At 40.8% G+C, this 288,358-nt stretch overlaps 3 protein-coding genes across 5 annotated transcripts; all 3 read left to right on the top strand.

The window, feature by feature from the left end:
* The first annotated feature begins 74,264 nt into the window (after nt 1-74,264).
* Nucleotides 74,265-113,089, top strand: LVRN (laeverin). The gene is given in 22 exon segments (XM_069880670.1): nt 74,265-74,614; nt 74,616-74,759; nt 81,459-81,601; nt 82,729-82,868; nt 86,223-86,349; nt 88,577-88,628; nt 89,031-89,133; nt 91,672-91,785; nt 93,017-93,160; nt 93,459-93,524; nt 93,660-93,725; nt 94,789-94,958; nt 96,663-96,739; nt 99,283-99,422; nt 100,904-100,959; nt 102,731-102,884; nt 103,694-103,788; nt 104,405-104,512; nt 107,078-107,248; nt 109,534-109,674; nt 110,869-110,944; nt 112,782-113,089. Coding segments are annotated over 22 exon segments (2,784 nt in total). The 3' UTR covers nt 112,929-113,089.
* Nucleotides 113,090-123,885: 10,796 nt separating this feature from the next.
* Nucleotides 123,886-126,803, top strand: ARL14EPL (ARF like GTPase 14 effector protein like). The gene is made up of 3 exons (XM_069880963.1): nt 123,886-124,161; nt 126,085-126,224; nt 126,581-126,803. The coding sequence occupies exons 1-3, from the start codon at nt 124,051-124,053 to the stop codon at nt 126,801-126,803; spliced, it is 474 nt and encodes a 157-aa protein (XP_069737064.1). The 5' UTR covers nt 123,886-124,050.
* A 10,471-nt stretch (nt 126,804-137,274) lies between these two features.
* Nucleotides 137,275-254,863, top strand: COMMD10 (COMM domain containing 10). Of its 3 annotated transcripts, XM_069880600.1 has the most exons (7): nt 137,275-137,376; nt 138,234-138,324; nt 141,054-141,164; nt 142,141-142,296; nt 163,629-163,739; nt 253,626-253,685; nt 254,326-254,863. In XM_069880600.1, exons 1-7 carry the CDS (start codon nt 137,345-137,347, stop codon nt 254,362-254,364), a joined length of 600 nt encoding a protein of 199 aa, XP_069736701.1. In that variant the 5' UTR covers nt 137,275-137,344; the 3' UTR covers nt 254,365-254,863. The 3 variants fall into 3 exon arrangements, with proteins under 3 accessions (XP_069736701.1, XP_069736700.1, XP_069736702.1); XM_069880599.1 differs by lacking the exons at nt 253,626-253,685; nt 254,326-254,863 and adding an exon at nt 252,409-252,591; XM_069880601.1 differs by lacking the exons at nt 253,626-253,685; nt 254,326-254,863 and adding an exon at nt 209,834-209,907.
* The last annotated feature ends 33,495 nt before the right edge of the window (nt 254,864-288,358 follow it).

Genomic DNA, 288,358 nt, shown 5'->3' with positions numbered 1-288,358 from the left:
GCACCTCATCCACCCGTGCCTTAAACACCTCCAGGGAAGGGGACTCAACCACCTCCCTGGGCAGCCTGTTCCAGTGCCCAATGACCCTTTCTGTAAAGAAAGGGTTAATAGCTACCACTACGGGCCCACAGACATCCAGTGTCTCTGGGGTCACAGTCCAGAAGGTTTTCTGCTGCCTCTGTCTCCAATCAAGGTGATCTCACAGTGGGGAAGATCTTCAAAATTCAGCTGCTCCAGAGCTGTCTTTTATGCTAGTCAATACACCTGTGACCCACCTTTGCCTGTGGAGATGCACCGATCTCCACCTAGCAGGCCACACATGCTAAGAGAGGGGTGTCTGCAGGTCTCCTCCCCTTGTGCATGTGCTCGTCCTGGTGGCGGTGGTCGACCTGGGGTCTCCTGATGAAGGCTAGTAGTCATCATCACTTTGCGTGTATGCTCTGTTGGCTATGGGTCTGTGGTAAGTCCCGTCATTAATTTTCCTGTCTTTTCCTCCTTGCTTCATGGATCTTTCACAATGGTAGGGAGCAAGGAGTCTTGGAGACAGGTACAAAACATTTTTGAGATAAGGAGGTAGGTATGGGTAGATAGGTACAAAGTATTCATTCCATACTAGCTTTGGCCGTTTTCATAAGGCCCGCATCTATGATTTATAGAGTCAAGTTCTGAGGCTTAGAATGAGAAAATTTCTGATGAGAAAATGTGAAGGCAGAAATTGATCCTTTGATCAACTCTCACAGATGGTGACTCTACTACACCCTGGTCACCCTGTGCCCGTGCTTGATAACCCTTTTGGTGAAGAAATTTTTTCCTAGCATCTAATCCAATCTTGCCCTGGTGCAACTTGAGGCCATTTCCTCACATCCTATCACTAGTTACTTGAGAGAAGAGACCAACAATCACCTCTCTGCAACCTCCTTGCAGGCAGCTGTAGATAGCGACAAGGTCTCCCCTCAGCCTCCTTTTCTTTAGGCTAAACAAGCCCAGTTGCCTCAGCCATTTCTCCTAAGACTTGTTCTTCAGCCCCTTCACCAGCTTCTTTACACTTCTCTGAACTCGCTCCAGGACCTCAATGTCCTTCTAGTAATTAGTGGCCCAAAACTGAACACAGTACTCAAGGTGTGGCCTCACCAATACTGAGTGCAGGGGCATAATCACTTCCCTGCTCTTACTGGTCCCACTGTTTCTGATACAAGCCAAGATGCCATTGGCCATCTTGGCCACCTCGGCACACTGCTGGCTCATGTTCAGTCACTGTCAACCAACATCTCCAGGTCTTTTTCTGCCAGACAGCTTTCTGGCCACTATTCCACAAGCCTGTAGCACTGCACAGGGTTGTTTTGTCCCAAGTGCAGGACTCAGCACTTGGATTTGTTGAACCTTATACTGTTGGCCTCAGCCTGTTCAAATCCCTCTTTAGAGCCCCCCTACCTCTGATGCTTAAGCCCAGCTTTGTGTCATTTGTGAACTTGCTAAGGGTGCATTCAATGCCTTCATTCAGAACACTGATAAAGATATCGAACGAAAAGGGACACAGGACTGAGCCCTGGGGTACCCCACTTATCACTGGACTCCAGCTGGATTTGACTCCATTCACCACCACTCTTTGGGTCTGGCCATCCAGCAAGATTTTTACCCAGCAGAGGGTGCTCCTGTCCAGGCCAGTGGCAGCCAGTTTCTCAAGTAGAATCTCGTCAAAGGCTTTACTAAAATCCACATACACTATACTCAGAGCCTTTCCATTGTCCATTAAGCAGCTAACCTTGTCATAGAAGGTGATGAGGCTAGTTTGGCAGGACCTGCTCTTCATAAACCCATGCTGACTGGGCCTGATCACTTGGTTGTCACATGTGTGCTGTATGACAGCACTCAAGATGACCTGCTTCATGACCTTACCTGGCACCGAGGTCAAACTTGGAAGGCCTGCAGTTCCCCAGATCTTCCCTCTGACCCTTCTTGTAAATGGGTATAACATCTGCCAACCTTCAGTCAAGTGGAACTTCTCCAGTCAGCAAGGACTGCTGGTAAATGATGGAAAGTGAGCACCTCTGCCAGATCCCTCAACACCCTTGTGTGGATCCCACTGAGCCCCATAGGCTTGGGATTGCCTAATTTGCTGAGAAAGCCTCTAACCATATTTCTCTTGGGTCATGTGAGCTTTATTCTGCTCCCCCTTCCTATCTTCTGGCTCATAAGGCTGAGCACTCAAAGAACATCTTACAGTACTATTAAAGACTGTGGGTTCAAAACGCACATTGTGTGTGTTTTAAAGAATAAATAAATAGAATGATGCTTATCTTGCCTTATTTCAATGAATAGTCAACAGCACTAATTTGAAATTACAACTGGAATTATGGCTGAATAATACTTAAGTCTGTTAGTGGAATTATTACTCAATATACAGCTATAACAAATCAAGTTTTTATAGTGTGTAGTGAAGCAGCAATAACCCAATGGAAGTTTGTATAACTTAGATTGATTGTGTGTCTAACTACTTCATATTAAGGTTTCTGAAGACCATTTTGTTTCCAGAGAATTTTGGCTATTATTGACATCAGAAATTATCAATTGATTTCAATTTGTATTGGAGATAACACTAACGTCTTCATTAATGACATAGATTGTGTGTAAGGGCACCCTCAGGAAGTTTGCAGATGATATCAAACTGAGTGGTGCAGTACTAGAATAGTACTAGTACTGGTGGGAAGTGTTGCTATCCAGAAGGACCTTGACATGCTTGAGAAGTGGCCCTATGCTGGGCAGTGAGTCCAAGTGCAAGTTTCTGCACTGGGATCAGAGCAATCTTTAACATCAGTACAGACTGGGATATAAATAGATGGTGATGCTTGTAGACATGCAATTGAATATGAGCCAATAATATGCACTTAAAGCCTAGAAACCCAGTCATACCCTGGTCTACATAAAAAGAATGGTGGCCGGCAGGTCAAGGGAGGTCATACTCCCCCTCTACTTTGCTCTCAGACGACTCCATCTGAAATACCACATCAAGCTCCAGGTCTTCAGCACAAGAAAGACATAAACCTGCTAAAGCATGTCCAGAAAAGGGACAGGAAAATCATCAGAGGGCTGGAAGATGTCTTCCACGAAGAAAATCCAAGAGAGTTTGGATTGTTCAGCCTGGAGAAGGGATAGGTCTAGGGAGACCGTATTGTGACCTTTCAATATTTAATAGGGGTTTCTGAAACATAGGGAGAGACTTTTTACCAGGTCAGGTCATGGTAGGAGAAGGGACAATGATTTTAAACTGAAAAAGGATAGATTGAGATCAGACATAATGAAGAAATTCTTTATGATGAGAGTTGTGAGACTCTGCAGCGGGTTATCCAGAGAAGTAGTAGATGCCCTATCATTAGAAGTATTTAAAGTCTGGTTGGTCAGGACTTTGAGCAACCTGATGTAGAGGAAGATGTCTTGCCCATGGAAGATGGGTTGGACTAGATAATATTTAAAGTTCCCTTCCAGGTCTTTTCTTTTTTTTTTTTTTTGATTCAGTGATTCTATGAACTAGAAATGTGCACAGAAACTGGAAAGAATGAGTCCTAACTCAGCAAGACACAAGTCTCTCTTCTCACTCCTAGTCTTCCCATCTTTTCATCCCTTATTTTTTTTTCATCTCTTCTGCATCTTCTCCACATTAAAAAAAAAAAAAAAAGAAGATTTCAAGCCTACACGTTATGGACAATGTTTTTCAGCTTAACTAGGAAACCAGATATGTACAGTAATATAGAAATATGTATTTTAAGATTCTACAGGACATATACTATCCTGTACTAAGATATAGATTTCGTGTGTTAAGTGTATACCAGTATATGGAAAGACAAGAACCTTGTATGGTTTTTGTCCTGGAGATTATTAAGGTCACAAGGATTCTTATACAAGGCATACTTAAATAGTGTCATCAGCACTACTGTGCTCATCTTCCAGTGCTACAGATTTTGAAATTTTTTCACTCTATTAAAGCATTCCTCTTCATAGGACTTAATGGATATAAACCCACCAAGTAAATATGCAGGACAGAATAAAGCGGAAACAAAATTGAAAAATGCAGTTCAGAAAAACTATCTCAGTGAAAATTATAGAAGACAATCTGCTTAGCAGACCTGGGCCTTGCCTTATCATGTATCATTTTCATGTACATATATCATTGACAACCTACCATAGGCCCCCTAATGTATCTGAAACAAATCACTTAATCTTTATTCGCTCCTTATTTCCCTGCCATAACATGGACAGCAAAGATTAAGCAAGGGCATTGAGCTAAGCTATTGTTTGTCTCAACAATCTTCTGTTTGTTTCCCTTATCCTTGCAGAAAATGTTGTTACTCCAGAAAAAAAAAAATATTGGATCCCTGAAGCAATGGTTTACTTATTTCCATTTTCCCTATGTCTTTTCAGTTTTATTGTGCTGAGGCTGAAAGAAAAGCAGGTTTTCATGTAGGATGTTATTACAAATATTTACTAAAATTCTTTTTAATCATACTACTTGAAATAAATGAAAATTTGCCTATTAAAAAAGTATCTTTTTTTTTTCCATTCCCTCCTGCTCATTTGACATTTCATAAAAATGTTTTTGCAGTTACCCAGGATGGTAGATTTTATACAATACAGCTACTAAATACCAAGAGGCATATGAAGTCATGATGTTCCAGTGTGGATGGTGCTGCAAATGTTACAACAGAATAGCTTGTGAAGAGATAAAAGCTGTACTTATCAGTCCATCCCAAAATTAACTGTTAAAGTTCTGTTCCACTATTTTGTATTTGTATGAAATTCACCTCAAGGAAAATGCTTCTTCTCCTTATCCTTCCTACTAATTTTGAAATTCATAACTTAACAGATTCTGCCTGAAATTATACACTATATCAGGACACTGACTCAAGAAAACAAATATCCATATGTTTAATACAATGGAAAAGGGAAGCAGTTTGGTCTTGTGTGTCCAATTGAGGGGATGGAGTTGAGAGAAGAAATTACTTCTTAGCTGAAGTACTTTAATTTGCAATAGTTTAAACTTCTTGTTTAGAAGCTCCTGAGGATGAAAAAAGTTCAGGGCATTTTTTCTTGTTCAAACCAAAGCAGTGTGTTCAACTGCTAATAGAAAAGAAGTAAATTCAGTATGTTTTCCCTTGCCTATTATTTAGCAATTTTTAGACAATTTTCATTTACATTCCATTTTAATAGAGTCCTTTGAGTCCCTGTTATTAAAAGCCATGAATATCACATAACTGACTTTGATTCTACACTCCAAGCCATCAGGATAACAGATGTTGTAATTGCTTGCATGTGTTATAATAGGGGACTGAGGGAGAGAAGAAATTGAGATGATCTACTTACACTCTTTTTATATCATTCTTTTTTATTGAAATGCTGTAATTTTTCCTCCTATAATGATTTGGATCAGTTTTCTCTCCACTATCATAGGTCTCCTAGGCAATATAGCACTAAGCTGAAGTTTGATGGTGGCTGAACAGAGAAACTAAAGTGTCATTTTGGTATCAGTCATGAGAAAGAAAAGCAACTTCAAAAAAAATAATTGTATTTTCTTTGTCTAGGAGTGGAATTTATGCTAAAGGCTTTTTACAAAACTTCTGTTGAGGCAATGATGTAACCAAGTACTACTGGGAAAGCAAGTAAAAGAGAAAGCGAATGGCAGAAATGTGGGAGGAGTGAGAAAAGAATATGGTATTTAGAAATGAGGAAAACCAGTTCATCAGCAACTAAGGAAACTTATACTATTTAAAGGTTTAACATGAGTGAGAAAATGGGGAGAACAAATCAGTGAATTACAGCTAAACAACCAGATCTTTCATGGTGACATATGAGGTCTATTTGAGTTCCTCTGCATAAAAATGAAATTCAGTATAGCACACATTCTTCAAAATCTGATCTATAACAGTATCAGAAGCCTCCATTCTCAGGAAAGATCTTGGTTGCCAGTTTGTAATTTTGCCCTTCTATTATCTGATATAAATACCATTGCAGATTACATAGCTCTGAGTTCTGATATTGGATCCCTTTCATAACAACAGGTGGTAGGCAGATAATTGATGTAGAAATTGATTGTCCAAACAGATTGATTCATAAGTCAAGACATTTTAGCTTTCCTTTAATAGATGTGGTGATCCATTCCTACAGCCATGATGGGCTGACGTTTACTTATTGAAGTTTACGTTGGTGTTATGCTTGCACTGGAAGTGTGCTTCAAACAAGATTTAGTGTTGGTGGGGCAGCAGTTAGGACAAGAAAGTGGTATTTAAAACCCAACAGGGTAATCAGCAGGGGACAGAGAGTATTGCACTTCTCTGTGAGAGATAAAGATGAGGTATAGGGATACAGGAACTGGACAAAGAGGGTGGAGAAACCAAAGTGTGGACAGATGAGTATCTGGAAAATCTTGTCTTCAACTGCTGTTAAAAAAGCATCACTGTATTGTGAGTACAGTTTTGCTATCAATACTCAGTACTATTTTCCTCAAATTAATCCTACCATCTGTTGGACAAAATTGATAAAAGAGTGGAAAAGTTAGGTATGGCTTTCATTGGTTTTGGTTCTCACTAGTTTTAAACTTGACTTACTTTTCCACTACTTTCATTGCACACATGCCCTCTTCAATACAGAGGCAGTTAGTGTTAGACTTAGCCTGTTCCTTTAATATATTTTATTGCCCATTATGTCTCATTTCTAATCATTAAATCCTACTTTAAAAAAACTCACTACAAGTAATTACCTCAAACAACCTTTAATCTTTATTTTAAGGCTGTTATTTCAAAGTTCAGTTTGATCACCAGGGACTCATCCATTTCTTGCTGTTAACTTTAAGAGAGCCCTAGTAGTAATTTCATTAAAGCCCACAAGAAAAATTAATGCATTGTCCAGGCTGGCACACAGGATTTCCTCCAGAAATTACACGAATGGTACTATCCTGGAGTATTTTAAGGATTTTTTTCTGAGGTGTTGTTTTTGATACTTAAATCCTTCATATTCTGATTTTTAAAAATGTATTCTTTCCTGTCCCTCCACAAAGATAAAACTCTCTTAGGCTGCCTCTTAAGTACTCAGATTAATTGTTCTCATACATTCAATAGCCACAAGAAAAGCAGAACTGGACTATTCACATATAATGAGGCTATTATTGTGAAGGCGTTTTCCTTGCTTTGCCTGTTTTGTTCCTTTTCTCTTTCCACACCAATTCTATCATTATTATCTCATGAAAGATTTAACTGTTGGAGCTTTCAGAGACCTTGTGTGACGTGTCCCCACCTCGTTTATTGCTTGGTATTATGAGCCAAAGCTCAGCTATTGCTACTTTCTAAACCAGCTCAAGCATGTCCTTCCTGCTGGTGCCCTAGAAATAACAGGATTAATTGTGCTGTGAGTTGTCTGATACTGTCTTTGCCTTTTCATCCTTGGGATGACCCAATTCCTTTTATTTTAGATGAAATCCCACAGATATCAGGGGCTTCACCCTCAGAAGGAGAAAGTCTGAAGTCTCTTCTTGTTGCATTAGGTGGCTGGTATAATATGAATAAATCTAACTCTCCTGTAAGGATCTGCAAATATTCAGCTGGGAATATTCTGCTGGGACATTTGGAGAAAGCAGCATAAAAGGGGACAGTATTTTAAACACAAAATAAAATAACCCTAGAGAAAGAGATAAGAAAAATTATTAGGGTTTTCCCAGCGGCGCATAACCTTAACTTTATAAGTACATATTAAATTAAATACTATTAACACTATTTCTGGCTTCTAGAGAAAATTGGGTTCCACTGCTTTATAAAGAGGGATATTTTTTAGCTGTAGCTGAAAGTTAGATACACATTCTTAAATGTTCTAATAAATTGTCCCTCCAAATGGTGGTGAAAATATTATTAACATGGCACTGAATTGTGGCTAAGGTTGAAATTCAACTAAATGTTTCTTACTAAATGCTTCTGAAATCCTAGGACACCATGAATATAAAATAGGCATTGACATGCAGAAATGGCAGTCATTAATGAAAAAAGGAAAATATTGACAATATTGAAAGGAAAATATTGACAATATTGAAAGGAAAACACTCAAGAATAATGCTTCAGAAAATAAGTACCAGTCACAATAACTGAATAAAATAATTTATTTTGGTTTCAGAGCCCAGGTTAACATCCGCTTTTTTCTGTACAGTATTTTGAAAGCAGAATATTTTTGAAAATAAAATCTGTATTTAATATCTTGTTCAAGTTGCAAAAATTTTAGTGTGGAAACATAGGAAGTGGAAATAGTGCTATCTTCCCTACGTCTGTATTTAATACATTTAAATAAACATATTTTATACTCTATACATAGAGAAGTCAACAACAACTTGTTTAAAATTAATAAAATATAAGAAAATGCAATGAATGAGGACAGTATTTCTAATAGCATGTTTAGGAGTTATTTATCACAGTTGTATTCATCTGCATTCACTGAATAAATATACATCCTTCTAGAAACTGAATGTCTTTTAAAATGTACCTGCTGATGGAAGAGCTTTAGTGAAGCATGCGTGACTTTTCCTTATTCATTACTCTCCTGTTAACTCCACCTACTTTAACATCTTAAATTGTGAACTCTTCACAGCAAAAATAATTTTTTTCAAGGCCGCTCAAACATCTGCTCAGGAGTTGTTGCTGGCTGAAATAAGGAAAACCAGGCATGGCATTTCTCAGATTCAGAGTGAACATTTGGGTTCCCTGAAGAGTCTGTTGCCTCCCATCCTGGCAGAAAAAGTCCTGCCTCTTGTGAGACCAAGGACACAATACCCTCAAAGCCATCAGCTTTATTCACTGTCCTTCAAATCTGGGTAGCGGTGTCCTTATCTATATCCCTTTACACATCAGTCTGCTTCTTCTAGAGCTACATCGTATCCAGCAAATATAAAATTGTCCTGTTTCAGTGCTACATAACAGATTGTAAATCAGACTGCATAACAGATGTACCCACGTCAGACAGGGATTTTTCTTTCAAAGAAATGTGCTTTTTTCAGGAAAAGAATTGCTGGGCATACATCTGTCTTGCAGACCAGACTTGGCAAACAATGCAGCTAACTGGTGGGGAATGTGGGAAGCTCAACTACATAATTTCCTTCCCAACCCTCTTGTTGTGCTTTCTGCATACTGCGTTATCTTTTACAAATTATTTTAATGTTTGTCTCCTAATCTTCACAGTTAACTAAATTCACTTACATCACAGTAGCCAAGACCAACTTCCATTTACTTTTAAATAGTTAGTATTTTTTTAAGGATTGCCTTCAATAAAGCTACTTTAATAGAAGTAACTTCGGTCTTCCCTCCCCTCTGCCCCATCTCCCATGCCCCACCGCCCAAAAAAAAAAATAAAGGGAATGGCACATTTAGAAATACCTGGACTGATCACACGTCCAACAATGGGTAAGGTCACTCCTGGCTTTTGCTGAAAAACTTCCACTATGTCTCTAAGTGGTAGCCTCCCCAGCAGGCTGACTGCTGACTTGGGGGAGAGGGCAAGGTCAAGGACAAAGGAAAAGGCAAGAGTAAGAGAGAGGTCAAGGGAAAAGGAAAGGTAAGATCCTGAATTGAGAAAGACACTAAGGATCTCTCAGGTAAATGAAAACAATTTATATTGTCAGTCTGGGGGTTCATTTTGGTTTTTTTTCTGCAGGAAACTTAAAATCAAAGCAAGCAAGTAAGAAAAAGTTAAACCCCAAACCACAAGAGAGATCTTAAAATCTCTTACATGAGAAATATTCATAAACATTTTGAAAAGGGCGCTCTTCTTTTTTCAGTAAAAAAAACATTCCTAGTCAAAACACTTCTGCAGACACAAAACCACTGTATCTAGTTCAGATCATTAATTCCACTTTGTAGGTGAGGAAATGGTTGTGTGCAGATTCATTAACTTCTTCACCATCTCAGAAATGTTCCGTATAGAAATATAAAGCTGAATCTATATCCGATCTAATGATTACCACCTTCTCTAAGAGTTCTTCCTCTTTTCTGCAAGCGTTAAAAGGTTTGTTTCTCCAGAGTACTTTTGTGAGTGAGCATCCCTTAAGAATCAACAAAGCAGGTTACCAAGGTGATCTTGTGGAAAAGCAGGTGGCATTTAATCCATTTGATGTGTGTTACTGCTGTTTGCTGAGCAAGAAACCACTTCTAAAGTAGGAGTTTGGTTTCAGTATGATCTAGCGTAACTGGGAGGTACTTACTACTTGGCTGAAGAAGAAAATAAACAATCCTGTCAAGAATTCATTTAATCAGATGTTCTGTCATGGGCAGGAAATGTGGTTTCACCAGCTGCAAGGCTACTCCTGAGTAGGAAACTCCAGAAGAGGGGAAGGTTATGTTTATTCCCCCCTTCATTTGTTTAGTTATTCTGGCTCATAATGAGCAAGTCTCACATTTGCCATTCAAACAGCCATGGGAACTGAGATGATATCAAGATCACAGGAAAGACGGGTTGTCTCTTAGTTTTCATGGATTGTTGGCTAATTTTTGCATGTACAAGTGTTTAGGCTGAAACTACAATGTAAGAACTCAGTGAAAATTTACTAACACAGTAATATGTGTTCTGTAGACTGAAAACACATAGGAAATGAGGCAGATAAGTTTATTCCTTACTACTGATTATAGGTAAGGAAAAAAACTAGGTGTATCCAGATGGTGCTGGTTTCATTTGTGTCTCCAACCTGGTTATTCTATGCTTCTATGAAATGCTATATGAATTTTACACCAGAAAACTTTTTTCACAGGATTTTTAGCATAGAGAAATATCAAGACAAAAGGGGGTGAAGACAAGGGGTGGTGCTAAATCCCAGGCTCACAATACGAGTCTGCAGCAAAACAGGCTACAACTTTCACACATATTCTTCATTTTGTCATCCCTAAAGTAGATCCTTCACCATGAGCATTTGAAGAACTCTGCTACGTGGCACAAGCCGTATTTTCCTCTAGGAGGAAAAATCAACCTCACACGATACAAATGAGTTAAAATTTTTGATCTGCTGCTGCTGGAAAACATTTTGACAGTACAAGGCTCAATTTGTACAGCACAGATCAAATCTCTTACAGGCTGGCTATACACTAGCCAAAGCAGAAATAGAGCAGCACAGTGCTATCTACAGCTGTGTGCACATTTAAAAATACTCCCTTCTGAGCTGAATTGCTCCTTTCTTAAAGTCTCAATCCAATTATTCCAAACTGTCTTGAATAACATAGACAGATGAGCAGCCTAAAGCAGCTAAATTTTATTTCACTCCATTGATTGCCTCTTAGTTATTTACAGTTGATTTACATTCATTGTGATTTGTTGTGGCTGTCTTGTGATTGTTGTGGCTGAGATTTAAGCAGTCTCATTAAAGACAATGGAATAAATGTATTTGAAGAACCAGTTGTTTCAGGCAGCCATAGGAAACACCGAACATCTTCAGAAATAAGTCATTACATGTAGTCCTTATATTTTTTTTCAAATCATTGAGAAATGGTAGATATATCTTCAAAATATTTTCTTTCTGCTTCTGTTCAATGAAGCCCCAAAATAATTTTTATTTTTTTTTCTGGAACATGGCAATTTGTTGGCTGTCTTCACTCAACACACTGCAAGGGAAGTTTCCCTGACTTGCAAAATTATGCTGTTGTATTACTGCTAAAGACAATTCGTGTTCTTCGCAAAAGAAAATTTTGTATCTAGCTCTCACTTACCTTGCTTCAACCAGAAAAAATGTTTTCTATAACACCTCTGACTGTGCTTTCTGCATGAAGACTGAATTCCTTGAATTCCCACCTCTACCCAGGAAATTCAAAGGCAAACATATTGCTCTGCAGTTTTAATTCTGTATTTTTCTACATCAACTTAGTTCAAAGGTGAGAATTGTTTCCCTACTGTTTTGAGTAATATCACCAGGCAATTGAAACAATATTTCAACTGCTCCTATTCCAACAATCCATCAATCCATAAAACCACTAACAAAGATTGTGGGTTTTTTGTTGTTGTTGTTTTTTTTTTTCTGTCATTATATTCAGGTGCAAGGAGTAGATCCTTCCTTTCTTTAAGTCAGTGCAGGTCTTCACAGTCATGTGATATCTACCAAATAAAAACTACAGTTTGAAAAAGTGGGCATCATTTTTCTTTGATGTTATGTGATAATGGAATATTCTAAAATTTTCCTTTGACACTTAGAGTTCTGTTTCAGAACACTTCTGCTGTTAAAATTTGGTGATATAACCAGTGGTTTTATATGGAATTGCTGGTGAGTGTGTTTATACAAGCTTATCCATGTCTACATATGCCTCTTTGGTTAGGTGGTGTAGGAAGTGAAGAAACAACATCCTTACTATATAAGACAAACTTACATGGTTAGTAGAACTTGGGTCCATGCAATGAGTTTGTGAAATTCATAACAGAAATCTCAAGGGACTCGTATCTAACTTCCACAGGAAACAGAATACATTTCAAGATGGGACCAAAGGATTTCTTGCCTGGTACCGCTGAAAATGCTAATACATACTGGAGTTTATTATTTATTAAACACTTGGACCTGTAAGTCTGTGATAGATGTCGCGAAACAAAGTTTTCTTAAGTTATGTTTTCTTCCTTATAAGTTTTACCTAGCATATTTTGTCAGAGTGAACTCTCTGCTTACCATTTTACTTTAAATTATACATCATAAACTATTGTGTAAATCTAAAACTAGTTTCCGGATTGGAGAATGTTCCTACTAGGAAACCCTTATGAGGAGGAAACCTATGGGCTACCAGCTCTCACCCTGATCTCAGGCTATCTCTGTGGAGGAACCAGCCCAGGTGGCTGCAGGGAAAGTGGAGATGACAGGCAGACCTGAAAGGAATGCTCCCCTCCTACACCAGTGATGCTCTGACACGAGAACACCAAGTCCTCAGGATAGACTTTCAAAACCTGAAATATTGTCTTCTACACCATAACTGTCCCTTTTATCACATTTCTACTAGAATAATAGGACACTTTAATAGAAATAGCAAGCACATTGTTTGTTTAGTAATGATAACAGGAGTGAATTGTACAGCAAAATAGACCATAAATAACTCCATAATCACGTTCTAATATTTACAGCATTTACTGGTGCACTAAAGGAATCTCAAGGTATCTCTTCTCAGGCGCTAGAAAATCATTTTTATGAGCATAGAAGTTCTAAACCTCAGAATCACTCCATACAAGTGCAAATGAGATGTTATCATTTTCTGTTTCCTTATTCTGTTGAGAATTCAGTACATAAAATCAGTCAAAAGTTTTATGGTACGCTAGGACCAGTTTTAGTAAACAGCAAAAAAATGGTATGAAAGCAAGGTACACAGCAAAAAAACTAGGCCTTCTTTCAGGTTAGTGAGAAGAATTTATTTCAAGAAATAAAATGAAATGTGAATATATTGACTGTTGTCCATGTGATGTGCTTTTTTAAGAATGAAAAGAGAAAAGAGAAAATAGGAGCTAAAGAGAGACACTGAGTGACCTGAAGTTTTTATCTCTCTTAGAATTGTTAGCCTTGAGAAAAACTGGTCTGCAGACAAAAAAAAACCCAAAACATAAGATCATAAAATCATAAAGTAACAGGTTGGAAAGAACCTCGTGGATTGCCTGGTCTAGCCTTTCTTGGCAAAAGCACAGTATACACAATATGACCCAGCACACTGTCCAGCTGCATCTTAAAATTTCCACTGTTGAGGAATCCACCACTTCCCTAGGGAGATCATTTCAGAGGTTGATTGATCTCTTTGCAAATAACTTTCCTCCAGTGTCCAATTGGAATCTCCCCAGGACTAACCTGTACCCACAAAGACAAAAGACTTTATAACATGGTTTTAACTAGTGGCATTTAGTATGCCACAGGGAAGGCACAGAAAATTGTCTTTCAGTTATTTATATGGTTTTGCATTTATTTCCATTTTTATTACTGTAATATTTAGAGCTAGTAACTTCTCAGAATCACTTCATGCTGGGGCTGTACAGAGATTGTTATCTGTTGGTCTAGATGATGACAAGTGGTAAGAAATGCAAGGTTGTCTTAACCTTCAGGAAGAGAAACTTTATACTATTTCGGGTTCATGCCACTAAGAAGAAGTGATCTAAACATGTAATTGACATTATCTATTTTCTAGTTTGCAAATGGGGATCTAAGAGAGTTAATGACAGTAAGCAAGGCAAGTAGACTGGTAAAGGAATTAAAGTCCTTTCTCCTGAGTCCCACCTCAGTTTTACTCAGAGGAAGAAGTATATTCTGCCTGCCTTACATAAAGTTGTCTGTGAAGAGATGTAGTTACAAAACATGAATAATACTTCTTGACCTTATACATATGATGCAACCCCTCTTTGCATCTATTGCATGCATACACTGAAGAATTCAAGGCATTCAAATCCACATCACACCCACATCACACATGAAATCCAGCTCACTATCTGCACAAATGTTCACTTCTCCGGTGTTACTCACAACTCAGCTTCTCTTGCCGGAAAGTTAGAGAGTGATGTTTGCAAACAAAAAGTTCTAAAATGTGTAAGAAATTATGCACACAGTCATATAACAAAAATTAAAACCAATACAATTTAGGCTATTATCATCTGTTGTTTCTGAATTATCATTATGCTTTTCAATATATATTAACACAATTATGACTGGAATATGCAACCAGTTTCTTAAGCACCTCCTAATACTGTAGACAGATCAAGCATGCACTGCTTATAATACATGAAAGGCTTTTTATCTTTCTTACAGTTCAGGAACATTACACAAGAGAGACTTTCATGAGGACAAAGTAATTTCCACAAGTTATAAGAATATGACTTCAACAGTAAAAAGAGGTGTAAACAAGAATTCACTGAATGATTTTTGCATTCCCTTCTCTCAGACTGCTTAGGCTTATTTCTCAAGTTCTTCAATATGTATTTAAGGTTAATCAAAAGCCTAAAGATTTCACTGGATTACCTCACACAGCCAGCAGCCAGCTGGAGGCACATTTCCTTCCTTCATGCTGCATGGGCATGTCATTTTTTTTCGCAGTTTGCCAAAGGCAATTCAGCCCTTCCAGCTTTGTCATTTTACCCCTTCCAGAAGCTGTTCATCTTAGCAAAGGCAAAAATGCAGGAAAAGTCCCAAGAAAGTTTCTATTTGCCTTTTTTTGTGTTTTATGCTTATTAGAATAAAAATCACTTAAAAATTATGATACAACACCCAGGCTAACAATATGTAATTATGGGAGGTCTCCATGGGAAATATCTTTAAGAACTACAAAAGGATCAATGTGACATAAAGATTACATTGCAATTGCCACTGCTTATTTTAAGTGAGCCTGTATTTCACTCATACAGTATTTCTACTGAAAAATACAATAAGAAAGTAGCCTAGAGGAAAGATGTGAAAACAATGTAATAGGAAGACCATAGACAAAATGCTTTAAGCAGAAAATGCAAGAATCAAACTGGCAGTGGAATGCTGAGTGTAAAAAAAGTTAAAATGCTTTTATGCATTTTTGGAAATATAACAGCTTAATTGCATTTTTTGCTGTCCTATTTATTTATTGATGCTACAATAATATGTTCAAACCAGTAAGAGCTGAGGATGCTCATAACTGGCAAAAGACATTCATCAAGCGGTGAAGGAGTGCTGCCTGATAGCATCAAGAAGATGGTTTTCTCTGATTTGCCTTCTGTTTCCAGCTATAAATCTTCACTCTCGGGAAAGAAGCTGGATCATACTGAGCATGGTAAACTACTTAAAATTACTTTTTCAAAGCTGATCTGTTTTTCAGTTGTCTTGCCCCATACTGGAGCTTTTAAGGTCTCAGCACAGGGCTATATTTTGCTGCCATACCATACCAGATTAGTCCACCTCAGTTCTCCACCCAGTCAGAAGGGGATCAGTTAGCACACCAATCTCTCTGCCGTCTCCTCACTGTTCACTCCCTAACTGGTTTGCAGTGTCAGAGCTAGAGCCGCTGTCTGGCATACAGAATCCACTAAGACACAGATTGAATTGCATTTTAATCAAGAATTCTGTGCTGATCTTTCACAAATAACAGGAAGTAAAATGACAGTTAGACTATAGTAAAACTAGGGATAATATGGATCAGCCAGCTGTAAAGTTTTGCTGTTCTTCCCCTCTCCTTTAATCAGCTTCGAAGAAATATGTTGCAAATTGCTATTTAGCTTTCGAATAATATCTCCAATAAAAATGGAAGATTTTCAGACATGAGATGATCCCCCACAAATATACAGGTATTTGGTATAAGCTATATGTATTAATCATATCATAGTTCCTTACAGTAAGCCTGAAGAGGGGACGGGTTTTTTGTTTTCTCTTTTTGAAGATAAAGGGTTGGGTTTTTCTCCCTTATACATAAGTATATGAGATGAATTTTCAGTTCCCTATACTCCGAGTTTTTATCTTTCAATTTGGTAAAAAAAGGAAAGAAAATGTCTCCACTATTCTCCAAGAAAAAGCTGGCTGTTTATTTCACAGCGAAACATAAACTCCTTGTCTGTTTCAGTGACCTTATTCATGCTACATAAACCTCCATGAAAAAAATGAATAGAGCCACAGAGTGAAAAGTTTGTTTCAGGCTCACATGTTTGTGAACTGAGATATCTACAGTGGCACTTCAGTAATCCATTTTAGTTCAAATTAGTTTCTGTTGTACAGAGCAGACCTTGTTATTTTTAGTCATAATATTTCTTTTGTATTAGTAAATACATCCCCGATTTCCCACTGCAGTTTGCCGTACAGTCTCTCAAAAAACACTTCTTGAGCTAATACTAAGTGACTGCTTAGAAGTTTGTGCTGGCAAACTGCTGTCTTTTAACTCATCAACTTTCTATTCATTCAGTTTATGGTTTATTCCAGTCATTTATTAGCATTTGTAAATTCATATTCAGTGGCTGCACTAAAATAAAATGATGTTCTGACAATTCACATTGTGAACTATTACAGTCTTAATGATGAATAAATAATGTTATGACCTTACTTACTTAAATTCAGAGATGTGTCTCCAGGTGGTCTTTATTGCTGTTTTATGTAATTATACAATTAAAGGGGGCTGAGAACAATGGGAAATAGGTTGATGACTCATTTACAAGATTGAATATAAGGACTACAGCATGAAGAACAGAAGTAAGTAAGTGCTGAAGTGTGTCATAAGACAGATTTTACATTCTCTGACAGAATAAAACAGGCTCTAGCTATGTGACCTAGTGCAAGTCATTGTGGTCTTGCTGTAATAAATGGCAGCAAATGGAAACATATATCATTTAAGAGTCACAAATGAAACCTTTTTGGATAATTTCCATACTCACAAAACTTTTTGTACACTGATAAATACAGTCAGCTAACAGACACAAATTCTTCTTAACATTGTACCTTCGCAGTAATGAAAAACAGGAAATTAGCATAATCATCCTTGAAAGCTAAAGACTTAATTCAGCAACACTTCTAAGGCTGTCTTTAGGCTTAATAATAATCAAGCTCACTAAAACATTTACACTACTGTGTTCGATGCCTGGAAATTTCTTTTCCAAATACCCATTTAGTCCTTGTACAGAATTGCGTAGATTGTGTATCCCTCGAGTTCATCAGTCTTCAAAGGAACAGGAATTCTTAATGGAAGTAAAACAAACTTTCCTGGGTGTTAGTAAAACAAACTTTCCTGGGTGTTAGTAAAACCAGGAGTTTCTCTGGTGTGATGCTGGCACAATTCCATTGATTTCAAGGGTGCAAGCTGAAAATCTAGCCCCTATCCAAAAAAGCAGCTAGAAATCTGTATAGAGCTACCTGTCTGAGATAAAGGCAATCAGACTACAATACGCCAAATAATCAGATGTTTCATGTCATGTATTCTGTGTGCAACAGCATTGAAAATGTTATTTTTCTTTATGCTGTGCTAGTTCACATCACCCTTTATGCTCCTGATAGAGCCACCACAAGAGTGATGCTGGTAAAGATAATGACGAAGAAGGGTATCTCCTTAGCTGGGAATCCTGAGACTTCCCTGGCAGACTGAGTGTAAACCTCATCAATGGGGAGTGGTTAGCAGGGCAAAGAAACATGGACCATTGCAGAACAAAGTAACTGTGATAATGAAGTAGCCTTCTAGAAAATTAAGAGTCGGCAACAACTAGTTTGGGAACTGGTGTATCTACACCAGAAAAGTATAATGAGTAATTCACTAAGCAATTCACTGTCTACCCAAAGTGACCTTCCTAGTGGTAATATTGTGATGATTAGTAGTGTGTGCATGTTTATGAACACATATACTTAGTTTTACTAGTAGTAATTTTGTAAAAATTCTTAATAAAGCTATTCTCAAAACCCCAGACCTCCATATCCTCATATACTGCAGAATCCTAAGAACCTCAGAGGCAATGGTTTTTACATGCCTGCACTCCATATTCAAAGGATAAAATCATTTTATTTCTAAAGTTGTTCCTTGAACATCACATAAAACCTTTCTGCAATCTAAAACAAAAGTTGTGGGGTTGGAGAAACATCCCTCCACCTCTGTCAAGTGTTATTCTGCAGTCTTGTGCCCATGTTCATTTAAATAATGATGAAGTCAGCAGTCTGCAAAGCTGAAGAATTATAAAAATTCAGAGATGAAAATCATACATTATCAGGTCTCAGAGCTATCAGTTGACTGCAGCCAAGTTTTTGGGTCTTTTTGTTTGGTTGTTTGGGTTTTTTTAACTTATTCTTCTCCTGAATCAGAATAAACTGACCAGACTTGTTGTACTCCCCAGAGTAATACAAGGAATGGAAAAATGTGTGGGTTTTCTTCACTTATTTTTCTTTTTTCTTTTCCTTCGTTCTGAAGAGGAAGGATAGGTAGTTATCAACTGGAGATCTCATGGCATAAGTTCTTCATGTAACTCTTAGTTAATTTTATGTGAGAGATCTCTCAGTAAATGTTTTCTTATCTGCATCGCGAAAAGTAATGGTATACTCTTTATCCTCACATGCTACACTTTCTACTCTCCCTTTTCTCTTCTCTATTTCTTACCATAGCTTTCATCTTTACATACTTGTTAGAGGAACATTTTGGATGAATTGTCATTTCATTCCAGTGTTTCAATGGTTTTCCCCAAGTTAAAATAAAACCATATATAATACATGTATATTCACATTATGTGTGTGTGTTTATGCATAAAATATATATTCATATTAAGACAATAAGAAAGAATATAAAGTTCTTTGCCTATTTCTTATAGTAGTACAGAAGTTTTAGCATGACAATTTGAATGAAAAAAAAAAACAACACACATTTTAAAAGTGTACCAAATATGAGCATCCAAAGTCAATCCAGAAATACTCATGAAGCTGGAAATGGGTCTTAACCGGAAATTCGCAGCTTTTGTACTAGAAGAGTGCTCCCTGTTGTGGAATATCAGTATTGCAATACTCCTGGATCAAGACTGCTCAGAAATAGGGGGAAAAAAACCAAAACACTTTTTTATTTCTTTCTATGTAAGCATCTGACAGCCTTCAAGACTTTTCTACATATTTATCCCTTATAAGATATATCCCAGCTTTTCCAGCTTGTTAAGTGATGTCACTCGATAATAAAGGTGGCAAGTAATTTCTTTTTCCCTTCTTTTCAAGCGTTCTCAGTGAACTGTTCCTTCTTTTTTGATGCTGAATATATTTTCCTGTATTCTGCTTGTTTTAAGTTCTTAAAAATTCACTGGTAGCTATTCATACATCATATTATTTGTCAAAACATTATTGTCTAAGTACTTTTCAGACACCTGTAAACTTTCAGCTGCTCCTAGGACTATTATATAATCACCTCTGAATTTGTAAATGGAAAATGATCTTGAAAAACACATCATATTTGTACTCTCCTTTGGATATAACGGCATTTTTCATCATATGGACTCTGTCTAAAATAAAGGAAGATCAAATCCAGAGCAAAAGACTGCTGAGGCTATAATTCAAAGTGTATGTTACTAAAAGCATTCTCATTTGTCTTTGTTCCAAATCTGTTTAGGTAAACAGGTGTCAGGAGGTAATACACTACCTTTCATTAACTTTTGAGGTTGATTTGTTGGACTATGGGGTAAAAAAGAAAAATAATTACTGCCAAGTAGGAGCAGAAAGAAGTTCCTGTCACAGTTTAGCCTCAGCCAGCAACTAAGTGCAATATTGCCCCTCACTCACTCCATCCCTTTTTGCAGGATGGTGAGACTTGGAAAGAAAATGTTAAAAATCGTGGGTTGAAATAAGGTTTTAATAAAACAGTAAAAGAAGAAAAAATTAATAACAACAGCAATAATAATCAAAATGTGTCTACAGAATGAGAAATGCACAGTGCAATTGCTCATCACCTGGAAACTGATGCCCAGCCCATTCTAGTGTAGCTGTTCCCCTCATCCCACAGCCCACTCATGCAGTTTATATACTGAGCTTGATGTCATATGATATCGAATAACCTTTTGGCCAGTTTGGGTCAGACATCTTTGCTGTGTCTCTGGGCTTCTTGTGCACTCCCTGTCTTCTCATTGGCAGGCCATTATGAGAAGGTGAAGGAAATGAACTCTATCGTAGCTGAACCCAGGACACATCCCTTGTCGAAATCCAGACCTTTAGTTCTGTACCAATCACACTTGTGGGTTCAAGTGAATGAACATGTGTTTTGACTCAATTCAGCTCTTCTTGAATCTACTGAAGAGATGCCACTGGGCTTCTACAATTCTTACTTAATGTTATCATTAACCCTTCCTTTTCTCTGAGCTAGTTTTACATCAAAAATATTTGGAAGATGTCCATGCACTCTCCAGAGGTACACTAATAACACAATCAATTATTAACAAGTAGAAGACATCAGAAAGAAGTAGTATAAAACATAATCTTTACATAGTGCATAACTTTGATTTGAAACTGGTTATTGAAGCTGGTAGCAGTGTTTTTTAATGTGACTTTCACAGATAAGCACAAAGAAAAGAACAGAATTGATTTATATTATTCACAGTACCAAAAAAAGATCTGTCAGCCAATAAGACCAAAATGTCTGTCACTACAAGCCTTGCAGAATTAAATATCCTTTTATGGTTACTAGTAATGTATGAGTCATGAAACAGATATCTCACAAAATACTATAAGTAATTCTGTAGATGTTCAAAGGAAGAATGGCTTGGCATGAGTGAGATGTAGATCTAGTTTGTAGTTTAGTTCCTCGCATTTGATCACCAAGAAATCAGCTTTATAAAAGTACCTAATAAACTAATAATTCATTATAGCTGACTACGCAACATCTGCTTTGCAACTGTCCTGCAAATGTTCCCCATCCTACACAGCTGCTGTGCAGTATTGCACATGCTCACATCTGGACAGAGTCTGAATACACCACATCCAATAGGACTGTTTATGTCATTGCCATAAATAATTACAATGCAAGTTATATTTGATAACCTACATATCATGACCAGATGTGAAAAGCACTGAAACTACTGGGGATGCCTAATTTTTCTCAGTAGTCTTTGGATGAGAGCAAATATCATTCATATTCATGCATTCACACCCTCCAGTAACTCTGTACACAAAGAGAAAGAAGCCAAAAAATTAACATGTCTCAATTTCTCGTAGTTTTGTTTAACTACCTCTTTCTAATTTACAGAACAAGATGTTGCTTTATATGCTTGTCAGTAGTACCTACTGAAGAATTAGGTGTTATTGCTATCCTTTAAATTAGGAAAATAGATGATGTTGCTTTCCTCAGTGCATTTAAACATCACAATTGGTTACATCAGAGCTCACAAAGTCATTGAAATTTATGTTCTAAGATATGGCCTTTCTAATAAACCTGTTCAAATGGATATAGAAAGGAAGAGTGGCATGTGTTTTTGTTCGACACAGAATTTTGTATTTGCCATAACCATTTGTAAAAATAAATCTTGTTTGTAAAAATAAATCTTGTTTATAAAAATCAATCCTGTGTTGATCATTACGTTTTTGATTATTGTAGTAGTGATTTAGTCACAAGATGTTACAATACAACACAAAACCTTTGACAGCTGTTTCTTATACTTGTTTAAATGGAAAAAAAGAAAAGAACTTGGGCTCAGTCCAAGGAACATACCCAAAGAAGGGAGACTCCATAGAACTGGGATGGGGAACTGCATGGACACTTCTGTTCAAGGGGAAATCAGTTGGACATGGTTTTCTCGGTGAATTCAATTGCTCATCTATGGCACAATATCTTTGGATCCTCAACAAGCCCAGTTCTTCAGACAAGTTCAGGCAGGCTGTTCTCATAGTTTTCATGACAGCCATGGTCTCTGTCTACCTGCCCTAGTAGACAGGCATGAAAAAACTTTCACTTGCATAAATGTCAGGCTAAGCTCCAAAATTACTCCAGTCTTCCTTGTGGCATTAAAAAACTAAATTTAATGTAGTTTCTGTCATTTCAGAATAAGAAATTCTAACAGTAATGCAAAGCTCATAACTGTCCTGTGTTGCAGAAAACTGCAAACAAAAAAGGCATTACTTCAAGGATCACTGAACAGTTCAAGTGACCTAGAGGTCTCTTTTCCTGGTGATACTCTGGGTGAAATTCAGGCATTGTGCAAAAAGACAGCATGCAAGTCTTCCCAAGACTTCTAGGCAATCATAACTCTGCATAACGGATCAATGATGTGAAAATCAAAGCCAGGTGTGCTCATGTCCTCTGGGACTCAGGAAGCCATCCAGCATGACCATGTCTAGAAAAAAGTCCCACGAGAGGCTGTCAGGACATTAAGTGGAAGGAGTCTGCAGGGTGTTTAAAATAACTGAACGGAGATTGTTTTTTCACATATTGTGTAGTAACACAGTAAAATGACTTGCTGCTGGTTTTTATGCAAGTTGGATGCTTTGTATGGATTGTGTGAGTTAAAAAAAAAACACCAGTAGGTTTATGGAAGAAAAATCCACTATGAGGCTGTGGAAGTACACAAACTATAATTCAAAGGAGGCTCCAGCCTTATACTGCACGATTACAATTACACTACTTCCCCCTCTTTCATGCTGTTCTTATGCTCTCAGTATGGGAAAAGCCAGAGAGAAGATAGCTAGCTAGCTAGTGCTTTGGTTGTGATATTTTTACGGCAGTGAATCAGCTCTAAAAATGTTCTTGCACTGGTACCGGTACAGATGTGTCTCACTGTCTCCCAATTTCTAATGTTCGTTTAGGACTTAGATGTCTGAATGTTGAGCTATTCTTGTTTGCTTGAGCCTCACTGATGAGTGTTAACAGCCCATCAAACAGCAGAGGTGCCATCAAAAAATATCTGTTTCAGAATGTTTATTTCTGATGTGTATAAACAGTTTCCAAACAAAAAGAATATTCATAAGAGAGATAGAAGTTTGTTATAAAGCAGAGGTTTTTACATCCACAATTTTGTCAAATGCTTTCTTGCAATATAGACTTCATTTGTTTTTTTTAGCCTGGGTATTTTTGAGGTCACACAAATTTCTGTAGCATGAGCCAGAAAACACATATTAAAATACTGTGATTAATACATACTTCTACACACCTCTCAGCACCATATGGTAGAGGAGAACCATCATGAAATAAAATTATAATAAATATTCATATGCTAAGGTGTCAACTGAAACTTTAGCTACTCTAAAACTCTAATAGAATAGGTTTGAGTTTTAGTTTGCAATGATGAAGAAACCTCTGAGCATATTCTGATGTTTTATCATTGCAAATAACTGAAAACGACATCCCAACATTTTGAAATGCTTTCTAATCTCAGTGGGGAATTCATGTATTTGCAGCAACTGCAACTAAGTTTCAAGCACAAAAGCTAAAATTTATTCAAAATAAATTCCCAAGTTACTGAATGGCAATTTTGTCAAGCTGGAAAATGCTGTTAAAGTACTGAATCTCGCAGAGGTGGGGTTAGTTTTCCTCATAGCAGTCCTCACAGTGCTGCTAGAGAGGTCTTTATCACACACCAGTGCTTCGGCCACTGCTGCGTATTGTTCACACAGCATCAAAGCTGTCTCTCCAGTATTCCCCAATCCTCCACATAGCTAGGACATCTGACCCAAACCGATCAAAGGGATGTTCTGTACCATATGACACCTGTTCAGCAAAAAAACCTAAGAGTGAGGGAAAGAGGGGAAGGGCATTCATTATTATGACATTTGTCTTCCAAAGGAATTGCTACACATACTGAAGCCCTTCTTCCTGGGAAGTGGCTTGACATCGCCTTCTGATGGGAAGTAGAGAATAATTCTTTTTTTTTCCCCTTTGTTTCTATGTGTAGCCTTTGCTTTCATTTTATTAAGTTGCATTTATTGTGACTCATACATTTTTTTCAATCTTATTTTTCTCCCCACACTGTCCTGCTGAGCAGGTGAGTGGTAGGAGCAGCTTAGTGGGCACCTGGCAGCTGGCTAAGGCCAACCCACCAAGTGACTGATTTTCAGTAACCTTAAAAATACTTGAATAAGAAAGCAAGTCTTCCACATTTTTAAAGGTAGAAGTGAAGTTTTTGCAATAAAATTGCAAATAAAATATTAACTTTATAATGTAGTTCCTTTAGGTTAAACTTCATTGCTGGAATACCACAGCAGTCTCATTAGAGGTAAGAAAGAACACATACATAAGAAATGAAAAGTCTGAGTCTGTTTGCAGTTTGTGTACTCTGATATAAATGCACTTGATCAATAGTGTTAATGCTATGTGGGCATATACAGATGAGAATTTTGCTCAGTGAAACTAAAGCTTTAAGGTAAAACAGGCTGCCCAGGGAGGTGGTTGAGTCACCTTCCCTGAAGGTGTTTAAGGCACGGGTGGACAAGGTGCTGAGGGGTATGGTTTAGAGTTTGATAGGAATGGTTGGACTTGATGACCCAATGGGTCTTTTCCAACCTGGTGATTCTATGATTCTATGAAAATGTCTTTCTTGACTATGTAATCATTTACTAAAAAGGTACAGGTACATAACTTTCCAAAATCTGGAGTAGAGTTTAGATAGAAAGCACATTTAACTTTCACAGAAATTCTTGAAACAAAAGCCTGCCAGAAACTGCTTAATAATAAATAATAATAAAAATAATTCCAGTCATGTCATGAGCCTTATAGGAATATTGAAGTGACTGTTACAGAATATAATCTGTGTAAATTCAGATGCACAACTGTGTATCTAAATATAAAATTTCATACTTTGAAATAAATCAGAGGAAGAATAAAGATGATTTTTTTTCAAAATAATGACAATTCTCTTTTAGAATTTTAGAAAAATCATATTTGGTCTATTCTCAGTCAGAATAATGTAGAATAGCTCAAAAAAAATCCTAACCAAACAGACTGTGTGGTTTAAAGTATATTTCACGCCTGACATGGCATTAAAGGACAAAAAACTCATAACAACATATTTCAAAATTCTACTATATTGTGCACTGTCTCTTACATCTTGTTGTTCATCCTTACTTCTTTTATTGTTTTTTCTCATTGGAGAAGAATCTTACTAGCTAAGCTGACAAAGGCCTTATGCAGAGGTAACTTGCATCCAAAAACTTTTCAGCCAGACTGAAGAGAACACAGAAGTGGACAGTTAAAAGGAATGTTTTTATGTGGCTGATTTTCTCATCTGTTACAAGAGCAACTTCAGAACTGTGGAAGGGACCAACCTCTCTCTAACAAAACCATACCCTCTACCACAATAGTGTTGGAACAAAATTAGCTATTTTACTGAGTAGAATTTCATAAAAGCTTCTGGCAACATGACTTTGATAATGGCTAACAAGCAGGTGCTGCCATTTCAGTGCTTAAACTCTGCTCCTTGCTTTACCGCGCTGCAGAGACAAGGTTCTTTTCCTTCCTACTTCCTTTTCCATAGTCTGGTTAAATGATGGGTGACTGGCATCAAAACCACTCATAAGTTTAGAAATTCTGGGTATAGGCATCCTAGAAATAGTCTGAAAGGCCTGAGGCAGCTTTTTCTCTGTGTTAATTTTCACTTCAAAGGCTTTAACAATAGCATCCATCACTTTCCTTCCATGTAATTCTCTTTAAAGATATCAAAGCACTTCCAAAAGGACTTAGTGTCACTTTTCCCACTTGACATATCTGAGGCATAATGTTATCAGACTTGAATGGGAAAAATGGTATGGATGATCTGTAACCACGTCTGCAATAGTTTGGTTTTTCCGTGGAGATCTTTCACCATACTGGCAATATCTCCTAATCATCAGTCAAAGCAAAACCAGGGAAGCTCACAGCTGATAGTTTCATTTTGGATCTGAGATTCCTAAGGCAGCTATCACTCCAATAATGAGTGCTTCAGGCTCCTACGGCCAAGGCCAGCATTACTGTGAACAGAGAAAGTGGAAGTCAACGGCCTCAGTGACTTCATTTCTAACAATTCATTCCTCAGCCACAGATAGACAGCCTATTGACTTTCAGGCCATCATGAAAGAAGAGAATAGTTTTCAGATTTAACTCAAGAGTACAGCTTGACCTATTTGGCTGACAGTGGAATCAAATTCATCAGTCCAGTAGTTAAAGTTACAGTGGAATAGTACTGCTACTTACATTTTTGTTAAATTTGCTTATCTGTGAATAGCATGTGACTGGTTCCGCGAGTAAGCCACAGCTATCTCTTAGACAGCACTTTGCCTGGGAGGAGAACACTTAGGGAAAGATGCATAATACAGTACTAAGCATAGCTACAGGAAAGATTCTCAGGGCTTTTCAGAAGGGTTGCTTTTTTGTTCTCGAAGTAGTTTTCCTTTTTCTCAGATTTGAAAGAAGGATAAGAAACTATAATCCTCTCCTGGAATTCACCATTTTGGTACACATTCTGCCACTCTTATGGGCTGTATCTGCTTGGATTTGCTCCAGGCCTTTCCTAACTTCCTGATGTCTAATCAAAAAATATCAGTAAATCATAGCTAAAAAAAAAAACTATAAAAAGAAAAAAGTAAAATGTGCAAAATGCACATTGTATTACTATTAAAGACCTGCCTCCTTCATAGCAGATGAGTGCTCACATCAGACTAAGAAGAATCAATGCACAGATATGATGTTGTGATAACAACTTTACAGATCTCATTAGCCTTAACTTTGCATGCAATATCCTTTATGTTCTGAAAGAGTAACTGAGGTAATCAACCCAAAGCTTATTTTACCAGTTGAATATCTGAACAAGTGTAAGAGCACAGGGAAGAGATCATGCCAATCATAAGACAGCAAACTCAGAGGGACCAATTAACTCCTAAAAGTTGTGTGGTACTTCTGGAGAGTATTCTTCAAACACTGTGGTTCAAAACACTTCTAATTTTAGAAATGCTATTTGAGAAAAGTTTGAAGAAGCCTGCAGGTGCTGAAAGACTGCTAAAAAAAAATAGAAGAGTGAGAGGGATAGTAACATCAAGACTAAAAGAGACTGAAAGATACTCAGTGAAGATGAAAATTCTCTTTCTGAAAGCATTTGAGTAGATACAATCAAGTATAGGGCCAACACAGACCCAACAAGGAAATAAACTGCAATGGCTATTAGACAGCATTCAGCTGAAATGTGAACTCCTGAGATGTTTCCAATGACAAAGATTCATCAAGTTTCATTCATGGCTGTAAGCTAGACTTGGGAATATTTACAATAGTAACCATTGTAAGTCCTTTAGAGGTTAACTGCAGAAAGGCCATGGAAGCCACCAGCTGCTTTGAAATTAGGGAGAGATTCCTAACTAGGGAAGTAAATTCTAGGCACCTCTTCTTTCCAAGTTGAAGTTCATACATAGACAATGATGTGTGGATTAGGAGAGTTTTGAAATCGGCATGCAGCTAAAAGAGCAGATACTGATTTATCAAGATATTCTGTATTACCCAGTGTTTTTCAAGCTCCATAGCAACCTTTTCTTTCCTTCAGATTTTAACTCCCTACCACATCCAGCCTTCCACAGTAAGGCTATAACAGAGTGGGGGGAGGGTGGAAATAGAGGAGCAGCAGCATTCAAAAGGAGGTACTGGGATGTCACTGTATTTGTGTAGGTTGTGTTCCAAGTAACAGTCAAGGTGTTTCTATAAGCCATTTTCTACTGAGTAATCAATTTAGACTGAAAAGCTCTGAAAATCAGGATGTGATAAACAAGAATCAGTTGGGGTATTTCTGCAAGGGCTTTCACAACTGTATATTTATTTCTTCATTTTAAGATTTGCATAATTTACTTGTCTGCTTTGAGTGAAGAAACTCCCTACAACAGCTTTCCAGTGTTCACTGGACCTGAACTGTGTTTGGCCCAGAAATGCTGGATTGATTCTGCTGTACCAGAGCATCTTATGACAGAGAATGAGGTAGTAATGTTAAAAATAGTGTTTGGCAAAAATTAAAATGAACAAATCAAAATTGCTTTATCTCCATAATATTCTGCTGCCAGAATCCCAGTTACTAAATGGGGCTATTTTTGGACTACTTTCCTAAGCATAGTTAACAGCATGAACAAATCTGTGCTATTTGTAATAACTTCTCATAATCCAACTTATGACTTATTTGGATGATATCAGCACAGTCCTGGTCTTCTGAATAATAATTACAAATCTTTGGAGTTAATTTTCATATTGCTTTTTTTTTTTTAACTGAAATAAGAAATGAGTCTAAGCAAATGATTTGTTTGTTTCAATGCATCTATCAGGGAGAATTTGTTGTAAGTTTTTATTGTAAGTTAACCAGGAGAAGACTGGTGAGATAAGCCTAGTTGTGATGATTAGGGTATTCAGCTGGAAAAAAGAACAACAAGGAAATTCTTTTAGAACAGTAACCTCAGTGTGATATCACTGTTCCGTGCATATAAAATTTATAGTGATAAGAGCAAAACAAAACAATGAAGAAACAGATGCCACCAGGACTTGGGAAACACCTGCTTGCACTCTTCCAAACTGCTTACACTTCCTTCTAAACATGAATGCACATTATGACCCTGAACAGTGAATCTTAGCACGGATATAAGTCTTGACATCTCTGGCTAGGGGATACGTTGCATCTACTAGACCTCTGAGATGTTCAGTCCTGCTCAAGAAGTAAGGAGCAATTATGGGACCTTTGTATGCAAATCCAGTGCTCTTTGGAAAAGTAGGACTAATTGTACTTACTGGGAAAATCTTCCAGAGGAATCTTCTGATGTTCCATCATCCACTACCTTGTCACAGCAGTGAGTTGTCAAGGATCACTTCAGTCATCATGGCTTCTCTATAAAAGGCAGGACAGGTGCTCAGTGTAGAATGAGGTATGTCTAAAACAGCATTTGTTGCTGCACTTCAAAGAATGACATAACAGTCTTACAAATGGTGCAGACCCCGAGCAGGCCATGAGCAGCCACATGGAGAAAATGAAGTAGTTACAGAGATAGTAAAGGTTAATGTCTTTAGGAAATAAATTCTCACTACTCTAGTCATATTGCCACAGAAGTCTGACTAATGTCTCTTTGAGAAATCACATGGAAGTAATATAGGAAAACAGATTCTGCCAAGATGCTCATGAGCAAATGTGCAGATGAGCAAATCACTAGTAATTTCAGAAACTGACAGTTGCAGGAGATTACATAGGCACATCTTGAACAATCATAATGCATAAACTGTCTAAATCCGGCAGGCTGGACAGCAAAGCCACATGAACTAGAGAAGACTTTGTAGCAAATGTGACATTCAAGTGTGGCTCAATAAAAATCATAGAATCATATCATCGAATCATAGAATAACCAGGTTGGAAGAGACCCACCAGATCATCAAGTCCAACCATTCCCATCAAACACTAAACCATTCCCCTTAGCACCTCGTCCACCCATGCCTTAAACACCTCCAGGGAAGGTGACTCAACCACCTCCCTGGGCAGCCTGTTCCAGTGCCCAATTACCCTTTCTGTGAAATATTTTTTCCTAATGTCCAGCCTAAACCTCCCCTGGTGGAGCTTGAGGCCATTCCCTCTTGTCCTGTCCCCTGTCACTTGGCAGAAGAGGCCAGCACCCTCCTCTCCACAACCTCCTTTCAGGTAGTTGTAGAGCGCAATGAGGTCTCGCCTCAGCCTCCTCTTCTCCAGGCTAAACAACCCCAGCTCTCTCAGACGCTCCTCATAAGGCCTGTTCTCCAGCCCCCTCACCAGCTTCGTTGCTCTTCTCTGGACTCTCTGCAGAGCCTCAACATCCTTCTTGTGGTGAGGGGCCCAGAACTGAACACAGGATTCAAGGAGCGGTCTCACCAGTGCCGAGTACAGAGGGAGGATAACCTCCCTGGACCTGCTGGTCACGCCGTTTCTGATCCAAGCCAAGATGCCATTGGCCTTCTTGGCCACCTGGGCACACTGCTGGCTCATGTTCAGTCATTGTCAACCAACACCCCCAGGTCCCTCTCCTCCAGGCAGCTTTCTAGACAGACTTCTCCTAGTCTGTAGCACTGCATAGGGTTGTTGTGCCCCAAGTGCAGGACCCGGCATTTGGCCTTGTTAAACCTCATGCCATTGGACTCTGCCCAGCGGTCCAGCCTGTTCAGATCCCTTTGCAGAGCCTCCCTACCCTCCAGCAGATCCACACTTCCACCCAGCTTAGTGTCGTCTGCAAACAAGAATGGGCCCAGCACTGAGCCCTGGGGAACCCCACTTGTCCCTGGCCTCCAGCTGGATTTAACACCATTTCTCACCACTCTCTGGGCCCGGCCATCCAACCAGTTTTCCACTCAGGAGAGTGTGTGCCTGTCCAGGCCAGAGGCTGACAGTTTCTCAAGCAGAATGCTGTGAGAAACTGTGTCAAAGGCTTTACTGAAGTCCTGGAAGATACATCCACAGCCTTTCCCTCATCCAGCAGCCGAGTCACTTTGTCATAGAAGGCCATCAGGTTAGTTTGGCAAGACCTGCCTTTTGTGAACCTATGTTGACTGGGCCTGATCACCCGCTTCTCTTGCATGTGCTTCATGATAGCACTCAAGATCACCTGCTCCATGACTTTCCCTGGCAGTGAGGTCAGACTGATAGGCCTGTAGTTTCCTGGGTCCTCCCTGCGACCCTTCTTGTAGGTGGGCACAATATCAGCCAGCCTCCAGTCCAGTGGGACTTCCCCAGTCTTCCAGGACTGATGGAAGATGATGGAAAGGGGTTTGGCCAGCACATCCACCAGCTCCTTCAATACCCTTGGATGAATCCCGTCTGGCCCCATAGACTTGTAGCTCTCCAGTCGGGCTAGCAAGGCTCTGACCACCTCCTCTTGGATCACGGGAGCCTCATTATGCTCCTCTAGCTCCTGGGTTTGTACACAGATGGAACAATTTTCTTTACAATTAAAGACTGAGGCAAAGAAGGCATGAAGTACCTCAGCCTTTTCCTCATCCCCTGTCACTGATGTTCCTTCTGCATCCAATAGGAACTGTATGGTCTCCCTAGTCCTCCTTTTATTATTCATATACTTATAGAAAGATTTTTTGTTATCTTTCACAGACTTTGCCAATCTGATTTCTAGCTGAGCCTTAGCCCTTTTGATTTTTTCTCTACACAGTCTCATTTCCCTCCTGTAGTCCACCCAAGAGGCCTGTCCCCTCTTCCAGAGCCCATAAACATTTCTCTTCTTCTTGATATCACTCAAGATCTCTCTGTTCAACCAAGCTGGCTTTCTCCCCTGCCGGCTTTTTTTCCAGAACATGGGGATGGCTTTCTCCTGAGCTGCTAGGATTTCCTTTTTGAAGAGCTCCCAGCACTCATGGGCTCCCTTGCCCTTAAGTACTGTCTCCCATGAGACTTTGCTAACCAGCCTTCTGAAGAGGTCAAAGCCTGCCCTTTGGAAATTTAATGCTACCGTCCTACTAACCACCCTCTTCACTTCACCTAGAACAGAAAACCCTATCATCTCATGATCACTTTGTCTGAGGTGTCCACCTACTGCCACATCCCCCACAAGGCCTTCTCTGTTCACAAACAGCAGGACCAGGAGGGCACCCTCCCTTGTTGGTTCATTCACCAGCTGTGCAAGGAAGTTGTCTTCCACGCACTCCAGGAACCTCCTAGACTGCTTCCTTTCTGCTCTATTGTACTCCCAGCAGATATCAGGAAGATTGAAGTCTCCCACCAGAACGAGAGGCATCGATCTAGAGATTAACCCCAGCTGTTTATAGATGAGCTCATCAGCTGCTTCTGCTTGGCTGGGTGGTCTGTAACAGACTCCCATCACAAAATCTACCTTCTGGTGGGCTCCTCTGATTTTAACCCACAGGCACTCAATCTCCTCATCACCACAATCCATCTCAACGGTGTCCAAGTCCTCCCTTACAAAGAGGGCTACCCTGCCTCCTCTCCTACCCTTCCTATCCCGCCTGAAGTGTTTGTACCCCATATCACCCCATAAAATATCACTTCACTGTTTCCCCATCAAAACTGAGAGTGATTGGATGGTGCATATGTAGATCCTTCTTTCTCTAGTGTTATAAAGAAGATGGCTTCATGGCTAAGCACCTCAGGTGGTCTTGTACCAGCAAGGTTTGTCTTGCACCAGAACTCTTCAGTTTCACTACTGCAGAAGTCAGTAATGCATAAACCATAGACATAAACTGAATAATGAAAACTAGGAATTCATCCATGAGGAGACCATGATACTATTAAAGCAGCCTGGGAAAAAAATGTTAGTTTACTGTGGTTTATTTAAAAAAAGAAAAAGAGTCTGAATGGGGCAGGAAAGGAGCTGGCCCACTCAGTGTGCTCACATTGCAAATAAAGTGTTCTCCATTGTGAATTCTGGTTTTCGTTTGAACTGTAAGGTAAGAAAATGTTGTTTTAGTACCAAGGAGTAATTTGTACAAACACTGAGGTTTCCTGAAAGAATTTGTTTGAAGAATTTAGAATACATTTTAATTTTTACTCTCAAATGGCAATAATATGTACTAAGGCCATGGAGGGTTGTGTCTTTATTTCTGCACTAACCACTCAGGGGGTGGTTTCTGGCCACGGACATTATTTGGCATTGAACAGATTATGTCTGCACTAGTAAACCTTCTTAACCTTTAGAAGAGGGTAGCCATATACAAACCACTTTGTGTGAATGGTCTCCTGAGATCATTCCTGATCAAACCATTCTGCTTCAGAAACTGTCAGCCTCTGGACCGGACAGGTGCACATTCTCCTGGGTGGAAAACTGGTTGGATGGCCAGGCCCAGAGACTGGTGGTAAACGGACTTAAATCCAGCTGGAGGCCAGGGACAAGTGGTGTCCCCAGGGCTCAGTGCTGGGTCCAGCCCTGTTCAATGTCTTTATCAATGATCTGGATGAAGGCATTGAGTGCACCCTTAGCAAGTTTGCAGATGACGCTAAGCTGGGTGGAAGTGTCAATCTGCTGGAGGGTATGGAGTCTCTGCAAAGGGATCTGAACAGGCTGGACCGCTGGGCTGAGTCCAATGGCATGAGTTTGAACAAGGCCAAGTGCCGGGTCCTGCACTTGGGGCACAACAACCCTGTGCAGTGCTACAGACTGGGAGAAGTCTGGCTGGAAAGCTGCCTGGAGGAGAGGGACCTGGGGGTGTTGGTTGACAACCGACTGAACATGAGCCAGCAGTGTGCCCAGGTGGCCAAGAAGGCCAATGGCATCTTGGCTTGTATCAGCAACGGTGTGACCAGCAGGTCCAGAGAGGTTATTCTCCCTCTGTACTCGGCACTGCACCTCGAATCCTGTGTTCAGTTCTGGGCCCCTCACCACAAGAAGGATTTTGAGGCTCTGGAGCAAGTCCAGAGAAGAGCAACGAAGCTGGTGAGGGGGCTGGAGAGCAGGTCTTATGAGGAGCGGCTGAGAGAGCTGAGGTTGGTTAGCCTGGAGAAGAGGAGGCTGAGCGGAGACCTCATTGCGCTCTACAACTACCTGAAAGGAGGTTGTGGAGAGGAGGGTGCTGGCCTCTTCTGCCAAGTGACAGGGGACAGGACAAGAGGGAATGGCCTCAAGCTCCACCAGGGGAGGTTTAGGCTGGACATTAGGAAAAAATATTTCACAGAAAGGGTAATTGGGCACTGGAACAGGCTGCCCAGGGAGGTGGTTGAGTCACCTTCCCTGGAGGTGTTTAAGGCACAGGTGGACGAGGTGCTGAGGGGCATGGTTTAGTGTTTGATGGGAATGGTTGGACTTGATGATCTGGTGGGTCTTTTCCAACCTGGTGATTCTATGATTCTATGATTTGCAGGAATTATTCAGAAACTTGTTAGTGGGTGGAGGACGAAATTATACCAGAGAAGACTTTGTAAATATACGCAGTTGTTTTTCAGCATTTTGGAAGCTTCTCTCAGTTCTTGTTGTACTGTAGAGTTAACTTTATCGCATATGGCAATCCTATCTGTTTTATGTTATGGTGGAAGAAATTAGGAGAGATTGAGGACAGGAAAGAAAAACAGACTGAAGGCTAAAGAAGACAATCAAAGTATGGAATTAATTTCATGTATGTTTTGAGGGAGGGTTGTGTTTTCTTTCTCCTGAATTCAGTTCTACTAGCCTGGGAAGAATCCTGAGATGTACACAAACATTTAACTTCCAGATGTCTGAAGACTCATGAATCGATATCCCATTTTCCAGAGTTACAGTAATACTGGATATCAAATTTAGTGACTTGTAGTTTGAGGTAAATTAGAGTCAGTTTTTTGACTAATTCAGCTGCTGTTAGTAATTTTGTTTTTTTGAAAGCTAATTGAATATTTTTGAGATAGTGTTCTTCTCTAAAGTGATAACACAATGCATTGGTGTTCAAAAAGGCCAATGCTTGTACTTAACAAAGGTCATCCTCAAGCTGGTGGAAAGGGGCTTCACCAGGAAGGAGGGGTGAATAGGGCAGGTGACCCTAAATTAACCAACAGAGTATTCCATCTCATATACATCAGATTTGGTAAAAAATTAAAGGAACACAAGGGTCGTGCTCTTTTCTGCAATGGCTGACATTGGGTGAGGATCTTATCTGTCTGATTGTTCCTGATCACAGATCTGTGCATTTCTGAATCCAGTTCCTGTGTCCAGCTCCCTCCTAGTTATAGACCCATTCCCTCATGTTTATTCTGCAGCATTTGTGATGACATATAGTCATTGAGGGGTGGAACAGGGGTGCAATCTCATATATTTGTGTATTTATATTTATATTTATATTTAAAATTATCATCATCATCATTTCATTAAAGCTGCAGTTTTAGTTTCCAACCCATAAGCCTTTTTCCTCTCATTTCCGTCTCCCCTTTCCCTTCAGAGTTTGTAACCCAAACCCTAGAACCTAAACCCTAAGCCTAAGCCTGACCTTAAGCCTAAAATCTTGCCCCAACCCTAAACATAAACTGTTAGTCTTTAGCATGAAAATTAATCCCTAATCTTAACCCTAACTTTAACTCATAACCCTAACCTTCATGTATGTCTATAAAACTTGTTTTGTTCACAAAAAAATATGGTAGATCCCTTTTTTTTTTTTCACCAGTTCAGTGACTGTAGCTCCTCCTGTTCAGTGGAAAAATATTATATCCTGAATATTGTAAACTATGGAGGATACTACAAGCTACTGATAATTATTATTGACTTCAAAGACCAGTTTTTCTAATATTTTAACTTCACGGCTTCCCACAAAGAATGTTGTAGGTACTGAACAATAAGCCAGAGCAGGTGAGCTCACACTGAATATCTTTTACCATAGTGTCAGCTACAATATTAGGGTACTAAGCACACTTCATCATTTTACAAGATCATGCAAGTAGTTTTACAACAGAGATAACATTGGATGATGCAATTTTATTTAAGGAGCTTAAAAATATATTCTTTAAATTGATGCATGCTTTCTGGGTTGTCTTTGAGTTTAACAGAGGTCTATGTTACCTAAACACAAGATGTTCTGACAGTTAGGGCACAAAAGACTAGGCAATAATTGGGATGGTTTATGTGTTTTCCTACATCCCAGCTGCAAGTTCAATTGAGCATGTTTTACAATGCTACCTTGCCAATCTTCTATCATATTCCCACTCCTACTGCACCAAAGTTTTGAAATCTACAGCTGACTAACAGGGCTAGCTTCCTTTAAGCCCTGAATACGTTACACACAATGTTTAGGACAATCTTGAATGAAACATTCAGTGCTGTCCTCACATGCTCCAGACCAAGCACAGTTTTGTTCAAATAAACAAAAATGTGATGTAGAGATTGGAGATTACTGAGTAGGTTCCTTGCTCATCAGCATACCCTAGCCTAGATGATCTCATTAGCAAATACTTCAGTATTATTATAGTGTTCAGCTTAAGTGATAAAACAGACTATAAGTAAAAAACAGCACTTATTATTTAGTATCTATCTGACAATCCATACCTATCGCAGAGAAGGAGATGCTCTTAGATGGGGTACTAGAATGCTGGGATGGCACTGCAGGTCTATCAGAAAAACTATCAGAAAAACAAGCAATTGCAGTGTATAAGTAAGACTTGCCAGCAGTTAGAGGAATTGAACTGTGGTGTCACAAAGGAGCCTTCAAATTAAAGAAATTGTCTACACTCTGGAAAATTGTAGAATATTAAAAGCCTCAGCAAATAGATTATTAGAATGTATGGGGTCACTAGGCACATCACCGTGATAAAGAAAATGGTTGAAAATGAGTACGAAACCTCAAGGAGAAACTTCACAGCATTTGTGAGTAATTTATCCAAGGTGTCGGCAGAGCCTGTCTTCTTTTTCACCTTATACTCCTCCCCTGGAATTGCTTGCTAATTCCTTCTCCCTCAGTTATCTCTGTGACAGGGTATGTATTTGTGTAATGTAAAATGTTCCTCCCCCACTTCCAGTTCTACGTGTATACATACACCTATCACCCCTGGAATGCTAGGGTTTCGGTTATGTGGGGAAACCAAAACCTAGGTTAAGGGAAGATGTAGGTCAATGTGTATCATTATATTCCAGTACTGGTACAAAATATAATCCATCCTGGGCCAATGTTAACCTGCTGTTGAGAGCTGTTTCATTCAGACAGATAGCATAATTTAAAAGAATGTGGAATTAACCCTACAGGCAGGGAGAAATCAGATTTCTTGGCCTCAGGTTGATCCTACTTAGGATTATAATAATGAAACAGATAAGAGATAATTGCCAAACAGTGCTTAGAAATCAGATGAATGTGATCAGAATTTGCAAGGACATAAGAATAAACAGAACTGAAGTACAGGAATGTAAGCAGAGGCCAGAAGAACGCTCCAGAGACTAGTGAGGAAAATTGGAGCAGACTTTGGTGACGTACAAGGGCATGACTCTACAGAATTTTAATAATTAATTGTCAGCAAGTGTGTTTGTGGACAAAGCTTCCTATGAAATCTGCAGCTATTTTAAGGATCACATGCTGTTGTGGCAAAGAGAAAATCTGTAAGGTTTCTTCTGCCCGGAGACTCCATACTTGTACTATACGTGAATGATCTGCTACTTGTGAACAACTTACAAATAATGCTTGAAAGATGCTATTTATCTACATATTGCTTTAGCAGGGAAAGGTATTGTGCATCTCTTTCTAAGATTCAGCCACAATAATAGTAAAATATTTAGGATTTATGTTAACAGAAGAAATAAGATTAATAAATCCAGAACCAGTTCATGCTATTGTAGAAATACCTCTACCAGTAACAAAGAAATAACTGAGGATTTTTAGGCACAGCAGGATACTGCAGACCTCAGATACCTGGGCTAGGGAAGGTGAGTGAGTCACTGACTAAAGCTACCAAGGCAAAGGAGAGGAGCTCATATGTTGAAGTCCAGAGAGAGAAAAGGCTTTCCAAGCTACTAAAAGGAGCTTTAACTTCTCCTCTGGCTCTGGGATAGCGAGATTACACCAAGTCCTTTGAAATATTTGTGCATGAGAACAAAGTAGCCCGCGGAGGCTTTACTCAAAAGCTAAGTCGACACTACCACCATGTGGCTCTTTACTCAACTGCGTCCTGTACCGACAGGGAACAATCCTTGTGTTATAAAGACAGCAGTAACAGTGACTACTAAAAAATAAGGAGCAAACCATTCCTTCTGGGTCGCCTACCAACCATGTATGTCCTGCACGAAGCAGAACCGATTTTTAAGCAACATCCTACACAAGCACAGTCCCCACAAAAGGACATTGCTAAGAATTAATGATATTGAACACAAATAATGTGCATATTAAAAGACACAATGTTTCAAATCAAGCACTGCTTCTGTCTGTTCCTCCCACTATCATGATTGTGAACCAGCTTGAGAGAATGTGGGCAGCTCCAGGAATACATACGGCAGTGAAAAGGGTTGTGAGTTCTTGTCCCACAAGCTGGAAGTTTTCTGATGCAACACGCAAACAGGAGGCTGAAAGACAACCATGTTATTTCCATTCCAACGACTGCAAACTGGTTATGCTGACATGCCTCCTGTAAGCAGACTAAAGCACCTACTGGTAATTGTGGACCAGCTCTCAGGATGGGTAGACTACTCTGGGCACTGAGAACACATGCATTTCCAAAGGATGAAGGAGTTATGATTTCATGTCATTTCTGTTTCCTTTCCAGATCTACTTGGACATGGGACTCCCCAGATGCCTAGTTAAGAAGACTGTCTGAGATTGTTAATAAATAAATATTTCTCTTCATTTTGAGACAGTATTGTCAGTTGGCAACTTACACTCCTTTGAAGAAGGAAGGAAAGATGTAGTATGAGTTAAAATCAAGACTATTAAAAGAGGTTTGTCTCACATTGAGTCAACCCAAAATTGTGTCTTTATATTATCTTTCTTTGCAATCAGGAGAAAAAAACTCTTTTTTTTTTCTTTTTCTTTTTTTTTCTGATCTTTTCTGGTTTAGGAAATATTTGTTACGCCCTTTTTTTTTAATCCTCCATTCATACATTTCATAACATAAGATCCTATGGCCCACCAGTTAAGTTGCAAAATGCAACCAGAGTGAGAAAAGAGAGTAGACTAATTTGTTTGATCCTTGTGCTCAGTTTTGTTCTTATAGTGGGGGGAAGGGGAATGGATAAGAGAGTAGGACAGTTAAGCACACATGACAGTAAGAGACCTGAAGCAAAGAGAATCACCCAAGATTTGCAAATCTAGGAACTGTGCCAAAAAAAAAAAAAAAAAAAAAAAAAATTGGTGTATTTTTTCCACAAAATACACAAAATACCATAAAGTGTTTATAAAACAACTAGAAACACATTTAAGTACTAATAAGGCTGAGTGTATTGTTGTATTGGTACAAGTGTTATTTTACAGGTGCACTGCCGTTTTTCCAGCAGCTTCTGGAATGCATCAGCTGTTTGAGAGTACACACACTGAGACAGGGCATAAAGAATAGCATACTGTGATGCTGAAAAGTTTCAAGCTGGGTTTTCTCCTATCTAGCAAAATTTCAGGTTTGTTTTTGCAGATAGGTGTTCGTAATATTTTGTTTATGTGACTTTCAAGTTGTGTACCATCTCTTCTTTTACTGCAGGGTTAGAGACCTTTCTTTCTTTTCTCCTAATTTTGTTATTTTAAGAGACTGTGTAGAACCTTTGTAGTCTTCCCACATGGCAAACATTGTTGAAAATTCAATCTATATGTTCAGCAATTGAGCCATTTTTAGCTGCAGAGTGTTGTCTGTTCTCATAACTGATCACAGACCAAAAACCTCACACAGAAAAATGTCCCAGCTTTGATTGAACTCACAGCTTTTCCTCTCTCTAATGCATAAGGATCCACATAGGCAGGAAAAAAAATAATTCTAACCTGACAAGAGGATTTTAGACCTTCCCAGAGTCACAATCCATAGGGTTCATCAATTCTAATAGGATTACAAGATAATTCAGGACCATTCCTGGTGAATGATGCAGGAAACTCATGCCATTTCTGATGACAGAAAGAACAAGAATTGCTATTAGGCCTTTTCACTTATCTCAAAGGCATTCCCTGGGATGAAATATCCTTTGAAGAACAGCTTATAATTAACAAAACAAAATTTAAAATAGAGAAAAAAGATCACAATTAGTTAAATGCTGCTGTTACAACCAATTATTTAACAAAGAAAAAAACCCTAATGAGCTAACTAAAACATCTCAGACTATTATTATCAAGCAGGATTGGTAGCAATTCTCATTTATAGCATTCAAATTATCACTTAGAAATGCTTTTGTTTCAAGGTCACTGTAGAGATGGTAAAGGTGAAGCACAGAAAGTGAATGTCAGATCTTTTCCCTATATAGGGGGCTGTGATATTCATTTTATTGGGTGGCCTCATTGACCTAAAGAAAGCACATTGGTCAAATCTGAATAGAAGCCTTGTGAAGGGAATGAATAAACCAATTACTTCTGGAAATACAAAGCAGAAATGGAAGGACAACAAGTATACTCTTCTGCTGTCACTTTCCTTCCCTATTCAGACTCTTGCTTTAGCCCAGGAATGACTTCCTTTTAGCAAAAAATCTACATGTCCATATATATTCCCTGGAACTCCACCCCAAATGGCTTTGTTTTGCCTTCATCCTACAACCTCTGTCTTACATCTTTTCTGTCCATCCCCATATCCAAGCTGTCAAAGCTCCCTCGAGAGGATGACCAACCCTGTGGCATGCAGACTGCTGCCTGTGGCTGGGAATTGCCTGGCTGCTGCCCAAGATTACCTCTCATCCCATTAGCACTTAAATTCAGCAATGTAGCTCCATGAAAGACCACCAAGAGCCTCCAAGAGGGCTTTCTGCTTGTATTGCATTTACAGCACCTACCTTGTATTGCACCTTACAGCACCAACGACTGTCACTCACGTGACTGCCGCTCATCTGTAAGATTTTCTAGCTCTAGAATGATCTGAATTCTCACTTTCTTATCTAGATTTTCTGGTAATGGAAATCCCTTTACAAAGCCTTTGACACTGAAAATAACACACCAGACATCAATTTTCCCTCTTACTGTTCATAGACATCCTTCCTGTCTCTCCACTTCCCAGATATCTCCAGAGAGGTCATCCCAAGCTTTTACATTGACCTGTACCATGAAGTTTCCACAAAGGAGAGAAAATCTCAACTAGCAGAAATGCATAAAAACAGAATCTATGGGTTATTTAGAGACTTTCACTAAGTGGAGAAAATCAGTTCAGCTTTCATTTAGCCCTTGATTTCTTCTGGTTTCAATATCCATCTATGTATATCACACAAGGAGAATTGCTGTTTATTCAAAAAAGGGATAATTTTTGTCCCCACAATGGGACTTGGGCTGATTTCTTCCAACTATTTCAACAGTACATATCACTGTCGATAGCAAATATTCTAAAGGAACGGGGTTGGCAATGTGACATCATCTCTTTTTGATCCAGTTGATAGGATAAAAATAATGGGGTTTATAATTGCTTTCAAAATGACATATTTTGTCACAAAAACAACATAAAGGAGAAGACCTATTTCTTGGTATTAACTTGACATCTGTATATGAATAAGTATATTCTTTCCCTGAGAAATTGTATAACCTGTTTTCATATCTAGTATAACTCAGGGAAAAAAACAAGCCAAACCAAATAGTTATTAATGTCTCATGAGAACATTCACTGAACTTTTGAGCTGATTAGAGGTCAGTTTGTCTGCACCCAGTCCTCAAAAAATGCAGAAATGCAAAAAATGTGTTTGTATCTGTAACAATAGTGACATTGCTCAGTTCTCAGCAGTTCTATAGAAAATCACATTTGTATTTTTCAAAAGAAATCCATATCTGATGGAAGTGCCTGGATGGTATTCATCAACTAAACCAAGAACATCAGTTGACTTGTTTTGGTTAGTGAATAATGAATTTTGATAAATACTGTTTAGTTATATCTGCGAGATTCACATATTTGCCAGGGGTCCAAACTGACCATTACAAGAAAAAAACATTTTGGTACTTTATAAGCCAAGCCTGTTCCCTTCAGAAGGAGCATAGGTGACCATCACATAGCTCAGCTCACCTTGATATGACTGTTCCTGGAACAACCTGACCTTCTGTCTTACATCCCTGCGCTTGACTACACTCCTGTTCCAGTCTGCTCCCATCTCGAGAGCAACTCACATCTGTTGCTAGGCTGTGTACAGACCTGACAAGATCCTGAGAGGTCCAGTGGGACAGGTGTTGTTGTTTGCATTATCACAGTCAATTGGATCCATATTCACTCATCAGATCTAGGTTTTAATATCTAGCTCTAGGCAGGTCATCCCATACTGGCCAGAACTTACATCTGTGGCCAGATAACATTTTAATCCAAAACCTTTTTAAGATCTCTGATTTTCCACAAAAGCATTTCTTTGAGAAACATTTGTCTCAACTGTTTTCAGAAAAGCAGCTGTCCAGTCAAATATTTTTTTTCTTGATCATTATTTGAGGAACTGAACTTTTGCACAGAATAATAGTGGGCAGAAAATAATGGAAAAAAAACCCAATGAATGTTAATTTTCCAGGATTAATTAATTAACCTTTATAATCCATACAAGATATATTTGGCCAAATACCATATTAGTGACCTGAGTAGCTTTTAATTCCTAACTGTGACAACTTTTCTTTTCAGGGATAGATGAAGCTGAGCAGATGAATTTTAAACTTGGCTGAGGACAGTGAGGTGTTTGGAATCAGGCATCTAAACAGGTGGCTCTATTTTGTCTCTGATTATTATTGAGAAACATTGGGTTTGCAGTACTTGGCAGTGCTTGCAATCAAATCCTTTATTTAGCTACCTAGAAGCAGACATATATGGTAATTTTCTCTGCACCTTCTTTTATTAATTTTTCCCATATGATGCTGCCTACTCAGAAAAAAAGTATAAGATTTTATAGGCTGCAGATGTGCAAGACTTCACTTAATCTGTAGTACATGATGGTAACTATCCACCAGCACTAAATTCAGCAAAGGATTTTAATTTAAGTATTTTAACTAAAATTCAATCTTACCAAACTTCGTAGAGATGATAACCTTGATGGGAAAGCTACTATCCTGGGAGCTGGTTTTGTGTTATTTAATCTTTTCTTTCAATTTTTAGTTAAAAGCATTATCTTATGATTTTCAACAAACTTGGTAGCCCAGTAAGGAACAACAATATAGAGAAAAAAAATAGATATGGTTTTGCTAAAGTATCTATCCCCTTTTTGACAAGGCTTTCCTAAATCATCTATCCTCTTTATTCCAACCTGTACTGCTGGTGTTGTCTAGTCATAATTCCATGTGTCTTGTCTGGAACAAAATTATACTTTGACTTTTAAAAGAATGATACATCACTAGTTGAAGACGATTGTCTATTACACCTTACCATGCTGACAGAATTAGAACTCTCTTAAAATTCTGGTTCAATTCAAATCAAATGCTGTGGGAATTGTTCCAGACATCAAAGTGTGATGGTTCTTGCATAGTGGAAGCAATATTTTCAGAGGGGAGCTTCTTATACTTGAAAGGGAGTGTTACTCTGGTTAATGTCACAGAATCACAGAATCACAGAATAACCAGGTTGGAAGAGACCCACCGGATCATCGAGTCCAACCGTTCCTATCAAAACACTAAACCATATCCCTCAGCACCTCGTCCACCCGTGCCTTAAACCCCTCCAGGGAAGGTGACTCAACCACCTCCCTGGGCAGCCTGTTCCAGTGCCCAATGACCCTTTCTGTAAAGAATTTTTTCCTAACGTCTAGCCTAAACCTTCCCTGGCGGAGCTTGAGGCCATTCCCTCTTGTCCTGTCCCCTGTCACTTGGGAGAAGAGGCCAGCACCCTCCTCTCTACAACCTCCTTTCAGGTAGTTGTAGAGAGCAATGAGGTCACCCCTCAGCCTCCTCTTCTCCAGGCTAAACAACCCCTCACCTTATGTTCTTGTCTTTGCAGAAGCTGTATCTCAGCAACATACAGAAGAAGTAAGACCAAAGCAGAAATGTTTGCAACATGAAGTAAAAACCTAAATTAGTAATTAACCTTACCTAAACTGATTGGATTGTAACATGGGTATTTGTTAGCACTCATAACTATTTTCTGAAGGATCCAAGGCCAGACAGCTGAACACTTACAGTAAAACTGGTTGCTTATAAACAGCGGGTTTCACTTCCATTCTGTCATTTCAATTTCTATCAGGTAAAATGCTTGCTTTCACATTTGTAGAAGTTATTCGCTACAGAATCATGAGAAATTGGGTAGTCAGGAGGACAGATATCTAAGGTTGTAGGGTAAATCTAAAGTAAATCAAAGATTGTTTTCTGTGATTATTCATGAACAATTAAATCCAGTGACTAGAGTTCTTGTTACAGCAAAAATAATGAAATTGGAATATACAACAATCAGTTCAAATCTAGAGCCAATGTTCATAAACGTGCCCAACACCATAAAATGAGCTAGGAACAAAATGCCTGGTAGGATGTGATCTGACTGTTCTTCTCCACTGTTTGCTGTGCCAGCCAAGTTAAACAATGCATACGATTGCCATTGAAGAGATGATTTCAGGATGCTGTAGTTTACAGTTCCACTTACACAATAGCTTGCCTCTGTACTTTCCAGGCCATGTTGAAGAACATCTTTCTGGTGCATTACTTCTGCATTGCAGCCAAAAAGGCACATTGTCTAGATGCTGCACAAAAATTTTCTTTTGGTTTCATCTTTTATACCATGAAAAGAAGATTAATTCTGAAAACATTGTCATATTGTTCTTATTCCACCAAAAGCAAACAAACTCCTTCCTCCTCTGTATTTAAAACATGAGGTAGGTGAGTCAGTTTCTCCACGGCTTTGTGCTCATGATACCACTTCACATTTCAAGTACTACATAAAATACAACCATATGCTACATAGAAAATAGCACCTTGCTTTTATCAAATAGTGTTACAGAAGAGACTAAAGGATGGTCATGGCAGCAGTTGAATAAAACTTGGCCCCACTGACAAAAACAGAAAAAACTTTCAATTGTATTCGACACAACTATTATTCTGTTCTGTATTTTTACCCAAACTTTTTTTCCAGTGGTTTGTTGTTTATTTATATTTATATTTTTTTTATTTTTATTTTTTGTTGTTGTTTTATCTTTAATTGTATTCTCTTTACAGTTCTGCCTAGGTCACATCATATCAATCATGTGAATGCAAATCAATGGTTTACTAATTCAAATGCATAGTTGTCTTATCGTAGATTGTCTTAGATCTCTTAAAAAATTACTTATCATGGCAAAACACAATTCTGAGGTAGGAGACAAGATACAAAAAAATTCTGAGGTTGGATCACTGTTATACTCCAAAAAATGTTGTCAACAAAAACTAAATGCCACAGTACATTTAAAAAGGCTATTGCAAAGACTGTCTAGGAGATCTGGGGTTTCTTTCCTAGCTAATCAGCCATTGTTCTCTCTGAAAGGATTTGTTTTTCCCACCTGTGGTATCTTTTAAACTTATTACTATTCTTCATTTTCATGTGTATCTAGAAGATTGAACAGAGATCATTATCTATAATAAGATCAAATTTCATAGAATCATAGAATGATTTGAGTTGGAAGGGACCTTAAAGATCATCTAGTTACAACCCTCCAGCAGGGGCGCCTCCCACTAGATGAGACAGCTCAAGGCCCCATTCCAACCTGGCCTTGAACATTTCCAGGGAGGGAGCATCCACAGCTTCCCTTCACAACCTAAGCCAGTGTCTCCCCACCTTCATCACAAAGAATTTCTTCCTAATATCTAATCTAAATCTTCTGCCTTCCAATTTAAAGCCATTTACCCTCAGCTATCATTACATGCTCCTGTAAAAAGTCCCTCCCCAGCTTTCTTGTAGAGCCCCTTCAGGTACTGGAAGGTCTCCACAAGGTCTCTTTGGAGCCTTCTCTTCTCCAGGCTGAACAACCCCAACTCTCTCAGCCTGTCTTCGTATGGGAGGTGCTCCATCCCTCTGATAAATTTTGTGGCCCTCCTCTGGACCCATTCCAACAATTCCACAACCTTCTTATGTTGGGGATTCCAGAAGTAGCCAGTGGATTTCAACATAGTAATTTATGTGTGTATGCAGATGGCAAGTAATCCAATGCACTCTCATTTAGTTTCCTCAACCACAAAACTGCAACAAAATACTACTGTTTGGTCAAGGGATTGAGGCCAGGTGAGGACCCTCCAGGTCTGATTTGTCTACAGTAGCAAAATGTTGAGAATGGAAAAAAATGTGTTCTGTTTACCTGCTTGTATCCTGAGTAATGATATGGCTGTAAGGAGTAAATTAATCTGGCAAAAAGTGGTTTTGACTAGATGTGAAAGTAAGCTTGCTGCTTATGCCTAAGCTAGATGAAGGGGTAGAACAACAAATTAGTAAAAAAAAAAAAAAAATGGAGAAATCTTGGATTGCCATCCAGTTTTGAACTACTCCAAGTTAAAAAACATGCAGAAAAAGTGAGCAACAAGATGTAGTCCTTTTTTCTTAGTAGAGAATACTAAGTAGATGGAAAAGTTCTACTCTATGGATTGCAAATGCAAGAGTGGCATTTTCTATTTAACCAGTAAAAAGTAGGAGCTGAGTATTAGAGGTCACTGACATTTGTTTTGATAATCTCTGAATACCAGCTCTTCTCATCCCTTTACAAAATAAAGGTGTGCGCTCTGCCTGATTACTTACTGGCCTAATAATGTGTAATTCTCTGTTTTATGTACTGTGATCAGACTTTTAGGGAAGGCAGATTAAATATTTTCTGTAATTGTGTGCAAATCATAAATATTCTCTCACCACTTTTATGACTGAATTTCAACACTCACCACCTTCTTTACTGATGCACATCTCTTGAACTTTACACCCTCCTGAATATAAATGGTTCAAAAAACTGTCTGGTTTAAAGGAAAAATATTTAACACTTCTTTACATAACACAAGTGCAAGAAAAAAGTGCCTGGAGGGCACCAACACGCCCCACAAAGAGGAGGTACCCAGCCCCAGGAACTCTCCCTATCCCTGCAAGAGGCTGCATCACCAGGAGGAAAAATCCAGCACAACAGAGGACACCATCCATAGGAGTCGTGTTCATCTACCATCTGCACCTCTCCCTGCACACAGAAGATACACAGGCCAATAGAAGGATCAGAGTGTTTTCTTATCCCACTGTGGCTGTGCTGCAAGTGACAGCCTTCTGTGTGGCACATAATGTGGCAAGGGCAGGAATTTGTTGTGAAAATATATCCCTAAATTGTGTCTTGGGAGCCAGGAAGTAACCTAGCCATCACCTCTTCCTTCTATGCCACGGTCACAAGTTTTTTTTAGGCAGCTTAAGCAACAACCAGTCCCAGAAGCAGGAGAGGTAGGAGAGGTTACCAGGGACACTTCACTCTAGGAAAGTTCCCCAAAACCCCCATTTGCATTTGGAACAGCATCTGAAGGTATTCCCAAAGTGACAGAGCTGGGTTTAAGTGCACACACACATCTTGTTCAACATTTCTCATCAGCACAATCGGCACGCTAAATGTGATAACTGTGACTAGGCACGTGCATTCATGTCAACTGCTGAAGCATTCCTTGGGACAGAGACGTTGAAGCCTCAGCATCCATTAGTTCCTCAGATGGCAAAGCAGAATCGAGGGAGCAAAGGAAGAAACTCTAGCCCACTAAGGTTTGCCCGTGCTTAAACCAACCATTCCCACATTCCTTTTATTGATCAACAATGGAGACCATGGCTGATCCCCAGCTGGGACCCTATTGGACATGTGGCAAAACCAGATTCCCCTCTGGCCCACTCTGCCTTTATCACCTGCTGCACAATCACAGTTACAGCAGGATTTTGGGTGGGAAGACCAACCACTCATATGGCCCTGGGATGCGGCAGTCCGTTGCTGTGCTCCCCAGTGGGCTGGTCACCATAGTAGCACACCCACAAGAAGGAGTGGAGTTCAGGGAAAGGCAGGAGGAAAAATGAGGAGAAAACAGCATGCATAGACTAAGTCAGGGAGATAGGAGTTTATTTCCTGTGTCCTGAATAAAGAGTTGAGGGATCCCTGCTACTAGAGCAGCGCAGCCACTTGAAGGGCTGGGGAGAGTCCTGGAGGCTGGGAACCCTCACCTCTCTGGGGTGCAGGGTTCTCCCAGCCAGGCATTCCCTGTTCCAGTCCAGAGCTGAGGGGCTGTAGCCCTGGGCAGAGGGACCTTCTGCCATCACATCTTCCAACTCATCCTGCAGCTGCTCTGCAGGGAGAGGCACAGATCTGGGGCAGCAGTGACTCCTATGGAGGGTGGCTTCTGACATGCTAGTGTCCTCTTCCTGGTGGTGCAGGAAGAGGTGGGGAGAGTTATGGGTGCTGGGGACCCTCTTCTTTAGGGGATGTTGGGCCCCTACAAGCATGTTGTCCTGACCACCTCCTCTGGTTCCTCCAGGTACTGCTCCTGCAGGGATAGGCACAGATAGGTGGCAGCTGTGACCCCCATGGAGGGTTTGATGTGCTGGCTTCCTCCTCCAAGAAATGTGGGCTGGGAGTCCTCCTCTTCAGGGGGGGATAGGGCTCCCCAGGCAAGTTCTCCAGATCAGGAGCAGAAGGGCCTGCTGCTATCAAATCCCCTGGCTCCTCCTGGCACTGATCCTGCTCTGCAGGGGCAGACGTAGATGAGTGGCAGATGTGACCTCCATGGAGGGCAGCCTCTGACATGTTGGCTTCCTCCTCTGGGCAATGTGGTCTCTTCCAGGGTGTGGGAAAGTCCTGGGGGCTGAATGCCTGCTTCTTCAGGGCAAGTTCTCCTGGCCAGGACTGGAGGGGGCTGTTGTTGCCACCTCTCCTCATTTTTCTTGGGCCTGATCTTGCTTTGCAGGGACAGGCACAGGTGGAAAATGGCCAGGACCCCCACGGATGGCAGACTCTGACACATCGAAGCCTTGAGAGCTAGAGGAGGCTAGTTGGGTGGTGGAAGTTCTGTCCTGGGAAGTGGTGTGGCTGGTGCTGGATGCAGGGCCATCATCCTCTCACCTTGCAGTGTGGGTCTCCAGCTGCCCCAAGTGCTGGCAGACCTCACTGCTACACAGGTGCATGGCAGCAGTGATGCGCCAGTTGATGAATGACTCTGTGTGATCTTCCAGGTAGGGTTGCAGCTCCTGCACCAAAATCTACCTGTCCAGCCTCTCAAGCACAGGCTACTTACAATATTGCCCTCTATCACATTCACTTCCCACCACTGGTTCTTGAAAAGCACCACGACCTCTTGTCGCAGCCAGGGGCCTGATGTGATTTGGGTGGCTGCTGAAAAAGCGTGCCCAGATCTCAGGAGGAAAGCTATCCACCTGAGCCCCAGGCACTGGCTCCACAGCCACCTGATCATTCTGGTCATCTTCAACCCATGGCTCTACAAGAGATTACTTTGAATACAAAATAATCTTCCATATTTTCCAGCTGCGGTATAACAAGACAGCCTTTGTGTCCATTCTACAGAGTGAGCAATTTGGCCTCTCCCATATCCAGCACATTGCACAGGGGAAGCAAAATCGAATGTGGCAGGGTAACACGTAGGCAATGTCCTCTTGATTATCACCACAGATGGGGCAGCACCATTCACTCTCAGCGTCTGTGTCCTCCACACACTCCAGTCTGGGGCATGCTGAGCATAAGAGATGTTCCCCATGGTTGGCCATGCTGCAGCAGATGTTTTGAACCGGGCAGCATTGTAAAAATACAGAGGATGGCTCTTGGATGGTCACTGAAAGCTGCCAACAACAGCCTCCAAAGCACAACCCAGCACCACTAGAAGTCTCTCTCAGCCCTCCAGACCTCACAGGAGTCCAGGCTCGAGCAGACTCAGGTGGTCTCTGCAGATAAGCAGAGAGGGCTGTAAGGTCACAATCCATCTCCAGTAGCGTTATCCTTCACGACTCAGTAATGCCACAGAGGGCCTTCTGCCCCAATCAGCACACAGCATCAGCTGAAACTTGGGAGTTGAAGATGTAGATCAGGAGCTACCTTTCCCATGTGATGACAGTCTGGACATGGGGCAGGATGCCCAGAGCAGTTGTGCCATTTCCATGCTTGGAGGGTTTCCAGCCCCAGATGAGAGAGCCTGGAGCACCCTGGTCCAACCCCAGGGCTGACCCTGCTTCAGGCAGCGTGTTGGAATGTAGATCGCCCAAGATCTCTGTCATCCTATAGGATGACTGTCACTTCTGTCAATCGTCTCAGTACATGTTCATAACTTGTTACATGAATGTGGGGCAAAGAATACAGAGCTGTTCAAAGAGAACCTGTGGCTAACATGATAGTTGTCTTGCAGGGGAGTTCCCTTACCATCCTGTGTTTTAGTCAGGGGGTGGATCCTAGTATTTCAAAGAAACACAACTCGGGAGCAGTTGTACAGGTGCTCCAGCTAAATTGTGTGCTGAGGAAAATATTTCTCCTCTGTTTGTAGATTTACACTCTTAATTCAAATCAAATGGCAGCATTTGAAAGTATGTCCTAATGTTGCCTCATAAAATACATTGATACTTGTTATCAGCAGTTAAATTTCGAGTTTTTGTTAGGAAGGCATACGCAACCTGTATGTGCACGGTCATGTCTGTTCAAGGGGCATACTTGCTTTTCCCCAGCTCAGCCCCTGGAGCCTCCTGCCCGCCGACCTCCGCCCGTAGCTCTGCCCGTGCCCCTGCTCCGCACGGTGTTACCTGGATCCACTGCAGCGATGTCACAAAGGGCAGGTGCCCACACGCCTTTGTTAGTTTTTAACCCCCACCTTGCCATTGTGGGTCCATGTACAAGCTCAGAAGAACGCTCCGCTGTGATACGTGCTTCGAGATTTCATGGTTTATTATGGGAACAATATGCATTTTCTTTGCTTGTCAAAGTCATCGCAAGGTTGATGCCTGACCCTCTTGATGAAGTTTAAGACGTTTTAAGGGATATTTTTTCACTTTCCATGTTTCTAGGGGCAACAGGTTGATAAACTTTTGGTGGCTTGTGTGTTGTACAGATGTTGTCTATTTTGAATTGATTATTTTTAAACTTAACGCACTCTTTCTTGTATGAAAATTCTCTCTCCTATGGTGAGAGCTTTGTTCTCAAAGCCTGAAAGAAAAACAAAATCCAATTTTTTGTCACCAGAAGATGGTGCTGTGCAGTGCAGTTTGAAAAACAGGTATCAGAACCACCAGGGACTGTAATTGTTTTCCTGTCCTGGGAGCCTGATATTAGAGGTGCATTTCAGCACGGCTTTATTTGGTTGAGAAGCTGATTAATCTAGGCAGGATTTCTAACCTTTACAGCAGAGCTAGTGGTCAGTTCCACAGTCTGTCTTTGGAACCAGAATTCCTCTGGAAATTCCTGCCAGAGCTCGTAGCAGTGTAAAAATCTGAGTGGTTTAGAACCATGGAGTGGCTGAGGCTGGAAGTTGTCTCTGGAGATGGTCTAGCCCAACCCACCGGCTCAGACCAGGATCAGCGAGGGCAGGTTGCTTAGGGCCGTGTCTACCCAGACTCTGGTCTACAGGTTTTTAGAATGACATGGCTGCTCTTCAGAGTGATGGAATCTTTTCCTGGCAGCTGTGAGCTCCATCTGAATCCATCCTGTGCAGCTGGGGGCTCTTGTTGGCTGGGATGAGTTGATTTTCCTAAATAAGGAATGTTTCAGATGAACTAAATGACTCCAGAGGCTGCAGGCTGGGAATTCCCAGTTAAAACCTTCCTGCTAAAGCCTTCCCCAGTGCACACAATTTGTCCATTCCAAGCATGATCTCCAGAGCCATCAAAAACCAAGAAACATGTAAGTGTGAAGGATAGAGATCATCAGGGAGCAAGGAGTTGGGAAGAGGTTTGGCCAGATGGGTACGGATATGTCAACACAGCGACTCCCTCAGCGAACACCACATTATCCAATTGTAGTTGGCTGCTTTCAGAGAGCAGAGGACATCTTCGCATCCAGAAGGTTTCCTTTTGGAAGTGTGAGGGCTAGATCATCAAAGCCCAGGCCTGACTTTGGTCCTTTAGAGAGGAAACAGAACCCAAATCTAGAGTTGTTTCTACAGGATGTGGACGTTCTGCCCCAGAAAAAAAGTGGAATTATGAAAATCATGTGGCCTGGAAACAACCAAACCCTTCTAACTCTTCTGAAGACGGTTTTTTCCCATTTCAATCAGTGGATACTCAAATCATCCCAATAAAACTCAACATCCCACTGGACACTAATTGTGGAAGGCCAACTCTGTCCCACTGGATAATGATGCTAACTCACAGTTCCAACATTTACAATAATCTCAGTCCAGCTGCCATGTCCAGTAATTATGGGTGGGAAAAAAACCAGAGGGAATGCTTTTGTGACATAAGGACAGGGAGTTGGCATCACCAACTAAGCCTAACAAAGGCGGTATTAATTGCACATAGAATCTACAGCAAGGACAGAAATGTCTACATGCACTATTCCAAAGCCAGATTTCATCAATGAAGTGGAAACAACCCTAGAAACCTGAATATTCAGGCTCTGTGTTCTGGACCCAGAATGCTCCCAAGGACTCTTAATCTACAGCAAACCGAGGTGTTAATAGTGATTTCCCAGCAGTTTTCACCACGCAAGATGATAAGGGTCTCCTGCACATTCAGAGGAGGGAAACAGTCCTGAGACGGGCTTGAAGCAGAAGAGAAAGGGCTAAGGTTGCTGGAGCGGTTGATCTGGACTGAAGGAAGCCAAGGGAAATCAGCCACACTGGGACAGAGCAGCTCCGTCTTGATTAGGTGGGAAAGCCAGTGCCAGGGCAAAACCCTGAAGGGGATCACAAGGGGAAATCACGCTCCGGGCTTGTAGATCCTTCTGAGGAAGGTGGGAGCCAGCTGAGGCGTGCGCGTATCTGTTGTTCCAAGGGCCTGGCGTGGTTGCAGTCTGGGAATATCCCCAGCAGGCAGAGCCTGGAGTGCAGGCCGCAGCCAGAGGAGAACAGCGTTCCCTGGGCTGCCGCCTCTGAAAGGCGACTGCCTGCTGCAGCACCTTGCGCTGGGTGGTTTTAGGGAGGCCCTGCCTGGGAAGTGAGGAAGGAGAAACCACCTGAAAACCCCCTTTTGCTGTGCGCTGCCTTCCAGGGCCGGGATGCTGCACATTGCTCTGGCTCCACAGCACTAAATGCGATGGCAGTCACATGCTAAAGGGCAAACGTCAGCCCGAGGTCTTTTGCTCTTCCAATGACAGTTAGATAAACCCTAATTAAATGAATACATTCTGGCTCTTGGGAGGCGTGTAGAGTAGAGGGTGCTCTCGTCCACACAAGAAAAGTGTCCTGAGATTTTGTTTTACTGGAGAAACACCATCAGGCTTATCAGTATCTTTCTCTCAAATAAATTTTATTCCAACAGACGAATTTGAATTCAGCATCAATAGGTAAATGTCTAGCATACACAAAGAAGAACACAGCACGTAACATAGCTTACGTTTCTTAACAGGCAGATGGAGAAGCTCGTCTGCCTCAGCTCTAGGAGTCTATGTCCTGTTTTTCCTCTTCCGCGGGAGGAAGAAAGGATGTTCCAGTGCTTCTTCCAGAGTAATGCGCTTGGCCGGGTCATACTGCAGCATCTTTTCGATCAGATCAAACAGCAGCTCATGGTCACCATCGGAGCATGTCATGTATGCCTTTGTGAAGAAAACAACAAAACACAGGCTTCCAATCTTAGAATTGCACTTGGAGCTCCTCTGCCCAGAAGAATCTTTCCCCTGTAATCTTACCTTCAGGGGTTTACAGCAGCTTGAGACGTGTTGCCCAGCAGCACTGTGTTCATCCCAGACCAGCCGGCCATTACAGAAATAATTCTTCTTCCATGGTGAAACCACTCTCTTTATCATGCGCCTCGGCAAAGGCCCCAGCAGTCGCTCCATCATCGCCAGGTGTTCTGTGTCATCATCGGTCTGGACAGAAGTCGAGAGAGACATTTTTTGTTCCTTGTTAAGAGGAAGTTATCAAGAAGCACACACCAGTCTGACTTTATTTGTGACTGTACTCTGCAACCAATATGCTGAACTTGGTCAAGGAAAAAGAGAGAGGCTCAATTTCTCTATTTCCTGAATGAAGTTACAAGCTACTGGAGCTATTCCCCTTGAGCTTTCCTTGGTGGGCTTTTTACTCTCTTTCTTTTTCAAGTTCAACTTCAGCAATATTGTTAAGAGGACAGGATTCAGGGCTTTGAGTAGTATTTGCTGATGGTGATAGATGAAGCCACATCTGGTATTAGGGTACCTTGTAAATTCCAAATGTTAACAGGGCGATCCTTCCTTTAAAGTGCTGCCAAAACATCTACCAGAAGCAACTCATCAAAATCTGCTCCTGAGATAGTTCCTTGGTGCCTACCTCTCCCGTTTTCTTCAACTCGTTGTGTTTGTGTTTGAAGATGGTGCGACCCTTTTACCCTGGGAATCATAGATCCTCCAAGCAGGTCCTTGCACATGACTCCAGCATTATTAATTACCAGTAAAATAAGTTCCTTTCCGGTGCAGCTGGAGCCCATGGCCCTGGCGGAGCCCACTGGCATACCTAAATGTAGGCTCTGTCTCCTGATTTCCATGAATGGCAAACTTTGGCAGTGGGTAACGGTAAAATATTTTTTAGCAGTCTGCAGAAAGTCCTTAAAAGTTTTATTAAGCATTATCTTTTAGTTTTACGCTTGACTGTAGGGAGTGCTGGGTGAGGTATTCACATGGCTTTTCCCATTAAAATCTCTTGAGGTGACATGTCACATTTTCTTTTCACCTTTTTCTTCCTATATATCTTATACATCAGTGGGACATGTAACACCTGCAGACATTTCAGGCTAGCCTCTGCACAACTTTTTTTGCAAACTGATGTTGTAAAATAGGAGGTTTTGATGGATGCAATTACATCTTGGTTCCTTTTGAAGGGCTGTCCAAATGTTTTGCATTACTCATCCAGCAAAATGTGCGCCCCTTATTACTCTCTAGCATTAGAGGAACAAAACAAGGAATTGGTTCTCTTGGCAATTTTTTTCTGAAAACTTATTTCATGTGCATGTTTACAAGGGCAGGTGTCCATCCTGAGAACATACTTTAAATGACAAAGATATTCTCAAAATTGCAACATTTAGGCATCAGAATAGAGTAAAACCGGAAATTTACAAATGATGTACAGCTATACGTGTCTTCTTCTTGCTTCTCTTATTTTGTTGAAATAGTGCCCAAACAACATGAAGATTCAATCATAGAATCATAGAATCACCAGGTTGGAAGAGACCCGCCAGATAATTGAGTCCAACCATTCCCATCAATCACTAAACCATGTCCCTCAGCGCCTCGTCCACTCGTCCCTTAAACCCCTCCAGGGAAGGTGACTCAACCACCTCCCTGGGCAGCCTCTGCCAGTGCCCAATGAACCGTTCTGTGAAAAATTTTTTCCTAATGTTCAGCCTAAACCTCCTTTGGCGGAGCTTGAGGCCATTCGCTCTCATCCTGTCCCTATTCAAGAATGTGAACAGTACATCACTGACAAGCCTCAATTGTTTGCACCTTAATTTCTGACAAAATGAAAAACTCTTCCCAACCATTCAAGCCATAGAACCATTTTATTTAACCTAGTCTCTTCAGAACCACTTTCCTTGAAATAAATAAGTATAAAAGACACTGCCAGAACCACCAAAGGCCACCACAGCAAACCTACATCTTCAAATCTCAGTGACAGGCTTTTCATTTCATCTTGAAATGAAAAAGAATAAGCAAATAGTTTTTACCTGATTCTTTGAGTCCTTAAATCTTCTCTTTGTTAAACTCTGCTAAAAAATTTCAAAAGCAACGTACGAACCGGAAAGAGAAGATTCCTTTGCTGGTATAGGGTATATACTGCTTTTATCAAGGGTTCTGTCGCCACTAGAAAGAAAACATATAAAAATCTGAAGTAGTGCTTCTTAATTTTCGGATTTTAAACACACACACACAGAAGACCTGCAATCTCTGTCTGCAACTACCTACATTTAACTCCATAGGGAAGTACCAAAAAGTTTTAAAACAACTGCTGGGTAGACTTCTAAACCACTGAAACAGCACCTTCTTGTGTAACTCGTGAAAGAGCCATACACAAAAGAGCCAGACAACACACAAGTGAAAACTTCAGAACTTCATAAAGACAAGGAAGTGCACAGGTTGTGAGGTAGCTGAGAATCAACAAGTTCCTGCCTTCCACAGCTACCTTCCACATCACAGAATCATACAACAGTTTGGGTTGGAAGGGACCTTAATGTCACCCAGTTCCAACACCTCTGCCACGGGCAGGGACACCTTCCACTACGTCAGCTTGCTCAAAGCCTCATTCAACCTGGCCTTGAGGCATCCAAGACTTCTCTGGGCAACCTGTTCCAGTGCCTCGCCGCCCTCACAGAAAAAAAATTCTTCCTAATATCTAATCTAAATCTCCGCTCTTTCAGCTTAAAACCGTTACCCATTGTCCTATCACTGCACTCCCTGATAAACGGCCCCCCACTCAGGTTTCCCCTGGGCTGATGGAAGATCTCACCAGAGACTTCTCTTCTCTAGGCTGTATAATCACAAACCTCTTAGCTTGCCCTCACAGGGGAGGCACTCCAGCCCTCTGATCATCTTTGTGGCCCTCCTCTGGACTCACTCTAAAAGATCCATGCCCTTTCTGTGCCCAGGACTCCAGAAGTGAACACAGCACTCCAGGTGAGGTCTCACAAGAGCAGAGTAGAGGAGCAGCATCACCTCCCTTGACCTGCTGGTTGTACTTATTTTGATGCAGCCCAGGATATGGTTGGCTTTCTGGGCTGCAAGTGCACATCGCAATGACGTTGAGCTGCCAATCCACCGACGGCCACAAGTCCTTCCCTTCAGGGCTACTCTCAATCCATTCTCTGCCCAGCCTCTATCTGTGATTGGGATTGCCCTGACCCCTGACCCGGGTACAGGACCTTATGTTTCCACTTTTCCAGTCAGTAGGAATCCTTTTACCCAAGTGCAGTAGCCTCGTTTACCTACGTTCCCCCAAACTTCACTATCACAGTACCTTCAATTCTTTTTCCCTGCCACACACACCAGCCTTACCAGCTCTCCATGTCTCGGAACCAGCTGACTCCAAAATCACATTTGCTAATTAACCAGAAAATACATACCTCAAGAAGACACTGGCATGCCAGTGCAAAGAGGACTGCTCAACTCCACTGCAACCTTTCCTCAGCTGAAGCTCTCAGCAGGTATAAAACAAGGTAGGAAAGTTCTGTCCTTTGACATAAAGTTGGCTAAAACCAGCCAGCAAGCGCAGAAGTTATTACAGTAGACTGAGAAGCAGACCAAACATTTTCTTGGAAACTAGATTTAACCACTGAATGTAAAAATCAACAGAGCATGGAAAAATACCTGCATTGAGGGAAGACAAGCCTGGAGAGAACGGGGAAGCAGAGGAGGGAACATATTTTTTGATGAGAATCTTTATAGCATAGATTGAATATGTTCCCTCCTCTGCATTTTACTAATTAAGACCAACTCCTGACTGGATCTGGAATAATAATAATCTGGAACAGATCCTGACTGGATCTGGAATAAAGATTCTCATCAAAAAACATGCTACAAAAAGGGCCTGAAATGGCATGAGCATACTCTAGAGTGGAGAGAACCATTTCCAAGTTGAAATCTAACATACTCATCAACGGAAAAATAAATCAAATATCAGAATATCACTGCATCAGGAGCATCAACCTATTCAATTCACATGCTTTTCATGTGAAAATTTCTCGTGGACAAAATTTCTTGTGGACAGTTGTTTAAGAAATACTGAAAATGAAAATTTCTCACGGGCTTATTCTTAACATTACATCTTTATGAACTCTTGCTAACTAAACTAATATAAGAAATAACTAAACTAATATAATAAGAAATCTTGCTAACAATTCCCATTGTTTGAATTCCTTCATATAAACAAGACAAGCTTAAAATCCGAAGCAATTCTAAAAGCTATTCCTAAAAAAGAGAGTCAACATTATAAAGACTTCCAAGCGTGCTCTCTTCATTACTGGAAGAAAAATGATCAAAAATTTAGTCACACTAAAGAGATGCAAGAAAGGAGCTAATTTTCTAGTTACAGAGAGAGCAGATCAAGAATTGAATCTTAAATAATGGAGAGAAAACTGGAGACATTACAGATCAGAGCTCTTCTAAACAGTCACAGAAAAAGGTGGAAATGGGCAATTCACCCATAAGTACCTACTTAAAACAAGCAACCCTGAAAAGCAGGACTGTACAAGTATCACAATGCTATTATGGCATAAGATACAAGAGGTAGACTATGGTTATATTTAATGTCTCATTTATTAGTTCTTTGGTTTTTCTGTCTAAATTTCCCCACTTTGAATGCCTATTGTGTTCTGAAAAATGTTGTTTGTAACAGTTCGGGGGATGGCTGGGGCAGTGGACCCACTGCTGTGGATGATTCTTATTGAGGTGGATCCACTTCCATAGGCTCCTCACTGTCGTCAGGTGGATCGTCAGGTGGATCCACCTCCATTGGCTCCTCAGTGTCCTCTGGTGCGTGGTCATGCCCGGGCTTCACACCACGCCTCAACAGAGAGGCACGAGCATGGAGAGCACGGAGAGCACGTCTTGCTTGTCTTCTCCGGAGTCTTCTCTTCCTTAGCCTGGAGACACGCTTGGACTCCACACCCTTCCCTCTCCGACCTAAAGCCAATGCTCTCCGCTTCCAGGAGAAGTGCAGGGAGTGGCTGCTCCCTGGCACGGACACAGCATTGGACTGCATGCTCTTCCCTTCCTGAGCTGAGCGGCCACTCTCCAACCAGCTCTGTTGGTTCCTTGGCAGGGAACTACGCTTGGCATCCATGTGGTTCCCTTCTGCACTTCTATCTAACGCTCTCCGTTTCAAAGGTGAGCAACCACTGGACTCCACGCTTTTCTTTTCGTGATCTAAAGCCAATGCTTTTTGCTTCAAAGGTGAGCAGCCACCCACCTGGCTGCTCTGGTTGTTCCCTGGTAGGGAACTACGCGTGGGATCCATGTTGTTCCCTTCTGCTTTCGTCCCTAATCTTGTCCACTTCAAAGATGAGCGGACACTTGCCTGGGTGCTCTAGCAGCTTTCAGACCTCTGAACATCAATCAGTTGTCTTCTGTTCCTTTAATCCCAGCTTCCAGTGGCACAGTTCACAAATACTAACATAGAATTTGACAAAGAATATGTATCATTAATTTGCAATCTGATAAATTTAAAGGGCAAAACAACACAAAGCTTGGGAGCAGAAGTCACTGAAAATCAGAAGATATATATATACATATAGATGTCTTGTATTTTGTATAGTATAAGACATCATCATCAGGGGAGAAAACCAGCTTGGTTGAACAGAGAGATCTTGAGTGATATCAAGAAGAGAAATGTTTATGGGCTCTGGAAGAGGGGACAGGCCTCTTGGGTGGACTACAGGAGGGAAGTGAGATTGTGTAGAGAAAAAGCCCTTCTGATTTTTTTCTCAGCTCAGCTGGTTGGCAAAGGCGGCTGGCAGCAAATCCTGCCACGATCCTTGGTCTTCTTTGCAGACCTTGGAAGCCCTGGATGAGATGATGGAGGAGTTGCTGCGCATCATTCCAGTCTCTCAAGTCGGTGACAATCTGCAGAGTATCTTCGAGGTCTGCATCTGTGAGGAGTTGAGTTTGGAGGGGCTGCTCCTCAGCCTGGGCGAGCCCAGCCCAGGAGCTGAGCAGCGGTGCTTCTGCTGGAGCAGGACTGTGCTCCCAGGGCTCACCAGGACCTTCTCTCTTCCCACGTCAGACGCTTGTGACCTTCACCAGCTCAGGAGTAGCAGCTGTGCGCCAGAGGGCCCTGGGCAGGATCGGGAAGCTCACTCGTCTGCTGGCCAACAAGCCCACCCTGAAGGTAAGGAGCCAGGCCCCTCCAGCCAGGCCGTGTCCCCTCGCTGGCCAGCAGAGCAGCCGCAGCTCCCCCTGCACGGGGCTGCTGCCCACTTGGCTGCTGTGCGAGCCGGAGCCGGCATCGCCCTGCAAAGCGCTGACTCACCAGGGATCCAGCCCTGGGCGCCCTCTCCCCGCCAGAGCTTTGGCACCAGCTGCCTCCCCTCAACCCTTCTGCTCTTCTGCCTCCCTCACCCAGCTCTGGCAGAAATGGTCAAGACACACGGAAGGCCCCATCTTCTTTGGAGACCTGCAGATCCCTAAACTGGGACAACTGCTCGGACATCTCATCCTTTTCCCGTATTCCGTGGAAGAGAACGGAACTCCGGATTTGGATGCACTGCGTTCTCTGCATGAGTTCATCCGCAAGCAAGAAAGTAAGAGAAGTCACGCTGGGCTTCATCTCTCCACACAGACATCTCCTGATAGCCCCGCTTCTCTTTAAGCACCATTAGATCTGAAGGATGGTGGTGATAGGGTTGGCCTTGCTGGCCAAGGAAGCTGCTTTGTCCTCTTGACCCTTCTGCCTTTTTCCTGCTCTTCAGGCAGGTCAATGCCGACAGATGAAGGTCTCCTCCAGAAAGACTCCGAGGACATCTCCCTGACCAATTTTCTCAGCACCAAGGACATTCTCATGGTAATGAGCTCCTCCCTTGCTGGGACTCCTGTTCCAGGCAGAGATGGGGAACTCGTAGGAGCAAGGGCATGGAGACTGAGTGGGGCTGGCGTGGCCTCACTGTCCCTGCTGGGAGGGTTCCTGCTGTCCCCGAGCAGGGACGACTGTGGGGCTGCACTCCAGGGTCCCAGCAGCACCTCCATACTCCCAGCCACCAGCGAACTCTGGCTGGCTTGGGGCCCCCCCACCGTGCCCATGAGCTCAACCTTCCTCTCTCCCCCTGGAGGCCCTCCCTCCTCATCCTCCCCCAGGCAGACACCACAGCCCCCGCCGCCAGCTTTCCTGCGGGTGCCGTCCACAGCGCTGACGTGCGTCTCTCGCCGGAGCTGCTCGCGCTGCCAGGCAAAGCAGCACAACCAGGGCTCTCACTCGGACATCTCCTCATTCCTTCCCTTCCTCCCACAGAGGCTGGCACGATACCTCCATCCCGAGGAGAAGACGGACATCGTCACCACGGCCATCGAGGCCATGACCTGGTTCAGCGTCTCCAACAAGGACACAGTGAGAGACGTGTTGGATATAGCCATGGGTGCCCCTGAGTGCTGGCTGGTGGATGTGAGTGGCGTGGGGCTGGAAGCCCCTGCCCTTGAGCCCTGCCCGCCCTTCTTCATCCCTTCCTCCCTCCCTCCCTCCCTCTCAAAGGCAGGGGTCTCGGGCACCTGAAGCCACCTGAAGGCAGCAGAGAGGGGTGGGAAGGGCAGCCGAGGAAATGGCTGCACTCCAGAGGCAGCTCCATCCTCACCTCTGTCCCCTCCAGGTGCCAGGCATCGTCAGGTCCATGCACGGAAACATTCCAGCCATCAAGACGGAGGCAGCGCTGCGCAGCTTGGAGTCACTGCTGCTCCTCGTCACCAGGCACCATTCCGCTGAAGTGCTCTCAGCACTAATGAAGATCGAGCCACCAAGAGACAGGTGCTGGCCCTGAGAGCCTGGAGGGTTGTTCCCTGTGGGAAGAGGGACACGGAGCCTCTCTGGCTGCCAGAGCCAAGGAAGGGGGCGGGACACCCCTGGGGAGCAGGGCCCGCCTCCCCACCATGCTTTCCAGCCCCAAGAAAGCCCTGCAGCTGCCACAGGTGGCCAAGCCAGCCCAGAGCCCCGCACCATCCCACTCCTTTCAGCCCCACAGCGATGCCCCCTCGCTCCTCTCCTGCTGCCCAGGTCCCCCAGCTGAGGGCCAAGGTCCCCGTCCTGCAGGGCTGCCCCAGGCCAGGCTGCGGTGGCCAAGGACACCCTGCTGACCGAGCGCTCTGCCTTGCAGCTCTGCCCCGCCTGTGTGGGAGATGCTGTTCTCCATGCCAGAAACCATGGAGAGCATCTTGATGGAGCTCTTCCAATGGCACCAGAGGAAACGTGCGCAGCTCCTCTGCACTATAGACGAGGACGTCAGCATCCTTCAGTTGCTCGTGAGTTCCCAGCAAAAGCCCCAAGTGCCCTTGGCCTCAGCTGGTGGTGGCACCCGGAGCTGCAGAGTTGAGGGAGCCCCACCTGCTCTGCCGCTCGCCCACTGCTGCCTTTCTTCCAGGTCCTGGCCTGCAAGGACTTTCAAAAGGAGCATTTTGAGGGGCTGTGTAAATTCTGGAGATCCCTGCGGGCTCCAAGCCCAGCCTTACGCCCACTGGTGCTCCAAGGCTACATGGTGCTGTCTCAGAGAGCCGAGACGGTGAGTGCGGTGTGGGCAAGGGGAGCCCCCTTGGCAGCTGGCACCTGGGGCCGTGGGGAAGGTGGTGGCTTGGCCGTGGCTGGAGTCAGGCGATGGGGTGATGGTTCCAAATGCTCTCCCTGCCAAGGCAGGTTCTGGTGGCTGCCTGGGGAGCTTTCCAGGCACGGAGCTTTTCCAACAAGGGAGTTATCTTCACGCAGGCAAGAAGAATGCTGGTCCTCCTGCCGGAAATAACAGAGGACGTGCAGGACAGAAGGGAAGATGTGTTGATGAAGGCGCTGTGCACCATCCAAAACATTCTGGGTCACCTGAAGAAGAAGGAGGCCAGCTCCATCACTGTGAAGCTTGTGGAGAAGCTGCTGCCCCTCTTTGATCACGTAAGGCTGATGGGGAACCTGAGCCCCGCAGACGGCTACGGGGCAAAGACATCTGCCCTGCGGCCCAACCCTGCCCACAGCACTCGGAGCAGGGGCTTCTCCTCCCAGTTCTCCCCCAGGTTTCTGGGTTCTGCAGCCCAACTTCCACCTTGCCCCAGCCCAGGACCATTCACCTGCACCTACAGAGCTGTGCAGCGCCTCCACTACCCCGATCCAGCCCTGGAGCACCTTCCCTCCCATCAGCCGTGGTGACGCTTCAGCTCACCATGGGCAGAGACACATCGGTTCTCAAGTCCTGCTCTGCTTCTTCCTGCCAGGAGCTCAGCAAGGTGAGAGAACAAGCCATGGCGTGCTTCAAAGAGCAGCTGAAGAGCGTGGTACTCAAGGACAAGAGCCTGAAGAAGAGCAAAGTGAGAATGGCTCTGGTCCCGCTCCTCCTGCACTTGAGCGACGAAACGCCGAGCGTGGCCAAGGTACGGATTTCAAGGCTGAGCCGCGATGCAGGCAAGAGGCTCCCAGACACTTGGGCCAGGGCACGTCCCAGCTTCCTAAGGCCACCGCCATCCCACAGTCAAAGGCACGGGAAGAGAGACGCCCAGTCTCCCCGCCCAGGCCCTCATGTCATCTCCCACCTTCTGCTGCTCCACAGGCATCCGAGGAAGCTCTCCTGGCTGCAGCAAAGTTCCTTGGCTGGACAAAGGTCAAAGAGTGCATCCGGGCTCAGCAGATGTGGAGAATTCCAGAGTGCTTGGCGAGAAGAACCCCCAAAGGCCAGGCTGGACGAGGGCTGCCCGAGATGTCTGGGATGTGGGTCTCACCTGCCCTGCTCCAGCCTTCAGCCCACAGCCTGCAGCTGCATCCTTGCTCCCTGTCCTCAAGAACAGAGCTCCCGAGGGCTCTTCTCCACGCTCTGCGCGAGGGAAGGGTCCTCGCAATGGGGCATCCTGGGAGGAGGGACCGTGACATGCCCATCCCCTTGTGCTCTCCAGCTGGCTCAGGACCAAAAGAGGGCTGAGGAATATTTGAACGAGAGCCTGCATTACCTGAATGATCCTCAGGACGCGGTGCAAGAGGCAGCCGTGAGGTTCATCGGTGAGCCACCACCCCCACGTCCCTCTTCCAGCACCCTGACCCCAGCTCCCACCCCAGCCCTGGGCAGCGAGAGGGAGATGTGACCCAGCTCTGTCCCCAGGGCATGCTGCACAAGCCTTGAAGCACCGAAAGCCACAGAAGGTATCGGAGATCTGCAGAGGTGAGGAGGGGTAGGGTTGGGTGGGCCGGGGCTGGTGGGACAGGGGCTGGGGACTGCTCCGGGTGCCGCTGGGCCTGGCCCTGCTCCAGGGACGCCTGTCTGGGCCACTCAGGGCATTCCTGCGCAGCAGCTCTCTTCTGGCCGCGCCTGCTGGGGTCTGGAGGGGACGCTTGGGGCTCTCTGCAGACACGGGGCTTCATCTCAGCTCTCTTTTCCTCCATCACAGCCCTCCAGGCCCTCACTGAAGACAGCGAAGAGGCAGTCGTCTCGTTGGCAGCCCAAACCATTCTCAACCTGTACCCTTCAAGTACGCCACCCAGGAGATTTAGCGCTCTGAGATGGCTGTTCCAGTGCTGGTGCTGAGCCGGGCAGAGGGGCAGCGCTCCGCGGGGGCTCGGCTCCGTTTCCAGAAAGCTGGAGGAAGAATCATCGACTCATGGAATGGCTGGGCTTGGAAGGGGCTTTAAAGCCTGTGCGGTTCCAATCCCACGCCACGGGCAGGGACGCCTCCCACTCGACCAGGTTGCTTCCAGCCCCGTGCTGGGCAGGACACCTGAAGTTATGGGGCAGCCGGGACTTCTCTGCAGAGCCTGGGCCAGGGCCTCACGCTGCTAGGTTTAGGGTGAGGATTAGCGTTCATTACGATTGGGCTTTGGGCTTAGCCCTAGTGTTACGGGTTAAGGTTAGGGTTATGCCTTATTTAGAAGGGCATCCAAGTCAGCACTGAATTGTAAAATAAAAATATTACCTTTGCTTCAAAGACTTCATCCTTTTTATTATTTTACCAGTGAATGAGTGTTTCCTGGCCTTGAACACCTCCAGGGATGGGGCAGGAACATCATCTCCAGGCAGCCTGGGACACGTCCTCAGCAACCTCACAGGAGAACATTTCTCCCCAAGACCTCATCTCAATCTGCCCTCTTTCAGCTCAAAACCCTTTTACCTTGTCCTGTCCCTGCACCCCCACATCAATAGCCCCTCACCGGCTTTCCGGGAGCCCCTTTCTAAATTCAAAGCTGCTCTAAGGTGTCCCCTTCTCTTCTCGGGGGTCTCTAGATGGGTCCTGGGGGTCCTACTGGTGTCTTAGAAGGTCTCTGAGGGGTCCCAGGGGGGCAAGAGGGACCCTGGGGGTCTCTAAATGGGTCCTGGGGGTACTAGAAGGGTCCTAGAAGGCCTTAAAGGGGTCCCAGGGAGCTCTAGAGGGTTCCTTGGGGTCCTAGAAAGGTCCAAGAGGGCCCTAAAGGGGACCCAGGGTGCTCTAGAGGGATCCTGGGTGTCTCCAGATTGGTCCTGGGGGACCAAGAAGGGTCCTGGGGTTTCTAAAAAGGTCCTAAAAGGCCCTTAAGGGGTCCCAGTGGGTTCAAGAGGCGCCCTGAGGCTATCTAGATGAGTCCTGCGGGTCCTGGAATCACAGAATCACCATGTTGGAAAAGACCCACTGGATCATCGAGTCCAACCATTCCCATCAATCACTAAACCATGCCCCTCAGCACCTCATCCACACGTCTTATAAACCCCTCCAGGGAAGGTGAATCAACCCCCTCCCTGGGCAGCCTCTGCCAGTGCCCAAGGGCCCTGCCTGTGAAAAATTTTTTTCTGATGTCCAGGCTAAATCTCCCCTGGCGGAGCTTGAGGCCATTCCCTCTCGTCCTGTCCCCTGTCCCTTGGGAGAAGAGCCCAGCTCCCTCCTCTCCACAACCTCCTTTCAGGGAGTTGTACAGAGCAATGAGGTCTCCCCTCAGCCTCCTCTTCTCCAGGCTAAACACCCCCAGCTCTCTCAGCCGTTCCTCATAAGGCCTGTTCTCCAGCCCCTTCACCAGCTTTGTTGCTCTTCTCTGGACTCGCTCCAGAGCCTCAACATCCTTCTTGTGGTGAGGGGCCCAGAACTGAACACAGTATTTGAGGAGTGGTCTCACCAGTGCCGAGTCCAGAGGGAGAAGAACCTCCCTGGACCTGCTGGTCACACCATTTCTTTATCTCAATACTATTAAAGACTGAGGCAAAGAAGGCATAAGGTACCTTCTTTGCCCCAGTCTTTAACAGTAAGGAAAGTTGTTCCCAACGTGTACATCCCCGGGGGCCAGAGGAGCAGAACACAGATGATCCATCAGCTCCCATGATCCAAGAGGAGGTGGTCAGAGCCTTGCTAGCCCAACTGGACACCCACAAGTCTATGGGGCTGGATGGATCCACCCAAGGGTATTGAAGGAGCTGGTGGATGTGCTGGCCAAACCCCTTTCCATCATCTTCCAACAGCCCTGGCTGACTGGGGAAGTTCCACTGGACTGGAGGCTGATGTTGTGCCCGTCTACAAGAAGGGTCGCAGGGAGGATCCAGGGAACTACAGGCCTGTCAGTCTGACCTCAGTGCCAGGGAAAGTCATGGAGCAGGTGATCTTGAGTGCTGTCATGAAGCACATGCAAGAGAACTGGGTGATCAGGCCCAGTCAACACGGGTTCACAAAAGGCAGGTCTTGCCAAACTAACCTGATGGCCTTCTATGACAAAGTGACTCGGCTGCTGGATGAGGGAAAGGCTGTGGATGGATCTTCCTGGACTTCAGCAAAGCCTTTTACACAGTTTCTCCCAGCATTCTGCTTGAGAAACTGTCACCTCTGGGCTGGACAGGCGCACACTCTCCTGGGTGGAAAACTGGTTGGATGGAGGGCCCAGAGAGTGGTGGGAAATGGAGTTAACTCCAGCTGGAGGCCAGTTCCAAGTGGTGTCCCCAGGGCTCAGTGCTGGGTCCAGCCCTGTTCAGTGTCTTTATCAATGACCTGGATGAAGGAATCGAGTGCACCCTTAGCAAGTTTGCGGATGACACTAAGCTGGGTGGAAGTGTCGATCTGCTGGAGGGTCGGGAGGCTCCAAAGGGATCTGAACAGGCTGGATCCATGGGCTGAGACCAACGGGATGAGGTTTAACAAGGCCAAATGCAGGGTCCTGCACTTGGGGCACAACAACCCTGAGCAGCTCCAGACTAGGAGAAGTCTGGCTGGAAACTGCCTGGAGGAGAGGGACCTGGGGGTGTTGGTTGACAGCGACTGAACATGAGCCAGCAGTGGCCCAGGTGGCCATGAAGGCCAATGGCATCTTGGCTTGGATCAGAAACAGCGTGACCAGCAGGTCCAGGGAGGTTATCCTCCCTCTGTACTCGGCACTGGTGACACCGCTCCTCGAATCCTGTGTTCAGTTCTGGGCCCCTCACCACAAGAAGGATGTTGAGGCTCTGGAGCGAGTCCAGAGAAGAGCAACGAAGCTGGGGAAGGGGCTGGAGAACAGGCCTTATGAGGAGCGGCTGAGAGAGCTGGGGTTGTTTAGCCTGGAGAAGAGGAGGCTGAGGGGTGACCTCATTGCTCTCTACAACTCCCTGAAAGGAGGTTGTGGAGAGGAGGGAGCTGGGCTCTTCTCCCAAGGGACAGGGGACAGGACGAGAGGGAATGGCCTCAAGCTCCACCAGGGGAGGTTCAGGCTGGTCATCAGGAAAAAATTTTTCACAGGAAGGGTCACTGGGCACTGTGGCAGAGGCTTCCCAGGGAGGGGGTTGAGTCACCTTCCCTGTAGGGGTTTAAAAGATGGGTAGACAAGGTGCTCAGGAGCCTGGTTTTGTGGTTGATAGGAATGGTTGGACTCAATGATCCAAGAGGTCTTTTCGAACTGGGTGATTCTATGATTTTATATATATATATGTATTTGATAATGACCATGAGCCCATGGTTCTTGCTGCAAATCATAGAATACTTCAGGTTGGAAAGGACCTTAAAGATCATCTAATCCTTACCCCCTGCCATGGGCAGGGACACCTCCCACTCGATCAGGCTGCCCAAGGCCCCATCCGATACAGCCTTGAACACCGCCAGGGATGGAGCAGCCACAACTTCCCTGGACAACCTGGGCCAGGGCCTCACCACTGTCATCACGTGCAATTATAATGCTCTGTTGCATAACTCTCAGCATAGAAAATCAGGCAGCCTCTTTGGACAGTGAAGCAAGAAAAGTTCAGTTGAGATATACAGATAGGGTGGCCCAGAAGGAGCGGATCTGTAGAGCAAAACATTTGGTACAGAGGATCCTGTCCTCAAGGTCTGTGCATCTGAAGGGAGTTAACTTCAGATTAGCTTCAGTGTCCCAAATCTCACTCTTCTGGTGCGCTGGACCAAATACTCCTCAGTAGCAGGAGCACATAACGTGCACCAGGAGACTCGTTTCAAACATCCTGACAAAGACTGAGCATTGCTCACTGTTCTTGACTGCAAGACTGGGTTGCCTACTTGCCTACTGTGGATAAAGAAGTTATTTCCAATAGTAACTACCATTGCTGCCCTTTTGCTTATTTCACTTTCAGCTCCCTGTGCAGCTCTACGGCTGAAGTAAGCTTTGTGAAGAATTTCCTGTGCTTAGCTGTTGCAATTCCAGGCTTGCATACCATCCCAGAGCTGTACTTGTAAAGAAAGCCGATGAAACGAGAGGAAACACATATGTTCTTGGTCTAAGTCTGTTGGTCCAACTCTATGGGTAAGAAATAGTTTACAGTATCTTGATACATCAGTTCTTTAAACTTCAACTTGCCATTCCTCCCAGAGAGCTGATAAATCGCAGTACGACTAGCACTCAGGGGACAAATATCACATTCCTCGTTCATTTCAGTGAAGCTGCCAGAAAAATATTGGGCATCTGAAAGCTTGTAGAACCCTTAATAAACAAGGCCAACAACTATGAAAATGCCGTCATTCGTGATATTAAGCAATATCAGTCTACTGTCTTTTAATGCCATTTTTAAAAAATCCACTTGCAAGTCATTTCTGGTCAAATATTTGTTTGCTCGCTTTGATAGAGTATCACCAGGCACAAGGCTAAAAATGTCAGTATATTTGGACAAAAGCGGATATCTATTGAAGTTGTTTTTGAGTGCAGTAACAATCAGAAAACATTAAACATCACGAAAGAAAAAGTTAAATGCCATCTGGAATGAAGTTTCATGTCCTGCAAATGATTCATGATTTTACTCATCCTTTTCTTGTTAAATCCTTAATTTTTTTCCTGAAACTTCATTCTAATTTAAAGTGCATTGTTACAAGTTCGGAGATTTTTTCCTTGCCAAGCAAAATCATGAAAAAGTGATACACTTCTTTCCCATGTATCTTCAGCTGCAAAACTTGGTTTATCAATTATATTGTCAGCTATCACAGCCCAGAAGCCAGCTGATAAGAGTTACCAGATAGACAAAGAAATTGCTGATATAACGGCAGCTTCCTTATGGAGTGATTTTCATCTCCTGCTTATATTCTAGATAGTGGTTTTCATGTCTGTTGTTGTTGTTTCTTGGTTACTTTCCATGCCGTTCTGTGGATCTCCTCCTGTTCCCCGGAGATGCTTTCCTTCCCCTGCGAGGAGGTGACTCTCCCAGGCATCAACTTTAAACAGGGCTGCAAGCTTCTCTTGCTCCTTTGAGCAGCATATGCTGTTTGGAAGGAGACTTCTCCAGCTCTGAGCGCAACTCTGCCCCCTGGACATGTTGATAGTTTTGTTAACAAGAAGTTTTATGGTTCATCATTACCTCAATTTACGTATAACATTTAGGGATTACTCTGTTCTCCACTACAAGCAGAAGAACCCAAAGAAATCTTTTGGTTTTGCCCTGGTTGCTATCTTTTCTCCGCTGGTGAGAACGGTTGGTTCTGCCCTCTGTAGATCCAGAGCATCGCATTGATACATAGCTCCAAAGAGGCAGTCAGTATTCACAACTGGTCCAATGAAAAAGAACAGAATTTACAAACAAATTTGTGCATGATTTGGTAATCTGAGAAAGAGAGGATTATGAGCGGCCTGTTGGTCTGAAACACCGATGATCATCTTTTAATTAAAGCAGGAGTGAAAAAATACTTCAATAACAGTATCGGATGTCATAACCAATAATGGCAACATTTCAAGCATGCTTCCCTACATACACTTTTTTTAACTAGGTTAATGACTTTCTATGGTGAAAGCCCTTTCCTTCCTCACATAGTGACCACCACATGATGACACCTCACTCTGAACTGCCAATCTGAGTTTTCAGTATGGTGGTTTTTGATAATACTATAAAGTTTGGTCAATTTTGACCCTTTTAAACTGGAAGACTTACCCACATTACCTTTCTGTACTGGCCTGCACTGACCAGTTAAGTCAATGTTGTCAATACAAATACAGATCCATGCTCAGTTACTACTCTGCCAGCTTGCAAAACCTATATCCACTGACAGATCTATACAGGGAGTTTACAAAATCTCTCTAGGACAGAAGCATTGAAACAGAGGTTTTGGTGGTGTTTTTTATTATTATTAGAGAAAGGAAACTTTGTTCTCTCCAGTCTAATTCCAGTTACTTGGTAACTAGTATCACCTGTGTTGATGTTGATATTGAAAATACATACTTTATGGAGGACAACATAAAGCATTAACCTTCTACCTGCAGGAAAACTGAGGACTTCTTTCACATGTCCAGTGAGAGGGGGTCCTCAGCTGCTCGTGCTTGGCTACGTGCATTGCACTTATTTGCAGCTATGCTAACTGTGTATGTCGACTTGTAGCTCAAAATTCTAGTTTCAGATACCTGGGAAGCTTGAAATATCCACTAAATCAGACCTTCAGAGCAACCGCAGAAGTCTGCAAATTCAGTATCTCCTATGGAATAACTCCTGCCAGATACCTACAGGTATTACATTTTCAGCTCTGATATGTTATTGATTCAGTGCATAAAATGAGCAGACCAAGTTAAAAAAATTATAGGGATTTCATGGGCATAGCTTGTGCACACGGATCTCTCATGCCTAGAAGGAACATTGTTCTGACTTCGTAAACACAGAAAAAATCATGTGCCTCCCCAAAACCTGAGGAGGAAACAAGACCTACAGTTCTGCTAAAAACAAAGTTTCAGGAGTGCTGATCACCCTTAGTTCTACTGCTGGAATTGCCATAAATGCCATCACTCAGAACCTCTCAAATTACATTGAACAAGTCACTAATAATGTGATTTAGGGAATCATCTTTCAGTCTAATTATTTCACATTGTTTAAATGTGTGATTATCCTTCTTCTTAGCATTCAGTATATATGGCTTATGATTATATCACAGTACTTTTTATGAAAGCAATACTATCAAACTGAAAATCTTAATGAACTTCAAGGAAGGGCCACTGTAATGTTTTACTATGAGAAATTTCATGGCATGTTTCCTGCCTGGCTTCCACGGGAAGTGTTGCTTACCTTATGGTACCTTAATGGATAGCAGAAACCATGAAGTTACAAATGAACATTTCCTGTTGTTTAAAATTCAGTAGGCACAGACAGGACTTTCAAAGGCTAGCGAGCATGGCACAGACCCCACTAGTGGGGAACCCACAGTTGTGAGTTGGTAAAAGCCACCAGTAAATTACACGTTATCTGTTATAAATGACTTGGGAGCAAAAGGTAGTTAAACTACACTTCTAAAAGTATTTATTGTAAGTCATAACCATTGTGCTATTATTACATGTTAACTGAGGAAAGGAGCAGTTTGAATTCTCTGCTGCAAACAACAGAAATTAAAGTACTTTTTATGGATATGGACCATAAACTTTAAAACACATTCTGCATTATCAACAAGTGCAAGCTTCCCAAGGGATTTGCACTACTTATAGGCTTATTACTGAGCAGTACTGCTTGTTTTCATAGACGTTGAATGAAATATCTTCACAGTTTTGATTTTGCCTGTGCCTGGTATTAAGGGGGTGAGTGGTTGAGCTTGATTTTAGTGAATAATGCCGAGGGTGTATAAGAAACATTTGAAAAGCAGGCATTGAAATCCTCCATAATTTTCTACAACGTCTGGCCTCTTGCCTTAGAATACTGGTGCTCTTGTGTCATTTCTGCTTCCCATCACCTCCTCCTTTGCAGCACTGTCTTTCCTTTCCTGATCTTTCTGGGAGCTCTTATCATTCATTTCATCCAGGGTCCACAGTGCACAGGCACTCCCATGGGATGGAGCAACTCCGCGGAATGGCACAACCAACTGCTTCCCAAACTTACAGCAACAAGAGAGAGGAGATACTTTACTAAACACGGAAAACACATTCTGCGAAGTCTCTTAAGTGACATGAGCTGGTCATACTTATTTGAGAGCAATAAGCCACGTTGCTGCAGGTCCAGCTACCTCTAAGATGTTTGTTGGAGATTGCTGTAAAGACTTAATACAAGAGCAATATAGTGGATGTTGTGAAACACACCAGGAGAAAAGGGAAAAGCTGCTGATGTGCAAGATGAAGAGTAAAGGCATGTGAGGCATGTGCAAGGACAGAAGGGCAAAAGGATGATGTGTTCAGTGGAAAGAGTTCAGGGGCCTGAACTGGAGAAACAAAAACAGGTCCCAGGGCATGGGTGGGGAAGACTGGAGTAAATGAGAACAACTGAGGAAAAAATGCACAGAAAAAGAAACATACGCAGTCAAATCGTGTGAAAGAAAACAGCAGAAGATGGGCCTGTGCCAGAAGACAGCCTGTTGGGAAGCTAATGGGTAACGGCAAAGGCAATGGGACAGGCAACAGGAGGCAAGAAAAGTAGGAGAACCTGCAAGTGGTGGGACAGCCAGACAGAGGAGATCCCCACTATCCCTCAAGTTAGAGGAAAGCAACAGATTATGTTTTTCTGCTGGAAACAGAAACTTTCTTTGTTCAGTGGCTCAATAGTCTTCCCTAGATCTGGAGCAGCCAGCACTATTCTTCCCAGCAGAAGGAAAGCAATCACTGTATTCTGTACAGGACCATATAAAAGGTATCTTTCTCAATTAACAAATAAATTAGAAGAAGGAATAACCTTTACCCTTAGGTCATTGAGGTGAATTTACTCTAGTTGGCTTAGCTTTAATTCTGGGAATAAAACAGACTGGAATACCTAATCCAACGGCTTGATTTTGCAAACAAAGCTATTTGATGTTGTGTGAACTTCAAGCCCAAGGGAGCTAACCTGGGTTCAAATGGTTGGAAGGTGGAGGGAAGTGAATTAAAAGAAAGAAAAAAAAAAAGAAAAGGAGGGGTAAAACCTTCTTGTAATTCAGACTAAAAATCCTTTGGAAGCAGTGACACATAGGGGCCACAGTTCTTATCACTCATCCCCAAGTTACCCCAGGCAGGGACCCCCCTCAGTGTTTTTGGAACCACTGCCCTCGCGTTACCCCAGGGGTTGATGCTGAAGGGAAGGCGCTGCCCACGCAGCACCCCTACCTAGGGCTGCTCCCCGCAGTGCCCACCCTGCCTGAGCAGCTTCTCTGGCAGGTGTTGATACCCAAAATGCCAGCAAATAAAATTCTCTAAGACTCATTTCAGAGTTCCAGAAAGCAAGCATCCTTTTTCCATCCTGGGCAACACGAGGGAGTGATCTGAATCAGTCGTGTGCAGCGAGTAAAGAGCTGGGGACAGAATATATTTCCTACTTGCAGGCATCTGTACTCATTTTCACAGACAATTTATGCATATTCTATTCTTTGGCAATGACTAATTTTCATGTTATTATTAACAAATTAACGACTAACTTGTTATTTTAACTTGTTATTTATTAACTCGTTGTGAACTTGTTATTGTTAAAAACAGGCAGATCTCTTGCCAGTTTGGAGCTGGCTCCACCTCATCCTGACCTTGCACTTGAGACAGGGACAGGCTGCACACAGAAGAGGCATCTATTTAATATCTTCATCAATGATATTGACAGCAAGATCAAGGGCAGCCTCAGCAAGTTTTCAGATGACACCAAGCTGAGTAGTGCGGTTCCCACAGCAGAAGGACGGGATGTCATCCAGGGGGACCTGGACAGGCTGGAGCAGTGGGGCTGGGAGAACCTCATGAGGTTCAACAAGGCCAAGCGCAAGGTCCTACAGCTGTGTCGGGGCAATCCCCGCTTTCAGTACAGGATGGGGGATGATGTGATCGAGAGCTGCCCTGCAGAGAAGGACTTGGGGTGCTGCTTGATGAGAAGCTCGACGTGAGCCAGCAACGTGTGCTCACAGCCCAGAAACCAACCGTGTCCTGGGCTGCATCCAAAGCAGCGTGGCCAGCAGGGAGGGAGGGGATTCTACTCCTTTATTCCTCTCTTGTGAGAACTCATCTGGAGGGTTGTGTCCAGTTCTGGAATCCTCAATACAAGAAGGAGATGGAGCTGTTGGAACGGGTCCAGAGGAGGCTACAAATGTGATTTGAGGGCTGGAGCCCCTTCCCTTTGAGGACAGGCTGAGAGAGTTGGGGTTGCTCAGTCTGGAGAAGAGAAGTCTCCGAGGAGACTATATATTGACCTTGACCTTCCAGCACCTGAAAGGGGCTACAAGAAAGCTGGAGAGGGACTATTCATAAAAACCTGTGGTGACAGGACGAGGGGAACGGGTATCAGCTGGAGAGGGGCAGATTTAGACTAGATATTAGGGAAGAATTTTTTCACCATGAGGGTGGGGAGGCCCTGGCCCAGGCTGCCCAGAGCAGGGGTGGCTGCCCCATCCCTGGAGGGGTTCAAGGCCAGGCTGGATGGGGCTTGGAGTCCCTGATCCAGTGGGAGGTGTCCCTGCCCGTGGAAGAGGGTTGGAACCAATTGGTTGGACCAATCCCAGTGTTTTGGTTTTTTCTCCGGGAGCGGCCCCGGTCCCGGTGGCAGCGCGGGGCGGGGCGGCTCGGGGATGGGCGCCCGCGGTCTCTCCGCGTGGCGCGGAGCCGCGCCACGCGGAGAGACCGCGGGCGCCCATCCCCGAGCTGCTGCACCACGAGCTGGAGCTGTGGCCGCGGGTGCGGCGGGGGCAGCGCGGCGGCCCCGCGCCCTTCGAGGGCCGCGTGGAGGTGACGCTGCGGTGCCGGCTGTGGCTGCGCAGGCCCGGCCCGGCCGGCGGAGCGCCTGGTGCTGGAGCTGGGCGAGAGGCTGCGGCCGGGGCGCCGATACCTGCTGCGGCTCCGCTTCCAGGGCTGGCTGCGGCAGGACGACTTCCACGGGCTCTTCCTCACGCGCTACTCGCACCAGGGGCGGAGCAGGTAGGTGTGCGAGGCAGCGCCGGCACCCCCGCGGCCCCCCGACCGCGGCATCGGGAGCATTGGGAATGAGGGACCTGTTGGATGCCACTCCCAGAGTCCCGCATCCCCTGCACCCACGGCATCGGGGTGTTTTGAAATGTGGGAGCAGTTGGATGCAGCCCCGGGAGCCCCACATCGCTCTACCCACGGCATTGGGGTCATTGGGAATGAGGGACCTGCTGGATATCACCCCTGGGACCCCACATCCACAGCAGCCACAGCACTGGGGTCATTGGGAATGTGGGACCCTTTGGATAGCACCCCTGGGACCCTGCATCCCCACCACCCACAGCATCGGGGTCATTGGGAATGAGGGACCTGTTGGATAGCATCCCTGGGACCCCACATCCACAGCACCCACAGCATCGGGGTCATTGGGAATGTGGGACCCTTTGGATAGCACCCCTGGGACCCCGCATCCCCACTACCCGCAGCATGGGGGTCATTGGGAATGTGGGACCCTTTGGATAGCACCCCTGGGACCCCGCATCCCCACCACCCACAGCATCGGGGTCATTGGGAATGTGGGACCCTTTGGATAGCACCCCTGGGACCCCGCATCCCCACCACCCGCAGCATGGGGGTCATTGGGAATGTGGGACCCTTTGGATAGCACCCCTGGGACCCCGCATCCCCACCACCCGCAGCATCGGGGTCATTGGGAATGTGAGACCCTTTGGATAGCACCCCTGGGACCCCGCATCCCCACCACCCACAGCATCGGGGTCATTGGGAGTGTGGGACCCTTTGGATAGCACCCCTGGGACCCTGCATCCCCACCACCTGCAGCATCGGGGTCATTGGGAATGTGGAACCCTTTGGATAGCACCCCTGGGACCCTGCATCCCCACCACCCGCAGCATCGGGGTCATTGGGAATGTGGGACCCTTTGGATAGCACCCCTGGGACCCCGCATCCCCACCACCCGCAGCATGGGGGTCATTGGGAATGTGGGACCCTTTGGATAGCAACCCTGGGACCCCGCATCCCCACCACCCACAGCACCGGGGTCATTGGGAATGAGGGACCTGTTGGATATCATCCCTGGGACCCCACAGCCCCACCACCCGCACCATTGGGGTCTTTTAAGATGTAGGAGCAGTTGGATGCAGCCCCAGGAGCCCTGCATCCCTCTACCCCGGCATTGGGGTCATTGGGAACATGAGAGCAGTTGGATGCTGCTCTGGGAGCCTGACATACCCCTGCCCACGGCATCAGGGTCATTGGGAATGTGGGAGCTGTTGGATATCGCCCCTGGAAGTGCGCATCCCCTCCGCCCACAGCATTGGGGTCATTGGGAATGTGGGAGCAGTGGGACACCACCTGTGGCATGGGAGACATCAGACACAGCCTTGGGAATGTGACATCTCCTCCAGTCATGGCACTGGGGTTGTCTGTGGCTTGGGAGGCATCACGTGCAGTCCCAGGAATCCCATATCCCCTCTGCCAACAGCACCAGAGCAGTCATCAATGGTGTGGGAGGCATCAGATGCAGCTCCAGGAGATGCTGCATCTCTGCATCTCTCCACAGACAGCATTTTATGTGGTACCATGGTCAGACAACACTTGCCTGAGCACCTCGTTGCTTTGTGTGGCGAGAGGCATTGCTGCTGTGTGCTCTGCACAGTTTGCACCCTTTCCCCATGTGTACATCATGGACTGCAAAGATAACATCTCAGGAACTTGGGTTTCTGCTCCATAAGAGTAACTGTCCTCTTCAGAGAGCAGGACATACGTTGCCCTTGCTTTCCTTCAGCCGTTGATTTGATCCACAGTGCTTGGTCTTCATCCTAGCCTCACACATTTCTGTGTAGGACTGAGCTCCTCACCTGCTCTGCCTGTGTCTGTAGGGAGCATATATTTATCTAGGACCCAGGATTTCAGATGAGCGTTTGGTCTTGAGTTTAGAGACACTGACCCCTTGCAGTTTCATCGTGGAGTAGGATGGTGGCTGCTTTAGGCAGCTGGACTTTGTAGGTACTATTATTGTATGTGAAGTTGTTTGGCTCTCACCAAACAGTGATTTCTTGAGTGAGTGCTATTAGGATGCTTTCCTTTTTTTTCCCCCGTTTGAAATGTGGAGTCAGTACTGGGACAGTGTGAGCTTATCGAGCAGCTGACCATCTGAAACACATTTTCATCCTCAAAATAATGCTTTATTTATTCATTTTTTTATTGAGAATCCTCTCAAGGTGAATTGCATTGTAAACTTCCGCATGTGGAACTTTCTGAATAAAAGTAAAGCTTAAGATTGTGATTCAAATAGTTCCAGTGAGAGACTAGTTTCTCAAAATAGATATTTAAAGGAGAGGCAGAAGAATCGCTTCAAGTTATTTCACTTTTAATAAAAGATGAATTGCTGAGTATCAGCAATCAGTGAGTCACAATGAAAACTAGAGTTGAAATTCACATGTTCTTGGCTCCCAGCTTATCAATGAGTCCACCAAACTGTATTGCAGCAGTTCATAGGCTTCTTGTTCAAGCAGGTAGTATTCAGTTACCCATGAGATTCATACATGCAAGTAAGTCCCTGTATGAGCAGCAATAATAAGAAACCGTGAAATAAAATTAATAGTGCTTGTTGAAATGGAGGTCTCTGTGCCTTTTCCACAACGAGTTGACTTTTCAGCTGCCCCCTCGTGTAAATCCTTAGTGATGCCTTGTCTGCTGCATCTGGAAAATTTAATTTATACAGACTAGGTTTTTTAAGAGAAAGGAGATAAGTTGGTTAGCCTTAGAGAAAAATGCAGTATGGTGGTAAATGCATTTAGCAAATATATTCTGTTTTTCTTCAGTTGCTATTTCTTCCCTCACTGATTGCAATTCACAGGATTATTTGTGCAACACTTGAGTTAAGGAAAACATCAGACACTTTGCTTAGCTTACATAATTTTTAAAAAATCCAAATAAGTAGGAAAGCAACAAGCATTTAATTGCTAAATATTGTATCAGTGTGCTTTCTGATGCAGTATTAATCAAGTCCTATATAAGAAACACTGAATTAGACTATGATATTTTTTGATTCAAGTTGTGTAAAATTAAAAAAAAATCTATTGTCAGCTGTGCTCCCACAGTTTAAATAAGAAAAAAGGTTTTAAATCATTAATGTGTTTAGTTCAATTTCCAATTGTTTGAAAGATTTATAACAATTGTTCCAATTAATTCTTAGCATATCATGAAGCACTAATGAAATATGAGGCTACAGTCTAGTTAAAGAGATACCAGTGGGTTCAGACACTGAAATAAATCAGAGGAAATCCACTGATTGCAAATATAGCGTATTGTTTTAGTTACTTGATCCTGCCCACATTCCTATTATTCTTGAATGGATTTTGCATATTTTTTCGGTTCTAAAAAGGCTTTCTCTGAGTCAAGAATATCATAGAATCATAGTATAACCAGGTTGGAAGAGACCCACCGGATCATCGAGTCCAACCATAATATGCAACTGTATCTTGTTGCTTTTTCCTGCACTAAGAATTAAGTCATCACTTTACCATCCGTTTCCTAATGTGATGGGGTCCAGTTACACTGGAGGAGTTTTGAGGAATGTTTTGAGGGATATAGTCTGTAAGCTCTGTCAAGCTGTTAATGATGGGAAAAGATGGATTCTAATGGATTATACAGATAGGGAGCTATGTAAAAACATTCAGTGCCCTTCAGCTGTCAGTACAAAACCCATTACTGTTTTGTAAGGAAATAACTATGTCCAGCAGATTGTCTTGTAGCTCTTCTAAGGTGACTTATACCTGGACTGAGCAGACCTTCAGGGTCTGATTCTGCGTAGGCGTCTGACTTTAGCAAGTAACTTAAACCACTACCTCTAACAGATGATGTGCCATTTATCTATGGACATGCAGACTCCTGTTTATCTTGCATGCGCTATAAATCTTACTGAGTTTTGTAATTTGTGACTCATGGAACCACTAGAGACCTCTCATTCCAGAAGAGTTTAAGCACAGAAGGGCAAATTTTCAGTACACAACTAGATCCTAAAATGAGAAACAAAGTCCATGAAAGCTTGTTCTGTCTGGGCTTTGGTGATGACTTTTTTCTTGGTCTGGTATTCACATTGCAAACCTGCAGAACTAGTTAGATCACACACTGAACTGTTCTCTGTTCTCTCTCTAAGCTGAAGCTGGAGCACATTGGCAAGGTGATTTGGGAAAGCTGTTTGGAGAGACATGTGTTTTCAGAAATGCTAACCTCACCTCTGTGAAAAGCAGAATAATAAAGGCCAAACTTCACTTTTTAACACAGAAATAGTTTGCCAGCAGCTTGATGACCACCCATGTTTTTACTGTTGTTGATAATATGTACTGCCCACCTCATCCTGTCTTACCTACAAAAGAAAACTATGAAAAATCACAGAATCATAGAATCACCAGGTTGGAAAAAACTTCTGACATCATCGAGTCCAACCATACCTATCTGCCACTAAGTACCTCATCTACCCGTCTTTTAAACCCCTCCAGGGAAGGTGACTCAACCCCCTGGGCAGCCTGTTCCAGTGCCCAATGACCCTGCCTGTGAAATATTTCTTTCTGATATACACTCTGAACCTCCCCTGGCGGAGCTTGAGGCCATTCCCTCTTGTCCTGTCCCCTGTCCCTTGGGAGAAGAGGCCAGCTCCCTCCTCTCCACAACCTCCTTTCAGGGAGTTGTAGAGAGCAATGAGGTCTCCGCTCAGCCTCCTCTTCTCTAGGCTAAACAACCCCCTTTTCCTCAGCTGCTCGTAAGTTGCATTATGGGCATCAGATATGCACCATGTTTTGAGATTACAGTGCTTTTACAGAGTCTGTTAATATTAGCTCAGTTTTATCAATGGAAGCAGGAATCTAATGACTCTGTTCCTTGGGCCGAGTTGCACACAGCGCAGTATGTGTTCTGGGAAGTAATGTAAATATCAATAGAAAGCTAATCCATTCACTTCAAGTACCAAGAAAAAGGAATAATAAAACATGATCCTTAGGTTTTGGACACGGTTCTGTGCTACAGATCACCATCAGGTGCAGTCATACTGTGCCTGTACAGCAGATCTGACTTGTTACTCCACTGTGTGGTGCAAATCTGACTCATTACACCCTGTTACTTTATGTATTGATGCTGTCCTGATGGCTTCTGACTCATTTGGGGTGTCCCTGAGCTAAGTGGAAGACTTTGTGCACCTAGTGTGAATATATTGTTATGGAACACCTCAACTACAGCTGAAAAATATTAGCCCTGTGATAACACTGAGGTCCCTGAAACAAGAATTTATGCCATTCTTTTATGGCCAGCTGCTGGCTACTACTTGCCTGCCAGGTGGGGAGCTTTGAGAACCATTGCATGCATATTTTTTTTAATTCCTGGTAAAGATGCCCTAACGTGAACAGCCTAGATCTAAAAGAATTCTTTGAAATCGCGGGTTATGGTGGTTTGTCTTCTCTTTCTGACCAGCATGTGCTGCAGAAGAGTCAGAGATCACTCGGACAGATCTGATCTAATCATTGGTTTATTGAGTCTAGTCACTATGTTTAGGTACGTGAAGTACTTAGTAACTACAGATGGATTGGCGGTCCGTACTCTACTATTGACTGCTCTTAAAGTTAGCATTGGAGACAGAGATTACTGCATAAGCTTACTATACATATCTTAAGTGTTATAGGCATGCAAAAAATGTCTCTTACCAATCCATCAATATCTGGTGTCAGGTAAGGGATCTCTGAGCCTTGAGGGGTGACATTCAGAGGCATCCCTACTCAAGGAGAGATCATCATCATGCAGCCAGCAGCCATAGGGGGAGACCTCAACACACCCTGATGGATGTAGATACTTACAGCGTAAAGAGGTTGATTTGTAGTCAGATTTTCTGCTGTTAATGCGGTTTCGGTTCAGCCTTCAGCCAGACCTGGTTTTTGGGTTTGGTGCTGACGTGTTGCGGATTGTCTCACACAAGAGGATTAACTCTGGTTAAGTCTGTTTGCTGAGCATCTGCTTGGACCAAAGTTCAGTTAGTTCAAACAGGAGGAGTGCATCTTTCACAGCGTGTCACAGAGCTCTCCTCCAGGTGAGGTAAGGCTCCATAGCATGAAGCAGAAAAGGATCCTCCTGAATATTTCCCTGGGCTTGCCAGTGCACCGGGACAGCACTGGTTTCCGGGATTTCTCTTCCATGTGATGTAGCAGATGTATGCAAGTGCATGCATACACAGTTACCTACCAGTAATTACAATTTTTTATCAAGATGTACCGTTAAGAACACATGCATTAAAGAGAGGAGCAACTGTAAAGAGTGATTCTAATTTTGAAGTTAAAGTTGGGAATTGTATCACTTTGGAGCATTGGCCTGCTGCATGCAAACCTTTAATCAACTCTGTCTTAATATACAAAGTAGAAAGGCTCAAATATTTAAAATATGATATGTGGAAAAGATGTGTGAGGAAAAAAAAGAAGAAACCTAATTAAAAAATACTGCTTTTCTCTAGGAGCATCCAAGCTCAACTGTCTGTTGGGTGCAGCGATTTGATCATGGCTTTAAATAATAACCAAACCTTTTCTATATCTGCAAATCTATGTGATTCACTTCTTGCTTTTTCTGATCTTGTGTTTTTATGCACTGTCTGTTTAGTTTCGTCAGCTGTAGCCTGCTGGATTAATCTTACTTTTATTTTCAATACAGTATGCTGATTGCCTCCCAGCTGGAACCAACATATGCCAGGAGAGTTTACCCATGTTTTGATGAACCTGCCATGAAGGCCACATTTAATATCAGAATCGTCCATGACCCAAGCTATGTGGCTCTTTCCAACATGCCTGCTATTGGTAGGTAAACAGCAAGTAGACTTAGGGATTTTTTTTTCCCCTAAATTATATTTTTATAAGGTATAATTTATCTAAACAGGCTCCAATACAACAGTGTTCTGTTGTCCATATGCTGATGTCTTGAAAATGCACAGAAAAGCTGTGCTCATGGACTTAAATATTTGGAGACCGTTATTTGTAATTAATATCCCCGACGACAATAATTCCATAGTTTTGTCAGTGGCAATGTGCTCTCCTCTGGTTGTTGGAGGCAGCATAGGGTTCAATTGCTGACATTTAGTGCTTAGTGGTGTTAAAGGATTCCTTTCATTCTAAGACAATTTTAAGACATATTTACAACATAGAAAAAATTGTTTTACTAGGCAGAGACACTATAGCCACCTGTGTATGTGCAGAATAAGAATTAGAGGACTATAAAGCTCTGTACGTCTTCCTTCAGTCCCTTGCTGGGATCTTATGTGGGATGCACGTAGAGTATAAGATTCCAAACAAATTCCTTAAATTAGTATTCCTGCAGAAATGTACTGGATCTTTTGCCTCCTTATAATTTTTTTTTTCTGCAGATCAGTGCCATGAATTGTTATTTTTCACCTAAATAATTTTCAGCCATTAAAAAAAAGAAGTTTGATGACATTTGCATGGAAGCTAAGTGACTTAGCAATTAAAACAGACAATACCTCTGTGAGAACCACTAGAAATATTTTCTTCCCCTGACAGTCATGTCCATGTCTCTCTTATTAGAAGGAAGGTATCTGATTAAGTAACCTTTAATTCTCGGGCACACGTGAATTATATTTGACTCACAATAGATCGTACATTTTAGAGATACACAACCTGGGATAAATCATCCACAGTTTGCCCACATCCTCAAATGGATGTAATTTGAAATCCTCCCAAGACCTCAATGAAGAAGCTCCGATGAGGATTTTTGGTATTTACATGGAAGGTCACGACACTGATACGTGGCAGTAGCAACGAGCCTGGCTGCTTGCCTTCTACCAGAAAAATATGCAGTTAGTGCAGAAATACAGCGTATTGAAGAGAGGTGTAAAAAAACATGCAGAAACCACAACCTTGTGTGTTACGTACGAGTGATGGTTTGAATATTTCTTTGATATTTTTTCTAGATGTATCTGAAAAGAAGGATGAAAATGGAAGTCTATGGGCTGTTACCACATTTAACACTTCACTGAAAATGTCAACTTACTTGACTGCTTTTGTGATTTGTGATTTTGATTATGTCACCAGAACTGAGCGGGGAAATGAGGTAAATATGAGGCTGCATAACACATTATAGCAGCTTACAACAGGAGCTGGCGCTGTGGTGCATCATGTGCTTTAGAAGGTATCACAGACATTAACTGTGCTTTCCATTCTAAAACTATTTGCTTACATGGCAAAACTGCTAACATTTATCCTGCAGATATTTTTGCAGAAAGCTTTCCTGTAGGACAATTAGTTTATGTCCCGTCCCAATCATTTCATGCAATCCACAGTCAGGTATGGACTCTGTATGTCAAAACTTTAGAGGTAGCTACTCCACAGAAAGTACTGGTCATAATTCAGACTCATCTTAGTTGGGAAAAAAATAAACAAAACCAAACATTTCCACTGCTGTGACAAATAGCCTAGGGGAAGACAGATAATTCAGTGCCTTGTTCTTCAGGACTCTTTTAGGAGCAGCATCATGACATCAGCAGGAGCAATACTCTGATCCAACTAGTATTTTAACCTTTTATTCTGTAGTGTACACATCTTTTAACCTCAAAAAGTGACAGTTTTGTGTTTGAAGCTTCTTCAGCTTTGCTCTGATGGTACAATGGCCAAAGTTTCTTGAGGGAAACTTTAAAAAATACACCGTTGGCACCAGTTGTTTCACTTTCCTTCTTTTGCTGAAAGACAGCGGGGGAAAGATATATAAAGTTGTTCAAAATAAATAGTAAACTCAAGCATAAAGCTACTGAGGGTACTATATATTTGCTATCCTTAATAAATCATAGAATCATAGAGTAGTTTGGGTTGGAAGGGACCTTAAAGATCATCCAGTTCCAACCCCCCTGCTTTACGGTTAGTTCATTATCATTCTACTGGGGAAAGGTGGGACAAGTTGAGAGCCAAGTTCAATTATGGTCTTGAAAGCATAGTATTGGCTCATTTTTAATGTTAAAATTGGACTTGGTATTTCTGTATTGGCTTTGTGTGATAAGGTTTTGGTAGCAGGGGGTACCGGGATGACTTCTGTAAGAAGCCACTAGAAGCTTCCTCTGTTCCCAAAAGAGCTGTTGCCAGTTGGCTCCAAGGTGAACCCACCGCTGGCCAAGGCAGAACCTGTCAGTGGCAGTTGGTAGCACCTCTGAAATAGCATATCAAAGAAAGCAGGGGGGAAACATGCAAAAGCAGCAGCAGTCAGGAGAAAGAAGCGGTAATGTAAAGGAAACAACTCTGCAGACACCAAGGTCACTGAGGAAGGAGGAGGAGGGGGTACTCCGCGCACCAGAGCAGAGATTCCCCTACACCCCATGGTGAAGACCATGGTGAGGCAGACTATGTCCCTACAGCCCGTGGATGTCCATGGAGGAGCAGATATCTGTCTGCAGCCCATGGAGGACCTCACACCAAGACCAGGTCAATGTCTGAAGGAGGCTGTGACCCTGGGAAGCCCAAGCTGGAGCAGGCTTCTGGCAGGACCTTTGGCCCCATGAAATGAGGAGTCTGCACTGGAGCAGGTTTGCTGGCAGGACTTGTGACCCTGTGGGAGTCCCACACTGGAGCAATCTGTTCCTGAAGGGCTGCACCCCTTGGAACGCATCCATGCTGGGCAGCTTGTGAAAAACAACCCCCATGGGAAGGACTTGTGTTAGAGAAGTTCATGAAGGACTGCTTCCCCTGCGAGGGACTCCACACTGAAGCACAGAAAGAGTGTGAGGATTTGTCCTCCTGAGGAGGAAGGAGTGCCAGAGACAACACATGCTGAACTGATCTTAAGTTCCATTCCCTGTCCCCTGTGCCACTTGGGTGGAAGGAGGTAGAGAAATTGGGAGTGAAGCTGAGCCTAGGAAGAAGAGAGGCATGGGAGGAAGGTGTTCTAAGATTCAGTTTTGTTTCTCATTATCCTTCCCTGATTTGATTCATAATAAATTAAATTCATTTTCCACAAGGCAAGTCTATTTTGCCCATGATGGTAATTTGTGGGTGATCTCTCACTGTCCTTAACCCGACCCATGAGCATTTAGTTATATTTTTCTCTCCTCTGTCCAGGTGATGAGGGTGAGCGATAGAATGGGCATCTGGCCGCTCTCCAGGGTCAGCCCACCACAGTTTTGATAGGAATGGTTGGACTCGATGACTGGGTGGGTCTCTTCCAACCTGGTTATTCTATGATTCTATGATTCTATGTCACACCTGCTGTCCCCTCTACAGAACATGCTTATGTTTCTGACAGTGCTGCCTTTTTCTTGGGCTGATGTGTACTGAAATGAGTCTGCAAAGTAAAGTGTTCAAATGAGCATTTTTTCAGAGGGAAGAGGCACAGCCCATGTTCTGAGAGATAAGAGGGGAAAGGCTTTCAGACAGAGATGCTCCATTTATGTCTCCACAGTGTTTGTGTAAGATGTTTGTTGTGTCTTTTTTGTTATTTCTTGTAAGTAGTTGACAAAACGAAACATGAGATTTTATAACTCAAAGCTCATACTAGGATTAGGATTTTAAATCTGCCCATTGTGTTTATGTTTTGCAAAATGAAGCAGTCTGTTCTTTGAATCTCCTCCAAAGCCTTAGCTGAAAAGAGGACCTCAGAGGCTGAGGATACTCTGTTGATTGAATATGCCTTATTTTTTTCTCTGGTAAAGTAATTCCTGATGCTTCCTAACTCTGCAGCTCTTTGTGAGACCATGTATTGCATTTATACACAAGCAGGGTGGAGGTTTTAAGGTGTGGGGGCATCTAGGGGCACTTGCACCCAGAGATACATGATGGAGACATAAACCTTTTCTCAGTCCACTCCATCGCCTTGGGCAGGCAGCTGCCCTTTTCAGTTATGTGACAAAGCAAATGAGCATGGGAGGGGAAAGCTTTGCCTGCTGCTGCTGTATCCATTACTTGTAGGCATAGTCAGAAGTATTGTTACTCTCTCCAGCAGCAATGGGAGGCCAGTGGTATGTTTCAGGCTGTCAGAAAATTCGAGAGGAGAGATTTGTATTTTTGGACAGCAAATGCTTTCTCAACATCCATGCCTCTCCCTTTAGGGAAAAAGTAGTAAACTGAAGGGAAGTCTCCCACCCAGGCTCACTGGCTGGAACATGTTGGCTTAAGATGTGTCATTCTACTTTTACAGAATGTCCCATATAATAAAAGAAAAAACAGGAGTCTGTTTGTTCCAGCAATGTATAAAAGGATTTAAGTCTTGGGCTTTGGAAGTGCTGGGACTGTCCTAGATTTTAGGAGGATTAGGCTCTGTGCCAGATTCTATTAAGTCCAGAAAACTTGAGTTGGGATTTTTTTTATTAAAAGGTTCATTGCATGGTCTGATTTGGATAGACAGCATTTTCAAACAATAATTCAGCAGCACAGAAAATTAAAACGTGAGGGTTATCTAAAATAACCTTTCCTTCTTTTATTGCAGATACGTATTTGGGCTCGGAAAGAGGCAGTTGAAAATGGGTATCTTGACTATGCTTTAAATATCACTGGCCCAATATTTTCATTTCTGGAAGACTTACTTAATGTCAGCTACCCTTTGCCAAAGACAGGTGAGATTGCTTATTTTCTTAAACAGATCAGAAGTGGCTGCTGATGGTGTGATATTCACAGAAACAACGGTTTCTTCTACAATATTAACTTTTTGCAACTTATCGTATTCATGAAATAAAATCCCTAAGCTTTAACTCACTGCGTTCTCCTTTCTGTATCTTGGCTCTTATTAACCCATCACTTAGCACTCCTACCTTCACATCTCACTCATTCTTTTTAAACATAATTTCCTAAGAAAGGGGCTGATGGGCCTGCAAAGGGGATAGAAGGGAGTTGTTCACTCATCGCTTTTTCTGGGATGCAGAGACCATACCAGGCAAGGATGTTGTAGTCCCCATGTCCTCCTAGTAGATCCCTGCTTGCTATAATCCACGTCTTCCCAAAACACTCCTCACTTTCTTCAATATGTCCCTGTCCTACCTGTGAGTTGGCTATACGTTCCTGTACATTCCTCCCTAGAAAAAATTTTCCCACAGGAAAACATCGTTTCTACTTAAAATGGACATCAGTTAAGTCAGTTAAGTCAAGCTTCAGTCAAGAAGAAAGGGTGCCGTCATGTAATTCCACTGTACAGTTTGTCTGTTACTTGTACTTGGATTCCCAAGGATGTCAAAATTAATATTATGGGGAAATGTGCTGCTTGATACAAATTCATAGAATATTGAGAGTACAGAAGGCAGTTCTTATTTACAATGGGTTTTGGACCTTGCTGTGATCTTAGTAGACTGCAGGCCTATGGGGAAGAATTTTCCTCCTTTCTTGACTAGATAATCCTTGGATGTGTTAAATCTGTATTTGGGCACTTGAAATAAATAAATTTCATTTGTGTAAATGTATTATCTCCCACTGTATTTGGTATAACTCACAGAATCATTCACTATACTTCTCATGGAAAATGTAACATATTCAATCTTCACTCACTTAATTTTGTTGTCTTAGTAATCATACAAGCTGCTCAAGGGCTGTAGACCATTCTGTTTCACACTTGTGTTCTTGTGTTTAGCAGCAGTGTCAATGCATTAATTCATTAATATAAAAATACTACAACACTGAAGTAGAAGAACAGTATTGTAGGCTTCCTACTAGGTAAGATTCCAGTTTCACAGGATGTTGTAACGCCACTACAATCCCCACTGTAATGCCATGCAATACCAACTGCATTTCCCACTGACTCCTTTGAAGTTTTGCTTAAAAATCAATAGAATTAGATAAACTAAGAACATCTCCTTGTAAATGCTAGAAATTTCTGTTGCAAAATGTGAAATTAAGAATAAATAGATTTAAAATCAGGGATATTTAAGGGTTTGTCTTCACCTGATTTTAATGGAGTTATAATTAAGCTCTCTTGCTCCAGGCTGGGTAGATGAGGACTGTATCAAAAAAGCGAGATACTTTTGCTGTGAGCCTGTGGCATAAGCCCTGCTAAGGTGCAGTCTAGCTTTGCTTGGGTTCAGCACCTCATTTCCACTAACCACTTAGCTTGTGGACCAGAACTGACTCGTGGTCATCTGGTTTGGAGTACAAGCTTCTGTCTTCTTCCAAAATGCTTTGTATCTCTTTCCAAAATTTTGCTTTTCGCTGCTGAGTTTAAACAGCACATCTTTCTTTGAGATCCTTGATGTTTCATCCAGCTCTTGCATTTGAACTGGAAAAAATACTCCCTGTGCATAAGGCAGAAGAGTAGTACAGAGGTAACAGCCCTGCTGTGGAAACAAAGACATGACGTTTCTAAGGCACCTTTCCAATAAGAGCGGAAGGGATTCTATGATTCTATGATCCTTCTACTCACATAGCTGTAAGAGCAAGGTTTTTTTATCAGTTGCTGGCCCGAAGAAAGAGGTAAGTATGATCTTTCCTAAACACATGAGAAACTCATACAGAGAAAGATTTCTCAGATCCAGAAGTGAATATATTCTCTCCTAGCAGTAGTAGACTGCAGTCATTTTTGTGCAAAAGCTTTATGTACAAGATACAGTACAGATCGGGGCTTCATGATAATGTATGATGTGGCTTCCTGAAAGGCTGGCAGTCCTAGATGGAGAGTAAGATGAGAAGAAATTTCATCAACCATTTGCAAGCTCATTGTCATAATACTGTAAAGATCCACTAAGCTGTAGTAGCTAACTGCACAGTGAACCAGGAGCATTAAAATCATGTGAGCGTTTTTGCTTCTGAAAATTTTAAAGATACCTTTTTTTTTTTTTCCCCCTCTTTGAATCAATTTAGATCTGGTTGCACTGCCTGATTTTGGAGCAGGTGCTATGGAAAACTGGGGGCTAGTAACTGTGGGAGTGGGAGTCGGACCCCGAGTAACGATTAAATCTCAATGTGAGTATAGTCGTTCTCCTTTATTCATAAACACAACACTCCTTATATACTTATTCTAGCAGAGCACAAGCTAATAAAACAACTTACAATTGGTCATACTGTACTGTCCATGCACCTTAAGTAGTTACAAGATTGGTTAAAAGATGTTAAGCACTCAAAGGGGGCTGGTACAATGGTCTTGATGTTTTAGGGACTTCCCAGCGCTGAGTTCTGTGCTTTTGTTATGCACTTTCTTCTATCAACATACCAAGGTCAGTTTTAAGGAGGAACGCCAGGTCTAGTCACAAGTGTTAACCCTGGATTGTTCATTGCTATCAAATCATGTCCTTGGTTGTCGAGCCATCCTTCCACAAATAACGTTCCGAGAATCATCACTGATGTACCTCCCAAGTCATAAATTCACATGCAGAAAGGCAATGATTGCCATAATTGTGTCGCATGAGCTAGGACACCAGGCACGTGGTAAAAAATTCGGTACATTTATTTGTCTATGAGGTTGTTTCCTTCTGGTTGCTGGTGATGCAGTTTCACTCAATAGAAGAAAAAAATAATTTGACCTCGGGGGTGGGGTGGTGAGCACTAGGGTCCTGAAAGACTACTTGATTATGTGTTCCACAGATAAATTAATATTAAAGGCAGATTCTGTCATATTACAGACTGCATACTGACTGCCCAGGACTCATTGATTCAAAACTGTTAATGGGCTACTTATTTTTTTCTTACACAGTACTTGAATACCATACTACAAAATACTATAGGGATGACAAAGTGCAATGTATATACAGTATACTTAGCAATTTGTGGTAGAATTAATGGACTTCATAAATATGATCTAGTGGGTCCTTTCCAACGTAGTGATTCTATGATTCTATGATTCTATGATTCTGTTCTTTTGTAGCGGCAGTGCATGTACATATTGCAATAGATACTGTTTTTCTGTAAGAAACAGTCTATGGTGTGATTGAACAAAATTAATGTGAACACATTTTGCAGTGTAGCTGGACCCTTGTCCAGTTTTTATAGAGATTTTAAAAAATTTTCATATTTGTTTTGGAATGATAATGCAGTTTCACTTTTTTATGGACTATAATTTACTGTTGTTTGCCAGAGCAATAGCTGTTTGCACTTAGTCAATAAAGTTAGCGAATCAGTTTAACTTGGCTAGTGCATTTGTATGACTTTCTGGCAAGGTCTGTAACTTTTCAGACCTTCAGATGAGCAGAGTGTTTTTATTGCAGCCCAATGTCAGTAATGTCATTAAACAAATGTCAGTACTTAATTGAGCTATTTCAAAACACAGTCATCATTCCAATGTTTAAGAATTAACAAATGAAATATGAATCCGCAAGTGATCAACTTTTTGTCCAATGTGAACTGCCAAATATGAGTACGTAGAGCTGTTGTGGAAGTTTTATTGCTTGCCGGGATAAAGATTTGCTGAATTTGGAAATGGTTATTTCCCCAGTTCTCTTTCTTATACCCCTGGTAATTTCCCTTTATTAAGAACACAGAAAAAATGTTTTTATAATTTCTTGATAAACCACAGAATCACAGAATGGTTTGGGTTGGAAGGGACCTTAAAGCCCATCCAGTCCCACCCGTGCCACGGGCAGGGACACCTCCCACTGGATCAGGAGCTCCAAGCCCCATCCAACCTGGCCCTGAACCCCTCCAGGGATGGGGCAGCCACCCCTGCTCTGGGCAGCCTGGGCCAGGGCCTCCCCACCCTCATCGTGAAGAACTTCTTCCTAATGTCTAATCTAACTCCTCTCCTCTCCAATTTCAAGCCATTCCCTCTTGTCCTGTCACTCCAGGCCCTTGTAAAAAGTCCCTCACCAGTTTTCCTGTAGCCCTTTCAATACTGGAAGCTGCTCTGAGGTCTCCCCGGAGCCTGCTCTCCCGGGCTGAACAAGCCCAACTCTCTCAGCCTGTCCTCATACGGAAGGTGCTCCAGCTCTCTGATCATCTTTGTAGCCTCCTCTGGACCCGTTCCAACAGCTCCATCTCTTTCTTATGTTGAGGATTCCAGAACTGGACACAACACTCCAGATGAGGTCTCCCAAGAGAGGAACAGAGGGTCAGAATCCCCTCCCTCCCTGCTGGCCACGCTGCTTTGGATGCAGCCCAGGACACGGTTGGTTTCTGGGCTGTGAGCACACGTTGCCGGCTCATGTCGAGTTTCTCATCGAGCAGCACCCCAAGTCCTTCTCTGCAGGGCAGCTCTCAGTCACATCATCCCCCATCCTGTACTGAAATCAGAGATTGCCCCGACCCAGGTGCAGGACCTTGCACTTGGCCTTGTTGAACCTCATGAGGTTCTCCCAGCCCCACTGCTCCAGCCTGTCCAGGTCCCTCTGGATGACATCCCGTCCTTCTGCTGTGGGAACCGCACCACTCAGCTTAGTGTCATCTGAAAACTTGCTGAGGGTGCGCTCGATCTCACTGTCAATATCATTGATGAAAGTATTAAACCGCACTGGTCCCAGTACAAACCCCTGAGGGGCACCCCTTGTCATGGATCTCCAGCTGGACTTTGAGCCTTTGACCCCTACTCCCTGAATGCAGCCATCCAACCAATTCCTTATCCACCAAGAAGTCCACCCATCAAATCCATAGGTCTTCCATTTAGAGAGAAGGATGTGTGCCCTAATTTTAATTATAGCCTGCTATGAACTTTGGGATATTTAAATATAAATATTTAGATTTTTATTGGGAAATGTTTAAAATTGAATAGAGTGAAAGAATGGTGTAAAGCATGGAGTATGGAATTGTAGATTAAACAACTAAAAAATAATTCCCTTGAACCTCTGCCTTCTTCAAAGATGCATCTTTTCCTACTGAATTCTCATTATCTGAAGGAATATCCAGCATTTTATTCAATTGATGTGTACACATTAAATAAAGTTGCTTCAGTGTAGGTGTATGTGCTTAACCTGCAAAACTGAAAACAGCAGTCCAAGGAGATTTTGAGACATCTTTTCTTTCTATCTAAGTGGTTTGGAAATCTGGTTACGATGAACTGGTGGAATGATCTATGGCTTAATGAGGGTCTGGCGTCTTACTTTGAGTACCTGGGAGCTACCTTTGTTGAACCCAAGCTTTCACTGGTATGTACTAATGTTTTTTGAGGTTAGCTAAAGTAGCGAAGTTACAGCATGTATGAAGAAAAGGAAGGTGCGGAAGGATTTTTAGGTCATGAGAGATGCCTATCTTCTGCTTTGAACTTCAAAACCAGCTCACTTTATTCTCTGTGATGCAGTAATTTAATATGATCGAAAAGTGTAAACGCCATTAAATTTTAAATGGGAATAGATCCTTACCTGCTTTTTAATTTTAATCTTTTGTTTTAGAAGTTTGCCTTTCTAAAACTCAGCAACTGCCATTTTAATTATGTCCATGGTGTAAATTTTAATAGTGAGCAGTAATTCCATCTGATAAATTACAGTTATGTGATGTGCCTTGGAAACCTGCAGTATATTACTGTAGAGATGTGAGAGCACAGGGTTGGCTTGGACACAATATTTGCCCTGGGGTACACTGCTAGTTACTGGCCTCCAACTAGACTTTGTGCCACTGATCACCACCTAACTGCAAGTTGAACTCTGGCAATTAAATTTACTGGCTGTTTGCAGGAAGAAAAATTGGTCAACAGATTTGACCCCATTAATTGGAAGCTTATGTTTTTCTCCTTGAGATGCAGAAGTGATCAAAATGTCTTGCGGTGGTTTAAGAATTTAGGTGGGTTTTTCTTAACTTTGTAATTAAATCGTTTTCAATCCCATCTTTGCACAGATACTCATCTGAGGGAAATGAAATCATCATTTGACAAAAAGCAAACTTCACTGATTTACACCAAAGAGCCAGATTCACTCTTTATTTCTCACCAAGTGGCAGCAAAAATGCTGCATAGTTAAGGCTTGCTACCCTCAGTAGCCTAGTTTTAGGTTATTTCTCTGGGTTGCAGCAGGGAAAACAAGGAATTTGGGAAGAAAATGACATACAGATGTAAATGAGATACAGATTTTCAATATTTGTTCATTTGTTATTTAATATAGTTGACTTATTTTTCACAGAGGATTATGCTCTAATTATCTTTGTCAGGCCCAAGACCACAGTCTTCTCAGATAGTAAAATTTTCGCTGATTACTAATGTTGCATGCGGAAAATGTTAGGATTGGGTACACAGTCCATTTTACTTCATGGGAGAGTTAGTGAAGGAAGAAAGATCTTTTCTTGTTTATTGACAGACTATTTCTACTAGTGCTAATCCTACAGTCTATTCTCCTGAGAATACATATTTTCTGTTCAGATCGCTTAGATTTGTCATTTTTCTTGCAGGATAAAATTTTTTATGATCATGTTGTAAAGCCAGTGTTAAGGGATGACAATGAAATAGGATTTCGATCACTGTCAGAGAGGGAAGACAAGATCAACAGATCGTTTTCTTTAATGTCTCTGTTTGACAGCATCACATACAACAAGGTTAAAAAATAAAATTCTTACTGTTTCTATGTTCTAAACTAATGGTGCAAAGTAAGTTTGAGAGAAAGTGTTGAATTACGATGCTTTTTGACCGTTGTTTTGTTATTCAAAGTTTGTTTCTGCTGCGCACTCTAGTGGATGTTGCAAATCTATTTGACTATGAAAGAACTGGTGAAAACATTTTTAACCTACATGAAATATGAAGCATAGGAATAGCCTGACTAATTTCTCTGGATTATAGTTTGAGAAAATATTGCAATAGTAATTCATGTTTTCTCATAGATTTTTTGTACTTTAGGGGGCTTCGATTACCTGGATGCTTTCTGGTTTCCTGACTGAGAAGTTGTTTATTAGAGCACTTACTGTAAGTCTGAAAAACCAAGACCTTCGTTTTGGTTTATAAGCTTTAAAATGACAATTGTACAAAATTGCTGTTTGCCTTGCGGATGTTTTTTGTTGAATCCTCATGATTTGTCATGCTTCTGTTTATTCCACACAGTCGTATCTGAAAGAATTTTCCTTCTCAAACGCCAACCAAGATGACCTCTGGACCCACATACAGATGGTACTAATTTTATCTCTTGTATTGTTGCTCTGGTGTTTGGCAGAGTCCCAGTTTAGGATATATAGTATTTGTAGAAGACTGCTGTTGAATTTGGCAATCACTGATGCAGTCATTCTCTTGAATAAAATTTACTTTGCTGGCTTTTTTGGATAATGTCTTCGCAAGTCTTTGGCTACTTAAGTGTACCTGAGATCAGTGGAGCTAAGTGAAATGAGTAGAGAAATGACATGGGAAATCAGGGCCAGATGGAGTTTTGGGATTCATGGAGATTGCCTAAGCCTACATGAAATTTCATAGCCTATTCTTCTGGAGCTTACGTTTTGTGAGATCAGAGTGTGTGATGCTCTGGGCTTGATGATCAAAGATGCTGATATGTCATACACTCAGAAAACTCAATACCAAGGGTGGTATAGCTCAGCCTTTGACTCTGCTGGTTTTGGCAGAAATCTGGATAAGAAATCAGGTGCTAGTAATAGGTTTATTTTTTAAAATTCCACTTTCCTCATCCTCCAAATAAGGCTTCCATTGCGTTCCAGACTTGGTCTTCGGTTTAGAATGACAGTGCCACAATTTCAGAGGCAAGGCTGTCACATTTTTTAAGCCAACAGACTGTACCAATTCACACCAGTTAGGGCTCTAGCCTGGTATCTTTTTTCAGTTTGTCTTTACTGTTCAGATTGTTCACTGGGTAGTCACTTAAAAATATTTGTGTTCTGTTAGCTTTATTTGTGTAAAATTAACAAATTAAGTCTGTCATAGCCGTAAAGGGATGTAAGTATATTAACACTAAAAAGAGAAAGGTTAGTGGTTGTATTATAGGAGTCAGAAATGTCATCTCAGTATTTCTTAATTCCTAAAAAAAGGCTTGTGGTTTCTTTATAATAATGTCAGTAATGTCCTTCAGACTTTGTTTACATTGATTTTTTGGATTTATCGAAGACAGCAAACTGCCAAGCAGTCAATTTTTCTCTAATATGTTAGAAGGACCCCTAGAGTGTTGCTGAAGAAATATCAGTAGGTACTTGTTTATCATAAATATTTCTAACTCCTGTTTCTTTTGCAGGTCGTAGATGCACAGGATGAAGTCCAGTTGCCAGCATCTGTGAAACAAATAATGGATTCCTGGACGTGCCAAAATGGGTTTCCAGTTTTAACATTAAATATAACCACTGGCACAATCAGTCAGGAACAGTTTCTTAATAAAAAGAACGAAATTAATACTGATTCTTACAAGTATGTTTAATTTGTATTTTTGTAATATGTTTATACCCTATTTTTGAAACTCTTCAGTTAGAACCACCCGATTTTTTAATTTTTTGTTTTTTCTTGTCATGAGCTGTCAAGTAAAATCCTTTTGGGATCGGTGTTTGCAATAGTCCTGCAAGCCAGTTGCTTTGCTAAAAGTTTGCTTTCCTCTGGAGTAGTGACTTTTCCATCCAAATAGCAGCTTTTTTTTAGGGCAGACATGAGCCATGGCTAGGTGGCAGCTCAGGAGTTTTGCCTGACATCTTCTTCCTTCCTCTTCCTTGTATGGACCAACAATCTTGATGAACCATGCTGTAGCTTGTTTTCCAGTGCCACATACTCCCAGTCTCTCCTGGGACAGAGTTTGCACTTAAGTATTTTTATAAATGACGCCTTTCTCAGGAAGTGCTAAGCACCTGATGTGTAGCTCTTAACTTTTCTGTCAATGAGCATTGCCAATTGCCTGGTGCTTTTGAAAGCTGTGTTGCTTACTTAGATACTAAAAGCAGTGACAGGAGGACCTGCCTTTGGTCACCCACTTTGAAAACTCGTGGCTAAGGTTTGAACTTTTTTGACATTTGCCAGTTATCAAAAGTGCTTAGATGTATGGATGCGGCTTATGTGATGAGTTCTCACATGGTTAGAAAGTACAAAAGAGAGAAAAACCCGAAGTATTTTTCCTCTGGCTGCTGTTGCTGGTCATGTGAACAGCCTGGAGAAATTTTGATGGACCACAGAGTGTTTACAGAGTTTCTTGTGCTCCCAGGCTCCAGGAATTGCATAGCATTAGTCCATTTAGCTTCTTTGGGTAGCTCACATAAGGGGTTCCAAGTTACAAATGCTAATCCTTTGCTGTAGTTTCAGGAAGAGACAATACCATGTGAATGTAAGCAAATCCAGGACATGTATTATGTGATTTTTCATTTCTGTGGGCAACTTCAGTTTTTTTAATCTTTCAACTGTTTTCGCTGGGAGTTTTGCAGTCCTCCAGAAAGGAAGTTACAGTCATCTGAGCTACAGTTGTATTGCTTGCCTTTTTAACTAGATACCCTCCTGAAAAGGAGTTTTACATTCTCCAGAAACAAAGTGGATTGTACTAAGTCTTCTCCCAGCTAACAAGTGATAGGATGAGAGGAAATGGCCTCAAGTTATGCCAGGGGAGGTTTCGATTGGATATTAGGAAAAATTTCTTTACCAAAGAGTAGTGAAGCCCTGGCAGAGGCTGCCCAGGGAAGTGGTAGAGTGCCCATCCCAGGAGGGGTTCAAAAAGTGTGTAGACGTGGAAACTTGGGAGTTTAGTAGGCACAGTGGTGGTGAGCTGGCAGTTGGACTGCATGAGCTTAGAGGTCTTTTCCAACCTTAATGATTCTATGATTCTGAATGAGGAGAATAAAATTATTGCCTGAAGAAGGTGACCCAGGGCACAGATATATTGTTATTAAAATACCTAGCATTCTAAATATGAGTGTTTTTTTGAAGCCATGCTTAAATTCTCTTATCTTTGGTGAGTCTAAGTGCTGATCCAGCATAACCACACTTATCTGGTATGTTTTTGTGCATTAGAGAGGGGAGAAAGTAGATGGAGATTCTTGTAAGAAAGAACTCATCTAAAACAGAGTTTAGCATCAGCTCAGAGGGGTTTTTAAGTGTAAGAATTGATTACATTATTTCTTTTTTTTTTTTTTTGTTAAGTAACACATGGATTATTCCTATTTCTTGGATGAGAAATGGATCATCACAACTCTTAATGTGGCTAGATAAAAGCAGCAGTAAGTAACGTGTTGTTCAGACATGCTAAAACCAAGCTGGTAAAAACCACACCTAACTCCTCTATAAACAGAAGAAATATTTGACTTGAACAGGGGGATAGAAACTTTATTACAGAATTGTCTGTGTTTATCTGATATGTTAATGTTATGTTACAATAGCAATAAATTTTCAAATAGGTTAATTTCTTGGGGTTTTTCTGTGTTGCATTAATCTTCAGGATGTGTTTTTAATAATAAGGTCAAATGCAGATTGTGGACAGAGATTTCCACAGCAGTTTTGATTTTTTCATTTTGTACACAAAACCAAACTCGAGTCCCTCATGCTTCTGTTTTATTCTTACCCTAGCAGGTCCCATTGATTTTAATTACAGCTTTTTAGTACAGGAAGGATCTCTGCCGAGATGTATCAAAAAATGATCAGCTTACGTAGTAGCTGCAAGACTGAAAATATTAAAAACAGCTGTGAAGGGACCCGATATTGTCATTCATGGATATCTGTAAAAAACATCTAGTGAATATTTTGAACACTGTGTAATATAATTTGTTTATGCAAAATAGATGCAAAATACACATAAAAAGAGTAGGAATTTAAAAAGTTTTCAAGGCTATCATAAATTCTAAATTTATATTATAAACAGAAATTTGAGTTTATGGCCACCTCCAGTCACATAAAAAGTTCATTTCTTTCTCATCTCAGTGCTTTCCAATAAAGAACTATATATTCTGAAAAAGAAAAGTATCATCAGTATAATGGGGTAATTATTTCTCTTTGGCAAGTCAGTCCTGAACTCTGTCAGGTTTTGAACCAGTTAAAAGAAAATGCAGAGACTGATGTGTTTGTAGAATGCTTAAGAAAGAAACTAAAATGCGATCTATGCATATTACAGCTCTCCACTCTCTGTTTGCAGTGGTTAAGAGCTACTTTCCCTTTTTTTCAGGCAATAAGATATCTTGAGTGATCATTTCACAGTACGTGAGCAAGTAAATAAGCTAAGTGTGGATGTTTATTCCTCTGAATGCTTTAAAGTTAAATAAACCAATGACTGATAAGATGAAAAGTCAGAAAATTTGCCTAAAAGAATTTTTTGGCAATTCTTGCTTAGAGGAGTTACTGTCATGTGCGAAGCTTGTCTTATTGAAGTGATTAACAATTCCATTTCCTTTTAAAAGATGCAGAAGTTATGAAAAAAAAACCCTATCATGCTGCATCTGCCTGAAGGTACCACGATCAAGTAGAAATTCAGTCTTTAGAACACATTCCACTTGCATGTGAAAGCCATGTCTCAAACTTACCAGACTCTATTCAGTCAAAGAACTTGCATTCAGGTTTTAGGATTAAAAAAAGAATATTTTTTTTCTGACTTTTTGATGCATAATTAAACAAAAACTTTGTAAGTTTCTTACAAAGATAGAATAGTTGAGGGGACATCTAAATTCAGTTACCATTTTGTCCCTGTGAGATTGGAATGGCTTCTGGTGGAGAAACTTTATGGTGTCATGCAGACAGGAGGGACAGGAAGAACTGCTAGTGCCATATTCTAGACACCTACACTGTTTTTAAATAGTTAAGCCAGTATCTATCATGTGCCGTTTCTCCCTCTCATTTAATTCGTGGGGATGACTGAAGGTGAACCCTGTAGTCCTTGCTCTGCCAGAACATGTTGAAGTCTCAGTTCTTCTGTTCAGAGGGCAGCAGTGCTGCATCTAGACTACTCACCAATATTGATTTATAGTCTTCTTAAATCAGGATGGTCATAACCACTTAACGCAGCATTTGGATCCTCTTATGTGGAGGCAGCTTAGAGCCTCCAAGCTCCTTCAGGTGCACCGTAAGCGATCAGGAGCAAGTAAACAGACATGCACATATGAAGTAGGTAGTAGAGAGATGAAATAAGACTGCAGAAGGAGGGCTTTAGTGAGTGATATAGCTCAAAAGGACTGCGGGACATTTATTTAAAATACAAATTTTGATTACTTGGGGTGTTTTTTACATAAATTTAGCTGTTTTGCTTTCCTTAATCTCCATTCGTGTAGATACTGGTAGATGGGACATGGTTTAGTGTTTGATAGGAATGGTTGGACTCGATGATCCGGTGGGTCTCTTCCAACCTGGTGATTCTATGATTCTATGGTCAGTCCCTTTGCAAGGTACTGAATGTTGTGTTTTGAAGCAGCTCCAGGAGCAGCAGGTGGGCTGGGAGTTCATGCTCTGCAGCAAGTGTGTGGGGGTTTTGCGCCTCATCCAGACTGATTTGTCTTGAGTGACCATTCTGAACTCTCCTAGCAGCCTACAAGCTAAAAGGCAGGAGTAGAGTGCGTATTCAGCCTACCCTCTGCCCCCTCAAGGTGCTCAGCACCTGAGGGGTCAGTTGCTTGAAGTTCTGCTGTGCAGAGCAGAGATCAAAACTGCACTGAATTTTTTTGAGTGCAACTTCAAACTCGGGTCCCAGATCTCAGAGGAGGACCTAGTGCAGTGTTTAAAAATGCAAAAGAATTTAGCGATGCACAGAAATAAAATCATACATTTCAATATCACTTTACAGAAGCGTTTCCTGAAATGCAAGTATCGGAGTCGGAATATGACTGGATCCTACTAAATGTAAATTTAAATGGATACTACAGAGTGAACTATGATCAATTAAACTTAAAAAGATTAGCACGCTTGCTTGAAAATGATCCAAAGGTAAGATCACACTTGTTTTCTGAAGCTTATAAACAGACTCTTTCCATGTATTTCTTCATGCAGTTCTGGCCAGTAATCATTTTGATGAAAATCTAGAATAATGAGAAACTCATGTATCACATAAGAAAAAATGATGCACTGTTGCTCCACTGAAGCCCCTGGCAGCCTTCCATAGCAGAAGAGGAACAGGCCCAAATAGTTAACACAAGCATGAAAAAGACCTTTATATGAGATGGCATTCTGTCTTCAAACTTGTCTTAACAGCTTGTGATTCTTCCGTTCTCTTAAATTCCTCTCAAAGGGTTTATTGGTACAGATGTGTGACTGAGATTAAACTTCTATCGGATATCCATGAAGAAGGAAAGCTGGGAGAAAGCTTTTTATTGCCTCAAAGCACCATAATTCTGACAATGAGATTTAAAAAATAAATAAATAAAATTGGTTTAGCTAACAACGATGAGAAAATTTAAGCTTTCAGCATAACAGTAGTTGGTGCAGTCAGGTGAATTCTCCAGAAGGTCTGGACAAGAGGCTAATCAGACCTCGCAGTGTGGTTAAACTTTTCTACAGCACAGTGGCTTCCTTTCTTCTAGGCTTTTTTTCATTCACAGCAAATCTAAGTCATCAGGAAACAAGGTGTTTGCTGGCTTGGGGTTGGTTTTGGGCACTGGCAGAGGCTGCCCAGGGAGGGGGTTGAGTCACCTTCCCTGGAGAGGTTTAAGGCACGGGTGGACGAGGTGCTAAGGGACATGGGTTAGTGATAGATAGGGATGGTTAGACTCGATGATCTGGTGGGTCTCTTCCAACCTGGGGATTCTATGATTCTAAGGTTCGCTTGAGCACTGGCTGAGCTGAAGGAGGATAGAAGCAGGGAGGAGATGTGGAGCAGTACTCATAAGAGCATGAGCTGTAAGCTCTGCTAAGGTCATTTAATTAATTATAGTGCCAGGCACTGTGCTCTGGACTCATCTGAGTGTGTATTCTGAACTGAAGCCTCAAAAGGAAAGTTGTAGCAAAGTGATATAAGTAGGATATTTTTAGGAAATGTAGCTTTTCTACATTTTAAGTAAGAGGGATCTTGAAATACTATGCTTAACTTACTGTAGCTATATGTTTATATCTAAAAATACATCACGCAGCTATGTCTTTATATCTTTATATCTTTATATCTTTATATCTTTATATCTTTATATCTTTATATCTTTATATCTTTATATCTATATATCTTTATATCTTTATATCTTTATATCTTTATATCTTTATATCTTTATATCTATCTTTAGATCTTTAGATCTAATCATCCCCATAGGCACACAAATAACTTCAGCTTAAAACGCAAGATCCATTTTATGATGTTTTGGAGAAGATTTAGTCTTAGAAAAAGTGCTAATGACTTGTCCTATCCTTCTGAAACATAAAAAGCTTTTTTTAAACTCTTAATGACGTTTAATCAATTAACGCCACATGAATGCCTTCTACAGGCTATTCCCGCGGTCAGCAGGGTCCGGCTGATAGATGATGTCTTTGCATTGACACAGTAAGTATGTGTTGAATATGTCATAGGAAGTTATTAAACTACATGTGTCCAGCCTTGCTTTGTTCATTCCTATCCACACATGTCTCATAACAGCTGTTTAACAATATGGGGACAGAAGTATTTTGTGCATTCTTGTGTCACTGCTGAGTGATTTCTTTCAGAATTTCTTTTATCTTTTGTTCTGACACTTAGAAAGTATTTTAAATAGTTGCACTGTCATGAGTTTTTTAGAGACTAATCTATATTTGTTGTAACAGAAAAGAGATTCTGGATGAAAATTCTGAATTCTCCTGGGCTACCTCAGCTGTGCTGTCCTGATATCTCTTTCAATTCCCTTTCTGATGGATGACTTGGTTGTTCAAGTCTGTGGTGCTAGAGAGGTCAGCAATACTGTAGAAACCTGGGTCGGGACAATCCACGGTTTCAGTACTGGATGGGGGATGATGTGATTGAGAGTAGCCCTAAAGGACTGGGGATTCTGATTGATGAGAAGCTCAATATGAGCTGGCAATGCATGCTCACAGCCCAGGAGGCTAAATATATCCTGGGCTGCATCCAAAGCAGCGTGGCCAGCAGGGTGAGGAAGGTGATTCTGCCCCTCTGTTCCTCTCTTGAGAGACCTCATCTGGAGTGTTGTGTCCAGTTATGGAATCCTCAACATAAGAAGGGAATGGAGCTGTTGAACCAAGTCCACAGGAAGGTTACAAAGATGATCCGAGCCCTGGAGCACCTCCCGTACGAGGACAGGCTGAGAGAGTTTGGGTTGCTCAGCCTGGAGAAGAGAAGGCTTCAAGGAGACCATATAATGACTTTCCAGTACCTGAAGGGGCTACAAGAGAGCTGAGGACAGACTTTTTACCAAGGCCTGTAGTGATACGACTAGGGGCAATAGCTATAAACTGCAGGGGTCCAGATTTAGACTAGACATAAGGAAGAATTTCTTCACAATGAGGATGATGAGGCCCTGGCAGAGGCTGCCAAGGGAAGTTGTGGATGCTCCATCCCTAGAGGGGTTCAAGGCCAGACTGGATGGGCCTCGGGCAGCCTGATCCGGTGGGACGTGTTGAAACTGGATGATCTTTAAGGTCCCTTCCAACCCAAACCATTCCATGATTCTGTGATTCGCAAACCTAGTGCCTAATAAGGAATGTAGCTGCAAACAGAACTGTGCTTCTATGTAAGCACATTAGTATTTCTCTTCTGAGAGTGACTTGATTTGGAATTCTATTGGGGAAGAATGAAATTCCTGCTAACTGCACACTGAGGCACAGAAGCGTCATGCTGAACTGTTTAATTCCAACAACAGCCTGCATGTCCATCAAATTGTCTGATTTTTACAATAATATGTATTCCATAAAATAACTCATAATGATAATATGCTTTTAAGCAATAAAAATACAAATGTATTATAACTCAAGTCAGTACCCTTCCTTCATTTTGTTCTAGTGAGACTGACACGTGTTCTAACTGCCTATATTGTATCCTGCGAACACAAGCAGAATACAGTGTGCTTACTGCCATGCTTACTGCTACGATTCTCCTTTTACTTTGATAGTATTGGCTCTGTGCTCTGTAATAAATGTTTGGAGAGCTCAGCTCATAAAGGCATCATTGTTTTATATTTATTTTATCTTTCCAACATATTTTCTAGGCCACTCTCCAGGCAGAATTCTGATGTTTTATTGTTGCTGTCATAAACAAACAGAAATTCACGCTAGGTTATTAATGTGAGTAGGCAAGCCTAAGTATGAGGGGTTTTATCCTCAAATAGGTTTGGATACATTCAGATTGAAACAGCACTTGAACTGACCAAGTATCTTGCCAGAGAAGATGAACTCTTCATATGGAATGTGGTATTGTTACACTTATTACCGGAGGATTTGGAAAGTACTCTGAAGAACTATGAAGTATATCCCCTTTTAAAGGTATCACCTTTTTTCTAAGCTAGCAGAGGCACTAGAACATTTAAATAAATCAGACTAAAATGAAGGCAATGGTAACTATTACAGGTCATAGTCCTTGTCATTCTCTTTGCAGGATTTTGTAAATTTTTTTTTAAAATAGGGGAAAATACTTTTTTGTACACACTAATCAATCACCAAATCATAAGCAATTCTTATTGGAAAGCAGAAATCTATTTACATTCTTTATGTTAGGCCTGATCCTAGTTTTTTTTAAAATTGGGGATCTGGAAAATGCATTCACTAATTAGTGAGTAAGTAGTAAGTAATGAGAGTAACACTGCAATGTATAAAGGGAATACAGAATGCATGTGTTCTGCGGTTTGTACTACCTTCCATTTCATATTCATGGAGAGAAGGAATGAATTGGGTTTGCATAGTAAATAAGATGATTCTCTCCCATATTTCAGCTATTTGAGATAATATTAGCTTATTTACGTCCTTGACATCTGATTGAAGATTTCACTTTTGTTTAAAGTAGAGATATGTTTAAATAATACAAGAAGAACCTATTTTTCTGTCCTTTTTTCTCAGAGAATGAGCATTTACGTTGTTTCATAATAAGTTCAAAGGCCCTGGTGATGTGAAATGGTAGCTTCTCAGTTTGAATGGATGTGTAGGTGTATTGAATTTTAGACCCACTTTATATGCTTTAATATTCTGTGTCCTCAAGAAATTGCTATTGCTCGACTTTTAGGATAAATCTGAGTAAGTAAAGAAAAAACAAACTTATGTCTTAATGAAAGTAATTTTTCTTTCTCTTCTTTTAAAAGAAATACCTTTTAAAGCGAACATCGCCAATATACAATTACTATGCAGATTTTATTCGTCAAAATGTTGATGCTTTGGAAGATGACTGTTTTGCTCAGTAAGTGTTCTGCTTTAATCTGAATGCAATTGAATTGTTATTTTTGCTGTCCTATGTGTTATTTATGGTATCACCTCCAATGAAACTGCAGTATCAGGATAGTTTGGGATATTTTCAGTCTGCTTAGTGAGCATAAAAGATGACAGTTTAATGATCTCAGTGGTAGTTTTTGTTTATAGTAGAACAGGTTCAACAGGCTACTGGTAGTTGAGGGAAAATGGGTAGCAATGAACTTCAGATGTGATGTATGGACCAATCTCTAGAACTTTAAAATACTTCATTTGGCAAGGCTGTTGAAGGCACAGTCTTGAATGTTAGAATTATTTGGTCTATATGCAACTAGTTTCTTAAAACCACCAAGAACAACATAAAAAATAAACACACAGACAAAAAAAAAAACCAAACAAAGAAAATTTAGTACACTGGTAGCCTCACTAATGTCCATGAATATTACCCATTACTGGTAACTTAATTTTTAATTTTTATTAAACCTCTAGTAGAGGTTTTCCTGGGTTAACAGTGTCATGTGCTGACACTGTGCTGGTCAAACATAGTTAAAGTGCTCCAAATGTGGAATATAAATCTTCTATTCTTGCTATTTTGTCTTCCATTCAAGGGTGTATTTGGAAAAACTTTTTGCAACAGCCTGCTGGCTAGGCCTCCACGACTGTTTGAACCTGTCGTCTGAACTCTATGCTAGATGGATGGAAAACCCTGAGTACAAGTAAGGATGATAATGTGCTCTTAAAGGTCTGCATGCGTGAGCGAGGTGGAATGTTAATAGGCTCCTGCGTGGGGGAGGCAGAATGAGAAACACTCCTGTTCACTGCTGATCCTTCTCAGCCAAATGACAAAATTTAAGCTTAGCTGAGCTCCCCCCATCCCCTTCCTCTTCCCCAAATCCCCACTTCTTATTTATTTCGTAATTATTGATTTTACATAGACTTTACAGGCTGGAGGATGCAGATTTTTCCATAAAGACCGAAAGAGTAGGGCTAATATCTCACATTGCCCGGTCACTTTCCTGCAGTACAGCCTTAGAGTTATCATGTATACCAGCTTAGTTTCTAAGCTGCTCTTAACAATGCTGATTAAAATGATGTTTGTGTGATACAGGTTGCCTGTAATAAGCCAATGAAATTGTCTTGCATGTTCTATATTCACATAAAGAGGTGCTGGGGAACAGCTGTCAGTCCTTGTGTGGCTGTTGGAACCTAACGGTCAGGTTTCTGGTCTGTGAGCATGGAGCCTGGACCCTACCAGGATCAGACTTTCTGTATTTGAGTATTGCATTGTTCAAGAAACTTTATGATGCACTGAAATTCATATTCTCTTTTCCTCCTTCTTTCTTTCAATTTTTTTCCATGCAATACTCAAATAGTATTGGCACTGGTGAGTGAATATTAAAGTTTATTACTATTTTTATTTGTTGTAGTTGTAATAAGTACTTTGTTGTTACTGGTATCTCTACTGATATATGGAGTTGGCCGAGTAAAATGCACTTCTGTTTCTATGTTTGTGTTTTTTTAAAATAGCTTCATAGTAATTGTTCTCATAAAAAAAACAAATCGTGCTTTGCAGTTAAACTGAAAAGTTGAAATAGCCTAAATAGCCCAAGTACATTCTGTTATATTCCAGAGAGAGTATTCTTATTATCCCACAGTGAAAGCAACACTATTTTCAAAATAGCCCTCTGTCTTCCCCATGTATCTGAAATATTTGTTTATTTGTTTTTCCTGGTGGAATACTACACACCTTATTTGAGTTGAAGAGCTGGAAAGTCTGTGAAATATGTCAGCTGATCTGGTTTTGAATTAGACAGAGAACATTTATTTCACTGCCCTTCCTGGCACTGACATAAGTTCAAAGGATCTCTACAGCCTCTCACTTCACATGGCTATAAATGTGGATAAAACACAAGTATGAATTTTACTAAGTAAAAAAATGATTGTGTTTTAAGGAAATAAAAACTCTCATAGAAGATAGGACACTTCTTAGATTTCAAATGAGAGATCAGATGTTCATTTAAATGTTCACCTAAAAAGGAGGCTTTTCAAATGCCGGATAGAAAAAAGGACAATAAACTTTTGACTCATATTTCACAGACAGGTCCCTTTAAATGCTCTTACGTTCTTAATTCTGAGAGTGATGTTTGTAGCAGTGCACGGTAGCTGTTCTGCCACAGGTAGAACCCAGTAGGATTTTGATTTCTGTGGAAGGGAGTAACGCTTTTCTTCTTCAGATACGGTGATAAATTTTCAGCTGAACATTTCCAAACAGTTCCTGGCAGACCATAATGGAACTTTATGCAGTGGACTATTATCTGTTCTCTGGAAATAACAATCCAAGAGCCCTGGTTACCAGCGAGTTTCTCAGTTCTTTTTTTTTTTGCTTATACAAGTGGTGTTTTTACTGGCTTGTCTTCTTTTGAAAGAAGGATATGAGCCTAGATGGCCTTTTTCCACAACATTATGAAATAATTATTAATTTACTAGACCCTGTAACTGAAATAAGATCTGTCATAAAAGAATCCCTTCCAACACTATTCTTTAGCTTGACATAACTACTCAATCCCAGTAAACATCATTCTCAGTGGAAAATCCCTTACATTCCATCACATCTCCAAGTAAATTAATCCAAAATATTTTTTGCAGTAAACAGAAAATATGCTGACCCTTCCTGTTATTATGCCAGTGAAATTCCCTGCCCACAACAGGACTATCAAAATCCCTACATCTTGCATTTTCACTTCTTAATAAGCGATGTCTGTCATGCCAAACACTGACTCTCTCCCTCATTCTCACGAGTCTTTTCTAGTTTCCAGAGTTCTGTAACTTACTTGTCTCTGCCTTTTGCTTTGAAGATTGCTGTCACATAGCCCTCCGTATGAGTAATATTGTCTCTCTCTTTCTGCTAGTATCTTCCCCACTTTCTCTAGGATGGTCTACTAAAACTCAGAGGACTTTTCCTCAAATGATATTTAGATTTTAATTTGCTGCTTCTTATTTGGGGCTTGAAGAATGACTTCTGTGGCCAGAAACCTGTTTCTCCAGTCTATCTCCTGATTTAATGGCAAATAGTTTTTACACCTCTACATTCAATCTTGGTCTCATGTAACACTAAGCATATGCCACTGGGAAGTTACCTACCTTTATTTAGATAGCTGTTTTGTATTTCCTTTCTTGTTTAACTTTTACCTATAAATAAATATCTAGGTTTTGTTATGCATTAACTGCTGGTTTTGGCATTACAACAATACAGTACCTTTTAATCATATTTTGCTTTGCAGAATTCCCTTTTTAATTAGAAGAACGGTCTGCTGCTACGGTGTTGCGGTGGGAAGTGATAAAGAATGGAACTTTGCATGGCAAATGTATAACCATAACGAGTCCACAAAGGAAGATAAAGACATGCTGCTTTTTGCCATGAGCTGTGCCAAAGAGTCATGGTTAATTTACAGGTGACTTTGACTAAAGTATATTTTTGTGTATACAGAAGTAAATCATAAGAAAACAAATGCTGTACTGGGCAGACCTGAGGGAGATTTGCCTACTCTAGAAGCATGTGTCTTGCAGACAACTAGAATAATCTGAAGAGTTTCTTAGTAAGAAAGTATAATAAACAGGGCAAGCAAAAATTGTCCTTCTGCTGGTATAACATCCCAGATGCTGGTAATTCCTGAGAAAGCGATTCCCAACTGAGTAACTAGTGTGTCATGTCTAACACTGGACCTGTCTTCTGTTAATGTGTCTAGTGACCTTTTTGAACTAAAATTATACCTTTAGGCTTTACAGCAGACTGTGGCAACACCTTCTACGTGTTGTGTGAAAACATGCTTCCTTTTGGTTTGTTTTAAATTTATTTTGTATTGTTTTAACAACTTGGAACACATTGGCTGCCCTTATTTTCCGCCCTGTAAGAAACAGTAGTTACTTATTCACTTCGACATTTTTCCGTATCATGGGTTTTTCCCATACTCTTTCTCCCTGGCTTATTTTGTTTCCAAACTAATGCATCATAGTATAATGTATCATAATGTACCATATTTAGCCAAATCACCCATGTTAAAGGGAAAAATGAAAATCATAGTGTCAGGGAATAGAATCATAGAATGGTTTGGGTTGGAAGGGACCTTAAAGACCATCCAATTCCAACCCCTCTGGCCACTTGACCAGGCTGCTCAAAGCCCCATCCAACCTGGCCTTGAACATATCCAGGGATGGGGCAGCCACAGCTTCCCTGGGCAAACTGTTCCAGTGCCTCATCACTCTCACATTAAAAATGTCTTCCTCCTATCTAACTTGAATGTCCCCTCTTTTCAGCATAAAACTCTTCTCTCTTGTCCTATCCCTGCACTGCCGGATAAAGAGCCGCTCTCCATCTTGCCTGTAGGCAAAATAGCCTTACTAGCAAGCTGTTAACCATTTGAAGTAAAGAATCACACTGAAAAGTAAACTTTTTAAAATTTCCGGCTTCATATAATCATAAAATACCCTCAGTTGGAACATCATCAGGTCTTAACGCCTGAGTCCATGTGGGGCAACCTAAAGTTAAACCATATATCTAAGACTGTTGTCCAAACACTTCCTGAACACAGTTTGGAGTACTGTATTTATCATCTTTTTGCTGTCATCCATTTAAAATTCTTTCACTTCATCACTAAAACGACGTTGAAGCTGGATTCTCTGATTCAGAATTCATCAAAAGACAAATTTTTAAAAGAAATGTTTCTTCTGCCAGCCACCTGCTCTTTTGGTGGCAGTCGTCTGAGAAGACAGAACAAATATGCCTGATGAGAAGGCAAGATGGGTTGCTAAGAGATATCCAATCAGCTACGTAGATTTGCCATCTAACCTTTGGTGCTTTATTGAGTTTGTCAGCTGCACAGGCTCGCACTGATCCCTGACGAGGTCAAGGAGTTGCAATGACCTCATTCTTCCCCATTCCTTAGTAGTCCATTGACCAGTATAATTTTCTAAATGCCACTCTGAACGTCTCTTGGAATGAGGAATTTAAAGCTTGGCTTTTCCTGTCCCACAGTACATTTTGTCTGTTCTGTTAAGCGTGGTGGTGCATGGCATGCACGTGGGGGAAACCAAGCTCATTTAGTCCAGCCATAATGCAGCTACCTGCCGGACCCTATGAGACGATCACTCTTTAACAGAGCTCCCTGAGAGCAGGAGCTTGCAAGCTGATACACTGAGACAACAAAAAGAATAGTTATTTACTTCTTCAAGATGTTCAGGCAATCGCTGCCACTTGCATCATTGCTAGGTAGTTCCTTAAATACTTCTGAAATCATGCCTTAGCCTGCAAGACCCCTTCTTATTGGGTCTTGCTATAGGGGACTCAGTTTACAGGTCCTGTTTGCATAACAGAATGTCTCACTGCTGGCTTACTCTGTAGGCTCAATCTGTGTCATGGCAAAGGGAATCTCCAGAAACTGAGCAGCAGTTTGCTCTTCCACAGCGGTGTCTGGTAGGAGTGGTTGTCTTTCTGTAACACAGGTAAGGAAAGCACCTGATGTGTTACACACTCATTTTACTAAGAAGTGGAGAGTCAGTGTGCAGGAACAACGAATTTCACCAGCATAACGACAAAACCCAACCTCAATAAACCAACTTTGGTCTAACATACCACATTCTGGTATTTGTTGAGACAGATTTTTTCCCAAACTGAATGATATTTCCAGGTCATCACTATTAAACAAGTACTAGGTGGAATTATTACCTTCTTTTCTAACAGATACCTGCAATATGGACTCAGCCATACATTATTTTCCGCCAATTGTACTTCAGTCATCATCCACTATGTGGTAACTAAGGATACTGGGCACCATATAGCCTGGGAATTTGTTACAGAAAATTGGCCACTTTTAAGCGAAAGGTATGGTAAACAATGAGCTTTGCATTCACTTTGTTTCTGCTGCTCTTTGGCTTCTTCATCTTTATGTTTGAACTGCAAAATCCAGGTGCAGATTTTCCTTCCAAAGATGGCTTTTCTGTAATGATTGATGCAATTCCTTAAGTATGCAGAGCAGAGTTTTCAGAGGATTCAACTCTGGCCAGGGCTTAATATCAAAAAACAGTGCACGTCAAACACAGAATGCTTTAAATATTAGTCTGTTCATGACAGTTTTAGTGCTCAAAATTGAACTCTAGAAATGGGTTTAGACTCCAGTATTTCAGAGACGCGGGTGTAAAATGCTTGAGTAAGGTTGTAACCTATTTTCCAATGAGAGTTTGTAGAGATGGGCAGTTGGAGCACACACATTTATAAATGTGGCAAGACCAACTACAGTGTTATTCCCTGGATTAGGACCTAAGCCATCTCCAGCTTAACTGTGCTGATGCAGCTAAACTGCAGGTGAGCTTGGGCAACCCATCGCAAGCAAAACAAGTATTTTGATGTCTGTTCAAAGGCTCCCTCTCTCCTTGTTAACTGTGAGAAGCAGTAGGGCTGTGACAGAGTACATTTTCTGCTGCCTTCGGTGGCAGAGGAGTCCATTGGGAGCCATTAGTGGCAGCATAACCAAGACTAAACATCTGAGACCACGTCTATCTGTCTGTATTTGTAACACTAGAAAAGGCAAGTTCTAACTGGTTTGTGTCACACCAACCTACTCCCTCACAGCGCTTTTGTGTGTTCCATACTGATGAGAAATTTGATCCGAAACTGACCCATTATTTTCAGACTAAAAGAATAGTGTGAGTGTTAATTTATACACCGCCAAGTTGTCAGAATCATTACTGCTTAGCTTTTCTATCTTAAGTTTGGCTGTATGGGTTCATGAAGATTACATGTTTCAAGCATTCACATTAAACAAGTAGAAATACCGGATCTTACTAGGAAATTAAAATGAAGAGTAGTTAGTGTGCTTCATGCTGCTTGAATGTTTAAATTGAATGGTATTAATATATCTTTAAAAGTGCAAAAAGAGTACACAATTGCTAACTTCAGCTTAGCTGCTATTTCTAGTGTGATAAATAATAACTAAATACTGGGAATATTTTCAAATCAGATTAAATTTAGTGTATTTGCTAACATGTTATTTAAAGGACATTTATCTCAATTTTACAGGTACGGGAAGGAATTATTACATGATGTATTAAGAGTCATGGAAAGGTTTGTCAATACAGATGTACAGATCCAAGAGGTAAGTCGGAGAAGCTTTTAGCTTCAACTTTATTGCAAATTTGTAAATACGTGTTTTTAAGTCCCTTGGTTTTTGAAGAAATCATAGGATGTATTGCATAATTGCTGTGTTGAGACATTGAGAAAAATGATATTTTCTCATCTGAGAAATAAACCTGTGAACATGCCCCCACCCACAGCCCTAGTCTGTGTGCAGCCGGTTGTTCAGCATGGCATGAAAATGAGCTTTTGTTCAGGGAAGGATGTTATCCTGCTCTCTGTTGTTGCATTTTAAGAGGTTGCCTGCCTTGCGTGGAACAAATGGCATGCAGGTGTATACAGGTCTTTCCTTTTGTCTGTTTGGCAGCTCAGATGAGCCCAGGAACAACACTTTCTAGTTGTGGTGTTGTATATCTGTGTGGGAATGGACGATGAGACAGATTCCAGATACATGTAAAAATGGAGACCTTTATTAGCTCCAAAGAGCGTCTTTTATAATTTACAGAAGCTGGTTCACGCACACCTATTCATTGTGCTATTGGTTAGTTATAACTGTCCACGCGTCTAGTTCACTGTTATGATCGGTTAAGTCAGTTGCTGCCTTGATTCAAGCCTTGATTGTGTATGTGACCATCCAGATACTGCTTCCTTTGTTTGGTTTCTGTATTCATGTCTGGCCGTTGTTCAAGGTTGACATGGCACGCTGTAAGTTTCTCTTCTCAGGCCTGCATGGGGTATGCCAAGGACGAGCTCCCTTTTATTCTATTGACGTATCCCACAGTCTATCTCCACTACCAAACCCCACATATCTGGAAAAAAGAGATGGGTTTGGGTCAAAGTCTGTGGGAGGTAGCTGTAGACTGGCTTATTTAATTACTTACAATAATCAATGTTAATGCCTGTGACAAATTAATAAATATCACTGCTTGTGACAGACTCTTTTCTTGTTCTTTTGCCTCCAATCTTAATCTCCCCAGATTCTTTCCCAAAATATTATTTTCTCTGCTCAACAGCACGGCTCTTGTGCTTTTTGCATGTGATCCACATCCCTGTGCCAGCCTCAAGCTGCTAGCATCTGTCAGTACAACAAAAAATTTTGCTTCTCTTCTTTTGCTGTTGACTGATGCATGCGTACAGCAAGTAACTCAGAAGGGATGCTTAATGAAAAGAGAAATTCAGACAGCTCCAAAAATCAAAGAAATCTCTATTGATCCTTCATGAACTATAAGTTTTTCACCTTCCATTCTTTAGGGACAAATGAACTCCCTGGGATGGCCAAAGCAATAGCCCAGTGAGAGCCTTTAAATCAACCTTCGAGTTTGGAACTGACTCCGAATGAATACTATCAAAGCTGTCTCATTTTCCTCTTTAAAATCTGTTAAGATCACCTTTACTGGGATGTCTACAGAAAACATATCAAAAGCTGGGCTGCTGGCATGTCAGGGTGCTGGTTGCTGTGCTGACGTCTATCTTGTTTACTTCCTGCTCCTCCCATGTATTTCTTTGCTGTCCTTCAGTCCTCTCTTGGCTTCTGACTGACAGCAAAGTCTTCTTATTCTGTGACTGTAGAATAGGCAGCACAAGAGGATTCTGCTATCCAACTAGTCCTGGGAACTGTGTGGTGCCACCAGTTCTAGTGAAGTTGGCTGCATTTGAAAGGATTTTCAGAGGTGTGGCAAAAGGATGTATTCCTCATGTACAAGAAGCTTCTTACCTTCGTGTTGATCAGTAAACTTAACCCACCCTTCTGCTTAGTCCCTGTCATCTCTCTCTTTTCTATGCACTTCTGTCAGGTACACAGCTGCTCGCTCCAAGGAAAGTTATGTCAGTGAACTAAGCTCATGTGTTTATTCCTTCAGCTGCAGGTTTTTTATAACACTACACTGGAAGAGGATGAGAGAGTGGCTGCAACTCAGTTGCTGGAGTCTGCAAAGTCTGAAAATATGGAAAGGAGAGAACTACTAAGCAAACTTGCCAACTGGTTACAGAAGAATGTAGATGATTGACTTGGAAAACAATTTCAAGTGTATTTTAGAGTGTGATTCACTATCATTTTGGTATTCATTTTAATATACAATTAAAGATAAAGCACAATTTTAAGAGTCTCATGGTTGTCTTCCCAACTGCAAAGTCAGGCTAATATAATCCGCAGAGAAAAGAAAGATTCAGTGAGAGAAATAAGGGATGAATTCCATGCTAGCTTGAAATTAATTTCCTACAGGATCAGTTGTTAGTAGGGATGTGTTGCTAATAAAAATCCAACATATAAATATTCAGTCCTAGATCCATTTTTTTCCTATATATCAGAATGAAAGCTGTGGTACAAGGTAGTTGCAATAACATATGAGGAAGCCAGAAAAGTTTTATATTCTGTTTTGCTTATGATTTTTACTGTGACATTTGACAAGTCATTTAATCTTTCTCTCTCCACCTCTATGTTTGTAAATTGAAAAAAGGATAATAATTTAGAACAGTGTCACGAAACATAAATTTGAGAATGGCTTCAAAGCTTTATGGAGGAAAGGACTAAAAAACCCTCAAATTTTAATTGCAATAAATTAATGCCTTGTAATTGAGACTTTATTTCTCCTTAGTGGAATTGTACTTAATGTGTCTACATTCACATAACTATTGGATTAGGAACATGCTTTTGAATAGACCTTTCCTGTTGCCTCTTTTTAGCATGTGTCAGCCCCCAGGACAGTTTTTTAGGAGGTGATAAGCTGCTGGTGTGCAAAGGGTAGCCACCACCATCTGATGGTCATTTTGTCCATGGCGCTAGAGTGTAAGTAGGCAGGTTAGTTCAGACTTCACCAGGTGTTGTCGTTCTTACTGCACTGAGCTACTTGGTAATGTGGACAGAGGGCTAATCATCTTGCTTACACAGCATTTTGGAGGCAACAGGCAGACTTCACTTCCTTAGTAAACCATATTAGCTTGTGGGATCCTCAGTCCATGCAATTTATTTATTCGTGGGATAACCGTATTATTACAAAATTCCTGTACTGTGCTCAGCAGATAGAAAACAATGTTATGTGGGAAAGCAGAAAACACTGGAACTTAGAATACTGCACTATGAGGAAAAAAGAAATAAAACCCAGACTGGTTAACACAAAAGATTTTTCGCTGGCACTCTCCAAACACATTTGATGAAAACATTGCCATGCTGGCTGCAATGAATCTCCTCTGCTCCCCTTTGCTGAACAGAAAAATTCTAACTATTTTGAGACTACCTGAGGGTCGCTTTAGTATATGGGAATTAGCAGCTAGTGCAACCAGGTTTGTGCTGGAATCATTCGCCCTCTTTAGCATTTGTACTTGGCACTGGTGAGACCGCTCCTTGAATCCTGTGTTCAGTTCTGGGCCCCTCACCACAAGGAGGATGTTGAGGCTCTGGAGAGAGTCCAGAGAAGAGCAACAAAGCTGGGGAAGGGGCTGGAGAACAGGCCTTATGAGGAGCAGCTGAGAGAGCTGGGGGTGTTCAGCCTGGAGAAGAGGAGGCTGAGGGGAGACCTCATTGCTCTCTACAACTACCTGAAAGGAGGTTGTGGAGAGGAGTGAGCTGGGCTCTTCTCCCAAGTGACAGGGGACAGGACAAGAGGGAATGGCCTCAAGCTCCGCCATGGTAGGTTTAGGCTGGACATTAGGAAAAAATTCTTCACAGAAAGGGTCATTGGGCACTGGCAGAGGCTGCCCAGGGAGGTGGTTGATTCACCTTCCCTGGAGGGGTTTAAGGCACGGGTGGACGAGGTGCTGAGGGACAGGGTTTAGTGTTTGGTAGGAACGGTTGGACTCGATGATCTGGTGGGTCTCTTCCAACCTGGTTATTCTATGATTCTATGATCCTGCTCAGGGTAGTGCCAAAGAAATCTGTGTGCAGTCTTGACAGTTTTCTTCAAGCCACTTCAGAGAGCAGAGGAAGCCATCGAGGCCGGGATGAGCTAGAGGAGCTCCTGACCCACCAGCAGCCCCCGCTGCCTCTACCCAGTCCCACAGTCTCCGCTGCAGCTGCCCCAAAGCACACAACTCCCACCTTTCCTCCGGAGGCCAGGCCTGGCACTAAGAAACCCTGTGTTGCTGCTTTTCTGCCTGCTGCCGTTCACCCTCCCTGCCAGTTTCCCCATAACCACGAGCCGAGCTGTTTGGAGTAGGAACAAAGACTTCAGAGCTGTTTAAGTCACAGCCCAACCTCCTGGCACAGCTACCCGGCCCCTCCTCTTTCCGTCTTGACATTCTGAGGAGCCTCCCAGGCAGATGAGGAGAAAGTAGCCCCTCGTGGGGCCTGAGCGGTCACGCTGTGAGCCCTGTACTGCTTGGCACACACGCAGGTGAGGCAGGTGGTGCAGCCTGTTCCTTTCAGGGTTGTTGCAAGTCCCAGAATACTGAGTGTGGGCTTGGGAGAAGGGAACAAAGGCCAAAGTGCCATAAATGGACATTGATGAGCTCTCGCCACATTCCTGTGGTGCAGAGACTCACAGAGCACAAGAAGCAGAGAATCATAGAACTGTAGGGTAGTTTGGGTTGGTAGGGACCTTAAAGACCATCTAGTTTCAACCCCCTGGGATGGGCAGGGACACCTCCCACTGGATCAGGGGCTCCAAGTCCCATCCAGCCTGGCCCTGAACCCCTCCAGGGATGGGGCAGCCACAGCTTCCCTGGGAAACCTGGGCCAGGGCCTCACACCCTCATGGTGAAGAAACTCGTCCTAACGTCTAGTCTAAACCTGCCCCTCTCCAGCTGATACCCGTTCCCCTCGTCCTGTCACCACAGGTTTTTATGAATAGTCCCTCTCCAGCTTTCTTGTACGCTCCTTTCAGGTACTGGAAGGTCACTATAAGATCTCCTCAGAGCCTTCTTTTTTCCAGGATGAACAACCCCAACTCTCTCAGCCTGTCCTCATACAGGAGGTGCTCCAGCCCTCTGATCATCCTTGTAGCCTCCTCTGGACTCGGTTCCACAGCTCCATCTCCTTCTTGCATTGAGGATTCCAGAACTGGACACAACACTCCAGATGAGGTCTCCCAAGAGAGGAACAGAGGGTCAGAATCCCCTCCCTCCCTGCTGGCCACGCTGCTTTGGATGCAGCCCAGGACACGGTTGGTTTCTGGGCTGTGAGTGCACATTGTCAGCTCATGTCGAGCTTCTCATCGACCAGCACCCCAAGTCCTTCTCTGTAGGGCAGCTCTCAATCACATCTTCCCCGACTGTGTACTGAAATCGGGGATTGCCCCGACCCAGGTGTAGAACCTTGTGCTTGGCCTCATTGAACCCCATGAGGGTCTCCCAGCCCCACTGCTCCAGCCTGTCCAGGTCCCTCTGTAAGAGCTGTTGTCTCTGCATCCCTTGGCCCAGAGGTGCAGCGGCTCCTCCAGAGTGGGATCATGGACCTGACCCCTTGACCAGACAAGTGACAGGTTAGTTCAGGGTCCAAGGGCACTAAAAACCTCGGTCATAACGAGGCCAAGAACTTCTCTCTATCCAGCCTGCTCTCTGAAAGCCCATACAGGCACAGGGTGACATAGTGAGCATTGATGCATGTAAGCTCAGAAACTGGAATACTGAGCATGCGATTAACAACGTAATAGCAGGTGGCTCTTCCAAGACTCATTTGTCAAGGATCAAAGGAAACTGTGAGTACAAGGAGTCTGGTGCTCACATCGTCCATCGCATGAAACTTGACTGCATGCCAACCACTTTATCACATAAGTGTGACAGCCTGAGTGAGCCCTCTTGGAGCTCTCACTGCTAAGCAGCTGGCTGCATAGCAATGATCTCCCCTTGCGCTGGGACGCTTCTCAGGGTCACTCCTTGAGGCTGAGACCTTTTTACCAACACCAGATCTTTGGTAAGGAATTGGCATCATGAATAACCTTGTATGCCCTAAGTGCACTGAGAGTTTGTATCAGTAACTTCGAATCATTATTATATCCTCTGTGACATCCATTAAGTTTCACGTCTACGGTATTGCACTTCAATAAAACCACTGTTGCTGCTACCTCTGGTAGTGGTTATTTGAGTGGTTAAAATCTCCCTTGTGACAGAGGGACAATGGGTTCTGGTGTTTAGGGGGCCCTCCTCTGTCATTCTTTGAGGTGAGGTGTTCTCTGAACGTGAACAGGGATGGTGGACTGACCTTGGCTGGCTGTAGGATGCCCATCCTTATGCTCTCCTGCTCCTCAACAGGATGCCGGAAAAAAATTAGATGAAAAGGTTTGTGGGTTGAGATAAGGACAGGGAAATCACCAGTTACAGTAATGGGCAAACTGGACTTAACTTGGGGAAAGTAATTTGATTTACTGCCAACTAAAACTCACTTGGACAGTGAGAAACAAAATCAAAAATTAGAACACCACCTTCCTTACACCCACTCTCTCTTTCCCAGGCTTCTCTCCACTCCCAGTTCTTCCACCTCCTTTCCTAAAGCAGCTCAGTGGGAAGGAGGGATGTGGGCTCAGGTCAGACTATAACCACTCCTCTCTGCTGCTTCTCACACTCTTTCCCTGTCCCAGAGGTAGAAACACCTGACAAACCTGGCAGTTTAGACAAAAGGAGGAGGAGAGTAGAAATGAATGAATTATAAAATGGGAGGAATAAAACTAAGACCTCATTCTATGTTAACATTTTACACTGAAATGATTATTTCCCAATAGGATAAGAACATTACAGATTCATTTCTAACACTGAAAAATACATTTTTTTTTTATCTTCAGCTGCCCTGTTTGTACTGGCTGCAGGAATGCTACTGAGCACACTGCACTAAGGTGCATGAGGAGCCATCAGCTTAACATTGGATAATGGCCAGGAATTGTAAAATAAATTTAACAAAACTGTAACCATTTAACCACGTTTCTTTCCTTCTCTCCTCACTCCCAACAGTAGGGACATTTGTGTTGCATCTTCCACAGCATATTTGCAATCACCTGCTCATGGTGGAGAAGGCTTGCCCCTGTAGGAACCATTGGAATTTCACCACCATTATCCACCTCCCTGAATCTCACCTAAGATTTTAATCTCCATGTACACCCTCATTTACTCCTAGCCTAATGCCCACTCAGTAAAAACTGTTCTACTTCTCTCTGCCACCCCTTCCTCCTCATGCTGTTTCCCTGGCCCAGCAGAGGCTCCCTTCACCAGGCTGGTGTTTCTTCAGGGAACATCCACCTTCTCCACTGTGGGCTGCCATGGAGTCAACAGCAGAGAGAGAGGGGAAAACAGCAAGGAGGGTGAGTGTGGGGGTGGTGGGGCAAGCAGCCACCCATGACTGGAAGAGGAGGAGGGGGGAGACGGGGACCTGGGTTACAGGATGTTCAGCTTCCAGGAGGAGCACTGAGAGTGTGAGGCAGTGGGATTAAACCCCAGTGCCCAGGCATCCCTCCTGAAGTCAGCCAAGAAATCATAGAATCACAGAATCACCAGGTTGGAAGAGACCCACCAGATCATCGAGTCCAACCATTCCCATCAACCAGAAAACCATGTCCCTCAGCACCTCGTCCACCCATCTTTTAAACCCCTCCAGGGAAGGTGAATCAACCCCCTCCCTGGGCAGCCTCTGCCAGGGACCAATGACGCTTTCTGTGAAGAAATTTTTCTGTGAAAAATTTTTTCCTAATGTCCAGCCTGACCCTCCCCTAGTGGAGCTTGAGGCCATTCCCTCTCGTCCTGTCCCCTGTCACTTGGGAGAAGAGCCCAGCTCCCTCCTCTCCACAACCTCCTTTCAGGGAGTTGTAGAGAGCAATGAGGTCTCCCCTCAGCCTCCTCTTCTCCAGGCTAAACACCCCCAGCTCTCTCAGCCGCTCCTCATAAGGCCTGTTCTCCAGCCCCTTCCCCAGCTTCGTTGCTCTTCTGTGGACTCTCTCCAGAGCCGCAACATCCTTCTTGTGGTGAGGGGCCTTTCATGTGCTTTCTCCCTACCAGCTCCCCAGCCCCTCACCCTCCCCACCCCCTCACCCTCCCCACCCCTCATTGCTGCTGGCTTGAAAATCCCCAAAGGAGAAAAAAAAGGTAGAAACATGTGACAAACCTGGCAGTTTAGACAAAAGGAGGGGGAGAGTAGGAATGAACGAATTATAAAATGGGAAGAATAACACTAAGACCTCGTTCTATGTTAACATTTAACAGTGAAATCCAAGAATCCCAAGGGACTGCTTCCCAATGGGATAAGAACATCATGGATCCATTTTTAACACCGAAAGCCATGGTTTTTTTCTCTTCAGCTGCCCTGTTTACACTGGCTGCAGGGATGCTACTGAGCACACTGCATGGCTGAGTGCACTAAGATGTACAAGGAGCAATCAGCTTAACATTGGATAATGGCCAGGAAGCGAAAAAGATATTAACAAAAGTGTAGCCATTTATCTGCTTTTCTCCCCATCTCCTCCCACCCCCAACAGTAGGAACATTTGTGTGATATCACCCACAGCATATTTACAATCACCTGTTCCTGGTGGGGAAGACTTCACTGTAGGAACCGTTAGGAATTTCACTGCCATAATCAATCTAATATTTTAATCTATGCATACATCCTCGCTTATTGCAGACTAAGACCCAATCAGTAAAAACTATTCTGAGTAGATTGCAGGCTGCACATATTCACGTTTGCCGTGATGAACAAATATCGAAACTCAGGCACAAAAAATTAAAATGAAGTTCAGATACATATGTATTAGTATAAGCAAAATGGAAGAAAAGGAGATACTAAGTATAAGGTAGTTTAATTGTATATTTTTTATTTATAGAGTTAATAATTCCTTTTTTTGTAGAATATGGAGAAATCAGAGGAGCGTTACAAAAAATAGAGGAGAATGAAGCAGGTTGTAGGTTTTTGTTTGTGTCTTGTAGGTTTTTGTTTGTGTCTTGCTGTTGTATGAGCACTCTGGAGAACATCAATTTCTTTTCCCTTGAGGGTTTTCTGGTTTATTTTTCACAACAAAGAAAGCAGTCTGTAGAACGGAATGAAAGCATGTGTAGCAGCATTTAAATCACCTAGCTATGCTTTTCTGCAAGAATTATATCTGCTTTTGGTTTTAAATGTGTTTGGAGGGAAAGAAAGTACTATGTTAAACAACAAATTTATTTGCCCTCAGACTGGATTGTGAAATACCTTAGAGAATGGGTGGATACAGATGATGAAGATAAAAGACTCGTTGGACTACTTGTCCAAGTGCAACAGGAGTATTTATAAGACTTGATAGTTTAGGATGTTCATTAGGATTTAGCTGTGTTCTAGAGAAGAGTAATGAAAGCCATAAGTGGTTGCAGCATGCTGGAGACAGGCACCTGGATGTACCAGGAGGAGACTGAGTTATCTCTACTGGTGCAACAAATAGAATGGAAAGAGAGCAAGCTGAACTGTAGGCTTGCATTATTACTTTAGCTATTGGGGAATGTATTGATTATGATTTTTGATCGTTGGAAATGGTGAACAGAAGTCAGAATGTTTTGTCTAGAGTGGTAAAACAGTCCTTTAGTATGCCCATGTGCTCAAAAAAAAATCTCCATTTTTTAAAATGCATTAATTATTACAGTTTGCTTTTTTGTTTGGTTGGGTTTTTTTGTTTACTTGCCTTTAAGGAAAAAAAAAAAGCCCTAAGAAATACATTTGTTCTGTGACCATCGCACAGATGAAAGTGATAAATGAGGACTCTCATCCCAGTTTATATAAGTTCTTTATTTCCAATTTCTGAGCTAAGAACTATTTAAAAGCCATAATTAATGAGACAGACAGTGTGAGGTCCTTTAAGACATTTACCTGGTCCTGTCTTCAGCCTACTTCTCTGGGGAGCACTAGTTTATTTGTCTTCTGTTTCAGTTGCTGCAGGGCTGATGTCATACCTCAACTATCAGAGGAATTGTGCAGCAGTCAACCTGCCTCAGCCCCTTCTTTTGGTGAGTAAAATTTAAAAATCTGGAGAACCTTCCTTCTCTCTTGTCTACTCTGAGCTGAACATACTCCATTCACAAATGCAGGTTTTCAGAAGGTAAGTCTGGTAGCTCTCTTCTGCATATTGTGTGACATCCAGAGGATGCACATGATTTTATACTTATCTCTTAGAGTTTAGCCAAAGGATCCCTCACTTCCAGTTACAGCAGAAAGGCTCTTGGCTTGGGAGGGAAAACTCATAAGGATTTGTTTTATTTTACTGGGAGAGGGAGGGATTTACTCTTCCAGACTCCTGTCACAGAATGGGCTGTTGCTCTGTCACCATATTTATCAGTTTTCTGGGAAACCAGATGAGACCTATTTCTTCATCTGGTCTGTTTCCCAGCTGACTTCAGGGCCATCTTCTGAACACATAGGCATGTTTGGGTCTATGAGAGAAGGCACAGGCTAGTTGGTAAGTGGCCTTTCCGTATCTCTAGAGCTCAGTCCACAGCTGATCCTGAGAAAGAATGTTTTATTCTCATTCTTAATTTGGCACCAAATATTCTATAGAGATTTCAAGGTGCATACATGAACGTGCCACAAACCTGACTACTGGTTTCTGAGCCCACAGACACCTCTACAGAACTAGGCTATGCGGAAGATTGGACTATTGCAGCAGGTCAGTCTAATCTGTGTGGACATAGGGGGATTAAAGCCATAGGGCTTTAATCTTGTTTTTCTGTAGTGAAGGTGATGAATGTGCTTACATATCTAAGCCAGAAAGTCTCCAATGGCTTGAACAAATACAACTTGAAAACAATGTGCATTCACTCTGGCAAGCCTTGCAAGACCTGCCAGCTTTAGGCTGCTGAGATCAAGCAGCTTGAAGTATCTGGATGCCACTCACCATCCTTGCAGTGCAGTCTGCAAGGATCGTAAATAGGAATATTAAATTCTTGAAAGAGTAGATATAGGAAAATATTTCTCTTACAAAATTCATAAACAAATGCAGTTCCTTCTAAATCCCAACATCTTCTGAAACTGTTCTCTGAGCAGAAACATCTGTCTCTTGGATAAGACCAAGTACCTTTTAATGCAACACAGCCTCTGGTTTTCTCCCTCCCTTAATCTGCTTTCAGCCTTGTCAGCTGTGCCTAGGATCTGTGATGGATTTCCCAGTTCCCAGCCATACAGTACAGACATAGTGAGATGTTGAATCACCCCCCAGGAGGGACTTGCTCTGTTCAGAAGGTGTAGGAGAAAATAGATTGGGTTTTTTTTTTGGAGGAAGAGTACAATTGATAGTTATCCTTAGAGTTGAAGTATTTGTGGAAGAGACTCGTATTCAGTTCATTGCCCCTAAGTTATCACTACAGCCAGATCAAAAAAAGGTAGATGAAAAAATTCTGCTTCAGGACCAAGAATACTTTGCTTTGAACAATTAGGTTCTGCAGACTTGAGAGTGGATGTCTGAGTCCTGAAGTCTCCCTCATTCCCCTACACCCCTTCAGAACATGATATGGAGGATGATCAGTCCTGTGACTCTCACCAGTTTCTGAATCTTGCACAGTCTCCTAGTCACATTCTGCATCATTTTTTATTATCTTTCTTGAGGACTAAGATCTAACACTTCATTTCCACAAAATATATGGAGACAGAAAAGTGCTACATTTACTGTGCAGGATATTTTCAGAGGTGCAAAGATATTAGGAACCAGATGCATGTTCATTTCATGACAGTATTTCAAAAGTGGCTCTTGATTTTGTGTGTTTGGCTCCAGATAACTGCTAGGACCTAGTTTCCAAAGGAGTCAAATATTTGCACCACCAGAGGACACATGGGAATTCTGCATACTTACACTGGTAGCTGCTGGTAGCTGTTCTGCTTCTGACCCCTGCACAATAATAAACCAGGCACAGATGATGGTCATGTACACTCATAACAATGCTGGGTGCATGGTTGGACACAACAGGGGATATAGGAAACAAATCATTACCAGGATACAAATTTAAGTGCAAATAAAGAGCAATGATTATTTTCCCTGGAGCAACGGCCTTCATTCTTGTTTTATTTGTAGGTGTCTAGAAAATTTCCCGTAGGAAAGCAGGCTGTGATACAGCAAACATTAATTGTCTGGTAATAGCCTTCCTTTTCTAATCCTAAAAAGATGGTCAAGTCCCACTGATGCTGCAGAGCATCCTGTTACAATCTTGTTCAATCTTCAGGTCACTGAATAGGAGAAAGGAAAACCGCCTCTGAAACAGGCTGAAGGCTGCTTTTTTCACCTCTCAAAAAAAGCATCCCCTTCTGTTACTAAAGGTCTCTTTCCAACCCAAACCGTTCTATAATTCTGTGATTCAATGAATAACGTTAGAGAACATGCCCAGGACTGTCCTGCCCACACACCCGTCCAGGGGCTCCTTTTTGAAACCTTGGGAAAGGACTCGCAGCTGGGACAACAGTGTCACCTGCTGGCAAGCGACATGGCTGCTCCTGCCTGCTGTTGCTTTCATTTGCACATTTCCAAATCGTTTTTATGTGTTAGAATCTTAGAATCATAGAACGCCCTGCGTTGGAAGGGACCCACAAGGATTATCCATTCCAGCTCCTGTCCTTGCGCAGGACAACCCCAACCTTCGCACCGTGGTTTGACAGGACACCGCTTCTCACCTGTACATTTTTTTTAGTTTCTGCATTATTTATATACCTGAAGTTTTCTGAGGGTGGCTTAGCAAATAATAAAGTGATACAGGTTTTGTTTATGTAAAGAGGTGGGTGTTGGTCTCTTCTCCCAAGTCACAGGTGGCAGGAAAAGAGGGAACGTCCTGAAACTATGAGGAAAATTTTAGATAGGACATTAGGAAAAATTTCTTCATAGAAACGTTTATCAAGCACTGGAACAGCTGCCCAGGGAGGTGGTTGAGTCACCATCCCCGGAGGTGTTTAAAAGGTGGGTAGATGAGGTGCTTGGGGACATGATTAGTAGCGGACAGGTACAGTTGGAGTTGATGATCTCAGGCGTATTTTCCAACCTAATGATTCTATTATTCAGTTATTCTATTCTTCTATGTCACTTATATTATTTTAGTACATTTTTTAAATCGAGACTGATGCTGTGCCACAGTTTGTTCTGCACTTGCTGTTGGCTGAGAACAAATAAAAGCTTAGTATGTATATTTGCTTACCTTAAAATTAACACTTAAAATTTGTGGCTCTTTTTACATGTCTAACATATATGTATATACATTTTTCACAAGGGTGATCAAATGAGTGATTTTGAAGAAGAAAACTGCAGGAAAAGCAATTCTGCCCTGGAAGTATCTGCAGAAGGAAATGTCTCTCCTCTTCAGGACTGTTCGATAAAACAAAAACAATTGGTAGGACTTCTCCAGTATCATTTTATTGTCGAGACACTTAAATTGCCTTCAATATTTTTTCCATAAAACCAAACCAAAACAAGCTGGCGTCAATAGGGAAATGATCATTAATAAGAAGAATGAAATTAGTCAAGTTTGCAACAAAGTAATTCAGAGTGTTAAGGGTCATTCTGAGCTAGAATGTCATAGAAGCAGGGAAATAGGTGAGTACTTTCAGAGGGAGGACTGAGGAGCGGCTGAGAGAGCTGGGGTTGTTTAGCCTGGAGAAGAGGAGGCTGAGGGGTGACCTCATTGCTCTCTACAACTACTTGAAAGGACGTTGTAGAGAGGAGGGTGCTGGCCTCTTCTTCCAAGTGACAGGGGACAGGACAAGAGGGAATGGCTTCAAGCTCCGCCAGGGGAGGTTTAGGCTAGACGTTAGGAAAAAATTCTTTACAGAAAGGGTCATTGGGCACTGGAACAGGCTGCCCAGGGAGGTGGTTGAGTCACCTTCCCTGGAGGTGTTTAAGGCACGGGTGGACGAGGTGCTGAGGGATATGGTTTAGTGTTTGGTAGGAACGGTTGGACTCGGTGATCCGGTGGGTCTGTTCCAACCTGGTTATTCTGTGATTCTGTGATTCTGTGACTATTGCCACAGATTATTACGTGTTTCCAGCTTGATATTGCATTATTTATAGTCATGGACAATGGTGAAGCTGAAGCATAGTTTTTGCACTGAAAATTTACCCCAGACCCAAAAGCAGAGACATCTGAATAATACAGGTGCGCAAGATTGCTCTGTAGGTTTTCAGGAGGTTTTCAGCTGAAGGCTCACATCAGCCACCTTGTAAATAAGTGCACTCAGGTGCATGGATATTTCTAAATCACTGTATCAGCAGATCGGACTGAACTGCCACTGCTTCCCCCATGAGAAACATGAAGGCACCCGCTCACTTGTGAAAAATCACTGTGGAGTCTGAAAAGGAATGATACCCTCCGAGGAAGCTGAGGAGTAGAAGCCAGCTCCATTTACCTGAGGGAAGAAAAGATGAATTTGTACATACATTTGTGCCTTTGCATAAAAAATGACAAATGTATGTTCAATGCTCATAGTCACTGTTTCACACAATGCTCATGTTTGTTTGCATTGCCTTTAGATGAGGCTGTCAGGACACATGGGTCAAGTGGAATGGAAATAAACAGATCCGATGTTTTAACTTTAAAACTACTCAGCAGTTTTAGCTAACTGCAAACATGAATTCCATACAATAGGCAAGAGAAAACGTTCCCTTCTATTTCTCAAAAACTTTATTTACTTTGATATTATTATATTTACTTTATTTTACTCATATTACTACATTTACTTTATTTACTTTTATTTATTCAGTTTATTTGTTTTATTTTTCTCTGTGCTTTCTTCATACTCCTCACTTGCGCAAATGCTTCCTTCTTGCATTAGTTGCTCCTCCAGGCATTACTCTTGCCCCTAGACTGTTTGGAGAAAGGTGGGTTCTAGGCATCTGAGGGAAGATAGAGGTGAATCCAGCTGAGATATTTATAATCATAGGACGTGCTTTTATGTTATGGATAAAGATGAAGAAGAAAAAATACATGACTCTGCCTCTCACAAGACAGCTTTCAAAATTCATTCCGCTGAACCAGAGTCATGTATTCAGAGCCAGGGTTGTCCCTCTCCTGTAAGGATGAATGGCCAATCATAGGAATGACAAATAAAGGAATAGTCAATAAACAGTTGGACAAGCAAACATTTTAACAATGTGTTGTTAAGTTTTGCTTCATTGTCCTACCTGTGTTGTTTGAAGTTAACAAGAATATCAATTTTAATTTCATTTGATAGTCAGTGAGGACATTTGGCAGCTAAAAAAAATTTGTTCTAAATGTTCTAAATGTACTAATTGTAAACTTTCTGTTGTTTATTTATAGCAACAACTCGAGAAACAACTAAAATACTTAGCCTTTCGAAATCCAGGACCTCAGGTAGCTGACTTCAATCCTGAAACTAGAGAGCAGAAAAAGAAAGAGTGCATGTTACAGATGAAACAAAATTTTTTTTATAAGCCCAAGTAAGATATGCAAATTTAGCACATATTTTACATTAAAAAATGGCTGGTGTGCTGTTTACTGAAAATAAATTAAATTAGTAAAAGCATTAATATACTGCAGAGGGATTTCTTATTGCACATGAAAGCTGTGCTGAGAAAACAAGCTTTTCATGTGAGAATTTTGGTTTACTTTTTTGCTACGCTTTTATTTCCAATGACACTGACTGTTGCAGTTAGGATATATTTCATTATGCTGTTAAAGAGGAAAATACTCGTTCCACAGTTTTCATGTTCCACATGTTGTCCACATTTGTTTTGTTTACTATTCAAACACAATGAAGCATTCTCTGAGAACTACTTTTTCTTCTCTTTTCCAGAATTAACAAGAAATATGACAAACGTGGCAGGCTGCTTTGTAATAACATCGATTTGTGTGACTGCTTAGAAAAGAGCTGCCCAGGTTGCTTCTATCCTTGCCCTAAATGCAATTCAAACAAATGTGGACCAGAATGTCGCTGCAACAGGAAATGGGTTTATGATACAATTGAGACTGAACCTGGGCATGTGATCAGCGTGTTGCCATTTTTTGTCCCCGACTGATTTTGTTATGATAACACTTGCACCTGAGTAAAGTTCTTCATACTTCACATTATATTAAAGTAAATCTTGGCTTTATGAATTGTCTCCAGTGAAGTGCCTGGTGGTGGTGGTTGTGGTTCTTTATTGCTGGCTACCTAGCAGACTTCAACCTTCCCCATTAGTATAAGTATGTATTTTATTCTCCATTATCCTTGCAGACTTTAGTAAGGCACCCAGCCTGTTCTATCTACATCCTGACTTTCCAAAACTGAAGGCGTTTGGATAGCTGTGGGAAAACAATTTTTTTGCCTTGGGAAGCTGACCCACATTACCTGTAGTAATTCCTTTCTTGCTGATCTCTCTGCAGTTAGCTTTTCTTTTCCCTTTTCTTTTGTAGCATACAGTGTACTCAGTCTTGATCAATCTTTAATTATATAGCTAGAAGTAAATGGTTTGGATTACTTTGCCTCTGGACAGAAAAGTCTCTTCAGCTCCAGGATTTTCCTCTTACTGCAAGACATGATATATTTCAAAAACCACAAATTACACCCAGTCTTCTTCTGAGGTAGGTGTCCTCATACATGATGTGCATTCACATCTTTTTTGAGGAGTAAGGGTCCCTCTGGATCTTGAAGTGGGGAAGGCTGCAGAGTGCCTCAGGCAACATTCAGGAGCATGTGGCCAGTGGGGGAATCATTCTTTGGGCCTGGTGCTTATTGATTTTGAGGGCACTCTTAACTCTGAATACAGCAACACCTTTCTTTCCTACAAGGAACCATTCCCTGTGGACACAGACCTTCTGCTCCAAGGCAAAGGCAGAAGAATCTTCCTGGAACAGATCCCAAGAAAGTCTTAACACCACTATCTCCTACTGACTTGATACTTCAGAAAGATTTGTTGTTCCTCTCAATTAATAACACCCCAGTACTTAAGCTTGCAATATGAAAGCACCAGTACAAAAAAAACTTAATAGGATTATTTGCTGTGGTGGTTAAAATACTCTCTGTTTGGCAGTCAGATCTGGTTGTGTTCCCTCATACGACCCACTGGTCCCAAAGTATCCTTTGACTTCCAGTCAGCCACGTTCCAGTACCTGAAAGGGAGTCTACAAGAAAGCTGAGGAAGGACTTTTTACAAGTGCGTGGAGTGACAGGATGAGGGGAACGGCTTTAAGTTGGATGGGGGAAGCTTTAGATTAGACATCAGGAAGAAATTCTTCATGATGAGGGTGAGGAGGCAGAGGCACAGGTTGCCCAGGGAGGTTGTGGATGCCCCCTACCTGGAGGTGTTCAAGGCTAGGTTGGATGGGGCTTGGAGCAGCCTGGTCTGGTGGGAGGTGTCTGGGGGTTGAAACTGGATAGGCTTTGAGATCCCTTCCAACCCAAGTCTATGACTCCGTGATTCTATGACTTGCATCAGAAGTCAAATAGCTCACATCATCTCTGAGCTATTACGTATTTCTTAAGGTAGGTGGAAATCCTGCCAGTATAGTCAGAGATTGTTTTCTTATTCCAGGTGTGCCACAGACTTGTTCAGAGCTTGACTGAATAAGCAACTCGTCAAGAAGATAAAGTTGATTTACATGGACAGAAAGATGATAGTCTTCCTTTGAAATAACCCCAAGATCTCAAATAGATAGGTTTGAATTAGCTTCACTTTCTTTTCACTGAAAGCTAAAACCCCAGAGATTTTCTCAAGTGGATCCCTTTGGTAAGGGCACATGTCAAATTTTTTGAGTAATGTGATTAAACCCAGATTGGTGTAAATCCTTAGAATCTCATTTAATTTACTGATGTTACTTTGTGGCTTTTAACATGGATTGTGCCTCCGGCACAATCATAGCTAAATGCAAAGTATAAGAGATCTCTATCACAAACATGCTTAGAGCAACCTTGAAAGTACAGCACAGCATCTGAAAAAACAGAAGCAGAAGCCAAGATATGGATAATGAAATAAGAGGATGTTGCAGAGGCAATTCTCCTGTGGTTTGAGAATGACTATTTATTGTTGCAATGATCATGCTAACTTTTCCCCCAAGTCCAAATAAGCAGCTGACAGTGCACAAGTATAATCCCTGTTAGGTCAGATGTATATGGGGGTGGGAGGGGAAGGAAAGAAGATGACCAGTGTTTTAAGAAATGTTTATGCTGATTTTGAAACACAGTTGTAGACCCATGTACATAAAAATAATAACCGAGTGCCCATATCTGAAAGTTCTTGTTAAACAACTTGATAATGCCACACTGCACAACATTGTGGTTTTAAATAAAATCCCTGAACAGAAAAGGCAGAGAACATTTTAGTCTCTTATGAAACTGTCCACTTTCCAGAATGACAGTAGATTTTCTTTTTACCTCATAAGACGTCAATCTAAACACAGTACGTTTTTCCCTATGCAATAAGATTGCTTTAGAAAGCTAATGTTTAAAATAACTATTCCATAAAGTTCATCAGTCCTTCTTCTCCCCACCCCACCCTGATTATGGAAGTTAAACAGTTTGTGACACTGTCAGCTTACTTTGCCTATCTTTTTCTTGTTCACGTGGCTGCTTTGTTCATAGCTACCAGTGGTCCCACTGTGGTTCAAGGAAAGATGAAACCACAAGTTTCATATATTAACGTATAGCCTTGCTAAGATACCAAAAATTGATTTATATTTTTTTTATTTGAAATTGTTGTGCCTTCCACTTTATTTCCCTTGCGTACGATTTGTAGGTATCTCAAAGGAGATATTCACACTCTGTTCTCTTAGATATTATTTCTACAAAGAAGTCAATCTCATGTAAATGAATAACGTGGTCCTGTGCAATTTTAGTGAGAACAAAGATGGTTCTTTCACTGTTAACCTCCTCTGTGCTTGGGCATTGTCTTATAGAGATCTTTTTGATTCCAAAGACTCCACTGTAGTTCTCCTGCCATTTACAAACTCAAAATTCAGAAAACAAACTGCAGCTATGCAGAGCAGCTTGTTTGCCTTCATTGTCTCCACCTGCCACCATTAGATGATAATCCAGAAAGTCAGCCATTGAAAACACTCATTATTTAACTATTCGTCTGCGCTTCTCAATATCAGAAGCTGTCACAGCTCTGAGAAAAAAACAAACCCTACAACAGATGTCCTTGCATATAGCATTGAATACTTAAAACTGCTCTTAAAACTGCTCCTAAAACAGCAGTCCATTCAAGGAAATACTAATAAAATCATTATCATGTGGCTCAGAAGAGGCCAAAACGAGATCAAAGGCCATTAAACCTTATGACTTTTAAGGTGTGAAGTTAGGTTAAAGACAAAGAAGTTTTGAGGCCTTATCAGATGAGTTAAGAGTTCTAGTAAAAAGACAGTGGATGTTATCTCCTTGGACTATAGTAAAGCCTTTGACATTATTTCCTACAATATTCTGCTTGAGAATCTGGCTGCCTGTGGCCTGGACAGGCGCAGCCTCTGCTGGATTAAAAACTGCCTGGATGGCTGGACTCAAAGAGTGACGGTGAATGGAGTTAATTCCAGCTGGAAGCTGGTCACAAGTGGTGTCCCCAGGGCTCAGTGCTGGGTCCAACCCTGTTCAATGTCTTCATCAATGACCTGGATGAAGGGATTGAGTGCACCCTCAGCAAGTTTGTGCATGACATTAAGTTGGGTGGAAGCTCTACAGAGGGATCTGGACAGGCTCAATCCATGGGCTGAGACCAACGGGATGAGGTTTAACAAGGCGAAGTGCAGAGTCCTGCACTTGGGACACACAAATCCCGTGCAGCGCTACAGGCCTGGGGAAGAGCGGCTGGAAAGCTGCCCAGACAAAAAGGATCTGCAGGCATTGGTGAACAGCTGGCTGAATACGAGCCAGCAGTGGCCCAGATGAACAAGAAAGCCAACAGCACCCCAAAGTGTGTTAGAAACGGTGTGGCCAGCAGGACTGGGGAAGTGATTCTGCCCCTGTACTCAGCACTGGTGAGGCTGCACCTCCAATCCTGGGCTCAGTTTTGGGCCCCTCACTACAAGGACACTGAGGGGCTGGAGCTTGTCCAGAGAAGGGCAACAAAGCTGGTGAAGGGGCTGGAGCAGCTGAGGGAACTGGGGTTGTTCAGCCTGGAGAAAAATAGGCTGAGGGGAGACCTCATTGCTCTCTACAACTACCTGAAAGGAGGTTGTAGCAAGGTGTGTGTTGATCTCTTCTCTCAGGTAACAAGTGATAGGATGAGAGGAAGTTTAGATTAGATACTAGGATAAATTCCTTCTCTTGAAAGGGCTCTCAGGCTCTGGCAGAGGCTGCCCAGGTAGGTGGTTGAGTCACCATCCCCGGAGGTGTTTAAAATACAGGTAGATGAGATGCTCAAGGATATGGTTTATTAGTGGATAGGTACGGTTGGACTCAATGATCCCAAAGGTCTTTTCCAAACATGGAATTCTATGATTCCATGATTCTAAGACATAGGAGCTTTGAAAAAGCAGGCAGCACTGTGACATGAAGATGGCTAGCTAGTCAGCTGTAGCAAGGCCACCACTCCCCTGTTTGCCTCTGCTTCCATGCTAGTAAATGGGCAAAACTATGCTATTTTTCTTTATCAGTGTCTGCAAATCCTTCATGCAAAGCTTCACAGTGAAAACTTAGAATTATTTATAGAAATCCTTTCATGATTACTCACCTACAGTTTCGTATATAACATAGCACCTCTGAAAGAGACTAGGAATACAATAAATCAGAGCTTTGTAAAACAAGAGGCAAAAAAATGGAGATATTCTTTCCCCTAAATAAGTTCCCAAACTTTGTATGAAAAGTGTTATGGGATTCCTGTCCACATGGAGACTTAACGTTAGGCAAACGCAGTAAGCTGCATGGTATTCAGTTTACCTACAGTACTTTAAAAATTATGAAGGGCAGTTGGCCCTTGGAGAAGTCAGATTTGTGGTTCCAGAAAGTCTAGATACTTCCAACCTCAGACCACTGAACTGTTCCTCTTGGCTTAAAATTAACTTCTACATTTGGCAAGGTGCCATTCAATCCCATCACATCATTTAGAGAAAAGTAAATCTGTGCTGTTATTGAACTTACACTATTATGCACCAGCATCTGCTGAGGTAAGAACTCCACAGTTAATATTTTCCAGCCTCTGTGATTGATACACAGAAAAGCACTAAAAAAAGAAAAGAAAAATAACACATATCAAACTCTTTTCCAGGCAATTTTTATAATCATTTTAATATCTCCTATAATAGCACAACTGAACTTTATATACCTCCACAGCAGAGTAGAGCAAATAATTGATTCACTTCAGTGGGAGAGGCAGAGAAGCTTGGCTAAAGAAATACTGACTGATGCTTTTTGGGTAAATATTTAAATATGCCTTAGATAAATATTTGCACCAAATTCATTACAGATGCTGCAGCCATTCAGTTTCTTAGCTAGTGACAGCAATATTGATAGTAGATTCTCCTTTGATGCATTGTTCATAATATTAAAACATTTTAAAATAAATCATGCATGATTATGCAATGGACTATTTTATTTCAACCCATTGTGGTTGGAAAAGAGATATACCAAGTCTGAGCTAACAGTAACTTTGAACTTTATTTAGAGTGGGATACTTGGATCTCATTAGCCCTAATTTGTAATTTTGCTATGAATGCAGACAGATTTTCTGATCTATCATTTGCAGAGAGTAAGACGTCTTTTCTCCATTGGCCTGGCCCTGCATAGTACTGACCTGCTCCCACCCTCCCATCAGGTGCAAGAATATGAATGTTGGTCCCTTACAGGGTCATAACTGTTTGTGTTGTAATTAAACAAATTAAGGTCTGTTGTCCACAGTTGAATCTCTCGTATACTCATAGATGCTTTAGAATAAAGGAGCTGGCTATGCATCCCCAATTTCCATTGTGAAATACTGCGTCATCCAAATAATCTGACTCTCTTCACATGACTAGACGCAATAGTGAACGTTCACACATAAGTACAAAAATAGCAAACAATAAAGCAGCATACAGAACCAATAAACTAGAATTCCCCTCCCCTTACTCATTCCAAGCAGAATCCAAGTAGTTCTGGTGATTTTAATGGGATTACTCATTCAGCAGAACACAAATAATGCCACAGAAAGACTGGCAGATGGTTTCGTAACGGTAATAGTCACAAACAGCAACAGAAGAGTGTTTATTTCTGATAGATGTGATTTATCTAAAACAATTAAAACACAGTATAAATAAATGAGGGATTTTTTTCAATAAGATTTCAGAAGTCAAGCTATTTAATACTAGGTAAAAGGCACTATTCAGTCCCTGCCTCACCAACTTATAGTTTGCTAACGTCAATTGCTTCAGCAAGTTGCAAGTGAAAATTTATGTGAAACATTACTGATTTATTTTCGTTGAGCTGTAGGACAATTATTTAGTCTATAAGTAGTGTCAGGTACATTGTATACATCAGATCTTGAAGGAGTTCAGCATGTTCTTTTGTGTGTACCTCAAGAAGTAAGGAAAAATAACAGAGATGAATATGACAGAAAATGGAAAGTCTTGAGTGTCAAGGGAACGGCATTGCAAGTAAGAGGCTATGGAATAAAAAGTGGATCAGAGGAGCAAATCAAACAGAGAAAACAATACATGCAAAGAAGACAGGTCCTGACAGGATCCTGAAAGCCTGTAGTCCTCAATGCTAGATCAGCTTTACTCACTTTCTACACGTTTACTGCCCAAGAGTAGAAGCTCGACACGTGCCAGCAATGTGCACTCACAGCCCAGGCAAACCTTGTCCTGGGCTGCATCCAAAGCAGCATGGCCAGCAGGGCGAGGGAGGGGATTCTGCCCCTCTGCTTGGGAGACCCCACCTGGAGTTGTGTCCAGTTCTGGAATCTTCAACATAAGAAAGATCTGGAAGTGTTGGAACAGGTCCAGAGGAGGGCTACAAGCATGATCAGAGGGCTGGAGCACCTCCTGTAGGAGGACAGGCTGAGAGAGTTGGGCTGGAGAAGAGCAGGCTCTAAGGAGATCTTATAGCAAACTACCAGCACCTAAAAGGGGGCTACAAGAGAGCTGGGAGGGACATTTACCAAGGGCATGGAGTGATAGGACTAGGGGCAATGGCTATAAACAGGACAGAGGCAGATTTAGACTAGACAGAACGAGGAATTTCTTCATCATGAGAGTGATGAGGCACTAGCACAGCTTGCCTAGGGAAGTTGTGGCTGCCCCATCCCTGGAGGGGTTCAAGGCCAGGCTGGATGGTCCCTGGGCAGCCTGGTCTGGTGGGAGGTGTCCCTGTCCATCGCAGGGGGGTTGGAACTGGATGATCTTTAAGGTCCCTTCTAATACAAACTATTCTATGATTCTGTGATTCTATGATTTTTCATGACTGGTATTTGTCTCTTTGTGCTATAAAACCTCTAATGAAGGAGATTCTGCAGATTTTCATACAATTTATTACAGTGCTTAAATAACCTTCTATAGAAAGTATTCCAAAATTCCTAACTATACATCCTTTTCATACTCTACATAATCAGTTTTGCCTGGTAAACATGGAAGTACTTTAAAAAGCAGAGCTTAAATGATTTCTAACTGAAGACCTGGGTGGTGAGCAAAGTCTGTAAAACAAACCATAATCAAATAACACAAAGTATTGCTTGGTCTTGCGAAAGAGCAGAATACGTCGTTCAGTTTCTGGAAATGCAAAGTAGGAGGGGCTGAGATTTTCAAGACTGTTGTAAGGCAGTAAGGTTTCTAACTTTAATTAGCAGCTAAATGGTCTAAATGTCTTTCTTCAGTGAGGTTTTCAATAACACAGAATGATGCAGGGCAGAAGAAACCTCCAGAGGTCTCAAGTCAAACCTCCTGCGTGAAGCAGGTCCAGCTGGAAGAGGTTACTCAGGATCCTGTCCAGCTGAGTCTTTAATGTTCATTGTTTTGACTGTTCTTTTGAATATTCATTTGATGCAGCAAAGCATGAAAGAAAACATTCTAACATAGGTCCACCTGATTATAAAACCAAAGAATTGGCAGAAAACCTGAGTGGTGCATCCAGTACCTGTATCAGCTGGAACTTTTTTAAATAAGTAAGCAATTGTCTAGACTTCCAGTCGCCCGTGCTCATTTTGACTAAAGAAACTTTATAAAGTTCTGCTCTCAAGGGAGATTTCCTAGAACAAGAAGTTACATTGTTTCAGCATGGAGGGGCTTTTCTTTTCCAGCCAAATAAATTTCTTTCAAGAATATTGTATTTTCCTGTTTTATAAGACTGCAGAAAAACAGATGAAATCGCTGAATGTAATTTTATTTCAGCCCAGAACAATGGCTTGAAATACGTAGCTGCCTTTCATAACAGTGACTGTGAGCCCAACTTCTGGGAAGAGGTATAGTAGGAGTGTTGTTAAAAGTCTCAGCCAGGAATTCTTTGCTTTAAAATTCCCACTGTAGTACGGCCAGGTTTGTCACTTTTCCTGAAGTTGGTTGTTAAGGCTGAGTCTGTTTAAGAACACATTGTATTTTGAAACGTCCTGGTTGAAATCCTGGTCCTGTTGAAGTTAAAGACCAAATTCCCCTCACTTCCACCGTGGCAAGTTTCCAGCTTATTAAACATTTCTTTACAGTACCTCAAAAATTTCCAGCCTTTTCCCACCTTTCTCTTGAGCCTACCATGGTTTATTACCACACAGAGAATCATAGAATGTCCTGAGTTGGATGGGTCATTTATGAAGCCGTTAAAGAGTCCTAGCCCAACGATGGATCCCTGTGGAATCCCACTAGTGACTGATCACCAGCCCAATGCAATGCCATGTACTGTGACCCTTTGTGCCCAACCCATCAGTCAACTGCTAACACACTGCATTATGTGTGTCTGATGGTGTTGTCCAAATGCTTCTGGAATATTGTCAGGCTTGGTGCCATGACTGCTTCCCCGGGGAGCTGTTCTAGTGCTCCACCACCCTCTGGGTGAAGAATCTCTTCCTAATACCCAACCTAACCTAACTCTGGTGCATCTCCCTGCTATTCCTGTGGGTCCTATCATTGGTCACCAGAGAGAATTCTCCTCTTCCTCCCACTGTGAGGAAGCTGTAGACTGCGATGAGGTCTCCTGTCACTCTCCTCTTCTCCAGGTTGAACAAATCAAGTGACTTTAGCCACTACTCATACGGCTTCGCCTCTAAACCCTTCACCAACTTTGTAGCCTCCTCTGGAGATTCTCCAGTAGCTTTAGATCATTTTTGTACTGTGGGGCCCAAAACTACACCCAGTACCCAAGGTGGAGTTGCACCAGTGCAAAGTGGAGCAGGACAATCACCTCCATCAACTGGCTGGCAATGCTGTGCTGGAAGCTGCCCTCTTGGCTGCTAGGGCACTCCTGGCCCATGCTCAGTCGTGCTGCCCGTTCTTCTGTTTGCTCGTCCCATTATATTTCAGCCTTTTTTCAACTTCATAAGATCATAGAATGGTTTGGGTTGGAGGGGACATTAAAAGCCATCCAGTTCCAACCACCCTGCCATGTGCAGGGACACCTCCCATTGGATCAGGCTGCTCAAAGCCCCATACAACCTCGCTCTGAACACCTTCTTGGATGGGGCAGCCACGGCTTCTCTAGACAACCTGTGTCAGTGCCTCACCATTCTCACAGGAAAATTCTTCCTAAGATCTCATCTTAATCTCCTTCTTTCAGTCTGAAACCTTTTCCCCTGCACTCCCTGATCAAGAGCCTTTCCAGCTCTTTTTTTAGCCCCTTCAGGTACTGGAAAGCTGCTCTAAGGTCACCTCAGAGTCTTCTCCGAACATGAAGCCGACTGAACATGAGCCAGCAGTGGCCCAGGTGGCCAAGAAGGCCAATGGCATCTTGGCTTGGATCAGAAACGGCGTGACCAGCAGGTCCAGGGAGGTTATTCTCCCTCTAGACTCGGCACTGGTGAGACCGCTCCTCGAATCCTGTGTTCAGTTCTGGGCCCCTCACCACAAGAAGGATGTTGAGGCTCTGGAACGAGTCCAGAGAAGAGCAACAAAGCTGGTGAGGGGGCTGGAGAACAGGCCTTATGAGGAACGGCTGAGAGAGCTGGGGGTGTTTAGCCTGGAGAAGAGGAGGCTGACGGGAGACCTCATTGTTCTCTACAACTACCTGAAAGGAGGTTGTGGAGAGGAGGGAGCTGGGCTCTTCTCCCAAGTGACAGGGGACAGGACGAGAGGGAATGGCCTCAAGCTCCACCAGGGGAGGTTTAGGAATATCTTTTTCCCAGAAAGGGTGATTGGTCCCTGGCAGAGGCTGCCCAGGGAGGGGGTTGAGTCCCCTTCCCTGGAGGTGTTTAAGGGCCGGGTGGATGAGGCGCTGAGGGACATGGGTTAGTGATTGATGGGAATGGTTGGACTCGATGATCTGATGGGTCTTTTCCAACCTGACGATTGCATGGTTCTATGATTCTTCAACTCAGAGACGAGGATGTCAAGAGGACACCCACCAGCCCGGGCAGACAGAGCCGGGGTGTCGCTCCCGCGGGAAGCGGGGAAGGGGGGGGGGGGGGGGGGGGGCGGGGCGGAGCGGCGGCGGTTGTCCCCTCCGCGCTGCCGTCGGGCGGGCGGGGCTGCGGCGGCAAAGATGGCGGCGCCCCTGGTGCCGGAAAGTGACCGGTACCGGCCTTTCTGCCGCGCGGCTCGGCTGGGCCCGGGACCGGGTCTCGGTCTGGACCTGGGTCCTGTGTCGGGTTTGGGTCCTGCATCCAGGGTCTGCCCCTGGGTCCAGGATCCCGGTTCTGGGCCTGGAGTTGGGTTCCGGGTCCTGGTTCTGAGTCCTGGGTTGGGGTCTGGGTGCGGGCCTGGGTCCTGGTCTGGATTCTGGGTCCTGGTCTGAATCCTGGCTATGGTCCAGATTCTGAGTGCCGGGTCCTGGGTTGGGATGTGGGTCCACGTCCTGGGTCTGGAATCACATCCTGGGTCCTGGTGTGGAGTCTGAGGTCTGGATCCTGCTCCGGGATCTGGATCCAGGGGTCTGGATACTGCGTGTGGGTTCTGGGTCCTGGTTCCAGGTCCCGGGTCTGGATATGGATCTTAGCTTGGGATCCGAGTCTGGACCTAGGTTCAAATCCAGGTCTGGTGTCCAGATCTGGGGCTAGGGCTGGGCTCCTTGGTCTTGATGTGGGTGCTGGATCAAGACCAGGGTCAAAGTCTTGGGCCCAGATCTAGGTTCTGGGTCCTGGGTCAGGATTTTGTGCTGGGTCCCAGATTCTGGGTCAGGAACCTGAGTCCAGGTCTTAGGTCTTGGGTCCAGGTGCCAGATCCTGGTCCTGGGTCTGACTCGGGGTCCCACTTTGGATTCTGGGTCAGGATCCAAGTCCTGGGTCAGGTCCCAAGTCCAGGATCCAAATCCTGGCCTGGGTCCTGAGTCTGGGTCCTGGTCCTGCCTGGGACCAGGTCCAGTTTCAGGTCCTGGGTTCAGATCTGCATCCACATCTGCATCGCCCTTTACCAACCTCTCTCCTTCCCCACAGCATCCGCAGGGCTGTGTCGCTGCTCAATGCTATGGATCCAGGACGGTTCCCACGGCTTCTCTCCCGTCTCCTGCAGAAACTGCATCTGAAGGTTGGTGGGCTGGGGTGAAGGAGCCCACAGAGGGTGCATTCAGCTGGTAGCACTGCCCACCAGGGCAGGGGTGAGGGGTGAAGCAAGGAGGCTTTGCCAGGTGGAGCCACAGGTATGGGGTGAGGGTCCCACACCTCTCCTGTGCAACCTGTGGGATGTGGTGGGAGCAGAGCCAAGTCCGAAAGAGCTCTGACCCTCCACAGCCCAACTGCTGCAGAGCCCCTTTGCTTGGGACATGATGCCTTGTTTGGCTAAGGGATAATTACTTCCATGGTTTTTTTAAAAAAAACCACCTTTTGGTCTTAATTTCACTCATCACTAATTGTTCGGAACCCCTACAAGGGAGTAGTCATAGGATGAGGGGAAATGGCTTTAAATTGGAAGGGCTAAGATTTAGACTAGACATTAGGAAGAAATTGTTTGTGATGAGAGTGGTGAGGCCCTGGCCCAGGTTGCCCAGGGAAGTTGTAGCTGCCCCATCCCTGGAGGTTCAAGGCCAGGTTGGATGAGGCTTTGAGCAGCCTTGTTTGGTGGGAGGTGTCCCTGCCCATGGCAGGGGATGGGACTGGATGGGCTTTAAGGTTTCTTCTAGCCCAAACCATTCTATGAGTCTGTGAACTGTTTCAGGTTATTGAAATGAGAACTGTTAATGGGTGGAAGAAGGTGGATGGTGTGGGAGCCAGTAATGCCTGTTACAGCCCACTTCCATGATCTCCAGGTGCTGGTGTCTCTGAGGAGAGGCACATTCTTTGGCTTTTTGTGCAAGCACTGCTCTTCCCCTCACAAGGAAAAGACTAAATGCATATAGCCCCCTTATTTCTGTATGTCAGAATCTTAGGTTGTCCAGAGAGGTGGTACATGCCCCATCCCTGGAAACATTAGGTTGCTGATGGGGCTTTGAGGAACCTGATTGAGTTGTAGACGTCCGTGCTCCTGCAGGGGGATGTTCGACTAGATGTCCTTGATGGTCCCTTCCAAACCATTCTTCGATGTCCTGTGTTGGAAGGGACCCACAAGGATCATCCAGTCCAACTCCTCTCCCTGCACAGGGCAACCCCAATGTTCACACCACGTGTCTGAGGGTGTTATCCAAATGCTTCTGGAATATTGTTGGGCTTAGCACTGTAAATACTTCCCTGGCAGCTGTTCCACTGCTCCACACCTGCTGAGCGAAGTACCTTTACCTAATATACAACCTTGACCAAAGCCATCTGTAGAACTGAGGTTAAAAATGAAATCCATAACTTTTAATGAATATTTTTGTCATCTGTATGAAGGTTTGGCTTTTTTTTATTTGCTCAGTAAATAATAAAGAAATAAAATCGGTAGTCAGTTTCATCACACACTGCCAAAAACTCAAATGCAGGCTAAATATAACTGTGACACTACATATTGCAGGGGAAAATGAAAGACAAGTGCTAAAAAAAGAATTGTGTTGTTCAGTTTCTTTATCTTTCAGTATCAGATTTTGTTCATTCCTTTGTTTTGTGTTTTTAATAATAGAAAAAGTAATGCAGAATTTGTTTTCTTTACACTTACATATACACACCAAATATTTAAATATTGCTGTTAGGAGCAGCATGGCTAGAAAACAGAAATATATTAAAGGTCATAATTCTGAGACTATAAGGTTTGTTTTAATTATTTGATTCAGTTGCTAATTTTATTCCTACCAAAATTACTGGCTTGGATGCTGCTGTTATTGCAGAAGGTTTTCTCAGTTGTTTTGTATAGATATTAAGTCCTTGGTGACTGGAAAGTGTCATCAACTTTTTTTTTGTAAGAGCTGTCCTTTCCTACATAGCTGACTCTAAGGCACGTTCAGTCACTGGGAACTTTAAATAAATTTATTTGCCTTAACAAAATAGATACTTAGAGCACTGCATTTCCTTCTGACAGCTAATGATTCAAATAATGTTTCTGTTCGGATTCACATATTACAGACATTGTGGTCAATGAAGTATTTGTGTAATCGCCTCATTTTTGTTGTTCCGACAGCTCAGTTAGTTTTTTTTTTGTAGCTTTGCAGTTTTGAATTACTAAGTGGTCTAAACATGGTGTTTTGATAGTCTGTAGCATAGATTTGTTAGTAATTGCGTTTTAGAAGATGGCAATATCTGCATTTAAATTACTGTTTAATTTGCTGTAGTGTAATAAATAATACCAGTGTGTTTTGAAAGTACAGCATATTCTCAGTAGTCTTCAGTAATGCATTAGGCTGTAGATTCAAATCTGACTTTCACAATCAGCATAAACTAGGTCTTTATTTCCTTTATAACATCATGGGTGGTTTTCAGAAGAGTATGCAGTCTGCCAGAAGGATACATAACTAACTTCACTACTGTATTGCCTCCTGTTTCCTTTGGGATCTGATTCACGTAGTGCACTTCATACTTTGCTTTTATTTTTATTTATAAAAGATTGCTGGAGATGATCAGATAGTTGAAAGAAATATATTTCTTTGTGTCTCTTAGGTGCATTTTCTTGGTATGTATTTCAAATAATTTTGGTAAGCTCTCAAATGATACTATTGTCTTTTAATTTTTGTTTTCATTGAGAAGAAATACATTGCATTTTTCTGTTGGAAAAGAACTTTAATTTGTTGTTTTTATTTAGAAACAAATGGACAGCCACTATGCTTATAAAAACGGGGAGAATGGTTTTGTTTTGAGAGGTATCTTCTGGGTCGCTAGATGCAATGTTAGGACTAACTTTTTTTTGTGCTTCAGGCTGAAAGTAGCTTCAGTGAAGAGGAGGAAGAAAAGCTTCAAATAGCTTTTTCATTGGAAAAGCAGGACCTTCATCTAGTTATTGAAACAATATCATTCATTTTGGAACAGGTACCTTGTTTCTATCCTTATGACTTGATTTTTTTATCCAATTGTAGATTTAAAAAATGTAAAAAACATGTTTCTATTAATTCCTTTTAACTTGAATCTGTAGTGTACTATGTATATTTTGGAGGTGTGATTTTGTTGCTTTTGTTTTCATGGCTTCCTGATTTGGATTGGACTCATTGCATTTGGGGAATGAGTTTCCTAAATATAGGAGATGGAATTGAGGTCTATATGACTGTGAGAGATGTGTTGATGATAATCATGAAGTTTAGTCTTTCCTTGTATTCATTGTAAGCAAGCCAGTTGTGCATTTTTTTAAATTCCAGTAGGGACAATATTAGATGGCATTTTTGAACACTGCTTAAGTTGCGCAAAGTAGGTTCAACAAGGCCAGGTGCCAAGTCCTGCACTTGGGGCACAACAACCCTGTGCAGCTACAGACTAGGAGAAGTCTGGCTGGAAACTGCCTGGAGGAGAGGGACCTGGGGGGTGTTGGTTGACAGTGACTGAACATGAGCCAGCAGTGGCCCAGGTGGCCAAGAAGGCCAATGGCATCTTGGCTTGGATCAGAAACAGTGTGACCAGCAGGTCCAGGGAAATTGGTTGTTCTACAGGTTGCATCCAACCCAAACCATTCTATGATTCATAATCACAATTGACTTCAAAGCCCAGGTTTTTTTCTGAGTGATAGTAATGCTACGTGCTGTGGAAACATGCTCAATTTTGGCTTGTATATGCATTTTTTCATAGTTTGTCTATTTTTGAGTCATTCGTAATATTGCATTCTGAGTTACAGTTGAGATAGTTACACTTTTCTATCTTCTCAGTCAGAGGGCTAAGACAAACAGGGTGCTTGCAGTCCCACAGAGAGTTGCTAGTAAAAATCTTGTGTGAACATGGTGGCCATCTATGGCAGAACGAATCTGTCACAACTTGTAGAGGCATACTTGACAACAGCAGTTATTTTTCTTTTTAACAGGCAGTCTATCATAATTTGAAGCCTGCTTCATTGCAGCAACAACTGCAAAGCATTCACCTGGATGAAGACAAAACTGAAGCATTTGCCAGTGCATGGGCTGCCGCGGGGCAAGATACGATTGAAAAGTTCAGGCAGAGGGTTTTGACCCCTCAGAAGGTAATGTTTTGTTTGTTTGTTTTCTAAGAGAGGATAAAGCTGTGTACACTTGTTTTAAAGCAAGGAGTTTAAACAAAGACACAATGTTTGTGACAAGCCAAGGTACTGGAAAATAAAAAGGGTTGTTATTGGGTAGTAGATAAATGTGATTTTGGCAGTGGAGTTCCAGCTGTCTCAAAGAGATGCTATGTGTTAACTGAGCTGCTTTAACAGTTGGAATCTGACTGTATGTGCTCTATTAGCAATGTTAAGGAATGCAACCTACATACCATTTTTTGAGATTTTTGGGAATATACTTTATGATATAGTGAGGGTAAAATGTGCTTATCAGCACGTGTAGTGGTTTAGCTCATGGCTTTAGTGCATCGGTCTATTGATTCTCTGTGCAGAAAATGTATCTGAACTCCTGCCATCTTTAATTTTGTAAGCTGCTGCATTTTCTGAGATGTTCACTATGATTTTGAGATACTTTTCTATGATGGCATAATAACCTTGCTTCATATGTGCCTGTTAAAACCTAGGTACATGCTGTGGAAGTATCATTGTGTCTTTAGGTATAAATGTCTGCGTCTGTGAGAAGGTGTAATAACACCTTTCTCTTGATTCATAATAAGCCTTCAGCTGCATTAGAAGATGATGCATACAGAACACAGTGTCAGCCAGGATCAAATGATTCAAAAGGATTGTGGAACACTGACTCAGTTATTCCTGCTTTATTTTTGTCATTGCTATATATCTTGTTGGGAAAAGTTTCAGTTTGTTACTTTATGATTTGATTAGGAAAATATATGTAGAAAATAATTTTTATTTATAAGATATACACGATACACTGACAGAAAGAGAACAACACAATTTATATCAGCAGGTTTACACCTAAACCCTAGAATTTTATTTAAGTGTCATGTACTCATTCTTTGAAGACAGGATATGTCTGTGGAGTAGACTAAGGACGTTCAGAATGGCGTCACAGAGGACTTTTTCTGAAGTGTTTAAACTTGATCCTTTGTAAAACTGCATAATTTAAAATACAAAACTTGCAGAATTTTCATAAGCGGAATTATAGTAACTCATTAATTTAACCTGGTAAATGACTGAAAATGTAAGTATGCAATAAAAAATGGAGTTGAGTGAGACATTTTGGACTTCTTTTTGAGATAATATTTACCAATACCAAGCATACAAGTCCCAAAGTTTAAACATCAGTGATACTCTGAGTATATAGGCAAGCATGACTGTCCATTGAAGGAGGCGAGTAATTTAAAAAACAAGTGAAATCATGGAATATTATAAGGCTAAATTTTCAGAGTACAGCATATGTGTGCAGAATGGAAGGCAATTCTCATGATACCCCCTGCAAAGCAGCTGTCTCGAGAATTTTCTTCAGGCAGACTCTACACTAATACATGTTTTACTGCTGAGTTTTCAGTGTATGAGGAACTTGTAAAAACACCTTTGATCTTATTTTATGTGGAGATTGCACCATACAAACCTGTGGTCCTTCTGTGTTCTAGTTTGGGGATGGCATTGACCTGTTTATTGTCTGCAGTTTAGTGAGCCCTGCAATGCACAGGACTTGTGATATATGTTACAGTTTTGGAGATACTTTGTGATTTCACCGTGATCTCATATAATGGAATTGTATTTTACCAGTATATTACATCCCACATAAAGAAGTTTTAAACTTTAGTTTATAATTAAGCTTTCAGAAAAGCAACTGCAAAAAATCATAGTGCAACTTACTTGCTTTATAGCATGAAAGCAGGTTTAAATATAGGTGTGTGCCTATACGTATGCTTAAAGCAGCATTTCACCCTCTTTTTTTTCTTTCCTTTTCCTATCCTAGATGACAAGTTTATTATCGGTTTGAAAGTGATTGTTGATTTTAAGGTGTAATTTGAGTTTGAACTTGAATTTACTTTCTTAGCTTGTTTTGAAAACATCTTAATCCTGTAGACTTCAGTTGAGTGTAAAACTCAAACTTCAAGAGGACATTTCCTTAATCCAAAGATTCCATTCACAGAACTAATTGCTAAATAAAGTATTTATTCTGCTAACATGGCAAACAGAGGTAAAATATTTTAAAAGCTGCATGGGATAATGGAAGAACTTGCCATCTGCTTATATTCTCATGGATCTCCTTGTAATGTTCTCTGAATGCAGTAGGTGACTGCATGATTCCTTCATTATTTCCCTCTGTATTCTGTAAGTAATTGTGTATCAGCACATACTTGCAGTTCTTGTACTTGTGATTCATTGTTATAGTAGCCAACTTGCTGTAAACTTTCATTGACATCTCAAATTGAAGTTAAAAAAGTTAGAATCCTGAAAAATACTTAGACCAGAATGTTAGCTTTTTAGATTAGATTTACAAGTTAGGTTTTTACATTGATTTAGACATTACATTAAGTATGTTCTTTGTAAAAGGAGGTGTTCTGCTGTTCATTTTTCTTACAGAAGCAATATTAGGTACATAAAAAGAATATGACTGTTCTGCTGTCTTAATTGTCAGCAACTTAATTACAGAATGGTTGAGATTGGAAGGGACCTCTGGAGGACTTCTGATCCAGCCTCTCTGCTCACCCAGGGCCACCTAGAGTTAGATGCCCAGGACTGTGTCCAGACAGCGTTTGAACATCACAAAGGGTGGAGACCCCACCACCTTCCCTGGTGCCAATGCTTGGTCACCCTCGAAGTGTGCAGCTGTTTTCCTATGTTTAGACAGAGCCTCCTGTGTGTCAGTTTGTGCCTGTTACCTGTTGTCCTGTCACTGGGTGCCACTGAGAAGAGCCTGTCTCTGTCCTCCTTGCACCCTTCCTTTGCGTATTTGTATGCACTGATGAGATCCCTCTGGTCCCTCTTTTCAGGCTAAATGGTTCCAGCTCTCTCAGCCTTTCCTCATACATGAGGTGTTCTAGTTCTTTCTTTATGTTAGTGACCCTTTATCTGGACTCTCTCCAGTATGTCCATCTCTCTTGAACTGAAGACCCCAGAATAGTACTATGGATGTGGCCTTACTGTTGCTAAGTAGAAGGGAAGGGTCATCTGCCTCAGCTTGCTGCAGGTGACCTAATTCAGCCGTAGGTATCATTAGCTTTCTCTGCTACAAGGTCATATTGCTGGCTCATGCTCAACTTGATGTCCAAGCCTGCTTTCCAGCTGGGTGGCCCCCAGCATGTACCGATGCCTGGGGTTGTTCTTCCCTAGATGCCGTATTTTGTATTTTCCCTCACTGAACTTCCTGAGGTTCCTGTTACCCCACTTTCCAAGCCTGTCCATGTCCATCTGGATGGCAGCACAATCTTGTGGTGGATCAGTCATTCCTCCCAGTTTTGTGTCTTCTACAAACTTGCTGAAGGTGCACTGTGCCTCATCATCTATATCATTAATGAAGACATTCAATAGGATTGGACGCTGTATTTGCCCCTGGGGTACACTGCCAGTTACTGGCTTCCAACTAGACTTTGTGCCACTGATCACCACCCTCTGGGCCTGGTCATTCAACCAATTTTCAATCCACCTTTCTGTCTGCATCATCAGCGTACATCAGCAGCTTCTCTATGAGGATCTTGCATGACATGGTACCAAAGGTCTCCCTGAAGTCAAGGCAGACTCTATCCTCTGCTCCCACCCTCTCTACGAAGCCAGTCATTTCATTGTAGAAGTTTTCTTAAGTCAGTCAAGCATGACTTCCCCCTTGTGAATCCGTGCTGACTACTTCAAGTCACCTTCTTGTTCTTAATGTGCCTGGAAATGATTTCCAGAACTAGTTGTCACCTTCCCAGGGACTGAGGTGAGGCTGATTGGCCATTATTTCCCTGAGTCCTCATTCTTGAAGACAGGATTGACATTTGCTTTTTTTTTTGTCAAAAAAAAAGACATTTTTGAGGACTGCTCTTTGGTGAGGAGTTTGGATATTTTTATTATGTGTTTGGATGGTTGGATTTTTTTAAGACTTGATTAATTCATGCTCTGTGTATGGCTGCAGTTGCATTCACAGTGATGCCTTTTTTTGTCAAATGTACCTTGAAGTTTTGTTAGTGATTCAGATTCCAGAACCGTAGCAGTTACTGTACTGTGTCATAAAACCTGTTCATTGTGTATCCTGTCTTTGACACCTTGGATGGAAGCATAGAGGTGTGGAATCCTCTAGCTAACGTCTTTGATGAAAACTTCTGCCTTAACTCATGACTTAGAAGCTGTCTTATATCCTGAAAGGTGATTGTTTAGCTGTTGTGAAATATCCTGCTTAATGAACCTGGAGATTTCAGTCTGTGTAGTTGCCTGATATCTGATTTTCTACCACTTGAGGGAAAAGTTGTATGTATTGATATTTTTTAAAAACAGTATATCCGTTATATTTTTATTTTATTGTATGCCCTGTTTTTTATTATGAGAAATACAAAAGGACAGTGTGGTCTTTCCTAGTTTCATTTTAAGATATGTAGTCTGTTATTTCTCACTGTCATTCCCTGGGAGTTTCCTGTTTGTCCTCCTTCGTGTCACCTATCTCCAACATGTTTCTGCTAGATTTTGTAAGAAAGTAATGTGAATAGAGTATGATATGAGTGTGCCTGGAACATAAATACTTTTGTGTGTTGGCTTTATAATGAAGTCTCCCTTAGGGGTCTGGGCTGGGATTAAAACTATTTAATGTCTTCACCAATGACATAGTGGGATTGAGTGGACCCTCAGCAAGTTTGTAGGTGACACCAAGCTCGGTGGTGAAATTGATTTGCTAGAGAGATGGGATGCCATCCAGAGAGACCTTGACAACCTTGGGAATGGGGACCAATGTGAACCTTACAAAGTTCTACAAGGCCTGGCACGAAGTCCTGCACTTAGCGCAGGGTAACATCTGGTATCTGTGCAGACTTGGGAATAAATGGCTTGAGAGCAACCCAGATGAAAAGGACTTGGGCATTGTGGTGCATGAAAAGACTTGGACATGAGCTGACAATGTGCACTTGGAGTCCAGAAAGTGAATTGAACCCTGGGCTATATAAAAAGGAAGTGTGACCAACAGGTTGAGTGAGATGATTCTGCCTCTCTGCTCTTCTCTGGTGAGACCCTACCTGGAGTACTGCACTGGAATCCTCGGTACAAGAAAGGCACGGACCTGTTGAAGTGGGTCCAGAGGAGGGCTGCAAAAATAATCAGGTAGCTTGAACACCTCTGCTATAGGCAAATCTGAAAGAGTTCGGGTTGTTCAGCTTGGAGAAAAGAATGCTCCAAGGAGACCTTATTGTGGCCTTTCAGTGCTTAAAGGGGGCTTACAAGAAAGATGGAGAGAGACTTTTTAGCAGGGTTTGTAGTAACAGGACAGGGGCAGCGGTTTTAAACTAAACATTCAGGTGGGATATAAGGAAGAAAATCTTTACAGCAGGAGTGGTGAGACACTGGAGCAGGTTGCCCAGAGCAGCTGTGGAAGCCCTGTCCCTGGAAGTGTTCAGTTGGGGCAGGGCTTTGAACAATGTGATCTGGTGAAAGATGTGCATGCCCACAGCAGGAAGGTTGGAGTACATCATCGTCAAAGATCCCTTCCAAACCAAACCATTATATGATCGTATGAATACAGACATTTTTTGTCTTTCATACTCTTTTAGAAGTGTATATGGACTTTTTGTCATAACGTATTTGGTGGAAGCTTTTACTGACCTGTTCAGGTGGTGAGTGGAACTACATATGAATTTAGGACTCAGAATTCTGTCTGTGACTATTTCGTTCCTTCACTTGCCATATGCTTTTCTGTATGCTTACTAACTCTGAATTTTATTTATAATGGCTGCAGGGGTTGTATGTATGGGCTTGCTCCCCTGGATTTGAGTGCAGAGCCAGAGTCATTTTTAGTATTACTGAGATACTGGTATTCTGTTCCAGCATGAGAAGGCATACAGAGAAGCTGTGTACAAGATATTTTGCAGTGTAACTAAGAAAGATCTAATGGGAATTTTATCTTTGTTTTAAAATGTCTTATTAAACTGCAAGTGGTAAAATAATTCAGAGTCTTTCCTGGCATCTAGACCTTAAAAGCTGTGTATTTTGGAAGTACTGAAATGCTGCTGTCAAGTCTGCTTTCCATAGCAGACACAAAGACCAGGCATTAATCTTTCATTTCTGTTCTAAGACAACATAAAATTGTGACACAACCATTGGAGCCTTTGGACAAATTGAAGGAAGAACTGAGGGTGGATTTCTTTATGGCCAAAACTAGAGGGTGAAGTTTTCTGTGATATTTTGGACATAAATCTTTGATTTTTTTTTTGGTGCCCACTGCTTAGGTGGTAGGATGTTATTGTCTTGAGAAATCAATAAAAACTGTAGAGTTGTACTAAAGCGGTATTATTTAATAGTATTTATTTTCTCATTTCATCTTTTCATTTTTCTTCATTGAATTATAGGCAGTCTTCAGCTGCACAGGGTTGTTAATTATGTATATTCTCCAGCTGCATCAATTGACTGTTTGAATCTTTACTCGTATGCCAGTCCCTTTATTGTATTATTTCTGCTGTATAATACAATCTTAATCAATTAGAATTATGGTATTTATATCAGTTTTTTGTTTGAAGCATTCTCAATTTGACCTCTAGAATGACAGGTCGGTGATAGTAATCAATCTGATCATGGTTTTAAGTCTTTGCTTGATAATGTATCAGTTTAGAAATCAGGACATGTTTATCAGATTAAAATGTATTTTTTCTCTCTGCAAAGAAGAGCTAGCTTTTCAGTAGGGTTTGCTATGAATTCTCATAGCAATTTTTCATCAATTCTGTTGCTTTTCTGCTCCCCCTCCCATTATGTTCTAGGTACTTTTTTTTTTTTAAAACCAGGTCAAGTTACACGCCTCACAGCTTTCTTGTTTTGGAAATCTAGTCAAGGTATCTTTAAAATATATATAATAAAAGAGATGAGTCGTATGTTGCCAAGCAGAGGAAGTTTTTTATAGTCTTCAGACAGCATTACTTAATATAATGATGCGTGGGAATGCAACTAGTGAAACTACGTACCTAAAATTCTTGACAGATCTGTCAATTCTGTATCTTGACTGGCTGTTTGAAGCCATATGGGAAAAACTCTGAAAGTAGTTTTCTCAGAAACTGGCCTTCTTGCTAAGGGGTATATATGTAATGCGAATGTGCTAAATTCCCTCTGCTAAATCTTGGCAAATGTACAGAAATAGTCTGAAACACATGCATCCTGTGGTGGTTGTGACAAAAAAAAGGAGAATTGTTGAGCTCTGTCTGTGTCATAGGGGAAAAATTCTTTCCAAAATAAGAAGAAATGCAAAATAAGGTAAGATACAGCTGAAACAAGAATCTCTCAGTTTCATGTTGGTGTCTGATGCACTAGTTGTTCTTACAGCAACAAATGGAGGTCACAAAGACCATGTTGTACCTACGGGCATTGTCACAATGAATTGTGAACCAACTTGCATTATGTGAAGCCATCACAGGCAGCGGCAAAGAGAATGCAAAAGATGAGTAATGTAGTAAAGAGACGTTTTTATACCTACTGAGATTATTAAATAGCCAGCTACAGCACAACTGAGTTTATTTAGTCTTTCACTTAATTAGCTTTCTTAATAGGTATTTTAATTGTTTACAATCTTTAGGTACTACTTCTTGAGGATTTTTTTAATGAGTTTCTTCCTATCCTTCTTACACTTTTCTATCTTCTACCAAGAAAGTGTGAATGAGAAAGGTTGGAAGATGGTGCTTTTTGAGAATGTTTAGAAACATCTGAAACATTTCTTCTGTTCCTACATGCAAAACGGCATCTTTTAAGGTTGTGAAAGGATACCATGCTTATCTTGTGTAACTTCCTGTGTAATACAAACCATGACTTTTATTCAATATGTAGAAGAGCTTTTGAAACATTTCTGGTTGTGATTTCAAGGCTTGAAGTGACAGGTAATTTCTGGCGTATTTTTTTATGGTTAATAAAAATGTATGCTTTATTGCTAATTAAAATCTAACTTCATCTTCCCACCACTGGATCTTGCTATATATACCTCTGTTACATACAAAGCCAGTCAGCTATGACTTTTCTGTGTAAGTGCTTGTAGACTGGTATTTTTACTGCAACTCTGCGCCCATATATTTCCCAGAGAGAGACAGAGTGCAACACCACATTTACCTTTTGCATGAAGTGAATTCCTAAATAATGGGGCTTTGGAAACTTGAATGCTGTTTCTAATGTTTGTCATACAGTCCCTTTCTGTTTGCTTTCAAGCAAGATGCTTATCAGTTAAAATACAAGTAGAGACGAAAACCTACAGTAATTTCAGTTAGGGAAAAGGCTTTTGAAGTTGTTCTGTCTTAGCACTAGTCTTGCTTTACCAATGTCATATCATATTATTTCTTTTGTTTTTTCCCTTTTGAAGTACACTGGTACTTTTTGGTGTGTGTCTTTTCTTTTTTTAAATTTAAAGATTAAAGATGTGAGGAGGTATGGGTTGAATATTTAATAAAGAAGTCTGAAAATCTGACTTTTCCTAGCATATGTGCTAAGTAAGGATTGCTGAAAAGAAACAGGACATTATCCTTGCAGACAAAAATGGCAAGTCAGGGGAAATTAATCCACCACGAAAAAGCCAATCTTGTATGAAGAATCTAGTTCATCTTACTTATTCACCAAATAAGATGGCTTTAGTTACATAATTTGTGCAGATTTTCCTTTTAGAATTAAATCTTGGTGTCTTTTTTTATTTTTAATATACTCTTAATATTTAAATCCTTTCTAAGAGGTAACTGAGGTTTGTCTTACTCCTCTTGCTTTTTCTAGCATTTAATTACAAGCCAGAACATCCCGTTTACAAATTTAAAAAGATATAAGTGAGACACCGTGTTTTTTTCTGCCTTCTAAAGTTACTGACATCATTAGGGAAAGTTGTCATGAGAGGTCTGCAAGTTGCACAGCAAACATAATGTATGCATCTCACTTCAGCGCCTCTCTATCCCGCTCACTTGGTTTAACCACTTGACTGGGTCTTTGGCCAAACCCTTCTTTGTTTCTGTTGTGGGTTTGGCATTGGCTGGACACCAGGGGCCCACCAAGCCACTCATCAATCCCTCTCCTCAGCTGGACAAGGGAGAGGAAAATATAACAAAAGACTCACGCGTCAGGGTGAAGACAGTGAGAGATCACCCACCCATTACTGTAACAGGCAAACCAGACTCGACTTGAGGAAAATGGATTTATTTTACTACCAGTAAATTCAGAAAGGGGTAATGAGAAATAGAAACTGAATCTTACAACATTTTACCCCCTGCCTCCCCATCTTTCTGGGTTCAACTTCACTCCTGATTTCTTTTGCCTCCTCACCTCCCTAACTGGCATGGGAGGAAAGAGAATGGAGGTTGCAATTAGTTCATCACACATTGTCTCTGCCTCTTCCTAAGCCTCCTCACGCACCTCCCCTGCTCTAGTGTAGGACCCTTCCCTCCCGTGGGAAGCAGTCTTCAATAAACTTCTCCGACATGAGTCTTTCCTGCATGCTGCTTCCCACACAAACCCTGTACAATTGCAATGGTCTTACAGTGCCTTCTTCCAAGACTGAGATACAATGATACAGAGATAGTTTCTCTTTGTTTTAGACTTTCAGAACTTTTCGTTTTAGCATTGTGTTTTCTTTGGTCAGTCTTTTTTACAAGATTCTGTAAATTCGCTGTCCGTCTGCCTGACCCAATCCAACAACAATTGCTTGGTCTTATGTTACAACTATCACCATTTCTAGTTTGTATGTGGTAGTACTTCAGAACCTAGAAGATTATTCTTGTTTGCTGGTGAAAAACGTAGTTGCTGCTTTCTTTTTAGTGTTGGGATTTTTTTGTCTGTTTGCTGATGGTCCTGCAGTGTCTACAAGATTAAGGCAGGGTCAGATTTGACATTGCACTGTAGTATTACTGTTTGATAGGAATGGTTGGACTCGATGATCCGGTGGGACTCTTCCAACCTGGTTATTCTATGATTCTATGATTCTATTGTGACTAGATAGATAAGATCCATCTGGTGACTCTTATTCTCTTATATGACTGAGATATGTTGCAGAACTATTGTTAAGGTTGCAAAGTACAGTCTTAAAATTTAGTAAGAGGCACTGTAGGTGACTGTGCAACCTTTGCATATTTTGGTTGTGCATATGTGTTATACCTATCTTTAATTACAGGCTTTCACTTTTTTATGAAAAACATTATTATCTTGACTGTTTTACGTGTATCCACCCATCTGTAAGGTTTTATTGGTAGTTACATACTGGTTTTGTGGTGTCTGCTGTGATGTCTTGGGTTTAATTTGAAGATTTGCCTGGTACTGTCAGCTGAAAATGCCTGTCAATCAACTTGTGACTCATCTCTGGATAAAAATCGAATCTTACAGATTTTAAATTTACCTCTGAAGAATGCTCTTTACTGAAACCACAAAATGCCTCAATAATCCATTTATAAAATGGAGATACTGAATGACATTCAAGATAAATATGTTTGTACAGTAGAGGGATGCATTTTGAAATATGCTATACCATCAGTTCTTTCCACTGCTGCTCAAAACGTGGTAGAGGACTGTAGTCAGGAACTTTATGCAACCAATATGAAAATCCAGCTGTTCCACTGCAGACTTCCTTACCCGAGGAGCAGTTCTTAGTGAGGCCTGCTGAAAAGAAGCTGCAACATCCAGAGCTTCCTTCAAAGATATTCATGCCTACTTAATACAACTGGATTCAGTAGTGACAACTAAAAATGAATGTGTTAATGGAGTCATTTCCCCTGCCTCCAGTGCTAGAGTTTCCCATCAGCAGGAAACTGATGCTTGATCTGGGGCTTATCCTGAAAGAAACACTCTCTTCCTGATTACAGAATATTTCTGTGATGAAGACTCTACCTGTGATAATGGGCCAATTGTACCCACTGCTTATTGTCTTCCACTTGAAATTGTGCACCTTTTTTCCTCTTTTAATATTTGTTTGCTATATTGAGTGTACTTTTAGCTTCATCCTGCTAGTGTCCTCTCTGCACTAACATTCTTTTCCTAAGCTGACTGGGAGAGTTTTTGAAGGAATTCAGTCAGATGTGTTTTGTCATCCTCCTCTTGGCCACATACCTAAATATTTTCATCATCATAGCAGGCAAAATTGACATTTTCATGTCTGATTTGGAGATTTGATTCTACAGTGTTGAGTGTGATGGTGGAGAGTGGAATTGGCATCTTAGGCTATAAATTTTAAAGAGCACATTTAATGATTTGCTCTAGTTTTGTGTTGGTGAGATTACACAGATCTGAAATTAATGGTGTGTTGTACACCTGTGCTTTTATTAACATGTAATACACATTTAGGCCTTTCTCATCCATGCAAAACTGATAGTTAATGTATTAAAAACATATATATGTGTTGCAGTTCTTTCTTTAAATGAAGAGTATTAATTCGTGTGACTATGACTTAGTACATTTTATCTAATTTGATTCTTGAGGAATGAAAGCAAAGGACCCTCGGACTTTAAAATGTGAATATTCTGACTTTCTTTTTCTACAATGAAATGAGGACTTGGTCTTTAGTGGAGTAACTGCTGGAGTCACTCTTTCAAGAATTAAACTGAGTGAAAGAATAACCATATTAGTTTTCCTCTAGGTTGTATGGTTTAAACAACTGCAGTAAGTGTACTATAAGTGAAAAGTCTGCACCAGAAACATTCTTATGTTATGGATTATTTATTTCCTCAAAATATTTTGTTAGTTGGAAAACATACCTAAACGTTTTGTGTCAGTGTGATAGATACTATTGTAATCAAATGAGAAAAAGATTTGCTGAAGGTGTCTTCCATATCCCATTATCTCACTTCACTGTTCATAACGGCTTCATTGAGAGTAATACTCTGGATGTCTTAGACTACATAAATAGCTCTTTCAGGTTGTTCCAGGAAATGTTTTAAAGTTGAACTATTCCAGTGAAATTAGAGGGAAAAGTAGCTGAAATGAGTGATAATCTGAGTTAAAAGGATGAAATTCTGAATTCGTTTGCTAAAATGGGATTTAATTTTTCGCATTCTGTAATTGTTGCCTTTGGGTGCAGGATAGATTCCTTTCTAATGTATATGTGGGCAGAGACATCAAGTTGTTTGATTTTCCCATTACTGCAAGCGACCACATCATACAGTGCACTTTCTGAATTTGTCAGGCTCCATCTTTAAAGAATCTGATAGTTTTTGTTCACACTGGTGCTATTCAAGGGTGATTCTTGAACCTTGTTTTTCTAGCTATCATAATTCTAATTCCTCAATGTTGGACTGAAGGCTGCATGTTTGTCCTGCTGTTACAGCTATAGTGTTAGTTATTCACTCCTAACACTGCAGTAGTAGAAGTTGAGGCTTTGGAATCTTAAATTATCAATATTTACGTTAGACTGTGAATTAAATTAAACTTTTAACTAAGTGAGTACTGCAGCATTGATGTAGCAAAGCTGAACTGGCTTCCGAAAGTAGGTGCGGTGTGTAATAAACTGATACAATGCTCTTCGAGATATACCACAGTTGGTGGAAATAGATGAATAGAGTGTTACTCTGAAAAACAGTGCCATTACCCTTGGAAATTATTTTGGGTTTTTCTTAACAGAAAATGCTTTATAGAAATAAACATGTAGATTTTTTTTCCCAGGGTATTAAAAGTACAATCTCCAGTACAGTAACGTTTAAGTTATCACAAATGACAGATCATTTTGAACAGAATGGCCTCTCAAAAAAAAAACCTGATTAAAGTAATTGCATATCATATGGGTGTGCCTATATACCAGTGAAGCATGAAACTAATGTCTCTATCACTGCAACTGTCCTTCTTCATCTGAAATATTTTGTTAGGCATCTGTCTAACAGAAGACTATTTTCTGTGGTAGCTGTAAAGAATAAGTCAATAATAAGTTCTTTTTGGCATTCTGTTTCTGTGAAGCCGTTTTTAAAATCCTCACACAAATGAAGTTAATTACACTGTTTCAGCTGGTCCACAAGTTAAGGAGACTGCCTGTGCAGGAAAGCAACTATAGATGCACTACCCTGAAGAGGCTCTTTGAGTACTGACTTGGATGTTAGTTCTCAGCTATGAATCATAGAATCATAGAATAATCATAGAATAACCAGGTTGGAAGAGACCCACCGGATCATCGAGTCCAACCATTCCTATCAATCACTAACCAATGTCCCTCAACACCTCATCCACCCGTCCCTTAAACCCCTCCAGGGAAGGTGACTCAACCCCCTCCCTGGGCAGCCTCTGACAGTGCCCAATGACACTTTCTGTGAAAAATTTTTTCCTGATGTCCAGCCTAAACCTCCCCTGCTGGAGCTTGAGGCCATTCCCTCTCGTCCTGTCCCCTGTCACTTGGGAGAAGAGCCCAGCTCCCTCCTCTCCACAACCTCCTCTCAGGGAGTTGGAGAGAGCAATGAGGTCTCCCCTCAGCCTCCTCTTCTCCAGGCTAAACACCCCCAGCTCTCTCAGCCGTTCCTCATAAGGCCTGTTCTCCAGCCCCTCCACCAGCTTTGTTGCTCTTCTCTGGACTCGCTCCAGAGCCTCAACATCCTTCTTGTGGTGAGGGGCCCAGAACTGAACACAGGATTCGAGGAGCGGTCTCACCAGTGCGGAGTCCAGAGGGAGAAGAACCTCCCTGGACCTGCTGGTCATGCCGTGTCTGATCCAAGCCAAGATGCCATTGGCCTTCTTGGCCACCTGGGCCCCTGCTGGCTCATGTTCAGTCGCTGTCAACTAACACCCCCAGGTCCCTCTCCTCCAGGCAGTTTCCAGACAGACTTCTCCTAGTCTGGAGCTGCTCAGGGTTGTTGTGCCCCAGGTGCAGGACCCGGCATTTGGTCTTGTTAAACCTCATCCCATTGGTCTCAGCCCATGGATCCAGCCTGTTCAGATCCCTTTGGAGCCTCCCAACCCTCCAGCAGATCCACAATTCCACCCAGCTTAGTGTCGTCCGCAAACTTGCTAAGGGTGCACTCGATGCCTTCATCCAGGTCATTGATAAAGACATTGAACAGGGCTGGACCCAGCACTGAGCCCTGGGAACACCACTTGGAACTGGCCTCCAGCTGGAGTTTACTCCATTTCCCACCACTCTCTGGGCCCGGCCATCCAACCAGTTTTCCACCCAGGAGAGTGTGCGCCTGTCCAGCCCAGAGGTGACAGTTTCTCAAGCAGAATGCTGGGAGAAACTGCGTCAAAGGCTTTACTCAAGTCCAGGAAGATCCATCCACATCCTTTCTCTCATCCAGCAGCCGAGTCACTTTGTCATAGAAGGCGATCAGGTTAGTCTGGCAAGACCTGCCTTTTGTGAACCCGTGTTGACTGGGCCTGGTCACCCGGTTCTCTTGCATGTGCTTCATGATCGCTCTCAAGATCACCTGCTCCATGACTTTCCCTGGCACTGAGGTCAGACTGACAGGCCTGGAGTTCCCTGGATCCTCCCTGCGACCCTTCTTGTAGACGGGCACAACATCAGCCTCCAGTCCAGTGGAACTTCCCCAGTCAGCCAGGGCTGCTGGAAGGTGATGGAAAGGGGTTTGGCCAGCACACCCGCCAGCTCCTTCAATACCCTTGGATGAATCCCGTCCGGCCCCATAGACTTGTGGGTGTCTAGTCGGGCTAGCAAGGCTCTGACCACCTCCTCTTGGATCACGGGAGCCTCATTTTCCTCCTCTAACTCCTGGGTTTGTACACAGAGGGAACGACTTTCTTTACAATTAAAGAGTGAGGCAAAGAAGGCATTAAGTACCTCAGTCTTGTCCTCATCCCTTGTCACTGTTGTTCCTTCTGCGTCCAATAGGGACTGTATGGTCTCCCTAGTCCTCCTTTTATTATTTATATATTTATAGAAAGATTTTTTGTTATCTTTCACAGACTTTGCCAATCTGATTTCTAGTTGAGCCTTAGCCCTTCTGATTTTTTCTCTACACAGTCTCACTTCCCTCCTGTAGTCCACCCAAGAGGCCCGTCCCCTCTTCCAGAGCCCATAAACGTTTCTCTTCTTCTTGATATCACTCAATATCTCTTTTTTCAACCAAGCCCAGACCAGCATTCTGTGCCATAGGAAGCTGCCAGCAACCACGAACAGGGTTATCCATATTAATAAAGTCCTGCAGCACCAGCAATACCACAAGAGGTAATATTATTAGAAGCATTCGATTTTGTGCCAAGACCTGAATTTTCAGAGGGTTGTTAAGATTTATTTTCAGCTCTGCTCAAGCTAGTAATATCACTAGAGGCCAATTTGACTAAACTGATACATGTGTTATGAACTAGAGGAATAAGATTTAGTATCATACCGTAATTTCCTTAGTACAAGTTCTTCTCAATATTCATAACACGTGACCTAGTTATTCTAAGAGTCACTCCTACTGGCATTTAAGTCTGACTGGGGGCCACAAGCTCAGTTTGCTTTAAAATTCTCATCACTCATGTTTGAAAGATCCCCTTAGCAGCTTCTGTGTAATGAAAACCTTTTGTTCTCTAAGAGGGCACACGTTGTTGGGGGATTTTATTGCTTTAAAAAAAAAATCCAAAAAGACAAACTAAGCCATAAACCATTGACAGTGGGAGAAATACCAAACTGAAATAATACAATCAAAAAATTGTATTATTATAGAGATTATTTTCGAACACTAACAAGTGCAGTAGTAACGTTACAAATTATTTTTGCCAACTATGCTGAAAACGTTTGTTTTAATAGTAGTAGTAGACTGCAGAAATTGCTTATGCTATGGTTTCTTTTCCCATCCACGGCTTTCATAAGCTTTCTTCCCTCATAAGCATGTAAGTACAGAATACTGCTACTAATTTAGAATTGCTTCTCCCTTCTCTGCCCGTCAGACTTAACAAGTGTTGAACCCAGAAGTCTGCTTTTCGCACTTTTAGACTTTTAAGTTGAATTTTGAGAATTCTTTTTCTCTCTCTTTCCTAAAGGCCAATCAGCATTTCTCTCTTTCCCTGTAGAAATGCATAGGGTCATGTGTTTGTCTGAGAGGCTAATAATGGATATGCCATGATCTTCATAATCTTTCCTGTAGCTAGTTTATCTATAGTGGCTTGTTAAATCGTGTTTAACCTATAATGCTGATTAATCACATTTGCCCACATATTCTGAATCATATATGTGTTCTGAATAGAATGTAATTATTTTTCATTGACTGAAGACTATGTTTTTATGTTTCAGTATTAATCAGAAGTAAAGAACATAAAATTTTATTATGTTTAGGCAAAGCTAGGTGTTCTGAAAGCAGCAAATCCTGACAAGAGAATGGAGTTCAAGAATCTGAATGAAATAATTAGGTCTTCAAATATGTTAAATTAGACCTGTAAAGTGATCAGCTACTTCATAGCTGACTATATGTCTGGTGGTTATAAAAACCTCAGTCATGTTGATCTTATGTGTCCAAGCAGGGTTCCCATGCTGTAATTCTTGCAGGTTCAGTGCCTCGTTTACTTGTTACTCTACTTTCCCTAAGGTTAATGCTTACAGCACTTTGCAAGGGACAAGTGGATGCCAAATCATGGATTACTTATGGAGGAGATGCAGTGGTTTGCATAGTATTACAGCTTCCTGGTTGCATTGTGATAAGAAGTAAGTTATTTGTGCCACATCAGTGAGTTCTGAGGGTGGCAATGCTGATTTTCTACAGTTCGTGTAATGTTTTGTTGTGATATTGGATGACCTTCTGAAAGCTTCATCTTCTAGAGGCAGGTAATTGATATAAAAATTCCAGTTTTCCATTTAAAATTGAAATAAGCTTCCAGTCTTCATGGGTGTAGAGACAGACAGGATATGTTATTTCAGTGTATCACTTAAGTCCAAAATCAAGAAGTGTCGCCTTCTCCTGCTCTTATGCTGACTGAGCATTTAAATTCCATTTTCCTTCTCCTTGCTTAAAAACACTGGATCCTGCTCCAGAAGTGTTGAAATTGGAAGTATTAGGGAAGACGTTTTAAGTTGCTTATGTATTTTCTGAAATTCTGTCTTCACTTTTAGTTTTCCTTTCTTTTTCCAGTATTCCTACTTACTTTCCTTTCTTAATTTAAGATTCTTGACAACGATTTCTGCAGTGTGAGTTTCTCAATCACTTTTTCTCAGTTCTTCGTCCTCCAGGTTGGAACCAAACAACTTTCCTGTTCTGGACATCCAGTCTGCCTTTACTCACAAAGTTGTTGTCCTTTCGTTTTGACTCTGATTGACTAGTTCATATATAGCTAAGATTATTTTATTCTCCATGGTGTTTTCAACCTGAATTTCTTTGCCAAAGAGCACTTATTTGATTCCTCGTTAGCATAAATATCTTTAAGTAGTTGAGAAAGGAGAAGTATTTTAATTTTTTTTTACTACTAATATTGAAACTTGTTATGTTTGTCTGATTTCTTGAATTTCTTCTCAGTTTTAGCTTAATTTGTAGCAATGTTTAGGGGCAGTCAAAGGTGAAAGTAAGGAATTGTGGCAAGAGGCAAGAGTGTGCAAGAAAGAGACAATAGGATGTAAAAACATAATGGGCTGTAAGTGGTGACAGAAATGGTGGGTTCTGTGGATATTAATTTTGCGTATGTCTTGCTTAAAGTTTGCATCAGATAAGCTGAGAAAGTTGAATGACATCTAGCGCACATGGTCTTTTGCAGAGGGTGACTTTCACCCAAATGCTTTACCACCATTGCAGTAGCTTGCTAATGATCTTGTCCTAATACGTAAAATACTAATTTCTGCTGTTTAATATGGGGAGTAGTCTGGTGAACAGGACAATGAACATGAGTTGGAAGCTCCCATGTTTTGCCCTGAAGGAAAATGACTGTGAATATCACAGTCTAGACAGAGATGATGCATCATGGATAGACTAGAGATGATGTGTTTATGTACCTGTGAAAGTATAAGCGATCAACAGATGAAGGGTAAGATCCTCTCACATTAGGAGAACTGGCATCTCTCTAGTGTGGGTCTGCCTCTGGGACTGGCATGGATGGCCACTGCAAAGCACTGAATTTTTGGGGGATACAGAGCTGCTTTAGCTGGACTATAACACCTTATCTTTTCTACAGCTAGTACTGAGTAGAGCACTGGAAGGGACAAATGCACAGGTTCTTCCATACCTACTTGTCCTGGCTGTAATGGTATCCTCTTCAGAAGCCTGAGTGGAACAAAATGGACAAAGGAACTGAAGATAACAGAGGTTATTGAAAGCTTCCTCATATCTTTGTTGCCCCGAATCATTTGCTATAGGGTTCATGGATCAGATCTGAAGTATTTTTGTATTTGCTTACTATTGGTTTTATTTAGTATTGTGTTTTTTCCTTTCCTTGTTTTCCAGCTTGCATCTGGTTTGTGTTTTCTAAACATAACCCTGAGATACCAGTGGGAACTTACAGTGCTAAATAATATATTTTGAACAGTGTTTATTATTGCAGTGACAAGGTAGCTTGCACATTTCTAAACTCCTAATAAGAAAATGTAAAAAGAAGCTAAAGGTCTACAGTAACTAAAAGCATGGCTTTATTTTCATGCTAGTTATGGAGAAATACTTCCCCCCTCCCCAGTAAATGCTTTTCATGTAATATATCGCAGATTTTGGCACCATGTAGTCTCTTCCAATGTTTTCTTTACTGTAACAAGGTTTTATTATTGAAAAAATTGGTCTTAAAATATGTACCACTTCATGGCTACCAAATACTGTGTCTTGACATAAATGCCATGCAGAAACACGTCACCTCTCTCAAAAGGTTAATTGATATTTCAGGATGTTGAGCGTCTTCTAAGTAAACATGACCGTAGCCAGACACCCGTTACATTTTTTTCTTTCCACAAGATAAATAGTCAGACCATTATGAAGCTATAGGCAGCATGCTGCTTGTTAACTAAAACTTATTCTCATACAACCATACTTAAAACAGCAAAGACACATGAATTATACAGGAAAACAAAGTAATTTTAAGGTAAAGCAATATAAAAAAAGGAGTTTTGGCTGCTGTTCAGCTATAAGCTCAGGCCACTATGCTGCCACATATATTGTATCTGTTTTGAGCCCTCTACAGTATTCCTCATTAGATGTGTATTAACAATGAAATAGGAAACGTAAATTTGAATTTCTTTACTTTTGATGGTTTGTTTTTCATGCTGCATACAGTATGCTGTTGAACAGCTTTAGGAAAGTCAGGCTCCTTAGGATATTGTTCTTGTCTGTAGTGGCATTGTTTTATAATCCTGGATAGGATGGTAGCCTGTCTGAGGCTTGATTTCCATGCTAATGGATTAAATGGTTCAAGTAACTGATAGAAAGCCGTTCCTAAACTGATGAGTGCAGGGCTTGAACCTTAGTGACTTTCCAGAGCTTGCTCACTGTCTCTGTCTTTGACCTTAGTGGTCAGATGTTTTGTCCAAATAAGTGGTACTGTTCCCTGTTGCCTGCCTTAGGCTGTTCCCACCACTAACCCTTAAGTCAGTATTTGTCTCCTTCTCAGTTGACCGTTTTGTTAGGGTTCTTTAAGTGAACTGAACTTCTTTCTTGATCTAAAACCTAGAGTACAGCAAGATGCTGAGAGCCTTATGCTCCCGAGAGAACCAGAGCTAATTTCTTTGCTTAATTTAATTGAAGTTTGCAGAGTGAAAAATATTTTCCAGCTGTGCCATTCTGGTGTAATTTTCTGGAAGATTCTAGATTCTGGCCAGCAAAGGCATTCAGCAGACTTATCTGTTAGTGTGACTGACTTGAGTACATCCACAGGATCCACTTTGGACTGTGCTTTGCTTCTGGGTGGGATGGGCAGTGTCCTATTATTTTCATCAACCAAGATGTCATCAAGTTAGGGGAAATTAAACCAGGGAATTGTAATTAAAAAATAATCTGCTTTTAGAATTTATAAACTTGTCTTAAAGCATCTTTAATCTGTAGGCTGCGGGCATGCTTATGCTAAAGTTATGCCTACCACAAAATGAGCTAGACCAGATTTGCAGCATTTTAGCTGTGTCCGTTTGTGTTTTATACCTGCTTTCAACAATTTGATTAATGTGTGAACTTCCTTATTTGTACCACAGAATGAAACCTGAATAGGAGCATTTATTGCAGAGGTGCTGGTAGACTGCAGGCTGACCTGCTGAAGTTCTTCCTGCTGTCTTTTTCCCGTAGCTGCACACAGTCAGTCTGACAGTCTTGGACCAACAGTAGTTGTTGGTAGATCATGACACCCGATTTTCCTTTCAGTAAGCTTAATGGCTTTCAGTATTTGTTGCATAATTGCCATAATATCTATGCAATATACAAAGCAATGCAATATAACATACCTGAAAATAAACAGTATAATGCAAAAAATTCTGGAAGTTCTGTCTTTGAGCTGTGCCCATGGAAGATGTTTCTACCACGTGCTTTGTCTCCTGACTTTCACCTTGAGATTATTGTCACCAGAGGAAGCAGAGCAGGTGTTGACTTCTCTGCTGTTCACAGCACAACACTTCTGGGATGACTTTATGCTGTTGGTTTTAGCTAAATTGCTGGACTGGTAAGAGATTAACTGAGATGTGGCAGGCTTTCACTTTTACCAAGTCAGACACAATATTTACTAGCAGAGAGACTATTCTAGTTTAAAAATAACTTGTATGCAAATCAGCTTGCCAGAAGTAAGACTTCATAGTTCTACTTTTCTTTATTCAAGAAGGCCAGGTAGGTTCTTCTTTGAAAGACTTGTAGTTCTGTTCTTACGTACTTCATTTATGGGCAACATGTAGCTTGATAATGTTTGAATATAATTTTAGAATAATGATTAAAAAATTATATTTTTGTGTAGCTTTCTATTAATAATTCTGTCACTCAATGCTTAAGTGGTTTTTGGCTTTTCAGTAGTAACAATTCAAAAAGCAGCACAGATTTTTACCATAAAACTCATGGTGGAACACACATGAGTAGATCCGTTGATTAAGAAATCTCCATTTTTAACAGGTTTACCATTTATTAGTAATTTATTTCCTTTTCATAAAAGAAAAATTTGGAAAAAATCCACAACTTTGCTGATAAACTTCCACAAGGAGGGGAAACTGCCTTATTTTGGATCCTTAGTTGTGTTTAATGGATTAGTTCCAGCAGATCTGAGGCATATGATGCCACTTTATTATGGGTGGCCATAGGCACTTTGAACTGATAAATCTGCCAAGAGAGAGGAGCAAATCTGTCTTGGAGTCTAGGAGAATTTGCAGAATGCACGTTGTATAAAAATGCTTAACATCTGTAGAGCTTGATACCGTATTCACTTACACAGACCATTCACAATATTGAAAGTTGACCTGAATGCTTCTGTACTTTCTGATTCTACTCTAAATTTGTGCTTTATAGCTTGAAACAATTGGATGGCAGCTTAATCTTCAAATGGCAGACTCCATGCAGGCAAAGCTGAAATCTCCTCGCGCTATGCTGGAGCTGGGAGTGAGCAATGAAGATTCAAAGGTAAGAAATACATGCCTGGCAGAGTTGCAGTGAGTTGTGGTGATGGCCTTATATTCAAAGTTCTGAGGCGTCAACTGTTAATCTTTCTACTGTTTTTACTTTTATATTTCATAAGATTATAGTAAGCATTTGGAATTGTGAAGTACTGATGTGATGTGAGTGCTGAAAGCTGTGTTACCAGCTCTTTGGGCAGAAATGTAATAGAGAAATATCATGAAATATACTTATTTTAGGTCCATAAAATATCTCTGTAGATAATTTATTTTTATCACATACCATGTGATCGCTTTTAATGCGTAGTAGCTTGCAGCCTTCCACCATGTGTGTAATTATATAAGGTATTACTCATCACTTGTAACCTTTCTATGTTAATGATATATTTGTATGAATGATGACATAGTATACAAGGCTGCAGACAGCCAATATTTGAGGATTTTAAGGTAAAGTCTTAAATGCAACGATTTTTGTGACTGATGGTGTTTCAGTGCAAAAAAGCACTAATGAACACAATTTTTTATTCATAAAACCTGTATTTTTTTGTAGCTATCAAGTTTTAAATCAAACACATGAGTTGCTTTTAACCCTCTGCTAATGGAAACTGGAGTCTTCTGTGGTGTCTATCAGAATGTTGATCTATGAAAAAAATCAGTATGAGTGATTCAAGGGGAAAAATTAGAACTCATTTCTGCTTTAGCATGGCATTTAAATAACAGTAATTTTACTAACGTGAGTGGACTTCCTTATTTATGGTAGCATAAAAGAAATACACAGCTTATGTTTGTGCTTCTCAACAGGACTTGCAGCAGTTTTATTTTTTTACAGCAGTTCACTGCAATCTATATTTTTGAAATGCAAATACAGGAACCAGACTGTTTTATGCCCAAGCTACAATGGGCAGCACTGCATACAGATTCAATTCTGGCAAAACAATTTGGAAAAAAAATCACTTTTTATGATACACACAGTTTCCTTTACAAACAAAATTCAGCAAGTGTATTTTTTTCATTGTTTCTTCTAGATTTCTTTTTGTGGTTATAATTAGATACCAAGATCAGAATTATTTTGCAGTAGTTTTAAGCCTAGAAAAAGACTTGTAACTGGCATTTAGATAGAACGGTGCAGCATGAAAAAAATACCAATGATTTCACACTACAGACACTATAATTTATAAATTTGGTTTTGTGTTAAAATAGCTGTGGTTTTTTTTTTCTGAATGATTACATCCTAGTACAGAATAGGTTTAAGCTTGGCGTATACCTGCTTAAATACTGACAAAAGTGTTGGAACATAATTTTTTGTGCTGTATTTTGCATCTGCATGATCTCTTTGTGCGCTAAGTGTAAAGTTGTCTGAAAATCATAGATACTGGTTGGTTTTTTTTCTCCTCAGACTTATCTATGTGTCTTTTACGCAGAAGTTTGGCATGAATTTAGTGTATATGTTCTTAATGTCTGCCTTCATTTCTCATGAAACTTATTCTTTTCTATTTTCTTTTTTTTTTTCGGATAATTCATGGATATAACAACTTGATTTATTTTCAAGAAAGACACGATACACTGTCACAGAGGTGATTTTGTGGGTGGCTCATTAGGGGGCAGCAATGCACTTTGTCATACTGACTCTTTGCTTTCTTCAGATAATACTCAAGTCAATTCTGAAGTCAGTCGTTGTGGGAAATGCTAAGTGTTTACATTTCTAAACTGTATATAACAATAGACGTTTGCCTTGCTCATGTACAAAACTAGAGCCTGTTAATAGAAAAAAAAGGACTGAGCAAGGTAAATGAGATTGGCCATTATTTCCATGTTTGCTAACTAAAAGCAATTATGCTAATAGTAGTCTTTACTACAACTCGTACCACTTAAAGATCATTTAAATAGGTTTTTGTTAGAAGATGCATTTAAAATTACTATTTAAGTTATCTCTCCAGGAAAGGTAATCAAAATCCGTGGAAACATGAACGTTATGTGTGCTTCATGAAATAAAGAGTTGGTGTGTCTGCTGTATAGCATAAATATTTATAGACCATATTTTGTCAGCTTCAGATGAAATGCAGAGTCCCATAGGTATTATACCATCAAAATTCAGAAGTAAGGTGGTCTTGGTTCTCTCATGTGATTCAAGCTGCTAGTGACATTTGCACTGCCCCGGAAATCCTTGGATGCTGCTTGTGACTAGCAGTAATTGTGATCAGCTCACATGATTTTTTGTAAACTGTGTTTCTCTGGGTTTTCTTGCAAATACATCATTTGTTTATACTCGGACCTTGAATTAGCCTTGATTTGGATCTAACAAATACTTTGTGTATTTCATGAAAAGTGTTTTCACCGTGGGAGTGATTATGCATGCGAATGAGTTACCTGCAGAGGTTGCAGTCTTGCCAGACTTGGAGATACTCAGGGTCAGCGGGACGAGTCCCTGAGTGAGCTGACTGAAGCATGGAGATAACCCCACTGCGAGCAGGGAGGTGGATGAGGTGGGCTGCCCAAACCCTGCCTTCCAGCCCAAATCATCCTGAGATCTGGGCTTTGCAGCTCAATTGCTGATGGTGTTTTGTATGAGGAGGAGAAAAAAAATGAGCTTTCAATTAAAAATCCAATTAACAGCGGCTTCTTACAATGATTCAGAATTTGAAATGTTTAATTGCATTTCTAAGTCTGAGACGGGTGGAATTTCTGTGAACTAGGCACAAAAGCAGGCTAGTGTTACAGAAAACATCTTCATAGAATCATAGAATAACCAGGTTGGAAGAGACCCACATTCTAATGAGCTAAGGCCACAGTTAGACTTGATGTCTAAGATACCCGTGGTGTATAGAGGTTTTGTTTAATAATATAATTTGGTTTCATATTTTTTAGGCTGTTGAGTTGCAACATAATAATCTGGGGATTTTTTACAGACCATTATTGTTTTCATAGATACAGGGTGAATTAACCAGTAGAGGGAGCATGAATTAGCAGTCCTGAAAATCTGAGCTGCTAATTGTGAATTTGATTTGCAAACAACAAATGATCGCAGAAGGTATTGTGTTTATATAGTATCTATTTCCCTCAGTAATTTTTTTAATAACTATCTAGGCAGGCACACACTCTCACATTCTTTGTTACGTTAGTAGCAGTAATTCCTTAGGCTGCCCAGTCCAGACCTTTCTAAACAACTGTAATCCTATTCTATAACTGTAGGAGCTATATAATAATAATAAAAAAGTTGTAGTAGAAGCTGTAGAAGAGGTCTGAGGGCTTCAGAAATATTGCATCATTAGCGCCAAATATTTCTGCAGGGGAGTGTGGGAAGGAGGAGTTTATTCTTAAAGAGTTTCTGCTATGCCTCTTCATTAGGAAGATCGAGTAAGGTGCATAACTATGTAAAATATTATTGTGTATTTTTACATGTGTTCTGTAGTTAACATTTATGTTTGAAAATCATTAGGACAAATAAACTGTACTTGCCCAGTGTGGTCTCTCAATAGTTATCCAATTTTTTTCTGTAAATCCATTCCACAGATTTCATTAGATTCAGTTACCTAATTACAATTGTCCTATGGAAAGCTTTGCTCTTTTCTTGTTTTTTTATTCTTCTTATTTCAATCCGATTTTATTCTTAATGGTTAAGGACTTCTTGGGGGAGCTGTTTTTTCCAGTATGATGTATAGATTCCCTCTGAGAATTCAATACTGAGTTTGTTTTCTTCCTTCTTTATGTAAGTATTTGAAGAATTTTTTCACAGATTTTTGTCTGCTAATGCAAGACAAAAAATAACTGAGGAATGTGCTGGTTTGTTAAACTTGCTCATGTAATACTGTTGACAAAAGACAGATAATATTAAAATGTTGTTATGCTAATTTAGTTTTATTTCCTTTTAATTATTTTCCCTGAACTTCCAGATGTTTTGGAAAATGAATATAACAATGGAAATATTTTAAACTATTTTATTCTGCAGTCTTTTGCTCAAAATCAAAATGGAGTCTGACTGCATTTGAAACTGAGATCGTAATATATATTCATTACTCTACAGAGTAAATAGAAGCGTGGAAATCTTAGATCATTATTTTTCATTGTTAAAATAAAAGGAGATGGTTTGCTTTTCTCTTCCTTTTATTTTTTACAGACTTTCTGTACACTTCTGGACTGTGAACAAATCTAGATCTTGGATGTTTTGCTCTCTTTACTTCAGTGAGCTTTCTAAGTTTTGCCATTGTGAATACTTTCCCCATCTTTAACAGCAAAGCAGAGTAGAGGAGAAATAAAGCTTTTCTCCAAGTGGGGGCAGGTAAATCACCTAGTTCGGGCTCTAGTTTCTGTGCAGCCTGTGTGGCGTGCAGGCAGGATGTGCACTCGGATGGGTATTTAAGGAAATATGATGGTGATTTCCCCTCCCCTTTGGTTCAGCTGTTTATCTCCCTCTGAAAATAAGTTATATCTGTGGAGTGGCATAACCGTGAGAGTCGGTGGATGCTTGTGATATGTTCCCACTCCAGAGAGGTAGGAGGTGACAGAGTTGAGCATCTATACCACAATGTACCCTCTTCCTATGCCTTCTCAGTGCTCAGCTTCTGGAGTGATGCATTTAAGTACCATTTTTTAAAATTCAAGAAAGGGAAGTTATTTGTATCTGTAGGCCCTTGATAAAAGAGGACAATTAAAAGACATGATGCTGGAGGAACTGTGGTGAGGTACAAAGACTAAACAATTGTAAACTGCTTCTCACACTCATCAGCTACCTTTCTGTTCTGATGATGACATTATGCTTTTTCTTCTCGGAACAGAAATAAACTTGCATGTGAACCTTTGAACTGAGTTTAGTCTCTCATCAAACAGATTTGTAAGACTCTAGCAAAAATAAGCAGGACGAATCTTGGATGAATGCAAAACTGGGTAGCAATGAGATTGAGAGAAAAGGTTTTTTCCATTTCTATTTAGAGGAGGTAATTAGAGGCCTGGATGGTCTCAGATAGCACAGTCCTGGTTCAAAGTCTTTCTGAACTTCTGTACACAAGTAAGTTTGCTGCTTTCTGCAAGGTACATCATGAAACCAGTTATGTCCTGTGGACTAAAATGTAATAAATACTGCTGCTGATAAGAAAGCAGAAACATCCCTGAGACAGGGTTTCAGAATATTGAGAAAAGTTTTCCTATTTGTAGGAGCTATAGTAAGAACGATGGTATAATCTGAGTGCATGGAACAGCTCAGAAAAATGCGCCTGAAATTTATAATTAGCTTCCAGGCTGTCACATTGCTACAGAAAGCTGTCAGAAATTTCATTGCTCAACCATGAGAGCCAAAAATTCTAGACTTGCAACGCACAGCAGTTCTTGCATTAAGCTGGTTTTGATCTGTCGTATCTATTATCTCTGATTAAAATCATTTAATTAGAGGAAAAAATGAAGCTGCAGTCCAGAATTTTCAAGATGCTAAGACGACTTTTGGGTTTTTTACCAGCATAGAAATGGATGGCAGACTAACTCGTGTCTTGTAAGTTGTGAGTAGTTTGATATTTTACTTAGAAACTGTTTACCAGATGGTGTGACTCCAGGAGTACGCAGTGACCTCTAGCAATGCAGGACATAGTTAATTATCTGGCTCCATTTGTGATCTTACATGATTTAATTCTTGGCTTATAAAAAGGATCTCTTTATAGGGATCTGTTTACAGTATTCTTACGTTTCACCTAGTTATATATATATAATTTTTAATACAGTCTATAACACATGAATTTACAAACCCTGTAACTAGCTGCAGGCTCTGCACATGCTCTATTCCCACTAAAACATCTTACGACTTTGTGTGCCTTTGTGTCATAGAATTAGAAGAAGAAAATGGTTCCAGTTGACCATGTACAGTTGGTTGCAGCCTTGGGAAATCTCAGCCTATAGTTAGTACTGAAAATTTTGTTTTGTACAGGAGTAAATTGAATTGTTCTTAATGTGTAAATTTACCATTGTCAGCCCAAATAGACTGCAGCAAAGTAGCTGAAATACTTAACTTCTAAGTTTAAACTTGGTGACGTATTTCATTGCCAGGTAGAGTGAAATCTTAAGACCTTGAGGGCTTTTGAAAAACACAAAGATCTAATGAGTTTTTCTTGTTTAATGCCACCTTTTTTCTTAGGAATTTTTTTTCCTTTTTGCCTCAAACTAGTTTTGTAGGTTTGGTGCTTCAATCTTTTCAAGTGAAGGAAAAATATTCATTGTGAATTCTCATGCATCTTTATACTTTATTGCCTATTGGTCTCAAAAGGAAGAAGGGTTTAAGCAAACAAATTGTTGTCCTCATTTGTGTGTAGCAATGGAAAATCACTCTCTGTTTTCAGTACATTCGCTATGCTTTTGCAGTAAATCCTGGCAGTACCAATGCCCCTGCTTTTACTTAGGCAGTAAGGTCTGTGGTCCTTTCACAAGTGTGTTAAAAATTGGCATCTCTCCCATGTCAGTTTCGTCTTGACTCTAAAGTAGCAAGATAAGGTAGTGTAAGAAATGGGTGAAAATGGAGAGAGGTGAATGTAAAAGTTGAACTTTCTCTGACAGCAAGGCTCAGTCTTACCAGCATAGCACTTCTGCATGTGTTCTCCATTACAACGAAGCTGACTGCTCCCTTTGAGAATTGGAAGTGAGGGCAGAGGAAGACAACGTGTGATTTTCTGAGTCAGCAGCTTTCTAATGTGAGTGTTTAAGACGAGATAATTTTTCTGTATATAGATACATAAAAATAAAAATTTCTTCTGAATCTTCAAAGGTATGAAATTTAGAGGGCCATAAGGACTTTAGATAGAAGTATATCAAATAAATAACATTTTATGGCAGGTAGGAGCAGTTGTATCTTGCATTACTTGACAACTGGTAGCAAGCAGAGGAGTTGAATATGTTCTTTATAAAACTAGGAGATTAACCTTTTATATATGAAAGCCTTGGTGTTGGGGAAGCTGTGCAGAACTACCTATAAACAAGTGTCTGTACATTTTTCAAGTACCCCTGGAAATGCTTCTTGGTTTTCCATCTTCAGCGTCTCAGTTCTTCCATCTATAAAATGGTGAACTTAGTATGGCTCAGCTGTTGCAACTTGGAGGTATTTGCTTGTGGAAAGTTTTGTTATCTGTTAATCCTTTATTTCTCCCTTGAGGGTTTCTAAATGAGAAAAGTTACAAGAGATGGGGAATTTTAAAAAAGGAATTTGTGTGTTTTTTTCTCAGTAGGCTTCTGCTTCAAAATACTTCACATCTTTAGGAGCCACCAGTGGTTTGTTTTCCTGTAGCTGGTTCCCATGTAAGGGGTACCTTCAGAGCATGTTGGAAGAGGTAGGATTGTCTTCTACAGTCATGATTACTGCCTGTTTTTCATTTATACTGGTGCTTAAGAAGCAGTTGCCTTGCTCCTTATTACTGTAGTGGTAGCTTGGGAGTAGTCTGTGCTTTTCTGTTCACTTCTTGGATGGGAATGGAAGAGATGCCCTCTTCTTAGTCTCTTGTCTTTTGGTAGTGAATGCTGTGTTGGAGACATTCTGAATGTTGACGAGATTTGTTACCAGAGAGAAGCAAAACATAAAAAAGAGGGGAGTTAAAAGTAAGATCTAAATATATACAGTATGTTTAATGGAAGTTGTGAACTTGCCTGTAAATGCCTGTAACTTTTGTTGCGGCAATATAGAAATGCGTTTTTTGGAGACACTCCAAAAAGAGGTAGTATAATGACTTTGCATGGGGTATCCAGAAAGAATAGTATGGAGTGTTCAAAGAAAGTTTTAATACTTATGCAGCCTATTTGTAAAAAGACAGAGAAGGTGTTTAAATAGCAGGCTTGTAGAAGACAGAGATTATGATGCCTAGACTGACTGCAGTGCTCCACCATTTCTCTGATAATTTCATGTTGTTTCCAGGGTTTCTGTAGTTGGTTCAAATATCTTTTCTCACCGTTGCATTTGATTTCTGCAACTGTGGCAGAATGGGCAGAAAATAGAGGAAACTTTCTGCCTGCCACTCTTGTGTTAAACAGTGGTGCTCACTGAAAAACTGCTCAGCAAGCTCTGCTGCGGGCATGGATAGAAAAGGAACTGTTGCATTGTAAGCAGAAGAAATAAAATTCTTTGAAGAAACAGAAATACAATCTAATACAAATGCAGGTGAAATGGGTTCTTATGCTTAAGCAGTTCTTCAATAATTTGTATAATTTCTTATTCTGTTTTCTTCAGAGTAAATAATGATACTGATTTTGTTGAACTTGAGCTTCTGAGGAACATGTGCAAGAATTTTATTCCCTTGTTTTCCCTGATATTTTATCTGCATTTTATTATTACACAAAAAAATCATATCTGCACAACCTTAAACTTCTTCAAGATATACTTGATTGTTTTCCCCGAGTTGTGTATTTTTCACCTTTGAAAGTTAGGTGGATGTATTAACTTGGAAACTGTGATATTATGTTGCTGTTTAAATTATATGAAAGGTAGTCTAAGAGGAAGGGAGATGAGCGGAAAGGTGTAAGAGACATGGAGTGGTCGCTCAGCCTGTGAGTGTCTTCTTTATGACGTTTCTCTCTGCAGCTTCAGAAGAGCCTAGCAGCAGACTGACGTATTTTAACCCAAGTCAGACATACTGGTCTCGCTCTTAAGTTAAGTCTTTGTTAAAAAAACCTTACAGACTACAAGTCCACTACAGATATTTTCTGATTTGTAGAATGTAGTATTTTCAATCCATTTTGCTTAATTATTGCTGTAGACAGGTTTTTATAGGCAAATTTGATTTGAACATTGTATAAATGAACTTTTTTAAAAGTATCATAATTTTGCTGCATTTGTTTTCTTGCTGAGTGTTGTGTTGACTGAATAGCTTTTGCTGCATCAAACAGGTTGTTTTAATCAGTCTCTGTTTTTTTCTTAAAACTCCTACAATATTAAAACAGTTCCTCGATCTTCAGGTGCAGTAGACCTAGCTATTCTACATCTTATATTTGTAAAGTTTTTTCTTTTGGCTATTTAGGCTAAATATTAATTGTTTCTTAAAAATATAATTATGTTGTGTGTCAAAGCCAGCTTCAACATCAAAGTCAGTTAAGACTTAGGCATTTCTAGGGCAGTCCTAGCACTAAAGCTGTGTGTGTGATATCTGCCTTCTACAGGCTGGAATTGATATGTAAAATTATAGAACTCCAGCAATTATAGAATTACAGAACTTCCATTAAAATTATAGAATTCCATATTTGTAAGCATTTCATTGCAAGCCCGAGTATAATTACATGCTTTTAAAATCTGTTTGACTGCCCCTAGGTACTGGAAGATGTGTCTTAATAGACAGAAATGTTGAAAATAAATTACATTTAGCAAGTATGATTTTGCCTTTTCAAGTTTCTGAAGTGTCAAAAAGAAAATTTGAGCCAAATGGATTAAAAAGCCCATAGATAATACCCACAGATAATAACATCTAAAATCTGGGAATATTTAGCAAAGTTAACTTTCATTCTTCTTTAATTTTCTCATGTCAAATCTCAACTCTTTTTAAAAACATAATTTGTTTTATCTTCTCCAACACATTTTTCAAGTCCCTTAACAGAGCATGTGCTCTGAAATAGGCACAGAGAGCAGCGTTTGAGTAGCTGGCATGCTTGCATGGAGGAAGATCAGCATCACCTTGAGTGTCAGCAGCACACTGCTGGAGCAGGGAGATTCAAATGAGCTGTTTCTGCTGCTGAAGAGTACACTGACTGGTCAGGGAGTAACAGTGGGGTCCTGGTCATGGGAGGAACCAAGCCAGGGAGCTGTCCTGGGAACAACTACCTTCTTGCCCTTTGGTGTCTTGACTGCAGCAGTCATAGCTCAGTCTTCTACACTGGAAGGGGAAGAGAAATTGGTTGAGTGAGGGAGAGGTTTCCAGTCAAAGTATCTGCACAGGACTCAAAAGATATGTTCATATCCTTTAAATATGTGTAATGGGGCAGTTTACTGTTCTTCCAGAAGAAGCACTGCTGAAAGCCTGCAGGCAGAAGTATGGTTTTGGTAAATTTACAGTGGCTTTAACTGTGTGGTGCCGTAAGTATCCTTGTCAATATGAGTTGAACAGTCGTGAGATTCTGCTTCAAAGTAGACGGGCTTGGCAGTATTTTCCTTTCAGACTTCCTCTGTGATCCTTTCAAGACTAGGGCTAGCCACAGAAACCAAAACTGAACTGTTTGAAGCATTTGAACACAGTGTCTCTTTTACAATACTAAATCTGTGAAACTGTTTAACTTCAGTTAGGAAATTACAAATTCTTTTACAGAAGTTTTACTTCTCTCCCAGAGGAGAGATGCTGATCTGTGTCAGAGCATCTGCATCTTGCCCTAGTCAGGTCCCACCACTTACTGAGGAACCCCTTTGGGGGTGTGCATCCTGCACCCAGTCATGTTTCCCTCTCCTCCATTATCTCTGTACACAACCTGTCACATGTCCTGTTGAATGATACACATGCAAACCTTTTCTTCCTAACTTATATCAGAAAAGGCTGTGTGGGGGTGAATGGGTGGCAAGGAACAGCTGCCCAGCTAACTGACATACTGTGTAGGTTGCACCTTGCTTTTGTTTAGAAAACAGTATGTGAAGAGAACCTTATCCAGTTACCTTGTTGGTTCATACCTTGCCAGTGTATCTGTATTACTTAGGCTCTTACAAACTAATTAGGTATTCTATGTGACAAGCATCTCAGCAGATCTGCTTGGAGCAGTACAGAAGGAGCCCACGCTTCTTTGTTTGCATTCAGTTTACATTTGTGTTCAACATCCTTGTGATTCTCCCCTGTTCTCTCCTTTTCCTTTGTCAGTTCTTCAAATGCATTGTTCTGTGAGTTTTGGTACAAAATGGTGCTGTCAAGGAAAAAGTAATCCTCTTGGTTTTTATGTGTTTTCAACCAAGCTGCTTTGTGGGTTAATAGCATCTTTTTGAATTTAAAAGCATTTGGATTGTTCTGTCCCCTTTGCAGAATTGCTGGGCTTGCTTTCCTCTTACTTTTGCTAATTTTTTTGTCAATGTGCAAAGTAATGAAATTTCGAAATCTGGCTTCCTGGAGAAGTATTATATATATTCTTGAAAGTGTACAAAGTGAGCATCTCCTGTGTCGCTAACATCTGTCCTGCTTGAGGCAATAAATATATAGTACCTGGTGTCAAACAATACCAATGCTGTGCATTTGGCATTGAACAGGTGTCTGTAACAGTGCTGTGACACCCTTTCCAGTCATGCTTCAGGTTGAAGAGTGTAGGTCATCACCTCAGTTATATGCAAGGATGGCAATTTTCACTCATCTTGTTTCCTGTTGTTTACAAATGACAGGAATCTGGTATCTGGAATTGTGGGGCATCTAATTTTGTACCACTTGGCTTCGCATGAACTTTTAGCAAACTTTAAAAGCTGCTATGACAAGTGACCTGTTTCACAGGTTAAAATCCCCAAAATACAACCTCTTTCACAAGGAAAACACAACCCACAGTGTGGCCTACAGCACCTGTGCAAATCTTGTTCAGTGTAATTGTGTAAAATCACGACTGATGAAATAAGAAATACATATTTCTAGGGATACACTCTCACTGGCAAGGCAGTAATAGAAAGAGATTTCAAGGGGGGACGGGAGATGCTTTTTTTTTCCTATATTGAGACGAATCCTATTACTAAGGATATACTTTCAAGCCTTGTAGTGGTGAAAGAGCTACATAAAATCAAAAGCAGAGCCAAAACTAATAACAATATTTGTCTAACTTGAAATTTATACATAAGGAAAAGCTACTTTTTTGACCATTTGAGCAGCGTTTTTGAACTTGTATGTACATAGTCAGAGTAGCTAAGTTGTCCAGCCAGACCATGAAATGGAGGAGTCACACTAGTGGGTCAAGTAAAAGAGAGAATTGCACTGTGGTTCTTTCTCACTGAGTTTATCACTGTCTCAATGTAAGGGGATGACAGTTTCTGCTGTGTATGTAATCAAAACATTATGAGAATTGCTTTGTGAGTTGTGTTTGTCAATGCTTTACTTCCTTAACAGCATTAGGTGCTGAATTTTTCAGTAATACCTGATTCAAGGCTTTTTGGACTACTTCTGGTGCATAGAATTTCAAAATGTGAGCAGAATGCAGAGGAGTTTTAGAGAGGCTGGAAATGTTAGACTATTTCTCTCTCCCCTTTTACAACATCAACAGAAAAAAAAGCAGCTGGGAGGTGCTTATGCTTGGAAATAAGTCATGTTATGAGACTGGGAATTTGACAGCAAAACAAGTTGCCAGGGGCCAGATTTGTAGGCAGTCCCGATTGGTGCATATTTCTTTGATTAGGTACTTGAACAATAAAGGGTGCACTTGTCTCCTTCATGAGATGGAGAAATGTGTTGTCTACTGTGTGGGCATGGGAGATTCGTGGGCTTTAGCTTTCTGGAGAAGCATTCACACTTTAGAGGGCTGCCCACAGGTGGCTTACGGGTGCTGTCATACCTAGTTGCCCTGTAGGGTTTTGCAGCCTGGAGCTGTGTGGAAGAGTTAAAATTCACATTGTCTTTCTTCTTCTCCTATTCTGAATCCTGAGCAAGAGCATTTCAAAATTTAACCATACACACATGAAAACAACGACGTTCAAGAATGAATTTATAAACATTACAAATACGGCCTGCAAAGACCTTAAGTCATTACTGGGAAGGAAAAGTGTTTTACTGGAAGATCTTAGTGTACTCAGGAGGAGAAGATTCGTTTGAAGATGCAAGTTAAAGGCAGGAAGAAATACGTATGTGGATTCAGGAACATCCTTGTGACAGTAGTGAAACAGAACTCTGGAGCTGTTTTATCTTGCCATTTCTAGATCACTTTGCCTCTCCACATTCCGCTTCCTCCTTCTTTTCTGTCATCCCATCTTCATAAGAACAAGCACATTGTGCTCCTCTCAAAGAAATGTAACAGATCAAAAATATTTTTGAGCTTCCTCAAACAGCAGAGTTGCCATCAAAGTGGGACAGATTCCAGGAGCTGGTGCTATGTCTAACAAATTCTAATACGTGTTTTCAAATGCTGTCTTCATCTAACTAATAACACTTATTTCGTTGTTGCTTCTGTTCCTCTTCTTTTTGAAGAAGTTGTTTAAATTATATTTAGTTATTATAGTTGTTTAATAGATTGGCCTTCTTGTGCTGTAGGGTATCTTCTGCTCCTAAAGGGAGAGCATGGAATGATCTAAGTGCAAGAAAGGTGTTTATACAGTTTCAGAGTTCTTGGATGGCAATGTGTTCTTGTCTGTACTTTTGGAAGCTAACATTTAGCAAGTTCTTGAGTAATCTTTTTAATTTCCTCTTTCTAAATTTCTGTCATGTTGAGTGGAAACAAAAGTCTTTCTGATGAGGGCCAAAATGTTTTGTAGATAATATGGAGAAGGTCAAGAAAAGCCAGTTTTTAAGTGTTGAAATCTGTACTGTTTGATTTCTTTCCAAATGCAGATGCGTTTGAGACAACATACAGGGGGAATCATGTAATGCTAAACCTTTTCAGAACTGCTTTGCTGCACTTTCTGTTGGACTCAATTAAGCTGGTGCAGCGATGTCTTGAGAATGATACAGCGTAGAGCAGAACTGCATGAAACAACTATGGGGAGGTGGAGGCAATAAGGGCAGTTAACAGCAACAGAGGAGCAAGGACACGTTGTTCACTGAGAGCTAACTGAAGCTGAGCTGAACCTGCAGAGTTTTTTTTGACTGAGGCTGAGGATGATTAACATGCAGGGAAGCAATGCACTATGAGAAGCACTATGCCACATGACGCTGTGCTTTGTTCTCAACCTGGTATCTGAAAAGTCATTCTGAAAAGCCCTTGAAAATTCAAGTGCAGCATAATTTGAATTTATTTTTTTAGTGGTGTTCCTTTAAAATTCACATTACCATTTTAAACAGCAGTTGTACACTGCTGTGGCCTTGAGGGAGTCACAAAGAACTTTGAGCCATCCTTGACTTTAAGATTGAGGCTTGCAATGCCTGTTTTGAACAGAGTACACTTGTTGTGTTTACTGCTTCTTGAAGAGAAGACCTTCACATATCTTTAATTGAGGGAATGCAATCCAAGGGTGAGCTACAAACCAACAGCAGGTGCTTCAAAGATGTGTGGAAATAGTAAGGCAGAGGAAGGATAGAACAAACAAAACTCCAGCCAGCCAAATGCCAAAATTGCATTTAGTGCATCTGTTCCTTATGGATAAACTGATGAAACATATTTGTCAGCATTGAGCATGAGCGGTGCAGCTTAAGCACCACATTGGGATGGTAGGTTGTGGATATTCATTCTAAACCTTTTCTTCCCATCTTTACAATGAAATAATTAATTTTCAAAACATTCCAATCCAACATAACCCAGCTTTGAATTTGTTAAAGTAATTTGAATGTTTTCATTAATGTGATATTTTTAGATGCTCAGAACTTGCAAACTTGAGCGACTACTGGCTTTTTATAGCGAAGTGGGTTCAGACAACGGAACAAAATCAGCATTCTGTTTTTCCTAGTGTTTTCTGAAGCACTTCAGTAGCGTGCTTTCAGCATTAGCTTTTTAAAAACAAAATCTAAAGAAGGAAATAAGAATTCTGGACCAAACATGAGTCAGACTATAAAACTGAAAAAAGAACTTTGCAGGTCAAAACCAAAATACTATTATTTTAATGTGTGTCTTTATAGAAAAATAAGGACATCTCAATTTCAGAGTTATGTGGAGTTGGCATGTATTTAATTCTTTCACACAAAGTTGCAGGAGTAGGGAGAATGTGAATGTTAGGAAGATTGCAAGTTATTATTGCCACTGGAAATGATATACAATAACGTGCTGTTTTACAGGTCTGGAACAGGTGCAAAATTAATCTACTGCCATTGTACATGTACAACCTAAGTTAATGTCTTCATATCACCTCAGAGTGGAAGAATGTTAAATTATTCATTGGCTTTCTGGAAGCAGAGTTTAAAACCAAAATTTAGTTATGTGAGGTCACTGTTCCCTTATCATTTGTATGTAGTTCTTAATTAAAATACTCGTTGCAGGTTTGTTGTTGTTAAGTAGTACTAAAATCTTTAACTGAGTGTAAAAGTGTTTGGAATATGTCAAGAAGAAAGCCTTCGAGCTAGAAAATGTCTTTTAGTTTGTCCCACAAAACCCTTTTGAAGTTTAATTGACTTAAGAAGTGTAAAAATTGTAATTTAATTTTAACTGATTGTTTCTATATAAATTCTGGATTTTTGCCTGAACAGTAATTGATTATGGACTTTCTGATTTAAGATCAGGCTTTGCTTTCCTTCTACTCTTGAATCTAGTACAGGGATTTATCTGGGTACTCTTCACTTTCTGAAGGCAGCATATGAAGTATCATAGAAGGTGACCGATCTACCACCCACCCCACCCTGGGTAGATAAATGCTCAATAGAAAATGGAGAGAAAAAAAAAAAAATCCAGAGAGTGTAAGATAGAATACACTCATGTATTAGCAGAAAGATGGGTGAGGTGACCAAAGGGACTTTTCCAGTGATTTTTTTGATTGTAATAAAAATTCCTATTTAAACTTGTAATTTTTTTTAATATGTATATATAGTAAGAGACTGCAGATGTGCGAGTAACAGTAAAATGTGGTTTTCCTACAGCTCTACTACACTGTCTGTATGCTGGATGCAGCCTAGGTGTCAGGGGCAGGAAATTTTCAGCCAAGAAGGAGGAAAAGGTTGCCTCTGAAACAGGCATCACTGGGAATAGCACAGCATGGGACTGAATTTCCTTGACTATTCTTGGAGATGTTTTTATCCTGAAGTTATCGGTAGACTTTAAAACTTAATGTTGCTTGAGTGGGATTTTTTTTGCATGTGAATACCTGTGTCAACAGTTTTCATGTGTCCTTCAAAGCAAACAAAAAAGCAGTAGAACAAACTGTGACTGCAGAGATTAACCTTGGAAATAAAAGGAAAACAAAACAAACCCCCTTCCTTCTGCTGGCTGTTTTGAAAAGTGTATTGATTCTCACTTTATACCCACTGAAACCCCAGGAGTGTGTTTTCTTCTGTAGCAGGTTGAAGAAAGGCTGGTGAATGAAGTTCACCACTTTCTCAGTTGTGCCGATACGCTTATGAAGCAACACTACAAAATAGATTCCTGGAATGGATTAGAAAATGAAATAAAACCAATATCCTGGAGGTTTCTAGAAGTCATGAGCGTTTAAGTTTCCATTGGGCCCTACAAAACAATTGCACTGGCACCGAAGGAAACAGACTGTGGTTTGCAGGTGGTTGTGAGTTGTTAGCATGAAGAAGGATGTGACATAGCAAAGAAAATGCTGCTTTAACCTCTGCCCCGTTCATAGGTGTTAGACTTTTTTCCATGGTTCCTGGACTGATGCTTTCCAAAATGACTTTTGTCTCCTAGATCTAGCAGACATCTTAAGACTAGCAGTTTGCTTTACAGATGTAGCTAAAAGTGAGACTCTTTTGTATGTATGTCTGCACTTTTAGAGTTGTGACTAATACAAATTGCAGGAAGATTTTTGGTAAGCTCATGAAACTTAAGTGTTTTCAGAGACAGGAAAGAGAAATTACTTGCATGGAATTTATTAAGGTTGATGCATTTGCATTTCTTGTTAATGAAATCAGTGAGATGGAGAGGCAATTAAATGTTTCAAGAATTCCTACAGATTTAAAAACCAGGACATTTTTTTTTGTAATCGTGTTTGTACTTGTTTGTCGTACGTGCTTTTTTATTAGATTCTTTTTCTGTTAATAGTAGTGTCATTCATATGCTTAGCCTTAAACTGATGTAGTTTTTACTCCGGGTACTTCACAGTCTCAAAAAGCTTTATGTGTAAAGTTAGCATAAAGTTTTTACAGATGGTGAGCTTCTCTCATGTTTTAAAACAATTTTCTTTTGTGTCCATGCATACACCAAAGAATACAATAAAAATAATTTGATTTAAATAAAGTGCCTATAACTAAAAGGTGCAGGTGTGAAATAGGAATGATAAAGTTGCCTGATTGTAATCAACATGCATTATAAAACATAAAATAGGAAGGGGAGAAGGATGGAAATTACGGAACTGTCTATATGGAACACACTTAGAGTAGATATTGTGCGTGTTAGTAAGAGATAAGATAAAATTGCCAAAATAGTTTTGGTTAAAGGATCAAGAGTGACATGGAGTGAATGGAATTGACCGAGGCAAGAAATGAATGGCTGAGGAGGAAAACTCTGAGCTGCAGGAATTAGCCTAAAATTTTGTTTTCTCAGCTAATAATTGATGTGCATTTAGCTAAGGAAATCATAGAAATAAAGGACGTTGCTCTACAACATGTGCAGTGATGCAAAAAGTAAAAAATGAGAAATTTATGAAGAAAAGATAAAAAGGAATATGATGATTAAGGCAACCACAACTGAAACTCAGGTATTCTTCTCTAAGATGATAGTGATTATTATCAGAAGGATTTCAATGTATTAAATTAGTATTTGAAATAACATTTTCAAGTTGGCAGAGAGGAAACATGAACATCACTGAAAATGGCCAAATTAAATTTGGAAGAAACAGTTTATGTGGTTCTGTAGCTAGAGACTTTAAAAGAGATTTAGAATTTCATGCTGTGAAAGTGGTGTCCTCGAGTAAAGTATGAGAAATGGACTTTTCTGTGGAAGCTATATGTTGAAAATTCTCTGTAAAGGAAAATACTTGGACTTTCAGAGTTACCTCTGCTTTGAGCAGGGAGTATGGGGATGACCTTCTGAGGCATATTTTAAGCTAAATTATAATTCAGTTATGGAGAGTTTTCAGTTATGAAGGTGTAACTAGGCTTTTCTGTGGGGTCCAGAAAAAAGAAGCTGAATAGAGTAATGACTAATTCAGTATCTAATCTGCTCTATTTTCTTTAAACACAACAAGTAAACAAGAGCATCCAGGTTCCGGAGAGTGTCAAAGGTGGAACCACCCTTTTAAGGAAGAAAAGCAACAGAGACGTTAAATGCACAATTCAAAAGGTCTCTTTCCTAGCCAGAATTGCACTTAGCTTTTGTGAAAGGTTCCTCATTTGTTTTGGCCTTTTCTAAAAGCCGTTCTATTCTAGTCAGTTTGTCACATTTTGCATTCTGGGTATTATGTTAAGCTGTCCAAGTGAGTTTTCATTAGAAATGCTACTTAATGAGAGATGTACAAAACTGCTATAGCATTGCAGATGAGTTCTTCAGTGAAATTGATTCTCATTAAAATCACTCAGTCTCTACTAGATAATGGAAAATAGCAAGTTGCTCATAACTTGACAGACTCAGGACCTATGTCAAGTATTAACCAGTAATGTATGTAGTTAGCATAACCTGCCATTATATTAATTATGTGAAACATGCACAAAGAGAAGCTGTTTGACAAGAATGAAAGCACTCAAATGACACAAAAACAATATACAGGATAAAAGGCTAGAGGCAATAGCAGCTTTGTGCATGGAATGCAGATTTTATGGTATTCTATATTTAATATTGTATTAAAGTAGCATTTAGGCATGTATTTGTGGTTGTAGTTACTCAAGGCAGAACTTATAGCGCAGGAAAGAAACAGTTTGGGACCTGGATTCTGATCTGGTGCCACTATTCACTTAGTTTATTGTAAGAGTGATACTAGTAATTTAAGCTTGTTCAGGACCACTGAGCAGAGTAGCATTTCAAGGGAACTGTTTTTCCTCTTTTCTTGTATGAATCTGTTATCTGGCTCCATGGTTTACAGAGTAGGATTTGATGAGCGGGACATGAAGAATATATGTTAAAACTAATTAATAGTGCATCTCTGAAAAGCTTCAACATTTTAAATACTGACCTTCATTTGCTCTAACTTTCTTTCTAAAATCTGAGTGCTCTGAATTGAGAAAGTACATTATTGTGATACGTAACTTTTATTATTAAGTTCCCTAAGAATATCTGAAATTAGTGGTGTGTTTGGATTTTTTTAGGTTGTTGCTTTGCTTCTGAATGAGGTATGCGTTTATAAGTTCCTTTCAGCAGCATTTATTTTCACTGTACGTAAAAATAGCAGATTTTTGCCACAATTGGAAAATGTTCCTTCAGACTGTTGCTAAATGCAGCTCTTGATTTTCGTCTGTCACTTTCTGTTTCCTCATATCACGGTTTTAACCTGTTAACTTTTAATTCTGCTGTGCTTTCTTTAGATAGTAGTTTTAATGCTGTGCTAATGCTCAGTAGAAAAAGCTGTGGGAGTGCTGTGGAAGACTTGGATTCTGTGTAACTTTGCCCTTCCTATTCAAAAGCAGCAAACAGCTATATTCTTTGTTTTAGAATCATAGAATCACCAGGTTGGAAAAGACCTCTTGGGTCGTCGAGTGATGAGTGACACAGGAATGACCATAAACCCATGGTCCGTTGTTGGCTCAGTGCTGCTTTGCAGAAAGGTGTCAGGGTGGTGCGTTGAGTACCATGCCCCGAACTTCACAGAATCGTAGAATCACAGAATGGTTTGGGTTGGAAAAGGCCTTTAAGATCATTGAATGCAACTATCAATCCAGCCCTGCTAAGTCCACCAGTAGACTGTGTTCCCATGCACGACATCTACTTGTCCTTTAAACACCCCCAGGGATAGTAACTCAACCACCTCCCTGGGCAGCCTGTTCCAATGCTTGACGACCCTTTCAGTAGTGGAATTCCTCCTAATATCCAACCTAAATCTCCCCTGACACACCTTGAGGCCATTCCCCCTCGCCCTGTCACTGGCTGCCAGGAGAAGAGACCAGCTCCACCTCACTACAGCCTCCTTTTAGGTAATCATGAAGAGCAATAACGTCTACTCTCAGCCTCCTCTTCTCCAGGCTAAACAACCCCAGTTCCCTCAGCTGCTCCTCATAAGGCTAGTGCTCTAAACTCTTAACCAGCTTTGTTGCCCTTCTCTGGACACACCTCAGCATCTCTATACCTTTCTTGTGAGGGCCCAATACTGAATTTCGAGATGAGCCATTCTGTGGCACCTAAATCTGTGCTTGTACGTTCACAATGCCTCTCCAAGTGAGTCAGGCGTAGGGGGTGGTGTTGATGTGGTTTCCATTCATAGAATCATAGAATAACCAGGTTGGAAGAGACCCACTTCACCAGCTCCGTTGCTCTTCTCTGGACTCGCTCCAGAGCCTCAACATCCTTCTTGTGGTGAGGGGCCCAGAACTGAACACAGGATTCGAGGAGCAGTCTCACCAGTGCCGAGTCCAGAGGGAGAAGAACCTCCCTGGCCCTGCTGGTCACACCATTTCTGATCCAAGCCAAGATGCCATCGGCCTTCTTGGCCACCTGAGCCCCTGCTGGCTCATGTTCAGTCGCTGTCAACCAACACCCCCAGGTCCTTCTCCTCCAGGCACAGTCAAAGCACTTGCCTTCTTCCATTCCACTGCAAACACTGGCACAAGAGTCGTGAATGAAGGTGGAGAAGCTGGGCAGCTGGCTAGGGAAAGCAGAGTAGTGGATGGGTGCATTTCTGTGGCATCACTGCCTTGTGTACGTGTGGTTGTTTTTAAGCCTTTTAGAAGAGTAATGTTTGTAAAAGAACAAAACGTAAAAGCCAGTTATTAGAATGAATTCACATTTAGTTTTCATAAGGTGTAAGGAACAAAAAGGTGGTTGTAAAATGTTACATTGCTGTGCTTAATAAATTAAAAAAGTTTATAGAAAGCATATTATAAAATATAACATGAATTATTGTCAGACTAAGCCTGGAAACAGGGCTTTGCTGGAACACTTTTTTTTTTTTTAACAGTGATATTCTGCCAGGGAAAGGTACGGCTTAAGTCTTGTGTGAAACTGCATCCTAACCTGCAGTGTTCACTGGTGATAAAAGTATGCGGTGCTTGTTACAGAACATAGCAGGAATAATAACGCTGCTGCCTTTCTCACTTATTTCATTTAAAAATTATGCTTTGTTTATGGGAAAAAATCACGCACTGAAACATTCTACCATTTGCTTCTAATATGTGCCCCCCTTCCCTTGGGATCATGTCTATTTTATGGATTCAATTCTTAAATTAGACTTCTGAAAAGTTTTGGAAATGCAAAGTTAACCCTTTCTTATCATAATGAAACATAATCTTCACAGTGAAGTAGGGATCTCAATTTTTTTTTCTCTTTCAATGCTTTCAAAGACAAGACAGACTTTTTAGGTGAAACAGCTTAAACAGTAGCAGGCACTTGTAAATTAGGAGTGGAATTACATTTTTAAAAGAATGGGGTTTTTTTATAAAGTCTGTTGGCATTCTGATATACATTTTTTAATATGATGTTTATTTGTAAATTGTTAAAAGCTTTACAACAGAAAATAAATATTTGAATTTTTTAATCTGAAACAGACTTAATGTGGATGGAGATAAAATATTGGCAAAAGGTCATGCCATGTATTCACAGTAAGATCAGGAATAGAATCCAAGCACTGTCACCTGGGAAGCAGGATGTCTTAATTCTGGGTCTTGTGAGCAGAGGAGAACAAGGGTATTTGTAATGTGTGTTGTAACAGTTGATACAATCTGAACTATTCTTATGCTATCATATACTCTGAAGTATCAAATAAGCACATCTGAGACATGGCCAATACCTCAAAGTAAGAAATCCACACATTCTTTTATTATCTTTAATTTTGAGCTGTAACCATTGTGCAGTTTTTGACTGTTATTACTGCAGTTTACTCGTTTGTGTTTTACTTTTGGCAGTACAAATATGACACACACAGCAGACTGGTGGGTGAGTGGATGCGTGGGTTTTGACAATTGTGATGTTTATGGCATAGTTAAAAACAAGTATCAGTGAAACTTCAGGTTTGCATCTCACTATGGCTGCATGTTGGGAAATAAGATTTTATAAGTAAAGAATCTGGAGAGTGAGGGAAGAGGTGGTTAGAAGATGGAGTTGGGCTGGTCCTAAAATTGCTGGTATGTGTTGCCTTGCTTTCTCTGAGAGATCCTTTCACATTGCCTTTTGTGCTTACATCAGTGTGGCAAATGTTGAGGAAATATTTTAGATCTTCATGTGGTGTAGGAGTTGTGGCACCTTCGGACAGAAATGAGCAACTGGGCATAAGTTATAGAGGAGATTTAACCAAATACATAATTGTTAGGTCCTTGGATTCCAAACATACTAATTGTTATTTGGATAATTTAGTATATACATTCTCATCAGGATATCAAGGCTAAAGACAATATTTTTTATGGAGAAAGATTCCCTATAAAATGGGAATCTTTTTGCATTATTATTAGTCTTATAGTCCTACTTTGGTCATTTTCATGTTTGGCAAGGCCCTGTGGCCAAGTTCAATACTTACCATGTTCCAGATATGGTCAGTTACCAGTGTGATTAGTTTTCTGCGTTTCTCCTAGTTAACTCTTTTAACATCATCTGATAGATGGCTTGCTTGTTGAAAGCATAAAGCTTGTGTATGTTATTTACTTTTTCTTGATTATTTTTTTTTATGAGCAAGGAACTAATTCATTCCTTCTGCTCCTTCAGCCCATCTGATCGGGTTTATTAAATCATGTGCATGATACCCATGACCCTGGAAAAGTTATAAAAATTTCAAATGCCTTCTGCTGTTTTCCCGTGTAATTTTTAAAGACTGTCCTAGTGGGTAAATGACAGGAAGCAGAAAAGAATGTGCTCCATGGACACTTTTCTCTTCTTGGTGTTATGTTTAGTTTAGAAGATTTCATTTGTTTTTGAGAAGCCAAGTTTTGTAATTCAAACAACCTGGGTAACCTGAATTCTGCATTTGGAACATTGGTTTCAATAATTGACATTTGTGTTCATTTCCAAACCACATTTTGGCCCTTTCACAGAAATCGGAGAAGTGCAGCAATTGTTATGAGCATGGTACAAAATCTGAATGTATTTAGGGAGGTTGTGTAATAGCTGTCTGTTGAGGAATCCTCTTTTACTTTGTCCTGAAAGATACTTTCTAATGGGTGTTTAGAGAGGGGTAAATTCTTATTTCACAAGCAGTGAATATTTGGAAATATGGTATGTGGTTAAGAGAAACTATGAATAATGTGTCAGACAGTTAAATTTCTGGTGAATGTATCAGTTTTTTTGGCTGGAGGACTTGGTTTTTAAATACACTTTCATTATCAAGGAACCAACCAGGAGGTCAGCATAATTTGTGTGCACAGTAGAGGTACCCAAATAATAACCTTACTTACTCCAAAATCATACAAATAGTCCATTGAGCAGAACAACTGCATGCAGCACTGGGTCAAAAGCGAACAGTTGTCTCTTGTTCACCCGTTCATCGTGGCCTCTCTTAGGCTGCAATTAAAGAATGTGCTAAAATCAAGTGAAGTGCATTACTGGAGGACACATGCAAGATCATCTTTCCTTAATCAAATACTATAGCTTGACAGTAAGGGCTGCATAAAACATTTTAGGATGACACTGTTTCAAATTTATTGTTTTAGTTTTTTTCTGGTGTGTGAGTACCAGATTTTCTACACCTTGGTGTTTCTTTTTTTTTTTTGTTTTGTTTTGTTGTTTTTTTAGTAGTGATAATGTAAAAGGTTAGGAACATTTTCACCTAGAACTGTATGTTTCTGACGAACTCCCATGTTCCCATAGCAATTTTAGTAACCACACGCTGTTTTACTGGAAGAGTGACTGGAAGATATTGCCTGATCTCTCTCTACCTCCCATGGTAAACCTTCTGTTTGTTTTGTGAATTTAGTAGTCAGAGGTGCACGGTAAAACTTGCCATCTCTTACTTAATGACACTTCACAGCCAGAAAGACTGCCAAACTGCTATACAACTTTCCTTTTTATTTTATTAAGCGACACAGAGGAACAAAGCACAACAATTATTTTCTATCCTAATACCTCATATTCACTGAAACATTTAAGTCTAAAAATAGTTAAGTACCATAAAATAAAAGGCTTAAATGGGGGACGGGACATCTTCACATCTCCAAATGTGTCTAAAGAGAGGAAAAGTGCAGAAAGACCCAAGTCAAGAAAATTGAGCTTTGTCAAATGAGTGAAGGATGAGCTGGGTGGAGGGAAGAAAAAATTAAGCTATGCTTGTCATAGTAGGTTATATTGGAAATCAAATTTAGGCAGTCTTTTCAGCAAAAGCACACTAGAGGCACAAACTGGAACAAAGTGTTTCAACTTTCTCTAGTGGCAACATTTAAATTGTAGTGACACTTAAAATAATCTGTATGCTATTTTGCAGAGAACATTACTGTCTCAAAAGTCCTTTAATATCTGGCAGACCAACCTGCATCTTTGATGCTTTAAGGGTAAAAGAGCAGAAGTCTGATACTCCTCCTCACATACCAAAGTGACTTGCAATATAAATTGTTTTGTGGTTATGGAGTTTGTGATTTCCCCTGTGTTTTCTGGTTTTCAAGAGTTGTAAGTACAAAAAAGCAAATACATTTCCTCCTTTCTCCCTGCCTTCTCTCTAACTAAAAAAAAGAAAAACAATTGAACACACACTCCTGCCATTCATCTAGAATAGTGGTTTGGCACATGGTAGCTTATTAGTTAGAAGGCAAAGAGACCCAATGTTTGCCTCAAGGTTTTTTTCCTGCAGGCAGCAGATAAACCAAGAAGTCCAAGAAAAAGAGCTGAAGAGTGGACAGGGTAAAAGAAAATGGATACCATTATATCCATGGAAAACACTTGGAAGAAGCCTATGAGTTGGTTACAATAAAACTTGATCTCCACAGTTCATGATTGCATATCTTTAGTACATATTTGGATTTGAAAAGTGTGGGTTTTTTCTCTTGTGCGTGGGCGTAAACCACAGTTCATGGCTAAAGACTGTGGTGCTGGTGGTGTTAACCGAGCTTGTGTCTTTACTTAAAACTTATTATTTTGGTTTTGAGTTCAGACTTCACTGGAAATCCAGAAATCATTGAGATGATATGTTTGCAGAAAAAAGCTGACACTTCAGTAGGCATACAGTGTGACCCCACAGACTGCTCTGGGGGAGGGGGGAGATAAACTGCTGGGTTTTGTACTATATTTACAGTGCATTGAAGATAGAGAGTTTGTAAAAGCAAAAGATAAATGTGTAGTCACTTTTTTACTTCTATAAGGGGAATAAGCACAAGGCTTCAGAACTTACACTTTTTAATTTGTCCTTTACTTATTGCAAACAAACAGAGGCCTGTGTTACTTCTTAATTTACATACTGATTGAACCTCCAGCCAGCTGCCCTCAGTGTAGAAAGGGAAACATACAGATTCCTTCTGTACTATCGCCTGGAAATAGTCCAGAATGCACTGCTCTGGGGTAAAACAAGCTGGAATAATCTTGCACTTGAAAATTTGAATTCTGCAATTCTGATGGTTTCTGTCCTTCAGGCAAAGCAGGGCAAAGACATAGAAGGTCTGACTTTTACAGAAAGTAGTTGTGAATTATTGTCCCAGATTTTCACTATTCCTTTATCTGTCTTTTTGCTATTTCAACCTGCTCATCAATCTGAATTCAGGTGGTGATCTCTTAATTTGTATCTGTCGTTTTTGCAGTGACATCCAGCAGCAGGACAGTCAGTACTGTGGCAGGGTGGCAATTTGAGGCAGTTCGGCGCTTCCCAGAGGGAGGGAAAGCCCAGGAAAACCCAGGCAGGAGTGAGGCGGATGGCACCGGGGTCCTGGCACAGTGAACAGGAGTGTGGCAAACAGGTGTGAGGTGCATTACTGTAATGGGGCAGTTTGAGCAGCAGTTCAAGCGGGCAGGGCAGAGAGAGGGACTGGAGGCCAGCCACAAGAGACCAGAGACCCGCACAAAATTAAAACTGCTCTGGGTGCTGCAACAGCCAGGATGGATGTAGCCACCCAGATGGAGCCTCAGTGGGCACATGCAGCTACCCAGACCCTGGGCTGCAGGCAGTACCCCCCTCCCACGCCGTCTCACACCACCGGTACTGGCTTCGTTTATGGAAGCTGTGGTAGCATGGGGAAACTCCTCCACTTGGTGGCAGAGCTGAGGAAGGAGGTAATTAGACTAAGGACCATCAGGGAGTGTGAGAGGGAGATAGATCAGCGGAGTAGCGCCCTCTCACAAACTCAGCGGGCTGCCAGAGCTAGCGCAGCTGGGTACCACCCGTTTGCCAACTGCTAGATTAAGGAAAAAGAGATGAGGAATGGCAGCAAGTTCCTGCCTGGTGCAGGAAGCCTGTTGTCCCCATTCAGACAACAAACCCCCAGATTCCCTTGCAGAATAAATACAAAGCACTGCAAGTGGAATCCATCCCCATGGACAAAGAGGATGTCTCCCACAACCTAGAAACAGTCCATAGGCTGCGCCATCCTCAAACAACCGTCAAAACATCCTCTGAGAAAAAGAAGAAGAGAGTGATTGTCTTGGGGGATTCCCTTCTGAAGGGAACAGAGGGACCTATCTGCAGACCAGACCCGCTCCACAGGGAGGTCTGCTGGAGGGTCGGGAGGCTCTGCAAAGGGATCTGAACAGGCTGGACCGCTGGGCTGAGACCAATGGCATGAGGTGTAACAAGGCCAAATGCCGGGTCCTGCACTTGGGGCACAACAACCCTGAGCAGCTCCAGACTAGGAGAAGTCTGGCTGGAAACTGCCTGGAGGAGAAGGACCTGGGGGTGTTGGTTGACAGCGACTGAACATGAGCCAGCAGGGGCCCAGGTGGCCAAGAAGGCCAATGGCATCTTGGCTTGGATCAGAAACAGCGTGACCAGCAGGCCCAGGGAGGTTCTTCTCCCTCTGAACTCGGCACTGGTGAGACCGCTCCTTGAATCCTGTGTTCAGTTCTGGGCCCCTCACCATAAGAAGGATGTTGAGGCTCTGGAACGAGTCCAGAGAAGAGCAACAAAGCTGGTGAAGGGGCTGGAGAACAGGCCTTATGAGGAGCGTCTGAGAGAGCTGGGGTTGTTTAGCCTGGAGAAGAGGAGGCTGAGGGGAGACCTCATTGCTCTCTACAGCTACCTGGAAGGAGGTTGTGGAGAGGAGGGAGCTGGGCTCTTCTCCCAAGTGACAGGGGACAGGATGAGTGGAAATGGCCTCAAGCTCCAGCAGGGGAGGTTCAGGCTGGTCATCAGAAAAAAAAAAACTTCATGGAAAGGGTCATTGGACACTGGAACAGGCTGCCCAGCGAGGTGGTTGAGTCACCATCACTGGACGTATTTAAAAGATGGGTGGATGAAGTGCTTACGGGCGTGGTTTAATGGTTGATAGGAATGGTTGGACTCGATGATCCTGTGGGTCTTTTCCAACCTAGTGATTCTGTGTTGTCAGGTTATGGCCTTTTAATAAAATAAAGTTAACTTTGAAAATTTGATATTTCCTTGTCTGAGATTTCCTGACTTGTCCCAGCTTTGTAAATCTTACCCTGAATGGCCATTTCAACTTATTATTCCAAGCCAAATCTGAAATACTGAAAATACTAAATTGAAAATACTGAAATATTAGTACATGCTGAAATTGGTCTTTATGTAGGAAGCTGAGCCATGATTTAGTAAGTAAGCAGTTTTCCCAGTTCTACCTTGAATTAATCTAAGAGGAAACCACTGGGAATTCCCCTCTGCTGTGTTTTGGGATTCTCCTTGCATAATTTCCTGCCAGGATCCACAGAGATCATTTCAGTGAGCAATCGGTTAATGTAATTAGTTAAGTAGGCATAAATTCATATTCTGCATTAGCACTAATGAAACTGCAGAGACGCTGATTGTACTCTGCTGCTGCAAGAAAATGTTGAGTAGGTGCAAAAAGTCATTATTGTTGCCATGATAAAGATGTTATTGATGCCAACTCCTTGTTTTGGGCAATTTCCATAAAGCATATAAGTGTGTCTATACAATATGTGCTGACTGACACAGATAATTTCAAGTATTCATGCAGCACCCCAGTGGATGCAATGGGGAACAGTAGAAATGGACAATGACATTTCAGAGCAAAAGGGAGCAAGATTTTTTAATAAAGGATGAGCCACAAGAATTCTCATGTTAAAATACTGGATGACGTTCACATACTGTGTGACTTAGCCCAATAACTTAGATTTTTAGAGCTTCCAAATATTTAGTCATATTTCTTAAGAAAATTTTAAAAAGCAATCCAGAAGTGAAACCACCACCAAACTTCTGGATTATTTTTATTTTCTTGCTTCAGGAGGTTAAGAAATATCAGTTCCTCTGACTTCTGCACCAGGAAAGGAACCTATTTAAACCACTATGTGGGGAGCCAAATAATAAGGGTTGGCAGTGCTCCTTTAAAAGATTGCAGCCAGTCTGCTAATTGACTTGAGATGTCAGATTGAAAATGTTAAGCATTTTAAATAGGACTTTTATTATCCCATTATCTTGTGTCTTAATTAAACTCTAAATCAGGGGTTGTTTTAATTACCACTAGAGATTTTTGAAAAAAAGTGTAAGCTGATATCTTACTAACATTGCAGAGGTAGTCTGTAGATCTGGTACCACCGAGGCCAAGTTGTAGAACCCCATTCATTGCTGAACTCCAAGTTTTTAGGCCATGCAATGTTCTAAACACACTACAACTCTCCTTCGTCATGAACTTCAAATGTACCCATTGTGCAGGTTTTAGAAGTGTCTTGTCTTTAATTAACTTAGCCTGTAGGAGGGAAGAATTGTAAGGTAAGAGGAGCAAGTATACAAACGGCTTTTCATAGCTGCCAGATTTTACTGAGTACTAAAATTTGCTTTGAATAAAACTCACAGAATAAAATAATCACGAAGCAAAGCTTAAAAATAAAGGCAAAAAGTTTTCCTTCTCATTCAGCTTCAACTGACTTCGTCTTATGAATTTGTTACGCTGAGCTCAAAGTGCTATATGTTTTTACAAGATATAAATAAGTTTTCTTTCACAGTTTCTGGGACTATTGGATTACAGAAATACTTGTTATAAATTAACAAACAAACAAACCAACAAACCCCTGAAGGATAGTTGTATATTGAGGATTGACATCTGTGGCCTTTTTCTTCCATTTCGGTTTGGAGACTTTTCCAAAACACATCGTCATATCAGCAAATCTGCAGTATTTTGCCCTAATTTGAGATTTGTGCATCGAGTGAGTTTATGTTGCTGTGCTTGCAATATACAAGTCAATGAGAGTGGGTGAGCTGTCAGAGACCAATGCAACACTTGCATTAAGTGCTCAGGGTACTGCAGGTTTTGGTATATTTTAGCACGAATTTTTCAATTTATCTTTTTCTCCCAGGTTTCATGAGACAACGTTAGGTTTCATTTCTTCTAAAGGGAGCGAGGTCTTTCTGAACTGAGACCCAAGTGCCTCTCCTTGTTGTCCAAAAGGACAGCCTTTGCCATGGTTACAGGAATATGAGAACCCGAGTACATGTTTGCATTGTTCCTTTTGAATACTGACATATACATTGCTGTTACTGGGTAAGGAGTGATTCCTTGGCGGATAGCAGTGGATCTTTTCTGGTATGAAGAGAGTGATAAAAAAATGGTAAAATTCAGGTCAGAATTTATTCCAGCTTTTAAAACATTGAAGCTTTCAGATCAGATTCTGTTTGCATGTTATCAAGAGATTATTAGAATGTTTATAAAATATGTTAATAAACGTTTGATGGTTTGAGTACTGTGATGTCTGGAGGATGGATAAAATACTGAAACATAGCTGGACAGCTACTCAAATGTTCTTTTACGGAGCTTAGGTGATATAACTATTTTATTTTCATTTATGATTTGAAGTTATCATGTTTTAAGGTGCAAATAATTTCAGCAGAAAAATGTGTTCCACTACATAACGTAGTCTTTTAAAAAAGAAATATTTATTGTAATCTGTAAAGACAGTCTTGAAAATATACCTCCTAGACCCCTTAATTGAAAAATAATAAATCACTCAGTATTATAATTTTTAAAAAAGTAAAAACAAGCAAAACTTCAAAAATGCAAATATTAGCATCAGCATAAGCACATCGCACATGTAGCCTTCATAATCCAACAAGAATCCATTCTCTGTTTTCTTCTATGTTATCAAGAGTTTCTTCTACTTCCTTGTACTTTGTGTTTAATTAGGTTTAATCTTGTGAAGAGTAAAACTCTGTTTTACATCTAAGGGTGCTCTAAGTTTGAATTGCTCATGGGAAATACTTAACAATACATTAAGAAACCTGCATGTCCAACCCATTCGCTTCAGCAGATAATTATTTGGAGATGCAAGGGGACAGTTTTGGTTCGGAGACCTGGTATTCACGCTTGCACCTTTGTGCAGCAGAGAACTGTCAGCTATTTTATTAATGCCTGTTTCAGCCAGACATTTGTTCTCCTTGTTTGAGCCATTATGGTCACTACCCTACAGGTGGTAGAGCAGTAGACAATGAACTTTATCGTCTAGAGCCATTAAATATAGGAAGGAGAGAATGGTGCATTTAAAATGCCTCTGTTTAAAATATGTTCAGCACTATTAAAAGCTGGGTTCTAATCAAAGCGTAAGGCTTCAGCGCACAGAAAATATATCTGTCTCCAGAAAAAAAAAAAAGCAATATATGGAGGAAAGCCATTTTCAGGCAGGTTTATCAACACACCTAAGCTTCTTATCTCGGTATCCGCCTTTCACAAATGCATACAATTGTGGCCTACTTACTTCTTCCAATTACTTTAACAATTTTCTAAATGCCCGTAAGCGTTGGCTGCTATATGGAAAAAAAATTATTCTCCCACAATGTGCCCAGTTGAAATGCAGTTATAGGTTCATCAGCTTTTTCCTATTGTAGCATCGTCTACAGTATTTCAACTTAATTAGTTTCAGAACTCTGCTTGAAAGAACATAGCTATACTTCATGTCCATTGATGCTTTTACATTGCTTTGAAGTTTTCACAGCGTGTAACAAGTGGGAAAGGAAGTGCTTCAGAAAGTTTTGCGAAAAAAAATAATTAAAAATATTTTATACGCTCAATAATGACAGAGAAATGGGTGGTTTTGCTGCTTGTTTCTGTTTCATGTGTGCTTTTTAAGATTATTCCTTTGACTTCCACAATGCTCTTATTAACAGTGAATAATAAAGTATTTTTCTCAAATACAGCAAAAACATCCAGTGTTCAGTACAATGCTGATTTTAATTTTAGTTTTATAATGTTCTTATCATGCATCTTATTCAAGCTCAGCTTCCTATTAATGATGTGTTTGTTGATGTTTTTAATTCCATGCCATACTTTTTGTATGAAATACATCAGCAGTGTAAACGTACTTTTAGGGGATTATTTCTATGTTTGTTTTGGGGGGGGGGTTATTTGTTGCTTTTTCTATCTAAGGAACAGCTTGGCACTCCTAGTCAAATTTCATGACTTCCAAATTAAATTTCCCATTAGGTGTAGGGGGAAACGTCATTATGATGACTATGTTTTCAAAAGAAAGTGCTATAGAAGGGAGGACATTCATAATAGCATCGAGGGGCTGTTGAATGTGTTTGGTTTGTATTGTTGGTTGTTTTGTGCAGTATACATTTGTTCTGTGATATTTGTCATCTCCATCAAGGGTTATGATTTAGGATAACTGGTGGGGATGCTGTTTGCAAGAGATCTCCATTCTCTGCTATCTCGAAAGTGTCCTACAAGTCCTTACCTCAGAGGGATGGTCCTAATGTCAGATATTGTAGGATTCCTGATGCTGTCCAGTCAAACACCACATCCCAGTGAGGCTGCTTTACTGTTGCTTCCCGTGGTTCATGTGATGTGCTGGAGGCTTCCTCAGGCTACTTATTTTTTGTGCTTTGAACCACTGCTGTTCGCAGCAGTTTTTCTACTTCTAGAATAAGTTTTCTTCGTTTTATATTCCAACTTGAGGACTATTACAAGGGAAGAACAGCATTAATGTATGCTTTACTTCAGGGTAAATAGGGAACCATGATCCTCTTAGTAATTGAAACTTGAGCCTTACCACAGGTAGTCGTGTTGGTCTGGCTGAAAAAAGGATGTTAAGCATTTTTTCTGGTCATGTGGTGTGCCGAAGATATGGAAAGATTCCTTTGGGTAGAATAGCAGGGGAGCACGGCACTTTGCTATGCATTTCTGCTGCAAATAGTTTGTAACAGCAAATCATTTTGTCTGTGCCGTAACTTCACCTGAAAATATGCAAAATACGTTACTTAAGCCAAGTATGGAAATGGCATGTATGAGGTGATAGATGATCAGGAACCTACTAGGAGGCACTGAAACTTGAAAATTACAGTGGAGATATGTGCCGTAGACAATTTCTCACATCTTCTTGCCTCAGTTCTGGGGTTTGGACAGAACAAATTGCATCTAGAAACAAGAACAAAAAAGGCAATCTCTTGGAAGGCTGTCATATAGGGATGCAGATGCATATTTTTGGGAACTACTCTGAGATTGTGTTTTGTATGACCCCCAGTAGTTGGTGGATATTAAGAACTTGTTAGCATATGCAGTGATGTGATTAAGCTGTTCTGCAGCTGTGTTGCAGTTCTTAGGTCGCTGAGAAATTAAGGCAAATGGAAGAAACCATCAGAGGGTGGAGCTCATTCCTGATACTCTGCAGATCCATACTGTGATTTAAATCCTTTTAAATGCCTGCTTGGATTTCCATAGGGAAGAGGACTCAGACAGCCTGTGTATTTAACCTTGGGGTTCTTCTTGTGTATGTACTAACTTGAAAAGATACATTCTTTTGTATTAGCATCTTTATGTTTTCTATCCACAATTGCTACAAATTCCAGACATTTTCCTGGAATTTAAGAAAAGAGTTACACAAAGAATTATTACATTTTCAATGTCACATTTGATTTAGAAGATTGGTAGATTATTTTAGCAATTTTCCTCAATCATCTTCTTTTTTTTTTTCAAAGACTGTGCCATTAAAATAAAAAATCTTTACTTGATCTTTTTCAAAGCTAATGAGCAAACCCTACATTGGGAAAATAACATATGGTCTTTTTGTAGCTTTAATACCAACAGGAACGTCTTCCCCAGGTCAGCAGCAAGGGGAAAAATTACAGTGGAACAGAAAATCAGTGGTGTTATTTTTTTTTTATAAGGATAATTTTAAAGTGGCAATTTTTAGAAAAAACATTCATTTAAGTTATCTTTATAGCTTGTTCATTTAAATTGTCGTTACATCTTCTTCGTTTGTTGTCATGGAATCCTTCATCATCTTAATTAGTGAATCAAGTAAATTCAGTAATCATATGATTCTTGTTAAATGAATAATTTTTAGAGAAAATACTGGTGCCTACTGAGACCGTTGTATATTTCCAAAGAAAACTAAATAGATTTAAGCAGAGAATGCTATTTAGCCTGTAAGACAAATTGCACAGTGAAAGGTCATTGCCAAAGACACCTAGTATGCCAGTTATAGGTGAAGGGTTGCATGCCCACAGAGTTGAAAAAGAAGCCAGCATGTGTGCTGCTCAATCTAATTATAACATTACAGATGGCCATTACATAAGGAATGCTTCCAATTCCATATCATCCATGCAGACAGACTTCTAAGTATACCTGATGCTTAAAGAGCAGCAGCTCGCTGTTTTTCCCCAGGAATATAGCTCTTGAAGCAGCAAGGTGCACCTTCCCTTCCAAGTTACCTCCCCTCTGGTATCAACATGGTATTTACGATGCGTTTTCTCTCCCTGATCAGCATGCTACCCTACTGAATATGTATTTTCATTTTACTGTATGCATGCATCAGGCTGGACTACACATCTGGTGGAGGCAGTTACGTTTTATTAAAAATCGGTGAATATGCCCTGCTTAGGATTTTTTTCATTAGAAATAAGAGTATGGTGACACAGAGACTGAACTAAACTGAAGAGGAGTAAACCTAGCTAGCCAGGGAATAACATACAGAAACCATAATTGCCAATGCCAAATTTGGCTTCAAGTAGCTACAAAAACTGGCACTGAGTCACAGCAGTGATTAGGATCGGTGTGTTAGCACAGTGTCTGCCAGTGCAAGCTCCAGCAAACTGGAAGGAAAAGTGCTTCGTAATTGTTCGTGTGATCAATACAACAGTGGTTAAAATTGAGGAAAAAAATTACACAATTTAAATGAAGCTTTGGACTAATACAAGATTGGACTTTAAATGTGTGTATCTTTTCATACTGCATGGAGATGCCTCTCCATCCCTAGGTAATGAGCTCATCATTGTTCCTGCCTGCCACGGACAGTATCTCAACAAGAGGCTTGTGGTTGTATCATAGTCTGCATAGTTTATGTTTTTAACCAAGCACGTGTTAAGATATATACAAATTCTGTTACCATCCACTTCAAAAATACAAAAGTGTGTGCTAGCTTGACCTCTGAATCTGCAGCCAGGCTTACGTAGTGTAGTCTTCCACCAGTGTCTCCACAGTTTTAGGGTATATGTGTGTTTTCCTGCAGCTGACTGAGTTAAGAATCATGAAATGTCTGAACACAAAGGATTTGGGATGTGCCTACATGTCTGCTTTGCTGAATGCTGGTTCAATCTATTTACTTAGGTAAATAATTAGTGTGCTGGATACTTGGGGTCATTGCTGAGGAAGCCCATTGCTCATGTGCTCTGGATTTCTGGCTGTGGATTTTAAATAACATAGGGCTTTTCATAGCATAATGCTCTTCCTTAGGATAATGTGCAACTTTTGAGAAAGACAAGTATTGTTTTGACAGTCCACTGCTCCGATATTTGGAAGTAATAGCTGCCCTGCTAGGCTGCTAACTGTAGGTTCTTTTAAGAATTACACATGTAGTATATAGGCTAGTTTGGAAAGATGCAGGAGAGAGCTGGATTGGAGCAGCATGTGTCAAACTATTGGCTCATCTCTGTAATTTATCAGTTGCATAATGTTAGCTGGCATTAATTACCGCTGAAAAGTTACTAAGCAAATTGAAGAGAACTCACTTGTCGCTACTTTTTAAGCACCTTTTTTATTTTTTATCTTCAAATTTGGACCTTATTTTTAAAATGCATTAGCCTCTCAGCATTTCAATGCTAAAATTTATTATTGGTGTGATACATTTTTTGGTTTTGTATTTAATGATTTCATCTGACAAAGTACCATGTTGCTTTTAAGACTGAAATCTTTACATAAGTAGCCCAGGATACAGAGAGCTTCCTTACATTAAACAGCCTAGTTAGAGTAGTTGACTAGTTGGTTCTACAATGCAGCATAGAACAGATGTCAGTTTATTACCAGCTTTCTGTGGGACTACAATATAAGGATGGGGAGAAAAAGCTAGAATTGGCAGGCTGGTTAATTATGCAGAACAGTGTGATCTATAAAGTTGCTGTCTGGTGCTGCTGTATTGGCGCGTATTGCAGATATTAAAAATACTCTGGGTTTTTATTTAAGGCAGAGCCTGACAAAACTGGTTCTACACCTTTAGGTATCCTAATGGTTATGTCAGAAAATGTTAGTGTTTTAGCCTTTGGGCTAGAGTTCCTGAGCTGAGGAATACCTCTGAATGAGGAGGTTTTGTGGGGAATTGCGTGCGAATAGCCTTGTGCTTCTGCACTGTACATGGGAAAAGAGAAATTCTGGAAGGAACGACAGTCAAAGAAATTATGTCTGAGCTTGGGATATGGATAAGCCATTGGCCTGTAGAAAAAAAGACTGCCAGGGTCTTCTGGCATTCAGCAACAGTAGTATTGTGTGCAGTTGTACAAAAATGCCTCTCCTGTGATGTTTCTTGCCCCTATTACTGCTGTTAAAAACTGGTTAGAATATTGTTCCTGTGATAACAAGGACTTCCACTTTCCAGTTCTGCTTGTTATTGTCCACTTCTTGTGTGCCTGTGCTGTCTATAGTTTTAGTTTTTCTCCTTCTCTCTTCATACATCCCAGATTTGTTTACAGAGAGCACTCTCTACCTCTCAGCCTTCATTTTACTAGGCTAATTAAACCAACCTCTGTTATTATGCTCTTTGTACTATCCTCTCCTAGCTTGTCTGATTATTCTTGCTTTTTCTCTGCACTTGCTTCAGCTTAAATCATGTTTATTGCAAGACAGATGACCAGAAATGTTCACAGAATTCTAGTTGAGACCTTACCAGTTCCTTGTAAAATGGCTTTAATACATCCCCATCTCTACTGAAAATTCCTCCCTTGATACAGCCAAATTGCAATTGCCTTTTTCGCAGCTCTGTCTCTCTGACAGTTTGTATTTGTCCTGATTGATTAATACATCCGAGTCATTCTCCTCCTCTGTTATTTCCAGCTGATGATCCTCTAGCTTACAGTAGAAATTCTTCCTCTTCCCAGAGTGCTTGACCTTGACTTTGTGCTGTTCCATCTTGTAATTACTATCACTTTGGTCCTCGCAGAGTGTTCAGTTCTTGCAATGTGATGTTCTGATCTTCCTCTGTATTGAAAAAAGTTCGAATTTTTTATTTTTTTTTTTACTGACATCATTTCATTGTTGGGATCCAATGTTTTTGTTCCATTTTTGCTAAGGTCAGTTCTCAGAGTGGTTTGTAAGGAACTCCACTCTTAATCTTATTCTAGTCCAATAGTTTCCTTCCACATTGTAGCCTCACTTTGTCTTAGTTAAGCCCCTGCTGGTTTGCATTAAATTTGTTTTTTTCTGTCCATACAGATGGTATTGTAGGACTTACTGAAGTACCTACTTTTAAAACATGCCTTTCAGTAATATAAAATCTTAGTTACCTCTGCAGTGTTGGAAGTTAGCCTGGTCTGTCTGCTTCTGGATGTGACTGTATCTAAATCCAGCCTTTTTTTTCAGGTGAGAATCTGTCCCTTAAAATGTAACAAGACTTGAAGAAAATGGCAAATGAAGAAAATTAGGTCCTTTATTGTCAAAAGTACCATTAGCGGCTCTCAACAATCTCTCTGAATTTCTTACCAACTTTTCTAAATGAGAAATACTTTTATTTATAAGTTTGTCTAGGGATTTTTGTAAGGACTTTATTCGTAGGACTGTGTAGGCCTACTTTTCAAAAATATATTAGGTGAGTAATTGGGAACCCTGGTGATAATTCATGTTTGGATTCTAAAAATTAACTTACAGACTCAGAACTACAATGAGTTCTGCTTGATGCTTGCTGCATGCTGTGAGAAAGAGGCAGAGGATTTTTGTGAGATAGTAAGTTTTCCTCTTTATGATGAAAATGGATTTCAAAGATATTACAAAAAAATTCCAGTAATATTCCCCTAACAGGCCAGCCATGGGATTACAGAACATCTTAATGAATTACAGTATTCAAGGCTGTTATTTTTGCACTGAAACATACTCTGCAAATCTGCTGGAAAAGGTCTGTAGTGGTGTGTGCCTTCCTTAACCAACGTGATTGTTAGGCATAAATCCTACCTGTGTCAATCTTGCTAGCCTTCATCTTGATAGTACCTGACGGTCTCCTTTGTATTTAAAAATAGAAATGACAATCTCTCTCCGTCTGCCACTTTAGTTTGATTAGTTCATAGTTGAAAGTGTGAGACACATGAGGGAAAAGCTAAATTGAAGGGTTGAGACTCCTGCTCTGAATGTGGTTAAGATCCATTGTTCTTCCAGGAGCAGTTGCTGCTGTCTTTTGTCAAAATCATGTGAAAGTCTTCATTTCAGTGCTTTTTTCTGTTTGTCAGTTTCACTGATGCAGGCAAGCGTGGCTGTTGTGGTGGCAGAGCAGCGACAAGGAAAACAACACCCCAGCAGCTGGTGCCGGTGCTGTAGGAAACACTGGAAACTGGGAGATATGTAGCATTGTGCTCAAAACACAGATAAATCTATACCAGAGCAATGAGTGGTGACATTCCTGCCATTTAGGCTTTCTAGGCTCAATTGTATGTGAACTGGATTTTTGTTAAGGTGCTCACATGTTTTTCGCTACAATGCTTTAAATAAGTCAAGGTGGAGGTCAAATGTATGCGATGCAGTGTGTTTTTGCTTTATAAAGTAAGGATGGAGTGAAAGGATGCTGGTTATGAAAGGTTCTGAGTGACTTTCTCCTGTTTCTGTCTTAGTGTTTAGTGGGCACTGACACCATCAACAACAGGTGATGATAAACAGCAGGGAAGAACAGTTTCTTTACTTTGGAGAATGTAGGTGCATCCATGAAACAGCCATTTCAATGATTATTCAGCAAAAATTGGTGGGCCAAGCATTGTACTAAGTAATAAAACTCAGATTTTATTTGGACTGAGTATTAGTTAAGGGGAAAAGGAGTAGGACTTCTTACGTGGCATGAAAATACCTCTCCTTCCATATATTGGATTGATTCTGTCTAAAAAAAAGTGCATGCTTTGTCCTTTACTGTGATTCCTCACTCTTATTTTTCAACACTGGAAATAATACTTAGATTCATAAAAATCCCTGAGGTTGGAAAAGGCCTCTAAGACCAAATCCAGCCATCAGCCCAACCCCACCGTGCCTATTAAACCATGTCCCAAAGTGCCACATCTACATGTTGATGTCCTGCTTGTAGTAAGGAGCCCAAAACTGAATACAGAATTTGAGATGTGGCCTCACCAGTGCCAAGTACAGGGAATTACTACTTCTAATTACTCTCTGTCTGGCTCTGGTCAACCTTATTGTAATTTCTTCACTTGATGTAATTAAGAAGAAAACAGGTTAATTAAGAAGAAACAGGTTAACTCTCTATACACTTACATACAAACCTCAATAATATTTTGAATTCTCTATATTGCGAAAAAGGGAGTTGTATTTTGCAGGGGGTTGTATTTTTTGAAACCTAAAGCTATTTAAAAAGATATATTTTCATCTTGATACCATCAGGGGGGTGCAAGTGCAATAAAGCCTAAAGCCTTTGAGGAGACTGGGGGCATCGAGAGCAGTGTTTTAAAAAAAAGGCAGTTCTGAGAGAGAAACACTACAAAAATGCTTATGTATTACTTCAAGATACATATATATTTATAAAAATACAGCCTATGTATTTTCCTCCCTTCTCTGAAGCAGATATGCTGCTTTCTTGTGGCATCAGAGGGTCGTTAAGTAGTTGTGTATCTCTTCTCCTCTGTATTGAGAATTACTCTCCTCAGTTGGCTCAGGCTGTGATGCTTCAATGCTGTGTTAGCAATTATGAAATGCAGTCCAAAGAGAGGAGAGATAAAAGAATAGAACGTGTACATTTTCTCACGTGAGATAGGGCACAGCACACAATGGGGAAGGCATTACAGTGATGCCAAACAAACTTCTGGGGCATTCAAGCTCAATTTAACCTCTACTAGTAAACTGTCTTTTGTGAAAATACTCCCAAGTGTAGCAGAGAGTAAGCCTGGCCAACCATATCTTCAGACAAGTTTGCTTTAGCCACTGGAATTGAATGTTAATAGATTAATTTGGAAATCTACTCAACCTGAAATTTCATTTAATGGAAAAAAATCAGAACTCTAATATGATTTAGACTGAAAATATTTATTTTTATTAACTTTTGCAGATGCTGCACCTTAATAAGCCTCTCAAAGTGGTCTCTCTAAGCCTTCTATATCTAGGTTTCAGACTGTCATAGATATTTAAGTAATAGTGTGGTCATGCATTACAGAAATTGACCCTGTGTTACCAGAAACATGAGATAAAAAAAAGGGTGTTTCTTGATGATGTATTATCAGTTATTTGTCTCTGTCTTTCATAGGTATAGGGAGCCTTTTTTTAATTATTGCAGAAGTTGATGCACAAAGATATAACTATGAAGTTACTTTTTTCATTTTGTTTGTTTAATTTGGGTTTAGGAAAAAAACTTGAGGTTTTATTTCTATTTTATTCCACCTGAAAAGCCAGTAATTATATAATTTAGTCGCTCAAAGTTCTTACATTATTTTTAGGACACTTTTCTTTTTTGTTATGATGCGCTTGCAGGTGATTATTTTTTTATTATTTAGATAGGCTTGACCAGCAAGAGCTTAGCTCATCCCATGTGGTAGTTGCCACTATTTGCAGTGTAAACCAGAGGTGCCTGTATATCTTGTTTTAATGAAGTAGCATCTTGAAATCTACCAAGTTACATAGATCATGAAAGGAAATTTAGGTGAATCATTGGCAATGAAGAAAAAAGCAATAAAATTAAGAGACCTCAGGTGTAGAAGAGGTGGGTGCACAGAGCATAAGGCTATCTCTTGTGTGCAAGGGAAATAGGTATGGCAAAACTACCAGATTTACTTCTACTCATAGCTTTTATGCTTTGTCTACTCAGTTCAATAGTAGTTTGCAAGTTTCAGGGCATTATTTTGGATGTCTATGAAATGTGAAAGAGGTATTTTAATTCCCCTGAAAGCTTGAGATTATAAAACACAGTACCTTCCTAGAGTTACTATTGTGAGAAATTTATACTGTCGTTACTCAGAGTAGAAGACCAATTGCGTTTTTCTGTGAAATGAAGAAAGGACTGGTTAGAAAACCTAAGGACTGTCACTCTCTGTGTAACCAGGGAAGACTGAATTGTTTTTCTGCCTAATCCTAGACAGATAGCAGAGCACAGCATTTGAAATACTGACCATCATAACTGTATTCATAAAATCCACAAAAAAAAGCTGTACACCTCGTACTTACGGTACTCATTTGGCAGGTCCCAGGATCATTGTTGTCCTTGGTGTTATTTTTCCAGTCGTCCTTGTAGTTGATGTTTAGTATATTCTTTATGCAAATATTTGGTAAAAAGAAATACATTTCATTGAAGTTGCTGGAGTATAGCATTCAAACTTCAGAGACTTAGAAATTGGTTGTAATTGTGGGCTTGTATGTTTTTGAATTAATCTAAGTTTAATTTGCTGTAAATCTAATGTGCAGATAAACAAGTCCCCACTTATACAGAAGACTTAATAAGAATCATTCTGGCAACAAGTATTCATTTTTAGATAATTATTATAGGTGTACATTGTGTATTCACTCTGAGCTGGCCATATGGCTCAAGTATTCATTAGTACTTTAGATATTTAAACACTTGATACTTGCAGACACTGTGAAATATTCCTATATAAACATCCTCCTTGTAAATGTAGACAGAAAAAAAAATACTAGCTTCCAAGTTGCTCACTAAATTATTGAAATTGATCTCCTTATGTGTTCCTTGCTGATCCAGCAATGTACTGCAAAGTTAGTGTCATGATTACTGTCTGCCATTCAGTTGCTGCTTCAACTTAGTGATGTAATTTCATCTTTCTGTCATGAAATCAGATGCAACTACTTATTTTAATTGCTTGGTACAGCTGAAAAGAGCTCCTAGTCTGACTGCAGGAAGTACCTACTTTTTTCAGGTTTTGCTTTAATTTACTAGTTTGAAAGTTCATGAGTTAGCTGCCTGAGAACTCTTATACAGAGTCAGATTGCACTGATGTGTTACCTTTTTTTATGCAGCAATTAGAAGCTCATGTCTTCTTACCCATCATTTTCAGTCTGAAAATATTGCTTCAGTGTTATTGTTTCCTCACTATTGTCTTTTATTGAAGTATTCCTTTAAAAAATTCTACCTGAAAGATTTGCTTTAAATTTTCAAGACTTTTAAAAACTACTTCCAAATTTGTTGTCTCTATGTTATTCATGAATAAGACAAATACCTTTATGCATTGTCTGTATGTGACATTGAAGAAAGAGAAACAATTTTTTTATGGCTATCACTTATTTTGTTTCCTTGTTTTTTACTTCTGAGTACAAAAATATTGATAAATTATCTTCTGGAGAGCACTGGCAGCTTTTTGTTGTTAATTGCATCTGTAGACATGTAGCTTTATTGTCAAAACAGAGTCTAGGTTCAAGGGTAGTAGACTGGGATTAGCAGAAGATGTGAGTGGCCTAAAGGTGAAAGAGACTTAGCATTTTAAATGAACGAATGTAAATTAATTTGTCCTGTATTTTGTGGTCTCATCCGTGACATTTGTTACACCATTATGAATATTTATTATAGCACGTTAGCAACTGTTTCTATACTTCCCTGCTACCATCACTTTCCATTTTGCGGTACAGCATTTCTTTACTCAGTTCTCCTCACCCCCAACAAAAATACCAAAGAAGTAAAACTTCGTCTCTGTAATCCAGAAGCATCATTATTTGAAAAACCAATAGGAACCAGACATCATGCTGGAGCAAAATCTATTACAGAACTGGAGGTATTTTTTCACCATACTAATTTGATCTTTTATAAATGTCAGCAAGACAAAGGAGGAAGTAAAATGCCACATGCAAGAGGTACGTATCTTCTCCCTGCAGGGGAGACGTTGTTGGTACTGGAGTTAAAAAAAGCTGCATGTGAGCTGACAAGGTGCACGTGCAGCCAACTGCATCCAGGGCTGCATCAAAAGAGGTTGGACCAGCAGGGTGAGGGAGGGAATTCCGCCCCTCTGCTCCTCTCTGGTGAGACCTCACCTGGCGTCCTGTGTCCAGCTCTCGAGCCCTCAGCACAAGAAGGACATGGACCTGTTGGGGTGGGTCCAGAGGAGTGCCACAACGATGATCAGAGGGTTGGAACACTTCTGAGCAAAAAGGCTGAGAGGGTTGGGGTTGCTCAGCGTAGAGAAGAGAAGGCTCCAAGGAGACCTTATTGCAAACTTTCAGTGCTTAAAGGGGGTTTATAAGAAAGATAATGACAGACTTTTTACAAGGGCCTGTTGCAAATGGGCATGGGATAATGGTTTTAAACTGAAAGAAATTAGATTCCTACTAGATACAAGGAAGGAAGACATTTTTTACAATGAGGTGGTGAAATACTGGCACCGTTTGCCCAGGGAACTTGTAGATGCCCCATCCCTGGAAACGTTCAAGGTCAGGTTGAGCAACCTGATCGAGCTGAGTATGTCCCTGCTTATTGCAGGAGGGGTTAGACAATATGGCCTTTAAAGGCCTTTCCCAACCCAGACCTTCCTGTGATTCTTTGATTTTATATATTAGAAACTGCTGTAGGTAACAATGACTGCAGTTTTTTTCGGCATAAATGCTCAACCTTGAGACTGAGTGCATTCATTTGAAGTGTTGCTATTGTAAGAAGAAAGATTCAGCTGTCATTTCAATGAATATGTAATTGTGGATTGATGGGCGAGCAGTCTGTAGAATTGATGCATGTTTAATATATCCTGAATTAATTACTCATATGGCATTATTGAGCTTAAGGTTACAGATTCAAGCACGGAAGTTAGAGGATGTCTCTGCTTGTAACTATTATCATCCTACACTCTTTGACTACAAGACAATGAGCCGGCTTTTCATGGCATTTCTCTCAGATGGAGGCAAAAGATATTGGGAAGAGAAATTACGGGCTTATGACAAAGAAATCGGGATGTTCCTTGAGAATTACTGCAAAAAGCTAAAAAGCAAAGTCTGAGGCAGACACTTGTATGGAATATTTTAGCCCAAATATTGTTGTTCTTTTGGGCACTGTTGAAAAACTGTCCTTAAAAAAATAAAAATAAAATTATGTGTGTGTTCTTGTGATATCTACAGTTGGATGAAGTGATGCAGAGTATATGGAGACACAGGGTACAGGTAGCTTGAATGTATGGTATGGTCTTATAGGAATTTATTTATTTATTTATTTTAGTAGATTTATTGTCAGTTTAACTAATACACTGGATATGTATTATATATGTATTATATTTTAAGATGTGTGACCCTTAGTTAGAAAGAAATTGTGTTACATGCTGGTCCATTCCTCTTGAGTTTACGGTGTTGTCTATGCATATGTCATTCTGACCATTTCTGCGTTAGTTAATATCTCAATACATCTATATAAGGATTTTCTTCTATACATGGCACTAGTTCGTTACTCAAAACTTTTGAAAATCCAACTACCTTCTTATTCTCTCTCCCTTACTCAAAATTCACACACAAAATAAAATCTGTAAGCCAACAATGAACGTCGTTTCCATACAATAAATGCATTTCCAGAACCATGAAGCCCTGAGACAGAAGGTAGGGAAATAAGAAAAATGATGTCTTAGAATCATAGAATCATTAAGGTTGGAAAAGGCCTCTAAGATCATCCAGTCCAACTGTCAACCCATCACCACCATAGCTACTAAACCGTGCCCCAAAATGCCACATCTATATGGTTTTTTGACACCTCCAGGGCTTCTGACTCCCACTTCCCTGGACCCTGTTCACCACTCTTTTGGTAAAGAATTTTTGTCTAATATCCAGTCCAAACCTCCCCCTGGCACAACTGGAGGCCGTTCGCTCTCATCCTCTCACTTGGGCAACCAACATTCTTCTCACTGCAGCCTCCGTTTAGGCAATTGGGAATGGTTGGACTCGATAATCCGGTGGGCTCTTCTAACCTGGTTATTCTATGATTCTATGAATTGTGGAGAGTGAGGAGATCTTCCCTCAGCCACATCAACATTCTCTGTTCTTGGTGCAAAACCCAGCAAGTATCCTGCCCCTTAACTGTTCCTCATTTGTACCTTGTATACATCACAAGGAAAAAACTTTCTGAAGGAAATTAATAGATGCTACCCTAAGGTCAACTGTAATTTGACCAGACATGCAGTTTGGAGAAGGAAGCTGTTACCTTCTGGGGGCAATGCAGTCATGTTCTGCTGAGATTTAGTGCTTTGTAGCTAGTGTCTAAATATATGGCACTTCTAAACAGCTTCACAAAAACTTTCAGAAATATTTACATCCTGTTTATACTTTTTCAGACAAAGAAAAAGCACAAGGCTCAAAGTTTCAAGTTGCGGTCATGTTTTATTTTTGTTTAATTTTTAGAATGGCAGGGTTTTAAAAAAAGTCTAATTGGAACATCTTTTACTTTGTTTTCTTGGGTTTGTTTTTTGCTCACACAGAAATAGTGGCAAGCACTAAATAGAGTCTCAGGTTTTATAAATTGACTTAGTACAGAAGAGGTTTTATTTTGCATTGTGATTTGTGAGATGTGGGATTTTAATGTGGTTGTTGTAGAGTATGCATTTTAAATATAAGTCTAGAATGGATTTGAAGTTGATAGTGATAAAATATTGCCTGATTATTAAAACACTTCTTAATAGATACATGCCTATAAATATACTTGCCTTTCATTTGTTTATTTTGTAACTATTGCATCATTCATTTTTATTACTTTTATGGAACAATAAATAACAGAAAGTTTATAGCTGAAGCAAGATCTTTCTCTAAAACTCTTTGCACATTTTAAGATAATTTAATCTTTGTTCTTGTCCTTCTCACTCTTATTTTTCACAGTATTTGTTTTGACTATACCAGTAGTTACATTGTTTTAGAAGAAGGTGAAATTTAAAAAATAATGAAGGTCTCTCCCTGTAGAATTTAAAACCCAAAGAAAATTAAGATAAAGTATTTAATAGAACAAAATTGGTCATACCTTCATAATCTGTACATTGGCATTTTTGGCTGCCCTGCCTGCTTTATTTTGGATTTGAGACCAGTGCTTAGACTTAAGCTGTATGACATAAATGCATTGTTCAGATATTTAAATAATTTACAAAAGAATGGGTGAATTCTATTGTAATTTAGACTAAAAATCTCACAATGACAACAGCTAGATAGTGGGACATAGAAGGATGCGTTGTAGGAGAGAGAGGCAAATATAAGCGGACATCCCTAGATAGCAGAGTATTATATGGGGGCAACAAGAGAACCTGAGTACACGAAAAGGTATCTCAGCCACAGTACAGTTTGTATTACAATTTTAGAGAAGTCCAAGCTCTGTTTTTGGTCTCTTAAGTTCTAACTTACGCTATCCATTGTGCTTGTAATGTCTTTATCTTGAGTAGGTTGACAAAACATTGAATTTAGACTTTCTTCATTATTCCTTTGTCATCTAGTCTTTCAAAATCAAGGTTTTTCTCTCCAGAGGCAAAGACTCCTTTGTTTAGGACAAGATGTTGCATTTCGGAAACATGTAAGTCTTTCTGGAGAATATTGAAAGCGGAAGGCAGCTTTTCTACTTTCACTCATTGCAAATAGAAAAGGCTTTAGAATTTTTTTCTTTATTCTCTGCTAACTTCTGTTACTCCTGTGCCTTGTAAACGTGATCTTAAACAAATGGCTAGTTGATGTTTTCTCTACAATCTTCTCACACGTTTCTGTATTGGCATAATGGACTGCATAAGCTTATATGTCTATTATGTATTTTGGGTTATTTTGAATTTAGCTTGATGTTAAAACAGAGTTTGTGAAGAAGACTTTCTCGTGCTGCTTTTTACTGTATTTTGTTGGAATGTAAAAGGAATCTATTGTTTAGGGGTTTTTCTGTTACCTAGTTGTGACAGTATGGTTTTTTTTTTCCTTTTAGGTACTAGTCATTCATTTCATCAAATATAGCCTGAAATTATGATGTCTGTGAAAATATATATTAATTTGGGGACAAGGAAGAAGTTTCTGATAATGACTCTTAATTCTTCATAAGTCATAATAATAAAAAATTTCTGATTTATTAACCACGTCCTTCATTTATTCAGCAAACTCTTGTTTGTGGCTCCTTGATAGCAGAACAAGACTTGCATTTGAAACAGGCAGAGAGTGACTGAACTTGTTGAACCCTCAGATCAATCTGTTTCTGACAGATGGAAGGCAGAAGCTTTGAGGAGGGAGGTGGGACTGTGTGATTTCCAGAGGTCCCTTCCATCTTCACCCACTCTGTGACTCTATGAAGGCTTATTGTATTACCTCCTTAGATTAAAAAGCTTAGGCTCATACAAAATGAGATCCTGCTCAGTCTTGCTGGATTTGCACTTATTCTGGATTACTGCAGATGGTTTTGTGGTAATTCTGTCTCTAGATACAGGTGTAGGTGGCTGCAGGCATTTTGGGGAGAATGTGTAGTGGGCAGAAAAGATCCAACAGGCAGCAAGGTAAATATTTTGGGCTGGATGTAAAAATAGTTACGCTGTCCCAGTCATGATGGGAGCTGGCTGTGGTTCCCTGTGTTCTCAAACTGCTCTCAATGTGAATAGAGAAGATGGCCAGTAGGAAGGAGTCTCTATTCTCATTATCTTTTTATGTCCTTTTGAGCTTACAGGGCAAGTGACAGGCTGGAAAGCGACAGGGAGCTGATGCGAAGCTGCATTATGCTTAAGCATATCCCAGGAGATGTTTCTTAGCAGTTCTTTACAATTTCCCAGTGGCAGAGATTCTTTGGGTTTCTTATATACTTTCAACCTGGACGAATTACCCATATAGCTAGAAAGGAAACCTTTCCAACTGTATAGATATTGACACTAAATCTCCCTTACTGCAAATTGCCCTATTTCCTGGCTTTGACCATGTGAAATGGCCATGGAGTGTGGATCTCTTTTATAACAGTCTTCTGAATGTATCAGGATGTGAAGGATATGTTCTTGCTCATTGCTTTTATTCTAAACAAATCCCTTTTCTCAATTTTTTTACTAAATCTCGTTCTCTGACTGTTATTTCTTACTGCTGTATTTGCCTGAACTCTTTTCAGTTTGTCTACATTTGAAGTAAAGTAACTTAAGCTGGAGACAGCTGATGGCTCATTTCTGCTATTAAAAAAAACCAACCCCAAACAAAACCCTTCTGTCTTGTATGCAACAGTCCTGTTAGTGCACTACAGAGGGCAGCATGATCCCACTGTTGATTCAACCTGTGGTAGGCAGTACATCCAGAGTCCTTTTCTACAGAATCAGAGGATGCTCACCTCTCCAGTGAGCATTTGAGGATTAAATTTCTTTCAGTACTGCAGAAGAAGGCATGGTGGCATGGTTCCTTTGTTGGTGATTGTATTGACTTTTGTTTCATCCTGTAACAAAGGAAAGGGAGGGAGAAACTATCTACATTTGAAATGCTCAATATTAGAGTTCTGAGAAGTTGATAGTTTTCTTTGTTTTTTCTCCTGCTTCCTCTCTTTTTCACCCCCTCTCTCCCCACCTCCTCTCAACTCTGTGGCAGTGAAAAAAAAGGAGATTAAAGAGTGGCATAAAGAGCTCTGCTGAGACTGGCTGCAGAGGTCACTCTTCTATAGAGAAAAAAATTCTAAGACGTGGATTTTTTTCCAAGGAGAAAATAAAAAAGAGTTTCAGGAAAGGGTGCCATAATGCAAATCTTTCCATTGGAAAGTCTCTGAAAAGAACAAAAACCGGCTTAGGAAGATCAGAGAATTCTTCGTTCATTTCATGGGAGCAAGGATGGCTCTTTAGTCTTGGGGTCAGAGCCTATGGAGGAGAATACAGATATTTTTCTTTTCCCTAGGAGTCTGAGAATCTATTCTTCAGATTGTATTTCAGATCATATTTTCCAAATAAATGTATGAAAAATATATGTAAATCCTCCATGCTTATAAGACACTAAGAATAAAAATAATAAGCAGAGCTCAACAGTTTCCAGAGCATCTAGTATTTTGTGCAGATTTAGTTTACTGTGGGTAAATGATCCTGTATGGCAGGAACCTTGGAAATATACAAATGATAAAATGTTTGTGTGTTATATGGATACTGCATGAGAGATGTCAAAAAGCAGGGAGGGTGGAAATTGCTGCTCTAGGGGTCTTGTCTGGGTACCTTGTCTGGTATATATATGTAATATAACTAAAGTAAAAGCAGTGGTAAAGATTTGTTAGCCTCAGTAAAAGCCATACACAGTTAACTTTAGTTAGTATGCATCATTGTGTTAATTTTCCAAGATCCCTTTCTGAGAAGGACTGATATTGATGAAACAGTGGCTTCCAGGCACATGTCACAACTCGCGTTTGTACCAACCAAGTGGCTGAGACATGTCAGTATAACTATTATTCTGTCTGGGTACTCATAGAATCATAGAATTGTTTGGGTTGGAAGAGATCTTAAAGATCAAAGCTTCTAATGAAAATGATTAATTTATAACCCAATCTGGATTAATAAGGCACAATGCTAAGTAGGGATTAACTTAGTGTAGATAGAAATGAAACGTAATTGTGTTTGGAGTTTTCATTAAACTCACAACAAGATGGTACACCTCCTAATATTTAGTTTGACTCTGTGGCTGTGAGCGTGGGATTGTGTGAAGATGTAAAACTGCTCATTTTTTACATGGAAAAGCTCTTTAAATGCAGGCCTTCAACTGAACACCCAAGTAGCCTTATTTCTGTTTCCCTCTTGCAAACTCTTTGAATTGCTGTCCTTTAAAACTTGTTATCTAGCTATAATCACTTTAGAGGCTAGTAGTTAAGGGAGGATAAAGAAACAGTGATATTGTTATTCTTATGAGAGTAAAATTGTGTTAAGAATCAACGTGGTATTTATTGCAAAAAAAAAACCTCCGTTCCTGGAAATTCACCCTCACCCCAAGCTTTTGCCTACATGCAAAACAGATTTAAAACAAGTAAATTAATTAATTAAAATAAAAAGCAAACAAACAAACTGACAGATGCCTCTGGCACACTTTTAGTTTCAGATGAATTCTGAAATTCCAAATTGAGTGCAGCTTCTTTTCCAGAAAGTCTGTAGCTATGCTGATTTATAACTCATAATTTATCATTAGTAACAGCTGCTAGGATCTGGATTTTCATATGTGCTGAAAGATGTGGTTTAGGTTTTTTGAAGGTTAATGAAAGGTGTTTTTCTCTTCAGTCTTCATGTACTTTCATTAAAGGCTATGAAAACACTCTAGCCTGAAAGACTGTAGAGAACACATTTAAAACAACTGAGAACAGGCTCTGCCTCATGCTACTATTCTGCATTTTTAATTTGCAGATTGGAGTCTGACTAGTCTGTCGCTCTGAAAGCCCTATCTCTTTTAGAAATCAGATCTTTGTCTTTTTAATCCTTTGCTCTCTTTGGTCATTCATTGCTGGTGGACATCCTGTCAAGATGAAGTTAAATGCTTTCACAACAAAGTTGAATAAAAATGCTGTCTTCCTTTACTTATTTAATGAAGAATATTTGTGGATTCATCTTGTCCAGAAGAGTGGGTTAATTCTGAAGCAGACTGGAATTTTCACTTTTGGGGTTAGCAATGCTTTTTTCCAATTTTTTTCCCCCTGTTTTCCATGATTCTTTTTATTCTACCTATTTGTCATCAGAATCATGTGTCTGAGTAACAGTGTTGTCCTTAATTCCTCTCTTTCAACTTTAGTTCGTTGTCACATCTTGACATCTAATCTAAACATGAACCAGCAGCGTGCCCAGGTTGCCAAGAAAGCCAACAGCGTCCTGACTTGTATTAAAAATGCTGTGGGCAGCAGGAGCAGGGAGTGGATTGTCTCCCTGTACTTGGCGGCTGAGCAAACTGGGGCTGTTCAGTCTGGAGAAGAGGAGGCTGAGGGGAGATCTCAATGCTCTCTCTGACTCCCTGGAAGGAGGTTGTAGTGATATGGATGGTGGTCTCTTCTCCCAAGTACCAAGCGATGGGATGAGAGGAAATCGGCTGAAGTTGCACCTGGGAAGGTTTAGACTGGATATTAGAAAAAAAAAAAATCCTTTACTGAAAGCGTGGTGAAGCACTGGAACTGGCTGCCCAGGGAAGTGGTGGTGTCTCGTTCCCTGGAGGTGTTAAAAAAGGAACATGTAAACGTGGCAATTTGGGATATGGTTTAGTAAGCACGGTGATGTTGGTCTGATGGTGGCAACTGGTGTCCCTCGGGGGTCCATACTGGGACCAGTGCTTCATCAATGATATTGACAGCAAGATCGAGGGCACCCTCAGCAAGTTTTCAGATGACACGAAGCCGAGTGGTGTAGTTCCCACACCAGAAGGACGGGATGTCATCCAGAGGGACCTGGACAGGCTGGAGCAGTGGGGCTGGGAGACCCTCATGAGGTTCAACAAGGCCAAGCACAAGGTCCTACACCTGGGTTGGTGCAATCCCTGTTTTCAGTACCTGATGGGGGATGATGTGATTGAGAGCTGCCCTGCAGAGAACGACTTGGGGTGCTGGTCGATGAGAAGCTCGACAATGAGCTGGCAGTGCACACTGACAGCCCAGAAGGCCAAATGTGTCCTGGGCTGCATTAAAAGAAGTGTGGCCAGCAGAGTGAAGGAGGTGATTCTGCCCCTCTACTCTGCTCTTGTGAGACCTCATCTGGAGTATTGTGTCCAGTTATGGAATCCTCGAGATAAGAAGGAGATGGAGCTGCTGAAACGGCTTCAGAGGAGGCTACAAGGATGATCAGAGGGCTGGAGAACCTCCCATGTGAGGACAGGCTGAGAGAGTTGGGGTTGTTCAGACTGGAGGAGAGAAGGCTCCAAGGAGACCTTATAGTGACCTTCCAGCACCTGAAAGGGGCTACAATAAAGCTGGGGATGGACTATTCATAAAGGCTTATAGTGATAGAACAAGGGGCAATGGGTATAAACTGGAGAGGGGCAGATTTAGCCTTGATGTAAGGAAGAATTTCTTCACAATGAGAATGATGAGGCCCTGGCCCAGGTTTCCCAGAGAAGCTGTGGCTGCCCCATCCCTGGAGGGGTTCAAGGCCAGGTTGGATGGGGCTTGTGCAGCCTGATCTGGTGGGAGGTGTCCCTGCCCATGGGAGGGGGGTTGGAGCTTGATGATCTTTAAGGTCCCTTCTAATACAAACTGTTCTATGATTCCATGATTCTATGGTTCTATGATTAGACCTGATGATCTTAGTGGTCTTTTCCAACCTTAAGGATTCTGTGATTTTACGATTCTGTGATCTTAGCCTGATATTTCACTGTTGCGAGAGCTTCTATTATTAGTACTGAAAAGGCGTTCTCGTACCGAATCAGTGATGCTGCTGCCGGGGTCAGTTGGTTGCTGCAGGCAGTGAAATGACCATGACCTCACCAAGTCCAGCCTGGCTGAGTGCTGCCGCTGTCTGATGAATTGACTTGTGCTGGCAAGTGGGAATATTTGCTCTCAGCTGCAGTGGTTGCTCTCACAGTCCCTTGCATCTCTTCCCGTGGCAGCGCATAGGCTAGGTACTCTACTAATAAAGTAGAAAAGCTGCATGCATCCCTGTTGTGTACAGGTAATTATCTTGCAAAGGCTTTTCAGCTCTATCAACAAGTTCACATAAGCTCTTTTCTAGAAGTTGCTGACTACTGCAAATTCAGAACATGCTTGATGGTCCCAATAATGGAATGAATCAGGTGACAACTTGAAATCCAGGTTTGTGGAAATTGTGTTGCCAGCTGCTAAGTGCACAAATGTCAGAAAAAGAGTAATAACTTTGTTACAGGGCAGGGAAATACACACAGGAACTGGAGAGACAGGAATGCCTAAAAGGGCTCCACAGGATTATGATCCAAATCTTGGCTTTGGAAGTTTGTATTTCTTCATAGAAAGTGACAGCAAAATGATTTTGTATGGGTTTCTATTATAACAGCTGCTCTACTTGTGTTTTCATTTTGTGAAACCTTGCCATTTTGAACAATACCTTATTTTTTGGTTTCTGAAATTTTTACTCAATGGTGGATATTTAAAGAGTTGTTCGGTTTCTTGTATTTGCTCTGCCATTCCCAAAAGAGAAGAGTTGGCTGGTCTATCAATACTGTATTTATTACTCCTGCTGATTTGTTAGATCTAAAATAGTTCAGATGTTGGAGCAACACTTCTCATTGCTAATGGGTGTATGTTCTGGAACCTCGTCTGAGAGGGAATCATCCAGAAACTTTGATATATGTTTTGGGGATTCTTAGTAGAGTCCTCTAACCTTTTCTCCTTTTCTGTGTTTAAAAACCAAGCCACACACTTTTTAAAATTCATTACCAAAGTCGGATTTCTCTCCCTGCCCCAAGTTATTCAATACCTGTTATTTTTGTTAATGTTATTCTGGTTTAGTAATCAGATTCAAGAGCTGCTAAATCATATATTGAAGAAAATGCTTTTCTTTTCATCTTGGGGGATAGTGGCATAGCATTTAATTGTTTTCATAGCAGAGTAATAAGCTGTAAAAATTAAAGCCGTGGTACTTCAGTGTGTTTACCACCACAACTTTTATGGGTACATATTTGAATTTTTATGCTAATTATTTGATATGGTTTGCCTTATTGAAAACGAAGTGTCACCTAAGGGAAAAATGAATAGGTTTAGAATGAAACTAAAAGAACCTAGCTGAGTGGTTCAGTTATATATGTCTTTTAGGCGGTTTACCTTTGCTGTTGCTACTAGATGTTTGACCAAAATCTATACTCTGAGGACAATGAATCCCCTAATATTTGATCTCTTTTCTAAGTCTGCCCTCCCATGTGTATAAGAGTTATCTTTCATCCTAAGAGTTTTTTATGACACTTCCTCTGACATTTAAAGAGCAGTCATATTCCGTAATTATTATTATTTTGCAATGCTTATGTGAGCCAGGCTGGTTTTGTTGCTAATATAAACAAGCTTTCCATTCCCTGAAATTCCTAGCATCCTTTTCCTTTTCTTGCACCAACTTGAATCATTTTTCTTGCAAATGGATCACTAGATTTGCATGTAGCAGTTCCAATGAGGCCTTACTGGTACTCGGTGCTGTGGCTTGCAGAATGTTCCAGCAATTTAATAGCTGGATTCCTGCTTTTGTACCGATGAGTCTTTATCTCTAAAGCAGTAAAATTGGCATCACCTTTGCAGTCAGTGTTTTTCATCTCATTCCCTAGCAATTTAAACCCATTATTTGTTTTCTTCTAAGTTTGGCAAACAGAGCAGAGCAGAAATATCAAAGATAGTGCTTATTTTGAGTGCCACACATACTGTTTTCTGCAAATCCTTGACTAAATGAAAAGCTGCAGAACGAGTTCTTATATCTGACAGAAAAAGTCCCTATAAGAAAGAGAAGGCATAAATACCTCAGTCCTACCTGGACCACAGAGTTGTGTACATTCAGGTGCACAGTCCGTTAAGAATCATACTTAATTATTATCAGTTCGTTATTTTTATGAGTTTTATTTTCTCTACTTCTTGAATAAAATTACTTCTTCACCCAACAATATGGCAGATCTGTTTGCCTCCTGTGACTGCTATATAAGTTATCAAATATCTTGGTTGTTTTCCCTGTCTTTCTCAAAGCAACATCAAACTGTCACTGTTCAAGTCCCGAACACAAGATTTCATTGTTTTTATCTTACACATTACAGTGTGGCAGCTCTAGTCCAACAGACCACTTACAAGTGTCTAAACAAATGATGTTTTTTAACAGATACATACCTTGATAAAAATTGTTCTTTTGGAAGTGATGGGGTGTTAAAAGCTGTAGTTAATATACAGTAGTACTGCTGTGACTGAAACTGCATCTGTTGAGTCCTTGCACATTCTGGCACTGAAAGTACCCTAAGAATTTAATGTATTTAAAAAAATAAAAAAGTGTCTGAGTTACATCTCGCTTGATAAATTTCCAGTTGTACGTGAGACTGCATGGACTCACCAGCCCTACAGAGGTTCAGTTTTTCCCCTTGAAACTTCTGAATGAATGAAAAATGCAGGTGACTTTTTTGTTTGGGTTTATTTTTCATCTTTAATGAATAGATCAGTATGTGAGGCACACTTTAAATATAATGGAAAAGAAGTCTAATTAAAGAAGTCAAGCTATTTACTGAAATGTGATTGAAGCCATTTCCTTGTAGAACAGACAAAAGAAGTTATTTTTGGTCATAGGAAAACAGGCAGTGCATTGAGGCTGGCAATTTTACAGAAGTGAAGTTTGTGAACAGTAGTATTACAAGAATTCCTCTTACAAGATAAGCATTAAGACATATTAATGCATGTATTTTTGATGGATTTTGTTCTGCTTAGGAAATGTTTAAGCGTAAGTGTAAAATCAGTAGTTTAGATTTGCTATGGTGGTAATAGGATCGCAAGACTTGTTCCTTACAGTCTTACTGAGGGCAAAGTGGACTGCAAGTATAGCCCAGTTTCTTAATTATCCTAAAATTAAGACTATATACTAGGTCCTGTAAATGGTTTTATTTTTTATTCTTAGCATTATTTATAGTCTTAGTGTTCTTAGCATTTTGTATTTAAACTATAGTAAAGACTTTAAAAGCTGGTTTGTTGGTAAAAATAAATTTACCTTACCTTTACGAAGCTTTTATATACAGAAATAAAGCCTTTCTTTAATATCCATACAAATTAAGATAACTTTTTCTTAATTTCTAACACTTAAATTGGCTTTTGCTCTGCTCTTCAGCATGTTGTGGGTCCCCTGATTCTCGTAAGATATTTTGTTTTATTTAAAGCTGAACTGAAGCTAGAAGGCAAAACTATTTATTGTATAATGTTATAGGAAGCTGAGCCAGACCGATTAAATAAAGTACTATTACTGCTTCTTCCTGAAAAAGGTAACTTTTTGGTTCTGAAGAGAAAGATAGAACTGGTTGTAAATCCAAAGTTCACCTGTGTGGAAGGAACGGTGCGAGTCATTGATATCTGTTACCATTTAACTTTAACCTGGAGCCTGAGTGCTTTTCTAAGGATATTTTCTGAAAAGGGCAATTAAGTACAGTGACAGATAAAATTAAAATGGAGGAGAGCCAAGAACTCCTACTAAAAATGTCCCCTGCAGAAGTGTGGAAATACTCGTTTCTGATCAGCCTGAATTCCTCTTGAATCCCCTTTGTGATTCTCTGGAGCAGCTGGAGAGGAGCCTGGCTGATGGCAGCAGCCTTTGGCTGCAATCTTCCTGCCTAGGAATATGTCCAGTTTCAGGGGATAAAGCAGGAGGGATAGTATTTCATAAATACAATGCTGTTCCTGCCTCAGCAAGCCTGAATATCCCCTTCTGTACAGTTCCTTACTTTTTCTTGCCCACTCAGCAGTAAACTCACACACTGGGATTTTCATCTTTCTCCAAGACACATGATGCTGTGTGTTTTTTTAATGGAGTAATATGAAATTGCATGGAAAATCTTTAATAAAGGTGAATTTTAGACCATTACTACCATGCAGGATGGAGCAACTGAATCTCCTGAGAATCACAGGAGAGTGAGCAATGCAGGAAAGTAGAAAGGCTAGTAGGAAATAGCCGTAAACAGACAATTTTAGTTGCATTTTAGGAAGATGGTATTATGCAAGTAAAAGAGAAGTACTCTGAGAGTAATTTCCCCAAATTGAATGAAACAACAAGGGGATGGGAAAAATAATCAGCATTTCCTTAATTAATTGTATTTTGGTGAGATTTTTTTTCAGTGTGGCTTGTGTGACTTACCAAAGGGCAGTAATGATTGTGAGAGATGAGATTCGGTAGACACCATTATGTGTAATTTTTTTCTACAACTGTGCCCTTTGTGCTGACCCAGTGGAACACTTGTTTTCCCTAATGCCATTTTATAATGGTAATTATAAAAGTTTTCTGAAAAGTCTACAGAAGTTATAGGTCAGATGAAAGTGCCATATTTTACAGGAATAATTCTTTCTTATAAATCTTATTTGGAAGTTCAAGGATGCTGCATCCTGCTGAGCCATTGGGTGTTTCTATTTTCAGTACTTTGTGTACTGCTTGAGTCATATTGATTTCCAAATACTATAAAACTGTACAAAACAGGAAAAGTGTAACAAATAGCCTTATACAGTAACTGAATTTTTTTTTCCCTAATTAAAGAATTTATTAAAATTGAATGGGAATAGTGAAGTGTAGTAAGAAGCTGTATTTTCTCTATTTGCAACACAGGCAACTGTTTGAACTGATTCCAGTTGTTTCTTTTTATTGTTCAAATGTAAGTTTTATCCACTGTGGAAGAAAAGTAAGGGAGAAACTTTCTTTTAATGTCATCTCAAAATGCAGAAACATACAATTTGTGCAGGTCAAAAGAGGTCTAACAGTAACAAATTGTTGAAGAAAGAGTAATTTTTTCCTGTGCCTATGTTATTGTTAGTTATCTGTATATCACTTCAATAATGAACATTCTGGATCAGCAACTTGCTATAATTGAGCTACTTTTTGTGCAAGTTATGCTGAATGTTATAAAATACAAAACTTTGATAGTCTCATGGTTGTGAAATAGTGCTTGTGTTTTTTAGAGTGAGGTTGCCTGCAATTTTTTTGCTTTTAAAATAAGTTGAAAAATGTGATAACGGTATTTTCTGCTTCTAATATATATGGGTACCGCAATACTTCCCCTTCTCTTGTGCAAAAAAACCCCAAGATACCTGTTTGGCTGCCCTCTGGAGGTTTTAGCTTCTGAGACTTAATGGTTCTATGTAGCTGGTCACTTTCTAAGAGCGATCCCCAGTCTGCCAGATTTCCTGCACAGACATTAACTAGTCTGGTGGAAATCGTCTCGTATGATTTATTTTTATACTCTTAAGAGACTTTATTCATTTCTTCCCCTCATACATGCCCATTTTATTCTCTGAAGGACAAATCTCCGAGGCTCAAGCCAACACCAGCGGCGTGCGCCTCCGTACTGGGATGCAAGAAAGCCTGAGTGCTGCTTGTTCCACGATCCCCACGCTGGGAGGGAGAGCTGGGGCTCGATGTTTTGGCTAACAGCATTTTACAAATGTCCACTCAGCCACCGTTTTTCACGTGCAGCTCGTTCACTGAGCCACACGTGGCTTGGCAAGCCTTTCAGATGTGAAGATACGCACTGGCTGCGAGCAGTTTAGGTTCCACAGGCTTCTGCATCATTACTGCTGGTGATATTCTTGATTTAGAGAAGGAAGGTGTCAGTGAGGAGGTTGCATTTGTCAATATAAAGGCTTTATTAATCTAGGTGGTGCAGAATGGTTTGGACCTTTTCCAAGCCTTATTAAGGTGACTGGGCTATTTCTGTGGTTCTGTGTGAACTTTAAAAGTAGTGGCTTATATACTGGCTTATATACTTCAAGCATGGGTAAGTGTTAAGCAATTTGCCCAAAATTGTGTGATAAACTTGTGACAGCAGACTATGAAATCCGAATTTCTCAAAGCGTAATTCCCACCGCTATCCATCTTCCTGTTAGAGCGCTCCTTCATAACCTTTTAAAGACAACCTTGTTCCAAAACATTCTTTTGCTGTTCTTACATCCTCTGCTTTTCATTTCCCTGTACCTTAACTATAGTCTGGGAAGATACCTGTGGAGTGTGAACCAGGCTGTGCTGAGCAACAGAGATATGGGAGGATGATGTAAGGGCAATGCAGAGTTAGAGCATTCTGTATTCAGAAGTATCTCATCAAAGAATCCAAATAAATGGATAGAAGGATTAGGCCTGTGAATTAAGGCCTCGCCAGGAAATTTGTTGCTTTGAAGACCAAGGAAATAAATTAATAAAATTAATAAATTAATAAAAGCTGGGAATAAGCTTATTCACTGGTGCTGTGTAGTTTTTGAGGATGTAGAGAATAGCTAATACAAAGCCTCTAGAAAACAGAAAGTGCATAATTTAATGCGTTCAGCTTCCACTGCAGGCTTTTAATTCTGCTTTTCTGGAATGATGCCTCTGTGTATCTTCACAGGCTTGTGCACAGCCTCTGCAGGTGCCGTGACAGTTCTGGGCACAGAACACCGAGGTTCTATAGGGCAGAGCCCTGACATGTCCTTACCCTGGCAAAATCTGGATTTTTAAATAGGTATGGCAAGTAGGGACTTTTCCCAGCACTGAGCTTACTCTTCATAAATTACACCAGGCTTGCCTGGGGTTTCATTCTGAGATGCTCCTTTCACTTACCCCTCGCTATACTTTCAGGATTCATTGTCATATATGCCAGTAGGCTATTAGTAATTCCATGACACGAAGGCATTTTTGTTCATCTCTAGGGAACCTTTGTAGCTGAATCATTCCCACACAATCAATTCAGTTCAGCCCTGAAAGGAGGCATTCTTGATTCCTTGGGATAAATATATACTCTTTTCAAATCACAAGATGCAGCTCTTCCAGGCTGCTCTCACTAATAACTCCACTGGTCGCCACACTGAGCGTTAACATAGTGAATGCAGCTGGAGTGTTTGCAAATATGTGCTGGAATGTAAATGTGTGAATACAGCATAAACAATAACACATTGTTCTAGTTCATTCACATATCTATTCATGTATCTTGTAGTAATTTTCAGGCCCCTGAGAACCATCATCTAGCCCAGCCTCTTGGCTTTACTTCCTATATGGGTTTCTCAGACGGTCGCTTTCTCCAGGACTTCATCTTTGGGCTCCAAAGAAATCAAAAGATGGACAACCTCTACCGATTGCAGAGGTTTTCCTGCCTGTGAACCCTTGTCACTGAACCTTTCCCAGGGACTGTTGGCAGTTCCCTGACTTCATAACCAAGGTCATGTTGCAGGGGTGGTAAGTATGTTATTTTTCATTGCCTGAGGCACAGTCTAAAAGCATTTGAGACACCACTGGCACACTTGAACTGCATTAACTAAGCTTCAAGATGGTCAAAACATAGAGTTAAAGAGAGGGTTTTATCCGTCTTCTTTACTGTCTCCACTTTTCTTAGGGAAACCTGGAAGAAGGCACTAGGATTCTTCAAATAAAGTGTTTAGGTCCAGGTATAAAATTGCTGGAGTTCATTTGCTTCGTTCCTGCGTACATGAGCAATTACAGGCTGTAATTGAGATGACGTAGTATCTAGGAAGGAGTTAGCACGAGGTGCCTAAAGAGGAAATCTTAAAAGCATCCAATTGAGGAAGAATTCTTTTGTTGAACTTGAGTTTTGAACCCCCAGTAATGCCAAAACATAATGAAGGTTTGAATATTAACTTCTGGACAGCAATTTTCCAGTTTCTCAGATATGCCCTTCCTCTGTTCATTTTCAGTCTGTGATTGAGCTGTGTTTTGGGAGAGCCATAGTCTCTAAAGTTTTAATATTTTGCATTAATTTATCTGTGGTACTTTGCTGGCTTATTATGAGAACAACGCTTGCCAACGCTGTCTGTTAACTTTCATAGTTATGCTTCCAAAGCGTAATTGATCTTTTGGTGAATTTAAATATCCTTCTTCAAAGGCATGCTGGGAGATTTTTTTCCTGTGGCTGAGTGATAATCTTCTTTATTGTATTTACAACTTTTAACAAAGCTCTAGTTTCTCAGCTAATTAAATTGTGTGGGTTCTCTTTCTTTTTTTTTTTTGATAGAAGTATTTTCATCTTTAATGCTTTTTCACCTCTTGAGATATTTTGAAAATTAAAATGATAATATGAAAAAGCCACAAGAAATATGTTATCCAGTCTTAGTTTAGACATTCGTAATAGATTCTTGAGCCTCAAGTGAGAATATATCAAGAAAAGTTTAATTCACTTAACCAGAACAACGAAGGAAGTTTGTGCAGCATTATACTTCATTTTGACACAGTGCTATTCACATTTTAATAAAATTAACTCATGATCTATGGACCCACAAGTTAGGACTGTATTAATTTCCACTTCTTTATTCCATTTGCTGCATTTCAAATACAGCATTTTAAGAGCAGCTGTTGAGGTGTGCTATGTCATGCTCCTATTCTGTTCAATTCTATTCTGTTTCATTCCCCTGAATGCTGCAATATAGATTGCATTAGTAGAACTTATTTTATACTAGTGTTTGAATTTATTATCTTTAGTAGTGCGTATGTGCTTCAGGACATATAATATTTATACGTTCTTTTAAAGCATTGCAGTGATCTATACTGCCAAGGCATGTCAAGTCAGCAGAAGTTTTTTCGAACTTGCTCTGAGGTCCTTGAAGACGTCCACGCTCGGTTTTCTTCTTGAGCAGACAGATCCATAGTTACATAAAAAATAGAAAATGCACACAAAACACTGTTTTTCCTAATGCAAACGTGAGTTCTGTCTCACTAACTTCAATATTATTATAATGATCAGTTCTACATGGATTCACTAATCTGAATGCTTTCTTCAAGAAAATGAACCAAAGCATTTTAATTAATGCACTTTAGGACATTTTCAGTATTCTGTCCTCAACGTTGTAAAGTGGAAACGTTTTGCTGAGGTTTTTTTAATTAGGAAAATTAATTTTTCCTTAATCTTGCAACACATTTCTCCTGTGAGATATTGTGCAGTGCCGTTTTGTTCCGTTGATAAATGAAATACTCTAGAAATTTGTTAGTTGGAGTCATTTGACAAGCTGAATAGTTAGAACACATCAGTATGCTTTTTGTTCTTGATGTTCAGAGTTTGGAGGATAGGCAAGGCAACTAAGGCAACCATGAGCCTGACAAAGCAGAGACAGTTTTTGGGGTGGGGTGGTTCTTTGTTGGGCAGGACTCAAGGTTTTGGTTCAAGTAAGTGGAATGCTTGAATTTTAAGTGTTTTATTTTGACTTTTTTTTTTAATAAATTGTTACAAAAGGTGTCTAAACAGTAAAAGGATGAAAGGATGCCCTTTCTGGAAGATGTGTTTGAGAAACGTAGGGGGAAGATGGGAGCTGTTGTTGGAGCCAAGACTGCATTTGTTGGAAATGGTGAAATAAGATTTTTTTGGTGAGCAGCATTACTGAGGAACATCAGAGTTACACTGGATTAGAAGCAGGGTGTCAGAAAATGCAGGTTTGTGCATATGGGCAAAAACATACTCACGAAGGCTAACAGAAAAGAAGGGTTCCAATATTGAAATGTTTAATGTAGGTTAATCATTATCACTGCATTTAAGGTAAATATGATTGCTAAAGACAAGAATCCCTATGGTATAAATAAACGTGTTGTAATTAGAGAGACAGAGAGATTTTTGTGGTGGCCCTAGACTCTACAGTTCATGGTAATAAATGTACTATTCCTGATCATGTGACAGTGAAATGGTGTGAAAGCTTTTCATACTTGTCTTACAGAGTGGGTTCTTTTACAGCCAGCTAGAATTTATTATTATTATGCTACCTTTCTGCTCTCCAGTGGGGCTAGAATTCAAATATTAAACCCCAAAAGAAATCAGATTGAATCTGGTATCTCAACTCCTTCCAAAAGAAGTCTGAATACTCTTTTTCAGTTTTCAAAGAGTATGGGGTGGGATAAGCAGGGAAGAGACCACTGCCCCTGTTGTTTGTTGATTTATTTGTTTGTTTTAATTGTATATGGTTGGTATATATAGACTGAATTATAAACAGGCTGCGCAAAGGCTGCGGAGAGTGTGTGGCTTGTGCAATAAGCAAGTGTACCTGAGTCTCAGGCACTGGTGGTACTTGTAGAGCATGCACAAATCTACAGATGGATAGCATGCTGTGTCAGTGTGAATGTGCACAATGCTTTTTGTATTTTTCCTTTGTTTTCTCATAGAAAGAAGAAATACTTTGTCCAATTTTACATTCTTTTTTCAGGAATATTTTTGGGGAAAATGTAGTCTGTGATCAGCTGTCACCTAGGCAGCATACAGGAATGTTCTCATCTGTTTTATGGACTTAGAAGAAAAGGAGCTGAAACTGAGGGAGACTTTGAATTTTAACACAGAAAAAATATTCAGCAGTTCTTAGCCACTGTGCACTTTTGAGCTGCTTTACTCAATGTGATAAATTATTCACAGATGACTGCAAATTCTAGCCAAATTGCTTATTTAAATGCATCATTACTGGACACCTCACCAGCTTCTCATCCATTTCATCACAGTGTACTTCTACTTCATTTCAAAGCTTATTTTACTTAAGAAACCACTTTATTTTTCCTGGTTACTGGCTGTGCTCAGAAAATGATGATTTTACTACTCTTCTAAACCCATCTACATGTTGCTCACATTGCAACTAATACAATGTTTGACTATAAGGCATTTTTCCTGCTTATCTGGTCCATTTTATATGATAATGTGTAAAGTAATCTATTATTTAATGAATAGTTGTTTGTTCATTGATTCTTAGATTTTACCCTTCAGATTCGGTTGCTGGGTATTTCATACAGAATGGCTCAGGATTTCTGGATTTGGCAATATCCGTATATCCTATATATATGCTGTAGATATGGATTTTATAGATATGCCTTTTACTACTTCGATGTTTTAACTGCAGTGTGAGTAAAAATCACCTGGATTTTGTGTCCAAACTTAAGTTTTAATTGGCAGATTGATTCTCTTGGGTGATACCACAACCGTAGTTTAATCAAAATCATTGCAGAGTCGGCAGCGCTTTTGCCGAAGTCCCAGTGAAGGAGGGTGAGGGGGCAGAAGAAGATTATTACATCTTCTTTTACATAATTTTTGCATACTTAAAAAACCCAACAACAACAGATACTCACCGTGCTTTGTCCTTTGCAACAAAAGACTGTTTTATCAAGCAGGCTGAGGGCCATAACAACTACAAAGCCTCGTTCAGGTATAACAGTAGGTGTGGGAAAATCACGTACAGATAGGGACCTTGGGTTCATGCCAATGAACATATCAGACTCAGATAACCTGGGTGACTTTGTACCCTGTATGATGGAGTAGCAGATGTTTGGCCAGCTCTACCCAAAAAGGACTTGAAGTTCTGGCTGGCCACAAAACAGCTTGTTGACAAGATCTTGGAAGCCAAAACTTCCAGCTCAGAAACCGCAATATCTTCATCATTCATCAGCTAGGGGTAGCACTGGTTTGAAAATCTCAGACTGCTGGTGTCCTGGTACTTGTGCTTTGCTTTTCTGTGGGAACATGTCAAGTTCAGCACTTTTTAACAGAGAGTTCCCATACTGGAGCAATCTTTACCGGCCTTATTAAAAGCTTGAATTCTTTCAGTCTGAAGAAGGAAGAAACTTGAAGAGTTTGAAAGTTGGTAATGCCTCCTTTGCATCGGTGTGCTTACAGTCGATACTGTCCTGGTGAAGCCTAAAATAGGTCAGAAAACTGAAACAACTAGAACGTCTGGGATAAATTAAGAGTGTGAATGTTTGTTTCCCAAGAATGGGTTTAAAACAATATGAAAGGTTTTGTAGTTCATTTAGAATTTTTTTTAAAATTTGGGGGAGAAGAAAGATATTTCTTCTGTCTTTCTCATGGTAAATCCTGACTTACCTTGTGGCAGATCACAGCAGTGGTTCACAGGGTGATGTGCCACCCAAGATGTTTTGCTCATACATGTTAGTTGAAATCTGAAACATTTTTTTCATTCTTACATTTTTATTTCTGAATATTTATTCAACTTCTAAGCTCCAGGTTTAAAGAAATGACAGAGTTTAATATAAGAACTTAATCTCAATTAATTGTTTGTATTTTAATTACTAGCATACCAGAGAAGGCAAGAATAGTTTGTGCTGTTTCTGTACACGTTATAGAGCTTGATAAGACCTACTTGCAAATGAAGCATGATCAGTGCTTGTGTTCCTGACTGAATTTTTACTAGGATTACCTTGAGCACAACTGTTATCTTTATGTAATATTAATTAAATTCATATTTAATAATTAAATAATTAATTTAATAATTAATTAATTAAATCAATATTTATTATGTATCCCAAAGCACATCAACAGTGAACAAATAAAAGCCCAAGTGGATTGCTACTCTCATTAGATTATCTCCCTTCCTTTCTCCTCCCGTGTCTGCCTACAATTGGTATTTCTATTTGAAAATGCCAGATCCCAAAGTGGATGTTTTGAAAAGTGAATATTGCAATGCACTAAAGCAAATTTATCATTCAAAGAAGGAAAGAGAGTTGTGGAGGAGGAGGAAAAAGCAAGGGGCCAGAGAGCAGAGGCCCTCTATCCTATCGTGCTTCATCCTTTTTATACATCTCTGTGCAAATCCAGAAAGTTTTTAGTACTAAGAACATATTGGAATCTAATACTACAGAACTCATTATCCTATGAGTTGAGGTAGTTATGTGGTTGAGGTCCTTATATAAGCAATCACATCTAGGTACTAAGAAAACAGTAAATTTTTATTTAGAATGACAGACAATACTAAAATGTAGACTAAATAAAAGTAGTAGTAGTGGTAGTAATAATAATAAACAATCATCATCATCTTGTAAATATTTCAGCAACTGCAAGTGGCATACAATACAGAATTAAATATCCTGAGTATTTGAAGTTGTGTCCATATTTTTGAAACTCTGAATCGTTCTCACATGCTAGTCCTATTCCTTTTATTCTGTATTTAATCTGTAATGTGCTGCTTCTTTTGTATCTCATATTTTCATTGGAGAGGTCCTTACAAGTAGCATGTAAAGCTAGGCATTTCTTTTAGTGGTTCTGTATATTGTTAGCTCTTGCCCTGTGCTAAGGAACACTACTTTTTTCCAAATATTTTTGAAAGCCTAATATCCCTTTTATTTTTCATCCTTATTCTGTACAGTGGCTTCTATGAACCATTTAGCTTCAATCTGCATAGCATCTTTCATTTAATTTTTCTTAGTGGTCATCCCCCCGATATGTGAATTCACTACTCACTCCATGTTTTATTCATTCAAACATGCACCCAACAAGAAATTTGAAGCAGGCTTTGTCACTGTTTTGTTTATTGCTCCTCTTTCTTCCAAAGCAAAGGAAGATACTACTCTGCATCATGTTTTTTAAAGTTTGCTTTTAGAAATCAATGTGCCTCAGTCAGGTCCTCAGTTTGCAAAGTGATTTTTGAGGAATCGGAAACTTTTATTACTATTTAAGGAAACTTTTGTTAAAAACAATGAAACTTGTTTTCAGTCAAATGCAGATTGTTTAGTTATATACAGTTACTGAAGTGTGAAAGGATCCATCTTCTACAAAGTCTCCTAAATTCAGCAATGCAGTTTAAATGTTCTTTATACATCCCTTAGCAGAATGAAGGCACAAGAAGGAAATTAAAATTAGTTTCTGTTGTGTATCTGAAACAAGCATGAGAAGACTGCTTTTAAAGAAAAATTTGAATAAAGAAAGCTTCAAGGTTTTTTCGTACACAAACAGTAGGCTGAAAGAAATGAGATGTAATGGAACAGAGACAAAGATTGGAGATTTTCAATTTGGACAAGAGCTGACTGAAAATGTTTTCCTTCTGTTGTGTGGAAATCAGTCCTATAATGGTAGAAAAATTAAATATTCTGCCTGTGTTCATTTAGCTACAGATTGGCCCTTTTGGAACTCGGCTGAAATACAGGAGTAGAACTGAAACTACTCAGAGTTTTGAAGATTTTTTCTTTCCTCTGCACCCAAGAGAATTGCAGTAAAAAACAGTAAAGCATAGATCAATGAATTCTTTTTTGAGTTATTTTACAAAACAATACAGTTTGCAGGGAATGAATCATCTAATGATATTTCACTTCTTAAAATTTTAATGAAAGAGATTATTCTCTGAGGTAACCTGCTGTTTCACAGTGACAATATACAATATTCCCTGAAGCTATTTCTGACATCACTGAGCCTAACGTGGTTTAGGATGTTTGATGGAAAATTAAGTGTAGGAGAGACACTGATTGGAGTACTCAATAATCTTGGGGTTACTACACTACACTGAGAGTCTGGACAGAGTGGATTTTTATCTTGCCAGCTGTTAAAAACATTAGAACAAAATAAACGAATGGGCTGTGTGACAATCTGATCTACTATTCTGTTGCTTCACAACAGTGCAAAGCTGCTTCTGTGATTTTATAGGTCTGATAAAGTGCTTGTTGCTATTTATGATGTATTGGATGTAGGACTGAAAGTGTCGTGTTGGACCATATTATCAAAAACACTGCAAACAACAGGCAGAGAGCAAGGTGTATGGAGGCTACTTGCTTGTTAAGTCTTGAGCTTCATGGTTTTAAGATTTGAAGGAGGTTTGTGGCACTAGCTGACCTTAGCTGTCAGTGTATTTTTTGTGTTATTTTTAATGTGCGATAATATTTAGCGTGCTTTGAGAAACTGTTATTCTCTAATAGTTCTGAAAGTTGCTTTGTACTCATGTATCTAGTTGTGTAGCGCTCGTAAATGGCTTCTGATCTTGGGTGCATCACTCTTTGAATGAGAATTTAAGAATGTGGAGATAAAAGTGATACCTTGTGCTGCTACTTCCTTGCTTTCATTAGGTTGCTGAGTCATTTAGCTCCTTCATAAATGCTATGATCTTCATCATAAAACTAGTTCATATTTTTGGCCCCATTGCGTTGATGGGAAGACTGTTCCAGGCTTCTCTGTCACAGTGTTTAGGAATCCTCATTTGAATTTAAGCTGAATATTTTGCTAATTTATGTCCATTTGTTTCTGTTCCAGTGTTGCTGCACACTGGCAGCTTTCTCTCTCAATATTGTTTAAATTCCTGTAGTATTTACGCTCTGTAAGAAATTTACAGAGGAAGGAAACCTGCAGAGTAGAAGAACTTGGAGGGCTGATGTAAACTGTTTTCAAGCATCTAAATTGTTAATTTTTACTTCATGCTTGGTGGCTTAGAAGACTAAATATAGTATTTCTCTGCATATACGGACACTAGATTCACAAAGACCATCCATGACAGTTGGACTTTCTAAATATTCAGACTAGTTATTACAATATAATTCTGGTGTGGTATTCAATGCAATGGTAAAATTACTTATTTTACTTTTGAGGAAGCACTAAATTTTCCAGCTAAGATGACGTCCATGTCATCATCACAGATTGCTGTTTGTTCACTTCCTTTTATTTGGATGAATCTCAGAAAAATATGTATTATGCATGAACGCTGCAGATGCACTATGAAATCATAACCAATCCAAACGCTGAGCTGTTTTGTATTACACAAATGCCAGTAAATTTGCAGAGTTACCAAATACTAAACTACATTGTACACAAGGACTAAGGCAATATGTGCACTCAGCAAGTTCTTTGTTTTCTTCATTACTGCAAAGAAAGAAAGAAAAAAACAAAGCTGTCAAGGCAGAAAAGTTTGCTAAAGAAGAGCTAAGATTGTCTCCACAGCCTGTGCTTGAGGTTGTTGCACAGGCAGCTGAGGAGACGCCGCAAGATTTGCTGGAACTGTGCTGCTGTTGGGTTGAGTTTTATAAGCATAACAGGCACGAGCCAGAATAAATTTAGAGAACTGTTATGCTAACATGAACAATTGCATAAGAATCACTTTCTGAAAATGCTGTGACAGATACTCAAGGAAAGAAAATCACTTTCAACATCTTAAGTATTTCCTTATATGTGAAATACGTATCTCATAGACCTTTTCTTCTGCTTTTAGGTCTCTTTTTTTTATCTCGTGCAACGCAGTATCATTTCCTGCAGAACATTAAACTTGAACATTGAGTGTTACTTTATAACTCAAGATTCATTAAGTCATTAAAGCTGATTATGTTTTTATAGTGACTTGTCCTTGTTTTTTTCATATTAGGAGAATAACAATCTTGCCTATTGTTTATTTAAAAAAATAGGAAGTGGATGTAAGTCAAATATATGGCTTTGTTAAAATAGTTTAGTATTAGCTGGAGTGATGTTAATACAGTCACAGTCTAAAATCACAGAGTTCTGTCAAAGTCAACATAAATATTTCTTCGTTCTTGATCAGAATTTTTACATAGCCTTAATGGTACATGTCACATAGCTTGTGATGGGGAAAAGGATACAGCCTGAGAAATTAAATAGCTCTGGATTTAAAAGTTTGAATATGTGAATAAATAAGTATAATTCTTCTTTAGCTTACTATGAATGCCATCTAAGGTGAAGAAATTTGAGTAGACTACTCATTTGTCCTTTAGATAAAATTTTAGGTGATCAAGTCCTGAAATAAACAAACAAGAAAACAGTGAAAAGAACCCCCAAACCATTACTAAAGTATCCTTGATTGCATTATAAACAAAAGGCAATTTATTGGATACTAATACTCCATGTGTTATAAACAGTTTTTTTGATGAAATACTTCTATTTTCCTTTTAATACATGTGAATTTACTTGCTAAATTCAGAGAAGTTGTTGCTTTATTATTGAGAAATTTCTCACCAAAATTTTGCAGTCTGACTGTGATTTTTAGTGGTTAGTCATGCTGCTACTTAAACTTATTGGTTTTACCTTAAATTTGATGTTTACTAATAGTTAACAGTTTTATTGTTATCTGTTTTTGATAGACAAAGGAATCATTCAGTTCTTACACTTGCAAAGGGTCACTGTAAAATAAATATGTAGTTACTCTGAAAAAACTATTAATTGAATTAGTAGTTATACTTTGTGTTGACTTAAAACTAAAATAATGTTCTGAAATTCCCAGTTAAGAGGGACAACACCTTTTTCTAAAAAAGGGAGTTTCAGCTTTGAGAATGGGAATGCAAAATTGGGGGAATTATCCAGGTGTTGAAAAAGTATTTGAGAACAGAATGGATGATGGTGAGCAGTAATTCTGTTTCATTATGAATGTAATTTCATAATAATAATTTATTTTTTAGAGAATCAAGATTGATTTCTACTTTTAATAACTGCATATTGGTTGCAACTAAAAAGCAGAAAAACATGTTTTTCTAAAGGTCATTTCCATTCTAAAGTCATATTTTGCTTGTTCCTGGAGTTAAGCAACTTCTGTTTTCTGAAAGGAAGTAAAATACTCCCAAATCATACATTCTATATGGAGAGAGAAAGCTGAGTTCTTCAGTAAAGAGAAGCTGGACTAAAGGTGGAAGAAAGCTGAACTACTGGATAAGGTGCTTTGGGAGTCAAAGCAAATCCTTATTATTGCATTATAAAATATGTCTTTCCACAGTTGAGTGGATAAAACGTGGTATAACCTTTAAGCAGCATTTTAATATATTCCCCTCAATTTGACAATAGCATGACAATTAACAGATGGAGGGAAGGCATTTACTGGGATTAGCAATACAACTGTCATTGACTCATGCTACCTTTATAAAGGAAGCTCTGTTTTTTGAATTCAAGCTGAGCCATTGATAAGTTCACATAAGAAGTAATCGTCCTTTGGAAAGCCTTGCCCAGAAATGTGGGCACAAACATTTAAGGGAAGAAGGGACAAGCTTGTGAGCAAAGGTTTAGCAAGGGTTGATGCACATGAGGCTCAAGAAATCTAGTTGGAGTCTGGGAGGGTGTTTGATGGGGGTGTACACACTGCAACTTCTGAAGTCAGGGGTTACAGAGTGTTCACAGTGGAACATAAGAAATCTGAAAATGAGATTTTTTTTTTCTGGAAAGCTAATTATTTTTAAAGGAAGCTTTGCCTACTCATTCTGTGCTACCTCTCTGATTCCAGATCTTTGTTCTGTAATTACAAGTGTTTCATCCATTGTGTGATTTGCATGAGGATTCATCAGTTTTTGTGGTAGAATTAAACTGAAGGGACAGTTGGTTCTATTACTTTAATGCTAAAGAAAAATCATAATGACAAAGAATATACGAGTATATTTCCAAGTTTATTTTGTCAGTAATACAAACACCCATGCAAAGGTTCTTCCTGCACTGTAGTTAGATTTGTTAAAAATTAATTAACAGCTGATGAATTCTGAAGGCTGGACACTCTGTTCTAGGAAAAGGCAGTTTCAGGGACCTTTGACAATGATCCCGAAGTGTTTAAAATACTTACCTGCAAACAGATGAAGGGTGTAGAGAACGTCTGAAGAAAGGCTGCTAATTGAAACCAATGGAATAGAGAGGGAGTTGAAGTTATGGATAGCTGAGCCTGGCAATAAGTGCTTCTTATTTGGAGTGTTGTGCTCTCAACTTTGAGAAATAAGTCCTTAAAGGGAGTATGACTGTGGGTTTGGGATTTTCTTGGGTTAGGAGTAGAGTCTAGCATTAAATATGTCTATGTTTTACAGATCATTTGGTTTTGTTGCATTGTGATAGAAAATAGCTTCCTTCTCCAAGGTTGTACCTCTGACTTCCATGACAATGCTAAATATTCCTATGGTGGGTTTTAAAGTCTCCTGTGAAATTGCTTGTAAAACAGGAATAAACCGCATTTTGTATCCTAGATTTCTTTAATCATAACAGTTTCCCCATTTAACTTATTTTTCTGTCCCCTGCCACTTCTCCTTCTTGGGCAAAAAAAAAAATACGGGTGTGCGTCTTAATAATAATGCTGCTTATTTGTTTTCTCATGGCTCATTAAAATACTTGCATCACAATTGCCACAAAAATAGTTTGGGACAAAAGGTTTGCATGTTGAGAAAATGAATATTGTCAGTCAGCTGGCTGTACAGACATGCAACCTGCTCATATTAAGACCAGCATTCTGATTCCATGCTAATAGCTCCATTGTTATTAATATATGCTGCCTGGTTCTGACCTGCTTTGTTTAGAATGCATGTTGGTTTTTAATGTGTGTGACATTTAAGGGTTATGGATTAAAAAATTAGTTTTTCAGAAAAAAAATCTCATACATTTTTAATGGAGTTTACAAAAGAGCTACTCTACATTTTCCCTCTAGCAAGATGGTACAGTATTGAATTAAGTGTCAGTATTCCATGGCCATGTAAGATTTAAAATTCTGGGCAAAAATATTAATCGTCTTTTGTAAGGGGCAGATGGATTTGCCTAAAACCTCCTTGTTAATTAATTGGATTTTTTGGAAAATCTATTAATATTTTTCAAATGAGATTTCACAGTTTTAGGTTTTTGATAGAAACAATGGTATATTGGAGCCATCTCTTTTTTTTTTTTTTTTTGAGAAGTATGTTTATGTATAGAAAGCTACAAGAAAAAGTTACTTTGTGTGATTTGTACATTTTCTTTCTCAGTGTAGAACCTAGGTAGTGCAGAAATTCAAATCATCTCTCATGCAAAATATGTCCAAGCTTGGGTTGAAAATTAATAAAAATATTTTAGGAGTCAAGCTGTTACTGCTCTTCACTGCAACATGAGGGAAGTGAATTTGCCACACTTAAACAAATCTGCACTTTGTACTTAAGAAAAAAAATACGAATTGCTACTACAAAAGAGTGTATGAGGCAAGCTACTTCTCTTACAGTCTTCTGAGCTTTGTCAGAAGTGCCACTTTTAAAACTTTGGCTTTTAGTGTTGGGGATCAAGAAGAAAATGAAGTCAGCAGAAGCATTTGCAACCCATTTAATCTTTCAGGCAAAGGGAGAACTGAACACCGGAGCCGTGGCCAGGTAAATGTATCAAGAAAGCTTTAGGCTGTATAGCCAATCTAGTCTCATGCTGGGCCATAGATGGCACACAGACCTGTGAACAAAGCTAGTATATATTTGGTACATTCTGGAAAAGCTGGAAAGCTCTAATATATATATTTTCATACACTTTTATTTACTACTGTAGTTCTTCTAATCTACACTGATGTAGGATTAATCCAACGTGTCCATTAAAAGCTCTTACTTCTTCCCTGTTCCATTACTTTGTTTTGTTCACTGAAATATACTTCAACCATAATAAACTCTTTTTGTGCTAAGCATTTAGGTGAAGTATGCCCACAAGCTCATTTCAGTTTTGTTGAAAAGAAAAACCTCTAAAATAATTTACTTTTTTTTATGTACCTTTTTCCTCCCAGTGATTCAAAAGAGCTTGAATTGAAAAAAGTTTTTAAAAGGACAGAGTACAAGATTTTAACTAATGAATGCTGTATAGATGCAGCTAATATTTACCGACAGGTTTTATGACAAGTTTTTTCCTTAACCATTAGGTTTTCTACATTGTAGTAGAGTGGAAGGAAGCATTTCTGAGTTTAAAAACCTAAATAATCTGTTCACTGCAATGCACTGAAAGGCAGCTACCAAAAAGCCCAAATAATTGAGCAGTCACTGCAGATCGCTGAACAGTAGCTACACTGGCAAGAATATTTGGATACTTTGTGACTTTAACATCAAGTGGATGAGAGGTCTATTATAAAAATTAGCTTACTTACTTGAAGTCATTAAATGAATTTATTACACTGATGGGCAGAAACTTTTTATCACTGCAACACATAACTTTTTGGAAAATTTCATGGTTGGTTTTTTATTTATTATTTTTCTGTGCTGCTGGCAAACAACTCTGGTCAAGTCCTCATTCAGTAGTAATAAGTTCATTACAGGTATGTTTTTTAATATATGGACTTTATGTTGTTATATGACCATCATCCATCAAAATTCCTTTTTAGCGGTAGAAGAAATCTTCTGGTGGTATCCACTGTTGTCAGTCACTTGCAATAAGGACAGCAATAAGCTTTTCTTGCTCTGGAAAAGGTCTCTGTTCAACCTTTCCTGTACGATGCATTTTTATTTTGCAGTTCTGTTGTTCCTTATGCAAAGCAAGACTGCCCTTCTCTTCATAGCACTCATATGGAAAACCAGTGCTTGTTTCCTTTTCTGTGATTCTGTCTTGGCTGCTCCTTTGAATAAGCGAGGACTTTGTTTCTCACTGATTAAATGTTCAGACCAATAAAAACAAGTGAATTTCAACTGCTTTTTCTTCTTCATGCTGCATCACGGATTATGACTGAGACCCCTTACCGCATTTCACACACCTGCAAACATAGTAGTGTAGAAATACAGAGACAGGTTGTTATTGAATCCCAAGTATCATCTAATTATATATTACAGGGATGGTGACAGAAGGATTATCTTTTCCTCCTAGATCCTAGAACCCAGAGCGATGACAGGGCTGGATTTGATCCTGAGTTCAGTCTTTCCCAAGGTTGAGACTGACTTGTGGATTGGTCTGCATGAACTAATTTCTTTGTAATCCTCAGTCACAGTTGATCTCGCACATTTTCTAGGCCATGAAACCTTTTCATTGTAAAACCACTGTGTTCATGGTGGAAAACAGGATTTGTGATCAAGCTATATTTTGTTTTAAAATTCTTGTATGATTATGCACTATCAGCTTTAGTCATTCAGCTGGAGAGAATTCAGGGTCTTTTTGCAGATGGAACTAGAAGCAGTGGGATAGTGGGATTTTGTGAAGTAACCAGTGTCTTTAAATGTCATTAATTTGTATATGTTTTAAATGTGGATCTCTGTTAGTGTTTAATGTATGTTGGTTTCTGCAAACACAGCCTTAGCAAAATGCATTATACAGAAAAATGCAGCTAGTAAGGAGGTGGTGCCGTGCTGCATTAAACAGAAGTGTAGAAAATGCAGCGCTTTTTGAGTAACCATTATTATTGCTATCTGAATAATGCCCTATGAGATTCCTTGTGGAATGGCTTCACAATACTGAAATATTCCAGGGAGCTTTTGGGTAAGAGCTTTCAGCAAGGTGATTTACAGCTCCATTTTGATATTTATCCTTGCCTCTTCAGTGTCTTGTTTGCTTGGAAATATTGCTACATACTGGTCTGCAAATACCATTTTCACTTCAATTCACAGCCAGTCAATACCTGGAGAAGAAATTAACTCTAATACCGTTGTTTTACAATTAAGTTAACACCATGGAGTCTAGGCATTATTTCATAATCATTAATACTGTATCTCTGCACTACCAGATTGCTCACAGAAGAATTGTAATTTTGGGTACATGATTGTCATTCTGCCACGTTGTCTAGAATATATGGAACTAATACAGGCTTTGTGCCAGCCTTGCGTTTTTATAGTGTCTTTATTCTGAGAGAATGAGCTATGCAACCACTAACGCAACATTAACCTATTGATTTCGTACTAAACACATTTTAACACTTGAAGTGAACCTAGCACCTTATAATATCTGACCATAGCATTTTGATTCCACACCAAGAGCCCTGTGGCTGGGTGATGCTCTGAGTGGTAGCATCTAGAAGTATAACTGATAATAGTGGCAGTTTTTTTAACCAAGAGCTCTTGACTCTTTGGATAGTCAGTCCTGTCTTGCTCCTTATGGATGGCTTTTACTCTTTTGAAAGTTTCAGAGCTATTGGAGATTGTGCTGGAATACTTCCACGTTGTTTAGAAATCATTAGTCAGACTCCAGCATTTTTAATCTGCTGGTGATATACTAGCAAGAGGTCAGCGAAATCTTTGGATCCAAAGACTGAGCATTCAACAGCCTTCTCACTTGTGAATTTTGTTGGCCCGCTACCGTGTTATCTTGATCATGTTTGTGGCTACTGTCACTGCTGATCAGACAATATCTATTGAAATTACTCGTGCATCCAGTTCCACATTTTTAAGAGTGAAGAACAGTGGCCATCTAAAAGGTGTGATTGTCAGCTTCTAGGGATTTCATTTGGGTTGACTCCCTGCACAAAATATTCAGAGAAATAGAATCCTCATAGACGGATTGAAACTATATTCCTTATCAACCCTTCAGCTAAAAGATGGTTATTACCAAATATCACTCTTTGTTATCAGGTGGGCTCTTTAAACAGATGAAATCTGCAATCCTTAACAAGATTAACTAAAATCAGCTATCATAGAGGCACAATTTAAAGGTAAAACTGTTGCAAATAGGACTGCAATTAGGATCCCCATTCCTTTAGCATAACAAGTTACACAAAAAAACCAAGTACTGCATTTATCAGTTTGAAAGCTGAATTGTCAGCTGTCAAATTAACTGCTGGATCTGCATATAGAGAGACAACCTCTCATCCTACACTGCCTTTACCTGATCTCTAGAGTTCTGGCTAGTTTGTGGTTGCAGAAAAGTCAATCTGTTTACCTCCAAGATAAACAAACTAATCCAAATGGAATTGATTCTCCTACATTATAGTGCTTTAATCCTTTTAAAATAATGGTCCCAAGCATATTGGACTGTTTGTTCTCATTAAAGCAACTGGTTGGCAATTTTGGTAATTCATTCCTCGGTGTAGAGTTGTGGAATTACTCTCTTTTCAGCAGTTACAAAACTTTTCTAGTGCATGGAATCTAATGGCCTCTCCCTTTAGTGTGTATTTAACTGTTAATTCTGTCACTTATCAGTAAGAGAGCACAGATACCCTTAATACACTTTTTCATAAGACTGCTGTCACCCTGAGGCCTCAGCTGAGTACCTGACCAGGTTAGTCAGGGTATCTTCCGGGTTCATCAGTTCATCTGTCAACCACTTGTTTTCCCAGTTAATTTTTCTGGCAGTCAGTGTACAATTTTACATATTGAATGTAACTAGAGCACTGCCTGGATGCTAAATAGGAGCAAATCAACTAAGTCTAGAGTCTCCATTTTGCCTCTAATGTCTGCTTAATTTGAACCTGAGATAGTTCAGTCCCCCTTACCTCCTTATTTTTCTTGGGGAAACTGCAAAGGCCACAGAAGCTTGCTTTATGTAGAATATGTGAATCATGAAGATTAAAGACGAAGCAATTTACTGTACATGGACAGTCATACCCTAAAGGTGTATAACAACACGGAATATGGGAGAACGTACAGTGGTTTCAAGACAGGTGAATTTTTCTGACATTGTTGGAAACCATTTATTAAGCCTAAAGGAAAGCTAGACTTAGCAGTACCCATTTAGCCAGTGGGGAAGCATCTGTTAACTGTTCCCTGCTTGTGCTCTTCTCCATTTTATCCTTCTTTCTCCGTTTAAGCTGAACTCCCCAGTTTTTGTAAAATCTGCATTTGTATGTGTAACATTGTATGTTTTGTTGTTTCGGGTTAGAAATCCAATATTTTTAGCCTACCCTACCTGCGTGTCATTCTTCCTTGTTCTCTGTACCATCACCTCATTGCTAATGTCTTAAGAGGATAAGATCTACCTGGTTTGGACTTGAATATATTGAAAGTTAGTATTAAAACCAAGCTATGTCAGTAATAATTGACACCATTCTATTTTTTGTGAATATTGTAGTACAAGGATTTAAGTGTATTTTTGTCTGTAAAATAATGTCCCTTGTTAAGGAGACATGTATCTTTGAATCATCGACTAGTTTGGATTGGGAGGAACTTTCAAAGCTTGCCTAGTCTAAATGCCCTACTACTCAGAGCTCCAGCTCAGAGCTCCATCCAACCTGACCTTGAATGTTTTCAGGGATGGGACATCTACAACCCCTCTGTGCAACCTGTTCCAGTGTCTCACCACACGCAACATAAAAAAATTCTTTCTTATATGCAATTTAAATCTACCCTCTTTCAGTTTAAAAGTGGTTCCTCTTGTCTTCCCATTAAAGACCCTGGCAAAAAGTCTCTCTCCATCTTTCTTGTGAGCCCCCTTTAGATATTGAAAGGCTGCCATAAGGTCTCCTTGGACTCCTTTTTTCTCCACGCTAAACAACGCCAACTCCCTCAGCCTGTCTTCATAGGAGCGGTGTTCCTGCCCTTGCATCGTGTTCGTGGCTCTCCTCTGCATCAGCTCCAACAAGTCCGTGTCTTTCCTGTGCTGGGGCCTCACCAGAGTGAGAAGACGGGGAGAAGCATCTCCCCTTGACCTACTGATGATGCTTCTTTTGATGCAGCCCAGGATAGGTTTGGCCTTCTGGGCTGCCGGCATACATTGCTGGCTCACGTCCAGGTTTACATCCGCTGGTATCTTGAAGCTCTTCTTTGCAGGGCTGCTCATAATCTATTAATTCTTCTGTCTGTGCCCCAAGATGGGCCAGACCTCGCCCTTTGCCTTATTGAACTTCATCAGGTCCCTGTCCTGTCAAGGTCCCTTTGGATGGCATCCTGTCCCTCAAATGTACCAGCTACACCACTCCTTTGCGTGTCCTCCACAGACTTGCTGAGGGTGCACTCAATCCCACTATTTGTGTCATTAATGAAGACAATAATAAAGCTATTGTGCAGTCCTTGTCCTAGTACAGACCCCTGAGGAACACCACCACTCTTTACCGCTTTCCTCTTGGACACCAAACTGTCTTCAGCTGCTGCTGTCCAGCCAATTCCTAATCCATCTGCTAATCTACCCATCAGATCTGTATCTTTCCAATTTAGAGACCAGAATGCTGTGGGGAACAGTATGCAAGTTGAAAACCTTCTTGTGACTAAAAGGATGAGACAAATTGTATTAAATTACTTTCCATTGTAGAATAAAAATACCATTTCAAGAGAAAAATTCTAAACTATTACCTTTGTTTACTTTTATAAATTTAAAACGTTTGGTAGTCAGCAAATATATTCTTACCATTTTCTCCTTATGTAAGGTAACAGGTAAGAAAAACCTGGAATCATTTTAGGTTATTTCAAAAGTTTTATAACCTCTTAGGTTGCAAATCTAAGTATCAATGACTAACCCATATAATACACTCCTAAAATGTTATAATCAGTGTGGACAAGATATTAAATCATAAGCTTTCAGTATGGTTTGGAGGAAGTGACTTAGTATCTTAAACATAGTTTTAAACATTAATTTATAAAATAATTCTTTTAGACAAAATGGCATTTGCAAACTGACCTGTAACACCTTATTTTTTCCATTTTTTCCCTTTGAAGAACATGTATGTTAGAAAGGTAAAAATCTGAAAGACATTCAGCATACTCTAAGTATTAATTTCATGTCTATCTTTATGAAAAGATTACATCATATAATATCACTTTTTATTCCTTGCTTTACTACTCCAGTTTTCCATCATATAGTGCTGGTTTGAGGGATGTGAATGTCATTAATTTGGAGGATTAAGTGGATTCATTTTGAGAGGAAAACTTAAAAGGTATCTTGTTTTTTATATTCTCTGAAACAATTGCAGTCAGCCTGAGTACTGCATTGTACTTCAGCCATCTGCAGAATAATCCAAATCTAGTACTATATTCCTTCACATTGCTCACTGTCTTTTGAAGCGACCTGTGTGAGCTGTAATTCAATAACATGCAGTCTTAAAGGAAATTAAAAGGGATTTGAAACCCTCTTTCAAATTGCTTATGTTAGCCAAAAGTTGAGTATTTTTTTTTCCCTGAGAGGGTATTATCTATATACTTACACTCATTTTCTGTCTTTGAAGTGGGTGAGTGGTTTGATTTCATCTTCACTGTATGTGAAAACACTTACGCAGCACTTATAGTACTTTCTGTCCTTAGCACTCTGTCCAGTTTTCTTTGTAAGCAGTGAGAATTCGCACCACATCACTGTGTCAGGCTTTAAATAACTTTTCAGCAAAAGCAACAAATCAAGAAGACCACTAAAATTACATTGCCTAAAATCCAGAATAGCTAATTTTTGCATTATTAGGACGTGGTCGCTTCAGTGACAAACTGAGAAAGAAAATTCCTCACCTCAGTCGGCGAGGATTGACAGCAGTGATGGTAAATTCTGCAGCTGAGCTCTAGATTGAAGGGGACAAAGAGTCTCTGAAGCAAGAGAAGCCCCAGGAAGAGCAGGACAGGAGATTCCCACAACTGGGAGCTCTCGAAAAGTGAGGCAGATGTGGCAGAGCCGCTCCCAGAAGCAGCTGCAGGAGATTTAAATGGGTCTGAGGAAGGTCAAGGAATCAGGAGTGCAGCAAACAGGCTGTGGCACATCAGAACTTTGGTAAATATACAAAGGGAGTTTTTACATTTGAAATGAAAATTTTGAGAACCACCTAGAGTACCGCATCCAGTTCTGGAGTCCCCAATATAAGAAGGATATGGAATTGTTGGAGTGAGTCCAGAGGAGGGCTACGAAGATGATCAGAGGCTGGAGCACCTCTGCTATGAGGGCAGGCTGAGAAAGTTGAGGTTTTTGAGCCTGGAGAAGAGAAGGCTCTGGGGAGACCTTATAGAAACCTCTCAGTACCAGAAAGGGGCTACAAGAGAGCTGGGGAGGGACTTTTTACAAGAGAATGTAGTGATAGGACAAGGAGGAATAGCTTTAAATCAGAAGGGAAGGAAGATCTGGTGGGAGATGTCCCTGCCCATGGCAGGGAGGTTGGAATTGGATGATCTTTAAGGTCCCTTCCAACTGAAACCATTCTATGATTCTATGATTCTATGAAATGAAATGTTTCTCTAGGAAACATATTCTTCATGTTTTCTCTGTGATAGCTTCATCAGGGGCTCAACTTGGTGCTCTATCCAAATGCGTGTAGCATGAGGAATAGACAAGAGGAGTTAGAGATGTGCATGTGTCTGGAGGACAACGATCTTATAGGCATCCCTGATACATGGTGAGGATTGGAGTGTTAGGATGGAGGGATATACGCTCTTCAGGAAGGGCAGGCGGGGGAGATGAGGAGGAGGTATTGCCCTCTATTTTAATGACCAGCTGGAGTGCTTGGAAGTCCGACTGGGGATGGATGAAGAGCCAACCAAAAGCCTTTGCATCAGGATTAGAGGAAGGGCAGTACAGGTAATGATATAGTGGGGGTCTGATACAGGCCACCAGACCAGGTAGAGCAAGCAGATGAAGCAGATAGGTGTAGCCTTATGTTTGCAAGCCCTGGTCCTCATGGGGGACTTCAGCCACCCTAATATCTGTTGGTGGGACAACACAGCAGGGTCCATACAATCCAGGAGATTCCTAGAATGTGCAGATGACAGCTTCCTTCTCCAAGTGACAGAAGAGGTGATGAAGAGAGATGCAATGCTGGACCTTGTTCTTGCCAACAAGGAAGAGCTGGTGGGAAGTGTGAAGCTCAGAGGAAGTCTTGGCTGCAGTGACTGTGAAATGGTGGAGTTCAAGATCTTTAGGGCAGCAAGGAGGGCACACAGCAAACTCACTACCCTGGATCAGGAGAGCAGACTTCGGCCTCTTCAGGGATCTGCTTGGTAGAGTACCAGGGGATAAAGCCCCAGAGGGCAGGGTAGGGCAAGAAACCTGGTTAACAGTGAAGAATCAACTTCTCCCAGCTCAGGAGTGATGCATCCCAACAAAGGGGAAGTCAAGCAAAAACACCAGGAGACCTGCACGGATGAACAACAAACTCCTGGACAAATTTTGTACTTTTTAAATACAAAAAGGGAGCCTGCAGAGGGTGGAAGCAAGGGCTGGTTGTCTGGGAGGAGTACAGGTAAATTGTCTGAGCAGCCAGGGATCAGGCTAGGAAAGCTAAACCTAAGTTGCTGTCCATCATATTTGAGAAGTTGTGGCAGTCTGGTGAAGTTCCCACTGGCTGCAAAAGGGAAAACAGCTCCAGTTTTTTAAAAGGTAAAAAATAAGACCTGGAGAACTACAGACCGATCAGTCTCACCTCTTGCCAGGCAAATCATGGAACAGATCCTCCTGGAAACTCTGCTGAGGCACACAGAAAATAAGGAGGTGATTGCAGACAGCCAGCATGGCTGGGTTTTTTCAGAAAAGGCCATCCAATCTTTTTTGTTTCTTCTTTTTTTTTATTTTAAATCTTGTAAAATGGAAAAGCTTTTTTGTCTAATTTGAGAAACTTTGCTTTTTTTTGCAAATGGTCTTCTGCACTGTGCAATATTGACTGATAAATGTTGGTTCTTGCTTGTGTCGTCTGCTCAGGGTATCAATATCTTTTTGTTCACATGCTGTTGTTGGGTATGTCCTTGATCTGAACTAGCCCAGGTTCAAGCCCTTTCTGGGTTGCTTCTGGCAAGGATCATGATTATTGTAGCAAAAACTGTGTATTTATTTCTTAGAATACAGAAGAGATAGTAGGTGGCTTCCAAATAAAAAAAAACTAATAAAATATGCATTAGTTTGCAAACAATCTTATCCCCCAAGGGTTCTGTCTTTGATCCTGCTGGGGACTAGACTGCTAGTTAACATCCCTCCCTCCCCATTGGCTTTTTAGCATCTGAGACTTGTGTGCAAGCACCTAGTTGCTGGCTGCTGGAGTGATTTGCCTGATAGAGATCAAGAGATATGCTTGCTGACAGCCATTGACATCCTTTTAGCACAGCAAAAAACACACAAATTTTATCTTTACCTATCTGCCTAACAAAACCCAAATCAGTGATACTCTGAGTGACCCATCCCAAATAAAAGAATTAATTTACAAATTATCTAATCTTGACATTTTGTAAATATTTAAGCGGGTCTTTTTGAAAGGGTATTTTCACATCAGTTACATTGATTTCTCGTGGATCTGAGCTTCCTTAGATCTGCCCTCTCCCTGCTGGCATCTCTTATCCAGCCCTTTTTCTTGGACCTCAATCAAAACAATAGATAATTCCAGGTTTTCTGGTGGTGAAGAAAGGCTTTTGTGTTAAAACAATGCAATGTTGCAGTATCTGATTGAACCAGGTAGCCTTTGAAGCTAATGCTGAGAAAAAGGTGCCAGCATTCTCCATTCATTTAAAGCCTTCTTGAAGTGTTACTCACCTGCATGACTTCACCAGATAAAATTCCTGTCAGAGCAGTTGCTTTAGACTGCAATAACCCAAGTTTCTTCCCCTAGACACAGGAGGTTTTTCCTGGCTCTTGGTTGAGACCAAAGGGATGTCTTCCTGAGCGGTTTGGATTGCAATTTTAGCTTTATCTGTCTTTCTTCAGACCCAGCATTAAATGTGTATCTGATGAACACAGAGAATTTGCAACTTTATTTTAATCACATCAGCTAGAAGGAAGCTCTTATAAACAGTTTTCTGAATCACTTTGTCCGTGTTGTTGAGCTGCTGTCCTTGCCGTAGGAGGTTTTGAACACTGTATGTTTATACACGGGCAAATCTACCTTAGCCTGCCTTTGATGCTGTAGGGCTGAGTTTAAGTCCTCAGACACTTATCCAAGTTTGCCATTGGACTCCATAATCATTTTCAGATGGCAGTGCTAATGTTGCAGCTAATATTTACACTCAATTCTGCTATATTCCTAGAACTGGATTACTTTCTGGGTACTACAATGTAAATATATCACAGCCATGCCTACATGATGTCTTTTTCATGTATAGTTTTGTCAGAAATTAATTTGACTATGATCAGATTTGGTGAACATGTGAGATTGGAAAAGCTTGAAAGCATTTCTGGAGCCAGCGTGCTTACTGCTGTGCTCCCTGCTTCTTCAGCTGTAGTTCTCTACCAGTACAAGCATAAGAAGAAAAGCGAATTCTTTGTCATTCAAGAAGAAGGCAAGACTATTGTGTCAGCCTTAATGTGAGATATCTCTAGAATAAAGTGTGCTGGTCTTCTTGGGATTTGGTTATGATAGCTCTGGTGGAAACCAGCAAAAAACTCACTGTTTTTCCTTGCAGTGTTCATGAACTTAATATTTTTTTTAATATTTTAATTTCTGTCCCAAAATGTGACAAATAAAAAGAACTAATTCTCAGGAATGAAATTATTTAGTTACCAATAGTAGAATTCTGACTAAAGAAAAAAGTTGTATTCTTACAGTTAGAGACTGTTATGCCATATAAGCCATATTCAACGATTAGGGTGTAAATGCTTTCCCAGGCACTCTCTTATCCACACTTAGAATCATAGAATCATAGAATAACCAGGTTGAAAGAGACCCACTGGATCATCGAGTCCAACCATTCCCATCAATCACTAACCCATGTCCCTCAGCACCTCGTCCACCCATCCCTTAAACCCCTCCAGGGAAGGGGACTCAGCCCCCTCCCTGGGCAGCCTCTGCTAGTGCCCAATCACCCTTTCTGGGAAAAATTTTTTCCTAATGTCCAGCCTGAACCTCCCCTGGCGGAGCTTGAGGCCATTCCCTCTTGTCCTGTCCCCTGTCACTTGGGAGAAGAGCCCAGCTCCCTCCTCTCCACAACCTCCTTTCAAGGAGTTATAGAGAGATGCAGTGAAATATAGTAGAAAGAAAGGCTATATTTGTTTTAAACTTTTAATGAGGTTGGTTCTTCAGAGAGCTTGCTACAGTGTTCGGAGTACACTGTAATTTGCAAAATTAGGTAAGAGTTAAAATAGGAAAGTTGTCATTATTAGGACCTGAGTTCCTTAGATTAATCAGTGGTATTCTTACTACATGTGTGGCGGCCTATTAGGAAGTGAAATTAACAGTTTTCAAAGACATCTTTTCCTGGGTGCTGTCGTTGGGAATTATGCCTACATATTTCCTCATTGAATCCTGAAATTACAACGACACATTTGTGCAGGTGGATGCCCTTATGCTGTTAGTGACTGATCCTGTGCTGAGGGCAGTGAGGAGCTGGCAGTGAACTTGCACTGTGTGTAGTTGTCTTCAAAGAAGGGAAGGTGATGTGGAGCTATTTACAAAACACAGAACAGGCATAGAAGAAAGTCAACCTTTCCATAGATCTTCTATGAGCAATTTTCTGTACGTAAAATTTACAGGGAGGTATCAGTGCAATAGACCCGCTTTCAAATGTTTCTTGTGATAGCCACACACTGATAGACATTTACCACCTATTTCCCCAAAAAGTGTGCTTGTTCATCAGGATGTTTTTATAAAAGTGTTTTTAGCATAGTCTTTCCACAGGAGTGACACCCTGCAACCCTAGATTTCTGGTTTCGAGAGCTTGCAAAAGTATGATTAAAAGGCCCATCAACTTATTGATGTTATTTATAGGAATGTAGATTCCGAGGACATTCAAGGCAAAGCAACCCTCTGCCTGGATACAGCTGTTGGAAGAAAAATACTTTGGTATCTCTCTTCTCTTTAGCAAGATGTTATTTATTCTGACTAGGTGTGTTGAGGTGACAACTCTAGTTCTTTATTTCCAGATAATTATATCAGCTTAAAAGGTTTCTTCTCCCCTTCTGTGAAGAAAGAGACCTATTTGCTCCTAATGCTCTGTGATCTTCCCAGCCTATGCAGTCTATATAGCAGTTGTGTCCCATTTCTTGATTGTTGCTTTGCAGCCTGCCAGTATTAGATATTTTCATGAGGGTGGAAGGAAACAGTAGGAGTGAAAATGGAAAGGACTGACTGTTCTTGTTGCTGTTTGGAAGTATGTCAGTTCTTCCGCAGGTCTCCAAATGTCTGTTGGCACACTACCAACTGGACAATGAATTTATTCTAGGCACTTTCCATGAAAACTTACTTAGACTATCCTGTATCTGCTGGACTAAGATTATCTGTATGTATCTCCAAACCATCAATTTCCAATGACATGTTGATTAGATCTCAGGAATCAACACAGAAGTTCAGCTAGGGAACTTAAGATTATATTGCAAAGGGAGGGAAAGACATCCTCAGTATGCTGCTGGTTGTAATCTCCCTAAATCCCACTGGGAATCTGTAATTCTTAAGCTTATACACAAAAGAAATGGAACATTGAAAGGTAGAATGCGGCATTTGTACAAACGAAATGTTAAGATATCAATCAGAAAAGAGAGGGTTAGTATGAAAGATGTTCTGATTTATAACTGTTGCACACAGTGACTTGAAAATGCATGTAATTCAGTCATAAGGCATGTTTGGCTTTTTTCGCTATAAAAATAATTATTTGATATAGCAAATGGAAATCATCTTGGAAGGAGAGTGAAGTTTGAAGGTCACGTTTTGTAGTGATGTGCAAGAAGGGTAATTAGAAATAAATAAGTTGGTACTAAACTCCCTGTGTTCTGCTCAATCCCTTAGCTAAATTATATACATCTACTGCTGTCAGAATATAAAGAAGCCTTATCTGCTGTCTGTTATGTGCAGAGAGTTAAGGAACAGGTGTGCTTTTAAGTGATGCTGGTCTGTTTTAACACATCGGCTTTTCTTACCTCACTACAATTCATCTTTCTGACCAAGCAGCTTAAACTTGCTGATAAACTCTGTGAAATATAACTTACGACCTTCTTTCTACCATGGATGCCTAAGCGAATGCATAGCTCTCCAAGGTCCAAGGAAATTTAAAGGAAGTCTGAACTGATGTGACAGGTCCAGAGGCAAAGATAGGCTACTAAAAATGAACTGGCATCTGCTTAGGAATGTATCTGAACTTGCATATAAACTGATGGGTTTAAATGTCCGTATCCTTCAGTTATATCTGAGATTTTAAGGATATCTAATATGAATAGATAGGAGAATGGAAAGCAAATGTGAAAATATTCTTCTTAAGCCTAATTGAGATGTGGCTCAAGATAGTATTAAAGTTTATATTAGAATATGGAGTCTGAGATATGTGTAGCTACACCTAGTTACTATTAACAAACTTCACTGAATATACTGCAATTTTTTTGCATGTGCTCAGTCATAGAACATTATCATTAGACATTTAGATATACAAACCAGCCTGTCCCTCCATCTGTTTGCTTCAGAATACTTGGCATTTATTTTGCAACGTCGTAAAAGTAGTTACAGATTTGCAGTTGAGAACTATTACAGCAGTATCAATTTTTCATATTCAAGTTAGCTTTAAAACCAGAAGTTTGTCTTTTATTTATAACTCCTAGTGCCTTGCTCGAAGATTATGCATGTGGTGGGGGAGTTATATGTGTGGAATACAGCTGGGCAATAAATAAAGTTGCAAAACTCTGTCATTAGTAATAAAGCCTTTTGCAGTAGTACCTTAAAGTCAAAGTATCTAGAGCATTGGATTAAAAAAAAAAACAAAAATGAAAGCAAGAAACAACCAAAACCAAAACCTTTGATTACAGCCAGAAAGCTGCCTCTGCTTTCTGAGGTATTTTAAGGAGACATATTTTTTGCGTCGTTTCCACAGAAACATTTTGCACCAAGAATGTATCCATGTTTAAAATAAATTGTTGGCTGATGCAGTGGGAAATCAGAGACTCTTTTACATCTTGTGTAGCTGAGTCCCCATCTTATGCAGCTAATCACACTCAGCTAAAAATTTGCCTATTTGTTTGCTGGTGGTTGTAAACTAAGTGTATATTAAATGACAGTGTAAGTGTATATTAAATGACAGTGTAAGTGTATATTAAATGACAGTGATAGGTAAGGGGAGAAAACAACCCTAATTGTTAAAACTTACTAAAACTTCTCAGGAGGCTCTCAGTTGTAAGCTGATACAACCCTGGGGCGACAGAAGAGGTAGAATAAAATGAGGTTCCATCCAGATTTATAAAGTGGCACTAAAATTTAATTTTAACGTTTCAAGATGCATTCAGTAGTGATAAAAGGCCAAATATGTTAAACTATACATACCAGAAATCTTACTAACATATTCCTTGCAGTGGGTTCAGAATGATGTAAACATTTGTCCTGGGTGACACCTGCAATTCGCACAGGCTTTTCCAGAAGTAAATGCAATACTGAGTCATGTTAAGAGCAAATGAGCCCGCGGAACTTAACAGCGACTTTATTTAGCTGAAGATGCTGCACGTCACCTCTTTAGCTGTGCTCGCTGAGCATATCGCTCCAGTGCTGTCGCTGCCATTCTGCATGGGGATTGAATCAGACAAAAAGCCTGTCTCCACGTTTTCAAAGCTGGCCTAAGAGTGAACGTTTGGTATTTTACAGGTTTCTTTGTCTTCATAAGAATAAATTCTTCAGCTGTGTTTCCCTGACACTATGAAGGTGCTTTCCTCAAGGCTGAAGCTTTTAGAAGTAGTAGCTAGGACTTACACTGCCACAGCAACAAAGTTTGGGATGTAATTAGAAAAAGTGTTAGAGTGACTGAGTGTGGCCATCGGAATATGTACAGTTTAGTTTTCTGGTTACTCCTTTTAGTTTTCTTTCACATGAAGATGATAACAGCAAAGAGAAAATAAAATGCCAGAAATGAGGCAAAAAGTAGAGTGAAGGTGAGGAATGGGAGGAAATTTATCATGAAATAAGAGAAGAGAATGATATATTTGATAAAAGGAAGAAAGTAGTTAGACATCCGGCAAATTACTGTTTTCTTATTTACGTTCTGGGAAACACATACTAGGTCAGAGACAACATCTGAAAAGCTGTATGTGTAGATAAAAGAAGGCAGCTTAGCTGCACTTCTCATAAATAGGCTGAGACTCTATCTGCACACAGTGACATTTAATTAAGTCAGTAAGCTGAAAGTGATTTTTTTTTTACCCTATGTTTTAGTTATGGATAAAGAATTATTGTAGTTTGTAACTCTATATCCTTATCTGAGCAAAGTCCATAAAGTAGATTAGGAATTTGCCTACTCTGGGGCTTTAGCAATATTCTATCTATACAGTAATTTTTAATACTGTTTTACTGAATAATTAAAGGATTGATGGTAACCTAGTCCTGTGACACATTGTTTTAATTACAGTTGTTTGTATTCACATAGGATAAAGCAAATAAATGAATAATGTGTATCTGTGCTAAAAATTGGGGGAAGGGGGAGGCATCAGCCTGTTCAGATGTAGCTTTTTGTTGTAAGGACTTAGTTATGATATGATGTTTTTGTGGTCTGTGTAGGAACTCTTGATCACAACAATGATTGCTGGCAACTTACTCAAGGGACTCAAACTAGTGAGAAATCTAATACTGTAAAAATAACATTTTTAACCGGTGCCACACTACTGCACTGTTTTTTGTGACACTGCTCTCTGCTGAGGTGATGTAGTAGGTGTACTAGATTTTTACACACAGAAACAATCCTGTTTTAGCAGAGGATTAAGTGCAGATAAACAACATATTGTTATATCGTCTTTCCTATTGACACTCCCACCTCCACCCCCAGATCAGAAACATAGCCTGGCACAGCATCTTTTAGATCTCCACAGACATTTGCCTGCCACAATGCGATGTAAATATTGTCTTAGTTATCAGACTGTGATTATTAAATAATAATGGCAAGAGAGATCTTGGCCTGTTCATAAAGCACAGGGATTTTATTTTAGCATAAAAATAAAATGAATTAAAAGGTCCACACTCTTTTTCTTCATTTGCATACCCTATCTTATAGCTTACAGCAATTAATGTTAGGAGAAAACATGAGAGACAAGCTTTTCAGTGTCTTTTATTTTTGTGTGGGTGAGAAGTCGATCATGCTTGCTGATCTGAAATAGTACCAGAAGATGTTCACCTTGGATGAGACATAGAGCTTGAAGAAATGCAGTCTGGTGGTTGGAGGTGTCACAGCCCCAGCTGCCCGTCTCTGGAGTCACTGCAGAAGTGTTGTGAAATCCAAACTGTGCAAGAGGTGACCCTGACTATTCATGGTGACTGATAAACTTTAAAGATATATGATTTCTTCCTTTTATTCTGAACCTCCTCTTTTGAGTTTTGCTTCCTTCCATTCAAACACCAAAATCCTTCTGGAATGGCAAATGCCAAACAAACATCCAGGATGAAATGGTAGCTCTATTTGCATTAGTGTATCTTTCTTTCCTCTGCTGCTTTTCTTTTCTGAAGAAACCACTTGTTTGCTTTCTTTTTGTTTCTTAGCTGCTAGAAAGCCTTTAAAAATGCTTTTACTTCCCTGTCACGGCATTATGCTCTTTGGAGGGAGGATCAGCTGGAGTCATGGCAAAGAGAACTGCTGTCCTGGTAGTTTTATTTTGTATTCACCATACGATTCCCAGAATTGCATTGTTCCTTCCCAGAGGGGGAAGATTGGTCTCTCATGCAAATCACTGGTCCTTTTCTAGGCTTTTGTAGCCTTCCTGAAATTGTTGGAAAGGATCCTTCTTTCTGCAGAGCGAGAAGGAGGAATTGCACCAGACAGGCTGGCCCCAGTCATTTTATCCCTTTCTTGTGTCTTACAGCTCCTTTTAAGGAGCAGGCACCAGGCAGTACCTATCCTCAGTTCCCAGGGCTTCTGCTGCTCTTGTGCATTTGATGCACCAAATTCAGCAACGTTATTTGACTTAAATCGAGACTTGGATTGGTATAAGAATACACAGAATCTGGCCCACAGCCTTGTCTGTATGTGAAGGTATCCTTGCTCATTTAAGCTGAATTAATAAATGGCTGCTTTCCTACTGACTTAAGTGGTACATGAAGTTGGTCCCAGTTAAACAAAATTAGCCTGTTTCAGTTATTTCCACTGATAATATTTTGTGAGTAGATGTGTCCACAGTTTCAGTTTTCACAGAGCCGTGTTGGTGTTTATGGAAATGCAGCTGTTATACTCAGAAATGCCTTCAAACCTAGGAAAGCCTAGCAACAACACAAGAGAATATGCAGTAATAATTAAGGATTCCTTTTAAAAGAAGTAAAGTGACAAAGCGGAGTAGAAGGAATAAGGCCAGAAACAGTCTGGATAGATCTGTGCTGTGATTGAAAGCAGCAGGCATTAAACAACCTGTGTCTTGCAAGTGAGTTAAGGAGGATAGAAATTTTAATTTAACCCCCATCTCCACAGACATCAGCACGTGCATGCAGAGTATTATTACCACCATCTGTTTTATCCACAATAGTTCCCATCAGTTGCGTTATTTTGCTTTTTTGGTGTTGAAGCACTGCTTTGAAGCTGTTGTGTTAATTGTTAACTTGGCTGAATCTGTGCGTAGATGCCTATAGCAGTGTCAGCGTGCTAAGATCATAACTGTTAAATTAATGAATGCGAGTATTAGCTCTGTGCTGGTGCAGTACATTAATAGCTGTGCAAGTTCAATCAAATACGCTACTGCGTTTGTCATTGTGTAATGGTATTTACCAGATCTTAGAAGGACTGCTGAGAAAGATGAATGTAATCTTTCATTTTTATCTGACTTGAAAATAAGGTAACGAAATAATTTTCATAGATATTTCATTATTATTCTTCGCAGCAGGAGGACAGATGTACCTGTAGACTTGAATTCTTCACTAAAATGGGATACACGTGTATGAGGGATGTTGTAGAGAATGAAAGGAAAACTAACTGTTGCAACTACTATCTTTCACATAGTTTAATCTGACATTCTGACTTATTGGAATGAGTAACAAAAAGGAAAAAAAAAAGTGTGCTTATTCGTTCTTTTCTTTCCTTTTTCCTCTACAGAACCTGAAGAAAGTGTTTGTAGAATTTAGTCATCAGGAGCTGTTTGTGTTCTTTAACAAGGTCTGTAGATTTTACAATACTCTGGTTTCTTTGTAAACACCTTATGCTGCTCAGCAGGAAGTGTTGCCTATATGAATTAAATCTAATGAAACTGGAAGGAAAATGGATCCAACTTTAATTAAGGCTGTTGGATTTGTTTGATCACGTAAAGCATTTTCAAGAGGAATCTGTGCCTTCAAATCTGGAATAGAAAGGGCTTGGGTCATTGTAAGCATACCTGGCAGTTAGATTGAGAGGAGTAGCTGATGATTAACAATGAGGAGCTCTCTCGAAAGAGCAACTTTGTGTTATGTCTTCAGTTGAAATGCCAGGCTTGTCATCCAGTCAAAATGAACTCTTATTATTTTTTTACCTTGTTATTATGCATCGGAAATTCACAGCAAAACATCTGTGCATGCAAAAAAGGAAGTATTTAGACAACTGTTTCTTTAAAATTTGAATATTTAAACTGCAACAATGAATTCTAATAGCTTCACGTAAAAACAAATATTCATGAGTACAGGATTTTTTATTGCTATATGAATAGATTTAGTATGCTTAGTTGAAGATATTGGAATGTGTTTTTTTTCTGTTTGCATGTTTCTAAACAACATTTTATATAAGTGGAGTTTTTTCTCTCTCTTTTTGTTCCTTTAAATAGCTGGAAACTATACAAGCACAGCTGGATTCCCTTACGTGATGTTTTTGAAGACTTATTTCTCCATCGCACTCCTGCCACCTCATTATTTTGAATTGAAGATAGATTGCCAAGCTGTGTTTGCTGCAGGATTGATTCAGTGGGTCGCTTCCTTTACAATTGTACGGCTTATCTCCTTTTTAGACCACTAACATTAGCCAAGAGTCTTTGTTAAGAGTCTGAAGATTCTAATGGACTTTCACTTGTTTTCTGAGCAATTGTGAAGAATGGCTTTACTTGCAGAAAAAAAAAAAAGAATGCTGCCCTGCTTCAGTATTTTTTTCTTATTGTCTTGTTACATGTGTTACTTGATTCTGGTAGAAATTTTTATACTAGTGAGGGACCAGGAATAAAATCTATTTTTTAGACATAAAAGGAATATAGCAGTAGTAAGAACATACACAGCTAATAAAATCTCTGTCCTTTTGAACTGCTATTCAAGCAATTGATAGATAAAGCTTTTTGCAAATTTGTCATAATAAATTCAAAATGTTAAAATTAATTTGTTTAGTTTGGACTATTTTAACTTAATTTCATTATTTTTGTTCCTTTTTTTTTTCTTCTAAATAACCTGCAGTGTCACTGATTTCAGTGTTTACTTTTGACATTGAGAATAAATCCAGCTTCTCAGCTCTGCATGAATACCAATGAATCTAACTGGTATGGTGTATAACTCGGGGGGGAAGTCTCAGGGAATATGACAAAGAACAGTGAAATAGTCTGACAGCCAAATTTCTGAAAGCTATTTGTTGATCCTTCCTAAAGTTATCCACTGCCATTTTTACATCCAACAGGAAGAAATAAAGTACAGTGACTTAAAGGCCAAGTTAGTCATACTTTCACACATTAGTTCCAGATGAACGGAGGTTCATGAGTGGTACGAGAAGGTAAAAGTCATCTTTGTTCTTGTTTGTTGCCAGTCTTTGACAGGCAACTGCATTGCTGCACCTTGATGATGAGCACAGTGTACAACTCTCTATGCTGACTTAACAGAAGGTGAGAGGAAATAAAAATCTTTGGCATTAACTTGTCTTTCTTCCTTCTTATAGGATTCCCTGAACGAGGCTATTTTTCTTCCAGATGCTTAAAACAGGGATGTTTAATACTCAACCAACCAGTTTTCTTTTGAGATTTGTTTGCTTGTGACACTAGATATAAGTATAGCCAGAAGGTATGTTTTGAAAAACTATTGTTTAGGTCCTCTTATGCCAGATTGCTTGCTTTGTTGCTTTTTGACTTTTTGCCTTGCTTTATTAGGGATGTCCTATCACCACTAGAATACTGAAGGAGTTCATACCAGTTGTCTAAGCCGTGAGATAACAGGTTTAGAAATAAAGTCATTAACAGCCTGTGTGTGTGTAAGGGGCACTGAAGAGAAAAAACACATTTATCATAGTTCTTAACTGAAATGCCAGATGATACTGTACCACTCTGGTAAAATAACATTATCATCTTGGAAAGAAGAAATAAGTCACCACTGCATGGCAGAATTTTACCCTGTACACCTCGCGAGGCTGGCTGCCAAAGCCAAGACTTGTCTCAAGACTTCAACAAATGTGCCTTATCTTCTGGAGATGCAACACAGACATCATCTTCTCGTTCTGGCTATTCAGCAGCACCTTGCCAGCTCTCTCATCTCAGTCTGGATAGGTTGGTGTGTGTCTGCAGGTGAGCACGTCCCCACCGTACCCTCTGCCTGGCACCGTTAGCAATGGATTTGTAGTTTGCACAGCTAGGAAAATCCCCTTCTACTTGACGCTTAGGTCCTGGCTTCTCTTCTGATCCTGTGGGAAAGTGTGTCATAAGAGGACACTCCTCTTGAGTGTTGAGTTTCCAGAGCTTAATTTCTGGAAGTCATGTCTGAAGCGAGTTGAAGACTCTCCTCAGTGGATGCAAGACATACTAAGGCAGTTGTCCCAGTGAGAGAGAGGGGTGAAGTTGTTTGTGTGTGTAAAGGCAGTGGTTGATGGTTCCTGGAGGGAAGAGGTGAAGGCAGGACCAGTTTGGAGAGTGAGAAGAGTTGAGAAATTAGCAGGCGTGTCTGAAAAAAAGAATGGAAAAGTCAAAGACAGAGTAGGAAGAAACTGTGTGGGAGGAAGGAAGTGGAGAACCCAGTAATGGATATTCCCAAGGGTGGAATTTTGGAGCCAGAAAACTATAAAGAAAAGAGCAGGAACACCAGAAAATATGTCAAAATACTAGAGGAGAAGATACTTATGGAGTAGGAGAATGGGAAGAAAATTTGGGAAACAAAGTAAACCAGAGTTAACTATGAAAACTGTGGCCAGTTGTGTAATTGTATCTAGTATTTTGAATTAACCCTTAAGTGTCAGCCCCTGTGCCAACTTGACCAAAATCAGGTATAAGTGTGGGATAACAAAAAGGAGCATTTTACTTCTAGCTGTAGTAGGAAATATTTTCAAAGTGGTAAAATAATATTAAAGGTAAAAAATATGAAAAGCAGCATAAGTTTGCAAGGATTTTGTGAAAATTATTTAGTGTTCATTCTTGTTTGGAGATTGGGAGGAGATTTATGATTTCTGTAGCAGTGATTGCCTTTTTTTTTAACTAAAAGTACTGGATTTCTTACTGTCAAAAGCCATAGTGTAGTAAAACTCATAGTATAACTCATGGTAAAAAGTATAGTTATTATCTTTTGTCAGGGAGCCTCAGAAATAAAATGCTTGGTTTAGAAACACTTTTCTGTATGTAACGTGAAACTTTGGGATTGTGCCCTGTTAGGCGGTGATGGCATAACCACTACCATTTTACAGAAGAATGTTTTTACTTATTTGAGTGCTCCTGAATAAGGAGAGAAAATTGACTAACCATGAAAGAGCAGCACTGTTTAGGGTTGGAGTTTTTTTGTTATGTCCTGCAGAAAAGGTGGCTTTTATTCTGGTTGCTGCTGTCTGGAGACCTGGAGAGTGGAAGATTGGTCTTACCTTGAGAGCACCTGCCTCTGCAGTCACTGGAACAGGCTGCCCAGGGAGGTGGCTGAGTCCCCATCCCTGGAGGTGTTTAAAAGATGAGTAGAAGTTGCACTTGGGGACACAGTCTAGTGACAGACTTAGCAGGGCTGGATCAATGGTTAGACTCGATGATCTTAGAGGTCTTTTCTGTAATTCTATCATTTGTCTGCAGCAGGGACTGGACTCAATGCCATACCTTGAAGGCAGCAAAAATAAAAATGCTTTCCTGGGAGGAAGAAGGAATTTAGCTTAATCAGAACTAAATATAACAGGTTGTTGTGGGAGCATAGACAGGGTTGTGCATGATGAAGTCCTTCAACCTTATGTTTGCATTCTGATAAAGCACAGTTTTGAAGAGTGGGTATTTTGAAGTTCTTGCTGTAGGAAAGGCTGCAGTCCTGGGCTCTCTTGAATTCAGGATTCTAGGAAACCATTGATCTGTAATGTCTCTTGGGCTTGATCCAGAACTGAAATTAACAAGGCTTCTGATAGTATTGAAGGAAGGTATTTGCAGAGATTTATTGAGCTCTGAAACTGAAAATGTGAATGAGTAAGAATTACAAAATCTGCTTTCAGATCTTTCAGTGCATTTTAAAAACACTTGATTCATCTTTGTTAGGATGGTATTTTCAGAGGCTGTTCTTCTCTCAAAGGTATAATATAAAAATCTGCCTCAAACGGACTATGGGCAAAAGAAAGATTTTGGCTTGGGTGTAAACAAGCATCAGTATTGTTCTGAGATGAAGACTTGGTGTTCTGGAAATAAAATGTTAACCAGTGTGAGAACTACTGGTCAGGAGCATCTATTTGTACCTCACTTAGCAAAAAATACGCTAATAGTGCAGGAATGTTTGCTGAGTATAAATATATTAGATTATCTTCAAGTTGAACCTCAACAATATATGAAATACCTGTGAGTTTCTTCATTCTGTTTCTTTTAAAATACAGTATGTAGGTAGATAGGGAAATATAACTTTACTCTCTCAAATTTTGACTAATTGCCAAACTTGCTTTGGTTCTGCAGTGGCGGCTTTCAAATTCCCCTTTAATTCCTGCATTTATTGACATATCAGCTTTGGGTTATGACTTGCAGGTTCATTTCCCCGTAGTCTATGATTTTAAAGGCTCTGAAGTCCTGTTCCTTCAAAGCATGAAGAATTTACTGAAACACTAAATCTTACACTAGTCAAAGAAATAAAAGTGTTTATTCATAGAACATAGAACCATAGAATCATTAAGTTGGAAAGGACCCACTGGATCATCGAGTCCAACCATTCCCATCAATCACTAACCCGTGTCCCTCAGCACCTTGTCCACCCGTCCCTTAAACCCCTCCAGGGAAGGGGACTCAACCCCCTCCCTGGGCAGCCTCTGACAGGGACCAATGACCCTTTCTGTGAAAAATTTTTTCCTGATGTCCAGCCTAAACCTCCCCTGGTGGAGCTTGAGGCCATTCCCTCTCGTCCTGTCCCCTGTCACTTGGGAGAAGAGCCCAGCTCCCTCCTCTCCACAACCTCCTTTCAGGGAGTTGTAGAGAGCAATGAGGTCTCCCCTCAGCCTCCTCTTCTCCAGGCTAAACACCCCCAGCTCTCTCAGCCGTTCCTCATAAGGCCTGTTCTCCAGCCCCTTCACCAGTTTTGTTGCTCTTCTCTGGACTCGCTCCAGAGCCTCAACATCCTTCTTGTGGTGAGGGGCCAGAACCGAACACAGGATTCGAGGAGCGGTCTCACCAGTGCCGAGTCCAGAGGGAGAAGAACCTCCCTGGACCTGCTGGCCACACCGTGTCTGATACAAGCCAAGATGCCATTGGCCTTCTTGGCCACCTGGGCCCCTGCTGGCTCATGTTCAGTCGCTGTCAACCAACACCCCCAGGTCCTTCTCCTCCAGGCAGTTTCCAGCCAGACTTCTCCTAGTCTGGAGCTGCTCAGGGTTGTTGTGCCCCAAGTGCAGGACCCGGCACTTGGCCGTGTTAAACCTCATCCCATTGGTCTCAGCCCATGGATCCAGCCTGTTCAGATCCCTTTGGAGCCTCCCAACCCTCCAGCAGATCCACACTTCCACCCAGCTTAGTGTCATCCGCAAACTTGCTAAGGGCGCACTCGATGCCTTCCTCCAGGTCATTAATAAAGACATTGAACAGGGCTGGACCCAGCACTGAGCCCGGGGGAACCCCACCTGTAACCAGCTTCCAGCTGGAGTCAACTCCATCCACCACCACTCTCTGGTAACAAAATGGTGTAAGCTCCCCTTCACTCTTGGTTGACTGCGTATTCTCTTATTTTCCATGGTTTTAGTGATATTGGTATTAATATTGGCCATATTGGCAAATATCTTCAAAGATCATGATTTCACTCACATTATGGTAAAGAAATGACAGAGCTTAATAATGCCGATTTCACAGTGAATAAATATCACATCATTTTGTAACCCTTGCATAGCATAGTTCACTAATGAAAATGAAAAACATTTTGAGTCAGTAGGAGAAATTTCCTCTTCTATGAATCAGCCAAACTGTCCCTCTGAGTAACAGTGATTTTGTTTAGGTGGATGAACTACAGCACTGCTGTCAGATGCACTGTTGATGATGTCTCATAAAGATAAATTAATAAGATGCTTTTATCTGCAACTCTTGCATAAAGTGATTTCTAATTTCCATAGTAATGAATGAATTTTATTGGCTTTTCCCTTGGCCTTTGTAATTATATGCTGTATTATAACAGAAGTGTTTAGGTGATCACTTCATTCCTTCACTAGTTTGTTTCTCAACAGATTGGAGAAAATATGGGTCTATTACAAGTCAGATGGTGTGCAGCTGTGTTGAACTATGTGTCCAGCAAGGACTTGTCCCTCTTGCTCATAATATTAATTTCTTCTCTACTGAAGTCAGAGTATCTTCCATGGTTTTCCAAGTTTTCTCTATTTTATTGTAGGAAGCCAATGTGGAGCTCTACACGTGTTGGAAACTTAACTGTCTCAACCAGCTGTTCAGATAAGATGATCAGCTTGCTGCAGCAAATTCCTTTTACAGTTGTACACTTTCAACTTCTTGTGATCACTTTTAACTTCTTGTAATCACTGTTACCTTAACTGTACCTCTGTGGTAATATACAGCATCCATACAGGAAATCCAGGCAAAAATGGTGTCTGTCTCTGAGATGGCTGCAGAGTTTCATGTGTGCAGGCAGCAGAGCTTTTCTTTAAAGTGCTAGTTATGGGCTTGGACAAACTGGAACAAAAAAAGACCAAATCACCTTTTTTTGGAATTAACCCTCTAGTTGTTCAGGAAGAGTGAAGGGAGGAGAAGCAGCACTCCATGGTCAGTACTAACAAGACTCATAGTATCTGTGCTATTTTGGAAGATTCATCCTGTGAAGGTTAAAATGAAGAGCGCTGATCTGTCTTTGTTTCTTCTCATTCCAATCCACAGTTGTGCAGTTTAACTGAATTGTTGTTCATGAGCAGCAAGAAAATAATGCACCTTGTCTATCTCCATCTTGTTTGTTTTTCTGCCTCCAGTCAGTTTGATAGCCTGCTTGTTGATTGCTTTGAGTCTTTAGAAGCCCTCCTGTATGTCAGGATGAAAGATACAAGGCCCTGAATGACCTCATGCACAGTGATGTTTCTACCTGCCTCCACAAACTGTGCCCAGCTGAGAAATCAGAGAACCTTGGGTGATGTCTTTCTGGCTGAACAGGCTACGTTTGTTAGGGTTGACAGACCAAGTTTTGGTTTAGTGAACGTCTCTTTCTCAGCACTGAAGTTGGTAAGTTTAGAGATCATTCTTCTCTCTGGGAACAGAGGTTTTAAATGAATATTTAGTTGAAATGGTCAATATGAAAGAGGAGCCAAAGGTGGAGCTTATGCTGCTGCTTGGAGCAAAGTTCATGTTTTAACTACTATTTAGATGAATAAAGTCTACCCTAGAGTTTCTTCAGGAGAGCCTGGATATGAATGTCTAAGAGTATCTGAGCAAAAGGTCGTGTCCCTGTGGTATAATGATTTCAGCATGTTGGAAGAAAGGAAATTTCCTATTAATCAACATTATTCTAGTGTGCAAGGTCATAAAGCACGAACTTGGAACCTCATTCTGCATTTCATAGCTCCACCTAAATCAAACCCAGGCTGCAGACACGACTGTACTTAGTATTTTCTAGAGTAGCCCCTTTGTCATAGGTATCTTCAGTCAAGTGATTTCAGTGGTTTCAAATCATATAGTGTCTTCAGCTTCTGTGTTAGCCACTTCTGCGTCAAAAGTAATAGTTCCTCCCTTGAAAATCCAGCTCTTGAGAGCTCTGTCAGCTTCCAGATAAAGAAATCATATCTCTTGTATAAAGTGATACAAGAGATCTTCAAATCACTTATGAACATCTGCTTTACCTCTTGACTGTCAATGCATATGTTCAGCAAATACTTTACACTGGCCTGGGTTAAAAGCATTTGATGATTTTCTTTAGTTTGACAGAACCTTTCCGGTGACTTCGTGACCGGGCACAGATGCTACAGAATTTTTGCATAATCTTTTCTCCTTATTTCTCTTTTCTCCTATCATATTTCTGCCGTGTTGGAAAGCTGATCCTCATCCCAGTCTGAGAACACGGCGCTGGGATAACCCACTGGTAACTGTTCAGTAGGCTGGAACGTGAAGAAGAAGAGGAAAATGCAACTGTGCCAACCTATAACAACACTTTGTCTTCAAGGAAGAGTCTGCTTGGAGAAAAAAAAACAATTAGAATTTGATTTCCAAAGACTTCAATTAAGTGATTTGAAATTAAATGTCTGTCCCTGGCTGTCTCTGGATGCAAGTTGGCTGAAATCCTGCTGTTGTGGATCTTACTTCTAACACATTATCTGAAAAACACAGATACCTTTTCCTAGTCGCTAGTCTTTAAGTCTTTAAGATTTTGTGAACAGCATCTCTGAGGACAGTTCTAAAGTCCCAGTAAGAACGATGCATCCTGCTAAACCACGAACTGAAGTTCTGGTTCTCCCTTGGATTTTGTGAAAACCTTCCTCCAAACTTTGCCAGTTTCTTCTTTGACCTCTTACTCTCTTTTACTGTTTTTACCCTGGTTTGCTGTGCAGCTTGAGCTAACTGGTTTTGCGCATAATTTGCCCTACAGCCTTAGGTTGTAATTAACATTTTGCTATGTTCTTTCCCTACCTGTAACATACGTACGCTGGACACTTTTCAAAACAAGGATCAGGAGATGCCATTTTTCTGTCAAGTGTCCTCTGTTGGGATGTGCTTTTGAAGGACTCAGTCACGTTCTTAAAGCCAGTAAAACACTGTTCTCAAAGGTATTATACTGTGTAAAATTGCACTGTTCATCATGATGACACCCAAGGTCAGTGCTGCTGGTATGGGGAAGTGACTAAATAAACCAGCCAAATAACAGAGAAGTTCAGGAAACAATAAGATACAGAAAAGACTGTTTGAAATTAAAAAAAAAAAAGAAAAAAAGAAAAAAAGAAATGTCCACGAGCACGTGAAGCACATTTCTAATCCACCTTTTTAGGGGATTGGTCCTGCTAAGAAATAAATGTTTCCATTGCTTCCTTAAGTGACCCCATAAACTTTTTCTTTGTAGAGGTTTTGCTGCATTAGCAAAAAGATCTTTCTGTTAGCTGCAAATATAGTCTGTTTATTAGGTTATTAGTACACAGTAGTTTCCAGGCACTTCATTGAAAAGCAAATAGGTCTGAGCTTATCCTAGAGGATATGGAACAGCCTCATAGATTAATTTTACCATCTATGAGGACTGACAGGAGCATCGTGTTGAAAGGAACAGAAGGTTGAACACACCATTAAGAAGGACCTATATTTGCAACGGATTTTTGTAGTCAGAAGAAAAAGACTAACATGTAACACAAGATGGGAAAAAAAAACCAAAAAAACAAAAACACTCAAAGACTTGTCCACAAGTCTGATGAGATTTATGATCCACAGTCCTGGCCCAGGCATTTTTGCAACGCTGAAAAAGCAAACACAAGGTAATGGAAAATAATTATGAGTCATTCCTTTGCTTCAGAGGTGATTAATGTGACACGGTCAAGTTAAATCCTCTGAAGACACAGCAACACTTTTCACTGATGTGTTTTGTAAGCACGGGTTTGAGACTATTCCACAAGAGATTTTAATTTCCTGCTCAGAGATATGGTTCATGATCAAAACCAAGATATACATAAATACTAGCTGCTGAGCTTGCAAGACTGATACGTTTCTTTTATCAGAAAATGATAAGAGCATAGAAGATCTTCAGTTTTGTGATACAAATAATTCTATATTACCAAAAACATGCGGAACTGAATTGAAATATTGTCATAGTCTGTGCTGCAAAGAGTCTGATAGCAGCGCGGCAGACTACCAAGTAGCCTCTGCCCATATTCCAGAGGGTCTGTGTCTACTCCCAGTTTAAAAGATTTTCTACTTTAAATGAATCAAAATGTGACACTCAGAAATTTGAATAGCTTAATTTTCTAGAATGAATGTGTGACACGTCGTCTGATTGCTCTGCTTTGAGTCCTTTAATGTCTAATATCGCGCTATATGAAGCTACACACATATTTTCATGCACGTACAGTGTATCTACAGTTTTAAGTCTTACCATTGCTCTGATGTAAGTAAAACCTCAGCAAGTTTACAGATGACACCAAGCTGAGTGGTGCGGTTCCCACAGCAGAAGGATGGGATGTCATCCAGAGGGACCTGGACAGGCTGGAGCAGTGGGGCTGGGAGAACCTCATGAGGTTCAACAAGGCCAAGCGTGAGGTCCTGTAGTGATGGGGGAATGGGTATAAATTGGAGAGGGGCAGATTTAGACTAGAATTAAGGAGGAAATTCTTTGCAATGAAAGTGGTGAGGCACTGGCACAGCTTGCCCAGGGAAGCTGTAGATTCCCCATCCCTGGAAGAGCTGGAGGCCAAGCTGCATGGGGCTTTGAGCAGCCCAGACCGGGGGGAAGTGTCCTCTACCCATGACAACTTTAAGATCTCTTCCCACGTAAACCGTTCTATGACTCTATGTTTTTTAGTGAATTCAAATTAACCAATTAACCGTCAGGATACAGAACACCTGAACACCAAGATACGTGTAAATTTTAGTGCTTCTGGTGTGTCAGCTGGTTGCCTCAGCTGGACATCACACTGGGATACTCATTTTGGCTGGTTATTGCCTGGACTGGGGTATTGTTACAGAACAAGATATCCTTTTAATCTGGGAGTTTCCATGCTCCACCACGTTTGTTTGGCTCAAACCAAGGCCCTGCTGAAGAATTTGCTGAAAGCATCTCCAGGTGAGCTCTCTGTATCCACGGGCTGGTGGATCTCAGGTTCTCCCCTAACATAGTGTGCCTGCAGTTTTGTTGTGTGTGGTTCAAAGGTCTGTCCTCCTCCTTGCATATGAGTGTTTGCTTGGTGTGAAGTGCTCTGCGTCCTATTGTGCAGTGAGCAGTGTATAGCTCTTGAGAGGCTTCACACTGCTCTTTTTCAGGATCAAGACAATCTCAGTAACACTGGCTACAATTAGCATGAGTTTAAATATGCAGAGGTTCTTCAAAAAGCTGCCAAATAAAACCATCTAAACCCCAGATTTGCACGCCTCAGTTGCCACTTTACTAGCAAGCAATATTCAACCCTGATGTGACTCTGTGTCTGCCTAGCTACTCGAGGGACTGTGGAGAGGACAAAGGTATGTTTAGTCCCCTGCTAGTTGTCCTTGATGTCACTTAAAGTGCTAATCCAAGAGCTCAAAATTGTATTTCATCCATTTTAACTCCAGTTTCTGATTGGAAGCATATCCAAGCTTCCACAAAGGGATGCTTTGCCACCATCTGCCGCACACCAGTCCTCAAAACCCTCTGTTCAGACTTTTGATTCCAGTTTTGTGTGTGCTAGATTGACCAGCTTTTGTCGTGACTTCCTCAGGTTCAGCAAGTCACTGGCTGGAGCAGCCTCTCCTCCTTTCCTTAGGATGGTTGCTGATCCCAGAGGTTTCTCCTTGTGTTACTGGAGCTTGGTTTGTGGGTATATAGGAAGAAAGTGTTTTGTGGGAGCTACCTCAAATTTGTCTTCTTTTACATGTTATCAGGACGTCAAGTCTCAGCTTGCTTACATCCTGTTTCATAGAATTACAGAATCATTAAGGTTGGAAAAGACCTCGAAGATTGTCAAATCCAACCTTCAGCCCAACACCACCATTCCTATTAAACCATGTCCTGAAGACATCTACAGAGATTTTGAACTCCATCACTTCTCTGGGCAGCCTGTTCCAATGATTCACCACTCTTTTGTAAAGAAATTTTTCCTGATACCTAATCTGAATGTCCCTTGGTGCACCTTGAGGACATTTCATCTCATTCTATTCCTGTTACTTGGAAGAAGAGACCAACACCCATCTCACTGCAGCCTCCTTTCAGGTAGTTGTAGAGAGCAATAAGGTCTCCCCTCAGCCTCCTCTTCTCCAGACTAAACACCCCCAGTTCCAGGCCTCGTTAAACCTCACACAATCGACTTCAGCCCACTGATCCAGCCTGTCCAGATCTCTCTGCAGAGCTTTTCTACCCTTGAGCAGGTCACCACTCCCTCCCAGTTAGATGTCATTTGTAAACTGACCAAGGCAGCACTCAATCCCCTCACCCAGTTCGTTAATAACTATATTAAACAGAACTGGCCCCAACACTGAGCCCTGGGGTGCACCACTTGTGACTGGATCCCAACTGGGTTTAGCTCCATTCACCACAATTCTGGGTTCAGCCAGCCAGCCTTGCTCAGGAAAGCAGAGAAATGGTTATATGAAACTCATTGTATTGAGCACAGTTATGCTTCTCTAAGATCAAAAAATCAAGTGGCTTTTTACTCTCCTACCACTTAGAGCTTAAAGTGGAAGTTTTCGCATGTCACCTGGGCAGAGTCCACTCATTATCTCCCTTCATTTCACCAATATCAGAGATGGATGAATCAGGGCTGTGGGGGTACACACACACACACACAGAGATGTGTCCTGGTGCTCTGTCTTTCTCCAGTGGGACCCCTTTCTGTTTAATTAACCACCGGCAGAAGAATTTAGCAGAATTTAGAATTTACAGGCTGCCCAGGGAGGGGGTTGATTCACCTTCCCTGGAGGGGTTTAAGGGACAGGTGGACGAGGTGCTGAGGGACATGGTTTAGTGTTTGATAGGAATGGTTGGACTCGATGATCCGGTGGGTCTCTTCCAACCTGGTTATTCTATTATTCTATGATCAGCACATTTGTGGTCAGTTTGTTCCTGGGGGCATATTAGAAAGCTCAGTGATCTCAGTATTTACCTGACACTTAATGAACTGGTTTTTGGACACAGACATTTAGGCATTTGGAAACAGATGACTCATTTAATGACAGATTTTTAAGAGAGACTTGAAGAGCCCGTTCCCCACCTGGTGAGCTCTATCATTCTCCCCATCTTCGCCAGCTCCAGTTTTCACAGGTCATCTTCCATTCCATCTTTTTATCCAGACTTCATACCATGGTTACCTGTTTCCATAATCACCATACAGGTGCCTGTGACTGAGGAAGGGGGGCTTGGGTTTCAAAGAGCTAATGAGCTGCTGCTGGTGCTTCAGGAGTTGGATTCATGGTTTGGCTGCCCTGGAACGAAGGGAGCCGAGCAAGCATGTGGGGACTCACCTACTTCCAGCATCTTTGTTACGTGAATGAACTGCATTACTGTGGCTCCTCCTTGAACCCCAGCTAAATGCTTTTGTTTACCTGGTAGGTAAATTCCTTTTCTAAGTCACCATTTCTCACATTGCTCTCCGAGACCTGCTAGTCCTTCATCCCCATGGAGGGATGCTGACACTTCATTTCTCTCAGTCAAGGCTTATCAGTTAGTACATTCTGTACACCAGCCCTGAATTTATTGTGTCTTCACCTTGTCTTTTTCTTGCACTACTCATTTACACATAGTTCTTATTTTCTATCAGAATTATTTTTCAGGAAAGCACAGCGTGATAGATTTCTGGAGATAAAAATTCGACATAGTCCTCCAAGTTTTCCTGGTCGTCCAGTTCTGTACTGTAAATAAACACCAACATGCTAATTGGGATACAGTGATTTTTCTGATGTCCATGTTAATCTCGGCTCTTGGGCAAGGATTTATTGCTTTGTCTGGGGAGAAGAGTGGGAGGGGAGAAGTACGTCCTCCTTTGTTCTCCCAGCTATTGCTTGTATCTGTTGTTTTCAATATTCAGGCAGCATAACTGGAATTTTTTACTATCTTAATTTCTCTTTGCTGTGTGAGGTTTTGGGGGATTCTGGTTTGGTTGGTGTTTTGGTTTGGGGTTTTGTGTGTGTGTTTCTGTGTGTTTTGTTTTGGTTTTTAACCAGCTTTCGGTGTTAGTATTTAGTTCTGTTTTTTGCGAGATCACAAATACCAGGTGTTAGATTGTTGTTATTCCTCTGGTACCTCTGTGTTATGTCGGAGGTCGATAAAAGAATTGGTTTAAATGTGCTACCTACTAAAGATTAAGATATCTTTTATTTCAACTTTTTCCTGAGACACATCTTCAGGCTGTGAAAACTTTTGCAAGGATATAATATGATAGGCAGTTTCTAATAAAAGAGAGGCCAAAGGCTTCTTGAACCAAACCATCACATTTTAGTCCCAAAGATTTTTACCTCTCCTTGCAAAAACTTGAAGCGAAATCAAAGGATGCAGCTGAATCTTGAATTTATGGCCATATAGTTACTCACAACTTGCAGATATATCTACAGAAATTGTCCTTATTGATGAAGTTTGAAGATAGACAAGAGGCATCTGTCTGGTGGAATGTCCAGCTGGGATCATATTTCCCTATAAAGAGTAGTTTGAAATTGCTTTGGACCAGATCTAAGTTTCTGTCTGTTGTTCAAGGGCCGATGCCTCCTTACCATGCTCTCTCTTAAATTGCTTTTTATTACTTCTCAAATTAATAGGTATTCATAGCCTTTGTCCTTAGAGTCTGTTGCTGATTTGGAGTTGGGACTGGGGTCAGAGATGGGAGGATAGAGAATTTTTATTTGAAATAATTTCACCGTGAGGTGCTGTCAAATTATTTATCAGGTGTTATATATATAAAGTGCAGATAGAAGAATTATGTTATAGGGGTGTTATAGGAGTCTGGCATTCTCTAAAATGGTTACAGAAAGTTAATAATTGAGCAGAGAACTAAACCATTAGGAATCTTGTCTACTGCCTCTGTTAAGATCCATTTTAAAGGCATCACATCAGCTTAATAGAGGCAGTACTCACCCACATCCCCTGTTGGATCAAGGAAGTCAAATGGTCAGCAGACAAAGGAAGCAGATGAAAAATTATTTCCTATTTTGAATTCCATCAAGCTTCATCTGTGGAACTATCTTTACACACTGTAAAAACTTCAAAAGTCACTATGTGACAGTGACGTCTAGTAATATAAGCAAAAAAAGAACAGGAGGAATTATTCCCTGACAGTAAAAAACTCCACATGCAAAGCAATATTTTTTCTTTGATCCATAAAAGCCAGATATGCAAAGTATAACTTCAGTGTCTGCCTCGTTAGATAAAATGGAGCCTAAATTGAAAGGGAAAGAAAGAGTTTATTTACTTTGGTACATTTTTAAATGCAGATAATCTTTTCATAGGAAATTGACCAAGCAGGTTGGCTTCTGGATAGTGGACTTGATGTCTGGAAGGAACTGCTCTAGCTTCCCAAGAATTATGTTTTAAAATCCTGCCTCTCCTGGCTATAAATTTATAAGTTTATAGGTGCTACAGATTTAGCTAATAGTAGTAAAAAAAAAATAATAATAATTCCTAAGAATTTACGTTGTTACAATATGAATCCTAAGACTATTGGTAGATAAATTCAGCGGAGGTCCAGATTGTTAGGTAGAGCTAATTAATGCTGAAGTATCTATCTATTTTTCTAGTACTCACTATGTCTTTTGCACCCAATCTTATCCTAATTAGGGAATCTGGGATGCTGCAACGTAGGATTTCTTGAGGAAAGGATACCCAGTGTGTTCCACAGCAAATGAAAAATGGGAACACAGGTAGGTCCATAGGGTGGTATGTGGAGATACCTGGGCTGGCTGAGGTGCTGAAGCAGGCATGGCAGAGCAGCCCATTACCCCATCTAGTGTAATTTGCTTCTCAGCAGAGTTATTGAGACAGATTGAGCAACACGGAAACGCTACCGAGGCAAGTGAAGGTAGCTCTGCAGAGCCCTGCAGTGAGCCGTGAAACATATGGTCCACTAACTGCAACCTAATAAAACCCTTTTGTGAAATTATTTCTGTGCTGTGATGATGTAGAGTTCAGTTAATCTTGGCAGACTGGAAGATGTTGAAAGAAGAATATTGCTTTGTACAAAAGAACTGTTTAAGGTTGCCATTTTTTTGGTGACCAGCGGTGACTAATGGCTCAGCATTTAGAACTTTGCAAAAATTATTTATACAACTCTCCCTCCCACTGCTGGCCTCATCTTGTAGGGGATACATAAGCCCCTTCTAGAACTTTTAAAGTGATTTTGAAATAATTTCCGTCTTTCTTTTCTCATGGGGGTTGTCGCTCGTACAGGATTCAGGGTGCTGTGTGGATCAGTTTTTATTTGCACTTCATTTTTTCTGACTTGTACTCTTTTTGTGGGACTTGTTTTTTATAACTTTTGGGATAGGATTGCTTGTACAGTGACAGAGCAAGGCAGTCCTGTTCGGAAAGGGGCCTGTGGGTACTACTACCTTGTGAGTAATGCTGAAATAATTCTGTTCTGCACTGAGACTGCTGTCTTATTTGTCAAGCTTCCCAGAGGAAAGTGGCAGAAGCCAGGGCTCTGACTGCTAAACTTCAGCTGGGAGCCATTTATCAGGATAATGTCACGCTCAGAACCGCCACAGAGCTCACTCTTAAGGTGAGTCCTTTACCCATTAATCTCCAGAACTAGCGCTGTCATCATTTCTGGCTGGATCCTACAAGCATAGTAAAGGAAAACTAAGGTGGGGGTGGGTGTTTTGGCCATGGGAAGACTCTTCAGTACATCTGCAAATGTATTTGAAGAAGAAAACTTTCGCTCTTTCAGAGATTTCAGACTTCCACTGGCTGTGTTTGTGTATCTGCATGCTAGATTTCGCCCACACTAGATAGACTTAAAACCCACCTATAAGAAGCCTGTAAGACCAAAGAGAAATCCCCAGCAGGAGTGATCAAAGCCCTCACCAGAAGTTCATTTCCAGCCTCCTGGGCTGGTAGAACAAGCTTCTGCAGAGGAAACCTGAAAAGAAGTTACCTGTTTTAATGACATGACTATTTTATAAACCATTACAAAGTAAGCCTGTGACGTTCAGCAGATGTGGTGTTTGGAAGCGAGGACTCCATGCTCTGATGTCTAGTTAGTCACCATACATTTAACCAGCAATCTTTATTGAATGCTTCTGTAACTATTTATGCACGTACTTGACTGTTAGCTGTGCGCACACCTACAGGATATTGCACAGAAAGAACGCAGATGAAATGTGCAGATTGCTAGGTTAGGAATGCAGATGAAAAAGTGTAGGAGCTCTGCTAAATGGCATTTTTCCCCTCAACCAAACTTTTTTTCCCCCTCCTAGGGGCTGGTGTGCATTGTCATTAATATTGCATCTCTCAGCATTGAACAGGAACGTGGAAGAGGCTCACCTGTCATCTCCCTCAACACATCACAGTGAAGAGATGATGTACAGTTGCCTTGGCCATCAAGGAGGAGAGATGCTCTTCATGCTGTATAACTCATGGGCAACTGACAAGACTAAAAACATGACTTCAAATCTGCCAGGCTGGATTACAGATTTGAAAATCACTTATTAGCTTTTAATCTGGAACTTTAGGGGAACCTCTTTGAGTGACTTTGTTGTGAACATCCTGCAGACTTGTTACGCAGTCTGGCAGCTTGAGCGAGACACTACCCTGCCGTTTGAGGGAACAGGCACGTTAGGCAGAGCAATGCAGTGAAGGAGTAAATATATTTTTGGGTGTATATTCACTCTGTTGTGATGTTTGCATTCTGTTCTAGAAGCATTCTTTTGACCCAGTCCAGCTGCATTTTTCCTGTATAATATAAAGGTTGGAATGCTGACTCTTATGCAGATTCTTTGTTGGAACCAGATTACCCAGGTTATTTCAGAATTCCCAGAAATTAGACAGACTCCATTTGTTTCTTTTCAGAACAGATGGTGGAGTAGAATTTGAATCGCTGAAGTGATAGTGGGAGAGAAGTTACAGTGGGGGGGGAAAAAAAGGGAACTGAAGTGAAACTTTTCACACTTTCCAGTTTTTTGCTGATTCCCAGCTTTTGTTTTTATATGAGGAATTTAATAGTTCCAGCTTTAGGATTTGTTGCCATTATTCGGTTAACTATAAAATCAGATGGATAAAATCTGGAATGTTCTGCACTTTTACTAGATACTTAATGTATACTCATAAAGCATTAGGCTTTCACCTCTCTAACTTGAGTTCAAATCTATTTTAATGGCCCGATTCCTCCTTGGTGTACATTCTCTGAAGTGACAGAGCTAAAATAAGGATTAATTTTGCCACTCTTTAAAATGAAATGGATGCATGAATTTAGCATGGCATCTGAAGAAGGCACATCAAAGCCACCATCGCTGGCACAACTGACGCCCTGGGTGAGAACTCAGTCTATTTCTAGAACTTGCCTTTAAATTATTTCTGTGGAGATTTTTTTTTTATTTATGCTGCTACATTGTCTGCTCTTGTGGGATCATGGACCAGGCTAACCCGAGAAAACGGCTGATATAAGACAGAGGACTGTACTCTGCTCCCAGGAGAAAAAGCAAAACTGAGCCCCAAACTCCCCTCTGCTGGGCTTGTTTTCTTTTTAACAACGGCTATTGTACTCAGCACAGGTTGTCCCAAAAGGATAGAGGGGCATGAATTCGTGTGCCCTGAGCCTCTGTGCCTGCAGTTCTCTCACTGACGCCAATCAAAACCCAGAAATGCATTGCTGAGATTAGATGGATGAAAGGTTTCCCCAGCCCCCATGCCATAAATCGGTAAATGTGGTGGGTTTTTTTTTCATTGGCTTTCATTATTTCTGCTGTATGGAACTGCTCCTCTTCGTGCACCATGTGGAGACGCTGAGCAGCGTGCCCGTGTCCCCTGGTGCCAGAGGTTACAAGCTCAGTCATCCTGCTTGTCCCTCCAAACTTGTCGCAGGTTGTCTCTGCAGGCTGGGCTGTGCCAGACATTCGCTGCTTGCTCACTGTTTTCCTCATTTTGTGTTTTCACATCTCAGCGTGCTCTCTACGCTATTAAGTGCCAAACTCCGAAACCCCAATTCCCACTGAATATCACCTTACCCCTGCAAGGGTCTCGTGGAAGTCAGCTGAGCGACTCCTGGCACAGGCACTTGATAAAAAGTTGTCTGAATCTCATCCCATGGGATCTTTTATCTTTCTTCACCTGATCTGTCTTCACTTCCATCTCTGCTTTAAACTGTGCTTCTGGGTCACATAAGTAGTGGCGGGGCTGTTAATTAGACTTTGGCAAACTGTTGTGTGGGGTAAGCAGTCTAAACATAGCTAAAACCAAAAATCAATAAGGTCCCAGGGACAGATTCAGCAAAGTACTTATGGAAAATGCCTTGATGGAGAGATGTGAATGGCCCTGCAGATTTCAGTGAGATTACAGGTGCACTTAAAATCACACCTGTGATAAAATACCTGGCTGCACCGGAGTCTAATCAGGGCATTGTCAGGTTTTCACTTGGCTTTATGCAACCCAAAACCCTTCAAGGTTTCCAGGTGCTCCCCTTCAAGCCGAGCGCGGTGCAAATGCGAACGGCTGCACTGTGCCACCAGCCAGATTTCACTTCTAAATCCGCAGATCTGGGTTGGGAAACAAACAAAGGTGAGAGCACGAGTTGCACGTGTCTCTTTTCTTTTTCTGTTGGGTGAGCAGCATCACCAGGCTGGCTGGCTCGGTGACCTGTGATGCACTGGCAGGTGCATCTCAGGGTTTGAGATCTGAGTCAGCCCTACTCATCCCCTGCCAGGTGATTTTCTGGCAGGGAAGCAAGGCCAGGTTAGATTGGTAAACTTGTCAGCAGCGTACACTGTATCTTCAGGAGACCTGGTTGTGGTCAGTTTTAATCTCTGCACCATCTGGTACATGAAATGGCATAAAGAAGGAGGGTCAAAAATGCATTTGGAAACAAAAATGTGGAATGGTAAGAGAAAAATGCAGGACCACGTGCACAAAAAGGTTCAATTCAGAGAAGAACATTCATATCAACATAAAAAGTGTCACATTTTGTAACTGTGAGGGTAGGAAGATCACATTATTTATTTTAACCCATTTCATCCTACTCACATGATTTTCCACCTCCCAAGTACTCCAGCTAGTTTTCCAGCCTGACTTCAAGCACTTTTAATGATAAAGCAGAAATTACAAGGCTGTTGTCAGATTGCCCTTGCAGTTAAGAAAGTTTCGTACTGTTGTATTAAAATGCTTTAGCATACCACTGTCACCTAAAACACTCGAGGTGCACTAAACTGTAGGTGTTTGTGGGATCCTGTAAAAGTCTCTGTAAATATAAGCTTGAACAGCTTTCTATTGATTCCTTAAGTTAGTTAGCAGAAACCCGTGCCTCCTCCTCCTTCCATCCCTGGTCTCTGCAATTCCACGCAGCCTCATTAGCTACTAACCTTTAAATGCTACCATCCCCCTGCTAGGTCCAGACCATTTTCCACTGAAAGAGACAGCACAAAATTGGAAGCGTTTTCCAAGACTTGAAGTTGTATCTTCAACTCCCCTAGGCTTGATTTCCACTTTAAAAGAAAAAACATCCCAAAGACTCTCAAGTCACCAGGGATCTTCCTGCGAGTAGCGATGGAGTCTTAGGTGAATGTGGTTGGGCTGTTAATGATACTCGCAGTTGGTCATTTAGGAGACCCAGGGCTTGGCTTTTCCACTGAACAACACAATAACTCAGTTTTCTATCTTCTCCTCCATTCAGAGTGGCGAATCATCTCCGAGGAGACCAATTTGAGACCCGTGGTTCACAGCCTTTTCCTTAATATCTAAGGCAAGGAGTCAGTCCCACTTGATATTTTTTAAATCAATATTTCATTAAGCAATGCTTTTATGGCATTTCAGTATTCATCTATAATAATTAATATAAGCCTTTTATCTGTGTATATCAAAGCACTTTGTGAAAGTTGGAGAGCATAAAAACTCCGTATTAAAGATGAAGAAATATGAGGCATGCAGAGGGATTATGTGCTTTGCCCAATTGCCCAGCCAATTAAAGGATTAATTCTTAATCCAGTTCCATATCCACTGGGCCACGCTGCCAGATTTTATCTGCTAAATGTAAAACATTCTGCATCTCAAAATATCTAATCAAGTTAATGACCTAGTCACTTTGCGACTGAATTAATACTCTATTTTTAATTAAGTTAATGAAAATAAAATAAATGTGTTTGATTATGGTGTTTTTCTGAAATTTCTGTATTTTGCTTTGGCATTAGATTTTCAGTTAATGACATGTTTGACACTCAACTGTTTGGCAACGTGTTTAATTTTCTTTATTTTTAACATTTCACTCTGGTTGTCTGCACATAGAACTGGGAGAGAAGTCTATGTCACACAGAAGCTTTATTTCTGAGGCGTTTCATCACCAAGACTTAAATGAAGAGTACAAGTGAAAAGCAGTGTTTATACAAGCTTGGTGTTCTCTGATTTCCCTATACTTTTTTTTCAAGGGGTTAGCAGCTTTCTGTTTCATAGCAGGAAAGTAACCAAACCAGAGGGACATCACCTACACAAGCACATTTTGTGAGATAATTATTCGACTGACATTACAGAGCTTAAAAACACCCAGACTTCATGGTCTCTGAAGACTGAATTCATTATGTCTTAAACAAGACAAGATTCTCCTTTGGGAATTTTCTGCCTGCCTGTTTTTTTTCTTGTATATATAGTTTACCTCCTTAGGAATGATGCAAGGAGAATAGATCAGCCCCATTTAGTAGATAATTTTGACACTTTATTTTTTTTCTTCTTGATAAAAAAAAAAAAAATAAGATGAAAAAAACTCTTGTGCTATTTCAGATGTAACCTACTTCTCTTCATGTAGGCAGGCACATGCTTCTCCCCTCAGCTGAGACACGAGGCCCTATTCTTAGCTCCACTTTCATTTACGTTGTGTCTTGAGGCAAGATGCACAGGATATAGCAGCTCTGTAGTCTTGACTGGATTAAACTATGCAAAATTAGAGCTCTCTCTTACATTACGGGCCATTCCAAGAGCATGTGCAAAAATGTTAGAAACCTCTTGCAGAAACTCCATCCAAGGATACATAACCCTGACAAGTGAGAAAGGAAGATTAAAATTGTTTGGAAATATTTGGAAACAGTCACCCAGAAGGGTATATAATCAGCCTGTTGTTTCATCCTTCAGAACTGAGAATTGAGAAATGTCTCCAGTGAAGGGGTCAGCTCCCCAGCGGATGCAGCTCCTTTGTTTTGCTGATGTTGACTTGCACAAATTGACAAACCAGCCCTCACACGCTTCACCGAATGTTATTTCTCCATCGTGGCTTCAGTACTACCTTTTGCCTTTTTTTATGTTAGTTCTGCTTAATATCATTCCCTCCCATCTCTGCACATGGATGAAAGAACAGAGTAAGGACTCTCCTGGGGAAATACCCTCCATTATCCTAAAAAAAAAAAATAAAAGGAGAAAAAATTCATTCACAAACATCCAGAGAATCTGACTGTTGGTAAAACAGCCTTGTCCATTTGTCCATACAGGGGTTGCCCTTGAGTAACACACAAGGTGTTGAGAGAAGAAACAATATGGGAACAGTTCTATCCACATCCCGAAAACTAGGTGTCAATTTGACTGGTCATGGCTTTGCAGTTCGTTGTACAATATTTAAACCAGGGTTTTTCTCTGCAGAAGCTCACTCGGTCACTGGTTATGTTTGAGTCAACGGGTCTCCTCCCAGTTGTTTCTACCTGGGACGTGGGCAGGACACATCACCCTGCTGGTGGCAAGGCCATGCTGTGGAAGTGCAATCTGTTCCACCTAATGCCAGAGCAAAAAAAAATCAGCTTTGGAAGCTGTAGGTTGGTTCCCAGCCAGAAGTGGACAGGAAGATCCCTCTCCCTCTCCATAAAGCTTCCAAAGCCCTCCCTGAAGCCCCTGAGCAGTGGAGCATCCCATGGAAGCCGTGGGAGAGCAGCTCCTCGAGCAGGGCTCATCCTATCATAAAAAGAGGCAAAGGAGAGGTGAGAGGAAATTATATATTTCTCTTTCTCCCTCCTCTCCTGTTGAGCTGGGATGTCATAGGGAGGCTGACATCAGCGCCACAGAGCTCAAGGCAGAGGTGGGAGCAGGGGCCGGTTTGGCTTGAGCTGCTGTACAGGTTTAGCCCTGGTGCCAGCAGCAGCTAAGCTGTTTCCTAGTTTAGGAATTTGGAAATCATAGAATCACAGAATCATAGAATAACCAGGCTGGAAGAGACCCACCGGATCATCGAGTCCAACTGTTCCTATCAAATAATCAAATAATATCCCCCAGGTGAGGAGTCTGACAAGAAAAGCTATAGTGGTTTTTTTTTGTGATGGTTTTTAGGCCTTTAAATGACAGGCATCTGCTCTTTGAGTGTCGGGTGTGTAAAGAGATGGAGAGGACCCAAACCAAGACCATGTAAATCAGAGGGCTGATTGAGCAAGTTGGTTTACTGGAGTGGCATATGTCTTCATGAGAGAAAAACAAAAAAAAAAGAAGGCTTTAAATCAGTATCCCTGACGATGAGGATGAAGAGAAAGTGTGGGTTTCATTTCTGCGACAAGTTTTTCAGCAATTAGAGCTATTGGCATGTCTTGCAGCTGGTGCTGGAGCAGAACTGCCAGAGATCTAGATGTTTCCCTCCTTTGGGTAACAATGGTAGATAAAGACGTAACTTCATAATTGACCAGGCCGGGATTTATATGCACACTGGGCTTTGTTCATGATTTTTCTTTGCACGGCACAAAATTATCATCTGTCATTTGTTTGCTCCTTCATTTTTATGCCTAAAGAACTGTCTATATCATACAAATACCCTGCACTGAAAAGCAGCAAATAGAGTGGTACCATTTCTGCAGCCAGGGCACATACACAGAGACTGGAGCATCTGCATGGAATGAGCCAGTGATTAGACATGGCTACATGATGATAAAGACATCATCAGACCTCCCTTTCCCAGAACTTCATTCCTTCTTGTCTGTGTGAAAGCTCCTTCTAAGTAAAATCTGGCTGTTATGGTGTCTGTTATTCATTAAAAAACTCCCTCCCTTCTGTGTTAGCTCTGATCCAAGACTTCTGAGTGATGTTGGAGGAACCATGCTAGTAGATATGCTTTGTTGGGGACATTCTCTGATAGCTCAGAAAAATTAAAAGACCCTTCAGTATCAGAAATGCAGGGTCAAGGTTTGTGAAATCAAGTGACCTCGTGTCCACGTAGCTCGTGGCATTTTTTTACGCTGATGGTTTCAGAGTCCGCTTTGGATACTAAAAATAGCTGTGCAGCTGCAGAAATTGAGTCTTTGGGAAGTAATTTTATAAAACGAGTGCTCTGACATAATAATCTTGGGAAATTTCTGTTGTAAGAGTCTGTATTTATTGTGTTTAATAATTACTTGGGATCTGTATGTGAAGCTGTGGCTTCTCAATGTCCTGTACTATCCTTGGTATAGAAAATGTTGTGGAAGCTGATGGAATAGGGAAAACAACCTACCTTTCTCTCTCTCTCAGTGGTGTTGGTTTTATGCAACTAGCAAGCAGAAGGTAGTAAGAACATATTTCAGTCACCTGAAGTCAGCAGATGTGACAAATCACAGAGTGAGCAGGGTGTCTGTGTGAGAAGGTGCTACGTTTGCAGTCAATTTTCAAGGCAGGACTTCACTCTAATTTCTCACCTCTCCAATGCACAGATGATTATCTGGGGGAAAGATGTGCATTTTCTCCCCCAGGAGTAGGCGCAGTGAGATAACAGCCAAGGACCTGACTGCTAGTCTTTGATGGTTTTAGGTAAGGGCCATTTTCCCCATCGTAATCCATCCCCACACGTCCCTGACTGGGAAGGACCCTGCAACTTCATTGTGCGCTTTGCCTTGGACAGGAATTTTGCTTGCATGGTGACTCTTTTCAGTTGTTCAAAGAAGGAAACTTCAGGACTGCCCACATGAATTGGAGCAGCCCAAAAGAGTGGAAGCTGCCTGACCTGGGGAAGAGTAGCTGTGGTCAGCCTGAACCACAAGTTGAACAAAGCTGGACTGACTCTTCTTTCTTCTTCTTTCTTCTTCTTTAGCTTGGAGAAGAGGAGGCTGAGGGGAGACCTCATTGCTCTCTACAACTCCCTGAAAGGAGGTTGGTCACCTTCCCTGGAGGTGTTTAAGGCATGGGTGGACGAGGTGCAGAGGGACATGGGTTAGTGATTGATGGGAATGGTTGGACCCGATGATCCGGTGGGTCTCTTCCAACCTGGTTATTCTACGATTCTATGATTCTATGATTTTGGTCCCTGGCACACACTAAAGAGCATAGGTTACTGTTAAAAGTGTTGCTACAACTCTTGATGCACCAGGTGGATGTTAATTTCCCCACTGTCTCTTTTGTTAAGGAAATCAGCTCCTTTTCCCAGCTGCTGCCATCTCTTCACACGCTTATAGGAGTTCTCTCTGCTTCAGTTCCTTGCGGCAATTTTTTTCCCTTGGGCAGACCCTGGGATTAATTGAACTGCTCAAGATGGATGATAGAGAAGATAAGGTCTTCCCCTCAGTCTCCTCTTCTCCAGGCTGAACAGACCAAATGACTTTAGCTGCTCCTCTTACAGCTTCCCCTCTAAACCCTTTACCAACTTGATGGCCCTCCTCTGGACACTCCCCAGTAGCTTTAGATCCTTTTTTATACACAAAAAAAGTGGCATGAGATGAGTGAGCAATGCCTCCAAAGTGCTCATGAAAGTCACATCTCTAGGGATGGCTGGACTCGATGATCTTGTGGGTCTTTTCCAACCTAGTGATTCTGTGATTCTGTGAACTACAGAGGTGGAGATGTGACACTTGGGTTAGCTCTGACCATCCTCTAATGCTCCAGCACAGACGAGCAGCACCTAGCTCAGTCCTCAAGGATCAGAGCCCAACCTGGACCATGGCAATGTGAACCTCTTCCCCCTCTCTCACTTAGAGCTGAGATCTCATTTACTCTGCTAGCAACCAATCTGCAACAGCTGGCATCATTTGGGAGGGCTGGCACAAATATACCATTATTTCCATAGTGCCATGGGATGCTCCAGGAAAATAGAAATCACAGTCAGGTACTTTGTGAAAAATTTCCAAGTTAGGCTGCAAAGCAGGATTGGGCAGGGCGGATGGTGATGACAACTGGAAAAAAAGGCATTCTGCTTTCCTGTATGTGTAGCTCAAAGTACTGCCTCTTGGAAAGCAATTCTATTTATACAGGTGATTTTACTATTCCTCAGGAAAGAGAAAAAATATTAAAAATCCTTAAAAGTATTTTTTTGTACTAATCTGGCAGTTTGACTTTCCTGAAGAGAGGCAGCCAGCTCCATCTTCTTTTCAGCAAAGAGCTGTGAAATATTTTTTTTTTTAATTTTTCCTCCTGTTACCAAGTAAAATGGTCATAGAGTGCAGAAAAAATAGGACAATCCATGGAATTAGCTATTGCTATTGGTCTTAACTGTACATTTCATTAAGCCTAATTAAATATTCGTACCATTAGGCCACTTTTAACTGTCATTTTGTCATTGTTAGAGACATTAAGGATTAGTAAGTGATTTTTTTTTTTATTAACTATTGTATGCAAATTCTTCTGTCAAAATTTAATTGCAATTTTCCTGGTAGCTTATCTTGTGACACCTATATAAGGCTGACTATTACATCTGAATTGACCACTCCGTATATTTGCTCCTATTGTCCTTGATGGGTTCTTTTATACCTTGATAATGAGCCTGGTGGGAAAGCCTGGGGAATGAGATAAACAGGTCATCTATATATTGTCATGATTGAAGCTGAGAAGTAGCTCATTAGGCTTTTTCTTCTTTGCTAAAAATGCTGCAAAATTGTTGCTTTATCCTGGACAATAATTGGTACTCTTCTCAAAAACAATTGCAGCTGAACTCATTGTGTTAAGTCTTAGCGAAGAAATTAAGTACAGAGAGTGCAGAACTACCAAAAACCTGAAGGATTCTTCAGCTTGAAAGAAAAGTGAAAGGCTGCACAGTTTAAAGTGCTGTACTGGCCTTGCTCCACTGCTGCTTCATTGATAAATATCTATATTCTACATGTTTTTCAAGCAAGAAAACCTTTACATGAATAAGATCACATTGGAGTAGCAGCCAAATTAATTTCAGAGTTCTCAGACCAAAAATAAATACCTTTTGAAAGGAAGCTGAGGTAAACGTGTCACTTATTACCACCAGGCAACTTGACACTACTTCAGTCCCAATTTCAAGCGGACTATCCACTCAGCAGGAGATATATTCATTTTAAATTAAACATGCCAGGAATCAGACTTCAAAGGGAACAAGGCGAGTTCGTTGTTTCCACACTGGAAATCTCTATGTCTGCATCAGTGAATTTTGGCTCACTGTTTTTCCTGCTAAAATTAATTGCTATCCAAACTAAACCAGAGCAATTAGGGTCTGAAAGCTCCCATGTGGTGGTTTTTGGTGAGGGAACCACGGAGTGGGACAGGCAAAAGAAGGGTAACTAGCAGTGAACCAGCCTTTATTAGAGATGGAAAAATAACAAGACCATAAGATTGCCTAGGAAAACGAGGTCTGGTGTTTTAGCGAACCAGGACACAAAACAGTTTAGTGTGTGTGAAAACCTGGGATTATGTTGGAATTATGAGACAAGCCTTGCTCCAGCACGCCTCTCACAGCTGCAATGGGTGTTGTTGCGTGAGAGACTTATCCGCCGGGATGGTATCTGTCATGTCCATGTTTACAACAGGATTAGGAACACCCATTTTAAGCGGGTTGCAAATCAACTGGAAAAATTAGCCGCAATCAGGAATCTGGTTGGCAAAGCATTTGAAAAAAACCCAGATCATCTGCTTTCCAAATTGCAGCAGGACGGCAAACAAATGGGTCTGTTTTCTGGGTCCTTTTTTTTCCCCTAGTTGTAGTTGTATAATATTAGATGTGTCTTAAATTTTAAATGAAACCATTGGTTGTTGTTAATTAAAATTTGAGATACATGAGGAAGAAGTCAGAACGTATTAGTAAAAAATAAATAGATTGATTCTTCGGGTTGAGCTTTTATAACTATGGACCCAACTCAGTGCTGGGTCCAGCCCTGTTCAATGTCTTTATCAATGACCTGGAGGAAGGCATCGAGTGCACCCTTAGCAAGTTTGTGGATGACACTAAACTAGGAGGACGTGTTGATCTGCTGGAGGGCAGGGAGGCTCCAAAGGGATCTGAACAGGCTGGATCCATGGGCTGGGGCCAACAGGACGAGGTTTAACAAGACCAAGGCTGGAAAGCTGCCTGGCAGAGAAGGACCTGGGGGTGTTGGTTGACAGTGACCGAACATGAGCCAGCAGTGGCCCAGGTGGCCCAGGTGGCCAGTGGTATCTTGGCTTGGATCAGAAACGGCGCGACCAGCAGGTCAAGGGAGGTTCTTCTCCCTCTGGACTCGGCACTGGTGAGACTGCTCCTCGAATCCTGTGTTCAGTTCTGGGCCCCTCACCACAAGAAGAATGTTGAGGCTCTGGAGCGAGTCCAGAGAAGAGCAATGAAGCTGGTGAGGGGGCTGGAGAACAGGCCTTATGAGGAGCGACTGAGAGAGCTGGGGGTGTTTATCCTGGAGAAGAGGAGGCTGAGGGGAGACCTCATTGCTCTCTATAACTCCCTGAAAGGAGGTTGTGGAGAGGAGGGAGCTGGGCTCTTCTCCCAAGTGACAGGGGACAGGACGAGAGGGAATGGCCTCAAGCTCCAGCAGGGGAGGGTCAGGCTGAACATTAGGAAAAAATTTTTCACAGAAAGCGTCATTGGGCACTGTCAGAGGCTGCCCAGGGATGTGGTTGAGTCACCTTCCCTGGAGGGGTTTAAGGGAAGGGTGGACGAGGTGCTGAGGGACATGGTTTAGTGTTTGATAGGAATGGTTGGATTCAATGATCCGGTGGGTCTCTTCCAACCTGGTTATTCTATGATTCTATGATTCTCCTGTTCAGGTGAATTGTAACACCAAAGCTGGCAGTGCACTCAGTCCCTTGATTTGGTTCAGTTGCCGTCGGCAGAGAAGTGGTCTGGGAGGTTGCAGCTTGCAGCACAGCAATGCTAAGAAAATCTCAGAGGGCCACACATCTGTGAACTCAGCATAGCTTGTGCAAATACCAACAGCAGAGAAATCTGGGACCGTGAAACAAAGCCAGCTGTTTCTCCTGGTTGTTGGCTGAAGCCTGTTTGTGCAGGGAGAAGAATGGCAGCACCAAATGAGCAGGATTATAGAGGAAGAAAATATAGCAACAGCACAGCCTCGTCACTTAGTAACAAGGTAGAATTATGATGAAGAAGGAGTGAACGTATATAAATAAAATATTCAGGAATATACATATTCATAAAAATGATACCCCGAAAACAGAGTGGAGAAAGACAATAGTTGAGCATCTAAAAATGTTCTTTAATGAAGAAGAATTTTAAATATCTGTCTCCTTCGCTCAGAGCTGTGTGTGATGGTATTATCTTCCCACGTGAGGCTGTGCTATTTCAGGTTCTCCTGAGTTCCAGCCCCCTCTTCCCTCGCCTGAGTACTGGGGAAGACTGACAGATGAACCTGTGAGGGATGCTTTGTGTTCCCAGACATGGGTTTGTTATCCTAACTGCGCCTATGTGACTAATGTTCCTGATGTGTCGTCATGCCCAGTGCTGATGAATACGCACTGATATATTTCAGCTCTAAACAGCATCCCAATTAATTTGCCTGCTGTGGCCTTTTGCCCTGGGACCCAGAACATGTTCCTTGTCATTATGACTACTTTCCCTACCCCCTGGGACCAGGAGAAGAGGAGGAGAAGGTGGAGGAACGATACTAGTTGGTAAATAAAACTCGTGTCCTTACCACACCTCTACACTTAAATTTATTCCAAAGACATCAGCTTTAATTTAGAAAAAAATACCAAACAAATCAAAATCTCAACAGTCTGAAATTGAAATCACTTTCACAGAAGAAAGAGTGAGAGCTCAGAAGCAGTTTCAAAACAAGATTTTACGTTATTAGATGTTGTTCAGCTACCTTGGTTATTTAATCAAATGCCCAAGACTTATCCCACATAAAGTGAAAGATTAATCATTGCACGTATAAATCATTGTCCTCAACTCCCTCTCATTTGCACTGAAGCCGCTCCCTTTCAGTGCTGTAGAAACTGCTGCCCCTTATCTCCAGCTTCTCTTATTCTAAGGGCTTAAGCTGGGATAGTAAGTAAATGCTAGGCAGTCACCTTTATTGCTTATTTTGTTCTAACAAACTGATCACAGGGATGAGCATTTCTCTTCAGTCCACTCTTTTTAACAAATATTTTACCTTCCACTCCTGAAACACTTGTGAATTTTCATGAGCAACTTCACGTAAATCTTCTTAACAACTCTTCACAGGAACAAGGGTTTCAAAAGCACTCTGCCTGCCTAGGCAAGGGTCATCTTGTATTTGGCTTCTCTTTCTCCTGTCGAGTACTTTCAGGGATTGAATGGAACATTGAACACTAAGAAGGCGCTGTTCCAGGCTCCGTTGGTCTCCATCAATAGTAAATGTTTGACGTGACTAGAGGCTACACAATGTGCTTGTGGGCTGGTTATCAGTTAGTTTTGGTAGATCTGTAAGATAAAATTTGCTCGTGTTTGGGAAATACTCAAAAGGATTCACATTCATGTTTGGATGTGTACCAAGATCACATTTGGTGTTTTCCATCTGCAATTTTCATAGTAAACTTAGCAGCATGTATTTGAAGTATAAACGCATTTAGAATTTATCTCGATGTATAAATATTAACAGGATCATTTTGGCTCTGCAACACCAGTCCACAGTCCACAAAGAGGATAGGGAGCTGGTGAGGCAAATAAATGAACTCCATGTGAAAAGATCCACTGGCAAACAACAAGGTCACTGCAGAAAAGCTGAGCAAATTCTTTGCATTGGCATTCACCAGAAGAGAAATGCCGTGAACGGGGAGGCAGTCTGAGGAACCACCTCAAATGGAGGTGTTGGGAAAAGGCATGCTAGAACAAATTGATAAACTAAACATTGACAAATCCTCAGCACCATATGGTGTTTACCCAGGACTCCTGAAAAAACACACACCACAAATAAGAAATTTCTCAATTACTAACTGTGTGTAATCTGCTGCTACAATCATTTCTGGGTTTGGAGTGGGAAGTGGGAATGTGATGCCAGGCTTTGAACAGGGCTGCAGGAGTGACCGTGGGACCTAGTGGTCAGTCAATGCTTTCCTTTGGAGTGGTCATAGATGTGGCTGGAGGATTGAGAACACACACATTGAGAGGAAGTTCAAACCCGACAACCACAAGAACCCTTCAAAGGACTTTATGAGCATACAGATCGTGCTTAGCGGGGCCACGTAGTTTTCAACACAGCCTTAGGGAAGCAAGAAAGGCTCCCAAGAAATGACATTTGCTGTGGAATAGAAGTGGTTACACTCTGGGGTAACCCAGGAGAGGTTACCTGTGGACTTAACCCTGGAACAGAGAGGGTCTGAAGAAACAGTCACTTTTTTCATCAGGAGGAGATCCTGCAGACACCAGTCCTGGGCCTGATGTTCAGCATCTTCCGAACAGTCCTGGAGAAGGAGGTACAAACAAACAGAGACAATGTTTACCAATGATGAAATGTTATTCATAGAATCACAGAATCACCAGGTTGGAAAATACCCACCAGATCATCGAGTCCAACCATTCCCATCAATCACTAACCCACGTCCCTCAGCGCCTCATCCACCCGTCCCTTAAACCCTCCAGGGAAGGTGACTCAACCCCCTCTCTGGGCAGCCTCTGACAGTGCCCAATGACCCTTTCTGTGAAAAATTTTTTCCTAATGTCCAGCCTGACCCTCCCCTGGCAGAGCTTGAGGCCATTCCCTCTCGTCCTGTCCCCTGTCACTTGGGAGAAGAGGCCAAAGCTATTCAGGATAGCCAAAGCTAGAACTGACTCTGCAAAGATGCCGAAATAGCTCATTGCACTGAAATGAAATTCTGTGTTGGGGCTGTCAGGGGAAAAGTGACTACATATACAAAATTACGAGCTCTTAGCTCCAGAAAAAAAAGAAAGACAGCTTGAGTCATTGCGGAGAGCTTGCTAAAAGCATCACAGGGCTGTTCAGTGGCCAAGCTGGTGATCAGATTTGAAGAAGATACAGGGAAGTATTTTTTCATGTGATGCAGAATTGCTCCCATGAACTGGGGAAGCCAGAGTACCAAGGGTGCAGAAAGGGGTAAGTAAACAGAAGAAGGACGAGTGCAGGGGGCAAGTCAATCCAGGCAACATGAGTACCTGCTGCAGCACAGGCAGGTCCTAAACTGGGGGCAGCACTGGAGTAAAGGAGAGACACTTGCCTTGTACCACATGCCCCTCTGAAGCCCTCGCTGCCAGCCTCACCTGGCTGCAGTTTGTGGGCTAAATGGGGCTTTGACATGACTTTCCTTCAGAAAATCACAAATTACCAGTCAAAGATTTGAGTTGTGTCATAATTACACCCAGGAGAATAGAAGCAAATTGGTGGTGAGTAGCAGGATGTCTGTCACAGAATGTGACTGTAGCTGAGTGGCTGTGGGTGAGGGACCATGCGACACACCTAACCAGTTCCCAGAGCGGGGGTTGCTGAAACTTGTTTTATATGCTGGGACTTGAACCTGGATTCGGTGCCCTCCAGGGTATCCTGTCTTATCTTGCTCCCTTCCCCATCACAAAGTAGAATTGCTTTTCTCCCTGGAGAACTGGGATTTGTCTCTCTGCTGTCCTTGTATTACCCACATGAAGAAACAAAAGACATAAAATGAACAATGACTGTAGCTACTTTTTCCAATTATTCTGTATATGATTTATTGCCTTATTTTTTGAGACATGAAGAATGCTGTTAATGAGAGTATATTGGTTGCAACAGCTTATTGGTTTTATCCTGGTGGCTTTCCCTTTTTATCACAAGAAAGAAAGAGCAGTGGATTTGCATCTATTTGACATTTGAAACGTTTTGCCTTTGGTTGATCTGCAGTTCTGTGCAGCATGATCCAGACTAAGAAAAGCCCATTTCAGTTCTTAGGACAGGTGCAAGATTAAGCATCAAGCATCTCATTTCCAAAATTGCTTGTGATTGTTTTCTCCTCCACAAACGTCTGCATAGCTAGCAATTAACTGCATCCAGAGATCAAAAGCTAAATTATCTCAGACAGGAATTGCTATATCAGAGCCTCATGCTACTTGTACTGTACTTTAAGCAATCAGGCACTTCCAGTGATCTTTCTTTTTTGAAGGTGAAACAGCAAGCTGGGCTTGCTCTGCAGCCAAAGACAACAGAAAGGGAAAGGACAGCATGGCAAGATGGCAAGAAACACGGTTTTTCATAGAATCGTAGAATGGTTTGGGTCAAAAGGGACCTTAAAGCCCACCCAGTTCCAACTTCCTACCATGGGCAGGGATGCTTTCCACCAGACCAGGCTGCACCCATCCAGCCTGGCCTTGAACACCTCAGGTTCCACATCTTCCCTGAGCAACCTGGGCCAGTGTCTCACCACCCTCATCATGAAGAATTTCTTCCTAATGTCTAACCTGAATTTTCACCCCTCCAATTTAAAACTATTCCCCCTCATGCTATCACTGCATGCCCTTGAAAAAGTCCCTCCCCTGCTTTCCTGTAGCCCCTTCAGGTACTGGAAGGTCACTATAAGGTCTCCTTGGAGCCTTCTTTTTTCCAGGCTGAACAACCCCAACTCTCTCAGCCTGTCCTCATAGCAGAGGAACTCCAGCACTCCGATCATCTTTGTGGCCTCCTCTGGACCCGTTCCAACAGTTCCATATCCTTCTTATGTTGGGGATTCCAGAACTGGACACAGGACTCCAGGTGGGGTCTGACGAGAGTGGAATGGGGAGGGAGAATCCCCTCCCCTGACCTGCTGGCCACGCTCCTTCGATGCAGCCCAGGATAGGGTTGGTCTTCTGGGTTGTGAGCTCCCATTGCTGGCTGGGGTTGTTTATCCTGGAGAAGAGGAGGCTGACGGGAGACCTCATTGCTCTCTACAACTACCTGAAAGGAGGTTGTGGAGAGGAGGGAGCTGGGCTCTTCTCCCAAGTGACAGGGGACAGGACGAGAGGGAATGGCCTCAAGCTCCACCAGGGGAGATATAGGCTGGACATTAGGAAAAAATTTTCATGGAGAGGGTGATTGGGCAGTGGCAGAGGCTGCCCAGAGAGGTGGTTGAGTCCCCTTCCCTGGAGGGGTTTAAGGGATGGGTGGACGCTGAGGGACATGGTTTAGTGATTGATGGGAATGGTTGGACTCGATGATCCGGTGGGTCTCTTCCAACCTGGTTATTCTATGATTCTATGCACGGTGGTAGGGTTAAGCCCTGCTCTATCTCTCCTCTCGCACCACATGGTGCCTGGGGCTGGGCATCAACTTGTAAGGCAGGCACCCATGAGGGAGACAATAATTCTTAACTGTGCAGCTGGGGGAAAACAGGTCCCAGCAGGGAGAGAAGGACTGAGTATCTCGCCTCTCATGCTGCAAGCAACGTGGGCTCAGAGAAACAGAGGGCTCCATGCCTTGGTGACTTTCTCTCTGTGATTTGGAGGGAAGCCCCTGAAGCCTTCGCCCTTAATTGCCTTAATTAGTCCATTACCCTCCTCTAGGGGAATTTTGTCCAGAAAGAGAAGACGTCATCCCTTGAAACGTTTGACTAGTAGAGCAGAAACTCCACTGTCAGCTTTTTTCTTTCTTTTAATATATTCTAAAT

This window comes from Phaenicophaeus curvirostris, chromosome Z (genome assembly GCF_032191515.1).
Source record: "Phaenicophaeus curvirostris isolate KB17595 chromosome Z, BPBGC_Pcur_1.0, whole genome shotgun sequence".
Taxonomy (NCBI): Eukaryota; Metazoa; Chordata; class Aves; order Cuculiformes; family Cuculidae; genus Phaenicophaeus; species Phaenicophaeus curvirostris.
This window is presented reverse-complemented; position numbering and strand designations above follow the sequence as displayed.

What these genes read in the sequence shown, in the direction of transcription:
- ARL14EPL (XM_069880963.1), top strand. Translation starts at nt 124,051, where the DNA reads ATGAGTGATTTTGAAGAAGAAAACTGCAGGAAAAGCAATTCTGCCCTG. An exon ending in CGATAAAACAAAAACAATTG is followed by an intron (nt 124,162 to 126,084) that starts GTAGGACTTCTC and finishes GTTTATTTATAG; the next exon opens with CAACAACTCGAGAAACAACT. An exon ending in AATTTTTTTTATAAGCCCAA is followed by an intron (nt 126,225 to 126,580) that starts GTAAGATATGCA and finishes TCTCTTTTCCAG; the next exon opens with AATTAACAAGAAATATGACA.
- COMMD10 (XM_069880599.1), top strand. Translation starts at nt 137,345, where the DNA reads ATGGCGGCGCCCCTGGTGCCGGAAAGTGACCG. An exon ending in TGCAGAAACTGCATCTGAAG is followed by an intron (nt 138,325 to 141,053) that starts GTTGGTGGGCTG and finishes TTTGTGCTTCAG; the next exon opens with GCTGAAAGTAGCTTCAGTGA. An exon ending in TATCATTCATTTTGGAACAG is followed by an intron (nt 141,165 to 142,140) that starts GTACCTTGTTTC and finishes TCTTTTTAACAG; the next exon opens with GCAGTCTATCATAATTTGAA.